Raw genomic sequence first — 288,358 nt, forward strand, 5'->3', positions numbered from 1 at the left:
TTCTTGCTAAATTAAATTCTATTAGTACTAATAGTAGATTCCCTTGGATTTAAATCCTTATATCCAGCGGTTTGCTGGTAAATGTTTACCACTATTTCTCTGGGGAGAAACCCCTGATTTGTACCATTAGTAATGTCCATGACATATACTCCTAACATGGCCAACTTCAACCTAACAATGTGATGTTAACCAATTTACTAAACCCCTGAAATTTTAACAATCAGCTGGCAAGAGCTGGTAAAAGCCAGCTCCAGCAGAGTACTATGTTATGTCTCTTATTTATTTTTATCTTACTGCACTTGCTAGGACTGCCACTCTAATCATTAATAAAAGCCATGATAGGGATGGCTGTGTGGCTCAGTCGGTTAAGTGCCTGCCTTTGGCTCAGGTCATGATCCCAGGGTGCTGGGATGAAGTCCTGGGTCCACCTCCTTGCTCAGCAGGGAGCCTGCTTCTCCTCCTGCCAGCCCCTCCCCCTGCTTGTGCTCTCTCTCTCTCTGAAAATAAATAAATAAAATCATTTAAAAAAAAAGCCATGATAGTGAATATCATAGTCTTGTTTCTGACTTAATTTTTTCGAAAGATTTTACTTATTTATTTGAGAGAGAGATAGCGACAGAGAATGGTGACAGCACAAGCGGATCCCAGGACCCCGGGATCATGACCTGAGCCAAAGGCAGATGCTTAGGTGACTGGGCCACCCAGGCACCCCTTGTTCCTGACTTTAAAGAATGCTTCTAAATATTCAATACTGAGGTGCCTGGGTAGCTCTCAGTTAATTGTCTGACTCATGATCTCAGCTCAGATCTTGATCTCAGGGTCGTGAGTTCAAGCCCCACATTGGGTTTCATGCCCTACTTTTAAAAAATAAATAAATAAATAATAAATAAAGATTCAATACTAGGTAAGTTTGCTTCAGGTTTTTGATAGAGAGCCTTAATTAAGGAAGATTTCTCTGTTTCTATGTCCCTAAGAGCATTCATCATGGATGAGCGCAACATTTTTTCCAAAAGATTTTCCACATCTTTTGAAATTATCATGTGGTTTTGTTCATTTAGTCCTTTAATGTAGTGAATTATACTAATATTTTTTCTAATGTTAAAATCAACCTCTCATTAATGGGATAAACCCAACCTAGTATATTACATATTGTACTACACAATCTTAGATTCAATTTGTTAATATTTTATTTAAGATGTTTGCATCTTTGTTATTAAATGAGATTGGCTTATAATTTTTCTTCCTACTATTGTCCTTAACTAGTTTTGCTATAAAAGTTATTTCTCTCATAAAATAAGTTGAGCGGTTTTCCAACTCTCTTTATATTCTCTGAACATTGTATAAGCTAGAGATTACCTTTCCCTAAAAATGCAGTAAATCTTACCTTTTAAAATGTCTGAGCTCAGAGTTTTGTGGGGGTGGGGGGAAAAGGCCTATTTTTATTACTTATTCATTTTTTTCAAAATAACCATTGATATAGTCAAGATTTCTATTTTTTTCTTGAATTAATTTTGGTAATTTATACTTTTTAAGAAAATTGTCCATTTCATCCAAGTTTTCAAATGTATTGTCATAAAATTATTTATAATATATTCTAATGATTTTTTTCTTCAACTTTTTATTTAAATTCTAGTTAGTTAACATATAGCGTAATATTGGTTTCAGGAGTAGAATTCAGTGATTCATCACTTACATAAATACCTGGTGCTCATCACAAGTGCTGTCCTTAATACCCATCACCCATCTAGCCCACCCACCTCCCTCCATCAACCCTCAGTTTGTTCTCTGTGGTTAAGAGTCTTTTATGATTTGTTTCCACCTCTCTCTCTCTTCCTCCTCCCTTCCCATTTGTTCATCTGTTTTGTTTTTTAAATTCCACATGAGTGAAATACGGTATTTGTCTTTCTCTGACTTATTTCACTTAGCATAATACACTCTAGCTCCATTCACATCGTTGCAAATGGAAAGATTTCAAGACTTCAACTTTTTTGGTGGCCCAGTAATATTCCATTATACACACATACACACACCACATCCTCTTTATCCACTCATCAGTCGATGGATGTAATGATTTTTTTTTTGAAGATTTTATTTATTTGAGAGAGAAAGTGAGAGATAGCATGAGAGGGGTGAGGGAGCTCCCTCCTGAGCAGGGAGCCCAATGTGGGACTCGATCCTGGAACTCTGGGATCATGAACTGAGCTGAAGGCAGTCACTCAACTAACTGAACCACCCAGGAACCCAGATGTAAAGATTTTTTAAGTCTTAGCTTTTCCTGTGTATATGCTCCATCTTTTAAAATTCTAAATATTATTTATGCTCTCCACATCTCTGATATTATCAAATTTCAAAAATTATCAAATATTATCAAAGATTTTTCAACTCCATCTTTTTCACGAAACCAGATTTTGGTTTTGTTGATCCTCTCTATTGTTTCTTTATTTTCAATGTCATTACTTCACTTCTACTTTTTTCCTATTTTTCTTCTACTTTCTTTGGATTACTCAGTTGTTCTTTTTTTCTAACTCCTTGAGTAAAATGCCTTGCTTATGGTTTTCAATGTTTCTTATATTCTAATATATGTATTAAACTAGAATTTTAATTTTAGTTTTATTCCACAGGTCTAACATAGAGTGATCCTGTAGTCACTTAAATATTTCATAAGTTCTACTGTATCTTCTATGATCAACAGATGATTGAAAGTGTGCTTTTGTTTCCAAAATTATAGGGGATTTTCAATTATCTTTTTGTTACTATTTTCTAATTTTATTTTATTGTGGTCAGAGAACAAAGACTGCATGCTGTAAATCCTTTGATATTTGTTGAGACTTTATGGACTTACTTGGGATCAATTTTTTTAAATATTCCATGTGAGCCTGAAGAAAATGTATATTCCCTATTTGCTGGAGGACATTGTTTTCTTTTATTTTCTACAGTGACCATGTAATACACTTGCAATCTGAAAAAAAAAGTGGCTGAATAAAAAGAGCTAATTAGATCATGACTGCAAAACTAAAAAATCTTCAAAGGAAAGAGATAACAATATTATTATTAAGGATTTACTATATATCAGCTTACTATGTGCCAACTACTGTGATAAGATATTTATATTTACTATGTTATTTAATCCTTACAACATCCTATAAGGAAAATACAACTATTATTCCCATTTTTCAGCAGAAGAAACAGAAGCTCAAAAAAATTAGGTAACTTGCCCGGGTCATACAGCTAATTAAGAGAGACATCTGTGGGGGCACCTGGATGGCTCAGTTGGTTAAGCATCTGATTCTTGATTTCGGCTCAGGTCATGCTCTCAGGGTTGTGAGATTGAACCCAGCAGTGGGCTCCATGCTGGGTGTGGAGCCTGCTTAAGGTTCTCTCTCTCTGAAGGACAGAAGGTTTATTTGAACAAATTATAGCTGAGAACTTCCCTAATCCGGGGAAGGAAACAGGCATTCAAGGCCAGGAGACACAGAGAACCCGCCTCAGAATCAATAAAAATAGGTCAAAACCTTGACATATTGGGGCACCTGGGTGGCACAGCGGTTAAGCATCTGCCTTCGGCTCAGGGCGTGATCCCGGCGTTATGGGATCGAGCCCCACGTCAGGCTCCTCCGCTATGAGCCTGCTTCTTCCTCTCCCACTCCCTGCTTGTGTTCCCTCTCTCGCTGGCTGTCTCTATCTCTGTCAAATAAATAAAATCTTTAAAAAAAAAACAAAAAACCAAAAAAAAAACCTTGACATATAATAGTAAAGCTTGCAAATTTCAAAGAGAAAAGAGAAAATCCTGAAAGCTGCTCAGGACAAGAAGTCTTTAACCTACAAGGGTAGAAACATAAGGCTGGCAGCAGACCTTTCCACAGAGACCTGATAGGCCAGAAAGGACTGGCATGATATATTCAACATGCTAAATGGGGAAAAAATGCAGCCCATATTATCCAACAAGGCTGTCATTCAGAATAGAAAGAGAGATAAAGAGGTTCCAGGACAAACAAAAACTAAAGGAATTTGTGAACACTAAACCAACCCTGCAAGAAATATTAAAGGGGATCCTTTCAGCGGACGGACAGCCCAAAATTAACACAGACCAAAAAGGAACACAGACAATCTACAGGAACAGTGACTTCACAGGTAACACAATGGCACTAACTTCATATTTTTCAATAATTATTCTGAATGTAAATGAACTAAATGCTCCAATCAAAAGACATAGGGTGTCAGAATGGATTAAAAAAAAAACCCATCTTATATGCTGCTTACAGGAGACTCATGTAAGGCTCAAAGACACCTCCAAATTGAAAGTGAGGGGGTAGAGAACCATTTATCATGCCAACGGACATCAAAAGAAATCTGGAGTAGCCATACTTATATCAGACAAACTAGATTTTAAACCAAAGACTGTAATAAGTGATGAAGAAGGACACTATATCATAGTAAAAGGGTCTGTCCAACAAAAAGCTCTAACAATTATAAATATATATGCCCCTAACTTGGGAGCAGCCAAATATATAAACCAATTAATAACAAAATTAAAGAAATTCATTAATAATAATACAATAATAGTAGGGGACTTCAACACCCCACTCACAGCAATGGACAGATCAACTAAGCAGAAGATCAACAAGGAAACAAAGGCTTTGAATGACACACTGGACCAGACGGATTTAACAGATATATTCTGCTATATATATTTAGAACATTTCATCGTAAAGCAGTAGAATACACATTCTTCTCAAGTGCACATGGAACATTCTCCAGAATAGATCACATACTGAGTCACAAATCAAGTCTCAACCAGTATAAAAAGACTGAGATTATACCATGCAAATTTTCAGACCACAATACTTTAAAACGTGAAGTCAACTACAAGGAAAAATTTGGAAGGACCACAAATACATGGAGATTAAAGAGCATCCCACTAAAGAATGAATGGGTTAACCAGGATCCACGGAAGCAAATGAAAATGAAAACATGACAGTTCAGAACCTTTGGGATGCAACAAAGGTGGTCATAAGAGAGAAGTATATTGCAGTACAGGTTTTCCTCAAAAAATAAGATAAGTCTCAAATACACAACCTAACACTACACATAGAGCTGGACGAAGAACAGCAAATAAAGCTTAAATCCAGCAGGAGAAGAAAATAATAAAGATCAGAGCAGAAATCAATGATATAGAAATTTAAAAAAAAGTAGAACAGATCAACAAAACTAGGATCTAGTTCCTTGAAAGAATTAATAAGATTGATAATCTCTGGGATACCTGGATGGCTCAGGGGTTAAGCATCTGCCTTTGGCTCAGGTCATGATCCCAGAGTCCTGGGATCGAGCCTTGCGTCAAGCTCCCAGGGAGACTGCTTCTCCCTCTCCCTCTGCCTCCTCCCCCCTGCTCATGCTCTGTCTCTGTCTCCCTCTCTCAGATAATATCTTAAAAAAAAAAAAGATCAATAAACTCCTAGCCAGACTTATCAAAAAGAAGAGAAAAAGGACCCAAATAAATAAAATCATGAATGAAAGAGGAGAGATCACAACCAATACCAAAGAAATACAAACAATTATAAGAGATTATAAGCAATTATATGTCAACAAATTACACAATCTGGAAAAATGGATACATTCTTAGAAACACATAAGCTACCAAAAGTGAAACAGGAAGAAATAGAAAACCTGAACAGACTCATAACCAACAAAGAAATTGAATGAGTAATCAAAAATCTCCCAACAAACAAGAGTCCAAGGCTGGATGGCTTCCCAGGGGAATTCTATCAAACATTCAAAGAATTGATACCTATTCTAAAATTGTTTCAAAAAATAGAAAGGGAAGGAGAACTTCTAAACTCATTCTATGAGGCTAGCATTACCCTGATCCCAAAACCAGATAAAGACCCCACCAAAAAGGAGAATTACAGACCAATATCCCTGATGAGCATGGATGCAAAAATTCTCTCCAAGATACTAGCTAAAAAAAAACATTAAGAGGATTATTCACCATGACCAAGTGGGATTTATTCCTGGGCTGCAAGGTGATTCAACACCTGCAAATCAATGTGATATACCACATTAATTAAAGAAAGGTCAAGAACCATATGATCCTCTCAATAGGCGCAGAAAAAAGCATTTGACAAAACACAGCACCCTTTCTTGAGAAAAACTCTCCACAGTGTAGGAATAGAGGGAACATACCTCATTATCATAAAAGCCATATAGGAACATACCTCAGTATCATAAAAACCCACAGTGAATATCATCCTTGATGGGGAAAAACTGAGAGCTTTTCCCCTGTGGTCAGGAACATGACAGGGATGTCCACTCTCACCACTGTTGTTCAACATAGTACTAGAAGCCCTAGCCTCAGCAATCAGACAACAAAAAGAAATAAAAAGCATCCAAATTAAAAATGTAGAAGTCAAACTTTCACTCTTAGAAGACAACATGATACTCTATGTAGAAAACCCAAAAGATTCCAGCAAAAAATTGCTAGAACTGACACAGGAATTCAGCAAAGTTGCAGGATATAAAATCAATGCACATAAGTCAGTTGCATTTCTATACACTAACAATGAGGCAGAAGAAAGGGAAATCAAGGAATCAATCCCATTTACAATTTCACCAAAAAAAATGAGATACCTAGGAATAAACCTAAACAAACAGGTAAAGGATCTGTACTCTGAAAACTACAGAACACTTATGAAAGAAATTGAGGAAGATGCAAAAAAATGGAAAAACTTTCCATGCTCATGGACTGGAAGAACAAATATTGTTAAATGTCTATGCTACCCAAAGCAATCTACTACTAATATTGCTATTCCATGCAATCCCTATCAAAATACCATCAACATTTTTCACAGAGCTAGAACAATCCATCCTAAAATCTGTATGGAACCAGAAAAGACCCCAAATAGTCAAAGGAATGTTGAAAAAGAAAACCAAAGCTGGAGGCATCACAATTCTGGACTTCGAGTTGTGTTACAAAGTTGTAATCATCAAGACAGTATGGTACTGGCACAAAAACAGATACATAGGTCAATGGAATAGACAATAGAGAACGACAGAATAGAGAACCCAGAAATGGACCCTCAACTCTCTGGTCAACTAATCTTCAACAGTGCAGAAAAGAATATCCAATGGAAAAAAGACAGTGTCTTCAACAAATGGTGTTGGGAAAATTGGACAGCCACATGCAGAAGAATGAAACTGGGCCACTTTCTTACACCATACACAAAAATGAACTCTAAATGGATGAAAGACCTAAATGTGAGATAGGAATCAATCAAAATCCTAGAGAACACAGGTAGTAACCTCTTTGACCTTGACCACAGCAACGTCTTGCTAGACACGTTTCCAAAGGCAAGAGAAACAAAAGCAAAAATGAACCATTGGGACTTCATCAAGATAAAAAGCTTTTGCACAGCAAGGGAAATAGTTGACAAAACTAAAAGGCAACCTACAGAATGGGAGAAAATATTTGCAATGTCTTATCAGACAAAGGGCTAGTATCCAAAATCTATTTAAAAAAAAAAAAGTATCACACTCAGCACCCAAAAAACAAAAAATCTAATCAAGAAATGGGCAGAGGGGCGCCTGGGTGGCACAGCGGTTAAGCATCTGCCTTCGACTCAGGGCGTGATCCCGGCGTTGTAGGATCGAAGCCCCACATCAGGCTCTTCTGCTATGAGCCTGCTTCTTCCTCTCCCACTCCCCCTGCTTGTGTTCCCTCTCTCGCTGGCTGTCTCTATCTCTGTCGAATAAATAAATAAAATCTTTAAAAAAAAAAAAAAAAAGAAATGGGCAGAAGACATGAACATTTATTTCTCCAGAGGATACATAACAATGTCCAATAGACACATGAAAAAATGTTCAACATCACTTCGCATCAGGGAAATATCAATCAAAGCCACAATGATACCACCTCACACCAGTCAGAATGGCTAAAATTAACAAGTCAGGAAATGACAGATGTTGGCTAGGATGCGGAGAAAGGGGAACTCTCTTACACTGTTTGTGGGGATCCAAACTAGTACAGCCACTCTGGAAAACAGTATGGAGGTTCCTCAAAAAATTAAAAATAGAGCTACTCAGGGCACCTGGGTGGCTCAGTCAGTTAAGAGTGTGCTTTCGAAAAAATAAATAAATAAATAAAAAAGACTGTGCTTTCAGCAGGGTTCCTGGATGGAGCCCCATGTTGGGCTCCCTGCTCGGTGGGGAGTCTGTTTCTCCCTCTGGCTCCCCCTGGCTCATGCTCTCTCCATCTCTCTCTCTATCAAATAAATAAATAAAATCTTAAAAAAAAATAGAGGTATCCTGTGACCAGCAATTGCACTACTAGATATTAATCCAAAGGATACAAAGTGATTTGAAGGGGCACATGTACCCCAATGTTTATAGCAGCAATGCCCACAAATAGCCAAAATATGGAAAGAGCCCAGATGCCCATTGACAGACAAACGGGTAAAGAAGTTGTGGTGGATATATAAAGTGGAATATTACTCAGCCATCAAAAGGAATGAAATCTTGCCATTTGCAACAATGTGGATGGAACTAGAGGTTATTATGCTAAGGGAAATAAGCCAGACAAAGAAAGACAAATACCATATGATTTCACTCATATGTGGAATTTAAGAAACAAAACAGAGGAACATAGGGGAAGGGAGGGAAAAATAAAATTAGATGAAAACAGAGAGGGAGGCAAAGCATAAGAGACTCTAAATCTAGGAAACAAACTGAAGGTTGCTGGAGGGGAAGGAGGTGGGGGAGTGGGGTAACTGGGTGATGGGCATTAAGGAGGGCAATGATGTAATGAGCACTGATGTTATATGCAACTGATGAATCACTAAACTCTACTTCTGAAACTAACAATATAATATGTTAATTAAATTGAATTTAAATTAAAAAAAGGTTCTCTCCCCCCACCGCCACTAACACCTGCACATGCAGCCTCTCTCTCAAAAAAAAAAAAAAAGAGTGAAGTCTGTGTACTTAACTTCTATGATATACTATACCAACATGCATACACATACTCACACATTCATGCATCTGTATACATATATATGCAAGACATAAAGCAGGCACATCAACTTTATCCAACTAGAGATGGTACATAGCATCTTTAGGTAGTCATACGTAATATCGATGAGAGAAAAAAGACAAAATACCTCTAGTGGTTTTTTCATTCAGATTCACACCGTATTTTGCCAAAGCTCTAATCACATCACTTTGCCCAGCCATACAAGCAGCATACAACAAATTTCTCCCAACGATGTCTTCTTCCAAGAGTAGCTGCATGGCCTGTTCATGATGAGGGTTCTCAGGATCCTCAAAAAACTTCTGCAAACCTTCTACATCCCCTGTGAGAGCAGGTTGTAAGAGAGGATTAAGAGTGACTGTTTCCTCTGGTTCTTTCGCTTCTTCTTCATCATCATCATCTTCCTGCTGTGAGAAAAATACTGATTTTTCTGAACTCTCTGATTCTGGAGGTCCTTCTGGCTCCATTAACTCCAAAAATACCTGAGGCCAAGAAAAAGTAATAGTAATCTACTCAAAAAATAATAATAATCTAAGCAAACTCATCAGTATTTGTTTATCTGCTTATTTCTTCAGTCAACTGACAATACAGATGGGATAAAAATACTTAACTGGTTCATTAGGGAAATGCAAATCAAAACCACCATGGGATACCTAACTGGCAATATACCTATTGGCATGGTAATCATCAAAAAGACAATAAAAAGTTTGGCAGGCCTGTGGGAGAACTTTACCCTCATGCGCTGGTGAGGTGGGGATGAAAGATGGTGCAGCCATTTTGGAAAATGGTGTGGCAGTTTCTTCAAAAGCTAAACATTAGTGTAACATACAACACAACAGTTCCATTACCGGGTGTCTATTCAGGAGAAATGAAAAGATTCGTCTGCACAAAGACTTATACATGAATGCCCACAGCAGCATTGTTCATGATCGCCAAAAAACTCAAAACAATCCAAATGTTCAAGTGGTGAATGGATGAACACAACTGGGTATAGCCTTAGAATGGGATTTTATTTGACAATAAAAAGGGACGAACTGCTCAAACATGTTACAGCTTGGATGAACCTCAAAGACACCATGCAAAGTGAGGGAAGCCAGACGTAAAAGGCACATTGTATGATTTCATTGATGCAAAATGTCCCGAGGCAAATTTATAGAAACAGAAAGCAAATTAGTGGTTGTCACGAGCTGGGGGTGGGGACAGCCCCCAGAAATGAGCACAGGAGAACTTCCAGGGGGATGGAAAGTCTCTAAAACAAGTATGGTGATGATCACACAACCCTATAAATTTAATAAACATCATCGAATGGTAGACTTGGAAAAAAAGTACTTAAATGGTTGAAAATAATTATAAAATAGGACACTTCATCCATGCAATCAATTGTGCACACTGCCTGAATATACACTAAAATGCTGAATGTGTGATATAAACAGTAAATTCAACAGGAACAGAAGAAACAGATCAATGTGGCTAGATTTATTAGGAAAAGATTGAAAGAGAATGCTAAAGAGATTCACCTGCCTAAACAAGGGTCCATGTCAGGGAAAAGTGAAAAATACAGAGGGATTATTGGAGCCAGATTAAAACTTTAAAACCTAGGCACTGACATTTAGACAGAATTATTCATTCAGTGATGCTTACTGAAAGCTTACTAATGTACTAAGTGCTGTGTAGGCACTATGTAAATTACAAAGAAGAATCAAATTTATTTCCTGCCCTCAACGACTTACTATTTTAAGGGAGAAAATATGACATGCACAAAAGGTAATAAGTGCTAAGTATCATAAGACATGAAGTATGCTATGGGAGTTCAGAAGGGATGAGATTAATTCCAGGAACAATTAATTAATCAAGGAATTCTTCATGCTCACTCTGGCAGAACACATATTAAATTGGTAGTGAATCAGGAAAGAGTAGTACATTCCCCTTCATATTTATAAGAATGTTTGTAACATCACTATTCATAACAGCAAAAATCCTGGGCAGGAAAACAAAGCCCAAGAACAGGAGCATAAACTGTAGCATAGTCACACAAAATAGTATATAGTAATTAAAATGAATAAATTATAGTGATACCATGTGGTAGGCAGCTTCTAACATGGCTGCCAGTGACTCTCACCCTGTCTCCTGGTATTCATACCCTTGTGTAATTCCCTCCCCTTGAAAGCAGCCTGGACATAGTGACTTTCTTCTAATGAGAATACAGCAACAGTGATGGGATGTCATTGCCACAGTTTGGTTAGAGCAGACTGTGACTTTGTCTTGGTATTCTCTCCCTGGCTCTTCTCATGTAGTATGATGGAAAGGGCCACCTTTCAAGGAACAGAGGGCAACCTCTGGCCAACAGCCAGTAAGAAACAGAAGCCTTCAATCCATTAGCCCATGAGGAACTTAATTAACTCTGCCAACAACCACAGAAGGAGTTTGGAAGTGGATCTGCCCCAGATGAACCTTGAGATGACTGAAGCCACTGGCAATACCTTGACTGTAGCTTCGTGAGAGATGCCAAAGTGAAAGATCTAGCTAGGCTGTGCCCTGATTCCTGAGCCAGAGAAACTGGGAGATAATGAATGTGTGCTATTTTAAGCTACCACATTTGGGGGTAATTTGTCATGCAGCAATAAACAACTAAAGCACATAATATGAATGAATCTTAGCAATATAACATTAATGGGAAAAAACAGATCCATAAGATTACATATATCAAGATAAATTTTTGTAAAGTTCAAAGCAATTAAAATGGACGTTTTCTGAATGCAAATAGACGCAGTAAGACTATTTTTTAAAAAAAGAAGAAAAGCAAGATTCCACACAAGATTCAGGATCATGTTTCTGGCAGGAGGGTAGGGGGAAGACACAGGATATGGGATAAATGGAGTCATATATTTTGTAAAAATTACAGCATTAAGCTGGGCCAGAACGAATGGGCAAGATTTGGTCACTCAGAAGGCAGAAGAAAGGGCACACTAGTTAGACAGAATAACATCTCTATCTACCATAGCCCTACATTAATCTCTACCCTCACTAAATGTATATACTTGTAAGCTGTTGAAGTTAGGAATTCTTTGATTACAGATAACAGAAAAGTAATAAGACTGACTTTTACAAGTAAAAGATTATTTTTTTCACATAACAAGAAATTTAAAGGTGGAGATGGGGGCGCCTGGATGGCACAGCGGTTGGGTGTCTGCCTTCGGCTCAGGGCGTGAGCCCGGCATTGTGGGATCGAGCCCCACATCAGGCTCCTCCCCTGTGAGCCTGCTTCTTCCTCTCCCACTCCCCCTGCTTGTGTTCCCTTCTCTCGCTGGCTGTCTCTGTCTCTGTCGAGTAAATAAATAAAATCTTTAAAAAAAAAAAAAAGAGGTGGAGATGGTTCAGCAGCTCAAAAATATAGATGCAAGCTCGTTCTATCTTTCTATTCCATCATAGTGTGTAAGATTTTCATCATCACGGCTGTTGCCTCATAGTGACAAGAGGACTGTTGTAACTCCTGGCATCACATCCGCATTTTTTATAGTAATTTTTTATTATGTTTTGTTAGTCACCATACAGTACATCCTTAGTTTTTGATGTAGTGTTCCATGATTCATTATTTGCGCATAACATGCAGTGCTCCAGAAGGGGGAACACATCTGCATTTGTGGCAGGAAAATGGGGGAATCCTCCAAAGGATAGCTATGCCATCCATCCTTTTTAAAAGGAAAGCAAAACAAATTCTTTCTTAACAAACCCTAACAAAGGCCAGATTGTATCCCTATATTTAAAAGAAGCAAAAAAAAAAAAAAAAAAAAAAAAAAAAAACAANAAATCAAGTTTCTCGATTTTCCCGTCTTTATAATAGAAGCAAGCAAGGCAGATAGGGTTGGGAAGGGGAGTTGTTTGCCCATCAGCCATGACTCCGCCATAAGATGTGGCCCAAACCTTATCTTTGAAATTGTTTCATTTAATTCCTTCATTTTACAGAATAGAGAAAACTTACACTCCTTTTGAGTGCTAGCATCTAACTCTCCACCCTCCCAACACATATACACACACACACACCACACACACACACACACGCACACACACACACGCACATACATACACTTTCTTAAAGAATCCCAATCTCCATTTTAGAGATTTCTAGTGGAAGATAAAGCTAACCTTCCACTATGTAAGCCAAAGAGGCAAGACCCTCCTCGTCTCCATCTCCCCACAAGGTTGGCGGGGGCAAGAATATAAATTAGGCTCTGCCAATCAGCTGCTCAATCCTAGGATCTTGACACATTTTCTGCTGTTGTTTTTAATCATTTCATATTAGTTTAAGGTATACAGCATAATAATTTGATCCATGTACATATTATAAAATGATTACCATGGTAAGCTAACATCCATCACCCCACATAATTACAAAAGCTTTTTCTTGTGATGCAAACTTTTAAGATCTAATCTCTTAGCAACTTTCAAATACAATATAGTATTGTATTTAATTCAATGCAGTATTGTCAACTATAGTCACCACGCTGTACGTATTTATCCTATAACTGGAAGTTTTTACCTTTTGACCCTCTTTATCCATTTGACCTACCCCTAACTCTACCTCTGGCAGCCACCAACCTATTCTCCATATCTGTAAGTTAAATTTTTTTAGCTTTCACAATAAATGACCAGGATCTTGACACCTGAACAAGGGACACGGGAACATGAGGTTAGTTGAAGGTCATTCATCACAGTTTCAGCAAGGGTGTACTGATTAAACTTCCTGCTATGAGAACATGTCGTGGTTCTTGTGGTCTGACCCTCCAAAGCTCCCTTGGTTCCTGCTCGTTTTCAGGCTCCTCATGATCATGTGAGCTCCTCATATAGTGCTCAGACACAGCTGTCTTCCCTAAAATCTGATCTCCCCTTCTTTAGGAATAGAACCCCATTCTCTTTTTTTTAACCACACATTTTTTTAAAAAAACAATATTTATATTGGAATAAAACTACTTCCCAGTCTCTCTTGCAACATAACATGACCATATGTTCAAATAGTAGGCATAAGATGTAAGTAGTCATGTAGTATGCAACTTCTAGGAAAATGTAATTCCTTCTTACTGGATTGCAAGCATGATGACTAGAGCATGCACTGCTAATTTAGACCATGAGGTGGATGTCTGGTCCAAATACATATATATTGTTTAATATATTGTATTGTACATGGCATATGTAAGTTATTTTATTGTATTATATAATATATATTAGTTTATGATATCTTATTTCCATTTTATATATGTAAATATATATACATCTTCTACTAATAGGGTAACCAAACAAATAACTTATTGTCAGTAGTAATGGACACTTGGGACACTTTTGTCCTGGGTACACTGCATATATGGGGTATACCTGCATGTATGTCATTAACCAAAATACTATTTATCCTTACTACATGTAATATACTGATGTTTTTATTCCCATTATATTTTTTTAATTTTTCATTTTTTAAGTAATGTCTACACCCAACGTGGGGCTCAAACTCAGGACCTTGAAATCAAGAGTTGCATGCTCTTCCAACTGAGCCAGCCAGGTGTCCCTATTCTCATTATATTTTTTAAGGCTGGTGCCACCCACCAAACTCATTTTATGACCCACTAATGGGGTACAAGCCACTGTGAAGAAACATTAGTTTTGAATAACCTCTATGGAACTATACGAAGTAATCAACAAGAGAGAATTTAACAGATGTTAGACAGCATGTGTTTATAGTTAATAGCCTGGGTGACATATGTTTCAATGTACCCAGGGCAGTGCTAGTTACATCTGTTCCCCCTGCTGTAATTTTTAATAGCATCCTCTTTTACTCTCAAAGATGTCTATCATTGCCACACAATAAATTGTTTTATCACCCTATTAATAACATTGTGATCTTCTGGAACATATCTGCTATAAACATCTATACTCAAACCTTAGAGAACAGAGGCAGAATATGTTTAAAATACCTTTCCTCACCAGCCTAGTGAAGGCCCAGACATGAGACCTTGAAGATACTGAGAAAATCCTATTTACATCTCATGCACATTCTTGTTACTAGGCCTAGAATAATGTTTTTCTTCCTCCTCCATTCCTACTAGCCAAATCCTATTTAGGCCAAGCTATAAACTTATTTTCTTCCTAAAACTTTCCTTGACTCCTCTCTAGAATACACATGGGCCTTTTCCTCCTATGATCTTCAAAGGCCATTATATGTAGTCTGTAACATACAACTTACCAAGTATGGTATTATATTATTTTCTACTTGTTTCAACTATAGAAGACATCTACCTAATTAGATTATAAACTGGATGGGCAAGGATCAAGCCTTACATTTTTCTTGTGTCACTTTCAGATTACCACAATTCTGACATGTATGTATTCAATAACTCTTAACATCAAGGCTGCAATTACCACTGCTTTTCTTCACAGCCAAGAACAATAGGTTTTGGAGTCAGAAAGACTTGAGTTTATAATCCAATCCTGCAATTTATTAGTTGCATAATACTGGGTGATTTACCTAATCTCTTGTAGGAATAACACTAGACCTAGTTTATAGGATTGTTCTGAGAACTAGACTAAATAAGATGATGGATATGCCAAGCACATGGTGAGCACTCAGGAAGCAAAACCTATCATCATCATATATCATTATTTCTCCAGCAAAAGCACTCATGAAGTAAGAGAAGAGATGGTAATACTATTTTTTATTCTTTTTCTTTAATACACTGTTGTCCTACACAGGGTGTGAATAAATTATTTTCTCTCTACGACCACCAAACGTTTGATTACAGACACATTATTCTGCATCTAGGGATCAGTATGGCCCCAGGTAAATCACAGATTTATAAATAAACTGGATCAAATCTGGAAATATGATTCAGTCTAGAATACTCAAGCTACCCTTGATATATCCTTGAATGGGGCTTAATTTCCATATCAGCCCAGAATTAACATGATTAGGGCAGCATTTCTCAAATTCCTTGATCTCAGGGCTCTTTACACTCTTAAAAATGGAAAGTTCCCAAAATTATTATGTGGTTATATCTACCAATATTTACCATATTAGAAAAAATATATCATATTAGAAATTAAAACTTAGAAATCTTTAAAATATTTATTAGTTCATCTTAAAATAATTACATGTTAACATACAAAATATAGCTTATGAAAAATATATTTTACAAGGAAAATTTGATAGGAAGAGTAGCATTATTTTACATTTTTGCTAATCTCTAATGTCTGGCTTATTAGAAAAGAGATGGGTTCAAATACCTGCTTCTGCTTTCATTGCCATGACATGTGATGCTGTGATATCACCTGTTATTTAGCCTCTAGAAAACCACTATAGCATGTGAAAGAATGAGAATACAAAAACAAATGATGTCTTTAATATAAAGATAATAATAAATGATATCTTTAACACGAAGATAGCTTTACTGGTGAACTCCCCGAAAAATGTCGTAAGGATCCCCAGGGAATACTCAGATCATACTTTGAGAACCACTGGACTAGGACAAAGTCCTAGGACATAAGCCACACTGATCTATGGTCAAACCTTCGAGACTGTTCTTGTCCAAATCTAGACTAAAATGAGATCAGCCTTTCTGAAATAAAAGGACAAAGTGAAGTCTTCCAGGGCATTTATCCGTAGGCCTGCCTTTTAAAAGACATCTAGTCAGGAGGAAAAAAGTAAACTCTCCTGTCATATGTTTGGTGGTCTAAGGCTGATTGTGTCCTTCATCATACTGTCTTTTAAAATAGAGCAAATAACTTTTTCTTCTTATAACATCGAAGTTTTAGAATATTTTGACGTATTTTTACCGTGACTATAAGTACTAATAGGATGACCATAATAACAGATTTTCTTTCTTCCTGTTATCAATATTCTATATATTGAAATGTTTTTCTAAAGATTTATTTATTTGAGAGACAGAAAGAAAGAGAGAGCATAGGGAGAGGGAGAATCTCAAGCAGACTCCACACTGAGCACGGAGCCTGACATGGGGCTGGATCTCATGACCCTGAGATCGTAACCTGAGCAGAAATTAAGAGTTGGACGCTTAACCGACTGAACCCAGATGCCCCTATATTGAAAATGTTTAACTCTACTTCCTCACTAAAGTTTTTGTTTTAGAAAATACTTATTTTCCGGGGCGCCTGGGTGGCACAGCGGTTAAGCGTCTGCCTTCGGCTCAGGGCGTGATCCTGGCGTTGTGGGATCGAGCCCCACATCAGGCTCTTCTGCTGTGAGCCTGCTTCTTCCTCTCCCACTCCCCCTGCTTGTGTTCCCTCTCTCGCTGGCTGTCTCTATCTCTGTCGAATAAAGAAATAAAATCTTTAAAAAAAAAAAAAAAAGAAAATACTTATTTTCCATGAGAAATACGTAATTTATATTTAACATAAGCTTATTTTGTTATTGTTAAAAGAATTAATAAACATGTTTTAATTCTCAGTTTTAATTTCTAATTCTTACTATATTTTTAATGCTTACTGTATGGCTAGATATAACCCACAAAAATGAAAACTCTTTGGGATCAGTAATTTTTTAAGAGTGTAATGGAATCCTGGGACCAAAAAGTTTGAGGACCACTGTCTTAGGACATGGATGAGATCCAGAAGTGGCAGAGTCTTGCAGGAGCCCTTGCCCCCACAAGCTTTCTGTAACAGGGTGAAGAAGTTCTGTAGGGCAGGAGGTCTGTGGATCAAACCACCCCGCCCATGGTGGAAGGGAAGTCACAAAAAAGACTCAGGGCACTGACCAAACCAGGAGAAATGTATTCATAAGCTACATGACTCCAAACACGACAAAGGGACCTCAGACACTTCCTCCCAGATCTCATGAATGCACACATACCCACATACTAAGACACCATCTCAAGGAGAGAATCAGGGGATAAGTTATCTGAGAACCTAAATATTTCTGTGTAAGAGAAATTAAACATTAGACAAAGAAGCCAATTACAGATAGGTCTAAACTTTAAAACCAATTGAACATTTCAATTATTTTTTTCCCTAATAATCAATGAGTGAGTGCTTACAAAAGAAACTAGGTCATAGAAAAAAATAAATTACATTTTCTTTGCCCACAAAAGTTATAACAGAAATCAAAATTGCAACCTAAGTGCCTATAGCCAAAAGTTCATAGAGAATGTAAGCATGGAGAGGGGAGGCAGGGTTGGAACTATGAAGACAGAATGGCACAGCAGTCTGTGAGTCGGAAGGCCCAAGCTTGAGTCCTCATTCTGGTATTTAATAATTATGTGACTTTTCTGAACTCACACCCCTTATTCATGAAATGAGAACAGCACCTACTCTGCTTTACTTAATTCGTGTCGGAAAGCAAGTCTACAAACTCTTGCTTTTAACTATAAAGCGCGAACTCTTTTGAGGTCGCTAAGGCACTAATAATAGAATATCACAGAGGCCACTGCCCCCCCCCCCCAGGCCATTCCCCACAGTCTAGTGGGGAAGCCACCAGTAAATCAGCAAGGACAGTAAGATAAGGGATATAAAAGGAGATAAGCAAAGAACGCTTTGACAGTAAAGACGCTGGACAGCTAAATTAGATTCGAAGCGGGGAGGTTCGGAAAGGCTTCCCAGAAGTGGAGGAGTAGGAGTCTTAAAATAAGAAGAAAAGGGCAAACCAGAAAATGAAAAGCACCAACAAAGGGCAAGGAGGCAGACAAGCTCGAAGTTATGATGAATAGATCTTAAGGGTCTTTTAAGCTAGCTGAAGTCTTGCTTCAAAAAACGTAGTCCCTTGAGGATTTTAAGTCCCCCAGCTCAAGGAGGGGCCCCAAAGGGCAGCCCGGAGCCCCGGGGGTTAAACAAAGGAAGGCCTGAAGAAGAGCAAGCAGAGAGTGGCAGCCGCACCGCGCGTCCCTGGAGGCCCGGCGGGGCGGGCACCAGTCACTTCTGGACGCCGAAGTTCGCCTTCCGGCCCGAATCCCTGAGGGACCCTCGGGGATCTCCGAGGCTGCCCGCCGGGCGGGAGCCGCTCTATAAAGCTCGGTGCAGAGGCAAAGCCTGAGGCCGCCGCGGCTGACACCCACGCCCCTCCGGCTCCAGCCCCAGCGGCCACGCGGGGAGACGCCCCTTCCTCCCCCCGTCCCCACTCCAAGCACCCACCGTGGACCTCCTCGCGGACCCCGACTCACCGCTCCCCGGACCCCGGGCTTTCGCGGTTACCATGGCGACGGCGCACCCTTGCGCGGTAGCGCCGCCCCGAGCGCTGCGGTTCCGGCAGCGCGCGAGGGTCAAGGTTGCCAGGTGCGAGTCTCGAGAGCGGGAGAAAACCGGGAGGCATTCGTCAAAATGAGTTAAATCGCTGCGTTTGGATGGTGGCGCGCGGGTTTTTCTTTATTTTGTAAATTTTCTACCTTATGGTCTGTATTTACAGTTTAAAAAATAAAATTTGAAAATAAAGCATGCACATTGGTTGCAGGTCCGTCGAAAGTCTTATCTTTGGCCTTTGAACGAAAGAATTTTTCCAGAAATACGAGGATGCTTTCAGAAAACTATGAAAGATTGTAATTATAACGGACAGCTTGCTTAATTTTCTAGGCTGTTAGAGGTCTTTCTGTTATGGTTTATGGTCATTGTCACCAGCAAGTCCGTTTCCTGAGACATCACAAGTGCCGAGGATGTCAGGAGTGGAAGGGCCTCGGAAATTAACATCTAGTTTGGTTAAGGAATTTAAGATCCAAAACAGAAGACGCCTAGTGAAGGAGAACATTCGTTTCTTTACTATTTCTACAAGGAAATCGTTAAAGAGGAGGTAGTATTTTAGAGGAGCTCAGAACATTTGAGTTGAAGGCTGAATAGCCTCGTTTTAAAATAAATATTTGGCCTAAGACCCAAGCAAAATATCGCTATCATAGATCTGAACTTCTGGAATAAAGAATAAATTTGGGAGGCACCTAGATGGAGTAGTAGGTTAAGCCTCTGCCTTCCTCGGGTCATGATCCCAGGGTCCTGGGATGGAGCCCAGCATGGGGGTCCTTGCTCCGCCTGGAGCCGCCTTCTCCCTCTCCCTCTGCTTGCCTCTCCCCCTACTTGTGCGTTCTCTCTCTCTGTCAAATAAATAAATAAATAAAATCTTAAAAAAAAAAAAAAGGAAATGGACTCTGAGAAACAAATTGAGGGCTTCAGAGGGGAGGGGGTGGGGGAATGGGATAGACTGGTGATGGGTAGTAAGGAGGGCACGTATTGCATGGTGCCCTGGGTGTTATACGCAACTAATGAATCATCGAACTTTGCATCAGAAACCAGGGATGTACTGTATGGTGACTAATATAATGTAATAAAAAAACATTTAAAAAAAGGAAATTTGAAAAAAATTTAACTGTAATTATTAAATTTCTCTTATTCAAAGTAGTTGTAACAGTCAAAATATTAGAGTTTGACATTACAGACAAGAACAATAGTCTAGAAATTTTGTCATCTGCTAGCTTGCTCCTGCAATCAACATAGAGCACTTTAAGTACTCATTTCCTGCTGAAGTTGTTGGAGGAGCAAGACATTTCAGGTATTTCACTTTTAATATGGTATACGTATGTACTATGTTTTTCATAGTCTGGTTGGGGTTTTTTTTAACATCTGGATGGAAGATGACTTCTGATGCATGATCATGCATGAATCTGTTTTTAATTAATCTTCATTGGGTGTGAAGAATTCCCAAATACAGCTGTTTATGGAAAGTCTTAAATGGATTTCAACACTGAAAGTTAAATAGAATTCTTAAAAGATTATTTTTAGTGTTCTGAATGCTAGAAAGGATGGGAAGACTCTAAGTAGGTCTGAGAAACCTAAATGCAAAGGGGCCCTATTCTCTGCTTAACTCCATGTCAGAAACAACTGGATGATTCATTCAGGCAGACCAGGTTAGAAACAGCCTTATGAAGAAGAAATCTGGCCTGGGGTGGCCCGATGCAGCACGAAGACTTCCATGATTCTAACTCCCATCCCCTATTCCCCAAGTTTGGCATGAGAATATTGAAGAGAGCCATTAGATCTGAAAGGGCCAAATGGATGTGCAAGAGACAAATCTTAGCAACAATTCGCAGGTACTAATGATGAAGGTGCAAATACGACAATGAAGTCCTGGTGTACAAATGGCTTAAGGAGCAGATCAGTTAAGCAGTATTCAAGCCCCCTGGAAATTAGGTCAGCTCCAGAAAATTATGGTGGGGGGGAGGTTTCCAAATCGATTAAATTAATTTTTTCCACCCTAAGAGAATGGGGCCTCTGAATAAAAATTATTTAGTATTATATTTCAAGAATTCCATAGTTTATAGACTAGAAATCATGTTATTTATACAATGTTAATTTCTAATGAAATAACAGTGTAGACTAGTTGAAAGTTACTCCAAGGTAACTTAATGTGCTGTATTAATAATTATATTTCATTGATCAGTGGCCTGTTCTGTGCTAAGTACCATGCTAAGTGATTCATATAAATCTTCACTAATTCTCATAGCAGCTCTGCGAAGGTGGTATTATTACTCTTGAAACTGATACTCAGCAAAGTTGAGTCATCTACCTAAAACCACACAGCTAGGGAAGGGCTAAACCAGGATTTGAACATAGGTCAGGCTGGTTTAAATCACTACAGGATTGGCACTGGTTAGCTGTAAACTAATTAAATATTAGAGGGTGCCTGTCCAAAATGATCATTTGATTTCAAAATAGTCTATTTGAAGCCATCCTTTTGGCAAGAATCTGATACTTATGCCACTCCTGGTGTGTGACTGAAGAACCATTTTGGCATATCGCTCATCTCCACAGCTGAGGGGTAGAGGAAGTGGTACTGAACAGCCATTGTTTTTGCCTGCTCATCCTTCCTCTTCTGGTGATAGCACCTAGTTTTCTAGGACAAAACCCCCTTGCTACATCCCATGTGGTTTGGGGGCTGCTGATCCCACCAGATCAAGTCCTGGCCACACGGTGTTTTCTACACTCCAGGTTATAATGATCAGGTCAGGAAAAAAACATAAAACACAAACCAGTGTAATCAAGCTAATCCTGAATTTTTGCCAGAGCTCTTGGTAAATAGGCACTCTGTTTTTCAGCAGGGGTTGGTGACGGGAGGTCAGCCTGAGAGACATCTTGCCACCACATGGAGAGAGTGTGACAGAGCAATGGGAGAGCCAAGAACTGAACAAGAGATTGAAATCTGATGTCATCACTTGAGCGCTGGAGGTAAATATGCCTGAATCCACTTTTTATTCTCCTTTTTCAATTATTACAATAAATTACTTTTTTCAAGGGGCACCCGGGTGCCTCAGTCAGTTAAGTGTCTGCCTTCTGCTCAGGTCATGATCCCAGGGTCTGGGATCGAGTCCTGCATTAGACTCCCTGCTCAGCAGGGATTCTGGCTCTCCCTCTTCCTCTACCCCTCCCCCCCATCTCTTTCTCAAATAAATAAATCTTTTAAAAAATTACTTTTTTCTAAGTAATCCAAAAAAGGATTGGATTTCTGTTACTTATGACATCAATGCCTCATAATATGGAATGGAGGAAATATAGTATGGCTTTATTTTAGAAGTGTGCTGTCCCTTGAGGTAAATTCCCAAAGTGAAATTTGGGAAGGATAAAATTTCAGGTAGCTGTTTCACTTGTGGATGAACAACTGAGCGTGAATATTATTAGTTAGAGAATCAATGTTAACCTGAAGGCAGGTTTCTAGCAGGATGTTTAGTACTCTGTCACCCTCCCCATTTCAACATCTTTGTGTCAGTGACTTAACTATAGCCCTGTAAGGCATACTTAACAGATGATGCAGGCTCAGAATAATAAATAATATGACAGAGGGTGGCAGAATGAAAATCCAAAATCAAAGGATAAGTAGAAATTCAATAGGCAAAGAAGTGGAAAAAGACATTCCAAAAGAAATTTGTAAAAAGGTATGGAGCCACAAAATAAATAGCAAAATAATAGATTGAAACAGGCCAAGGTTATGTGGTTGAGAGAGGTGAGAGATGTAGTTAAAGGAATTGGAAAAGGTCAGACAGCAACGTGGGGAGTAGTTTGGAGGAAGACAAGACAACACACACAAACGGAAGCCAAGAGTAACTCCCGGTTTCTATCTTGGGTGACCAGATGGTTAGGGGTCTTCTAATTCAGATTTTAAAGAAAAGCAGGGTTAGAATCAGGATGATGTGTGCAGTCTTAGATAAGCGGAGGCAGAAATGTCAGTGTACCTCCAGCCAACATACATTTGAATCCAAAGCTCAATAGGGGCACCTGGGTGGCTCAGTCGGTTGAGTGTCCAACTCTTGATTTCAGCTCAGGTCATAATCTCAAGTCATGATCTCAGGGTCGTAAGATCTAATCCCTCCACCTGCCTCCATCAGGCTCTGCACTCAATGGGGAATCTGCTTGAGATGCTCTCTCTCCCTCTCCCTCTTTCCCTCTCCTGCTTGTTTATGCATGCACGCTCTCTCTCTTTCTCTCAAATACATAAATCTTAAGAAAAAAATAAAGCTCAATGACAAGACTGGGATATAAATATAAATTTGGGAGTCATTGGCATATAAATGTTATTGAAAACCTTCAAAGAATATGGAGTCGTCCAAGGTGATGCATAAAAGAACAGAGTGCTAAGGGCAAGTGATGGGAACAGCAACATTAAGGAGTAGGCAGAGGAAGATAGGGAGAGAATGAACAGGCCCAGGTGAGTGTGGCAACATAGAAGCCAAAGAAATCATTTCAAAAAAGACTTGAAAAAATGGCAATGAAATTTGGCACTTAGGGGTAACCTTTATGGGATCAATTTTAGTGAAGGGTGGTAGGCAAAATCAAGATTGCAGTGGATGGAGAACTGAATGAGGGAGATCAGGAAGTAGACCACTAGGAATAGAATATTCTAGCTTTGAAGAAGGCAGAATAAAAAGCTTTTTAAGAAAACTCTTTCCTTGCAAGAAATATCTTTATTTTTAATGTAAGATAGGTTTGGCATTTGTCAGACATAACATCAGGGTAATTGATTTAACAACTATAACTGGAAATGAAATGGTGGCAGTGGAAATCTGCTTTTCTTTTGAGAAGTTCCAATAAGATGTTGAGGGAAGAAATTGCTCAGAAATTAAAGGAATACAAAGTATTAAGGGAGATGTTGTGGCAGGAAGAGGATCACTGAAGCCTAAGTATATGTATAGTGTGACAGCAAGGAACCTGTAGAAAGAGAAGATTAAGAAAAGAGATGACCAATGAAGTAAGATCCTAAGGGAAATTGAAGGCTAAAGGGCTAAAGTATCTATGGAATTATGGCCTCAAATAGGAAGAACTTCACTTGGTCTTCTAATTTTGAAGTGAAAAAAGTAACAGTGGCTTGAATGCAGATAATTTTTCATCCTGTGGAATTTATGGTTGAAGAAAACCCAGCTTGATGACCTTGGACTAAGTATGCTTAAACTGAGGGAGGAAGGCCTGGGAGGGGTGAGCATAGCATGAAGATTTGGCAAAACAAGTAAAAACTTTGCATCAAAGAGGTGATTGAGGTTGAAGGCTATGAATTCAAAGTCACCTCAACCTGCACGGTTCAGTGTATTTCTCCAGCAATGTTCAGACACCCAGACACATCAGTTTAGTCTGAAGTTGGTATGACAGTGGCCGTGGGTTTTCGAGGCTTACATAGGATATCCTGTCTAACATGCTCACCTCTTTGAACTTTTTAATCTTTTATTCTACTGCCTTCCATGGCAATTCTGGCACCTTTCCTTCATTTAGCACGGGTCATCACTTTCCATGCTTATGAAGCCATTCTACAGCATGTTTGCACCATCTCCAAAAATCCTTGCCAGGTTGTTAAATCCTGTATCCCAGGAGGGTGCTTCAAAATTAATTAAACTCCCCTGTTCAACTTTGTATTCTGTCTCCCTAGATCCAGTGTCCTCGGAATTCAGTCCCATGTATACTCACCCAGATCCTGAGCTCCTGGGGTATAGTCCCTTTTACTCTGTCATCATGTGCATTCTCCCAGATCCTGGACTCCTTGGGGTCTACATCATCCTTCTCCTGTATTATCAGGCCTATCATATCCCCAGCCAGGTGACTTAGTGACTTAATTCTACTTACTAGCCTACTGGTAAGCCTAGACAAGGGAAGATAGGGCTGATCCTGAAAGGTTTTGTGTTGTCCTACAGCAAGGAAGGAGCACTAGCCTGAGGGAGGAGGGGGCCACTTCTTTGGCTCAAGGGGTTCAGAGATCTTGGGGAAAAAATATTTTGGGATGCATGAACCCAGATGTCTTCATCCCATATGTCAAGCTCCGCTCTTTCCCAAGTAGCACCCAGTCCTTGGCATAGCAGACTTGCTGAAATGTTCTGCTACTCTTATAATGAAGTCCTGGAACTGGTCCTCAGCTGTTCCTGCCCTCTAGTTGCAGAAGATGAGAATCTCTCTATTTGTTACCTGGGAAATCCTTTGGCTTTCATGCTTTGTTTTTAATAGGTAATTAATTACTCTGTATTTCATTAGATGGCATCAAATGAGCTTAGCAACAACCCACCCATATTTTTCTGTATATTTTTAATACCTGATACATTGCACACATAAGAATGTTTCCTGCCACTAAAATACATAGTTTGCTAATGGTGAAAGTTTTAACAATTGCACTGCAGTTGTGTTAGGGACTATTTATACCCTTTCCACCACCAGGGATGATATATCCTCTCTGCTAGCCTGACAGAAGATGATCCGACACCAAAAATCCTATCTTCGGGACTGCTTCTTGAACCACTCCTGGCATTCCTAGCACCAATTGTCATTGTCAGGCTCCTCAGAAGCATAGTCTGAATGGAGTTTGACATGCAGGAAATTAGACTGCTCTTGGGATCGAGACCCAGAAAGATCCTCTAGGGAACTTTGAAGTTGGGTTGGCCTTTCAGAGTTGTCCCAAGATGGGGCAAGGAGCTGTGTGTCTTTGTAACCCCCTATCAACCAGTCACTGCCTAAGGCTATCACAGAAAGGGAATGAGGCCTTGGACAGGCAACTCTCTTGCACCAGAGTGCTTTCCAAAAAAAGGCTGACAGCTGAAATCTGTCAACAGCACTTCCAGTGACTGTTGGATTGCATCCCTCATTTCTGAAGGGTGTCTGGCTGGCATGTTACAGGAATCACTATATGCCACCAATATGACATGCAGCTCCGTCCATCTGTTTTTCAATATTCAGACATTGCTTTTCTCTTTTCAATTAAATCTTGTTTTAAAATCACTGAAGACATTTAAATAAAATGCCTTAAATTTTATTGAAATAAAAATAGATGTTATTTAAGTAAATAATGAAGTAAAATTTTTAAAATAAAAGTAGATTTTGCTTAAACGAATTTTTAGTATTAAGAACATTTAATAAATTAAAATATAAAATGCAACACTTTCAGAGATATATGACTTCCATCCCTAAACCTTCTGTTTAAACTCCTTTTCTTCTAGCCAACCATTTTTATTAAGTCTCACTTTATTAGGGTGTCTGGGTGGCTCAGTGGGTTAAGTGTCTGCCTTCAGCTCAGATCATGATCTTGGGTCCTGGGATCATGATCTTGGGGTCCTGGGATAGAGGCCCGCATCGGGCTCCCTGCTCAGCGGGGAATCTGCTTCTCCCTGTGCTGCTCATGTGCTCTTTTTCTCTCTCTCACATAAAATAAATAAATCTTTAAAATATATATGTGTGTGTGTATCTGTAAATACACATACACCTATATACACTTACACATTATATTTCACCCCTTGCTTAATCAAAGTTAGCATGCTATACACACCATTCGCTTAATTTTGTCACTTAATATATCCTGAAGAAGAGCCATGTAAGTATACAGAGATTTTCCTCATTTCTTTTTATAGCTGCATTATCCTCACTATGTGGCTATCCCGTTGTTATTCAATCAGTCCTCTATTGAGAGGCTCTGTACTTGTTTCCATTCTTTTGCTGTTACAAAGAATCCTGTCATACACAGCTTTTTTTTTTAATTTTTGCAAGTGTCTCCTTGGGATAGTAGGATCCACTGGGTCAGAGGGTAAATGCAAATGTAGTTTGCCTGAATGTTGCTGCATCCCTCTCCACAGAAGTTTTATCATTTTGTAGGCACACCAGCTGTGAATGAGAATGCCTCCTTCCCCGATCATGTCAGCAGAGCATTTTGTAATTTTGTATTTTTGTGTACCCGATAGATCTTAATATAGCTATAGTTTGCATTTATCTTATTATAAGCAAGAGTAAACATATTTTCAAATGTTCAAGGGCCACTTCTTTTCCTGAGGACTGCCTGTTCATGTATTTTGCCTAATTATCTATTTATATGTTTTTTCTCCATTTTTAGGAGCCATGTATATATGTATTATGAATCCTTTGTAATATATATTGTAAATATTTTTCCTGTCATTTTTTTACTTCTTCTGTAAATTTTCCCATGGAAATTTTTTAATGCAAATTTATAAATCTTTTTGCCTTTAGATTTCGAGTCATAGGGAAGTCTTTCTCCATTCTTAATAAAGCAATTCATCTGTGTTTTCTTGTCCTATTTTTATGCTTTTATTATTTGCATTTGAACTTCTGATAATTTGGTTGTTGTGGGGTATGAAGACCCAATCTCTTCACTTCAACTTGTGGCAACTCTGAAGGGCCATCCCAGCCCCAGAGCTTCCCACAGGGTCTTCAGAGGCCTTTGTTGAGATTGCAGTGGAGTCCAGTTCCTTATATGGAATGGATCCAATTTTGTCTTTTTCCATAGCTGTGTCAGCATCATTTAAACCACAGTCCATGTATTCCCCACTCATGTGAAATATCACCTTTATCACGTACTAAATTCCTGTATGCTTTTGGGTCTATTTCTGGATTTCCTACTCTGCTCCCTTTGTCTGTCTGTTCATACACCAAAACCACAGTTTTAATTATGGAAGTTTTAGAACATTTAATAATATCTGTTAGGGTGAGCCTTCCCCTTTGCTGCTTCTATTTTTAGGCTATTTCTGGGTGTTCTTATTTGTCTGTTCTTCCATATAAACTTTACAATCAATTTATCTAGTTCTGTCAAATCTCTGATGTAGATTTACTTGGATTACACTAGATGTGTAAATTAACTTACGGAGCGCTACCATCTGATGAAATTGAGTCCTCTTATCCAATGACTTGGAATGTCTTTCTATCTGCTCAGGCCTACTTTTCTTTCAGGAGTGTCTTATAGTTTTCCTCATACAGGTTTCATGTAACTAATAACCCTTGACTGAGAGTTGTAAAGAATTCAGATTCCATCTTGTAGGTGAGAAAACTGAGGACCAGAATGACCAAGTGATTGCTTGAGATCACAGAGTTAGCACTGGGACTTGGCTCCCATCATAGTGGTCTCCACTATCCCACCCTCTCATCCTATGGATGCATCTAAGGAACTAGGAAAATGCTCTGCTGTTGTCTGATTTGTGCTTACTTCTCCTGCTCTGTTCCTGAACTTCCAAAGCATTTTCCCAGTTCACCAACTTTGTCTCCTGCCATTCTCTCTGGTGCACTCCTGCCAAGCTGTCCTTGCCCCTCTGGCTTTATCGTCTTTGCCTAGAACACTCCTCCCTCCCTTCTAGCTCTGCCACCTAGTAACCCCATCATCCCTCATGTCCCAGCCTAAGGGCACTCCCTCAGGGGAGTCTTTTGTGTTAGTTATCCATTGCTCCATAAAATTTACCCCCAAAAAGCAAACATTTATTATTTCACAACTTTTGTAGATCAGGAATCCAGGCATGGCTTAGCTGGATGCTTCTGCCTAAAGGTCTCTCATGAAGTTTCAGTCAAGCTGTAGGCAAAGTATGCAATCTCATCTGAAGGCTCGTTTGGGAAAGGATTTCCTTCCAAGCTCACTCACGTGTTGTTGATGGCGGGATTCAGTTATTCATGGGCTATTGGATTGAGGACTTAATTACTTGCTTGTCCTGAGAGAAGTCACCTGCCATTTTGTGAGGTGTCCTATGAAGAGGTTCTCGTGGCAAGGAACTGATAGAGGCTTCCAGCCAACAGTCAGCAAGAGAGAGATGACATTGCAACAGAAGCTACAGTCCTTTTGCAAACTAATTTTGAAAGTAACATTTCATCACCTTTACTGTCTTCTATTTGTTAGTTACTAGGTACAGTCTACCCTCAAACAAGGGAATTATACAAGGGCATGAATACCATGAGGCAGAGAACATTGGGGGTTATTATAGACTGAATTGTGTGCCCTACTTCCACCCTGTTCATATGTTGAAGCTCTAAATCTCATAGGGACTGTATTTGGAGATAAGGCCTATAAGGAGGTCATTAAAATTAAATGAGATAATAAGGGTAGGGCCCAAATCCGACAGGATTAATGTCTTTATAAGAAGAGACACCAGAGAGGAGCTCTTCCCTACCTTCTCCCTACCCCAACCCTTTATCTCTTTCTCTCTGCCCTTCAGAGACACAGAGAGAAGGCAGCTATCTACAAGCCTGGAAGAAAACTCACCAGAAACCAAATCAGCTGACACCTTGATTTTGGACTTCCCAGCCTCCAAAACTGTAAGAAATACATTTCTGTTGTTTAAGCCACTAGTTTGTAGTACTCTGTTGTGGCAGCCTGAACTAAGACAGGAGCTGTCTTCGAGAGGGCCCGCCACACCTCCCCATACCCTCTAGACCAGGTCTGGGCTCCTTACTACCCAGTTTCTTTAGCATGCGGTAGGTCTCTTTCAGACAATTATCCCAACGGTAATTAAAGAACTCATGGTTTAGTTTTAGAATGTCTCCACAAGAATGGAAATTCCATAAAACAAGGAAACCTGTGGATCTTGTTTACTGCTGAACCTTGGGTCCAAGCACAATATTTTATACACAGCAAACAATGTGTAATTTCTATTTGAAAGACTACTGCCTCATATCCAATCCAGATGAAAATCTATTTTAGGATAGAAATGTAGGCTCTGGGGTACCTGGGTGGTTCAGTCAGTTAAGCGCCTGCCTTTGGCTCAGGTCATGATCCTGGGGTCGTGGGATCCCAGAGTCCCGCTCAGGGGGGAGCCTGCTTGTCCCTCTCCCTCTGCTACTCCCCCTGCTTGTGCGTATTCTCTCTCTCAAATAAATAAATAAAATATTTTTTAAAAAGCAAATAATTAATTAATTTAAAAATTAAAAAAAAAGAAATTCAGGCTTCCCATGGGCACACTCTTACTGAGGGTGACAAAAATCCCCCAGTTGTTACAAATGCCAGGTTTTTTGTACTCGTATTTCTAAATGGAGTTCTCTAGGCCTTGGCATACATAGAAAGGGTTGATTTACACTAAACCGCTCCACTTTAAAAAGAAACAGAGTTAACAGAAGCACAAACCAAATCACAGTGGGTTGGAGAATGAATCATAGCTTTACAAAAGTAGGAGGGACTGCTCTTATCTTGGCTAAGGGTTTGAAAATTCAGTCATTGCTTAACAGCATTCCTTAACATTTTTATATCTCCCTCATTATCATTTTCTCATGTTATGAAAGAATCTAAGGATCACCTTTGAAGATGTTTTTTTACAACAAGCAATTCATAGAAAAGAAACTTAAATGCCAGCCACACATATGAAAAAATGCCTTGACTGCACTAGCCATTAGAGGAAAGTGTATCTAAACCATAGTGAATTACCATTTTATACCCATCAGATTGACAAAACAAATTTAAAGTTGGGAAACACCAAGTGTAATGATAATGTAGACCAACAAGGACCTTCATACATAGCTAGTAGGAGAAGCAGCATACCACTGTGGCTGAAAGCACAGATTCTAGTGCCATTTTGTATAGTCTCAAGTCCTGACTCTGCCTCTTTGGCTAACCCTGACTTTGAACATTCATTAACATCTTGATGCCATCTATAAAATTGAGATAATGATAATAATATAATAGCTCCTAATTCAAGAGGACTAGTGTGTTAATGAGTGAAGAAAGGCAGTTAGAACAATGTCTGGCATGTAGTTCATGTTACGTAAGTATTTGCTAGTAGTAGTAGCAATAATAGTAGTAGTAGTTGCTGTGAAACAAAACAACCACTTTAGAGAGCAATTTGGCTAGTGCTAGTAAAGTTAGATGCATAGCATACAACCCAGCAATTTTACTCATACTTCCTATCCTAGAGAAACTCTTACAGAGTTTTATACCCTTTGTACACAAAGGAGCATATGCAAGAATTTACATTGTAGCATTGTGATAGGCAAAACTGGAAATAGTCAAAATATCTATCTGCAGGATAATAGATTTTTAAAGATCTGTGGTATATTCACACCATGAAATACTATATAGAGGTGAAAATAATTAGAGTGGTGGATCTCAAGTTTTAACATGCTTTACAATTACCCAGAGGACTTGTTAAGACAGATTACTAGGCCTCACCTCCAAAGTTTCTGATTCAGGAGGTCAGTGGTAGGGCTCAAGAATTTGCATTTCCCAAGTAATGCTGATGCTACTGATCCAGGACCACAGTTTATGAATCACTAAATTGGACCTTCATTGATTAACGTGGATAAATCCTAATTAACAAAGTTGAGTGATTAAAAGCAAGTTGCAGAATGCATTCACTTTGATATCGTTTCTGTGAAGTTTAAAACCATATGTACTCACACTGCATATGCCTATATAGTCAAAATAAACACAAAGAAAATGCATAGGAATGATAAAGCAATATCTTTGGAATGATGCTTACTTTGTGATGAAAGGAGATAAGACAACAAAGGAGGGTATATAGGGTGCTTCAATTGTATTTTTGACATTTTTTTCTTAAACTAAATGGTGGCTATAGTATGTTTATTATCATATTCTCTACACATTTTTGTATTTAAAATGAGTTTCTTATAGGCAAGATACAGTTGATTCTTACTTTTTTAAATCCAATCTGATCATCTCTACCTTTTAATTGGCGTGTTCAGTCTATTTGTATTTACTGTGATTTTGATATGGTAGAGTTTTTAATCCACTATCTTGCTATTTGTTTTGTAATTATCCCATTCATTCTTCACTCTCTTTCCTCTTTTTTACCTCCTTTTAGATAAATTTAGTATATTAGATAAATTTAGTATATTATATGACTTCATTATATCTCCTGTTTTAGCTTATTAGTTATACCTTTTTGTTGTGTTGCAGTCCTTTGCGGTCGCTTTAGGGTTTATATTATACATCTTTAACTACTAGAATCCACAGTAAAATAAAATTAAAACCTTTTTATGTATATATAAGAACCTTACAGGCAGACGTCTCTCCTTTGTCCTGCCTGCTACTCCCTTGTAGTATATTCAATAAACTATCTCCTTCATTCTGCCTTGGGTGAATTTTTTCATCGCCCATGCCACTGGCCTCCTCTCAATTGGATTGTCCCACATTTGGTGGCCCCATGGGAACCTCTGCCAGCTTAGGACTTTCCCCATATTCTCCAGGGATTTCTTGAGACTTCCCCTCTGTAGACCCACTCTAGTACTCCTTAGGGAACTGACAACCTCCAGTCAAGTTTACTCCTGGGTGAGGACTGAAGCCCCAAGAGGAACCAACCAGACAGCCCTTGCCTGTGAGAGATTCCCCTCATGTCCGTTGAAGGGATCCTTCCCTCCCTCTCCTTTCTCTTTTTGACCCTTAAGTAGTCTGACCTAGTACTTCTCAGACAACTGAAGATCTCAGGCCAGGAAGGCTTTCTGGTGTGATCTGAAGGTCTGAGGTTGAACAGATCAGACTGCCCATGCCTGTGATGGTCAAGGACCCTTATCCTCTCCTCTCCCACTCTATCCTTCTGAAGCCTCCAGTCCTAACTTGGGGCATAAATGGCAGTGGAAGCTTGTCCAGGGCAATTCCTCACAGGTTACAGACTCGGATGGGCCCCTTTCCTGATGCTGGCTGGCTCTCAGCCATTTAGCTTCTTTCAGTCCCCCGCTTTTTTCCTTTGTTCCCACAGATCCAGCTGCCATCTTGATCTACAGGCAAAATTCGTTCCTACATGTCTGAGTGAATCCAACAACTCCATGTACAAATGTTGGTTCAACAAGGATTCCAACCCATACCGTTGGATGATCCCCTCCCCCTAAATCCCATGGACCTGGCCACCAAGGAATTTCACTCAAATCATCTATCAGCACATCACTATAATACCATGCTCTGGTCTGTAACTGCACAGAACCCCTGATGGACTAACAAATTTAGGTAGGGACAGCCTCTTCCCACCCCCATCCCTGTCCTGAGTGAAGCAACTGCTGAAGATGAGACTTCTGTTCAAATGCCAAAGATTTGTCATTGTCCACCTGTCAGGGGGAATATAGAAGTTGCTTTTAGGAAAAAGGCTTAAGCAGTGGAAACCCCAGTAAGGTAAAAGGGCCCACAGTGACCACTGGGCTGAATGTAAACAGGCTCATTAGGTGACCCACCTCAAAATATCCATAAGCCCTAAATGACCAATAGGATACTTACAACCAGGCACAGGTACCAAAAAAGGAAAATTCCATACATTCCCATACCTCCTCACTCCCCCCTCCCTTAACTATTACCCCCCTCCACTGCCTTGGCAGACAGTCTCTCTTTTGTTGTCATGCCCACTCCTCCTTCACAGTGTATTCAATAAAATTCTATCTCAAAGAAAGAAAGAAAGAAAGAAAGAAAGAAAGAAAGAAAGAAAGAAAGACAGACTAATGGGGTCCCTGGGTGGCTCAGTCTGTCAAGCAGCTGACTCTTGATTTCAGCTCAGGTCATGATCTCAGGGTTGTGAGATTGAGCCCCACATTGGTTCCACACTCAATGAGGATTTTGCTTGAGATTCTCTCTCTCCCTCTGCCCCTCCCCACCTCTAAAATAAATAAAATATGTCTTTAAAAAAAAAGAAACTTCAAACAGTATACTTCCTTTTCCCCCCTCTTGGCCTTTATGTTACTGTTGTCATTCGTTTCACTTCTGCGTGTATTATAAACCCAGGCAAACATTGTTATCATTTTTGCTTTAAACAATCATTAATCTCAAAAGAGATTAAATATGAAAAAATATTATTTTGTATTTACTCACATATTTTCCATTTCTGTTCCTTTTTGTAGGTCCAGATTTCCACAGGGTATCATTTCCTTCCTTCCTCCCACTCTTCCTTCCTTCCATTCTTTTTTTTCTTTTGCTTCTTTTTTTTAGGGGGGGTAGCGGGAGGGGCAGAGGGAGAGAGAGAATCCTAAACTGGCTCCACGGCCAGTGAAAAGCCTGACACGGGCTCAATCTCACAACCCTGAGATCATGACCTGAGCCGAAATCAAGAGTTGGACATTTAACTGGCAGGGCCACCCAGGCACCCCATCGTTTTCTTTCTGTATATAAGGTTTCCTTTAACAATTCTTGTAGCATAAATCTGTTAGTGGTTAATTTCTTCAGCTTTTGTATGTCTCAGAAAAATCTTTATTTTGCCTTTAATTTTTGGAATATATTCTTGGTAGGTATAGAATTCTAAGTTGACAGGTTTTTTTTCCTTCAATACTTTAAAGATTGTGTTAGTCTTCTGGCTTACATTGTTTCCTATGAAAAAATCTGTTGTCATTCTTATTTTTGTTCCTTTGCATATAATATGTCACTTTTCTCTATCTACTTTTAAGATTTCCTCTTTATCATTGGTTTTAAGCAATTTTATTAAGATATGCATTGGTGTTGTTTTCTTCATATATCTTGTATTCAGATATTATTGAGCTTCCTAGATCTGTGGAGTTACAGTTTTCGTTAAATTTTAAAACTTCTCAACCAATATCTCTTCACATATTTTTAATGCTATCCCATACCTGCCTCTTTTTCAGAAACTCCAATTACACATATATTAGGCTACTTTAAGTTGTTCCACAATTCATGATGCTTTGTTCATTTTCTTTAGTCTCTCTCTGTGTTTCATTTTGGATAGTTTCTATTGCTGTAGCTTCAAGTTCACTAATCTTTGTTCCTGTAATATCAGATTTTTTTTTAGTCTCATCCAGTGACTCTTTCATCTCATACATTTTTGTTTTCATCTCTAGAATTTTGAGTCTTTCTTTATATCCTCTGTGTCTCTCCTTAACATGTTCAACTTTTCCTCTACTTCCTTGAACATATGGAATATAGTTTTAATAATTCTTTTAATATCCCTGACTCTTAATTTTATCAACTGTGTCCTTTCTGTGTCTGCTTCATTGATTAACATTTCTCCTCAGTATGAGCCATATTTTCCTCCTTCTTTGAATGCTGTGTAGTTTTTAATCGGATACGAAACACTGTGACTTTTACTTTACTCAGTGTTGTATAGGTTTTTTTCTAAACTCTGTTCTGGAATGCAGTTAAATTACTTGGAAACAATTTGATCCTTCAAACGCTTATGCTTAAGTCTTGTTACATTATATCAGAGCAGCCTTTAATCTGAATCTAAATGTGTCCCACTGCTAACACTACACTCTTCAAAGTATTTTAACCAATGCCTTGTGAATTATGAGAATTTTTCACTCTAATTTGTGAAAATAATCCCACCCCATGTACACTTCACAGATTGTTTCTTCTAATCCTTTCAGGTAGTATTTTCCCTGGCCTTACATACTTTCCTCACATGCATATGCTGATCAGTACTCGGATTAAGAATGAAGAGGGTACAACCTTAAATTTACACAATGTATATGTCAGTTATATCTCAATACAGCTGGGAAAAGATTCAGGAGGAATCCTCTGAAGCTCTCTGGAACTTTCAGTGTAGCTCTTTCCTCTTTGGTACTCTGGGCTGCAAACTTTAACTGCTTTGGTCTGCCCAGACTCCTATCTTTGTCTCACCAACTGAAGGAGTTTTTCGGGCTCCACCTGGTTCTCCTTCCTTACTCTGTGGCAAAATATTCAAGCAATAAGTTGGGTCAATACTAGGATTCACCTTGTTTGTGCCAACTCTCCCAGGGTTCACTATTCTGTGCTGCCTTAAAACTGTTGTTTCATATATTTTGTCCAATTTTTAGTTGTTCTTAGTTGGAAGGGAAATGTAGTTCCTGTTACTCCATCTTTCTTTTTTAATACAGATTTTTATATCTTAGTTATTTCATAGTAATTCTTCAAGATGACTTCTTTTGTGACCTGAGTCACAGAGGTTGCCACTGGATTTTTAATTTAAAAAATCCAGGTAATTGCTTTTATCTATGATGTGCTAGGGATCTCCTAAGTACTTTACATGTATTACCACATTAATTCTTCGAGACAGGAAATAACACAGAATCATTAATTTTCTTCTTGGACCGGGGCAAGGCTTGACCTTGATATTCCATTGTATATGTATGCTCTATTTTCTTTATCTACTCATCCATCAGTGAACACTTAAGTTGTTTCTATATCTTAGCTATTATAAATAATGTTGCAATGAACATGGGGGTACATATACCTTTTCAAGTTAATGTTTTTGTTTATTTTAGATAAGTACCCAGATAAAATTGCTGGATCATATGGTAGCCCCATTTTTAATTTTTTGAATTACCTCCGTTTGGTTTTCCATAATGACCACACCAACTTACACTCCCACAAGCAATGCACAGGGTTTTCTTTTCTCCACATCCTCATCACGCTTGTTATTTCTTGTCTTTTTGATAATAGCCATTCTAAAAGGTGTGAGGATATCTCATTGTGGTTTTGATTTGTATTTTCCTGATGATTAGTGGATGTTGAACATCTTTTCTTGTACCTGTTGGCTATCTGTATGTCTTGTTTGGAAAAATGTCTATTCAGATCTTCTGCCCGTTTTTAAATTAGATAGTTATTTTGTTTTTGTTTTTGTTTTGCTATTGAGTTGTATGAATTCTTTATATATTTTATATATTAACCCTTAATTAATATATGTGTTACAAATATTTTATCCTATTCAGTAGGCTTCCTTTTCATTTTGTTGATTTTCTTTGCTTTGCAGAAGTTTTTCCTACACTTCATTGTGCTACATTTTTAAATTTTTAAGATAAGGGCAAGTGACATCAAATTGATTTTGTTTCAAATCCAGACTTCAACACTTACTGGTTTAAAGCTAACTAGCTGCAGGATTGTAAGCCAGTCATTTAACACGTATGTCTCTCAATATCCTCATCTGTAGAGTGGGGATAATATCTCTCTCCTGGTACTTTTGTTTTTAAGATTAGAGTATGTCAGTAAAGCCATGTGGCTATTTTTCTAGAATTTGTGGTGATTATTATCTAATACTTCCCACAGCACCATGAATTTTGTGGTGTTTTTATCCCATTTTACAGAGGAGGTTATATAAGCACAATCTAGGTCAGTTGCTTGTACAAGATATCCAAGTTAATGAATGGTAAGTCATGGATTTAAATTAAATTTACCTAAAACCAGCCACACACCCATCCTGACCTCCTAAAAATCCCTAGGATTTCCTATCTCCAACTCAAAACTCACCTTTTTCTGGTTTCTTTTTGTTTTTTGTTTTGTTTTAGTCTCATTTCCTTGCACCTGAAGTCTACCTTAAATTCTCAGATGAGGAAGTGAGAAATGAGGGTATCTTGGGTATCTCCATTTTTTTCTTTTTATAAGTCACTCAAATACTCTGAGCCTAATAATTGGATGTGGAAGGCAGCTATTGTTGGATGATAACCATTAATTAATTGTACAACTGAATTCTACCAAGGAAAATTATCTTTATTAAAATCCCTAGTTTAATAAAATCCCTACTTTAATAAAATAGAATCAGTCCTCATTTCCCATCAACCATAGCAAGAATATTTCTGGAAATATTGATCTGTATTCTTTACCACATGCAGTTGTCCCTTATACTTTATAAAAAACATCCACTTTTCTATTTTTTTTCTAATTTTCAAAGTTTTTGATTGAGCTAAAATATCTCCATTTATATAGAACTTTCCCATAAAATTTAAAATGAAGTCTGAACTTCTTACAGTACCCTACAAGACAATATATGATCTTACTCTTATCTATTTCTCTTATTTCATATCTCATACCATTTCTAGCCACACTGGCCTTTTTTTAATGTTCCTTGAACAAGACAAACTTATTTGTGCCCCAGGCCCTTCCCTGGTTGTTTATTCTGAACAACCTGAAACACTCCTCTCATTGCCTTTCACCTGGATTGCTTCTCCCTTATCCTCTGGCCTCCAGAGAGCACTTTCCTGATCGTGCTATTAAAAGTAGCCTCTTCCTAAGGATATTATGTTAAATGAAAGAAGTCAGACTGAGAAAGACAAATATCATATGATTTAAAATATTTTAAAAAACAAAACAAATGAATAAACAAACAATAAGCAGAATCAGACCTATAAATACAGAGAATAAACTGATGGTTGCCAGAGGGAAGGAGAATGGGGCAATGGGCAAAATGATTGAAGGGAATGGGAGATACAAGCAACAGTTATGGAATGAATAAGTCATGGGAATAAAAGGTACAGGATAGGGAATATAATCAACAATATTGTAATATTGATGTAATAGGACAAATGGTACCTACATACGTGGTAGGCAAAGCATAATGTACAGAGATGTTGAATTACTATGTTGTACACCTGAAACTAATGTAACATTTTGTTTCAACTATACTCACATAAAAAATTTTTAATAAAAATAAAAAAATAAACTAGCCTCTCCTTTCCCCAACTAAGTCACTCTCCATAACATCACCCTGTTTATCTTCTTTCTAGACAGCATTTGCCACTGACTGAAACTATTTTGCTTATTTGTTTACTTGTTTATTGTTTATATCCATTTATATGAATTAGTATGCTCTGGCTGCAGGTAATAGAAACCCCCAACTCACTTTAAAATATGAATCTTATTATCTCATATAACTAGATGTCCAACAATAGGGAAGTCTCTGGGCAAGGGAGGATGAGTAGTTTAAAACAACATTCAAGGGGCACCTGGCTGGCTCAGTCGGTTAAGCATCCAACTCATGAGACAGAGCCCCACGTCAGGCTCTGCACTCAGTGGGGAGTCTGCTTGAGATTCTCTCTCTTTCTCACCCTCTGCCCCTCCCCCTGCTTGCGCTCTCTCTCAAATCATTTTTAAAATTTATTTGTCAGAGAGAGAGAGAGAGCGCAAGCAGGGGGAGGGACAGAGGGAGAAGCAGACTCCATGCTAAGCAAGGAGCATGATGCAGGACTCAATCCTGGCACCCTGTGATCATGACCTGAGCCGAAGGAAAACACTTAACCGACTAAGCCACCCAGTGTCCCTAAATAAATCATTTTTTAAATGACATTCAAGCACCCAAATTCTTTCAGTCTATGAAGCCTAGAGTAGTACTTGGCATGCAATAAGTGCTCATTTAATAAATAAGTCCATTTAGGTAAGTAGCATAGGAAGAGGAAACAAAACTAACATTTGTTGAGTGCCTATTAAACGCCAGGCACACAACATGATCTTCATTATCATTTACTTCTCAAAACAACTTTTTTAAAAAAGGTATTATTATTATTTTACACACACAAAAAAACGAATGCTTAGGAGATCAAGAACTTTGACCAAGATCATAAAGCCAGTCAGTCAGAGGACTAGGATTTGAAATTATGGGTGTCTGGATCTAAAGGCCATACACTTCCCACTGCAACCTAATTAACAAAAGGTATTTTTTCCTTTTCAGAAACAGCTGGACAGGGGCGCCTGGGTAGTGCAGTCCTTAAGCGTCTGCCTTCCGCTCAGGGCCTGATCCTGGCGTTAGGGGATCGAGCCCTACATTGGGCTCCTCAGCTGGGAGCCTGCTTCTTCCTCTCCCTCTCCCCTGCTGTGTTCCCTCTCTCGCTGGCTGTCTCTCTGTCACATAAATAAATAAAATCTTTTAAAAGAAAAGAAAAGAAACAGCTGGACAAACATGTCAATCCCATGTGAAGAACATCTAAAGAAAATCTGATTAAATTCATGCTTAAGCCTGGAAGTTATCAGGAAACCAGCAACAGTCTTCCACTGATATTACTGAAATCGTATCCCTACCATATCACTTGTTTTTTTGTTGTTTTTTTTTTCAAAATATATAGCGATAATCAGATGGCTGTGTACTCTGGTAAAATGGGGCAAAGGACAAATTGAAAAGGAATTTTTTCCCTAAATAACTAAAATGAGTATTAAGATCACAGAAGTGTTTGGAATGTCTGGATAAAGTGTTTGGACAAAACGCTTTTTGTTTTTCTCCTGCTAATCTGTTTGTCTTTGGTAAAGTGTTTGGATAAAACCCTGGTTGGTATCTTGAAATCTGGAAGGTCGGGTCTATTTCTGATTTGGCTGTGTATCGTCAGCAGCTTGCACATAGCCGGGGTTTAATTGGATCTACACCGCCTATGCACGCACCAGTCATGCAATCCACAGCAAGGGACCACATCGTGCCTATATTGTGAGGTAGGAGACCCACCAGCTACAAATATAACAAAATTCCTAGCATTTTTTGACTACCATCTTTCTGTTGCCTTCTGCTGGGGAAAACAAAGAAGAAAGGAGGAGGCTTCAGTATTCAGATACTGCCAGATCAGCTGTGAACTCGCAAAGTGGTCACCCTAGGAATAGGAGGAAATGGGTACGAAGACAGGCGGTCTTTGAGGTTATCAGAATCCCCAGCAAAAGGCGCGGCTACTTCCTAAGCCACACCGGAACCTTTGGGGGGGGCTCTATGGGTTCCAGAGGGAACGGCTTAGGAACAGGACTACTTCCGCTGCTGAAAAGAAGAGAGGGGTGGGGAGGAAATAGCTCAAGGATCTGCATCCTGCTTGCGCTCGCGGCGGCTGAGGAGCAGGCGGAGAGGGGGCGGCGGGTGGAGGAGTCTGAGGGGGCGGCGGCAGAGGAGAAGAAAGTGACTGAGCCGGTAAGTTAGCCGCTTTAGAGCAGGGGACGGTGGACAGCGCCAGAGGTTTGCTTTGCGAATCTTGTCCTAAGTTGCTGAGCTGCCCGGTGGGGTAGGGGGCCGTGCTCGACCGCCGCCTGTCAGTCCGTGCGGAGAAGGGGCTCTTTGGCCGCTGGGGCTGGGCCTCGCGGGGCACTAGACTGCGCGGAGCTGGCTGACAGCCCTACCCCGGAGCCCGGGGAGCGCTGGGGTTCTCATCCTGGACAGCTTCCCCAGACAAGGGCTGCAGTTCGGTGGGAAAGAAATGGGTACTGTGCGTCCCATTTAACTCTCGGGACCTAACGAGGTCTTGCCAAGTGGGTGGTGGACATTGTTTCGGGCACCGAGGGAAGGGCTTGTAGGGAGAATGTTAGTCTGGAACCAGAGCTTCTCTGCCCTGTTCGTGCTGCCGGGCAGTCGGAAGCGGAGTTGTTTTTAAAGGCAAATGCCGCCCCCTGCTCCTGTCACTTCTGAACAAGTTAAAGCTTCAGATCCGTTGTTAAACCTGCCCGATCTATCACGTCAGTATTGCTGTGGATATCTGGTAAATGTTCTGTAAGTCTATTTGATGGTGAGATCAGAGTTAAATGTCTTAAAGCACTTCTCGAAGAGAGGACTAACCTAGCAATCAGGACTGTATAGCGCACTTTCCCTCTCCTTCCCTTACAATCGTTTTAGCATTCCGTATCCATATCCAGAGTAAGGATAGTCATCTTAAAGACATTAAATAACGGTTATGTTATGAATTAAGACTTGTGGTATAATATAAAATTCTTCGTCATTGAACGAAATGATTACATAGAGATTGTTACTGGAAAGATCAGAAATAGTTTTTTATTAAGTTACTGCTTTTCTGTTGTCTTAGGTTCGGCTTTAGAGTGTGGTGAAGGGTACTTTTCATGGTGCATGGAAGGAAAGCCAATGCGCAGGTAGGCTTTTAAGAAGAAAACCTTCGGTTTCACTGATTGAAATTCAGCACATAATAATTCAGGACTTCATTTAATTTTTTTTTAAGGTTTTCAAACTTCACCAAATTCTGCTTGGAACTAATGATTCTTGTTCTAAAGTAAATAATAACTATTATCAGGAATTAATCACTTTTGAAATAAGGGTCCAGTATAGTACTTAAATTTCTAAAGGGCATTCTGAATTTTATGTAGTTACTAACATTTAAATTTCGCTTTTTGCATGGTAATTTTTGTGATAAATAATTGTTAAGTATAATATGATAGTATATGGGTTCATTACTCTTCAATTACCTATAGAATGTAAAAGGTTCTGTTGCCATAGAAGAAGAAGAAGAATTTGTAACACACTGTAGTGTATATCTAATTATGGTTTTGGTTATTTCATTGATGATCAATAATATATTTGTTCTGTGAAGTAAAATAGCTGCATTGCAGGAAAGATTGTCGAAGGACTAAAAAAAGTATTGGACATAATAACTTAGCCCATAGAAAAATAGGAGAGAGTGTAAGAAAATATAGACAATTATAAGCCCTCCCAATTCTAGAATTTAGTAGTGTTTTTTCTTAATCTTTTCTAACAAATAGATCTAGAGTCATCAAAACAAAATCAGCCTAGTTCTATTTCTTTGTTCTTTAAACTCATTTTACATTTATTGAACTGTATGTAATCATTTGTTATTTAACATCAAAGAGAAACAGCTCTGGCAGACCCTTTTAAGAGAAAAAACATTTCATGATGGGGATGTGACTTATGACTTAGAACCAAGAGCAAGAACCGGAATATCTATCTTTTTCCAAATCTGTTACTGATTTTTTGATTGACCTTGAGCTATTCACCTTCTCCGTGCCCCGATTTACTTTTCTAATGTATCTGACCAGGATATTGGGAACTAATGGATGCTTGCAAGTACTTTGAGATCTCCAGATGAAAATATGTTATGGATGTAAGAAACGTCATTATCTTTTTTGTATCTAACTCCATGTAGGAGTAATATTTGACTGCAAAGTATATGAAGAAATTAACAACAAATATATTAAATGCCTTACCACTTCATCCTTTATCATGGTTGCATAAACCACTGATTGCTTCTCTTCTTCAGCTGCCATAAATGTCATATCTTATGTAATTGCTAAAATAAGAGCTTATTATTTTTTAAAAAGGGAAGGCACAGCGTGGGAATGTTTTTGGTTTATCAGTAATTTCTGTATAAAATATTCACTTAATCATTCATATCTACTCTTTTTTTTTCTTGTTTTATTATATAATACTGCCAGTTATTCAAAATCAAGTTGGGGGGGTGCCTGGGTGGCTCAGTCAGTTAAGCATCTGCCTTGGGCTGGGGTAATGATCTCAGGGTCCTGGGATCAAGCCCCACACTGGGAAAGGCAGGACTAACCTGCTCAGCAGGGAGCCTGCTTTTCCCTCTCCCCCCACCCCTCCCCTAGCTCATGCTCACACTCTCTCTCTTTAATAAATAAAATCTTTTTTTAAAAAAATCAAGTTGGGGAATTCTGGTGGCATTAACTGTTAAACTATAGCTCTTTCTTCATCACCATCACATGGCCAGAGCCCAGACTACCATTGCCCTCTGATTTAATTTTACTTTTCTTATATTAAGTCACCTTTCCTTGTTGGGCTGTTATTTTTGCTGCTGCAGCCCAGAAGGCAGTCTCTGTGAAGTAATGTTGGTTTTACACTTAGCTGCTATTGGACAAGTTTTGAATGGGAAGTAACTATATATTAAGATCTTTTGAATACATGTTCATTCTCCCTACTAGGATGTAAGCTCTTTGAGTCTCATATGGTCTTCCATATGTTTGTACCCTGGCACCTAATGATTACTGTATAGTAGTTTAAATGACTACACAGTATCTGCAGTCTTCTCCCCTGAGTGCAACCTGCCAAAAAATATGAACAAGAGGAAGATTGAAAACTATCGTTAAAGGTATTCTGATGCTTAATTATAAAGTTTTATGAAATTAGTTGACATCTATTAGTAAAGCTTCATTGCATTCATTTATTTAACCAGTCATTATGTGTACAGATACAAAATTTAAAAGATACAGTAAGATTTTCAGTGAAAAATAAGTCTCCGAATGCTGACCCCAGCTCCCAGATCTCCTCTTTATAGGCCACCACTATAAACAGTTTCTTACCCATTTTTCATAGATACTATAATGCATATACAGTTATATATAGAATATCTCTCTTTGTGGAAACACTAATGTCAGTATATATGCACATTCTTTTGTATCTTTCTTTTTTCACATCCCACATTATTTTGTAGATGGTGATAAATACATATAGACCCCTGTATTCTTTTTAATAGTTACATAGTATTTCATTGTCTGTAGGTGCAATGGTTAACTAGTCCTTTTCAGAGACATTTGAGTTATTTTGCTGTTACAACCAGTTCTGCAGTGTCTGTCCTTATCGTGGTTTTTGCCCAATTGTGTATATATAGAATAAATTCTTAGATGTAGAACTGCCAAAAAAGTATATGTGTTTTTAAATTTTGGTAGATATTGACAGATTTCCTTCCTGAGAGATTATTCCAATCTATATTCTCACCAAAAAAATGTACCTGTTTCCCAAGATATTATTTTTTAACTGTTTATTTTCATTTAGAGATATTAAAATGTTTTGCAATGTAATTATTTCCTCTTTCCTTAAATAGAAACAGGAAACTGAGCCTGATTTTATTAGGAATTAGTTTATTCATTTACCAAACATTTATGCAGTACTTGTTATATGCCTGTATACTGCATATGTACAGATGAAGAGATGGAAAGACATGTAAATAGACATCATAATGCAATATGAACAGAATTTTAATAGAGATGTAAACATAGAGAAAGGAACTTCTGCTCTGTAGAGATGAGAGTGTCACAGCGATGGCGTTATTTGAGCTGGATCTTCTAGAAAGCATAAGGTTTTGCTTTAAAGTCAAGAATGTACTTTAAAAGATAAGAATTTAAAGAAGGAAGTTAATTAAAGACACCCTAAACAGAAGGAACAGCCGTGTGCCCCCCCCAGAAGACACCAAGATCTGCAAGTATGTGACATGAATGGAGTGGCAGGTATATCTGAAGTGTAGAGTATGTGGAGGCAAAAACGTGGAAACAGGGAAGAAAAATCATAGAAAGTCAGGCTGCAACCATGGGAAAGAGTTTGGCTTTATCCTGTAGGTATTTAATTTTTATTTAATTAATTTTATTTTATTTATTTTATTTATATTGTTTATTTTAATATTTAATCAATTTTATTAATTTTGTTATGTCATATAGTTTTGATAATTAATTTTAATATCTAATAATTTATTAAATTTATTTTATATAATGAATATGATTTATTAAATTATTTACTTTATTTATAAATAATTTAGTTAGTATTATTATACAGATCAGATTTGTTCTTGGGGCTGATATTTGGGAAGATAGGGCATGGACTAGAAAGAGGGAAGAAATGATGGCAAAGTTGTGATAGTTTAGATGAAGCCTGACAAGAACTGGAAGTGGATCTATGGCAGTGGGGATTGAGGGAAGAGGATGGACTTGAGAGTTGTTTAATAGTAACATCAGAAGGATTTGGTGAATATAGAGTAAGGAAAACGTAATGCTATAAATGACTCTAAAGATTTCAACTTGGGAAACCAGGTGCTGCCATGATGAAATAAAAAATATGGGAAGAGGAACAAACAGGTTTCACTAAGCCAAGAATAGTTTCTCTTTCATGCACTTCAAGATTATTATGGCTACGAAAGAGCCAAATAGAGATACCTGCATGTAATTGGAATATGGGTTTGGGGCAGGAGAGAGCAGTTTGGGCTGGAAATTTAAAAAAAGAAGAAATTTTGCATCAGCAGTACACAAAAGGTTCTTGAAGTTGTAGGCTTGAATGAAAGTAGAACAGAAAAGGAGGATGCCAAGGACAGAACCTCGGAGAATACCAGTGGTGTTTAAGGTGAGGCCTAAGAAAAAAAGCCAGTAAAGATTCTAAAATACATAAGAAGCTTAACGTTGTTTGGGTCTTGTTTTATTTCATTGTATCTAGAGTTTTTATTGATAATTTTCACTCATGGTGAAGATTAGTTGAGCTCCTTGAGTTCAACCTCAAATAACAACAAAATCCCATTCAGATCTCATATCTTCTTTTTTTTAAGATTTTTGTTTATTTATTTGAGAGAGAGGGAGAGAGCACAGAGGGGGAGTAAGAGGGAGAAGCAGACTCTCTGCTGAGTAAGGAGCCCAACATAGGGCTCGATCCCAGGTCCCTGAGATCATGACCTGAGCCGAAGGCAGATGCTTAACCAACTGAGCCACCCAGGCACCCCCAGATCTCATATCTTTAGAATTTCCTATTTAGTCTAAAATGTATGTTTAAAAATAGTGGCATAAGATGTACCTGCTGATTTGACTCTCCCTTGGTGTGGCATGCACTGTAGGTTGGCTTGAAGAACACCTCTTCCTCCTTTCCTTTACTATATAGAAACAAGAAAAGGAAATATTATGCTTAGTATTGTCATCTTTGCATTTTGGGATGGCTGTATGACACAGTGCTGCCAATAAAATGTCAGCAGAAGCTGCTAAGAGGTATTCTAGAAAAGCTTTTGCTTTACTGACATAAGGGGAGACTAGCTTGCTTGCATGTTCTTCCTCCTTAATCTTGCCTTGGGGGATTGGGGGACCCAGGCACCCAATACTGACAATCATTTTATCCAATAAGCAGTGATGAGGTATTTTAGGGTTAAAGCAGTTACGACCTATTTTCAGATTAAGGGGTTAACAGCCTGGCTGTCTGGTATGGAACCTGGTATAGGAGAATGTAGTGCTAGTGGGTGCCCTTCTAGTAAGCAGAGCTGGCACTTTGAGATGTTATTTCTGTGTTAAGGATTCATATATTCATATCTGTAGCTCTCTCTATTCAAGTGTGTTTAGGACTTTGAATGATGGTCAGTTCAGCTGAATCCTTTTTTTTTTTTTTAAGAGAAGGCTGTTAATTTCCAAATTAAAACAAAATTTTTGAAGTATAAAAGGAGAGATGTTCATTTAGGTAGGGAGCACAATTCCAGGCTAAGAAAGGATTCTGCAGGTTTTTGGACTAGAAGATAGAACTTGATTATGAATGCTTTAGAAGTAGAGACTGTGTTTTCCAAACTTTTTATTGTCTTTAATTTCAAATTACATTAGCCACTTGTAGAAGATGGCTTTTTCCTCAGTTAAGAATATTGCCTTTGGAATGGAAGATCTAAGGAATATGTGACAGGATAGCCCTGAAATTTGAAGGTGACTTACACATTTTGGGTGGGTGGAAATGTTATTTACTTAGGGGGTTACCAAAATTTGTAACATTCCTTTGGTAAACATAAAGTATATTTAAGATATCTGATTCGTTCTTTGGTTTACCTGCACAGGATTTGGTTTTTCTACTATTACTTTCGGAGATATCAATATTCATGGAAATTACCCATCCTTTTACCTAGCCCATATTTCCTAAATTCTTGTAACTTTGACCTTCATTTACTTTGGCAGTTCATTCCTACTCTCACTGAGAACAACTCTGTCTCTGAAATCATAAATTCTCATAACTTTTTTCCTAAACATAACCTCTGGAATGCCCATTCCATCAGTTCTTTGATGTAGTCACAAACAACGTGCCTTTGGCCCTTCTGTTTTCACATAGTTCACTTCTGCAACCACTTCAACCATTTTCTAGCCATCACTCAACTCCCTAGATTGTCCGTGGCATTTCCCAACTCTTTGATTAGTGCAAGCGTTTATATTCCCCGATTTGGATTGTTGATTACTGCTGGATGAAACCAGCCATGGGATATTTGTGCTATTCTAATCAGAGTCTGTAATGTTATTTGAGCCAACATTGTTCTCCAGCAGTAATTCTGAAGGTCCCTGGGTAATGCTTACTCATTCCCAACATCAGCTGTGTCACATCTTCACCCATTCTCTCATGATCCTGTCACTGCTCCTCTCACTGGCAGCAAGTTCACAGAAAAAATAGGGGCCATTAGGTATGAACTTTTCCAAGCTCCGGATGCCTTCTTACCACAAAATAAATGTATCCCTTTCCGCCTTATTTTCCTGCCCCATTCCCTTCCTCTGATCTCTTATGTAAGCCCTTCTGCGTTTCGTCTAAGAGTCATGCCGCTGTATTTTGGTTCCATACACTTCCACTCTTCAAGGATCTCATTCCATTATTTATTCTTTCCCTTTTATATATATGTATTTTTAAGATTTTATTTATTTATTTGAAGAAAGACAGCCAGCGAGAGAGGGAACACAGCAGGGGGAATGGGAGAGGAAGAAGCAGGCTCCCAGTGGGGGAGCCCAATGCGGGGCTCGATCCCAGGACTCTGGGATCATGCCCTGAGCCGAAGGCAGACGCTTAACAACTGAGCCACCCAGGCGCCCTGCTTTCCCTTTTATATTTTTAAGTTTCTCCCTCCTTCTTGTTCTTCACATCAGTATATATCATTTTCCAGTCGTCCTTAACTTCAAACTGACATAGTACTGGATGTCTTTTCTTTTCAGAGGCAAGCTTTATTCTAGAAATATTCCATACTCACTGTCACTTTCTTTACCTTCATTGACCACTGCCATTGAATACCTTGGGTTTTATTGAAACCTTAGGGATAATGAAGTTTTTTGGCCATTCATCATTTTCTTACTGGCTCTCCCTCCTTAGATCACAACCTGCCACCATTTTTATCAGTCCCCCTTTCCTTTCCCTTCTCTCTTTTTTCTAAATTACTGTTACTTTATTATACTGAGCAGTTTAGTCTCTTTGTTACAGTCCTGGTATCTCTAGAAGAGGTTAAAAAAACAAAATCTTATGTCTTTAGGTAGTTTGTATAAATGTGGGGCACAGCTTCAAATACGACAAAGAGTGGTGGGGACTGTGATGAACTAAGAGTACAAGCCCTCCTAATGATACCCAAATTCAATTTCAGTTTCTTTTTTTTTTTTTTTTAAGATTTTAATTATTTATTTGACAGAGAGAGACAGCCAGCGAGAGAGGGAACACAGCAGGGGGAGTGGGAGAGGAAGAAGCAGGCTCCCAGCAGAGGAGCCCGATGTGGGGCTCGATCCCAGAACACTGGAATCACGCCCTGAGCGTGAAGGCAGATGCTTAGCGACTGTGCTACCCAGGCGCCCCTCAATTTCAGTTTCAATCTCAGAACAAACAAGCCAAAATCGGCAGGCAAAGTCATTCTGATGGACTTTATCATTCCAGGGGGCCCTCACCTTGCCTTTATAATTTAAAGGTCTAAATATTTGTTTTCTCAAAAGCACCATCTGTCTCTGTAAATGCTGTTCTTTTTCCCAGAATGTAAAAGAACAGTAATTGAAAATTTTTAATAGCAGTTTTTTTTCTTCTCACCATATGTAGAGATTGAAATGTAGTAATTATAGTTTCTTACACTGATTCTATAATATCTGATGCCTGCCTTACAGAATTTTTTAGATTTATTGACATTTTGGTAAATGTTAATCCTTCTTGTTTAACTTGATTTTGTATGTTTGATAATGATGCTTTTACTTTTTTTCCCCCTTTATACCTGCATTTTGAATTATTGCTTTCTCCACTCTGTTATTTCCCTTCACCTTAGGTCAATATATTCTTTTTGTAAAAACTGACTTTCACTGAAAAAGAGATTTTATTTTATTAGTCAGATTCTATTAGCCAATTATTAGTCAAACTTTAATGTGTGTTAAAATGACCTACTTGTTAAATGCAGATTCTAGAGTCATACCACCAGAGATTCTGATTCTCTAGTACCTCAGGAGCCTGCATTTTTTATCAAACACCCCTGTATATTTGGTGTCAGAGAAACACAATATTTGAAAAGTTAATGTAACAGCCTAATAGGAATTGGGCAATCAGTGAATAACAGTATCTTCTTCTCATATTTTCACTTCATTTGAAAGAAAAGCCACAAATTCAAGCCATAATTTTAAATCTATCAATACCATGTTTAGAAAATCTGAAAATAATGGAGGAAGACCCTCTAGATACAGGAGTATTTGGCCAGTCAAAGCAAGGGGAAACTTGCATATTCAAATTTAGGATATGTGGCTGATTTTACTGTTTCTCATTTTAACTACCATGTTTTTGGTACCAGAATGTTTTGGACTGGAAGTCCTGACTCAAACTGGTTTAATCAACATGGAAACCTTTTATTTACATAACAAGAAGGCCAGAGGTAGAGTGGGTTCCAAGGTTGGTTGATGCAGTGGCTTAATAATAGCATCTTGGACTCAAGTTCTGTCTCTTCAGTGTAGCTTGTGCAGTATCAGCTTTATCCTAACCTAAAATTGATCTTCCATCCCACTACCACCTACCAATGTAGAATGCTACATTCTTCCTTGTTAATGCCTTGCAGAAGAAACTCCCTAATCATGAAATATGTCTGTTCCTATAGTTTGATGACCAGCTGAGGTAAGAGCATGCCATCAGCTGATTGATTTGAGAAAATTAAGGATTCATCCTTAAAAGCTGGGAACATGGTCATCTTCCTCTGAAGCACATGGCTAGTAGAGGAACAAACTCAAGGTTATGTTTAAGTTTGAGAAAATTGACAGTAAAATATATTAATAGAATTCATCTTGAAGTTATGCTTTTCATCAGTGTTAAAAGAATAAAAAATCTGCTAAAGTTATTAGCAGATCTTATACCCTTTGGTTTTAGAAAGACTGATTCTTTCCCAGAATTGACAGAGTCATTTTGTGGAAAAGGCAAAAGGTCTGTGTGGGCTCCCTAGTTTGTTAACTCTGAATGGAGTCCAGAGTAATCCTTTCACTTGGCTCCTTCAACCTTAAAATACATGTAGATTAATCTTGCAAACTAAGTTAATAAAAATGTTATTTGGGTTCAGTTTCCTTTTGTCTGTATTTGTAATATCATTAGTTCAGTATTGGAATAGAGAGCCACAGATTGAAAAAACAAATAATTTGAGATCTTCTAGTTTTTCTAGATGAATTTTTACTTAAACAATAAAGCTTACTGCCTCAAGGTTTAATTAAAACCTTTTGTAGTGTGCTGTCCTGGGGAGCAATTGACACCTCAATTTACCATCCTACCCCCCCCAGGGTCTTTAGAATATTTATGCCATCAGACTCCAAACAAAGAAGTTGTGAATATAGATGTGACAAGGTGTGAACACAGTCTATTTCTAGGACCCTTATTATAACTTCCCTTCAGAAGGTGCCCAGAAAAATGTACCAAAAAAACCCACTTTTCTGCAGTTAGAATCCTGTGGATGTAATAGAATAATGGAGGATATGCACTTAAGTTTTTAAAAGTACACATTTACAAAAACAAATAGCAGAACCATTGGAGAAATAATTTAGTGTATAGAATTAAATATGGCTTCTAGAATTAAATACTGCTTCTCAAGACATTTAAAATGAGGTACTCCTTAAAATCTCAGCCTGCCAGTAATCCCTCTTCTCATTTCTTCTTCTTCTTTTTTTTTTTTTTTAATATTTTATTTATTTATTTGACAGAGATAGAGACCGCCAGTGAGAGAGGGAACACAAGCAGGGGGAGTGGGAGAGGAAGAAGCAGGCCCATAGCAGAGGAGCCTGATGTGGGGCTCGATCCCATAACGCCGAGATCACGCCCTGAGCCGAAGGCAGACGCTTAACCGCTGTGCCACCCAGGCGCCCCTCTTCTCATTTCTTCTCATTCTCCTAAAAGGGCAACGTGGTCTAGCCATGTGGCGCCCCTCTTCTCATTTCTTCTCATTCTCCTAAAAGGGCAACGTGGTCTAGCCATGTGGCAGTGTGCTTGCTTTTTTCTCCCATCTAAGAATAACAACCACATAAATCAGATTGCCAGAGTCATTTCTATTTCAAATACTCAATCCAGTTGCCCAAGACAGTTTGGGATAATAAAGCACTGACTCTGAAGTCAGAGGACCTACATTCAGACAAATCCCAACACTGTCGCTCCTTATATGGTAAGTGTAATTATCCCTACATTACAAATAATGAACTTGAGGGTCAGAGAAGTTAAGTAATTTGCCTGAGATTGTACCTAATAAATGATGAAGGTAAGGTTCGAACCTGGCTACAAGTTTCCCTGGCTACAAATCTGGTTTCAAAAGAATTAGACAAGACTTCGGGGGTTATAGTTTATTTTGTCAGGAAGAAAAGCTGAATTCATTTAATAACAATTTAATGAACACTAAATCCAGGTATTGGGGTATAGCAGTGAGAAAAAAAAAAAAAAAAGACCTTGTTCTCATGGATCTTATATTCTAGTTGGGGGAGAAAGCCAATATATTTTGTCAGTAGGTAATGTATTTATAAAGAAAAATTAAATAAAGGGTATAGAGTGGTAGGAATTAAGAGATGCTATTTCATATAACATCATATTGGGGAGGAGGAATTTCCTCTGTCCTTCAAGATCCTTCTAGCTCGACTTAGAATCAAGTTAACAGTGAGACAGGTTAACAGGAGGAAGTCAAATTTAATAGCCTACTTAGGGGAAATCCTCACAGACATGGAAATTCCAAAGATAGGCAACGAGATACTTATATGAGCTAAGGAGAGGGGTAGGGTCTGAGGGTACAAAGAGGAGAAAGACCATTAGCAGAAGGGAAAGGTGTTTGGAAAACAAAGTTGCCCTATTTATGTAGATAAGTTTCTTAGGTAAGGAGAAATCTCTTTTACCAGCTCTCTTCCTGGTAAAGCAGACAGTTGAGGAGGAGGTAAAGAGCTTTTTCTGAGTCTGCTGGGTTTGGATTACTTTTAACTCAAAATAATGTTCATGCCAAGGTAGCCCATCTTGGGGTGGCCTGCCTTTGGCCCCTACAGTGGTCTGGTAAGTTGACATTGGAGCAGAGATCTGAAAGAAATGAGGGAGTGAACTCCATAGTTATTTGGTGGAAGAACCTTTCAGAAGGAAGGAATAAGGCTCTGAAGCAAGAGAAGTCTTGGCATGTCCCAGAAAATAGCAAGGAAGTCTGTGTGACTAGAGAACAATGGGCAAGAGGAAAGCAGTAGGAGATAAATTCAGAGAGTTAGCCAGAGGAAGAGTCATGTAGATGTTGGTAAGCCTTATATGCTTTGTTTTTTACTATGAGTGTTTAAAGCATTTGGAGCAGAGGAGTGGCATAATCTGACTTTTTTTCAAAGATTTTATTTATTTATTTGAGAGAGAGCGTGCACACAAGGGTAGGGGAAGGGCAGGGGGGAGGAGTAGGGAAGGGGAGGGGAAAAGAATGTCAAGCAGACTCTGCACTGAGCATGAAGCCCAACACTGGATGGGGTCCCATGACCTGAGCCAAAACCAAGAGTCTGCCGGTTAACTAACTGAGCCACCCAGGTGCCCCATAATCTGACTTTTCTCAAGGATTACTTAGGTTGTTTAGGCCGGTTAACTAACTGAGCCACCCAGGTGCCCCATAATCTGACTTTTCTCAAGGATCACCTTGGTTGTTTAGAGAAGAGAATATAAATTGGCAAAGGTAGAAGCAAGAAGGCCATTTATGAGACTATTATAATACAAAACAGAGTGAAAAGTGAATTAGGGTGGGGCTGGTGAAGAGGTAGAGAAATAGTTGGAATCTTGATATTATTTGGAGGTAGAATGACAGGATTTGCTGGTGGATTGGATTTGAGGGTATGTGGAAAGGAAGGGGCTCCAAGAAGAATGAAATTGCTTTTTATTAATCTGAGGAAGGCTAGGTAGAGAATCGAGGAATCCATTTTAGATGTATCATTGAGATCTGTTTAGTTTGTGTGATAAGAGACATTCATATGGATCCAAACTGAGAACTTATCCATCCGGGCAGGAGATAAGGCTCTTAGTCATTCACATATGGTTGATGGGAACCATGAGATTAGATGAGCACCCCTAAGAATGTGTATAGAGAGCAGAGAGGATAGAATTTTAGAGAATGTCCACATTTAAGAATTTTTTGCAAGTTTGCAAACCAGACCTCTGATAAGAGTTTATAGATTAGCCATTGTTAAAAATCAGAATCTATACTAATACAGTCATAATGGCACATTTTTTTTTTGCTATGGTATACTTTTAAATGAAAAAGTAGATATGTAGAAATTAACTTCCGTATATTGTACATGGGCAAAATAAAAAATTGTTTATATCTGAGTTTAACAGTACTGTCTTTATGTACATAATTATGGTTACAACAAAAACATTTTCATTTCAGCATGCAATGTCAATATTAAAATAGGAATTTTTGAATTTGTCATGTCTTTAATGGTGGTTCTTTTTTAGTAGAAGCTTGATTTTACTGCTGTCAACCATGTGATTTATTCTTTCAGCATCTACTACGTACAAGGCATCTTTAAGGACTGTGGTTAAAGCTTCCTTGATTGTTTACGTGGGTGGTAAAAATTATTCTTTAACTGCTCAGTTTTTTTAAGTCTTTAAATTGTCAAGCATAAACAGTGCTGTTTCTACCAGATGTCAGGAATTATGAACATTTTGTATTCTAGAATACAGAATCACCTGTGGGCTAAGGCCAAGCATAGAAAGATTGAATTATAAGTACTTTGGAAAAACAGGTTGCTGTTGGAGAAAGAAACAACTGTCTGCTTTGCTTTCAGGCTGTGCCTTTGTAATGTAAATGTAATTTCTTTTCCCCAAAATGTCCTTTTTCTATTCTTCCCAGGGGACTCTTTCAACACAGATGTTTTGTTATACTGTAGTTCTTGTCAGTGGTACAGCTTTAGGCGTAGTAAACTGATACTGTTCCTTGCAGGCCAGATGTTAGACTATCTCAATATCGTCTTAGATGATTAAGTCTGTGAGACTCACATGCAGCTGACCTAAAACCCAGTAATCAGAATGTTGGAGCCACCTATCCCCCTTTTAAATAACATGATATCTTTGGAAGAATTATTCATCAGAAGACTGCTTAATGAATATAGAATCAGAAACAAATATAATGATCTGGACCATGGGTATAGGATATTTCACCTAAGTTCCAGAATAACCCAATTTAATATTCCTACTTCACAACAAAAATACATACCTGTGAAGTAACCTTGTAGCTTATACCAGTTAGATCTAGAATCTTTCTGGTATAAACAAATACTTTATTGATTTTTGCCTTTCTGACCACAATTCGTATCCTGGTTGCCCTCTCTCTGGTTATTCATGTATCTCCCCTTCTCAGTAGTTAGGTTCCCTGATCGCCTCTTTCTAGTCCTTTGAATTTTTCTCAGTTCAAGCAAAATGCTTTGTAAATTATATGCAATTAGTAAATATTTGTTTAAAAAATAATTACCATTTTAGAGGGGCATAGATTCTCTTTTCGCTGCATGTCGGTAGATGCAGTGTGGTGATTATGCAGATCCAGATATCTTCATTACACTTGTCAATTCAAGTTTGCGGCATTTATCTGGCAAATTAACCCCTGAATTTCTGAAATACAAACATAATATGTAAACTTTGCTTCTCTTATGTATTATCTGGAATAAATTTTTAAAAGGTAATAAGCCTTTGACTGTATTTTATTAGAAATGTTTAAAGATAATTAAGAAAATTTCTTAGACTATCCCAGTATTTTTTAGCTGGAAAAGACTTAGGTTCAATTTTGTTATGCTGTTTTCCTCAAGCTTAACATTCATTTTGTAGGCCTCTTACCAAGTTAGTTGATTCTTCTGATAGTTCACTGGTGAAGTTCTTTATGATGACTGGGCCAAAATAATCTGCATTTATTGCAACTTCCTGGGCTTTTATTTTATTTTATTTTATTTTTTAAAGATTTTATTTATTTATTTGACAGAGATAGAGACAGCCAGAGAGAGAGGGAACACAAGCAAGGGGAGTGGGAGAGGAAGAAGCAGGCTCATAGCAGAGGAGCCTGATGTGGGACTCGATCCTGTAACGCCGGGATCACGCCCTGAGCCGAAGGCAGACGCTCAACCGCTGTGCCACCCAGGCGCCCCTTTCCTGGGCTTTTAAAAAGAGTTGTACAGAAATTTGGGTATCCATAAGGGAAAAAAACTGAAAATCTTATTTTGAATTGTTAAGTAATTCTACAACTCCCTTCTCTCCTCAACACAGCAGTCACATCATTCCCAGTTATTAAATATTCTCAGTGCCCCAGGAGATAGTTGTGGTTTATCCAGGAGCATCAGGAGACCTGCTTTTCTACAGAAAGGAAAGCTTCATGATTTTAGCACATCACCTAACCAAATCAGTTTCTTCATCTGTTAAAGGGAAGTATTATGCTAAATGACCTGATCATCCATTCTGCTTCAAATCTCAGTCTGCGTTCTTCAAGCTAGGTAACAGATTATGGCAAGCAAGGAAGGGTGGTTTTCATATTTAAAGACTTCTGGAGAGCATTAACATGTAAAATTTACTAACACATAAGATACCCTGATCCTGTGATGCAATGTGTATCAAATTTGAGAAATTTACAGAGCTGACACCTTTTTTTTTTTTTCAGGTCCCTTTTTAAAGGAAAATAGTTATTACAGCCTCTCAGGAGTGTGTCCTGTAGTACCATTGGGGTAACACGTACTTAAATGTATAAGAAATGCCCAACTTACAGACTTCCAGAGTCTTTGTATAAAAGTAGCTTCCGAAGCTCAGCCGTCACCCCACCCAAAAGCCACCAAAAACAACAACAGCAGCAAATCCTAGATCAATCCCAAAACGACACATATTCTTTTCCTCCTCCTTGTACCTCTTGGCCTTTTTGTCTTGGGACTTCAGAACTCAGGTCAGAATTCTGTGTCAGTGGCTTTTAAACTTATTTGATATCATACAGCCTGCAAAGGGACCTGATTATACAAATGTATAGGAATTTAAATGTTTATAGAACACATAGTTGAAACATATTGAACTAAAAGGATGTATGCCAATATTTTTTCTTTTCTTATATTTCACTTTTTTAGTGCTGCTTGTGACACACTGAATTGATTTTACAACTAAGCCTAGCCCCCGTTTATAGCACTCTTGCTAAAGAAAAATACAAACCTTCAGTCAGCATAAAATTAAAATTTTAGAAAAGTATTTATTTGTAAAGTGAGGAGTGTCTATTTATGGACCTATACATTTCTTTTTTAATCATAGTAAACTTTCATTGATTCTGACTGATTTGGTAGGAACAATTGGACGTATGTAGTACTTTGGTGGGGGTGGGGGCAGAGGGAGAAGGGGAGAGAGAATCTTAAGCAGGCTCCATGCCCAGCACAGAGTCCAGTGCGGAGCTTTGATCTCACAACCTTGAGACCATGACCTGAGCCGAAATCAGGAGTCGGATGCTTAACTGACTGAGCCACCCACATGCCCGCAATGTGTATAGTATTTTTAAACAAATGAGGCTTCTTGTCAGATTTAATATCTGTAGCCCCAAATTAGTCTAACAAAATCTTTGTCTAGGCTCTTAACAGTCCTACTAAATAAAAAAATATTTCACCTGCCGTCTTCTTTACCATTTTTTACTTCATAAACTATGAGGAAAAGATTTCTAAGTAAAGATAAACTTCAATCCAGACTTGGTGGATTATCATTAAATTCATGTAAATATTAATTGAAGCATATCAACTCAGATTTGATTTCTTTTAATTTGATTTCTAATATGGATAATTATAACCACTTTATCTGAAAGGAATATAGATAGTTCTATTACTAGGATAGCTACAATTTAAAATTGTTAACATGTAGCAAGCCCTGAGCTGAACGCTGTTAGGTACATTATCTCCTTTAATCTTTGCCATATGGGGTAGGTACTTACCCATTTTAGAAGCTGCGGATTAGGAAGGATAAGTAACTTGTCCAGTAATTGTCAGCTACTGGCATTTCAACCCAGGTCCATCTGTTCCACAGCGTTCTTTGAAACTTTATGCTAGCTAATGACAGAGTAGCCATAGTACCCAAGTATCAGAGCTGTTAGACTTGGGGAGAAAAAGAAAAGAAATCTTAATTTAAGGTATGGTAAAGTATTTTGAGACATCTATGGTTGGACTAAAACTTATGCAGAGAAGAGAATTTTAACTCATTTCTCCCTGCGAGTGGCTTCTAAAATATTTGGTTTGATTCTTTCCCTTTTTTACAAACTAATGTGACTACATAGTTATTTACTATATTTCCTTGCTTATAAGACCCATAACTCATTTAATAACTTTTTAGAAGTGTAAATATTGCATTAAAGGTATATAAAGCTTTTATTAGCTGATGGTCTAACATGTATTTATCCATATAATCAATACCTAAGTTTTCTTCAATATCACAAAGTTTGATTCTAAGCTTTCCTCTCATTCACAGACCAAAGAATGTCCTGAATTATGTCTAGCCATCAGCAATTATCTGTAGCATCCCAGCAACACACTAGTTTTTGTAACCCGGACTTGTGGTTTGTTTGTTTGTTTTTAGTTTAGTTTGTTTTTTACTTAACACCATTGTGATAGCCTGTATAAACTATGAAAACTATGCATCTTAGAATAAAGGAAATATAGTACTATATATAAAATTAATTTGGGGGGCCCTGGCCTCATTTTTCTAATCGTTTCATGCAGCATGAGCTATAATATTTTATAGCTTTTGTGCTGAACCGGAGAGAAGGCTAAAATATTATCTATGATGATGAGAGATAAACATTTCTGTGTTTTAGAAAAATAAGAATTATCAATATTTTGGTTAAACCAGATTAAGGAATTAAAGTCCATAGGTCTGTTTTGTGCAGAGAGAATAATTTACAAGTGCTTTTCATAACTTTTTATTAATATATTACAGGTAGTTATAAAAGATGTGGTCCAAGACAGTCTAGTCTGAGTACTTTTGAGATGAAAAAAGAATTGTCCTTTAGTGGGAGTACATAATGAAAGTGCTCTGATTTGGGATTAATGTTTGTTCTTCAGAAGACTTTAAGGAAGTTTATGAGTTCTAGCATTCTTAGAAAGGAAGCTCTTTGGGAGCTTAGTTCTGCCTTTGATTACCTGCAGGTTTCCCTATCTCTTGACTGTGAACACTTTATGACAAGAGTGAGTTTCTAATAATATTACCATCATCTTTCTTCCCTCCTTCCCCCATTCCTGTAGGTGTACCAACATTCGACCAGGAGAGACTGGAATGGATGTAACAAGCCGCTGCACCCTTGGAGACCCCAATAAACTGCCAGAAGGGGTTCCCCAACCTGCCCGCATGCCCTATATCTCAGACAAGCACCCTCGACAAACCTTGGAAGTGATTAACCTTCTGAGAAAGCACCGGGAGCTCTGCGATGTGGTGCTAGTTGTGGGCGCTAAGAAGATATATGCCCATCGAGTCATTTTGTCAGCCTGTAGTCCCTACTTCCGAGCTATGTTTACAGGAGAATTGGCAGAGAGCCGTCAGACAGAAGTAGTGATTCGAGACATAGATGAGAGGGCTATGGAACTACTGATTGACTTTGCATATACCTCCCAGATAACTGTGGAAGAGGGCAATGTTCAGACCCTTCTGCCAGCTGCTTGCCTTCTTCAGCTGGCAGAAATACAGGAAGCCTGCTGTGAATTCCTAAAGAGACAATTAGATCCTTCTAATTGCCTGGGCATTCGGGCTTTTGCTGACACACATTCATGTCGTGAGTTGCTAAGAATAGCAGACAAGTTTACTCAACATAACTTTCAAGAGGTGAGTTGTACTTGGTTTGAATGCATTCATAATGCATTGGTCAGGAGAGCAATATGAGTTCATGTTCTGCTAACTAACATGTACCTGTTTGGATATTTACTGCTGATTCTAACTCATAATACCAAAGAAATAAGTTTTTACAAATTCTAAGCCTGGTTTTTATTTTGGAGACCAATTTTATGTTCTGACAACAAAAGTTAAAGTTTAGGGATTTGATTCTCCCTAGCCATATTAATAAACTAGTTTATAAGTCAGAATACAATTTATTAATTCATTAGGAGACCAGTGTCTGATAGGATACCTGGTATCAGTCATTTGCATGCAACATTACCTTCCTGATTATATGGATTGTTCAGCAAAATAAATAATAAATCAGCAGTTACTTGGAGAACTAACAATCAGAAAAAATGAAGTTACATGTATATGAAAAGAATGTTTCATTAAATGTTATTTTTCATTTATTCATTTATTTAATAAATATGTGAAAAGCTGTTTCAGCTACTGTGCTTGGGAAAAAAGGCTACATATAGTGAACAAGATGCCTTGAGTGTCTGTTCTCATGGAGGTTACAGTCTAGCAGGGAGGATAGCCATTGAATGCATAATTCCACAAATAATTAATTACAGTTAATAGGTGCTAGAAAGAAGCCTGGATGATTTCACATATTACAGAGAGATTTAACCTTGGTTCTGGAACAGCCGATTGCGAAATTCTGAGACATGAAAAAGCATAACTAGGTTAGGAAACTGAAAGAAACCCAGTGAGACCCAGAGAGCAAAAGGGAGGGTGTTATAATGATTTTCCAGAAAGAACAGAGCCCCATTACACTGGAGTTAATAGGCCATGTTAAGAATTTGAAATTCAATCTTAAAAGCAATAGAAAACCATTAAAGGGCTTTAAGAAAAGACATGGTCCCTTTTGTACTTTAATAGCACTCTTCTCCCCACCACGATAGCTTCCAATGGATCAAAGATTTAAAAATACAAAATGAAACCATGAAAATATTAGAAGATGACATGGAGCAATTCCTTTTTAATCTTGAATTGAGAAACGCTCTTCTAATTGACTAACACAGAAGGCAGAAGAAAATATTGATAGATTTGACTACATAAAAATAAAAAACAAAACAGTAACAAGATAAAAGTCCAAAACAAAGTGAGGGAGAGGGGGGGTGCCTGGATGGCTCAGTTAATAGAGCATGAAGCTCTTGACCCTCAGGGTTGTGAGTTTGAGCCCCACCTTAGGTGTATAGATTACTTAAAAATAAAATCTTTTAATGCAACTATCCCAGACAATAATCTCTTTAATACAGCAAGAGATCTAATTGGTCAATAACCTAGACCAATGATGTAACCAAAGTTGGCAATAAAATTCAGATTGCCCTTAACATATGAAAATCTGCTGCAGGTTGTTCACAAACACAAATTAAAACTATACCAAAGTACTATTTTTCATTTCTTATATTACAAAATTATAATCTATCAGATTACGAATATCTAGAAGTTTGATTCCACACCCTGTTGACAAGGCCATGGAGACAAGGTAATGGAGCTACGTTGCTAGTGTGAATATAAATCGATACAACCTCCTTGAAAGGAAATTTGCACACTTTTTTTCACACTCCTTGACTCAGCATTCCCATTTCTGGGAATTTGTGCTACAAATGTATTGGAGAGAGGAGCAGTTTGAGGAGATGAGATCATGGGTTTTGTTTTAGATATATTCAATTTGAAACATCTGTAATATGTCTAAATAGAGATACTGAGCCAGGCCACTGTTTTTGAGCCTTTTATCTTAGAGATTAAAATTTAGGAGTTATCAACTGAGATTAAAATTTAGGAGTTATCAACTCATAATAAAATTTAGGAGTTATCAACTGAGATTAAAATTTAGGAGTTATCAACTCATAATAATGAAACTATGATGGCTTAATCTTTTTAAGACAGGATTTAACCCAGAAACTATAAAAGATTGGTAAATTTGATTGCATAAAAATTTAAACCTTTTTTTATAATAAAAAAGCACCATCAACAAGGTCAAAAAATCAATGCCAATGAGATCACCGAGAAGGGAGAGAGAAGAAAAGAGCCTTAAAATTTTTCCAACATTGAAGGATGGTTAGTGAAAGAGCAACTGGCAGAGAAAACGGAATAACTAGAGAAGAGGAAAACCAGGAGTGTGAGATCATGAAATGCAATGGAAGGGATTTTTTTTTTTAAGGATGAGGAAATTAGATATAGATATAGATATAAATATAGATATAGATATACACACACTAGTGTAGCCAGGACATTTCCAAAAACTAAGATTAAGGCCATTGGCCTTAAGAATTATTAAAACATTACCAACATTTTGGTACTAGAGAAGGTATAGATCGGTGGAGCTGAAAAGAGTCCAAAAGTTGACATTTAAAGTCAGTAGAGGAAAGTGGAATTATTTAATAAATATCATTAGGAAAATGGTGATTTGGGGGAAAAAATAAAGATGGAATTCCCAATGGATGAATAATTTAAATCTAAAAAAAGAAATTCTAAAAGTTCTAGAAGATACCATTAGTTGGCTGGTAGTAAAAATGACCTTTCCAACCAGGATACAACTGAGAAGCCATAAAGAAAGATTGATAAATTTGATTGTCTAAAAATTAAGAATTTTTGTTCTTTATAACAACAATAACAACAATAGCACCATAAACTAAATCAAAAAAATCAATGCCAAACTCATACATGGAGCATACATGACAGAAAAAAACAGTAATTCCCTTAAAAATCATACAAATACAGTGAAAAAAACATGAAAAACACAATAGAAAAATGGGTAACGGGTATGAATAAGTAATGCGTAAAAAGATATTCAAATATAAATAAACATATGAAAGTTTAGTCACCCTTACACATAATTAAAGAAACATACATCAGAACAAGATACCTGTGGTGCCTGGGTGGCTCAGTCGGTGAAGCATCTCCCTTTGGCTCAGGTCATGATCCCAGGGTCCTGGGATCCAGCCCTGTGTTGGGCTCCTTGCTCAGCCGGAAGCCTGCTTCTCCCTCTCCCTCTGCCTGCTGTTTCCCCTGCTTGTGCTCTCTTTCTGTCAAATAAATAAATAAAGTCTTTAAAAAAAAAAAAAAGAGCAAGATACTATTGTTAACCTATCAGGTTAAAAAACAACTTTTAATTTTATCTGAAAAAAATTCAAATTTACAAGAAATTATAAGAAAAAAAACCTTCCATATATCCCTTACCAAGATTACCGTTTGTTAACATTTTGCCACATTTGCTTTACCGTTCTCTCTTTATTATATGAAATATTTTTCTCTGAACAATTTGAGAGTATTCCATACATCATATTCCTGTACTCTTGAACATTTCAGTATGTATTTCCTAAGACCAAGGACATTTTTTTTACATAGAATTCTTTTATGACAGTTCATTTATCAAATTCAGGAAATTTAACATTGATTAAAAACATTATTTAATCCATAGTCCCCATTCCAGTTTCACCAACGGTCCCAGTATTGTTCTTTATAACAATTTTTTTCCAGTCCAGATTCTAGAGCAGATGATTGCATTGCATTTAGTTGTCATGTTTTTTGAGTTCTAGATAATCTGTAGTAGTTCTCTCCACATTTAAGAGCATAGGCCACTTGTCTGATGTTTCCTCATGGGTAGATTCAAGTCACACATTTTGACAGGAGTACTTTGTAAGTGATGTTTTGTCCTTCTCAGTGCATCGCAGAAGTATATGGTATCTATTTGTCCCATTACTGATTATGTTAACTTTGATCACTTGGTTAAGTGGAGTCCCCAGAGTTTCCTATTAAGTTATTATTTTGTAATTAGTAAGAACTTTTACAGAGAGGTGCTTTGAATCCATGTAAATATCCTATTCCTTATCAAGCTTTTACTCACTTTCACTCACATCCATTGATAATTTCTGCCTGAATAGTTATTACTATGATGGTTGTAAAATGGTGATTAAAAAAAAAATTCCCTCTCTTCTATCAACATTCTTCTATAAGGAAGAATTTTCCTTGTTCTGAGTGGTTGATTAGCATTATGAACTCATAGACTTTTATTCTAGTTGATGGATTATAGTGCTTAGTTACCATTTATTATTTTGGTGCTTTATAGTCTGATTTATCCTTCCTGTGCTTACTTTGGCAAATTAAGGAGACATATGCATGGTTTTTTATTTCCATTTCTGTCCTACACAAAAGGTAACATTGTGTATATTCTCTGTTGCACTTTACCTTCTACTTAATTTATTCCGAAATTCATTCCATATCAGTTCACAGAGATCTTCCTTGTTCTCTCTCCACAGCTGCATTCTTCTCCTTCTGTATACCACAGTTTGTTCATCAGTTTCCTATATGTGAGCATTTAAATAGTGTTCAATGTTTTCCCATTACAAATAATGCTGCAATTAATAGCCTGTGTTTGGATATTTCAGTGTTGTTGGAGGTTTATTTTCAGGATAAATTCCTAGAAATGGGGCTGCAGGGCTAAAGGTTAACTGCATATGTAATTTTGTTAAATATTACCAAATTCCCCTCTGTGGGGATGGAACCATTCTGACCATAATATATGAGTGTGTTGATCTCTTCATAGCCTCACTAACAGATTATATTGTCAACCTTTTGAATTTTTGCTAGTCTAATAGATGAGAAGTGGAATCTTGGTGTGGTTTTAATTTACATTTCTCTTTACATAAATGAAGTTGAATATCTTTCATATGTTTAGGGGACCTTTTTTATATAATTTTTATTATTGTTTATTATTATCTTCTGCCCATTTTTCTATTCAGTTTTTTAAATATTTTTTCTCCTCAATGTTTTAAAGTTGAGACTCTCTATATTAACAGTGATAGCCTTCTATCTGTGATGCATGTTACTCATTTTCCCAGTTTGCATTTGCCTTTCAACTCTGCTTATGGTATTTTTGGTTATGCAAAAGGGTTTTTTTTACATTGTCAAATGTATAAATCTTTTACTTTATCGCATCTGGGTTTTGTGGCCGAGTTTGAAGTCTTCCCCTTTCCTCAGGTTACAAAGGAATTCACCCGTATTTTTTCTAGTATATATATGGTCTCTCTGAGTTTATCTTGTGTAGGGTGTGAAATACTACTATCTTTATGTAAATATCTGTCTAGTCCCAATACCCTTTATTTAAAAGTCTCTTTTTGCCCCCAATGATTTGCGATTACAGCTTTATTATATACTGAATTTCTGTGTGTGCTGGCTTCTAGATCTTCTAGTGTAGGCCATACAGCACTACCGCACTGTTTTCTCCAATGTTTTAATAATTGAGGCTTTGTAGTAAATTTTAATACATAGTAGGGTTATTAATACCCCTCCTATATAACTCTCTTTTTCAGTGTTTTCCTAACTTTTTGCATGTTTATTTTTCCAAATGAACTTAAAATCACGTTATCTAGCTCTAAGAAAAAACCTTGGTGTATTTATTGGGATCATATTAATTTGTAAATTAAGAACAGTTGCTTTTATGATGTTGAGTTCTGTTAAAAAATGAGAAATGTCTTTCTTTTTCTTCAGTTCTATTTTTTTATCTCTCAGGAATGTTTTATAGTTTTCTTCATTTAAGTTTTGTACATTTCTTCTGAAGCTTAGTGTATTTTTTTTGTTGCTTTTGTAGTTTTTTCCCCCTTCATTACAGCTTCTAACCAATTGCCATTAATGTATATGAAAGCTACCTTACTGAACTTTTTTATTCTTAGAGTTATTTTTGCCATTGATTCTTTAGAGTTTTTTGAACATCCTATCATGTCATCTGCATATCAGTAGTTTTATTTCTTCTCCAGTTGTTAATCCCTTTAATTGTGTTTTTTCTCTAGTTGCTTGGGTTAATATTTCTAGTAAAATGTTAAATAGTAATGGAAATATTGGACATACTTTGTTTCTAGCATTAGTAGGAATGACTTTGGTGTTTTCCCATTAACTGATATGCTGTTTTTAGTATTGAAGTATGACTATTTTATCATATTAAGGAAGTATCCATGTAAAACAATTCCTGTTTTCTTGGATGCTTAGGAATTTTGTCAAGGATTTTCTCAGTATTTATGGAAGTACTCATATGAATTTTCTCCTTAAACCCATTATTATTATGAATTACATAAATGAGGTCCTAAAATTAAAGCATCTTTGCATTCTACGTACACACATTTTGGTCATGGTGTACCGTTAATGTGATGTTGGAATCTATTCACTAATATTTTACATAGTGTTTTTATATTGCTATTCAGAAGTGATGGTAGTCTTTAATTTTCTTGTGCTGTCTTTATCAGGTTAGATATACATGTTATACTTCATGAACATGACTTAGAAGTTTTCCTGCATGTTCTGTGCTTTGAAACAATTTATACAACATTGAGACTATGTCCTTTCTGAAAGTTTGGTAGAATTTCTCTGTGAAACTGTCTAGGCTTGGTGCTTTTTTGTGAAGTAGTTTATTGATAATTTTCTCTATTCTACGAAATTTCCCTAGGATCAGTTTTGGTAGACTATATTTCCCTAGAAAATTACCAATTTTATCTACGTTTTCAAGTTTATTTGTATAGAGGTGTAAAGTAATTTCTTTTAACTTCTAAATTTCTGCATCAATGGTTATTTGCCCCTTGATTTTTTTTTTTTTTTTGAGCGTGTGCATATGAGGCGGGGGGCAAAGGAGGGGTGCATGGGCCAGGCAGAGGAAGAAGGAGAGAAAGAATCTTAAGCAGGCTGTATGACCAGTGCGGAGCCCAACTCGGGTCTTGATCTCACCACCCTGAGATCATGACCTGAGCCAAAACCAGATGCTCAACCAACTGAGCCACCAAGGCATCCCTTACCCCTTAATATTTTGCATTTTGTATATGTGTGCTTTCAGTGTTTCTTTCCTTGAAAAAGGTAGCTAGTGGTATGTCTATTTTGTTTATGTTTTTCCAAAGAATCAGTATTTAGACTTATTAATTAGATCTACAGTTTTTTGCTGTTTCATTACATTCTGGTTTTACATTCATTACTTTCTTCTTTGTGTTCTCTTTTGACTTGCTGTGTTATTTTTCTGCCTGTTTGATTTGAGAATTTGATTTGTTTTCATTCTTTTACATTAACTACTATAAGTGTTTAAAGCCATAGTTTTCCTTTGATCATTGTTTTAAATGTATTTAATAGAGTCTTTATTGCTAAATTGTTGTTTTACAGTAATTCTGTTTGTATTTCACTTTACCAAGAACTATTAATAGCAAAATTTTAAATTTTTAGGTGGAAGGAGTTTTTGTATTTTTTTAATTTTGTTTTTAATTTCTAGTTTTAGTGCACTGCAGTCAGTGTTTGTAATATTTCTACTTCATGAAATTTACTGATTTTTTTAGTCATGTAATATATGATCAATTTTTCTGACTATTCCATATGTGCATGGAAAGGAGGTATATTTTCTTGTCCCTATTCTCATAGTATAGTATTTGATATATATGCATAAAGTCTATCTTATTGATTATATTACTTAGCTCTTTTATATTATTTTGTCCACAAAGCTGTGTGTTAAAGTCTCTTGTTTTTAGTGTGTTTCTATTTCTCCTTGCATCATCTGTGGTTTGTAGGTGGTCACTATGTTGCTTAATGCATATATAATCACAATTCTGTATCTTAATTACAGATTGTGACTTTTAGCTTTATAAAGTATCCTCCTTTGTCAGATTTAATTCATTTGTCGTCTTAATTCTACTTTGATACCTGGCTTTCAATTCTTGTTTTCTTTTGTTTCCACCTGCCTGATTCATCTTTGTGCATTTGCCCTTCACTTGTAGCCTTTCTGCATCATGATGTTTTAGGTATTTTTCTTGAATTTGCATAGAATTAAGTTTTACTTTGTGAGCCAGTTTGAAAATCTTTTCTTTAAATAGGCAGTTAAAGCCCCTTTGTATCTGTTGCCATGACTGATATGTTTGCACTCGACTCCATCATACTATATTTTTATAAAAGGTATTTAATATAATTATATTTACTGCATTTCTTTTTCTATATGATAACTTCCTTGCTCTATATTTTTATTTTATTTATTTTGGTATATAGGAACATTTGTGATTTTATTCTAGTGATTACTACTGTAAACTAGAAAAAGTAAGTAGAAGGAAGAGAAGAATAAAGGCTAGAGCAAAAATCCAATGGTTCTTTGAAAAAAAACTGATGAACCTCTAGTTACACTTGATCAGAAAGAAAGGAGGGAAGACACAAATTACCAGTATCAGAAATAAGAGGACATCACTACAATCCCTCAGATTAAAAAGCATAAGGGAAATAAATAAATAGCATAAGGGAGTATTAACAACTTTTTGCAAGTAAATTCAATAACTGATAGGAAGTGGACATATTCTTTGAAAAACACAGATTACAGAAACTGACTCCGGAAGAAACAGAAAACCAGAACAACCCTATATTTATGAAAGAAATTGAAATAGTAATTTAAAACCTTCCCATAAAGAAAATGCCCATCCCAGATGGTGAATTCTGTCAAACATTTAAGGAATACATAATACTAATTTTATATAAAGTCTTTCAGAAAAAGGAGGAGGAGGCTGCCAAATAAAGACAAATTCACCCTGATATCAAAACCATAAACACTAAAAGAAAACTACAGATGGGGAGCCTGGGTGGCACGGCGGTTAAGCGCCTGCCTTCGGCTCAGGGCGTGATCCTGGTGTTATGGGATTGAGCCCCATATCAGGCTCCTCCGCTATGAGCCTGCTTCTTCCTCTCCCACTCCCCCTGCTTGTGTTCCCTCTCTCGCTGGCTGTCTCTATCTCTGTCTCTGTTGCATAAATAAATAAAATCTTAAAAAAAAAAAAGAAAGAAAGAAAACTACAGATAGATCTCTCTTATTAACTTAGATAGGAAAAATTTTAACAAAATATTAGTAAATTGATTACATTTAAATATAAAAAATGGAATACACCATAACTAAATGGAGCCCACTAAAGTTAAGAGTTAATTTCTCATTTAAAATAATCTAACTTCTTCATACACTTTTTTTAAAAACAGATTTGACTTTTAATTTCATCCCACTGTTTTCAAATGTCAAAATCCACTCTCTAAAACTAAAGATTTCCCAGCACTAAGAATTTCCAAAATCATTTTGCCAGAGTCATTGAACCCCATATTAAGGATTCCCCACTTTTGGGATGATGGTAATATTTTATATCTTTTTTTTAAAGATTTATTTTATTTTATTTATTTATTCGACAGAGATAGAGACAGCCAGCGAGAGAGGGAACACAAGCAGGGGGAGTGGGAGAGGAAGAAGCAGGCTCATAGTGGAAGAGCCTGATGTGGGGCTCGATCCTATAACGCCGGGATCACGCCCTGAGCCGAAGGCAGACGTTTAACCACTGTGCCACCCAGGCGCCCTGGTAATATTTTATATCTTGATTGTGATCATGGTTACATGAGTACACTGATCAAAACTGATTGATGTGTACATTTAAAATAAATAAATAAGGTTGATTTTTAAAAATTTCCTGCTTTAACCATAGCTTGTGTTTTAGATCTAAGGTAGTAGCAATAGCTGAAGAATATCCTTAACAGTAGAGAAAGTTTTAGAATCCCTTCCAGTTCTAATCCTGCCTCTCAAGTAGCCTGATATATACCATAATGGAATCTCCTTGTTCACGGATTAAGAGGCACTGGTTTGTTCACTCGTTCTGTGCAGGTACAAAAAAATGTCACTATTTGGGGCTTAACACATGTGACTCATTTAAGTTATTCTCTAACTTAAATCTATATTTAATTTCCTTCTATTTCATTAGACCTAGCTTAATTCATACAGTGTTATTTTTGTCCATAAACATGAATTTAAAAATTCTTTCAACATTAAGTTCACCATTCACTTCTGTTAGAATAACTCTAGATGACTTTGCTTATTGACTCTTGTTCTTTTGAGCTTTATTCATTCTTCAAATTGCATCTACATTCATCTGAAGAAACTAAAAGTAAGCTCATTACCATAATAGTGTGGGACTTAAAATTCAGATCTCCTGTAAACTTTTACTTAAAACAGATACTTTAAAGAACTATTTTCTTGGAGCACCTTGGTGGCTCAGTTGGTTAAGTAGTGGCCTTCAGCTCTGGTCATGATTTTAGGGTCCTTGCTTAGCGGGAAGTCTGCTTCTCCCTCTGCCCCTCCCTGCTGCTCATCCGTGCACACTCTCTGTCTCTTTCTCTGTCTCTCTCTCAAATAAATAAATAAAATCTTTAAAAAAAAAAAAAAGGAATTATTCTTAACCTGGTTGTTTGGTCAAGGATAGATTTCAGTGCAAGATTTGCTCTATTGGTGAGCATTAATATCTTTTTCTTCTTGGTGGAAAAAGGAGAAGTGACAATTTAACTAGACTTTGTTTATCAAAAGTATTATTTTTACTCTTTGCTTTTGGTGCCAAACAAATATTTGCTCACATGGATTTTCATCTTTTCTTGCCATTTAATATTTCCAGTAAGTGACTAGTGAATATAATAGTGGTTTATTCATAAACTTTAAATTTGGTGATCATTGGTTTATAATCACTAAGTTGGGAAAAAGAATTTGTACTTTAACAAGATCCAAAAGAATGTTAAGGCACTTCACAGAGTTATATGATACCACCTGTGTGTTTAAGTTAAGAGATCAGAGTGAAAAAACTAAGAGGAAAGTAAGATACAAAGTTGGCTACAGTCTTGCACGCTGTGAAGGCCAGCACACCTGATTTGAATTTTGCTCTTGGTTTATAGCCCCAATATGGGGTTGCCATATAAAATACAGAGTGCCCAGCTAAATATAAATTTAAGTTGAACAGCAAGTAATTTTTTAGTGTAAGTATGCCCTTTGTTTGATTTACTAAATCTGACAAGCCTGCCACAGAAAGTACCATGCAATCATGCTAATTGCTAAGCTATCTAGGTAAGCAACCTCAGCTAAAATTTGGAGGTAACCTATTTAATTTCCTGACCTCCAGAAGGTTTCTCACTCAGGTGATTTGAAAATTTGTGCCATAGGGGCACCTGGGTGACTCAGTCGTTAAGCGTCTGGGAGCCTGCTTCTTCCTCTCCCACTCCCCCTGCTTGTGTTCCCTCTTTCGCTGGCTGTCTCTATGTCTGTCAAATAAATAAATAAAATCTTTAAAAAAAAAATTTGTGCCATAAAAATTGTAGAGCTCATTAGTATTTTCTACTGTTCAGTACAGCTGACTTTATGGCCCTCATGGTTTGGGTATTTACATTTTTTTCTAATATACTTGAGGAAAAAACATTCTTAATCAAATATTCAAATTGCTATGACTTATCTCGAATCCTGCTAAATATTCTGACTTTTTGATCATAAAAAAGCCCTCTCAAGAGAGTACATCATCTGCGTTAGAGGTCACACAGTAGGAATTAGAGCTCTTCCTGCACTAATAGATAATAGACATCACATGTAGCACAGTCTTCTGAACAAGAGAACAAACCATTTGGAGTGTAGCAGTCCTGCTTTCCTCTTCCACATTGCACCTTGCCCCTTTTAACTCTACATACCGATGACAAGATTTACAAGATCTTGGGATTTGTGGCTGGACTAGGTAGTACCCTTGTTGCCATTTCATCTCCATGGTTTGTTCTGAGTGGTTTGATTCTCAGAGGTTTTCATGGGTCTAACACTCTCCTCAGTACATTCATTCTTGCCTGTAGAATTGCTGATACCCTCATTCTTTTTTTAAATTGGCCCCATAGTGTTTCTGCCCAAAAGTTGCTCTTTCAGCAACTGCTCTTCCTCTGAAAGCTTCCTCTGATTTTTTGTATGCCTGATGTTTCTGGAGTTATAATTCGGTATAGTTAGTTTAGTTTATTTTGAATGTAAACTTATATTTTGATACTTCATTTTAGAAAAACAGCTTTCCTTTTTCTTAAATCGCTTGAATCACAAATTATTCTTTTTCCTAAATTTTAATTATGTCTTTGGTACTGTCCTTTGTTCCCCCACCCCTTTTTTTTAATAAACTTTATTTTTTTTTAAAGATTTTATATATTTTAGAGAGAGAAAATGCACGGAGGGGAGGGGCAGAGGGAGAGAGAGAGAGAGAGAAACTTAGGCAGACTCTGCGCTGAGCAAGAACCCAGCACAGGTCTCTGTCTCACAACCCTGAGATCATGACCTGAGCCAAAACCAAGAGTCAAAAGCTCAACCAACTGTACCATGCAGGTACCCCTAAACTTTATTTTTTAAAGCAGTTTTAAGTTCAGAGCAAAATGGAGCAGAAAGTTTGGAGTTCCCACGTACCCCATTTACACACACACTGTTATCCCTGTTATCAATGTCCTACACCAGAGAGGTACGTTTGCTACTATTGAAGAACCTGCATTGACATGTTATCATCACCCAAAGTCCATAATTTAAGGTAGAGTTCACTGTTGGTGTTATACATTCTATGGGTTTTGACAAATGTGTACATCATTGTAGTAATATAAAGGATAGTTTCATTGTCCTTAAAGTCCTCCATGCTCTGCCTGTCTTTGTTCCCTTTTAAAAATTTTTCTTCTCTGGTACTATTTTGAACTTCAGCTCCATTATGAAATAGAGCTTTCCCCATAACCCTGAAGAACAGTATTGAAACAGTACATTAAATTTGGTCACAGGGTTTTTTCTTTATTCTTACCTAACTTTGAATAGGTGATGGAAAGTGAAGAGTTCATGTTGCTTCCAGCCAATCAGCTCATTGATATAATATCTAGTGATGAACTAAATGTTCGCAGTGAAGAACAGGTGTTCAATGCAGTGATGGCCTGGGTCAAATACAGTATTCAAGAAAGACGTCCTCAGTTACCCCAGGTATGGTGGAAATGTTTCTCCAAGTAAATATCTTTTTTGTACTGGATGAAGTAGTATATATTTGACTTGAAAAAAGAAACAGTTGTCACTGTCCCTTATATTAGACTGTAAGAGAGATTATCTGTCTCCCAATAAATCAAGGAGATAGTGTTTAGAAGCATTGTGTTTATCATTATGAACTTTTACTCCTTGTCTTCCTCTTTATTTTGCATCAACTCTAGGTTAGGGTTATAGCACAAGTCAGAATCTAAATGGTACTAAATGAACAAAAGAAAGCAAGGATGGCAGTTATCTTGCTTCCCTTCCCAGTGTGGCTTGGAAATCCTATCACATTTTGAAGAGTACAGGGATGAGCCATAAGTGGTCACTAAATGAAATGTTTAATGTTCTTGTTATTATGACTATAATTTTCAGCAATTTAATAGGATATTATTCTAGATTGTTACAGTCCAGTTATATAAGCTACTTATAGAAGAGCTTATAACATATTGCTGAAAGCTCAAAGTAGAATTCTAAAGTGATATTAGTATGTTTTCAATTTTCTGATTATTCAGATTACTGAAATGGTGGAATAAATTTGGGCTTAGTATTTATGCCTTCCTTTCCTCTTTATTATTTATTAATTAAATCAAATTAATTCAATGAGATCCCAAAGCAATTGGAAACTCAATATGGGAGCATAGGTTATGTATTCTCTTAAATATCTTGCAAGTGGGAGCTTGTGCCTTTAACAATATTTATTACCTCTTAGGTGCTGCAACATGTTCGTCTGCCTTTGCTTAGTCCCAAGTTCCTGGTGGGCACCGTAGGCTCTGATCCCCTCATCAAAAGTGATGAAGAATGCAGGTATGAGTGGCCCAGGGTGGGAAAAATCAACAACTAAACATTCCTATTTTCTCCTAATTTCCTTATTTGTCTTGTTTCCTAAAAATTTGTATTTCTAGTGCTGACACCAGGGCAATATTGAACGGATTTTTCTTCTGGGTTAGGGTCAAGAGGAGGAGATGGAAGAAAAGAGGACTGAGCTTCCAGTATTACATTCCATTAGTTTTTATGTGTGGTGCTAATTGGTGTAGAAATGGCAATAAAGAGATAGATTTCTTGGGGCACCTGGGTGGCTCAGTTGGTTAAGCATCTGCCTTCAGTTCAGGTCATGATCCCAGGGTCCTAGGATCGAGCCCCACGTCGGGCTCCCTGCTCAGTGGAGAGCCTGCTTCTCCCTCTTTCCCCTGCTCGTGCTCTATCCCTTGCTATCTCTCTCTTGAATAAATAAAATATTTAAAAAAGAAAGAGGTAGATTTCTAAGATTTTAATGCAAGCTTGAATTTGAAGAGGCAATTCTCTGCTAATATATGTTTTTCTTGAGCTAAATAATGTTGACTCTGTCAAAAAGTGTCAGGAGCACTTTTTCATTCTATCATATATGCCTGCCTAGGGAATAGGACCAGCCTTGCTTTCTGAGGACGTGAACAGAGTCAAAGGACTACTCCTTAAGCAGCTGTGGAAAGGTTTCCACTAGAATTTGGTGGAGCAGTTTCATAGTGTTTTTTGATTGAGACTCTAAACACTTTTGTAATACAAACAAGATACCTATTTTATTGGGCTATCTCTATAATATAGACACAATTTAAAAATTACTTTTCCCAGTTTGATAGATTTTTAAGACTTAGATTCCAATCAAACCATATGGTGTTTTTAACCATTCCCCCCCCCAAATATTCTATATATAAAAATGAAAGAGCAAGTCAATGCTCAGAACTCCTTAAACTATACTGACCTTTGGGTCTCCCTTCGTGACTAAAGAAACTTGTTCTAGTATTAAAGAATCCCTAGAACAGAGTTAGAACATGTAGATTCATTTCCATTTCTTCTATAATCTGAAGCCTGTCCCTTACAAGAGATGTCAGGGGAGGTTTTAGATATCTGTCTCTTAAATTTAAAAAACAGACAAATGGCAATTAATTTCCTCAAATATTCACAATAGCAGAAGGAAAACCATGTGAATTATGGATTCTGAAATCTGAAGAAACAATGCAAAGGTGCCCCTCCCCCATAAAACATAAATCGGGTTGTATTATTCTGATGCACAAAGTAAAGGTACTTCCAAAGTCATTTTAAAAGAAGCCCCTTCCTGATATCCTGACCTGATATTACCATTTACTAGCTATGGGACCTTAGGCAAGTTACTTTAACCTTTTTCTGCTATAGTTTCTTCATCTGTAAAGTAGGGATAATAATAGTTCCTATTGCATAGGGCTGTGGTGGGGATTGGCAAGTTAATATATTAAGCCCTTAAAACAGGGACGGACACATAGCTGTAAGTGTTCTTGTTGTTACTATTAATTTTGGGTTGGCTTGCTAAGTGTTAGCTCTGTAGTCCTCTTTCTAGGAACCTCGGAACACTTAATTAAAAACTGGCTATTAGGAGATCACAGTCTCTGTTTTTAAGGCTGAGGAAGCTTGAAAAAGCTCTTGGTCATCAGCTTAGGATTTGGGGGGTTGGAGGGTTGTTGGTTTTGGGGGGGGGGTTAGGATAAATACACTCAGAAGGGTCTTATCAAAGCCATATATTGGAAGTGCATTATTGGGTCATGCTTGGGACTCGTCCTGCAGGAATAAATTACTCTTTGTAACATAAAAAGCTAGAGAAATGAAAATGTATTTTAGGGAACACTTCCAAAGTTGAGAAAGAACAGTTACAGATTGAATTTGCACTGACCAGGCACTGAATAACTCAGAGGACTCAAGTGAGAGAAGTACATACATGAATAGTTTGTATGAGGGTATTGTATTCAACAAGTATAATTACTAGAATCTTCTCAGAAAGTACCTTAACAGACAGGAAAAAAAAATTTGTTCATCCTCAGTAGACTTGTTGAGAGTAAACCATTTCATAACAGCACCAGATAGCAACTTAATATTAAATGACAGTATAGTGTTTCTTTTTAGCAATCCAATTTTTGCAATAGTTTTATTGTTTAATTAATCTAACAAATATCTAGTGCCAGGGCTGATGTACTGCTTTGCCAGTATCCTGCAGAATCTAGTAAAATTCATTAGAAAGCAGTAACTATGCAGACTGGTAATTGAGTTGTTTTAGTTCTCCATAAGTTATTGTTGGCCCCAAGCATATTAAGTTTTAGGCTAAATTTTATATTGAGATAGGAAGTCATGATAGAAATACCAATCAATTTACAACTCATAGTGTGACTGGCATCATTTCTCTCATGTTTATAACTTTTTAAATATTGGCTGGCATTCATGATTTGGTTTGATTTATGCTTGTTCCCCTTTGCCTCCTTACATATTCCAAAACCATATTGGGATTTGACTAACAATGTTATTTAGAAACATTTGGAATAAAGGCAAAATTTTCTTCACAGAGACTTGGTAGATGAAGCTAAAAACTATCTCCTTTTGCCTCAAGAACGACCACTAATGCAGGGACCAAGGACAAGACCACGGAAACCTATTCGATGTGGTGAAGTACTCTTTGCAGGTTTGGGTCTTAATATACTATGACTAAACTGAACATTTTCCCACATGTTGAACTGTCATTTGAGCTGTCCTTTGGACAACTGTGATATCCACTGTCATAAGAAACACAAAATAAGTTACCGTGTAGCTTGATTGTTAACTCATGATCCGACACTGGTATTCTCCGAGAGTGCTCTATTTTTATATAAGTCTAAAACTGTCATGCAATGGATGTTTTGTTAACATGAGTCGTATGCATTCATTTATATACCAGTGTGCAAGGCACCTTATAATTACCTAGAACTTTCAAAAAACATTACATTAAACAGTTACATGCTTTCCTAGCTCTACTGAGCTAGACTGAGCCCAAGACAACCTGCTATATCATTTTGCTCCTACCCTCTACTCCTAAATCTCTGAGAATTTTCAGCATCAGATGTTTCCCTTCCATCCATGTAAATTTAGCTGCTTTGCTCGCCTGAACAACTTTCTCACTGTTTAGTCAAACTACTTCTTACTAGTTCTTAGTCCATTTGGGCTACTCTAACAGAAAACCAGAGACTGGGTGGTTATAAACATAAATTTATTTCTCACAGTTCTGAAGGCTGGGAAGTCCAAGATAAGTCACCAGCAGATTCTGTGTCTCATGAGGGCCCACCTGCTTCTTCAAGGGGGTTTGTCTTCTCATTTTTTTGCTGTGTCCTTACTCGGTGGTAGGGGCAAGGTCTCCTTTATAAGAGCACTAATTCGGGGTGCCTGGGTGGCACAGCGGTTAAGCGTCTGCCTTCGGCTCAGGGCATGATCCCGGTGTTGTGGGATCGAGCCCCACATCAGGCTCCTCTGCTGGGAGCCTACTTCTTCCTCTCCCACTCCCCCTGCTTGTGTTCCCTCTCTCGCTGGCTGTCTCTATCTCTGTCAAATAAATAAATAAAATCTTTAAAAAAAAAAAAAAGCACTAATTCCATTCATGAAAGCTCTGCCCTCATGACCTAAGCACCTTGAAAAGGCCCCACCTCCTAACACCATCACACTGGGGACTAGATTTCAACATACAAATTTGGTGGGGCATACAAACATTCAGTCTGTAGCAAGTTCTTTGGATTTTTTTTCTAATTCTGATTTGCGGAGCTAACCAGGACTTATTGTAGTATTTGTATTTAAGCTACCAACTTTCACTAATTCCATGGCTTCTTAGATGTAGGCATGCTTGGATTCTTTTGTCCCATTTTAATACATGAATTGTTCTGCTCTTTTCATCAGGGAATTTCTTGCAGTCTCTGAGGCATAGTATACTTTTCCATCAGCCTAACCACTACTATCCTTTTTCTTTCTAATTTAATTTTCTCTTGGCATGTGGAAATATATTTTCCCCTATATTTTTAGAAGAAGGGGCACCTTGGTGGCTCAGCTGGTTGAGCGTCCCACCCTTGATTTCAGCTCAGGTCATGCTCTCAGGGTCTTGAGATTGAGCCCCGTGTCAGGCCCACACTCAACACGTAGTCTGCTTGAGATTCTCTCTCCCCTCTTTTCCTCTCTGTCTGCCCCTCCCTCTGCTCACTCACTCTCTCTTTCAAAAAAATAAATCAATAATCTTTTTTAAAAAGAATAAAAATTTGATAATTTCTGTTTTATCTCTTTTTAAATTTTTTCATCTAAATTTCTTCATGTACATATTGTAGTATTTCTTTTTTTTATTTATTTGAGAGGGAAAGAAAGAGCACATGTGAGAGCATGGGAAGGGACAGAAGGAGAGGGATAGAGAATCCCAAGAAGACTCCCCACTGAACCCGGAGCCTGACCTGGGGCTTATTCCCATGACCCATGAGATCATGAACTCAGCTGAAATCACAAGATGGGCACCTAAACCAACTGAGCCACCCAGGTGCCACCCCCCCCTTTTTTTTTAAGATTTATTTATTTATTTATATATTTGAGAGAGAGAGTAGTATTTCTTTAAGAAGAAAATTGATGCCAAGTTTTCTTTTTCACCTTAATCTTCATCAGGCTTTTTCTTTTCTCTTTTGAAGGAATTTCTTCATTCTTTTCTTAAATTTCAAACTTACTTAATTCACTATGCACTGAATTCTCCCATACTCCCAGTGTCCAAATGTCTCTGTTGTTATTAATAGATTTATCATTTGTATTATCACTCTTATTTATTCCTATGACTTTCATTCCTATGTATGCATGCACAGGTACATGTTCCCCTGTTTCTGTGGGCTTACACAGATGCTTGTATGCTCACACCTACATCTGCATCCTTGCCCCACATATCAGTCTTAGAGTTTCTCTTTCCTGATTTTGATATATTATTTTATTTTTAAAAAAATTTTAAGTAGGCTCCATGCCCAGCATAGGATTTGAACTCACAAGCCTGAGATCAAGAGTTGCATACTCTACCCAACTGAGCCAGTCAGGCCCCCCCCTTTTCAATTTTGAAAGTCAATTGTCTGTTTTTAAAATTAGAAGCCTGCAAGATCTAATTATTTGGTACCTGTGGGTTTGTGATGTATTGGTTTTAGGAATGTAGTAGTAGGGCCATCTTTGTGGAGTTATAACCATTATTATGAAGATATATTAACTGTTTTATTTGGCCAACTATTAGTTTTAATGCCTGGCATAGGGATGACAGTACGGTATTGGGTGCCTAGCTTGCTCAGTCAGTAAAGCATGTGACTCTTGATCTTGGGGTCATGAGGTCAAGCCCCACACTGGGTATAGAGAAAAAAAAGAACATCTTTTGAGGCACCTGGCAGGCTCAATTGGTGGAGTATGTGACTCGTGGTCTCAGGGTTGTGGTTTTAAGCCCCATGTTGAGTGTAGAGATTACTTAAAAATAAAATCTTTAAAAAAAAAAAAAAAAGATCATGGTATTAATGAAACCATACTTTGTCTTCTTTAGAAGCCAACTAAATTGGATCAATTTTATGATCTCAAATTCCTGCTAGTAATCACATAATTTCACATTGCTGATTGAGTATCTGATTCCTTGACAATATTGTTAACTACTTGAAGGCAAGGACCATTTCTAATTTATCTTTGTAGTTTCCAGATTGTGTAGCAACCTTATCAGAATAGGCACTCAATAAAGATTAATTACTTGCTGTTGATCCTGAGGAATACTAGTGAAAAATGAGCATCAACCCACCATGATTGATGGAAAAAAGAAAGTTGGAAAGCACATCCCGGTAGCATTAATGGATTACTACTGTCACTTTGCATATGAAAGATAACCTACTTTTAAATAACACCTTTGGGGCACCTGATTGGCTTAGTTGGTTAAGCATCTGACTTCAGCTCAGGTCATGATCTCAGGGTCCTGGGATTGGGAGCCACATCAGGCTCCACACTCAGCCGGAAGCCTGCTGTCCCTCTCCCTCTTCCTCTGCTCCTCCCCCCACTAGTGCCCTCTCTCTCTCTCTCAAATGAATGGATAAAATCTTTTAAAATAAGTAAATAACACCTTTATCTTTCTGGTAATATATATGCAGTATAGAAATTTTGATTAACAAGGCACCTGGGTGGCTCAGGCAGTTGGGCACCTGACTCTTGATTTCAGCTTAGGTCGTGATCTCACCGTCATGAGATTGAACCTGGTGTGGAGCTTCACTGGGGGTGCAGAGCCTGCTTGGGATTCTCTCTCCCCCTCTCTTTCCTCCTTTCCCTCTGCCCCTCCCCCACACATCCCCATGCACATGCACACTCATGCGCTCTCTCTCTCAAATAAAGAAGTTTGATTAACAGAAAAATATAAAGAAGAAAAGTTAAATTATCTGCCATCATTTTTTTATACTATGAAGTTTTCCATTTTCATTGTAGAGAAAAGCCATTAGGTCTTTTCCTTTACAACTGGTATTGGTTTTCCCAGCTTTCTCTTTTTATGTTTTCCAGATCTGAATATCATTCTTGAGTGATACTGTTCACTGTGACATCATTTTAAATCTTGACCTATCTATCTCTACTTTAGTAAAGCTTAATCTTCAATTTTTTTTTTTTTGGTTTTTATTGTGATTTTGTTTTTCATTATCTTTAGAATGCCAAATTACCGATTCTCACTTAACTTTGGAAAATTGAGCCTTTCTTTCTTTATCACTCTGTGGAAATAAACTCTGGAAACCTAAGATAAAATCTATAATCTTAGTAATTTTTTCCTCAGGAGTGTTTTACTTCTGTTGTTATCTTCTGGCCTGTCCTCTTGTTTTCCATTAGACTTCTTGATGTTTATCATTTTGTGTTTCTGTTTTGTTTAGGTTTTTTAAAATTTTCACAGTTCTATGATCCTTATTCCAGATACTTTCTAAAAGTTGCCTTCTTTAAGGTAATACTTTTTGACCAAATCTGTCTTTGAAGTAATTCTTTCTAGAATCAACCTCTCATCCATATAAAACAACATGTTTTTGTTTTTCAGCAATATTTTTCCTTAGGTACGTTGCTTCACTCACATTGAGAGTTCTCATGGAAAGGACATGCATACACTTTATTTTGCTAAGTAGAACTTACTTAGCTTATAATAACTTAACTAGTTCTATCCCAGCTATATCATCACTTGTTGCGTTAGAAATCATAATGCAGGTATGGGGTGCCTGGGTGGCACAGCGGTTAAGCGTCTGCCTTCGGCTCAGGGCGTGATCCCGGCGTTATGGGATCGAGCCCCACATCAGGCTCCTCTGCTGGGAGCCTGCTTCTTCCTCTCTCACTCCCCCTGCTTGTGTTCCCTCTCTCGCTGACTGTCTCTATCTCTGTCAAATAAATAAAAAAATTTTAAAAATCTTAAAAAAAAAAAAAAAGAAATCATAATGCAGGTAGAGTTGCCATGAGACAGTGGAATTATGCTTTCCCTTTCTTGTTTCCCCAGGACACAGGAAATATTTAAATTTTCTTTCCTAAAGGCCTATTTTTTTGTTAGTATCAAAGAACACAATTTATAGGGTGATAATGATTTGGAGCCATATAATCCAAAAAAAGTTGGTTTTAATGGCTCCTGTTGTAAAATTGCACCCAAGGTTTGGCAGTTAGGCTATTTGATTTGTATTAAATGTTTATAACCCTCACATTTGCAGCCACATTTTATTTTGGATTTTAAGATGTTTTTCTCTGATTTTGAAACTTCTGGCATGTATCCTAGAAAAGAATTATACACAAACTTACTCTGATTTAGTATTTTTTTATTTTAATTAGTTAACATGAACTGCAATATTGGTTTCTAGAGTAGAATTCAGTGATTGTGTCACTTACATACAACACCCAGTGCTCATCACAAGTGCCCTCTTTAATACCCTTCATCCATTAGCCCATCCCCACCCTACTGTGATTTTGTATTATTTGAATATTCTGATTTAAATGAAACCATAAAAAATAAAATGTATACAGCACATTGAGATTTGAAATAAAGAAGCGAGTTTTCACATCCATCTAGAATAAGATTAGAAACATTATTCCTATTTTAGTCTGGTTTAGGAAGTTACTGAGATCCCCTAGAAACCATTATTTTTCAAATGTTTTGAGATTAAACTATCCTTACTTAACTTTTTAAGCTCCAGAATGTAGCTCTTATTTTGGATTGGAATAGAGATGATTTGGAAGAATAACAAATTAAATGTATCTGCTATAAACACACTTTTTTTCAGATAGTACTCTAAGAAGCTCTGTGGAACTCAGTTTGAACCTATCATTCTGGTTATGAAAAATGTAGTTTTTTCAAAAAGTTTTCTCACCTTAAATGTCATGTTGGATAGTGTAGAATTCAGTACAGAATGAAGATTATACAGTATTTTGTAATATATAGCATAAGAATTTTTGTATTATTTTTAGTCACAAGAAGACCTATTAAGAGAACATGAATCGATGAGTCAAAATCACTTCCCTACTAGAATAAAAACAAACCTAGGCTTCTGATTTATAGTTTTTTTAAAGTATAATTAACATATAATATCTTGTTAGTTTCAGGTATACATCATAGCAATTTGATATTTTTATACATTACGGAATGATCCTTGTTACCATGTGTCACCACACAAAGTTATTACAATATTATTGACTGTCTTTCCTATGGTACACATTTATATCCCCATGACTAATTTATTTTATATTGGAAGTTTATACCTCTTAATCCCCTTTACCTATTTTGGCCACCCCATAAGCCTTCCCCACTCTGGTAACCAGCAGTTTATTTCATATATCTGTGACTTTGTTTCTGTTTTGTTTTGTTTTTTAGATGGCACATAAGTGAAATTGTATTCTATTTGTCTTTCTGTGTCTGACTTATTTCACTTAGTTAGATCCCTCTAGACCCAACTATGTTGTTGCAAATGGCAAGATTTCCTTCTTTTTTATGGCTGAGTAATATTCAGTTGTGTATATGTGGTACATATCCATTCATTTATCAGTAGACACTTAGGTTACTTTCATATCTTGGCCATTGTAAATAATGCTACATTGAACATAGGGGTTTATATATCTCTTTGAATTGGTGTTTTCATTTGCTTTGGATAAATATCCAGAAGTGGGATTGTTAGATTGTATGGTAGTTCTATTTTTAATTTTTTAAGGAACCTCCATACTGTTTTCCAGAGTGTCTGCAACAGTTTGCATTTCCACTAGTAGATTCTGTTTTCTGCACATCACCAACGCTTGGTATTTTTTGTGGGGTTTTAGTTCTTTAGGTTTTCAATAACAAATTACATTTACGTGGTATTAAATTCTTTAGAAAGCAGTTTCATTTATATATTATTTTACTTTTAATTTTTTATTCCTTATTTTACAAATAAGGTAGTTTACAAGATATTCCCAAGATCATATTGCTTAGTAGAGGTAACAGTCAAACCCGTTTTCTATCTAAATTCAGTGCTCTATCCATTAAATGCCACATTACTCCTCAATCTGATTTAAATTAGTGTCCTTGCCCTCCACTGTAAAATGGACCTAGTACTAACTTATTTAGAAAATTAAAGATTATAACAACCCCAGTGGAATAAGTTAATTCATAACTTATGTTTTGACCTGCTTCTAGAGATATTTGGTAAGTCCAAGCATTAGGTCATAATTTAAAGTTTTGCAGTGAGTGATACATTCTGTGCATTAGGATAGGTATTCTCCTGACCACTTCTATTACTTCCCCAGTCGGTGGCTGGTGCAGTGGAGATGCCATTTCTAGTGTTGAACGATATGATCCCCAGACCAATGAATGGCGAATGGTAGCTTCAATGAGCAAAAGGCGATGTGGAGTTGGGGTCAGCGTTCTTGATGACTTGCTATATGCAGTAGGAGGCCATGATGGATCCTCTTATCTCAATAGTGTTGAAAGGTAAGTAAGGTCAATTTGAATTTTTTTTTCCATTTGAGATGTTAACTAGGAAACAAATGTGATTTGCTGCTTTAGTGTTGCATCTGTGGCACTAGTCGGCAGCCTTGACCCCTTAGTGTGACATATAAGTCCTTCGTAATGTAACCTCCACCTGACCTGTTTTTGCAGTCTGTCTCTCCTGGTCACACTACTGTTCCCTAATGCTATGCCAGATCCACCAAATTGCCTGTAGTTCCTTGGACACACTTAACTCTTTTATTCCTCTTTGCCTACCCATATGTATGCTGTTCTCCCCTGGAATATCTCTTTAAGACTTAAATGTTATTTCCTATATAAAGCCTTCTCTGACACCACACAATTAGTTCCTCTGCCTTTTCGTAAGTATTTTGAACATACTTGTACATATCTGATTGGCTATCATTGTTAAAATGTCTTTTCCCATATCTATCACAGTGTCTGGCACATTGGAATCCTATGATAATTGTTCTGGTTTCTTGCTTTCATATACCCTTTTTCATTTAACCGTGTTGATTTACAGAGATTCTGGGTACTTCTTAAACATGTCTATGACATCCCGCAGCATAGAAAGATCTAGAGGTATAGATTGTATAGCTGAAAAATAAAATAGGAGGATCAGCTCCATAGAAGTTTAAAAAAAAAAAGCACACTTAAAAATAAATTGAGTTAGAGGAGCCTGTGGGTGGCTCAGTTGGTAGAGCATGCAACTCTTGATCTCAGGGTTGTGAGTTCAAGCCCCACATTGGGCATAGAGCCTACTTTAAAAAAATTGAAAATATAAAAAAATAATAATAAATTGAAAAAAGAAATAAGAATGGGAAATGATTAAATATTTACAACTTAATAACAAGCCCAAATATATCAAAATGTGTGGACTGCAACTAAGGTAGTATTCAGAGGCAAATTTATAGTGCATTTTAACTTAATATGCATTCATTTGAAAACAAGAAAGATGAGAAAATAAATCATGCTTTTAAATCATGAAGTTATAAAAAGAGCAACAAAACCCGAGAAAATAGAAAGAAATTAAAGAGAAAAGAAAAAGAAAAAGCTAATGAAATTGAAAACAAATAAAATTGATATAATTACACAAAGAGCAATTTGATAGTTTTTTTTATAGTATTTTTTTAAAATTGAAAATGACTCTACTCTGTGCCCCATGATTCTACTTGTCATCCTCTATTTGCACAGGGAGAAATATACAAGTGTGATCACTGTTTTTAATAGCAAAATGTCAGGCACATGTAAAGATACATCAATAGGAATATGTAATGGCACACACAATAATGAAATCCTGGAAAGATCTAGAGCATTATCTATTAGCATGGATGAATTTCAGAAGTATGTTGAGTGAAAAAGCTATGCTTACCATGTGGTATTTATGTAAAGAAGACATACTTGTTTATAAATATAGCTATTTAAAAGTATTTTACTAAAAAGTCTTGAAGGACATACACCAAGTCACAATGGGAAGAGACCAGAAATTGGTGGAACTCAAAGGAAAATTTAGATTTCTCTATAGCATTCTGAAAAAAGTTTTAAAGAAAATATATTCATATGTAACTTGTATAAGTAAAAATTAAGTTTAAAAAATAAAACCTAAGTTAGCTTTTCATATGCTTTAGTTATTAATCAGCCCATATTTAGAGGAAAGAGTATAGAGTATGTAAATATAGCCAGAATTTCTTTGTATAATACAAACTCTGCTCTTATTGTGTTCTCTGTAGGTATGACCCTAAAACAAACCAATGGAGCAGTGATGTGGCTCCTACAAGCACCTGCAGGACAAGTGTTGGTGTGGCAGTGCTCGGAGGCTTTCTCTATGCTGTGGGTGGCCAGGATGGCGTGTCCTGCCTCAACATTGTTGAGAGGTAATTTTTTTTTAAGTCATTTTCAATTTTTTAAAAGAATATAAAGGGTATTTACTATGCAAACATAGTGATCTGAAGGGGCACCTGTACGCCAATGTTTATAGCAGCAATGTCCACAATAGCCAAAATATGGAAAGAGCTCAGATGTCCCATCGGCAGATGAATGGATAAAGAAAATGTGGTATATATGTATAATGGACTATTACTCAGCCATCAAAAAAAATGAAATCTTACCATTTGAATGGAACTAGAGGGTATAATGCTAAGCGAAATAAGTCAATCAGAGAAAGACAATTATCATATGATTTTGAATGATTTCACTCATATGTGGAATTAATGAAACAAAACAGAGGATCATAGGGGAAGGGAGGGAAAAATAAAACAAGAGGAAATCAGAGAGGGAGACAAACCATAAGAGACTCTTAACTATAGGAAACAAACTGAGGGTTGCTGGAGGGGAGGTGGGTAGGGGGATGAGGTAACTGGGTGATGGGCATTAAAGAGGACACTTGATGTAATGAGCGCTAGGTGTTATATGCAACTGATGAGTCACTAAATTCTACCTCTGAAACTAATAAATAAACAAAATAAAAGAATATAAAGGTCTCTTTAAAGGAAACAGTTAAGTGAATATCCCATGGGCTTTAGGGGAAAAGTTTTCAGATGATCTTAAGGGTCTAAGAGGATGAAAGATATAACCTGATTTTTCAAACTATTTGTTATACTGATGGAGCCTAACTGAAGAGTTTTAATTATATTCTAAATTATATTCCATATATGATATTAAGCATACCACTTCTGAAATCTGTTCTGATTTTTTCTCCAGTCCTTGGAGTGTACTTAATGTATGACTGCCCAGACTTCCTCCAAAAAAGATGATCAAAGTAATAATACTTTGTCTAGCACATCTTATAAATACCCCAAAATATTTTGTATATGGATTCTCATTAATTCTTGAAGCATACTTAGGGAAATCTGGGTTGGCTGTGGAAGTTTAATTTATACTTTTACAAGTCAGTTAATTTTAGTGAAATAGATTCTATTCTTAATTTCTTGCTCCATCAGTTTTTTGTCATTCTGTCCTAGAGATTAGATTTTGGAGTCTCATGTGTTAACAATTACTAGCAAGAACATTCTGCATTTCATCCTCACTTCTTAAAAAGAAATGCTTCATGACTCTTAAGAATTTTTCAGATAGCATTTACTAGTTGGGTTACCACATTTAAATTGAAGAGTTTAAACGTCTTAAATAGAGGTAAAGTTGCAGGTAACTCTTGAAAGCTATTTCTTTTTATTTTTCTGTTAAGAGACTATTTTCTCCACTTTCAAAACTCTATGCAAGAGGATGCTGGGAAGATAGCAACAACAGCATAATTCTTTAATCTCTCCAAATCCCCACATAAAAACAGAGCAATAGATAGCAAAGCTAAAAACCTATGGACAAGTTGTGGAACTTGGTTGGATGACAGTGTGACTGTACCTAACACTACTGAACTATACACTTACAAATGGTTACAGTGGTAAATTTAAAGTAAATTGGTGGTAAATTTTACCACAACTTAAAAAAAAAAACAAAAACTATGGACATTTAAAATATAACTAAGGGAGAGGGTATTCCCATAAACACCAAAACATCAGTGGGCAAAGGCAAAGTACTTGTGGCAAAAGCCACAAGACCTGCATTGTATCATTGTCTGTGCAGGAGAAAATACAGAGAAGCAATCGGAAGTATGGCAGATCTAAGAACAGAAGAACCCCAAAATAGACAATATATATTTACTAGAAAGAGTGAAGGGAAAATTTATGACCAACAGCTGAAACTAAGAAGGGTTTTGCTCAATCCCAATATAGAAGTGCAAGGGACCTGTGTAATAAGATCTGAAGGACTTAGAAGAGGATCACTCAACCTCAGCACTATTGTCATTTTGGGCGAGATAATTCTTTGTTGTGGGGGCTGCCCTGTGCATTGTCAGATGTTTAGCAGCATCCTTGGCCTCTATCCACTAATTGCCAGTAGCACACACCTGGTTGTGACACTAAATGTCTCTAGACGTTGCCAAATATCCCAGGGTGGAGAGAGAAGTGGTGCAAAGCCACTGTAGTTGCAAACCAGCTGGGCTAGAGCCATCTAGTCCCTAATAACCCTCAAAACTGACCGGCAGTATGACCTTGCAGAACAGGGCCCACACTTCTGGGTGCAGGATCAAAATTGAGCAAGAGAAGGCCAAGATAAAAAGGAGGACCAGTGAATAAAGCCAATAAATCTCAGCAGGCAAACCACTATACTTTTTTTTAACACTATATGAAAAAACTAGAAAGAGTTCCATGAAGTTAGAAAATTACCATGAACCACTCCTCAGGAAAACTCATTTCATGTAAAAATGAACAACAGCAAAGTATTGAGGTTAGATCCAATACAAAGTTAATAGGTGAAGAGAAAATAAGCAGCAGAATAACACCTCTATAAATAATAAAAGCACAGCAGAAAGACATACTCACAGAATAGATCAAGACTGTAATCAGCTATTTCACAATGTAATAAAAGACATTAGGAAAATGATATAAGACACGAAAACACTTCGTAAGTCAGAATTTGAAAAACCCAGATACGAGATGACAAAACTCAGAAAAATATTAGAAATAAGAGGAAAAATCACTTCAGAATAATTAAGCTAGAACAAGTAAACAAAACAGATAATGCCAGAAGACAAATAGAAGGTGATAGAGGAAATGTTTTAAAGTCAAAAATATAAAAAAATAAAAAGGATACGTGAGATAGCAACAAATATTGAAGATAGGTAAAAATCCAATATACAGATAATAGGAGTCTATGAAAAAGCAAACCAAAGCAAAGGAATGGAACAAATGCTAATAACTATAATTCAAAATTATTTTCCTGTTCTAGTAAAAAAAAATTGAAATTGTTTATTGGAAGAATACCCTATATCCTCTGAATACTGGCCTAGAACAATCAACACCAGGATATATTCTAATAAAATTACTGGACCTTGAAGAAAAAGGAAACAAATTCTTTAGTCAATCAACAAAAAAAATACATGTTATTTATACAGGAAATAAATTTATATTACTATCATACTTTTTGAAAGCAACATTTTGTGCTAGAGGAAAACAGAATAACATTTAAGACACTCAAAGAAAATGCTAAGGATTTTATAAATAGAGAAAATGACTTTGAAGTATGAAGGGCACAAACTGTTAACATGTAAGAAATCAAAATATTGTTCCCATGAGTCCTTACTGAGTAATCTACAGAACAAGCTTCAGACAAAATTACTAAAGAGACATTGATGGAGGGTGAACATGAAACATACAGTGACTCGGAGAACTCTGAGTAAATAGGGGTTAAAAGAGGGAGTAGCATGCACTGGCTATATGCTCAGTTGGTGCAAATGTGGTACAAATATCTTCAAAAGTGGGAGGAGAATGGGAAGAGATATGCAAGAAGAATTTTAATTGTTCTCAGGGATAGTGAAGTGATAGTATTGCTAATCTAAGACTGCTACGTGTATAATGTGGAATAAAAGAAATGGGTGCAGGTTATTCTAATTCTGTCCTCTACTGTGTTCTTGAAAAGTAGGGTTCTTGATATGGAAGAATATAAACGTAAAATAGAAAAAGTTAAGTAAAAGACCTTGTAGTGCTGAATTTCAATTTTAATTAAGTTCCTTATTAAAAATAAAATTATATTCTAGCTCTGTCAACTAAAGAGGCCTAGAAATAATGACCAACTAGTGGCAGTGAACAGCTCTCTTCCTAGATTGTGTCTTGGAGTTCCATTTCCCTAAAAGAAATGAGATCTTCTTGGAGAAATGTCTGATTCCAGATTTAGGACAGGAAATGTACAGATAAGCCTGGGCTAGTTTGACATACCAGATAGCAAACAACCTATCAAAGACTAGGAGATGTCAAAAAGACCCAAGAGAAAACTTGAAGATGTTCCCACTTGACAAAAGGTGGGACAGTTTTAACTTGAGAGAAAATAATTGTGACTGATTAAAGTCCAATAAATATAGTTAAATCTATGAGTTCCTGTTGCCATTAAAAAAAAAAACCTATTTAGTTGCCTTCAGAAGATCACAGAGAATGAATTTATCATCTTGAGTACTAGTAAATAAAGTGAAAGCAGCACACATATACCCAACCTTTCTTGTATGAACTGTATCACATGTGAATTGGGTACAAAACAGTCAATAAGAGGATTGGGTTTTTTTTTTTAAGATTTATTTATTTATTTTAGAGAGAGAGCATGAGGGGAGGGGTGCAGAGGGAGAGAGAGAATCCTGAATCAGACTCCCCACTGAGCACAGAGCCCAGTGCAAGGCTCAATCCCAGGATGCTGAGATCATGATCTGAGCCAAAATCAAGAGCCAGCCACTCAACCAACTGAGCCACCCAGGCACCCCGAGGATTGTTTCTTTATAAAAATATCCCAACAGAAGAAAATAAATGATTGGATATAACCATTTTGTAACAGTAAATAAATGGACCTAGGCATTAATAATTAGCAGCTGCTAACATATCACCTTCTGTAATTTTGCCAAAGGGACCAAACGTGGCCTAATCAAACTTCTGGATCCAGCTGCCAATTTGTGGAATGTACAGAGGACAGACCAGTGTGTTGAACTACACTATGAGTGTCTAGTCAATCGAATCCATGTTGTGGGGGAAATTGCAGGTCAAATGCCCCACGTTCTAAAAGATAAATTGTGGGGGGATGGGGGAAAGGGGTGGTGGAGGAAAAAAAACCTGTAGATAAAAAGAGACTTTAAAAAAATTATAGTGGGGGCGCCTGGGTGGCACAGCGGTTAAGCGTCTGCCTTTGGCTCAGGGCGTGATCCCGGCGTTATGGGATCAAGCCCCACATCAGGCTCTTCCACTATGAGCCTGCTTCTTCCTCTCCCACTCCCCCTGCTTGTGTTCCCTCTCTCACTGGCTGTCTCTATCTCTGTCGAATAAATAAATAAAAAATCTTTAAAAAATAAAAATAAAAAATAAAAAAAAATAAAAAAATTATAGTGAACAAAAGTAAGGGATGCACCCTTGGGTGGGAAAAACTACTAAAAAAACCCAAGGAGGCGATTACTATAAAAATTAGGGTAATGGTTACCCTGTGGGGAAGAAAGAATTGAGTTTAGAAAGGAACACATGGGAAGGCTTCCAGTGTGGCAAGCAAAGTTATTTTTCTTGGCCTGGGTGATGGGCTTTCCTTATAAAAACTCGTTAAACTACACATTTGTTTTGTGTGGCTTTCTGAATCAATGTTTTATTTTACAGTTTAAAAAAATTACACAAAGACTTCTGCTTCCAAGTAAAATGCAGTAAGTAGTGCCAGCCATCACTCCCACTGCAACAACTAGGAAAAACTGAGAGTACAAATATATTTTTTAAAACATCAGAAACATGTGGAAGTAACAAGGACTAGATAAACTAAAATTCCATTGAAGAAAGACCCCATTTATGTGAGCTGAGATCATCAGGTGTTTTCTTCCCTGGGGATATTTGTCAAGTCTGAAGGCTTGAATATTGGACTTGACTTAGGCAAAGGGATTCTCCTGGAGGAGAGGTAAACCAGTAGAACTTTTAACAGTCATGCAGGTTGGCATCAACAGATTGGAATCTAGAACAATTCCAAACATGCTGCTGTGTTTCTCCATGAGATGTTTGCTGAGTGCTGGGGTAGCTCAAGAGACTAGGGAACTAGGGTGAGTGAAATCTCAGGCAACCTGACAGTGCTTAGAAGATAAAGTCCTGCTGTAGGGAGGGGCCTGCAACAAATACAGGGTAGCTCTCATCCTTGAGACATTTGAAAATTGAGGTGGACTGATTCTAACAAAAACTCAATTCCTGATTGGACTGAGGTGATCAACATTTCACCCTCCCTGCCTAATACAGGAAAGAGTGAATCCACCACTGGCGGCCAGGAGGGGTGGCTGCAGGGGTGGTGCAGAAATGAGGAGATAATATCAACTTCAATTTCTAGGATACCATTCCTTTATAATAATGTCCAGCTAAAATAAAAAATTGTGAAACGTCTGAAGAAACAAAAACGTGGCCAGTAGCTGAGAGAAAAAAATAGACAATAGAAGCATACTTATAAATGATCCACATTTAGGGGTGCCTGGGTGGCTTAGTCGGTAAAGTGTTGGACTCAATTTCAGCCCAGGTCACGATCTCAGAGTGGTGAGATCGAGCCCTGCGTAGGGCTCCATGCTCAGAAAGAAGTCAGCTTGAGATTTTCCCCCTTTCCCTCTCCTTCCCCCCTCCCCGCGACTTGCATATGCTCACTCCCTCTCCCTCAAATAAATAAATCATTTAAAAAATAAAGTAAATAATAAATGATCCACATTTAGAGTTAACAGAAAAAAACTTTAAGTATAATGAATACATTAAATAAAATAGAGGAAAAGATTAAAAATGAATAAAAGGTTGGAGAATTTTAATATAGAATTGGAATCTAAAACTAAGATGTACATTCTACAACTGAAAAATATAATATCTAAAATTAAGAAGTCATTGAAATGAGATTAACTAGACACAGTAAAAGTAGACCAGACACAACCGAAGACTGAGTTAATGAACTCAAAGAGATTAATAGAAACTATCCAAACAGAGGGAGAACAGAGAAAACAGAATGGAAAGAACAGACTGTAAGAGACTCATGGGACACAAACAGTCCAACATACATATGATTGGAATCCCAGAAGGAAAGTAGAGTGAGATAAGAGCAGAAGCAGTATTTGCAGATAGAATTTTTGGCTGAGAATTTTCCAAAAGGGATGAAAGATAAATTTTATTCAAAGTGCATTTACTGGGGCACCTGGGTGGCTCAGTCAGTTAAGCATCTGCCTTCGTCTTAGGTCATGATCCCCAGGTCCTGGGATCAAGCCTCACATCAGGCTCCCTGCTCAGCGGAGGGCCTGCTTCTCCCTCTCCCTCTGCCCCTCCCCTTCCCCCTGCTTGTGTGCACTCTTTCTCTCTCTCAAATAAAGAAATAAAATCTTAAAAAAAAAAAAAAGTGCATGAACCTCAGGAAACCACCACTGACTAACCACAACCTTTCTCCAGGGCCTCCATTCTCCAGTATTCATATTTATGCTGCTTTCATCTGTATTAGTTACCACATTCTCAGAATCTGTTTGGAGGTTTTTCCTTAAGAACATGCTCCATCTACCTCACTTGCTTCTTAAGGGCAAGGTATCATTTATTTCATATTTTCTGCAATATTGACAGAGTTTGCTAACAGCATTTAATAGACTAACAGAATTTCCCACCCAGGCAATAAAATGCCAGCACTATTCCAAGTGATTTTTGTCCTATTTCTACTAGTAATTTATCAATCAGGACTTAGTAAAGAAAACAGAAACCATACCAGTTATTTTAGTAGAGAGAATTTAATATTCAAAAATTGGCTAGCAGATATTGAAGGGCTGAAAAAAATGAAAAGAGGACACTGAAGTCACTGTAGGAACCCAGATCTGGGAACACAGAGATCAGATTTATGGGAGCCTAGAAGCCTTGAGGAGAGATCCCACAGAGCTTGAACCACCAGCACCTGACGGGCGGTGCTCTGAACAGCTGTGACATACCTCCACGAAGGGTCCTCTTCCTGGCTCATTTTAGAGGATTGTAGTTTCCAAAAGTGATAACAGTACCTGTCATTTCACACGCTCGGTATCGTTTATCTTTGACACTCTTCTTATTGAAATGTGGGATTTACATTTTCTCCTCTTGATTCAGGGCTGCCTTGCAAGAACAGCCAAAGTGGCCCTATGTATGTGACTTTTGAGGCTAGGTCATAAAAGATACATCTTTTTCTTGGATCTCTTGGGGCACCTTTGAAGCCTTGAGCTGTCCGAGGTTGCCATGCTGAGAGGTCTGCACGGAGAGACCCTGAGGCTACTTGGAGAGATGCCCAGCCAGCAGCCCGTTGGTTTAGCGCTCTGTTCTTCCAGCCCCAGCCACAATTTGATAGCAGCCACCTGAGACACTGAGCCAGAACTTCTATGTGAGGCCCTTCCCAAATTCCTGACCCATGGAAACAGGAAAGTTAGTAAAATTATCTTAAGTCACTGAGTTTTGGGGTGATTTATACAGCTGCGGATAATTGGAGCCCTGGTACTCTTACCTCAGGAGCTCAGGGGAGGTGCCTCACAGAGCCGTGACTAAGACCTCCAAGAAGCACAACAAGGCTAGTTTTGGATGTGCCAGAAAAAGTCTAGAAACTGATCTGGTTTAGAGTGAAAGGGCCATTGCTGAGACAACACTAACAGGATTGGCAAGCAAACAGAAAGGAGTCTGTCCCTTCTCCCCTAGACTTCCAGCGGCTAATCCTTCCTCTTGGCAGAATCTGACATAGAGCCAGCTTGGCAAAGGAGAAATTTTGTTTTCAGAGTTCCAGCCCCAGCATCACAAGTCAGAGTATAGAAAACAGCTTAATAACTGACACGGGCACAAATTCTAACACTTTTTTCCTAGTAACTAAGTAAAATATGTCAGATTCTCACTGTACATTTTGACCGTAGCAAGTGTACGTATCTAACATATCTTTAGCATGATTTCACACCTGATGAAAAAGGCCTCACTTCATAAAAACAGGCATGCAGTCTTTGGTTTCTCTTTCACTGCAGGTATGATCCAAAGGAAAACAAATGGACTCGGGTAGCTTCTATGAGCACCAGAAGACTAGGCGTGGCCGTGGCTGTGTTAGGAGGGTTCTTATATGCTGTGGGTGGCTCTGATGGGACATCTCCACTCAACACAGGTTAGTCCCTTCCAAGGTCAGTCTGGTTCCCCCAAAGCAGCACATTCCTCAAGAGAGTCCCCCTACAGAAAAGTATAAAAATTATACTTTCAATTTTATATTATTATCCTATAATTTTAAATCATAAATATAAATTGTAAAATTAAAATAATTTATATAATATTTATGTAAATAATATATTTATAATAATCTAAATAATTGGAAATTATTTTCCCCTTAGGAGAGTACAACTCCCAGTTCCTCCTCAGCTCCCTCTACAGCTATATTCTTCTAGCGTCTTCCCAAAATACTTCTCCCTCCTCTTTATAAGATTCTAGGAATTTATAATGAATAAATTTTCCTAATATGATTATTTCTCTGCCTCACCCCCAACCATCTCTCCTTAAAAAAACCAAAACCAAAAAAAAAAAAAACCAAAACCTATATTGTAATCTAAGAATAAATAAAAAGTTACAGCTATAAGCTGGTTTATGTGTTAGTCCTTTCTGTTGGGAGATAATGATGTTTTTGCCTAAGGATATTGTTAGTGTGGCATCTGCATCAGATTCATAGTCACATATCTTGTCTTCTGCTTAGAATGCAGTAGGAATACAGGCAAAGGGAATACAAGAGTACAGAAGTTGTCTGATTGTAACAATCAGTTACTAGTACGGAATGGTGCCTACAGATCCTATAGTCTAATCCCCTCATTTAAAGGTAAGGTGAGGGCACCTGGGTGGCTCAGTCAGTTAAGCATCTGTCTTTGGCTCAAGTTATGATCCCAGGGTCCTGGGATCGAGCCCCACATCAGGCTCCCTGCTCAGCAAGGAGCCTTCTTCTCCCTCTCCCTCTGCCGCTCCCCCTACTTGTGCTCTGTCAAATAAATAAATAAAATCTTTATTTAAAAAAAATAAAGATAAGGTAAGGCCACAAGTCATATAGTCAGAACTAGAACTAAGGTACCTTAACTCCAGCACGTGCCCTTTCCACCATACTGTAGTCCCTGATGAGATTATAGTGGTTTTGCCCAAATGTATACAAGTCCTTCTCAGAAGCAAAAATCAGATTGTGTAATGAAAATATCTGTTATCACAAAGTTTTAATGGATATGAGGAAAAACTAGAGGTAAGAAGAAGTGGTTGAATAGTCACTTACTGTTTTTTTTTCCCCCTGCAGTGGAGCGCTACAATCCTCAGGAAAACAGATGGCACACCATAGCTCCCATGGGGACCCGGAGGAAACACCTAGGCTGTGCAGTGTATCAGGACATGATCTATGCCGTAGGAGGTAGAGATGACACCACAGAGCTCAGCAGTGCGGAGAGATACAACCCCAGAACTAACCAGTGGTCTCCAGTGGTGGCTATGACGTCCCGTCGTAGCGGAGTAAGTGCCCAGCTACTGAAAACTTTGGAAAAAAGTACCAAGACAGGGCTGTGCAGGAGAGCTGTGATCTGTAAAATACGGGCACAGTAAGGAGGTGCACTGTTTAGGCAAAACAACCCCTGCTACTTTTGTACTGGAAAAAAATTAATTTCTTGTAATTGCTGTTATCTCAAGTAGTTAAATATCTTATAGTCAGTCATATCCTTAATAATAGAATTATTTTTTGTGATTTATCTCTCATCAGTTGTTTCCCTGAAAGACATTACCCTCTCATCCACTCCCTTATCTAACTTCACCCATATTCATCCCTCTCAATTAGAGCTAAACATTCCTAATGAATGTTCCTAGGTAATATTCTAAGTAGTCGGCACACCAGTACAAATGTTTAGGCAGAAACACATCTGGCCCAACCACCAGTCTCCACAAACTGGTTTGAGTAGTCTAGACCTGGTCAGGCTGACTTATGTCATGTTCTAGACCATGGATGATGTGTGACTACAAGAGACTTCCAGGGTGGAGTTTAGCATGCATCCATGCTAGGACATTTGGTTCAGAGTGAAATGTAACCCATAAGCCACTGATGGTGTCAGGAGTGTATCGATGTAGGACAACAAGTGGGAGAATGCAGCAGTAGCTAAGACTCCATAATCTAAGGATAAAAGGGAGTGAATTCTGGTTTGCACAAATGTCACTGGGAGGCATCAGCAAGTCAAAACATTCCCATATCTATGACTCTTTATTACTGGTGAGTAACAGCTTCTAGATCACATTCCAGTTTTCACTGCTACATTCTGATTATTTAGCAAATATTTATTAGGTGCTTACTCTGTGCTAGGAAAGCAAGAGTAAGTACAACTCCACAAGGAGCTCCCAAGTTAGTGAAGGAAATGGAAATGTTTACAGCTAGCCATTAAAAAAAAAAAGATCTCGTCGCGGCATGTGCATTATAAGCGAACATGGGAAAGTATGTCTAATGTGTTTGGGGGCAGTGAAGAGACTTACCAGAGAAAGTCGCACATAAGCTAGGCCATGAAAGTAAAATAAGATTTTCTAGAAAAGGGAAAGAAAACACCAGCCGGGGAACAACATGTGCAAAGTATGGAGGCGTGAAAAACATGGTCTTTTCTGGGACTAGCAGTTAAATCACTCTTCTTGCAGTGTCAGGTACATAAGGAGGTGAGGCTAAAACATGGGCTAGTATGGATTTCTGGAGGGCCCGAATGACACAGTAAGGACTTTCAACTTACCCTTAGGCGGTAGGGAGGCTTTAGAAGGTTTTTAGAGGAAAGTGACAGCATGATTAGATCTGTATTTTAAACAGAATTTTAGTGGCAGTTTAGATAGTGGTTTAGAATAGGCAAATACCAAAAGAAGGGAGAGCAGTTTGGAAGTTCTTGCCCACTCCCAGTGACGCTTTTCCAAAAATTTAAGAAATTTATGTTTTTGACTCTGTATAAATATTCTAACTGAATATATAATTTTGTTGTTCCCACAACAAAAAAAATAGCAGATTTTTGTCATTACTGTTTTCTCTGTGTTCAAGTAAACCAGAATGTAAGGTCATAAAGAAGTATCTTTTATTAAAAAGGTTTATCTAGAAACTAGTCCAGATTTTCCCAGTGATTCTCTGGCTTCTTCAGCAGCTACTGTGTTTTGGTCCTGTAGGTTGGCCTGGCAGTAGTGAATGGACAGCTCATGGCTGTAGGAGGCTTCGATGGCACAACGTACTTGAAGACCATTGAAGTTTTTGATCCTGATGCCAATACATGGAGGTAACCTTTAAGCTACATTGCAGATCACCTCATTGCTAACTTGAAAATCATGGCATAAGGTCACCCGTGACCATCAAAATGGGGATGGTCAGTACACTGAGAAGTGCTCTTGCAGCACTCCTAAGAGAGCTCCAAGTTACCCACATTTGATGGCTTATTGTGACTTCATTGCTCTAAAGTGGCTGACATTTTACAACATCTCCTTTTTGGTAACCGTTCAGTTTTATAATAGAGATGGAAAACACAGAAAAAAAAAATCTCCTCTCTAGCCCCATCTTGTGCAGCTGAGGTAAGTAAGGCACTGAGCAATAAAATGAAGCAAGTTAGTGATAGAATTAGAACTTAGATCTCTTGCTTCTAATCTGTCACAGTTTGGGGGGGTTTTGAGGGACAGCTTTATATGCAGGAAAAAATAAATTGCAGTTACTTTAAAAATTTTTTTTTAAATTTTATCTATTTGAGAGAGAGAACACAAGTGGGGTAGGGGGCAGAGGGAGAAGCAGACTCCCTGCTGAGCAGGGAGCCCAGTGCAGGACTCGATCCTGGGAGTCCAGGGTCATGACCTGAGCCGAAGGCAGACACTTAACTGACTGAGCCACCCAGGCACCTGTTACTTTTTTTTAAAATAACAGTTTATTTCATTTTAAAACTGATTGTTTTCCTTAAGCTTTTAAAATCTATTTAAATATATTATTATTCTACTTTAAAGTCTAAGGGCGCCCAGGTGGCTCAGTTGGTTAAGTGTCCTATTCTTGGTCTCAGCTCAGGTCTTGATCTCAGGGTCGTAAGTTCAAGCCCAATAAACAAAAAAAACTAACAAAAAAACTATTAAATTTTAACATCACTTTTAGGAAGGAATCTACCTCTTATTTAAGAGGTTTAACTATGTTAAACTATATTTATAGGTTTAATTTTACTTTGCTTTTAAATCCTTGTCTTAACAATCTCAACAAATATTTCCTAAGTATTTAAGTGGTTCTTATAAATTCACATAAATCATGTGACTTGTGCTTTTATTTTAAATATTCAAAAACTGGGGTACCTGGGTGGCTCCGTCAGCTCTGTCAATCACAATACTAAAGTCAGACATTGTACACTTCTGGCTTCTGCTCCATCACATTTTCACAGCCTTGTTAATTAAGATGTATTGAGTGTTCCAGACATCAGGGCTACAACAGTGAACAAAACATTCCCTGCTCTCCTGGAGCTGACGTTCTCGTGAGGAGAACAGTACCTTGTCAGTACCTTGTCGGGGTAGAAGCACTGTGGTGAAGAGCCAAAGGGCGGTGGGGTGCCCCGGGAGGAGTTTCTTTTTAAAATGTGGCCTAGGAAGGCCTCACTGCAAAGGTAACATTTTAGCAAAACCTAATAGAGGTAAGGGAAAGATAGATAATGGGAGGTTTTCCTGAAGAGGAGCTTCCCACTTGTGGCATATGTTCTTGCATCTTCAACTTTCTATGTTCAGTGGGAATTTGGGAAGATCGCCAGATTTACTTCTGCTACTTAATCACTATGATGCTACGTAAGGACCTGTTTCTCAGTAACTGTCACTAAATAGAGAATTAGTAATATGTGACCGAATAATATTTATGAAATTCTTAAGGATCATCTGTTGAGAATTACAATCTAAATTTTTGTAGTTACATATCCCAAACTTAAAACCAGTTTTACCTTATAGCTGACAGAGGATCTAATATGCTTTTCCATGTAAATCTTTAACTTTGAAGATGCTCTTGTTCACAGGTCAAAAACGAGAGGCTGACTTTATTTACTCGTATCCAGATTTGGTCCATAAAGGAGGAGTCCTGTAAGAATACATATAAGACAAAAGGATAAAACTAAGTTATCCATATTTAGGCAGAGGGAAATGTGAGTAGGAAAATAAGATAGCCGTGGTCAAGACTAGACAAAAATGTACACTATGATTCTGTGTAATTGTTAGAAGTCAGTTTAGGTGTAGTTTTGAAGTCGTGATGCAAAATGTGGATACAATGCTCTCTCATTCTTGAAACAGTATCCTAGAAATGAGACCTTTTCACCCAATGTCTGAAATAGTTCTGCTACTTGCCAGTGCTCAATTCCAGGTCCTAATCTTTGGAAGAGAGATGTGTGACTCTAAAAATAATAGTTATGATAGAAAACATGTGTTTCATTAACATCTGAATTATAGAAGAAACAGTGCTTTTTCCACTTTGAAATCTGATTTTGTTTCTTTCTTTGCAGGTTATATGGTGGGATGAATTACCGTCGGCTAGGGGGTGGTGTAGGAGTTATTAAAATGACGCATTGTGAATCGCACATATGGTGAACGTCTAGAAGACAGTCGTGTACACGCTCCGCTGTATTCTGGAGAGCTTTGACTTTGGAGCTTTGTATAGCTCGAGAAAACATTAGAACAAATTTTATTCTTTGCCGGTGCCTCAACATATGGAAATACAAATACAATGAAAGTACTTCAACTGCAAGATGCCACCTTTGCACAAAAATTTTCAATTCTGTGCAGAATATTTATTTTTGGTTTTAATTTATCATGGGTTTTTTGTTGTTGGGTTTTTTGTCGTTGTTTCGTTTTGTTTTGCTTTGGATTTAGCCTTCCTCCCACTAAAAAAGGGAAAAAAAAGGAAAAGAAAAAAGATAAAAATTCCAAGCAGTAAAATTTTTTTTTTAAGATATTAAGTTTGAGAATACTAATAAAGGGGGAAGGGCTCTACATGAGGTAGTTGTTATTTCTAGGCACTCCATCCACATGACTCCACTACTCGGAAGGACTACCAACGACAAAGATAGGCATGCAGGGTGTATTGTTTAGCCGTCATGCTTGCAGTAAGCACCAGAAAGCTTGAAAATCTAAAAAACAAAACAAAAAGGAAACACTCATCTTAAATAGTACAATTCAAAAGGAATATTAAGTAGATAAAACCGGGACTCAGACACTAAAGTTTTCATCAGTGCAAGTTTGCATCTTGTTTCCTTCCATATGAACTTGTTTTCCACGATATTTAAAGTTTTTCATAATATTTTCATAGAATTTCTGCTAGCTCTAGAGCTCTGCTCAGTGCCTCTATAAAAACAGTATACAGTTCCTATATGCTGTCTTGAGAATCCTCCAATAGAATCATGTGCTACTCTGCAACAAAGTTTTTGCTCAAAAATATTACTGACTGAAACAACTTTCCTTCTTGTTCCCTTATTGCTACTAAGGACCAGCAGGGAGAAACGTCCTCTCCCCAGCAGTGAATACTGTTATGCAATTTACACTTGACGCTCAGGCCTGCTGAAGCTGAGGCTTACCAGTAATCACAGCCTCCAAGGGAATGAATTCTTCAGTTCATGTAATAGTACATGCTAATGAGTGTAAAATTGAGGCATTTTATTAATAAAATCTTGGTTCTTTTATACAAACTATCATTATCTTCATTCTGTAAAGCCACTGTTCCTACTCTCAAATTGCACTTTCTGGTGAAAAGTTAAAATTTTTAAGGAAAAAAATGATACAAATTTCAGTGGTCACCATTTCGTCATTGTGTTCATAGACCAATTTTTTTCAATGTATTTTGCAGGAAAATCTTTGAATAAGACTTTAACCTCAACCAAAAGGAATAACCTTCTCCTTCTCCCTCCCCCCTACTACAAAAATGTTTGGCAACTTTTATGTTTACATTTAAAGATCATTTGCACCTTTACAAGGAAAAAAAATAAGTATTTGGTAAACAATTGTTTACATGTATCATTTATGCTTTTTTCTAGCATGTATAACTTTTTTAAATAAAGGTAGTACTTACCATAAAAGAATTTTTGGTTAATGTTTTTTAGTGCTTGTGTCTTTGCTGTTTAGTTTCTATGTCATTTATATTTCCTTTATGTAAAGTTGTAACTACTTTCAACCTGAAGGAATAAAGGGATTGCCAGTTAGAATTATGAACTCTTATTATATATTCTATATAATATTATATTACCTAACCTCTAAACTTATTTTCTGGTGTAGTACTTAGAACCATACAATTTTGGGCTTGAAGGACTCTTAACAATCATCTGGTCCAAACCCATCTATTTCTCTAAGCCTGAAAACCAAAGATGTCCTTCCTAAGAGTAAATACAGTCAATGATAGGACCAACATTAAAAATCCGTTCCCCGAATTCCCACTCCATTTATCTTTCTGTGCCACACTGCCACTCCACCCCCCCATTTGAAACATGGCCTAGAATTAAATATACTAACAGACTTTAAATCTGGTATGTAACATTTAAAAAATATAAACTTTGAGATCCTTATGGTACTGTGTCATTAAGTCGGTCTTTAAGACAAAACTCACTTATTTCCCAAGATTCTACCATTGCATATATTTTAAGAAAAGGAGAAAAATAAGAACAGGAACAAAATTCTAAGGATTAGACTCTCAGTAAGTAGGAAAGTTCCTGGTAGGAGCAATTCATATGGCAGTGATTCAAGAGCAGAGACCCAGAACTACAGTACCACCCAAAGTGTTCATTGGAGCCTAAAGGGTTATTTTTTCCTTCCACTGAAAGTGGTCCAGGTTTATTACTGAGAAAATGTGCTTATTACATAAATGTCATTGCTGTAAAAGAATATTTGCATAGTGATTTCCACAACTGTGAAGTGAGCTCAGAGTTGGGTTGGGTTGGCGGTCCTCTTCATTTTATAAATAAGTAAATTGAAGCTTAGAAAGCTAGAAGGACATGGTAGAAACTGAACCTCATATCTACATCCCAATTCCAAATCCATTCATTGTTCTCTATATTACTCTCCAGCTTAGGGGACAGCAGTTTACCCTAATTCCTCCCCTCTTATGGATCCAAAAAGAGTTGTTGATTTTTCCATCTCTTCAACTTTTTACTTGTTAGGACACAGTGGCTATCCTCGTACGAGGAACCAGAAACTGGAAGTGAAATGTATAGGTTTAAGTAGAAAAATATATAAATCATGAATTATCTCAATAGTTGCAGAGAAGTAATTTGACAGGATCCAACATCCAAAAATCATCAAATTAGGAAGAGAATTGCTTTAACCTGACAAAGGGCATGTATGAGGAACCTACAGCTAACATCATATTTAATAGTGAAATACACACTTTCCCACTAAGATCAGGAACAATTTAAAACTACATTCTTACCACTTCTATCTGCCACTGTGGTTGAAATTCTAGCCAAGGCAATTTGGCAAGAAAAAGAAAAGGCATCCAGACTGAAATTAAGTAAAACTCTTTATTCACAAATGACATTAGTCTTGCATACAGAAAATCCTAAGGAATTCAATGAAAAAACTAGAATAAACAAGTTCAGCAAGATCACAGGATACGAGAGCAATATATATACTCACAACAAACAATCCAAAAATGAAATTAACAATTCCAAATGTATAAAAGTGCAAGCATATTTTTAAAAGGTGTATCTTCAAAAACAGAAAACATATAAAATTATTTTACTGTCATTATCTAGTATGGATGGACTTTTAGCTCTACTTTGAAACTCCGTGGCTACTTACCTATCCAAAATAAAGTAACTTTCACTTACTTTGAAAAAAATTTTTTTTCTATTCTCAATAGCATGAAATAAATACTTAGGAATAAATTTAACCAAAAAAAGGCAATACTTGTTTGCTGAAAACTTATCTAAAACACAAAACACTGTTGAAGGAAATTTTGAAATAAATGGAAAGATACCCCATGCTCATAGATTAGATAGATATTAGACTTAATATCATTATGATGGCAGTACTCCCCGAATTGATCATAGATTGAACACAACCACTATCAAAATCCCAGCTAACTTTTTTTCACAGAAATTGACTAGCTGATCCTAAAATTTTTTGGAAATGCTAAAGACCCAGAATAACCAAAGCAGTCTTAAAAATAAAGTTAAAGCTGAAGACTCACACTCCCCGATTTCAAAATACACTACAAAGCTACAGTAATAAAGACAGTGTGGAACTGGCATAAGGACTGACATCAGTGAAACAGAATTGAGAGTCCAGAAATAAACATCTATGGCCAAATGATTTTTAAGAAAGGTGACAGAGGTGACATGGAAAAACAAAAGTCTTTTTAATAAATGGTACTAGAACAAATGAATGATAACAATGAATGAATACGCAAAATGATGAATTTGGATGCTTACCTCACCCCATACGTAAAATCTCAAAATGGATTACAGACCTAAATTTAAAGCTAAAATTATAAGATCCTTAGAAAAACATAGGAGTAACCCTTTGTAACCTCAGATTAAGCAATGATTTCTTAGACACAACACCAAAGGCATAAGAAATAAAATAATTGATAAGCTGAACTTCATCAAAATTATTTTGAAAATAAATGAGTTCACCCTGGTATTTCTAATTCAAATTTAACATTACAGAGTTTCTACTCAGCTTACTTTATTTTATAATTGTATATCTTTTATGCTCAAAATCTTGGTTCAGAACATTGTTATATGTTTTATACTCCGTTGTTATATGTTGTACTCAGTTATCCTGAGTACAACTTAAATTCCTTTGCTGCTCTTCTTTTCCTAAGATATAGTTGACAACATAGTCAAAATACTAAGATTTACAGATACTAAAATTAATTCTCTGTATGATTATGGCATGAACTTAATATAGTTAGGTTTATTTTCAATTTTTAAGGATTGCTTTTTCTTTTTGATCCAATTTTGTTTCATAATTATATAAAACACTTACATGGTTCCAAACTATAAACAGGGAACGTTCGAATAAGTTTTAACTTTCATTCCTGTCCCCTTTACCCAGTTCCTTCCTTCCCCCAATTAGTAACACTTTTATTAGTTTTTAGTTTATCCTTCCATTGTTTTTTAGAAACATAAAGGAAATATACACACAAACTCATATTTCACTCATTCCTTCCATAAAAGATAGCATACTATATATACACTGTTCACATTATGCTCTTTCAACAACACATCTTGGAGGTCAAGATCACTCCAGGGCAGTATTAGATACCTTCCTCAAACCTTTTTATAGCCACATAGTGGTAATTCACTGTGCAGCTACACCATAATTTATTCAAACAATCCCCCTTTGATAGGCATGTGGATTTTTTTTCAGTCTTGCTATTGCAAATACTATTGCAATAGACAGCCTTGTACAGGCTTCATTTATATTTTGCCAGTGAGCTTTAGGGAGAGAATGCTAGAAGTGGAATTGCTGGTTAAAGGGTAAATCCCACATTATTTTGCTAGATATTGTTAATTTCTCCATAGAGGTTGTACCATTTCTAACAATCTTTTTTTTAAGATTTTATTTATTTATCTGAAAGATACAGAGCTCCAAGCAGGGGGAGGAGCAAAGAGAGAGGGAGAAGCAGGCTCCCCGCTAAGCAGAGAGCCCAATGTGGGACTAGATTCCAGGACCCTGGGATTATGACCTGAGCCGAAGGCAGAAGCTTAACTGACTGAGCCACTGAGGCACCCGTTCTAACAATCTTTTAACTGTTTTCCCTTTCACTCTTGTCCACCTATAACTCATTCTCCCTTATATCGTATAAAACATAGATTAGGTAATATTACTCTCCCGCTTAAAACTTCAGTGGTTTCCCATTGCATTTAAATAAAATCCAATCTCTTGGGGCGCCTGGGTGGCACAGAGGTTAAGCATCTGCCTTCGGCTCAGGGCGTGATCCCGGTGTTATGGGATCGAGCCCCACATCAGGCTCTTCCTCTATGAGCCTGCTTCTTCCTCTCCCACTCCCCCTGCTTGTGTTCCTTCTCTCTCTGGCTGTCTCTATTTCTGTTGAATAAAGAAATTAAAAAATCTTTTAAAAAAAAATAAACTAAATAAATAAATAAATAAAATCCAATCTCTTAACAGTATCTACAAAAACTTAGGTGATGTAGATCCTGCCTCCTTCTATCAGGATTAAGTTTGGCTATGAGCAAGAGACCCAAAACAGCAACAGCTTACACCAGATAAAAGTTTACTTCTCTGGGGGGCCTGGGTGGCTGTCGGTTAAGCACGGACCCTTGATTTCAGCTCAGGTCATGATCTCAGGGTTGTGCGATCGAGCCCCGTGTCAGGCTCTGTGCTGGAGGTGGAGACTGCTTAAGACTCTCTCTCCCCCTCTGCCCCTAAAACCCTTCGTCTCTTAAAAAAAAAAAAAAAAAAAAGTTTACTTCTCTGACACGTAAGTCTAGAGGAAGACTGCCCAAGGGTGGCAATGGGGTTCAGCTTTAAGTCCTTGAGGCACAAACTCCTTTAGACCATGCTCTACCATCCTTATGACCTGACCTGCAGCCCCGTGACCACAAAGAATGGCTAGTATTCTAGTCATTATATGTGTTCCAAGAAGAAAAGATGGAAGAAGAATAAGAAAAAGGCAAAGGGTACATACCTACTGTTTTTTAAGGAAGACTCCTGGAAGCCCTACATGATCCTTCTGTTCATAGGCCATGGGCCAGAACTTAGTCATAGGACTATACCTAACTCTGAGGTCAGAAAAGGTCATCTTTATTCTGGACAGCCACATGCCCAGTCATGGGAGGTATAACCGATGGAATGAGCTCTGCTGCACAGTCTCTTCCCTTTCATCTACTACTACTCCACCCTTCCTATGCTCCAGCCACACAGATTTCCTTTAGTCCTCAAACAAACCCAGTTCTTACCTCTCTCACGGCCTGTGCTCTTGCCATTTTACCTGTCTAGTATACCCTTGCACTTACCTTCACATAGCCGGTTCCCTCTCACCTCAGGACTCAGCTCAAATGTCACTTCCTCAGAGAGACCTTCTTTGACGACTATGTAAAAAATCACCACTTTCTATAATCTACTGCCTTATTTTCTTTATAACATTTCTCTCAACTGAAATTATCTTTTACCTTCCTCCACTAGAATATAATTTCCACATGACAGGGATCTTTTTGGTCTTCATTGCTATATCCCTGTTGTCCAATACAATTCCAAGTACACTGTAGGAGCTTAATATTAGTTAAATGAATGACTGCCTGACTCCAAAGCCCATGCTTTTTCCATTACCTCTGCTATTCATGCTATATGTGAAATAATACCCCATTCCAGAAGTTAACCTTTGTTTTTAGAATGACAGCCTATTAAAGTTATTTCCTTTCAAATTGTTAAAAACATCATTTATAAAGTAAAACAAAATCTTCCTACGCTCAATAAATTAAAAGAAGAGATTTAGAGATTTAGATATAGCATCCTGGGCAGGTCTCCTAAATTGCTCAATCTCATAGTCTGCATCTATAAAATGGAAGAGTTGGTTAAAACGCATTCACTTAATCTGCAGATATTTACCAAGCATGGTGCTAAAGCAAAATCAGGGACATGAAGGTAAACAAGACAATTTCTGCCTCAAAAGAGGCTCCCAGTTGCCTTTGATTCCACATGATTGTTGGCTTGTAACATTTGTGCTAGAGTAAAACCGTACGATCTCTCATTCCTGAGACATTAATTCAAGATCTGTCACCAAGACACTGATAAACACACTGCTTCATTTTAAAAGTGAATATTTAATTCAACATTGAAATAAGAATTGAACAGTATTAAAAACAGAAGCATATAAGTGGCTTAAAATAGTGTATATTAATCTCTAGTTTCCTTTGGAGGCGATTTTAATTGCCAACTCTTTACAGTGAAATGATCCAAATCAGAAATAATATTAGAGATACCTCGTTTGAATCCTAAAAATTTGATATAATAAACATTACATATTTTTTAGAAAGATGGTCCAAGAAAATAACAACTCAGCATTTTCTAGAGACGGGCATCCCAGATCATCAAGACTATTATCGAGCACCTGGCTGTGATTCCACTACCACCTTCTTTGTTCTTCTAGATGCTTCTTGAATTCCATCTAGGCAATTCCAAAGGACTGAGAGGAAAACAGATGCAGAGATAGATGCATATTTCTCCTGCAGGCCCTCTCAGCATAGCAATTAGACAAATAATCAGTGAGAAAAAAGTATATAATTCATCATTTATAGTCCCTACAAGACTTCAATCAATTTGAAAAATTGCCAGTTCTGTCAAATATGCCAAGACTCCAATAAGGTATTTATGACACAGAATCTGAAAAAACACAAAAAAACAGACATTTAAAATTAGAATTATGATAACAAGGCAGTTTGATATTTGATAAATATTTCAGGCTTATTTTAAATTCCATACCTGCAAGCTAAGATGAACCCAAACCACTGCTGCTCTAAGTCAAATAAATTTTATTCTACTTAATGAAGACTACTAACTTCAATAAAAATACAACTATTAGTCAATGGTGCTTAGAAATAACTGAAGTTCTTATATTTCCTGACTTCCATGGATGGGCTGACTACCTGCATAAGAAGGAGAGGAAGGGTATCCCTGAACCCCTTGGATTTATATGCAAATTGAGTATCTACATTTTCTAGAAAGAGGTTCCATAGCTTCCTTCTTCTCAAAGGGATACATGATTCCAAAAGTATCTTGTAGAAACTAAGCAGATGGCAGAAACCCAGTTAATACGCTAATTTCAAACTTTTGAGAGGCAGTACACTGTTGCAGTTAAAAGGCATAAGCTTTTGAGTCAGATGACTGGGTTCAAATTCAAACTCCACTTATTATGCGATCTCAGGGAACCTGCTTACCGCCTGTGCTAGTTTCCTCTTTACAACCTATGTCAATAGGTTGTTGTGAAAACTAAATGAGACAGTCTACATAAAATGCTTAATAATGCCTAGCACCATTAGTACTTAATAAATGTTCACTATCAAAAAAAATTTAAAAATGTTAGCTATCATCATGGCATGATGTGAAGCTAGGAGCAAGTTACCATCTCACATCATTAAGAGAAGCTCTTAGCGGGGAGCCTCCGTGGCTCAGTAGAGTAAGCGTCTGACTTGATTTTGGCTGAGGTCATGATCTCAGGGTGGTGGGACTGAGCCCAGTGTCAAGCACTGATGGGGCTTCACGCTCAGCATGGAGTCTGCTTATCCCTCTCCCTCTGCTCTCCCCTCCCACTCACTCGCTCTATCTCTAAAATAAATAAATAAAATCTTAAGGAGAAAAAAAGATTCTTAGATGTAGTACAGACCAGATAAAATCAATGTGTTAAAGAACTACCTTTATATTCATAAGAACACATTATACAAAACAGTTTTTAAATGCAGTTTACTAATAGAGTGTGGGCATATGAAAACAAAATCTTAAATACACAAGGACTTCATGAATACTGAATTCTGGACACTAAAATGGAATTTTTTTCCTTTATAATATCAAAGTAACAAGATATAGTATAATCTTTCAAATGTTTTACTGCAAACCAAAGAAATAAATTTAACATCATGACCTAGTACAAGCAAATGTATACCTTTACCACATGTGAAACAGTCATTTTTATATTTTCTATCATATTTCTTTCTTTTGTTTTTTAAAGCTGGTCTCTTCCGTCAAAATTATTTTCCAACTTACTATTGCATTATGACTTCCAGTTTGAATACTAATATAGTACTTATGAAGTATGAGCTTTATGGAACCTAAGAGATAAGCATTCAAATATTGACTCCTCCTCAAAGCTATCTTGCAGGTATCGCTTTCACCTATCTTGGCCTGTTTCCTTGTTTTAAAAATGTGGATAAAAACACCTGCTACAGGGTTGCTCTAAAGATTAAAATTAAGGTGTATTAAACTCCTAGCACAGTGACAAGACCAATATTCACTGTTTACTGTGGCTATATTTTAATACATTTTAAATATATTAATATATTTTTATTATATTTAGTGCCTACTCTCAGTTTATTTCTGATACTTCCTCTAGTAAGTACTTCATAGAGAGTAAAACAATGTCAATTATTTCTTTCCCAGTAGGGAGAGAAAAGCCTAAAATATAAAGATGACATCTTAGTTATGTATTGCTATAATTTTCTGATCTAACAGACGAAATCCTCTGCTGCTCCAATAATTACTTCAAAGTTTGACAAAATAATTTTTAAAGTTTCCAAGTTACTACAGAATAATTCCTATTATTACCAAAGCATTTTATTATTAATAATAAATATTATTATTATTATATATTATTACCTAATATTACCACATAGCATATAGTATTCTCCCATTATAAAGCTGTATCTAGAGGCTGAAGACTTTCTAGTAAATCATTTATAAAGCATAAAATAAAATATCACTACTGTCTTGAATTAGCATTCAAATGTGTTTCTTCAATGTAGAAAATATGATTAACATACATTTTGAAATAAGGAAAAAAGGAAATAAGGAAAAAATTACTTAACTAGATTTGTTCAAACTAACCTTTATTTTTCCATCAGTATGTGCTGAAGCTACAGCTGTGGAAACACGGACCAATCTTGTGGCTGATAAATGAATTTTGAAATGCCTATGGAAATGTGAGTAAAGGCAGTCCATAAATAAGTCAACTTCCTCCTGAGTAACTTCTCCAGGTGTTTTGTGGACACTGTCCCACAAAGCTTTTGCATCCTCTGGATGTATGGCATAAGAAATGTCCAGACTTTGAGGGCTGCAGGGTACAGACCAAAGAAATTCGGTAGCAGCCATATACTGGTCCATTTTGCATGCAGTCCACATAGCAGCCATCCAGGAAAGATTAAATGCATTGATTGCTAAGGGACTGAAATAACAATCAAAAGTTTTCTGAAACCAGGTTCCTACTATGGCTGTATTCGTCTCTGCTCCATTTGCAAGGAATAAGGGTACACAGGTGAAATCTTCTGATACAGTCTCCAGAAGACTGTCTCCAAATATACAGCAGAACCAACCAGTCCACAACACTTTATGTTCTCTGTTCTCAGATGGCAGTTGAGATTTTGACAGAATCTATAAAGAAAAAAAAAGGTTCATTAAATTCAGAAGTACATTTCCTCCTAAATTACATCTTCTCAAAATTAGCACATTTAAAAATAAGACAATATGTTGTACTATTTGCCAAAAAAACACAAAGGGAATAATCTCCCTAATCATTATTAGGGTTTATTAAGTTAATTGACCTTCCTCCTAATATTCTTATTAGGACATGGTATGGCAAGATCTTGGTGCACCCAAAATGCAAAATAAGGAATGCCAATAGGGTGTAACCAAGTACACTATCCGGAAAAAAACCCCTCAAAATCTCAAATTCAGAAGGAACTGTAAAAAGTCACCAAATCCAACATGCTTGAACTCTTCCGTTAAGGAAGAATTCGGGATTTCCTAAAGCAGCTCTATCAACTTAAAAATGTTCTCTCATATGTTAGGCCCAAAGTTTCCACCCTCAGGTCCTGTTTTCTTCCTTACGTGCATGTAGAACAAATCAAATCTAATTTCTCTTCTACAGGAAAAGCCCTTCAAATATTTGATGATCCCTATCGTGTGTAATGTAAAGTTCAACATCTCCAGTTTCTTCAACCACTCCTCCTATGACATACATATTATCCTGGTCACTCTGAAATTCTTCAGCATGGGAGTCATTCATAAGTGAATATAATTACTTCAAAAAGATCTGATTAAAGGACGGTGACCATCTTTAACCTAGATTATACTATTAGTATAATCTTAGATTGCAGTTTTCTAATTTTTAGTTGACAGTTTACATAAATTATCCCTATTCATTTTTGCTGTTAATAGGTAAATCTCAGGGCACCTGGGTGGCTCAGTCAGTTAAGCAGTCAACTCTTGATTTCAGCTCAGGTCATGATCTCAGAGTCCTGAGAATGAACCCCACATCAGGCTCTGTGCTCAGCGGGGAGTCTGCTTGAGATTCTCTCCCTCTCCCTCTGCCCCTCCCCCTCCCCTGTGTGCTCTCTAAAGTAAATAAATGGTAAATCTTTAAAAAAAAAAAAAAGGAAACCTCCCCTAATCTATAGAGGTGGTATATTTATTTCTATTAAAATTTTAATGTTTTTCAATTTGACCCATTGCACCAATCCATTCAGATTTTTAAGAATCTTGATTATGTTTTCCAGCAGACTAACCTTTCAAACTTCAAATCTATAAACTACATGACAAACATACCTTCCAGATATTCATAGTTGATTTATTTTTTTTTAAAGATTTTATTTATTTATTTGACAGAAATAGAGACAGCTAGCGAGAGAGGGAACACAAGCAGGGGGAGTGGGAGAGGAAGAAGCAGGCTCATAGCGGAAGAGCCTGATGTGGGGCTCGATCCCAGAACGCCGGGATCACGCCCTGAGCCGAAGGCAGATGCTTAACCACTGTGCCACCCAGGCGCCCCCAGATATTCATAGTTTTAAAATTTGACCAGGATAAAGTGAAGGTCACAGCCCAGTATCATATCCCTTTAGAGATAATTATTTTAACAGTTACTTTTAGCATATTTCTCCTTGTTCAAGAGATTATAAGAGTCTCAAAAGCCTTAAAGCCCATATAGGTCTATCACACTTTCATAACCTAAAAGTTCTGTAACACTGAGAAGAAATGAGATTTAACAATGACACTACTAGGACACTCTACTAAGAGTTCAAGAGGTCATTTCTATTTCTCACAAGAAGATTTGCCTGTTGACATGCAAATCACATCCCTTCTCTGGGCATCAACTGTTTCATTTGACAAAGACTGCTAACTGTCTACCCAGTAACTATTTTCCTTCCACAATAAAACTGCGCTTTTAATGATGTGGCAAAGTACCCACTAAAAAAGAAAAATTTCCTAGTCTGCCTTCCACCTGGCATCTAAAGAGAAGTTGTTGGGTCTTAGCAGTTTCATTAAAGATTTGCTCAGTGGCAGGCACCCTATTTGCCCTCCTACTTCCTGCCTGGAACTTGCAGAGAATATTTAGAGCTTCAGGAGCCATCTTAGACTACAGTGCAACCTTAAGGATAGAAGCCATGCACCAAGGATGATGGAGAGATAGAAGGAGCCTAGATTATTAATTCATAAAGCATTGAACACCTTACCTCCGAACACTTTTTGGAAGACAAATAAGCCTCTACCTATTAAACCTCAAGACAGATGTTTAATTCACGGTTATTTAGGCTTTCTGTTTTATTAAGCTAAACCTAATCCTAGGACTCTTGAAGATCCTTGCCAGTATCATGATCTATACCAAATTTTAGCAAATTTTTTCTGTGAAAGCCAGACAGTAAATATTTTAGGCTTTGCAAGCCATATGGTCTCTGCAGCAAATACTAAAACATGCTGTTGTAGGACAAAAGCAGCCATAGACAATATGTAAACAAATGGAAGGAGCACTGTTCCAATAAAACCTTATTTACAAAAACAGGAACAAAAACAAGCAGCAGGTCAGATCTGGCCTGCAGGCCATAGTTTGCTGACCCCTGATCTATACAAATAAACAAAATTAGGCCTTTTTCACTATTCCAGAATTTAATTTATAATGACTAAGAGGAGTTCACTCAGAAGAAACAGGAGTATCGGGCATGAATAATAAATCCAGTTTCTTAATAAATCCAAAGATAGAGGGATAAAGCGCTGCCGGGTGATGGCCGCTGAGGCCAAGAAGGTGCCGGCGGACAAGCGCAGAGGAAGGGGAGCTGCCCCTGGCTGCCGCCACCACGCTGGCCGCCCGGGAGTGCGAACAGAGGCTGAAGCGGAATGAAGATCGAAAGTTAAATCACCAGGAAGCTGTGGAGGAAGATAAAAGACTTAAATTACCAAAAACTGGGAGGCTAAAAAAGCTCGTTTGGAATGGGAGCTGCAGGAAGAAGAAAAGAAAAAAGAATGTGCAGCAAGAGGGGTGGACTATGAGTAAGTGAAGCTACTGGAGACAGGGCAGAAGAGGCAGAAAGATGGGAGAGGAAGAAGAGGAGGAAAAACCCTGACCTGGGATTCTCAGATTGTGCTGCTGCCCCCTTACGCCAGTATTATTGGCTGACCAAGCGGACCAAACCTGACATGGAAACTTATGAGAGACTGAGAGAAAAACACGGAGAGGCGTTCTACCCAACGTCCGACAGTCTTCTTCATGGAACACATGTGCCCTCCACAGAGTAGACTAATAGGATGGTCATAGACTTGGAAAAGCAAACTGAAAAACGAGACCCGTATAGCCGTCCTTATAATGATGATGCAGACATTGACTACATTAATTAAAGAAAAGCCAAATTCAACATGAAGGCAGAAAGATTCTATGGGAAATATACAGCTAAACAGAACTTAGAAAGAGGAACAGCAGTCTAATCTCCTTTAGGAACTCGGGACGCCTGGGTGGCTCAGTCGATTAAGCGTCTGCCTTTGGCTCAGGTCATGATCCCAGGGGCTTGGGATGGGGTCCCACATTGGGTTCCCTGCTCATGGGGGAGCCTGCTTCCCCCTCTGCCTGCCTCTCCCTGTTTGTGCTCCCTCTCTCACTCTTGCTCGCTCTCTCTGTAAAATAAATATATAAATCCTAAAAAAAAAAATCTCCTTTAGGAACTGTTTTGAATGCCAAATTATAACAGTAAACCAGGACTATTACATTTCCTTTTATAATTTTAAGTGTTCTATGACTATGTATTTTCATGCTTATATATTTATTATTCACTCATTTCAGAAAAAAAGTCATGTATTTCTGTGTTCAAAATAAATAAATAAATCCAAAGACAGTCATATTACTTTTATTTATTTTTGTTTTTTAAAGATTTTATTTATTTATTGGACAGAGAGAGAGACAAAGAGAGACACAGCGAGAGACGGAACACCAGCAGGGGGAGTGGGAGAGGGAGAAGCAGGCTTCCCGCTGAGCAGGGAACCCAACACTGGCTGGATCCCAGGACCCTAGGATCATGACCTGACCCAAAGGCAGACGCTTAACGACTGAGCCACCCAGGTGCCCCCGACAAATTACTGTTAAATACTACACACAAGAAGGAATGTTACATTTCTAAGAGTAACGTGGCATGAATATATCACAATATATGATGATAGATTATATATGTATATATATATATATACATATACTTTTTTTTGCTAAAATTCCTCTTCTAGGAATTATTCCATAGAATTGTACAGATATACTTATAAAAACATGGTATTCTTAATGACATGAGTAATTATCTACGACATTATTACTAATTAAAAAAAAAAAAGACCATATGCAAAAGCACAGGCAATACAATCCCAATTTTAGTAGATCCAGATAGCCAACAGATGTATCTATGTTCGTGAGAGATATTTATAGTTTAAATAGTCTTTGTCTAGTTTTAGCATTAGGTAATGCTGGCCTCACAGAATGAGTTAGGAAGTATTCCCTCTGGTTTTACATTCTGAAGAGACTGTAGAAAACTGATTTCTTTCTTAAATGTTCAGCAGAATTCACCAATGAACCCATCTGGGCCTGATGCTTTCTGTTTTGGAAAGTATTGACTCATTTTCTTTATAAATAGAGGCTTACTCAGATTGTCTACTGCCAGATAGCTGTATACCAAAGTGTTAAACTGTGGTTTTCAATTTTCTTTGTATTTTTATGTATTTTCTAAGCTTTCTAAAATAAACATGACTATAATGTAATTGGAAAAAGAACCTTTTTAATTCGGCCATATCTAATTACTATAATTTGGTCAAACAACACATAAAATAGGTTATAAATTACAAGCTTACAATTTTTTTTTAAATGGTAAGAAAATACCACAATTTCTAAACCAAGACAGTGCAGATTCTTTTCCCCTGGGAAGCAAGGATTGCTTATATAACATACCTGGACGAGAAATGCTTCAGGGTCTCTTTGTGTTCCTTTCATTCCTAGGAGAGTGGAGAAAGTCACTTTGATGTTGAAGTCTTCTCCCACTTCCACAGCAAGCCCTTTTTGCTTTTCAGCAGCAATAAATGCACTCAGAAGTCTAGAATATTCTTTGAGATTAGTATAGGAGAATTTATATAGGGGAGTTAAACTATATAAAGTCCATTGTTTATGCAGAAGGAATGCAACTTTTTGAGGATCATTATCTTCCTACAGAAAAAAAAAAATCAAGACAAAAGCAGTTTAAATTCTCATTTACTGATATCTTCTAATTCTTAATCACAGTATTTTAAATATTTAATACAAATCTATTACTGGGTACCTGATCTTTACACTCCAGCCAAAATAGTTTGCAGGCTGAACAAGCCTTTTCATTTGCTGTACCTTTCTGTACCTTTGCTACACCAAAAATACTCTTCCCACATGTGTTCACATGGCATGTTTCTTTCCTTCACTCAGGTCTGTCCAAGTGTCACTCAAGAGGCTACCCTATCTAATTCTGTCTCACTCCAATTTTGTCACTTTATATCTCCTTAACATGCTTTTTTTCACAGCATTTATTACTATATGACATTATATGTTTGTCTGGTTTTTATTGCCTGTCTTCCTTACTAGAGTATGAGTATGATGAGAACAGGGGTTTTTGTCTATTTTATTAGGTGCTATATCTCTAGCACCTAGAATAGCTGTTCGATAAATATTTACTTGATGAACATTTATGTTTGACTTATAGAAATTTAAAATTATAGATTTTGAAAATAGTAACTATTCCTGGAACACTTAATTTGTTTTAATTATGCAATTTTCTTGAATGTTTGGCAGTAAATCCACTCTATGACACAATGTCAAATTCAGTAGATTAAATAAAAAGATACTTGGGAGCATTTTTGCCATGTTCTATTAGAACCATGGGTACCATCAAAAACAAAAACCCTTCCTTCATATTGGCCCTATGGCATTATTGAGGGTCTTCACAAACACCCCCATACAGGTTCCTACTTTTATCCTGAATCGAATTTTTCTATAAATTCATACTTTCTGACATAGTCTTATAGCTCCCAACTGTCTTTTGGAACTTTCATTACAGCTGTCTACTTGATAAAAATATTTCTTCTGACTAGAGTTCATGGAAACTTTTATAAAACTTGTATAAAAAGTTTTTTCTTGTTATGATCAAATGGTATGGGAAAATTATTTGTTTCACAGAGATAAGGAAATGAATTGGACATTCCAACCTTTAATTTATATACAATTTCTATTTATAGTTAGGAACCATCACTTTCATTAACAGCACTAGTAATTTAAGAAGCTTTTCAGAAAGAAGCAAAAATTTTCCCATATCTCAAGAGATATGAGGCACACAGCATGGACAAGAAAACAAGACTATAGGGAGGATGTGGGTGACTGATCAGCCAGACTCGCTATGTTTCTCAAAACCACACATCAAACCCACACTGACTAGGGTTTTATTTCATGTTCCAGTGAAATCACAAATTACCAGTGATATAAACCTACAGAGTTGTTTATGAATAATCAAAACAGAGAATGTTGCCAGCAGACAAATTGGAGACAATATAAACACCAAAATAACTTAGTAATGATTCAGAAAAATTTGAAAAACAAAAATTCGTTAAGTCAAATAAATAAATAAATAAATGAAAGAGAAATGAGAAGAGTTTACAATAGAATGCCAAAGGCTGGTTGATAAATATGGAGCAAATGGAGTTGGAAAATCATTATAGTGTGACCATCATAATAAAGATAGAATCAGGCAAATATTATCGATGGATGTTAAGGGTAAAGGGAAATTTTGGTGAGGAACAGAATATTTACATTTTCCTAAACTGTCTCCCAAACTGCTTATTAGATGCAGAGAGGAATAAAACAGTAACCACTGGGCAACGTCTTGAAAGTATGATCAAAACTGACATCACCTCTGTGCTACCAGATGTTATTCCCCAAAAAAGGACACAACAGCCTCTGTGCTATATTCCAGCCAATACATAGCTTCAATCTAACCATGAGGAAACATCAGACAAATACAAAACGAAGAATATTCTATCCGAAAAGGAAAGGGGAGAAAACTACATTCTTCAAAACGTCAATGTCATAAAAGAAAAGAAATACTATGGAAATGCTCCAGATTAAAGGAAGTTAAAAGACATAACAGGGGTGGTATTGATAGTATAAATAATTGATTGTTTTTGCTATTTCTCATTTATTACCTGAGAGATTAAGTAGATACTAAAAATATTAAAAAGTAACACAAATCAAAATGTTTTGCTCACAGATTTCCATAACATGAAGGAACACAAAAGGCATACCTGTAATTGTGAACACTGAGGAATTTTCCTTCGAGGTGGAGTTGGGATAAATGAAGTCTGCTTCCTGACTGATTCTAATCGTTTCTGCAAAGGGGTGGCACCTATAAAGTAATCTTTAAGCCTTGAGGATGCACTGTGCCTAGGAGTCGATTCTGGTGTGTCATAAGAATCCATGGTCTACATAAAAAGAAAGAAAACCAGAATTCTGAACACCAAAAAGTTAATTCATGCTCACAGTTTCACTGATTCTTCTTCTCCTTGCTATAAAGGAATTCTTTCTTTCCCTTCCTCTCCCTGCCCCACCCCACCCCCCAGTTTTGACTTTTTAACCAAGTCCTGTATTTCTCATTGGTTACAGGCTATTTTTATGAGTATCTTACCCATACCTCAAACACAGAATGTTCAAAACTAAATTCAACTCCTTTCCATCCTCCTCCAAAAGTTAGCTGGTCCATTTTCATTTTCCTCTCAATTTTCTGTTAAATTCATTTAAAGTGGGAGAAAAGTATTCTCCCACTTTCATTCTTAAACATGTAGTCATTAAGCACATATTTTCAAGTTTTTCCTTCAACAGTCTCTGTCATCCATTCCTAAAGCTACTTCTAGGTTCTTACTACCGTATCTATGGGTAATCCATTCTTCAACTATGACACTTTATTTTTAGTCGCCTGTGCAAAAAAATTCAGTAATGAGAAAAATTCTACTTTTCTACTGCCCACATTTTTCATAATTCAGCTTGTCCTTATCCTACTTCTCCTAGGCATAAACATATTCTCGTCTTCATGTTTTTGCCTATCAATCATGTTCCTTATCTGAAATGCCCTTTTTCCATTTCACCTCCTTTAGGACCATGCTTGAATTTGATCACTTTTCAAGTAGTAGAGTTTTGTTAATCTTTTTTCCCCAGAATACCTATGTTATACACTTCTGTCTGTATGAATAGCTCATTCCTGGGCAATGTGTATGGGGGAATAGCTGTGTGTATAGAATGAGATCTCAGAGGCAAATATTTTTTAAAAACCCTCTAGATGAATCTAATAAAATCTCTCAATAAAATGTCTGGAGATTAACAATATACCAGCCCATATAGCTCTCGTTGATCATCTAGTCTGTACCACTCCTTTTGGCCCAGATTTATACACTTCCCTGTACTATTTTTTGGTGTGCATTTTTTCCTCTTCCCAACAAGACTAAAATACTTTGACTGAAATCCTGCTTTCTAGATCTCTTGAATTATTACCCTAATACAATGCTGAGTGTTCTTTAATTGTTAGCAAGTATTGTGGGGTTGTTTTTGTTTTTTGTAGTTTCAAGTTTTTCTTTAAATTCCAGTTAGTTAACATACAATGTAATCTTAGTTCCAGGAGTAGAATTTAGTGATTCATCACTTAAATACAACACTCAGTGCTCATTACAACAAGTGCCCTTCTTAATACCCATCACCCATTTAACCCACCCCCCTCCGCCCACCTCCCCTAACAAGCATCGGTTTAAATGGACAGAAGAATTTCATAGAACTCTGAAATTATAACTTTTGTTGAAAGGAATTATGATTTAAAAGTTATAATAATTACTTCCAAGTATTGGCACAGTTACCCTTTGATAAAAGTTTTTCACAAATGAAAACTTGTAGGGGCACCTGGGTGACTCAGTTGGTTAAGCATCTGCCTTTAGCTCAGGTCATTATCCCAGGGTGCTGGGGATAAAGCCCCACATGCGGCCCCCTGCTCAGCGGGAAGTCTGTTTCTCCCTCTCCCTCTGCTCCTCCCTCCTGCTTGTGTGTGCGCACGCTCTCCCGCTCTCTCTCAAATAAATAAAAACTTTTTAAAAAATGAAAACTTGTATTTATTACTATATTTAAATTTCATTATGTCAAACTAGGACACCCTCTGTATCTTGCACAAAACTTCGTTAATTAAATATGTAGTTCTCAATGCTCAGATAATGCCCAAGCAAGATCATACACCACACAACTTAAATAGCAGCTACTTTAAAGCATTCTACCTTTAAATGCATACTAAATTACCTCTTTAAAGGGGAGTTTTAAGGTGCCTGGGTGGCTCGGTCAGTTAGGAGTCTGACTCTTGATTTCAGCTCAGGTCATGATCTCGGGGTCATGAGATCAAGCTCCGTTTTGGACTCCACGCTGGCCATGGAGCCTACTTGAGATTCTCTCTCTCCCTCTCCCTCTGCCCCTACACCCACCCCTTCGCTGGCACTCTGTCTTAAAAGAAAAAAGGAAGGGGGGATTTTAATCAGTCTCATCTACACAGAATGTTTCTTTCAAAGTTTTATTTGGATTAATTGCTAACATTTATTGAGTATTCATCAGGTGCCAGGTACTTGCCCAAGCCCCTAACAAATATTGTCTCATTTAATCCTCAAACCCCATGAGGTGGTTTATTATATTCTCAGTTGACAGACAAAAAGACAAAGAAGTTAAGTAATTTGCCAGAGTCATACAAGTAAAGAAAGCAAGAACCAGGATTTGAACTTAGATAGTATAATGCCAGAGTGGGTGCTCTTATCTCTTTCTTTCACATTGCCTTTCAATAGAGATCAATTTCAAAGCAAAAGAAGCCCTGCTGAATTTGACTCCTTAAAAGAGAAATGTTACGAATTCCAAAAAAAGATTTAAAAATCTGTCTAGGTGAGAAGAAGACTGTTAACACTGAGACAGTTGGTTTTGAGAAAAACCTAGGGGACTACGTATTTTATATTATGGTAATGTGAAATATCCCAACCCATGCATGAAAGATTAGAAAATGGCATCCATTTTACTCTCTCCGCACTCAATAACGTGCAATTTTGCCCTGCCCAATAATTAAGAAGTTAAAAATATATCTTGACTAGGGGGCTCAGTTGGTTAAGCGTCTGCCTTCAGCTCAGGTCATGATCTCAGGGTCCTAGGATGGAGCCCTACACCAGGGTCCCTGCTCAGCAGGGAGCCTGCTTCTCCCTCTCCCTCTGCCTGTACTTTGCTTGTACTCTGTCACATAGATAAATTAAAAATCTTTAAATATATATATATCTTGACTCATTATTTTAGTGTCCCAGTCTTAACCCCTTTCCCCAGTCCATAACTAGTGATCCATAGACGCCACTTCTATCTTGTCATTACCTTGCTGGAGATTCCATAACGATTCCCACACATCTTTCAGATGAAGTCAGGACTTCTCTGAGTTTCACGGCACTACATAATCTGACCTTATTATTTGATACTATCCAGGTTCGTTTACTACCTCAGGAGTTCTCAGCCCAAGACCTTTGGATAAACGGCCTTTCCAAAATCCAACTACCCTCTAAGGTTGTATGCAAAATGTTGTATGCATGTGGATTTGGTGGGGGAGGAAGAAAGGTCCAGTAGACAATTTTTGGAAAGGTTAAGAATCACTGCCCTAGACTGATCATCACCCTACTACTCCCCTTCGTGCCTGTCATGTTTGCCTCTGCTCCCTGACTTATTTATTCAGCCTTCAGCCAACTAAGAATGCTTCTCTCCTCGCATTTGCCTGACCAAATGCGATCCATCCTGGAGGTTTCACGTCCTCTGAAGCTGCCCGGTATCCACAGAGTATCAGCTCCTCTTGCACTGTAGTTCATAACACACAGTTACAACTTCGTTTTTTCTCTTGTGGTAAATCCGTGAAGGAAGGGACTCTGACTTAATTCACTTTTTACATTGCCGCCAATACCTAAATCCCACTGCCAAAGCTTGGCCGAGTGCCAAGCAGCCACCGAAACACACAAGTGTTGTAGCGATAACGAGCACACAGCAGAGCAAAACATAAAGTTTACTGACAGTCCTAGACAAAGACAAAGCGTCTTACCAATAAAATGCCGTGATGACGCTGTCACCCATTCCGGCTTCACGAACCAAATCTGGTTCCAAAACTGAGTAGAGATTAAAATCTCCTAAAGTTAAAACAAAAACAAAAACAAAAAAACCCGCCAAAACGGCAGCTAAGAGAGAGTTCGGAGGAATCCTTGGCCCCTCCAAGTTCCCTCTCACTCCACAATAACTGGGTTCACCAGGGACACAAACAGCCCGGGAAGGAGACTTCTGCTTCTTCAGACGTCCGACGACTTCACCCTGGGAGGGGCATTTCCGCGGACCCAGCCACCAGCTCTGCGACCCTCGCTCCTGCGAAGTCGGCTTCTGCCACAGGAGGGGAAGGGCAAGGGATAGTGGGTCCCACTCGCCCCTCTCCACTTGAGCCCTGCAGAGGCTCTGAAATCCCGCCTTTGAGAAGCGGCAACCAGCTTCAGCCACCGCCTCAGTTTAAAATAGTTTCCCGCCTTGCTCTGCGGCCGGACACCGGAAGCCTCCCTGGTGCCGATTACACGTTAGTGAAGCAACTATGGTCGCCATTTTAACTGAGGTCTGGTGACTTAACCCTAATCGTCAACTTGGCTAATCGCGCGGTGTTAGTTTTCCGCCTTTTTCTACCTGCGCGAAGCGTTCCTGCAAATTTCCGCCCATAATAAGCATGGCAGCGGCACCTCCGCTCTGATTGGTTGAATGCCTTCGCCTTAACTTGGGCGCTCTCAGAGCCGAATGAGGAGTGCTTGGATCTCGGCGAAGGTCTGGTTTTGGGTTCTGGACCTGCGAAGGTTTCGGGTTTGCCGGCCTTTCTCTTCCTGAAGACCGGAGGCCGGCCGCGAGGTCGGGGAGATTTAAAACCTGAGGCCGAGTTCCTCCTGTTTTCCAAGTTCGGCCTACGGGAACCTTCGGGGAAGCGTGGAAGGAAGGGAAGGGTGTGCGCTTGGTGATCAGCCCCTTCCGCCTCTGCATGGTCGCGGAGTCCCGCCTTGCCCTCCTGTGTGGAAGGTTTCTCTCGGCTCTTCTGACCGCAGTTCGGTTGGTTAGAAGTGGAAACTGATGCACTGGAGGAGGGGAAGGACCTTTTCCCTACCTTCTCTCCAAGGGCCCAAAGAACTTGCAGATTTATCTAGTTTCTAGACGCGTGTACTTGAATGTTCAGCGGAGAAGGGCTTAAATATTGGAGAAGAGAGCGATAACAGCTAACATTTTAAGGGATTTGTGTCTACTTTCAAAACTGACTTTTGCCCATCGTCCAACACTGGCAGCTTGGGATTCGTGAGCGTCTTTCGCCATCCTGCGGTTCCAACATGCTCTCCTGTTGGTTAAGTCGGCTATGCAGGGGTTTTTCCACACCCACCGGAAGGATCACCCACCCGAGCCGGGATTCTCTTTCCAGAACGCTGGTGCTCAGTTCACAGGGGAGAATTCCAGGTGAAGGCACTGAAGGGCTCTGTCCTCTAAACGGTACTTCCTCCTGGCCTCTGCAATCAGAGTGCTCTTATTCCATTGTCCTGTCGTCTGAACTGGATAGCCTTAATGTGTAGAGGCAGAACATTCACTCTCCATTTCTTATCATGTAGATTTTTTTCTCTGGAGTTTAAAAAAGTAACCACATGAATTCTCCTTTTAGCTGATACTACTAATAAGCCTAAAAAATTCTTCCACATTTGAGAATATTTGGATAGTGTTTTCTAGCGTGCAAGTGACTGGTTTCACTCTAGATTCATACCATCAAACTTCAGTAATTCCAAGATCTCATTTCATTAGGGAAAGGAATGTGCACTATTAAGAATAGGGTAATTTTAGGCCTCTGCAAATGCTACATGATCAAAATTTAGATTTCCTAACACAGGGCAAAAATTTACACTAAAACTGTTATTCACTTGGCCTTTGGCACATTTGCAGGTAAATTTAATAGTGACTGAATCAAATTACATACTTCAACTTTATCAGTTTCATTCACTGACATGAAATACCTAAGATGATATAAATTGAGGGTCTTTATTTTTAAGCAATTTGCAAATAATATGTTTTTAATCTTGCTTTTCTTTAAAGAATTCAGTAGCTTTGTTGCTCGGACCAACACGTGCGGAGAGTTGCGTTCTTCTCACTTAGGCCAAGAAGTCACTTTGTGTGGATGGATTCAGTACCGAAGGTAAACTGGCTTACGAATGCCTAGTGGTTAGGGGTGACTGGGTTTCTGAGTCAATTAAGCTTTCAGCTCTTGATTTCGACTCAAGTCATGATCTCAAGGTCATGAGATCAAACCCCGAGTCGGGATCTGCCTGCTTAAGATTCTCTTTCTGCCCCTTCAGCACCCCCAGACACAAAAAAGAATGCCTGGAGGTTGTTTTCCCCCAATCAGTTCCAAACTTTTATTAATTTTCAATCGGTCAGAACAGCAAAAGCTTTGTGACTCCTGCAGGATTCTCAGAATTCATTGTGTTTTCAGATTTGTTTTGAAAGATCCAAATAGAGTCACTGGAGTGGCATCTGTTGAAGGGTATGATAACAGTGTGTTCCACCAGTGGACTGAAATGTCCCTTAGCCCACTCAAGTTGAAGAGTTTCTAGGACCAGTAATTGGGAGTGGGCCAGCTGGTAAGCTCCAATAGCATGAAAAAGCTCATTTTATTCTAAATTTAGGTAGAGAAAAAGCCTAAAAACGTGAACAGTGATTCCTTATGATTAAAGCCCATTTTGTTGTTCATCTCTATATTCCAGCACATACCTGAATAGTACATTAATTAATAAGAGTTCCAAAATGCATAGATCTTGTGGCCTTCCTGAAGAATATGTACCAAATGGGCGGATATTTGACCCATAAATTTGGTGACTTCTGAGCTCAAAATCTGAGGTTTCTGTATCCCTTCCTGGTACTAAGGATAGTATGAGAAATGAGGGTTGAATGCTAAAATGTTGGGATTTGGGGGACCTTTTTGATGGTTTATATAAGTGTTGGACCGCCTCTAGAAAATTGTAGTTATATCTTTTAAGAAAACAGTTTATAGGGATACCTGGGTGGCTCAGTCGGGTAAGTGTCTGCCTTCAGCTTAGGTCATGGTCCCTGGGATCCTGGGATCGAGCTCCGCATCCGAGCTCCGTCTCCGAAGGCAGACGCCCAACAACTGCGCCACCCAGGCGCCCCACAAGTAAATAAAATCTTTAAAAAAAAAAAAGAGTTTATATTGCTATATTTCAAAAATGACCAATTGGATATTTCTAATATCCTAAAATATCTTTGGAAGTTTCCAAATAAAATTTTCTTATAAAGACTTAAGCCAATGAAAATTAAAAATTTGCCTTTTACTAACAAGCCACCTGGATAACATTAGGAAGATGTATATATAACCAGTAAAAATTGAAATTGAAAATGAAAAGCCTGGGGACGCGTGCGTGGCTCAGTTGGTTAAGCAGCCACCTTAGGCTCAGGTCTTGATCTCAGGGTCCTAAGATCATGTCCCACATCAAGCTCCCTGCTCAAGGACAAGTCTGTTTCTTCCTCTCCCTCTGCTGCTCCCCCTGCTTGTGCTCTCTCACTCGTGCACTCTCTCTCTCTCAAATAAATAAATAAAATCTTTTTTAAAAAATGAAATGAGGGGCACCTGGGTGGCACAGCGGTTAAGCGTCTGCCTTCGGTTCAGGGCGTGATCCCGGCATTACGGGATCGAGCCCCACATCAGGCTCCTCCACTATGAGCCTGCTTCTTCCTCTCCCACTCCCCCTGCTTGTGTTCCCTCTCTCGCTGGCTGTCTCTCTGTCAAATAAATAAATAAAATCTTTAAAGAAAAAAAAATGAGGGGCACCTGGGTAGTGCAGTCGTTAAGCATCTGCCTTCAGCTCAGGGAGTGATCCCAGTGTTCTGGGATGGAGCCCCACATCGGGCTCCTCCGCTCGGAGCCTGCCTCTTCCTCTCCCACTCTCCGTGCTTGTATTCCCTCTCTTGCTGGCTGTCTCTCTCTATCAAATAAATAAATAAAATCTTTTAAAAATAATAAAATAAAAATAAAAATAAATAAAAATTTTTAAAAAAATGAAATGAAAATGAAAAGCCTGGGGTGCCTGGTTGGCTCAGTGGGCAGAGTGTGCAACTCTGGATCTCAGGGTTGTGAGTTCAAGCCCTGCTTGTGGCGTGGATTTTACTTAAAAATTAAAAAAAAAAAAACAGGAGCACCTGGGTGGCTCATTCGGTTGAACTGAGCTTTCGGCTCCAGTCATGATCCCGGGGTCCTGGGATTGAGCCCCGTGTTGGGATCCCTGCTCAGCGGGGAGCCTGCTTCTCCTCCCTCTGCTGCACCCTCTCTCTCTCAAATAGATAAAATCTTTTTAAAAAATTTTTTAAAATAGATGATTAAGAAAACAAATGCAAAGTCTTTTTTCCATTGATAAGCTACGTAGATAATTGCATGAATGTAGCACATAATGAAAACACATAATTGTAATTGCATGGATTTTTGTTTAATTTGTTTTGCCTGCTTAAATTTTGGGCTCAGAGATTTTGTCCTAACGTGTTCATTTTCTTCATTGATTAGGCAAAACATCTTCCTGGTCCTGAGAGATTTCCATGGGCTCGTTCAAGTTGTCATTCCCCAGGAAGAGGTAATAGAAGGTTTCCTACTGTTATCTGAAAGCCTCTTTCATGCTATGGTAGAGTAAGCTAAGTATGTTAGATAAGTGTGTGCATGTGTGTGTGTGTGTGTATACGTATGATGAAATGTTCCTGGAATAATATATATGTATCTGGTAACATTGGTTACCTCTGGGAAAGGCGACTTTTTACTGTATATCTATTTATACCCTTTGAATTTTGAGCCATGTGAAGGGTACCGCCTGCTCAAAAAAAATTACCATTAAAATTAGATAAAATAGTTGTCATCATGCTTATTGGGCAATATTGGTTTGTCTTGTGGTAATGGTTACAAATGCTTGTATACCTAAGAAACACGATTTACTCAGTTCTTAGTCTTTGAAGTAAGTAAAGAACAATGAATTATCTTTCAGGGATCAGGATCCAGAGACGAGCATAGCTAACCCCGGAGATTTCCTTTCAGTTGGACTCCATTATTGGTATTGGATGAAACTGCCCCTAAGACTAATTGTGGAGACAGTTGCCTTAAAAGTATGTAGGAATTGTTTCCATCGATCATTCTTCTCCTTATTTTCCTTTAAGGAAAAAATTCTAAAACCCTTAACTAATAGTTTTACCTGCTTTATTATGTGGAGTCAAAATGGGGATGCAATTTAACAAATTCTTTAAGAAAGTCATTAAGGGCAGCCCCAGTATTTATGGCAATTAAGCTATGAGTGTGAATATTTTTCTAAACCATAGACTACAATTACTACATATTCCTTTAAATTCATGTGTTCATTGGAACTGTTTTTCTCTCTCATTCTGTAGTCGGCTGCTGCTGTGAGGAAGATTCTGTGTGAAGCCCCCGTGGAATCTGTGGTGCAGGTGTCTGGGACAGTAATTTCCCGACCTCCAGGACAAGAGAATCCGGTTAGTAGTTCAGAAGCGGTCTATGTAAATTTTGCCTGTATACCTGTGTACTGCCTACATATTCAGGTGACACCAAGTGACTATTAGACATCAGGCGCTGAAAGTTCTGCAGGTTCCACGAGTGAACATACAGATTCCAAAATCGTCACTACAAATAAATACCTATGTGCACAGGCATGTTAAGACATCTGTTAATGAGCACGTTGGCCACAGATACGCATAAGAATGTCAATCTCGCACAGATACTGATGCTTTAGACCGTACGCTCTAAGCACCCATACTTACATATGTCAGTACGTGCATGTATTTTACAAATGATCGCTATGTACATGTCCCGATGAGTGATTTTTTTTTTTAAATACGTCTTTTCTCTCTCTGTCTCTTTAAGAAAATGCCAACAGGTGAGATCGAAATCAAAGTTAAAACAGCTGAACTTCTGAATTCCTGCAAGAAGCTGCCCTTTGAAGTTAAGGACTTTGTGAAGGTGCCATCCTCTGTTGTTAATAAAATAGAGTGTCTAGGAAATGTTGGTAACCAGTAAAGTGTTTTCAGAGTTTTTTAACTTCTACAAAATTAAGCATTTTATTGTAGACCTGTCGCGAAGTGTTCTGTTCTGTGGTGTTCTGAGTTAAGCCGTTGCAGTTCCTAAACACCTAGCCTGCTTTTTCAGACAGTTCGAAACATGATTCTGCCTATAAGACTTGAGGTGGTGTTTTCAAGATTTTTTGTTGCTGTTTGACATTTTGAAAGGAAATTTGTGTCGAGCTTGGAAATGGTCAAATGGTGTAGGAGATCCTGCATCGGTTAACTTTAAGCCTCTAACCGTGATAAAATGTTCGCTTGACTTCCCAAGCATATAAATCTGATTACTGTAATTTAGGATGTACTTTGCCAAAATTTGAAGGGTTGTTGAAGCTAAATAGCTCTGGGTGAGTACACCCAGATAACCTGCATCTTTGATACAGTTATCTACAGTTGTAAATGTATATACATCTACTTTGTAAACTGATCTGTAAAATGGTTTTTAAATTAACTGTATGGCCACTTAGTGTCATATTTAAATTCTCAATACTTAATCTTTTAATTAGAAAGAGCAATATAATTACAGGGTTCACCTTTTTGTGGGGGGAGAAAAAAGGAAATATACAGTTTTCCCCCAGCTAAGCTTTCAGAAAGATATGACAGTTCTACTTCTGGTTAAAAAGTTGTCAGCACAGAGAGATGCAGAGACTTACAGCTTTGAAAATAAGCAAAACCTTCTTACCGGTTCCTACTAGTGCAGTGGTGGAGATTCCCTCTGCTGTTACCTTGCATTTCTTACAATTTTAATCCCACTCTAGTGATAATGTCATAGCTGTTCTTACTCTGGTGTATATTTTTTTTCAAGATTTTATTTATTCGAGTGAGAGAACAAGTAGGGGGAGTGGCAGAGAGAGAGGAGAAGCTCAGCAGGGAGCTTGACGCAGGGCTGGATCCCAGGACCCCAGGGTCATGAGCTGAGCCAAAAGCAGTTGCTTAACCGACTGAGCCACCCAGGCACCCCTACCCTGGTGTATAATTGTAAAAGATCTTTGAAGTCTTTAAGTATACTTTTCAAGACTCAACTATGGGCTTAAAAGAATGGACAAATGTTTAGTGAGGGTAGGCAAATTTCAGTGAAGGGTGATGTTAATGATGAAGAGGAAAAAAACGTAAAATCTATGCTAGTAACAAACTTAGAGGTTGTAGGAATTACGGATGCTGTTGTGTTCCCAAATGGTGGAAACTAAAGGTAGAACTGAAGTTTCTGAAAAGACAAGCTCTGTATTAAAGTTAATATCTTTTTAATATTCAAAAAATATTTAAACATTAAAATCTTTCAATTTGTTTAGAAAACAGAGGCTCTTCGTTTGCAGTATCGCTACTTAGACTTGCGTAGTTTCCAAATGCAGTATAATCTGCGACTGAGGTCCCAGATGGTCATGAAAATGCGGGAGTATCTCTGTAATCTACACGGTAAGGGACATGCCTGAATGTTCTTTAGAGCTTTTTAGCATCTCTTCTGTTTTATTCAGCGTTTTATTGTATCCTCTCTTTAGCATCATTGGGTCAGAGGTTGCCAGAGGTCTGGAATTCACTCAATGTGTAAAGCAGTTTTTGAAGAAAGGTTAATTTCCAGGTGTTTTGTCCTAGAGCCTAATTTGGTAACTTAGAACATAATTTAGTTCTACTAGGTCACAAATAACAGTTTTTTAAAGATGTTGAGTCGAAGGTAGAACAGCCCTTTCGTTGTTATCTGTAAGTTTTCTTAATTCCTTATCATGCTTATACTAATTTATTGGGAGCTCAGAAATGTCCTATGAATTAAACTAGACTCTTCAATTAGTCCTGGGGCTTTTTCTACTATGTTTGAGTTATTTTTGCTATACTAGCAGAACATTTAGAAAACCAAAACAGTTCAGTAAACGAGAATCCATCAAATAGTTGGAATTATTTCATGAGAAAGGTGTCACTTTATGAGCCAAATAGGGTTTTATGAGAATCTTCAGCTTCCGTCTTGGATGTGTGGAAATCAGTATTCAGTAGGCTTGGTAACTTCTTTCAGTCAAAATTTCCTAATTAAAATATAGCCTCAGATTTGTTGAACTGTACCCTGGACAACATATTTGACAAATTTGTATCTATTAAATTCTGATGCTTCTCTGTTTTTAGGATTTGTGGATATAGAAACACCAACATTGTTTAAAAGGACTCCTGGGGTATGTATATCCCTTAAATCAGCCTACAGATAATGTTGTATTAGTTATGAAATTGGACCACTTTGTTTTTATATTCACGTGGCTATATTTTTTGTGTATATTTTACTGTTTCACAATGGTCACATTAACTAGGTTTTGTTAAGAGTCGAGAAAATTATATGGGTCAGAATTTTGAGTCAGAACATTTTTATTCTACATGAGTTTTCTTTCCCTTGAGGTTTATAAATGCAAATCAATAATGAATTGTTTACTTAAATATAAACCCCTTGTGGGGCACCTGGCTGGCTCAGTCAGGAGAGCATGTGACTCTTGATCTCAGGCTTGTGAGTTCGAGCCCCACGTGGAATATAGAGGTTACTTAAATAAATAAAAAAACTTAAAATAAACTCCTTGTTCATTAAGAATTGACATTTCTGGGGCGCCTGGGTGGCACAGCAGTTAAGCGTCTGCCTTCGGCTAGGGCGTGATCCCAGTGTTGTGGGATCGAGCCCCGCATTGGGCTCCTCCACTATGAGCCTGCTTCTTCCTCTCCCACTCCCCCTGCTTGTGTTCCCTCTCTCGCTGGCTGTCTCTATCTCTGTCAAATAAATAAATAAAATCTTTATAAAAAAAAAAAGAATTGACATTTCTAAACATTGTTATTTAATCTATACAGTCCATGGACTTATAAAACCATAGTTTAAAAAAGGAGTTAGCAATTATTGGATAGGAATTGCACAAAATTTTATCAGCTCGTAACAGAATTGGGAATTCATTTCAACAACCATGCATTTACTACCTCCCACGTACACACATTGTTAAAAGCCTACTATGTGCAAGGCTTTTGGGGGACTAAAAGATGAGCAAGAGATGATCGCTGTCATTTGCTCTTTAGTTAACTTTGTTGATGTGCCAAAGTATCAACTTCCACCAGATCTTAGGTTCAGGTTTTTTTAACAGTAATATTTCTGCTCTCCTTCTCTCTTTAAAGGGTGCAAAAGAGTTTGTAATACCATCCAGGGAACCTGGAAAGTTTTATTGCCTCCCTCAGAGTCCTCAACAGTTTAAACAGCTTCTGATGGTTGGTGGTTTAGACAGGTGAGCCTTCTGTATGCTACTAGTAAGTTGTCAGAAAAAGAAAGGGGAGGAAGGTGGGGAGAAAAAGGGGAAACACAGAATTATCTGATTTCTTAAAAGAAGTTAGAAAATGCATGAGCATTTGGAAAATACTTGTAAAGTACCCTAAACATTTGTAGTCATTATTTAGTAAAGATGTATTGGGTGGCCGCCATGTGCAAAGCTCTATGCTAGTAGATGTGTAGGGAATTAAAAACAAAAAAGGAAAGGTTTTAGGGGCACCTGGGTGGCTCAGTCGGCTAAGTGTCCAACTCTTGATCTCACTTCAGGTCTTGATCTCAGGGTCGTGAGTTCAAGCCCTGAGTTGGGCTCCATGGTGGACGTGGAGCCTACCAGAAAGAAAGGAAGGAAGAAAGAAAGGAAAGGAAGAAAGGGAGGGGAGGGGAGGACAAAAAGGAAAGGTTTTGCTCTCCAATAATTAATGAATGTAGTAAGAATAGGGTAATAAATAAACCAGCTGCCAACTGTGATAGAACCCAAAAATAAGTTTGTTGAGGGTTACAAACTAGATATTGTTTGGGGAAATATCATTTAAAAAACTTTGTGAGCAAGGCCTTCTGGGACAGTGCTGCATCTCAGCATTTGAAGATGAGAATGGGAGTGGCATAGCACAAGAAAGCTCAAGTGTATTTATGGAGCAATAAGTACTTCGATTTGGCCAGAGCAAAAGAGTATATATTAAGAAGCATAAACCACCTTGCATGCCAGTCTAATATATGAATATTGAAAGGTGCCATTGTATATTTTTAAATCAATGTATAGAATAGTTTCTTATGGGTCTACTGTATATCTGGTTAGATTAGAGCATCGTAAAGAATTTTAAAATTTCTTATGTCCTTTAGGTACCATTATTAATTTATTTAATTTATAGACTGCACTGCCATGAACTTTTGGGGAAAAGTATGTGTATCTTCCTAGAATCACGACTCAATTCATGCTACTTTTCAATTGTAGATATTTTCAGGTTGCCCGATGTTATCGAGATGAAGGTTCAAGACCAGACCGACAGCCTGAGTTTACTCAGGTACTAAGTTATATTCACTTTTGTCTCTCACTCAGCCTTGCTCCAGCCAAGTAATTCAAGACTGGGCAGTAATTTTATATATTGGCAGACTTTGTTTTATTGTATTTCACTTTATTGGGCTTCACAGACATCGCATTGTTTACTAATTGAAGATTTGTGACAACCCTGTGTAGAACAGGTCTGTCAGCACCATTTTTCCAACAGCATTTGTTCACTTTGTGTCTCTGTGTCACGTTTTGGTAATTCTTGCAATATTTGAAACTTTTTCATTATATTTGTTTTGGTGATCTGTGTTCAGTGATTGTGACTCACTGAAAACGCAGATGATGGTTAGCATTTTCTAGCAATAAAGTATTTTTTAATTAAGGTACATACTTTTTTTTGACATAATGTTATTGCACGCTTAGTAGAGTACAGTATAGTATAAACGTACCCTTTATAGGCACTGCGAAACCAAGAAATTAATTTGACTCACTTTATTGTGATTATGCTTTATTGCAGCAGTCTGGAACCGAACCCACAAGAGCTCTAGTGTATGCCAGTGCTTTACTTCTCATTACATTTTATCCATCAGATATTTAATTAAACTAACCTGCAGTTGAGACACTATTTAATTTTTGATCCATTTCATGTGTCCTTATAACGCGTATGGTCATCAACTAAGAAATGCCAAAGATTCCTGCAGTGTTGTAATGGCCGTTGCTAGGATAAAGTTCTTTAAAACAAATCTCTGGTACATTATGAACCAAGAATTCTGTACGTTGGTACTTAATCTGCTTAATCTTTAGACTCATCAAAGGTATCATGATTTGGTTTTTATATGATAGCATATTAATCAGTGTGGTGAAGTGCAGAAATCATAAGCTTTGGAGTTGGACAGACCTGGGATCAAGTGTAGCCTCACTACTTATTAACTGCATGTACACCAGCAGGTTACAAAGCCTCTCTGAGCCTTAAGCCGTGAGGAGAGTGATGGGAACTAAACAAGTTGATATATGTAAAGCATTAGAACAATGCCTGACATAAAACAGAAATACAATAATATTTATCCTCCCAACTCCCACCCATGTTTTAAGTATGTGCGGAAGGCTATGGTAGCTTGAAACCAGAGGAATGTATAAATACGTACATATTAATACTGTGGCCGTTCAAGTTAGTTTCCATATGTTATTTTGGTTTCAGATTGACATAGAGATGTCTTTTGTAGACCAGACCGGAATCCAGAGACTAATTGAGGGCCTGCTCCAGTATTCCTGGCCCAATGACAAAGATCCTCTGGTGGTTCCTTTTCCTTCTCTGACTTTTGCCGAGGCATTGGCCAGCTACGGAACTGATAAACCTGACACTCGCTTTGGCATGAAGGTACTTTTCTTCACTTTTCTAGGACTCTGTCCCACCATAGTCCTGCAGTCTTCTAAACCACTTTGAAATTTACAACCAGTTACACACATTGTTATATCATATTTTTTGTTGTTACCTTAGCTTGTTACCAAGCTATAGCAAGAGAGAATAAAAGCGTGTTAGTACTACAGTACTTTTATCCTGTATATGTGCTCCAAAACCGTTTCCAAGAGTAAGGTTCTTGCCATAAAGTTTTTATTACTGACAGCTTATTAATTATATGGACATGAATGGTCACTTGAAAGAAAAAAAAAAGCCCTATTCTTTCCTCTTCAATTTTTCTTAAGCTAAAATGGCACTTGGAAGGCAAATGATTAAGTTATTCTTTTTCCCTAGCCTAGAAAAAGCTCAAACATATGGAAATGTGTATTCAAAATATTAAGATTTACACATATTTTAATGAGGGGTAAGAGTAGAATTTGATTAGAGCAGTTTCCATTAGCAAGCCTCTCATTATTTGCTCTTAGAGAGCAACGGCCCTTCATGTCTACAATGCTGGTGGCATTTCTCTATGTCAGTTCTCAGTGCAAATTGCTCAGAAATCGAAGTTCCACTAAGTCTATGAATAGGCAGTGCTCGATTCCTGGGATGAAAAAAATATACAAAATGTCTTAACTGCTTACTTACAGCTGCCAACTTAACCACTCTTTATTTCTTCTTTTGTAATATGGAATAGTGGTGCGTAGGTCAGACTTCTTAGGTTAAGTTCCAGCTCTGTGTCGTCTTGGCCGATTAATTTTCTTCTCGGTGCTTGATTCCTTCCTGTACTACATGGGGATAATGAGAGTGCGTATCTCATACTCTTGTTGTAGTGATTAAATGAATTAATAACAATGAATAATACATTAGTACATTAACTCCTGCCATAGTGCCCAATGCATGGTAAAAACTATGATTGCACTCTATAATTTTTAACTTAATAAGACCTACTTGCTTCTTTAGAATCATGTTTGTAAAATTTTTTGAGATAAAAATTACTTCACATTTAGTTACCTTTTTTTATTACCCATTCTATAGATTATAGATATTAGTGATGTGTTCAGAAACACAGAGGTTGGATTTCTTCAAGATGCACTTAGTAAACCCCAAGGAACCATCAAAGCCATATGTATCTCTGAAGGAACAGTAAGTGACTCACAGTTCTTTTTCTCTAGAGTGTATATTTGGGAAGTAAATGTTCAACATTGGCACATTCAAACTTCAAGAAGAACAATTCTTTTTTTAAGAATATATATTTTCAGGGGTGCCTGGGTGGCTCAGTCAGTTAAGTGTCCGACTCTTGATTTCAGCTCAGGTCATGATCTCAGCGTCCTGAGATTGAGCCCCACGTTGGGCTCTGCACTGGGCGTGGAGCCTGCTTGAGAGTCTCTCTCTGTCTCTCCCTCTACCCTCCCTCCCTTCCCAAAGAAAGAAAGGGAATCCATATTTTTATATAAAGTCTAACAGTATCCCTGAAAGTATAAGTAGAGAATAAAACCTTGTGAGTGTGAGTTTACACTCAGGATCTCGAGTTTTTGTCTTTCTTTTAAACAATGCTGTAAAGTACTCCTCATTTGGGATCATTCCCACCAGTGATGAGCATGATATAGTGTTCATATGTCCTCCAGCCTCAGTTTATCCAAAGGCTCCCAGCCCGTCAGCTCCAGCATCACCGTTTCATGTTGGTTCTGGGTCTTTGGAGGGCCCTGGTCTCAGTTGCATTCAATTGCATTAATAACAGCAGGAGGGCAAGGAGGTAGAGCTGTGAGAAAAGCAAAAGGGGGGGGGGTGAGGGTAGGAGAAAAAATGGCTGGGCTAGGCCAACCCTGACTCTGAGGTGAGGAGACATGTCTGTTTTCTGTAGTTAGCACACCTGCTTTGAGCAGAATTTGAGAAGAGGGGTTCCAGAAGTACTTTGAATGAAATTACTATTTTGAAAGACGACTCATTTGTGTACTTGAGCATATTAGTGTATTCAAAATGGGAGTAAGAATTCAGTCTCATTATTTCTTATTCACTTTGTGTGTTTAGTGGAAAGTAATCTGTGTCCATACTGTAGTCCAGACATATGCGTTCAGGTAAGCTCAGTGTCACCTATACTGCTTGGTATTATTGTTTGACTCAATTTGAGTGTGTCCAGTCTTCCCCAAGCAGATAATAAGAAGTGCAGGATTGTGAACCACGTCTCCACCTTTTTGTATCTCCATACCTCGTCTACTGCCCCAAGAATATTAGTTACAGTGATAGTCCTAGCATCTCACTTACAAAGGCAGTGAGATAATTTAGAAAGAGTAAGATACAAAGAATTTTAAGCAACCTGAAATAAGCAAATTCTAAGTTCTCTTTCTGATCCGAAAGTTACTTTTCTTACACGATTCAGTTGTAAATGTTTGAACATGTACCCCACATGGTCCATATGCAGGCTCTTCTGTGGAATATGTGCACAGCCTTTTCCAGGGAGACCTGGGTACCGGGGGCAGCGGGGGAAGGGTGGTAATAAGCCCTGTAACAAACTCTGAAATGTTGTCATTTGGAAGCAGAAATTAAAGTTGATATTGAATCCTATTGTGATGGAAGGACACAAAATGTATTTGTATCCCATGTGATATCATAGACATGTTTATGAGGCTGTCCTATTGGTGAGTTTACTTTTCTTTTCAGAAGTACTTAAAAAGGAAGGACCTTGAATCCATCAGAAAATTTGCAGCTGACCATTTTAATCAGGTAAGGAGTTAATAACAATCGTTTTTTTCCCTTTTAAGGATTCCATATTTTTAGTAAGTGTTCGAGCTCTTTATACAATCACTAGTTTTGAGGTCTTGTTATTTCAAACCATTCTTCTACTTTTCTTCTTTTCAAAATTCATCTAATCCCAGGGCATAACTCTAAGACTTCGACTTGGACAGTTGAATTCACCATTAATCAGAATGTGAAAGTTCAACCATAGTTTCTAAAATAAATGTGGAGGGGCGCCTGGGTGGCTCAGTTGTTGAGCGTCAGCCTTCGGCTCAGGGCGTGATCCCAGCGTTCTGGGATCGAGCCCCACATCAGGCTCCTCCACTGGGAGCCTGCTTCTTCCTCTCCCACTCCCCCTGCTTGTGTTCCCTCTCTCGCTGGCTGTCTCTCTCTCCATCAAATAAATAAATAAAATCTTTTAAAAAAAATAAAATAAATAAAAATAAAATAAAATAATGTGGAGGGGCACCTGGGTTGCTCAGTCAGTTAAGTGGTTAAGTATCCACCTTCGGCTGAGATCATGGTCTCATGGTCAGGCTCCCTGCTCAGCGGGGAGTCTGCTTCTCCCTCTGCTCCTCCCCCTACTTGTGCTGTCTCTCACTCTCTTGCTCTCTCGCTCTCTCTCCAATAAATAAGTAAAAATCTTTTAAAAATAAATAAAATGTGGAATTTTAATCCAGTTAGGATTAGATTAGAGACCCAAGTGTCCAAGGTTTGAAAGAAAGCCTGTATTCATTGTTCTTCCCATACCCTTTTTAAAATTCTGAATCCACCTTTGACAGACACATTTTGTGTTGTTGGCTTGGTGAATGGAGGAACTGAACTACAGAGGAGCAGGAGTGGGGAATGGGCCTTCTTACCTTGTCACTGGACCTGGAAATTGCCTCAGCCTTCTCGGAATCAGTAACCTTAAAAATAATCGTGCCCTTTGAGTCATTAATTTTTCGTGACATACTTTGTAGAAAACATTCTAAATGTGAGGAGAGTATGCTCATTACAGTGTCCTTTACAATAGGAGTAAGATGAAATTATATGGAATGATTAAATAAGGTATAATCAAAGGAATTAATATTAAAGTTCCTTTTTAAAACTTTGTCTCCAAAGAGTTTGTAGTATGGGGTACACGTTCATGTTGTAATGATTCATAAGAAAAGGAACGTACAGAATTCTAGAAACACTGATCATTACCATGTAAAAACACAGTATTTGTGTACTGAAAATGGACCACCCTCCTCTACCACCACCACAAGCCACACCTCAGACCTCAGGCTTAAAAGGATTTTTCACAAGAAAGAAAGATTAGGATAATGGTTTCCAAAATGGGCCAAGGCAAAATGAGAGAGAAGTCAGAGCAATATAAAAAGCTTTTATAGGGGCGCCTGGGTGGCGCAGGCGTTAAGCGTCTGCCTTCGGCTCAGGGCGTGATCCCAGCATTCTGGGATGGAGCCCCACATCAGGCTCTTCTGCTAGGAGCCTGCTTCTTCCTCTCCCACTCCCCCTGCTTGTGTTCCCTCTCTCACTGGCTGTCTCTCTCTGTCAAATAAATAAATAAAATCTTTAAAAAAAAAAAAAAAGCTTTTATAAAGTTAAATGAATTTAAAGAATTATCCTTTACTTCTTGTTCTTTGTTGTAAAAATGTATGTTTGATGAAATGATGGTAGTAGCGGATGATGTTTTAGGTTTTATGCCTTTGATAAATTCAAAACTGGCAACTCTAGATCTCCCAATTTTGTTTCTTTGCTTTTATCTTGCTAGTGTTTGAAGTCTGCATCTAGGAACGACAGGACCAGGAAATAAGCCTGAAGTTTAAGTTCAGTAGCCTTTAGTTGATGGAACCCTTACTACATGTCCTTCTTTTCCTTTTCTCTTTTCTTCTTTTCTTTTTTTACCCTTTCTCATTAACTGGATTTTTTTATAGAAGAAATGGACACTACTTCTGTTTTTTCAATTTATTAATATATTTTAACTTGGCTTACTTTTTTTAAGTATGTGTATGAATTTTTAGCAATATGCTACATGCACAGGATTAAAAATACAAATAGTAAAGGATTAATGATGAGATGCAGCAAGCGCTCTAGCTCACATCACTCCAGTCCCACACCCGCCAGAATGTCCCCATTTTGAGAAATACATCCACGTACTGGTGTTTTTGTTTGTTTGTGTTTGTTTTTACTTACCCATTTTAAACTTTATCTCTGAACTTCCTGCAGGAGAGACAAAGCTCCCACACACAGGCCTTACCCAGTTACTCTGTACGTCCTGCACAGCTGTCTTTCTGGACCTTTTCTTCATTCCTCTTCTGAGTTGAAGCTGCTCTTCCTGGATTCCAGATCTTCCTCTTTCTTATTTGTGCTGCAGTATATCCTCAAGTAACTGCCTAAGAAAGTGCACAAGAGGGGTGCCTGGGAGGCTCAGTCGTTAAGCGTCTGCCTTCGGCTCAGGGCGTGATCCTGGCATTCTGGGATCGAGCCCCGCATCAGGCTCTTCCGCTGGGAGCCTGCTTCTTCCTCTCCCACTCCCCCTGCTTGTGTTCCCTCTCTCGCTGCCTGTCTCTTTCTCTGTCAAATAAATAAATCAAATCTTTAAAAAAAAAGAAAGTGCACAAGAGATACACTTGCCTCATCTAAAAATGTCTTTATGTTCAAAACCTCACACTTGATTGCTAATTTGGCTTAGTATAAAATTCGGAATTGGCAGTCATATCCCTTTAGAACAGTGCGGTCTGCAGTGACTAGGGGGCTCAGTTGGTTGAGCCTCTAACTCTTGGTTTCAGCTCAGGTCATGATCTCATGGGTCCTGGGATTGAGACCCGAATCAGACTCTGCACTTCGTGGGGAGTTGGCTTGAATATTCTCTCCCCCTGCTCTCCCCACTTACCCTCTCTTGCAAGCTCTCTTTCTGTCTTTCTAAAATAAATTTTTAAAAAGGAAAAAAGCGCTGTGGTGGTGGAAGTGTTTTGCATCTGCATAGTCCAGTATAGGAGCCACTAGCCAGTGTAGCCATCGGATGCTTGAAATGCGGCTAGTATACCTGAGGAACTGAATTTTTAATTTTATTTCATTTCAGTTAATTTAAATAGGTATGTGTGAGTGGTGGCTACTGTATTAGCACAGCCTTGGCTTGTGGAAGGCATTGCTTTTTTCTGTCATACCTGCTGTTACTGATGAGAAGTCTGATGCTGATAAGAATTTATTCCTTTACAGCAAACCTAATTGTTTTCCAGACATTCAGCCTCCTGATTCTTGATCCAAAATTTCAGTTTGTGTACATTTGGTTCATTTTGCATTCAGGGCCCTTTCAATATGATGGCTCATGTCTTTCATCTGCAGAAAGTTCTATCACCAATTGCTTTGACCTCATCATTCTCTCTAGTCTCTTTTTTTGGACTTTCTTTTAGTCATATTTGGACCTCCTTTTGTAACTTGTGTATGTCTCTCTCTTTTTTTTTCCCCATGTCCTTTCCCACCGTTTTCTTTGTCCTTTTTATTCTTTCTGAGAGATTTCTTCAACTCTTTTGTTGAATTCTTTTTAGCAATCATGTTTATGTCCCAGTAGCTGTTTCTTGTTTTTTTCCATCATATTTTATTCTGGTTTTATTGATAAAATATATTTTTGAGTGCTTTGAGGATTCAGTCCTCCTTTGGTCCCTAAACTACCTCTTTCCTCTAGGGTCCTTTTTTTTTTTTAAAATACTGCATAATTTCTTTGAGTATGGTGACTGTTGATTGTATATATTTAGAATGAGGCATTTTTTAAGTTTTTATTTAAATTCCAGTTAGTTAACATACAGTGTAATATTATTTTCAGTGAGTCAGCACTTCCTTACAATACCCGGTGCTCTTCACAAGTGCACTCCTTAATCCCCATCACCTGCTTCACCCGTCTTCTGCCCGCATCCCAGAATGAGGCATTTAAAAAAGCAAACAAAGAAAGGAGAATCAAATACGGGGCAGTCAAAATAGTCAAAATAAAACAAATACTCCTCACACTCAAAAAAAAATAAATAAATAAAAAGCTGATTGGGGGTGGAGCATGTGACTCTTAGTCTCTCTTAATCTTGGGGTCCTGAGTTCAAGCCCCACATTGGGTGTAGAGTTTACGTAAAGAAAAAAAATTTTTTTAAGCTGGTTGGGAACACGGGGTCCTTGGAGGAGCTTTGTGAACGAGTAGGTTCAGTTTAGGGGGAGCAGCAGAGCCATTGGCCATTACCCTAAGAAACCAAGGCTTCTGCAGGGTAAAATCAGTTCCTTTTGTGCTGAGACTGCTCCGTTTTTCTCCAGGCCAGAGCTTCCTACATCTTTCTGCTATAATCGTTCCTATTCCATTCACTTGCTGCCTGCCACAAATTTGCAGAAACCTCTTTGCCGGTGTCTCCCCACCTTTTATTCCCTTTAGTTTCTGATTATGGTGAGATTACTTTTGTAATTCCTCTAGTATCATTTTGAAGGGGTCGAGGGAGGGAATGAAGATTATCTCGTGTTCTGTTGGGAACAAGAAATCTTTCTATGACGAGAAAAATAAATCACCCCCACTTTTTAAAAAAATGTGAATGAGTCTTTTTCCTTATCACAGGAAGTCTTACCTGTATTCCCGAAAGCCAGTAGAAATTGGAATTCTCCAGTTGCTCAGTCCATACTGGAGGAGCAAGGATCGGAACTAATCAGACTCATGGAAATCCGAGAGGATGATGTGGTCCTGCTGACTGCTGGGGAGCACAAGAAAGCAGTAAGAGAAACTACTGTGAACGTCTGTGCTGTTGATGCTGCATGATGCCTCTCTTTTCCTGCGTATATATTACATATTTAAAATTGACTGTTAATTCCATAAAATGGGGCTGCTCTACATGAGTTTTTTCTATTAATAAATACCTTTCAGCACTTACAAATACTGCACTGTGTCAAAACTAGAGTTTTCTTCATCAGCTCCCAACCTCCATCAGTATTGCTCACGCGGTCATAATTGTGACGATTGGCATGGTTCACACAGATTAGATCTGGCTCCAATTAGGAAAGCCACTCAGGTAGACTATTGGTATTCCTTGTAGGGCCATGAAAAAATATTTTCATTTTCAAGGTTTTGCAGATTAGGAAAATTTGGTAATCCCAAACTTTTGTAGATAATGCATTCCTAAAACTGTGGAGGGAGAGATCAGACTGCTGGAAGGCTACTGGGCTGGCAGACATTTCTGGCCCTACATGGTCAAGGCAGGACCCTTCCTCTCAGGAGCAGCAGCTGGGAGGGGAAGAGTGCCGCCATGCCCTGGCTAACTCCCCACTCTTCAGGAGATCTGTGGAGTGGTTTTAGCCATAGAGATCATTGTAAAATGTACAGAAGTATGGAATATGTGTCAAACATGAATATTGAAAATGTTGGAAAGGTCAAATTCATTCTTGCACTAAAGTGTTATATGATTTCTTTGTAGCAGTGGTGTCTGATTAGTACTTTATCAAATCTATTCTTCTAATCTGTATTTGTGCTGTACATATCATTGTTTCTTCCAAAGGAAAAGCCTCAGAGGTCTGTTTCAGTGCTAAATGTAACCCACTCTCCAGCGCTTGGCTGGCTCATTTGAAAGGGCATGCGACTCTTGAGCCTGGGGTCATGAGTTCGAGCCCTATGTCGGGTATAGAGATTACTTTGAATAAGTAAATAAATAAAATTTTATAAGATTTCTTTTGAATAAGTACATAAGTGTAACCCACTGTCTTTCCCTTCCCCTGCAATAGTGCAGTAAAGAAAGCTATTTAATTACAAATTTGTTTGGATACCATAGTCATGTTTTTAATGAATTCACTTGTCAACATTATTTTTTAATACCAGCCATGAACAGTCCTGATAAACTTGCTGGGGAATGCACCAGTTAATTACAAATTTTACTGTCAATGAGTTTCTTACAAAAGAACTTGGGATTTTGCATTATATAAATATACTGCTGCAAACTCGTTTGGTCATTCTGCTTTCCCCCTGGTCTGAGGTGAAACTGCTGGCATTCTTCTCTCAGGAAGGTACCGTTGGAATTCCTACTGGGACTCCTTGAAAGAACTAGAAACCAGATTTACGAGGAATAGCGTTAGCATTCTGAATATGTCACAGTGCAAGTACCCTGGGTGCATATTTAATATAAGCTACAGTGGGCCGTAAAGTGACACCCTGTGCGTGTCTTCCAGGCATGGTTTCCTTTCTCAGGGAAGCCCTGTATTTCACAGTTAGCACTTAGTGAACACTTCTGTTTGTTCAGCAGTGTTCTGTGTACTTGGTGTACATTAACTCATTTAATCCTCATGCCAACCTTATCAGAGAGAAGGACTGATACAGTTACCATTCTAAGATCAGAAAACTGAGGCATGGGGGCACCTGGGTGGCTCAGTCAGTTAAGCGTCTGCCTTCGGCTCAGGTCATGTTCTCGGGGTCCTGGAATCAAGCCCCATGTTGGACACCCTGCTCAGCGGGGAGTCTGCTTCTCCCTCTCCCTTTGCCCCTCTTCCCCCTCTCCCAGCTTGTGCTCTCTGCTCTCTCTCATGTTCTCTGTCTCTCTCAAATAAATAAATATTTTTTAAAAAAAGAAAGAAGAAAACACAGAGGTTAGAAATTTGCTCACACGCAGCTAGGCAGTGGTGGAGCCAGGTTTCTAACTATGATGAAGTCTAGTTTCAAAAGCCACACTCTTAAATGGACCTCTTCCCCATACTGCCCCTCTAATAATAGACATTTACTGGCCAACAGCTGTGTGCCAGGCATTCCTCAGAACCTCACCACACCCCACACAATAATCTGTGATTATTATTCAGGAAAATAATCACAGAGTAGCCGCCATGGATATTGCACCTCTCATGCCGTGTCTCACTTGATCTCCACAACAGCCTTTGGAGTAGATGGATTTATCTCCATTGTCCTCTGGAAAAAGGTGCGGACAAGTGAGTCAGTAGCCAAACTGAGATACCCCCAGGTTAGTCATGCTCGAGTGCCCGTGCCCTCAGTCACTGTGTTATCAAATCCTCACCCAATCTGCCGAGTGGGACGGGCCTTCTCAACCGTGTTTCAATCCGATCATCCTCAGCTCTTTGTCTCCTGAGAGGCTCAGGGTGTCTCATCTATTAATTGTCTAATCCCTTCTGAGAGGATGGCCTGGCTGTAGAGTCCAGCTTGTATCATTTGCTGCCTACTCTGTCACAGCGGCTAAGTCAATGTTTCTATCTTCTGTTTGCAGTGCTCTGTGCTGGGAAAATTACGACTGGAATGTGCTGACCTTCTAGAAGCGAGAGGATTGGTGCTGCGTGACCCAGCTCTGTTCTCTTTCCTTTGGGTTGTGGATTTCCCACTCTTCCTTCCCAAGGAGGAAAATCCCGGAGAGCTGGAGTCAGCCCACCACCCATTCACTGCTCCCCACCCCAGTGACATCCAGCTTCTATACACCGAACCTGAGAAGGTACCATATCTGTATTTCCAGATAAAAAGGAAATGTGGAAACAAAGGCAAAGACGTTCAGATTTCACAGTCTGACCCAGTCCTGGTAACCTCAGAAGAGATGGTCGGGTTTGAGCCCGTAGTGAATACACTGTCTCTCAGTAGCTGCACTGTCTTCAACCCGTAGAACAGAAAACTAGAAATTTTCTCTTAACGTAAAGGCTCTGTGAATCTTCTAGGTCCGCAGCCTACACTATGACTTGGTTTTAAATGGCAGTGAGATAGGAGGTGGTTCCATCCGAATTCATGATGCAGAGCTCCAGCGTTACATTCTGGCAACGTTGCTGAAGGTAACATCATCTTCTAACCTGTTTTGTTTTGTTTTTTAACCAGAATATTTGTTGTTTTAGCCAGCATTGATGGTATAGTGATGAGCATCGCTGCCTTCCAGAATGTTTGTGGGGTTTTTTTTAATTGGTATAAATGAAAGATTCACTAGATACAGAATAGTATTGGCTTGTCTCTCTACCTGTAGTGTAAGACTTAGAAAAGTAAATGATCATAATAGCTGTTTATTAGTACTGACCATCTGTGCCAGGCACTAAGGGCCATATATGCCCAGACATTTAATCCTCACAGTTACTTTTTGAGATAAATACCCCTGTTCTGTCCATTTTAAAGATGAATGACTGAGACAGATTAATTAATCTGCCCAGAGTCACACAGTACAGAAGTAAACTGAGCCACTATTCGAATCCAGGCAGGGTGGCTCTTGAGCCTAAGCCCCTAACCTCCGAACCACGACACGGCACAAAAAATGGTGCGGTCAGAAATGCATGGAAATGTTGATAATGTAGTGAAAGAGCCAGGCTTGAAAGAATTTTGTATCATTTAATATGGGCAGGGAGGTATTTTAATGATAGAGAGTGGGAAAATCAGGATTTTAAAAAGAAGAGTCCCCACAGATGCAGGCCTAAGGACCTGGCAGTTTCTTGATGATTCCGTTGAAGGCCAGGGTAGATTTCAAGAAAGAAAATGTCCAAGAGAGTCTGATCCTGAGAGATCATTTAGTGGGATTAACTAACAGGTGTGAGGTAGGATGGAAGAACTTAATTTGAGAGCAGAATTGGAGAACTCAAAACCCAGATTTTAGCTTTGAGGACATTGCGACCTCCCCGCATGTTTCTCCTCCCAACTCAATGCATCCAGTCATCAGTTTCCCAGCAGAGTTCCTTCCTGTCTTTCGTTGTTAAGCTTCTCAAATGAGTAAGTGAGAATCCAGTGCTTCTGCTGCTGCCACCGGTGGTTCTCAGCCCCGCTCCACATTGGAACAGAATCAAGGGGAAAAGTATTAAAAACAAAAAACCACCCCACTACTCCACACCAGATCAATTAAATAAAAGGCTCTAAGTGTGAGGCTTTAACATTCCTTCCTTAAAAGCTCCCCACTTGTTTCAGATCTGTAGCCTGTGAGAGAACCATTGTCAGATACACTTCCAACATTTCTACGCACAGTGCCCCACATAAGTTAACTTGCAAGGCCAGCAAATCCAGTGTCCTGTTCTTGGCCCCCGAGCTGTCCTACCTACCAACAGTTGACACTGTTCCTTTTTTTTTTTTTTTTTTTTTTAAGATTCTATTTATTTGAGAGAGCGCACAAGTGGGGGAGAGGGAGAAGCAGGCTCGCCACCCAGCAAGGAGCCCGATGTGGGACTCGATCCCAGAACACTGGGATCATGACCCGAGCCAAAGGCAGATGCTTAACTGACTGAGCCACCCAAGTGTCCCATGACACTGTTCCTTTCTTAATAATGTTCTCTTCCCTTGGCCCTGTGATAGGACAGTTCCCTGCTTTCATCCTACCCTTCTGAGCCCGCCCCCTCTGTGTCCTTGATTGGCATTACTCTGTTCACATTATCAGTATAATATTGGCTGCATTTCCTGAGTACCAGGCATTTCTCTGCATGTTTTAATATCTGTGACTTGTCCTATTCTCTTGCTAAACTGTAAGCCTCTTAAGGTATTTTTTTAACTCAACTGTTTTTTCCCTTTAGCACCTAAGCTTACTGTGGACCCTCAGTGTGTATTCAAATTGAATTCTGTTTTGAATTTCAGGAAGATGTGAAATTGCTCTCCCATCTGCTCCAGGCTTTAGATTTTGGGGCGCCCCCTCATGGAGGAATTGCCTTAGGTAAACAGCTATTCTTTGACAAGCTAAATTTCATTCCATAACCGTATGTCTCAAATTTGGGCTCAGTTTCCAGGCAGGGGCAGAGGAAGAGAGGAGGGGGTAAAAAGGACAGGGTGTGAGCCCAAGAATTCTATAAGAATTTAAGTATTTTCATTTCATTGATATATGTTTAAAATGTACTTTACCAGTTAAGGGTAAAACAGCTGATAATTTGCACTTGGAAGATTCTTAATAGAATAAAACTTCAGTGTTAAGTCAGTATTGCTGAAATCCCTGGAGGCTCACAGACATATTCATAGGCATCTGGAAGGCACTGTTCCATAGTATTCAGTTTGTGTGAGAGTAGGAATATGCCAGTGCCCTTCCGCCATGGTTGCTCACCTTGCTTGTCTTATCAAGCAAGGAGGAGTGTGAGAAATTCTCGGAAGCTCACCTAGATTGTAAGCCCTCGACAGCAAGGACTTCCATCTGTGTACTTAGAGTGCCCTGCACAGCATCTGATTTTTGTCAACCTTTAGAAAACCCTTGCTAAGGACTCATTAATTGCTGTGACTTAATTTGAACATGTGAATATTAATCCTCAGCATTTTTCTAGAATAAGACTGAAAAGAACCTTCCAACAAACAGAAGTTCCCTAAAAAAGGCAGGGAACTCTGCTTGGCTGCAACTAGTTAAAGATTCTTATTTAAAAGTTCTCTACAACCTTTGGAAAAACTCAGTCACTCCCAACCTTAGATTACATTCTCATCTGTTACCTTTGTGTTTTACTTCCAGGGTTAGACAGACTGATATGCCTTGTCACTGGAGCACCAAGCATCAGAGATGTCATAGCCTTCCCTAAATCTTTCAGGGGGCACGACCTCATGAGCAATGCCCCAGATTCGCTCCCTCCTGAGGAACTGAAGCCCTATCACATCCAGGTCTCCTGGCCAGCAGACTCAGAAGCAGAAAAGAGCTCGTTGAATCAGCCGTACTGTCCAGAAAGTTGAGCTTCTGAGTTTTGTCTGCTTTGCTTCCCCAAGGCTGAAATCAGATGCGGAGTTCTGCCACAGGTCTGATAAGCACGTCTGTAGGTGGAAGGAATCCACACAACATTCTTCACCACAACAAAGAAACAGAAGGTATCCAATTTTGACTTGATAACATGCATTACTAGGATTTTTTGTTTGGGACATTTTTGCAGTTTCTGTTACCCGGAGAGGTGTGAAAATGGCCCTTTGTCTGAGTAATATAATAGCTTAGTGTTTTCTCATCGTGTTTTTCATAGCTGGATAGTTAAGACAGAGGTAATTCGACCATGTGGGGAAATGCTTGCCCCTTTAGACTAGTCAGTTGATGGGGCAGTCAGTTCAACCAGCCTCATCAAGAGAGTCCTGTAAATTAAGCTAGATAGTGACATCTCAACTATCAGCGTAATATAGTGAGAAGCATCATGATATAATGCAAAAAAAATAAAAAGTCACCAAAAGGAAAGTCACAAAATCTTAGTTTTTCACCTCGAGCAAGTTACATAAGCCTCCTTTCCTGCTTCTTTGAAATGGGAACACTGCTTGTCCTGGCTACCTCACAGGGCTCCTCTTCCAGAACCAGAAGAAATGATGTGTGTGGAAGGAATTATGAGTGAAAATGCTTTGAAAACCTATAAAGCATTACACAAGTGTAAGATAATGGTATTATTTATCTGTAAACAGATACAGGTATACCTATGTATCTTATAGTCTAAATAAAACTGATATCTATAGTATAAGAAAAACAGTAATTTTATTTACCAGTATTCTCTGTATGATTGTATTTTTTAAAATAATTATTGGGGTGCCTGGCTGGCTCAGTGGGTAGAGCATGCAACTCTTGATCTTGGGGTTGTAAGTTTGAGCCCCACATTGGGTATAGAGATTACTTAAAAATAAAATGTTTAAAGAAATAATAAAATTATTATATTAACCTCTGAATAACACTTCTCCTCAGTTGTAAGTAATTGAAAATATTGATCTCGGGCCAACCTCAAATATATATAGAAAAGTGAATACTCAAACTATTGTAGTTCTCTTATACATTCTGTGGCATAAAACAAAGCTTATAATTAGTTAATAATTATGAAATGGGAACAAGGCCTTGATTAATGAAAGTGTTCTTTTCTACTTTATCTTCACTTTTGCCTTGACATTCTTTTGATGTGTAATTTATAAGTACCAAGTATCAGTCTTCAATCCCTGCCTGTTTTTCTTAGTGCTCTAAGCAGCGCAATCCTATATTTGTTTTTTGTTTGAAAATAAAATCAGCTTCCCTTCCAGTTCTCATCTATGAAACTCAGTAGACCAAGGGTGAATGTTCTTCACTGCTGCAGAAAAATGTTTCGCCGTTAGGGGGAGCTTTCCTCTAAAGTATGTCCTCGAACTCAGTCTCCCCATCTGTGGGTGTACCCTGGAGCAAGAAAATTCTTGCTGGCAGGACTCTCCTGGTGAGAAGGGGTATCCCTTTCTCAGTGGAGAGAATTTCTAGAGATTCCCTTTAATAGGTGGGGAAATGCAGTTTATGTCCATTTATCCCCCATGGGATAAATGTAATTCACTATTGACTGTGTAAAGCCTAATTCCAACCAAAATGTTGTCTTTTATCCTGGAAATGAGAGTTCCAGAAAACACCTAAAATCCAGAGAATATTTTCTAGGCTACAAATACCAAAGGCCCCCGGTCCTCAGAAGTCAGTCAGTCCTGTATTGTTATCTCAAAGACCTAGTCATTTTGGATATCCCTCGGCTTTTCTTCAGTCTTGCCTCTCAGGGAAAAAAATGAAATGCTTATTCTGAAATCCAGGGAAATGTCACTATTTTAGATCCTTATCATTGAAGTTGGGTGAAATTTTAAATTAAGTCTTTTCTCAAAAATTAAGGAACTACTCAATGATAAAGGTGAAAACAACACAGCCAGGATTTTGAAATGCACAATCTGATTGTAAACAGGATGCTGAGTTTATTTCAAATCCCATCTCCCCACTTTCCTAGGGAATTTACATTTATCCTGTGTTGCAAGTTTTAAAAACAAGGTAAGCACAGCTACGACATCAATAGTTATTATTAGCTTCAAGAGAGCTCTGTCTTATGAACAGTTCTCCTTGTTGGGAAGAGATTTGTCAGACCATGAGTCTGATGGGATTGCTTTATGCTCTTGGGCTTTGCTTGAATAAAACAATGCATCTATACAGCTGTTCCAGTATTGCCTTCTCTGAAGAACCAGAGCTCTGTAACACTGATCACATTCCTTGCTAGAGGTTTTTTTTAAGCATAACCCATCCTAAAAATACTAAGGATACTTTTTTTTTATTTTGAGGAAAGGGAGTTACTTTGTACCATGAGAAATAACCAGGTACACAGTAAGAATGTCAGATGAGACAGCTGTGTAACAGTTGCCCATATAAGTCCTACAACAGTGCACATCTGAGTCTGTCTTCTCTATGTAAGACAGTGTACTTGGTAGAAAGAGCTTGTGTGAGTTGGATAAACCTGAATTTAATTCCCGCTTTACCATTCTCTAGTTATGCAACCTTGCCCAGCCATTGAACCTCTCTAAGCTCCTGTTTCTTAACCTAGAATAGCAGTTCTCAAATTTTGGTCTCAGGACCACTTAACTCTTTGGAAATTATTGAGGACCCCAAAGAGTATCTATAAAGCTCTTCTACAGTAGGAATTAAGACTTCTTAAATATGTATCAACTCATTTTAAAATAATGAACCCCTGACATGTTGACACAAATAGCATGTTTTTATTTTTTTTATTTTTAATTTTTTTTTAAAGATTTTATTTATTTATTCAACAGAGATAGAGACAGCCAGCGAGAGAGGGAACACAAGCAGGGGGAGTGGGAGAGGAAGAAGCAGGCTCCCAGCGGAAGAGCCTGATGTGGGGCTCGATCCCAGCACGCCTGGATGACGCCCTGAGCCGAAGGCAGACGCCTAACCGCTGTGCCACCCAGGCGCCCCAGCATGTTTTTATTTTAAAAGTAATTTTTTTTTCAAAACAAAAATTAATGATGTTGTTTTACATTTCTGCAAATCTTTTTGATACTGCTTAACAGAAGACACTGGATTCTCATTATCAGCTTCTGCATTCAGTCTTTTGTCATATGTTGTTTTGTTTGAAATACATAAAGAAAACCTGGCTCAAGTAAGTGTGAAGTTGGAAAAAAGAAGAGTATTTTAATAGTCTTCCTGATAATTATGGGTATTCTTCTTTGATACTGTACAAAAGCTTGACAAGTTCCTTAAAGATTAGTTGCAGTGTGGAATCTGAAATCATATTGATAAACTTTCCATTGGTTGCTGCATGCTTTTGTAACACCACACACTGATCATTTGGAAAATATTGGCACACTGAGTTATACAAATCTTCCAAATGTTGAGACATTTCGGCCGACAATATCTAAAAAAAATCACATTAATATCACCACTAATTTGTCACAGTCTTTAAGTATGAAGAAGCTGCAAGGCCTTCTTGCAGTGACAGATACAAGCTTTCCAAATTCTGTTTTTCATTAGAAAGCTTGATTTTCACCATTGCCAACAAAGACCATCAGTTTTTTTCCAAACTTACTCATATTTTGTTTTGGGTTTTTGGGTTTTTTTAAGATTTATTTATTTAAGATAGAGAGCATGAGCGAGAGGGGTAGAAGGAGACTCCCAAGCAGACTCCATGCTGAGTGCAGAGCCTAACATGGGGCTCGATCTCATGACCCCGAGATCATGACCTGAGCTGAAACCAGAAGTCAGACACTTAACCAACTATACCATCCAGCTGCCCCCAACTTGCTTGTTTTTTTTTTTTAGAAAAAAGATATTTGGAAAGTGTTCAAACCTCTGTTAAGTGTCAGTTTGTGGCTCATATTTTTTTAGAAAATATCTGCCAAATACCCAAATATGAATAATCTCAATGTGTCAGCCTTGTTTTCAAGTAAAAATGATGTCGTATGGAAAAAGCACATAGTTCTGCTGGCAGGGGCGCCTGACTGGCAGTCAGTGGAACATGTGGCTCCTGATCTCAGGGTTGTAAGTTCGAGCCCCACATTGGGTTTAGAGATTACTCAAAAAATATGGGGCGCCTGGATGGCTCAGTCGTTAAGCGTCTGCCTTCGGCTCAGGGCGTGATCCCAGCGTTCTGGGATCGAGCCCCACATCGGGCTCCTCTGCTGTGAGCCTGCTTCTTCCTCTCCCACTCCCCCTGCTTGTGTTCCCTCTCTCGCTGGCTGTCTCTATCTCTGTCAAATAAATAAATAAAATCTTTAAAAATAAATAAAAGATTCAGAGATCTTTAAAAAAACACTGCACATGATTTTCCTAGAAAAAAATCATACTTTGTTATGTGGCAGAAGTGCTTCACATGTACTTGCTCTTTTGTCAAACAAAATATTTAATATTTAAACAAAATATTTATTGAGGTCAAGATTCAGTAACTGAAATTCCAAAATGATGAACAATATATAAAATTTGTAATCTTTACACTTCTCAAAAGTTTTCTGATTCAGAAAATGGCATATAAAAAAGGGAACAAGAATATATATGTTTATATATATATATATATATATATATATATAAAGAATACATGTAAACTTTATATATAAAAGTATATAAAAATTCAGAAAACTAGATTTTTTTGGCCAGTTTTTAGAATACTTACTATTTCGGGCAGTGGGCGTTAAGTAAATGAATCTGTTTTGGCACACAGCTACTGTTCATATAATATCGTTGACTATTTAAACAGTGTTAGCTTAGGACTTCACTTTAGCAATATGATAGAGTAACTATCCTAGAAAATCTTACTTGTACAGAACACCTAAAATTCCTAAATATTTTGAATATTTGTATTTTTTTTAAGATTTTATTTATTTAAAGAGAGAGGGGGGAGAGAGTATGAGTGGGGGGAGGAGCAGAGGGAGAGGGAGAGAATCTCAAGCAGACTCTGCGCTGAGTGTGGTGGAGCCTGATGTGGGGCTCAATCCCACAGATCACGACCCTGAGATCATGACCTGAGCCGAAATCAAGAGTTGCATGCTTAACCCACTGAGCCACTCAGGAGCCCCTCTTTGAATCTTTTTAAATGCATAAATGAACCAAGGAAGAAAGTAAGGGAGTTCCTTAGAGACCAGAAATGTCCCTGACACTGATGTAATTAGGTGCTGAAGCTGTTGATGTCCTGAGGTACTGCTGATCTGGTGTGACCTAGGGCTTTGGTTTTGATGGATCATAAGGGGAAACGGGCAAACAAAGCCTATTGCCTCCTGCGTAAGTTGACAAGTTAGATAAGAGATCCCCATGTAAAACAAGTTCCTGAAAGGAGAACCCCTCGGTAGAGGGTGATGATAAAGAAACTTGTCTGTGTTTGCTTTGGCTCCGGGGATCTGCTCTGAGCATTAACAGCCACAAACTGACACTTAACAGAGGTTTGAACACTTTCCAAGCTGAGTGTTCCTAGGCTGATAAAAGCAAATGCAAAAGAAAACAAATTAAATCCAGTTTTCAAGGAATTGCTGAAGATAAAGTTCCAAGGAACATAATCTCACAATTTTTTTTTTATCACAAAACACCCAAGGAAACAAGCTACTAATGAGACATTATCAGCAGACACACAAACGGAATCAGATTTGCAAATATTTAATGTATTGGAACTATCAGAGCCTGACAACAAAACATATGATATTTATAGAAATAAAAGAGGGAATTAAATGTGTGAGTGGAGTATAAAAAATGATAAAAATAGCTGGGCAAATTTGGAGGGGAATTAAGGGCATTATATATAGGGCTGTCTGGGTGGCTCAGTTAAGTATCTGCCTTTGGCTCAGGTCATGATCTCAGTGTCCCAGGATTGAGCCCAGTGTTGGGCTCCCTGCTCAGCGGAGAGTCGGCTTCTCCCTCTGCCTGCTTCTCCCCCTGCTTGTACTCGCTGACAAATTTTTTTTAAAAATGCCTAGTAGAGTCCCTGACATATGTCCCTGATTGTTAAGTGCCACATAAGGGTAGCTTTAATATCACGTAACATTCTTTCTCCCAGACATTCCAGAGTCCTCTTGTAAACACATAATAGTCCTCAGTTTTATGGTCAGATCAAGAAAGTGAATCTGGAGAAACTTGTTGGTCTCAAAGGCCTGTTCGCTGTACCTTCAAAATATATCCACCATCTGATACTTTTTCATACCTCCAGGCTACCACCCGGGTTCGGGTGACCATCTTCCATAGCAAAAGCTTCCTAACAATCTGGCTTGCATGCTTACCCCTCAGCAGTCTGTCTGTAAGGGTCAGATCACTCCTCTGCTCAAAACCCTCCAGTGGTTTCCCATGTTAGAGAAAAGCCAGAGTCCTTACAGGGGCCTCCGAAGTTCTCTGTAACCTGCCACTTGCTACCTGCAGACCATCTCCTCCTGAGTTCCCTCTGTTCCATCCACACTGGTGTTCAATGTTCCCCAGGCATGAGCCCATGTCCAGGCCTTTGCCCTAGCTGTCACCTAGCACTTTTTCTCCAAATAATTTTATTGTTCACTCCCTAATTCCCTCAAACCTCTGTACTTCCTTTTTGGTGAAGATTTCCCTGACAACCCATATTCAAGTGAGCTCCTGCCACCCACCAGCATGCTCTGCCCTCCTTTCCCTGCTTCGTTTTTCCTCTGTAGCACTAATCACATTATCTGACATACTGTATTTTGTTTATTTGCCCCAATAGAATGTAAGCTCCATGAGGGCAGGTATTCTGTTTTTGTTATCGTTCTTTGCAGTACCTATTCCCAGCACTGTTTGGCATGTAATAGATAATCAGTAAACATCTTTTGAGTGAATTAAATGAATGATTGACTAATTACAGGCCAAGCTCTGGGCTAGGAGCTGGGGGCTGGGGGGCATGACGATTAATAAATTGTAGCCCCGGTCTTGAAGGAGTTTTTTTTGCCTCGTAGAGACAAGACGCACAAGCAGATCATATTGATACAGTGTAGTAAGTGTTAAGATGAAGCCATGCGCAGAAGAGGCCCTGAGACCAACATCACCAATAGGGAAGGCCTCCTAAAAAAGATACACTACTCTCTCAAATGCTGGCCACTTGCTGCTAATGTTATGTTAATTCTTAGCAAGCTTTGACCTTTTTATTTTTTCACATTTTAATTTTTTTGTATCTGAAAAAAAAATTGGGGGGGCGCCTAGGTGGCTCTGTCGGTTAGGCATCTACCTTTGGCTTGGGTCATGATCCTGGGGTCCTGGGATAGAGCCCCCCCCCAATTGGGCTCCCTGCTCAGCAGGGAACCTGCTTCTCCCAAGTAAAAAAAAATTTTAATGCAGTATAGTTGACACACAATATTAGTTTCAGGCGTACAACATGGTAATCCAACTTCGTGGTGTTGTATGTTCCCCCCAAGTAGCTACCGTCTGTCACCATATGACACTATTAAGTATCGCTGATTATATTCCTCTGCTATACCTTTCATCTCTGTGACTCATTCATTCCATAACTGGAAGCCTGTATCTCCCACTCCTCTTCATTCATCTGCTCCCCCCCTCCCCCACCAGCGACCATCAGTTTGTTCTCTGTATTTATGGGTCTATTTCTGCTAGCACTGACTTTAGGGGACCTGGGTGGCTCAGTTGGTTAAGCAGCTGACTCTTGATCTCAGCACAGGTCCTGATCTGAGTCCCGAGTTCAGGCCCTGCCTTGGGCTTCTTGCTGGGATGGCTTGGGATGAGCAGTAACTGTGCAGCACAATACACCAACACTTTCCCTAACTTTACGCCAGGAGTTAAGAGGGAAGAAAGAAGCATAAATTAAAATTATGTTTATTCTTTACAAGCTCATGAGGATCCCTTTAAAATACATAAATGTACAGCTTCTTAAAAAATGAAAAAGCCCATTTATCTATCTTAAAAGCTGTGGCATTTGAAGGGTAATTAAGCACTAGCTTTGAATTCTGGAACCCAGCTTTTCAGCTTGAGAACATCATACATGGAGATCCTTTGTGTGCTTGGCAGGACAGTTAAACAGATCACATACTAAACTAAAAAACTGCCATTTGTTCGCTCTCTGGTAGGATGGGGTCAACTAATGGTTTATTTCCTTCATGTCCAATGAAAATAATTATGTCCACTCTCACTAATGGGTGGTAACTTTCCAGGGGGCCAAATCAAATATAGGAAGTATAAATGGAATCAGTTATTCAAACTGGAGTTACCCCCTACAGGTCCATCCCTCACCTCCCTCAGCATGTAAGCAGTAGGTGACAAGTTAGATTACGGGTTCCAAGGACTGGAGGGCACCTCCTAAGTTTAGGAGTCCAAGCTCCCACCCAGTGCCAGAGGCTAAAGTCACATTAGGGTTTTCATTTTTTAAAATCAGCCCAGCCCCCACCTTTGGATAACCCTTTGTGTCCCATAAAACCTCCAAGTCCTTCCCAATCCCGTCAAGCCAGCTTTACCGATTCTAGGTACGCATTGGAACTTTTCACGCCAGGAGACAAGATCTTTAATATTCCTGCCTGTAGTGTTTCACCTAGTGGTTCTGGCCCTCCCAGAGAATTACCCTCCTGGGTATTAATTCTGCCCATTACAATCATATCTTATAGTATATTCTGAAACTGTGTGGCCTCTTGCAACTTATCTGAGGTTGTTTATCTGTAAAAGGGAGAACATTCCTCACTTCCGTAATTATAAGATTAAGTAACACCTGTAGCATATAGTAGGCATTCAAAAACCACTATTTTTCCCTTGCCTCACTCAGGTTTAATAAACAAGACAGGATTGGTGTTTCTAGTATACTAGAGCTATTCCTTCTGATTTGCCATTAGTCCTCACTTTGTGAAGTTTTCAACCAGCCATGATTCACCTTAATAGCAGTCATCCAAGCCAGACCATCACGATAGATTGCTGCTTAATTTCATTGTTGGGATCTTTGGGCACCCAGTCACAATTTCTCAGAGACCGAGCTAATCCCGTATTTAATTCATACTTTACTTTCCTGTGGAAGGAACCATAGAAGTGTGGGTGTCAATGTGGCTAGAGCCAAGAGCTCAAAACCAACTTTCTCATACTCTAAAAGCCTCAAAACTCACCCGTCAGCCCAGTGTTTATTTGGAGTCCAACGCTGTATCCAGATTTGCAGTATCCTCAGTATTAAAACTATCCTAAGTAGGTTAAGTCCTAAAACCTGAATGTGGTGTTGTGCCACCCCCTTCAAGTACTAAATGTGAGTGGAGATTTGGTTGGCAGATTTTGAATTTGTAAGGTTTTTATGTTACCAGAAGCCAGAGCAGTTTCCTTAGGAATTTAGGGAGTAACTGACTGAGAACCCACTAGTTTACAATTACTCATTAATGACCAAAACCCCAATTTGCATTTTCAAAATAAGCATTCCTACTAAATACCTATTTTCTAAAGGATATTGTTATAACCATAGTACTACTGACTTCATTCTTACAATCCCGTTTTTAGGCTTTCTTTCAATATGTATGGCGGGGGAGAAAACCAAATCACTTTCTTATACCATCAACACTTCCAAGAGAACCACTACCATGGTGCTTAATAGCAAATATTTTTGACACAGGGATTCAGCCCTAGAAAATGTCTGCAAAATATACAGCTCACCCCAGATCATGTCACTATTCTAAATCAATAAAAATACAGTATTCTAAACAAAAGGGCTGTAGTATATTCCTCTGCAAATTGTTTTTTTCAAGCCCAAGACATCCTGTAAAACACATAAAAAGGTCAACTTTTTTCTTAAAGAAACTAATGTCACAGGGTCTTAAAATACAAAGATGTCCTATTTCCCTTCCTTCATCCCATTAAATTGAAATAAGCACTCTTGGATCAGATGGTTTATAAAAATTTATTTATTTATTTATTTATTTTTAAAGATTTTTATTTATTTATTTGACAGAGATAGAGACAGCCAGCGAGAGAGGGAACACAAGCAGGGGGAGTGGGAGAGGAAGAAGCAGGCTCATAGCAGAAGAGCCTGACATGGGGCTCGATCCCATAACGCCGGGATCACGCCCTGAGCCGAAGGCAGACGCTTAACCGCTGTGCCACCCAGGCGCCCCTATAAAAATTTATTGAAACTGAAAATTTTATGTTCTATCTCATGAGCTTCCATTCAGATGCCTGTAAGGACAAAGAAGCTATTTTTAGTCACATTGATGTGTTTCAATTTTAATGTTATTTCGAGTATACAGAATATCAGATCTTTTATAATCATCAAATGATCAGTGAGAGAGTTCAAGTTGGAGATCATCATGTATTCTGGAGTAAGAGGACAGTACTGATGTTTTCAAGCCTCACCTTTCAACTGGAGTGCTGCTCTCATAAATGCCCTAAAAGCAAAAACTTCAAGTTAATCATGGTAAAAAAAATAAAAACCCACCCTGTGTGATGCTTATTAATAAAGTAACCTCAGAATCAAAATGGAACGGTTTTAGAAGTGATATCATTCTGTTTCATTTGGCAGAATCACTACATCACTGGTTACATTCTAACTTAGCATACACATCAGAGACCAACTTACCTCTGTATCTTCAGGTTGCAAGTCTGCCTGTTTGGAAACGGGGGGGGAAAGGCCCTTCATGTTTAATTTGTACTACTTAATTTTCCCCATTTTTAACTTTCTGAAAAACAACATTTAGGGCAGCAAAGCTATTCCACACACTATGACAGTTGTGTAGGTGTGTCACACACTATCCAAGTCCATACATCATATAACACCATGAGTGAACCCTAATGTAAACTCTGGACTTGGATGAGAATTGTCTATTCTAGCAAGTCTCAACTCTGATGTTGAATGTTGATACTGATGTGTGTGAAGACAGGGTATACAGAAATTCTATGTTCAATTTTGCTGGGAATACTGAAAATGGAATTAAGTTTGTTAATTAAAAAACAAATACAACTGAATAATTCACTCTGTAATCTATGCAGATTTACATGCCATAAAAATTTGCTGGCAAAAATCTATCAGCCCGTTTTCTCAAGTTGTGCATCCTCAGAACTAGGTGTAAGAGCCACTATGGTATCCAAACCCTGAACATTTCGTGGTAGAATGGCTAATTTCACTTTTCAAGGGTATGGATAGGATTGCTGCAGCCAGATACGTCAGATAGGAGCGAAAGACAATTTTGCTCTTCACTGCTAGTCTGCTGAACTATGGTTTCATCATCGTATCGGCTTTAAACCACTTCACATAAAAACCAAACTTGAGATTTTTGTACCTTGGCTTAAAACTCCTTGTTCCAGGCCTTGTAAGCCACCCCAACTCTTCACACCTGCAGAAATTTAGTCAAATTTAGTAATAAAATAATATTAAGTAGATTTCTTAAGTTTTCCCAATACTGTTTCAGTTTTTAAAAATCTTCACTTTTTTTCAGAGAGATTCCCATCTGTTTTTTATTTCAAAAATCATCACTAACAGCATCTTGCTTAGTAACCAAGTAAGATTACTGTAATACATACCTTTATATGAAGTTCTTCAAACTCAGCACCTAATAAAAAGATACTGTTTTAGACACACTTCACAATAGCCTAATCCTCCTTGCAACACCAGAAAGCACTTAACAAAGTATACTGCAGAAACATAGACTTGACTTCAAAAAAACTGTTTTTATGTCTTACCCCAAGCAAGCCATCCATGACAGTGGCCTGTAAGCTAGAAAAGAAATAAGACATTTCATTAAAATGTTAATCATCATTGAATTGCTCTCAGAGTTTTTGTCACAGGGTTCCTTCAGTGTTAAATTTGTCTACATGCTCTTTTCAGGTCAGACATTTGATCAACATCATTTCAAAAACCCTGTTCAGAGCATGCTCAACATGCACTCACTAATCAGCCATAGAAAACTAGTAACTTGGTAGTTAAGCATTCTACTTCAGCATTCAGTTAAGTTTTGGACCTACTAAAACGTTAATACTTACCCCAGAAATGGTTGGCACAGACATTTCAAAGACTCAAGTCCACCTAAGAAATAAAGATAGTTAGCAAGACGCAAAAGATGAATTTTCTCCCCCACAAATCTAAAAAATTGCCTGAAATCAGGTAGAGCTAATTAAGACCTTCATGTTCAGTCAGTATTTGCTTATCATCATACAGGCTGGGTTTTTTTTCCCCAAATGACAGGGTCCTAAATAATGGTAACAGGACAAGGATCTGGCCATTTATTTAATGCGTTCAGCAATGCATTCAAGCATTTACTGGTAGGAGTGCTTTCTGTGGCATAAGGCAACTCTAAAAAGCCATTAATGGCATTAATTGTCATGTTTGCCCAGTTACCAATGTTTAGTTCAATTTAATTTTACTCACCCCTTCAACTTCCAGCTAATTCTGCTTAGTGCCTACAAAAAAGGAAGAGAAATTAATTAGGTGACATTTTGCTTATGCTATTAATACCAAACCAGTTTTACTATCAACTCAGATACATCAGACAAATGGTCTCTCTCTTCACTACCCAATCTGCTGAACTATGCAACCATCATAGTATCTGTTTCTCAAGTTCCCCAAGCATTTAATAGAAAATACCGGAGTACAGAAGTTCACATTTGTAAAAAGAAAATTAATGAGTATACATGGACTACATTAAAGGTTTCTCACCTGTTTGCCCATGGCTGGCGTGTGAAATTTTAACTTTGGGACCTAGGAAGAAACAGCTTCATGTAAACTTAGTGGCAATCTCTAAATTCTTTAAATCACCATTTTGTGTGCCTCAGTTAGTGTTAACGGTGGTAATAATTCTCGTCATTCTCATAGTCAAGAGTAGCAAATAAAATGTCATCATTGCAGCACTTTCAACCTAACTTCCCCTTTGTGAGAGAATTTCAGTAACTTACCTCGGCAGCCACTTCCACCCCTTTGGCACAGAACTAGAAAACAGACAAGGAAAATCCAATGAAACACACCGCACAGCCAAGTCAATTATCAACATTCTAACTACTTAGGCCTCAGAGTAGAATTTTTCAGAAATCCCTTCTGTCCACTACTCTTAAACCATCACAGGCTTAACAAGAAGACCACCACCACGCAGATCTGATTCCTACCACTGCATTTACCCGTTTCTTACCTGTCCGTCAGAAGCCACCAAAAGCCACATTGCATTCGTGCCCAGCACCATTCCTAGGAAAGATTAATATTTTTAAGATACCATTTTGTTTTAAAGTAAGTCTAAGCATGCCGTTTTTCTATCATCTATACCAGGGTCGTTTACACCACCCATAGTTTCGTGACTATAAAGGGTGCACCTCATAGTCGTAGGTTAAAAAAAACGTATCGCACAAAGGCTGGGAACCACTGACGTAAATAACGGCGCAGCCAGTCCGACAACCACGTGGACTAACCCCCAACCGCCGGCCTTCCTGAGCAGAGGCCGAAGGAGGCCCGCTCGGGTGACTCGGCATCGCCGCCATCAGAGCCGTTGGCATTCATCAACAATCTCAGATGTCCCTACCAACGCAAGCTTCATCACAGGCAGGGAACGCCAGCCCCGGGGTTTTTCGCAGTTCATCCCCCACAAGCCGAGTTGTAGAGTTTAGGCCGCGCCCAACGCGTAATCGTCTACCATCTTTACCTTGTGAACCTTGCAAAGGCTCACCACCTGCCTGGACATACCTGTATAAGGTGACTTTTAACTGCCAAGAGCTGGAGGCCTCAAGCCAAGAAGGCATGAAAAAAAAGAAAAAAAACCACTTACCTACGGGATACCGACTCCCAGCCTCGAAAGACCGAGATGGCGGCCAGGCGCTGGTATATAAGGATGCTTTTTTATGACGTCATGACGCACCCTCCCGCCAGCGCCGGCTTCGGCTCCTCCCCCTCTCCCCTTCTCCCTCACCTCCCTCTTCTCCCCCCTCTCCTCCCCCTCCTCCTCCTCTAGCCACACCTCCTTCCTCTTCGCCCCGCCCCACCTCGCCATTGTGGGCGGTGACACGACCTCCCGCGTGACTCCGGGCTCCCGCCCTCCGGCCGACTGAGAAGGAAGAGAGGGGAGGGGGCGCGAGGGACGGAAAAGCGCTGGGGGAGGGCACCCCCGGAGGTAGGTGCTGCTCCTTGACTGGGCTCGGGCCCCGCACTCCGGTCCCGCTGCTCTGCACCGGGGCCGCCTTGTCCGGGCTCCGCCGCAGCGTACTCCTGGGGCGCTCAGCCACTCCCCTTCACCCCACCCTCAAGGCACCGGGTGGGGGTTCACTTCCGGGACGGTGTTCCGGCCCATTCCGGCCCATTTCCACCCCCGGAGGTAGGTGCTGCTCCTTGACTGGGCTCGGGCCCCGCACTCCGGTCCCGCTGCTCTGCACCGGGGCCGCCTTGTCCGGGCTCCGCCGCAGCGTACTCCTGGGGCGCTCAGCCACTCCCCTTCACCCCACCCTCAAGGCACCGGAGACCTTCCACCCCCTTGGCCCCGGGCCGGGCTGAGCTGCCGGACCCGCCCCCTCGCCGGGCCCCTCCCTCAGGACCCCGGGATGGGCGGCCCCCTCCCCCACCGCAGCCCGGACACACCCAGATACACACACCCACCTCTGGGCAGCTCCCCGCCCGCCTACGCTTACCGCCTGGACGGGGTCCCGGGGCGCCGCCCCCTTCCCGGGGCTCTGCCCTCACCTGATTGCTTGCTCCCCAGCCTCACGCCTTGCACCCCTCTCCTCCCCAGCTCCTCGGTGACATTTCCCCCTTCTGCCAGTTCCCCGCTACCCACGCTTACTAACGTAGACTAAAGCCCCTCAAATACCGGAGTGGCCAACCCCATGGCGTTCCTGATTCTCCCTCTTACAGCTCCCACCCTTCCAGTGCGGACGGTAAAGACCTTACTCCTGGGGCTTCCTCCTCACTGGGGAATTGCCGGAAAGAGCAAACAAAAAAGGCGCTGGTGTAGGCTCCAAAATAAACACATCTGAATTCATGATGGCATCGACAGAGGCTCTTACTGGATTAAAAGTTTCAAAACAAACAAAAACGCTTTGGAAAAAGGTCAGATTGGCTAAAGCTGGTTCTTGAAAGCAGTGTATATACTTCCCTATTTACTGATAAGTGTGGCGTAAATGCGGGGCAATACTGTGAGCTTGTCATCCTAAATTCCTGAAATTTGAGATCTTAGGTAGCTATGTAATGTCTTATAAAGTTAACAGATGAATGGAACATTGGGCTCAAGGCAGTGTCTTCCTGTTGAGATTTATAGAAACTACTCTTAACCATTGAAGGCTATTGGATGCAGTTACCAGCATAGTGTTTCAGCTATTTTTTTAAAATCTTTTAATGTGAAAATATTGGCCATACTTGGTAAATGCTCTATTTTTTTTTTTAACCAGTTTTGGGGAATGAAATTTCAGAATCAGTATCATCACCACCCTGAAATTCCCAGTTTTGAATTTAGATAGAAGTAGGTTTACCTACTCTTTCCTAATTCTGAGAGTGAACTTCAAGTTCTTTGCAACTTCACTGAGTTCTCACGCAGCTGTGGCATGTTTCCTAACCTCGAGTTTGCTTCAGAGTCCTAAATGCAAAGCCTTTTAGTGGGGTCTCTGACTCTTGAGCTTAGAAATAATGCCTTGCATTCACATGGGCTATTAGCCACCTTTTAAATAATAAACATAACTCACACAGCATGTACTATTAAGAGGAATACCTGATCAACCCATTCATGTTAATTACATTTATTCAAAGAGCTTATTAGTTTCTTCTCCAAAGAAAAGTTGTCACAGGATTTTATATTCAGTGTGCAAATACTTTGACTAAAGAACAACCACCACAACAAAAAAACTGTCAAAACTGCTTTTGCCCCTTGTGTTGAACTTCTGTTTTCACGGTGCACAGCTAATTAGGGACGTATGGACATAGCTCGAGTTTACAGAAGTCTAGCAATCTCATTTTGGTTTTAAGGATACTTTGCTGTGAAACCTGAACTGAAAAACCTGTTGGTACTTCTTTTCCATATCTAAATGTAAGGAAAATTACCTCTTTTTACTTGGAGGAGTGAAATTCTAGGTATTGATGAATGTGGTTTCCTCTTTCAGCAGGGTTGAATGCCTGCCCACACGCTGAGGCATGACCATGGAGAAAGGTGGGAACATACAACTGGAGATCCCTGATTTCAGCAACTCTGTCCTGAGCCATCTAAACCAGCTGCGCATGCAGGGCCGCCTCTGTGATATTGTGGTCAATGTGCAAGGACAAGCTTTTCGGGCTCACAAAGTGGTACTGGCTGCCAGCTCACCCTATTTCCGAGATCACATGTCCTTGAATGAGATGAGTACTGTCTCCATTTCAGTCATCAAGAACCCTACTGTTTTTGAGCAGCTCCTCTCTTTCTGTTATACGGGGCGGATATGCCTGCAACTGGCAGATATCATCAGCTACCTGACAGCCGCCAGTTTTCTGCAGATGCAGCATATTATCGACAAATGTACACAGATCCTGGAGGGTATTCATTTCAAAATTAATGTGGCAGAGGTTGAAGCCGAATTAAGTCAAACGAGGACAAAGCATCCAGAAAGACCTCCAGAATCTCACAGGGTTACACCAAATCTAAACCGTTCCCTTAGCCCACGACATAATACCGCAAAGGGAAACAGGCGAGGTCAGGTTAGCGCTGTGCTGGATATCAGAGAGCTCAGTCCTCCTGAGGACTCCACCAGCCCTCAGATAATTGAACAGAGTTCTGATGTAGAGAGCCGGGAGCCCATTCTTCGAATCAACCGAGCAGGACAGTGGTACGTGGAGACAGGAGTAGCAGACCGAGGGGCCCGCAGTGATGATGAAGTCAGGGTCCTTGGAGCAGTGCACATCAAAACTGAGAATCTGGAGGAGTGGCTCGGGCCGGAGAATCAGCCTTCTGGAGAAGATGGCAGTAGTGCAGAGGAAGTCACAGCCATGGTGATCGACACGACAGGCCACGGTTCCGTGGGACAGGAAAATTACACTTTAGGATCTTCAGGAGCCAAGGTGGCTCGGCCAACAAGCAGTGAAATTGACAGGTAAGGCTTGTTTTCCTTGTTTGTCTAGTGGCTGTTGAGCAGACATCACTGAAGCAGGCCCTCTGTGTGGTACAGAGTGCGTCTTCCTTACTTGATGTTCTTAGCCGAGATAAGTTGGTGTTGGGGAAACTGGAGGTGTGCCAACAGACTTGCATTCTTGTTTTTTTAAAGCAGGAAGCTCCTAGTCGTGAAGTATTCACAGTGTTGTGAGAACTATGGTAAAGTTAGACACTTCCATGAATCAGAATAGCAGCTGCAGCCATGCTAGGATCAGTAATTGCCAGGGCCTCCTCGGATTTCCAGGCAGGGAGCTGATCATCAGCTGGGAACCTGGCATCTTTGCCCTTCCTTGGTATGTTACCACACAGGTAGGTAGCCTCGGGGACTTTTACTTTCTTTTGTAGCGCTGTTTACTTTTCTGTGCCCCCACCCACCAAATTAGAGGAAGGATGGTACCAGCCATGATTGTTCTTTTTAGTGTAATCACAGTAATTCCAAAGAAAAGCTTTTTGGATGTTTGGATTTTTTTTTCATTTGCCATTTGATAGCATCTTAACTGTTTTCGTTCATCGATGACTGCTGGCACCACAAGCCTGAGAGTCTCTTTTTCCCCTGGTGCTACTAATGTCCTATGCCTCACTTTTCTTTGTCTAATATACTGCAGTTGTCAGAACTTTTTTTTTTGTTTTTGGTGGAAGTAGCAATTTTAATCTAAGAAAATTGAAAGAAAGTCTTAGTTGAAATGAAGAAATATTACTAACTTAGATTGGGAACATTTAGTTTTTTCCACTCTTAAAAATAAATTAAAATTGACTGCATGAAAACTAAAGAAGCTAATACTTTGGTTCACACCTGGTCTTGAAAGCGACATATATGTCACAGAGAATTTATCCTGTATCCGCTGTAGGTGGTCTCTTTTTCTGTCCTTAACAGTTAAAGTCTCCTCATGCACAATAGTTATTGGACTCCGTGTTAGCACTGTTGTGCAGTGTTAGAACTGTATCAGAAGTAATGGCTTTGGATGCAAAGATTTCTAATCCCCATGATCTGTATCAGCAGTCTGAAATATATAACAAGTTACCATGGGGACTGGGGGAACAACCAAAAACCCAATAGTTACATAGAGGAAACAAAATCATAGACACAGTTTTAATTTATGCTTGTATGGTCTCCCAGTACTTAAGGATAGAAGCTTCTATTTAGCCTTAGTTTTACCGGGCCACGTGGTCTATCTGCTATGTCATTTTGTGTTTGTTACATTTACTAAGGCAGACCTTTCTTACTTCGGATCAGATCCTATATTGACTCCATGAAAGTATTTCTTTTAATCTGTATTAAAGTATTTCTAGTAATCTGATGTTCAGTTTGTTCCCCCTTCCTCGGCCATGGGATGAAAAGGGTAGACATCACTATTTTTTAAGTTCCTTGATGCTACTTTTCTATTAGACCCCTTTTTGCTCCTCTTCCAACAGATTTAGCCCCTCCGGCAGTGTTGTTCCCTTGACGGAGAGACACAGAGCCAGAAGTGAGTCTCCTGGGAGAGTGGATGAGCCTAAGCAGCCCAGCTCCCAGGTATGTAGTGGATTTAGGATTGCGGCAATGGTCGAAGACAGTGCCGCTGTGTGTGAACAGAATATAATGAATAAGAAAGAAAAGATGTAGGAAAGGTAACAGTGGCCCTGTTAAATAAATACTCTATTTGATTACTTTTTTCTTTATTCTGGCTTGGGAGCATGCAGGAAATGCACTTTTGTTGTCAGCAGAGTTTGGGAAGTAGTAGAAGATGTGATTGTGGAACTCTTTCCTGATCGTAGGAACCGGTCTATATTCCTGAGAGTAATATAAATAACCCCTGAAAACTGCATGCAGGTGATTTAGGACCTGGGATGGAGAGAGTCTGATTTTGTACTTGGGTAGGGGTAACATTACACAATTACTGATTTATATAGTATCGTATATTTGTAAATAAATTGCTTATGCACTTTTTTTATGTGATTGATTTTTTTGTATACTGGTATCTTTTCATTTCTTTTTCTTCCGGAGTCTTTTGTTAGACCAGAATGTTCTACGAAGGATAGGAATGATGTTTTCCATCTTTTTTGCAGCTCTCTGTGGCAAGTAGTGTAAGTAGTTGATATTTTTGTTTGTTCTCATAAGTCTGTATCATTGAAGATTGGTTTTTAAAAAGATTGTGCACTCACCAAGTAGAACACAATATAATTGTAAATTTTTTTTGCCCTTTAAAAGAAAACGCTGGTGGATTAAAATTGGATAGCTTCTGCATTGTATGATAGTACCTTAGTTTTTATGTACACCATTGGATGTTTGTTGTGTCCGTAGTATAGTAACAGTGGTAAGACATTGTTAGAAACTCTATTTACTTGCACATTATCATGCCAGGGTACCTGAAAAGGAAGGTAACTATTAGAAGATAGTTTTTCAGGGGCGCCTGGGTGGCACAGAGGTTAAGCGTCTGCCTTCGGCTCAGGGCGTGATCCCAGCGTTCTGGGATCGAGCCTCACATCAGGCTCCTCTGCTGTGAGCCTGCTTCTTCCTCTTCCCACTCCCCCTGCTTGTGTTCCCTCTCTCACTGGCTGTCTCTATCTCTGTCGAATAAATAAATAAAATATTAAAAAAAAAAAAAGAAAATAGTTTTTCGGTTTTAGTAAGGTGTTAGAGAAAATGTTAGGAGCTTGGAGGAAAAGCAACTTTACTCATATAATTAGGGCCCAAATTTTCTCTTCGCCTCTCAGATAGGATGCAATGACCCTGTGAAGGTGACTGTTAGGCAAATACATACTGCAGTGGGAAGGACCTTACAACTGCCTGTGTGGGTAAGACAGACTAAGAGATACACAAAACAGGGATAGGAAAGACGGTAGCGACTTGAGGAGCAGTGCTGTGGGAGTAGGGGTGCTAACAAGCAGCTCCGAGAATCACTGTCTCCGTAGCAAAGTGTTTTTCAGGAGAGATTAAATGCATTTTTTCAAGAAGTGGTTACAAAGAGATAACTTGTGTCTTATGTAGGGGGGATAGGGATAAAATGGGAATTCTGCAAGGTGTTTACTTGACCAAAGCAGAATGGCAGATAAGTAATATTATCTGAAGGTAATGGTAAGAGCTGAGTTATTAAATACCTTAATATGTGTGAAAGTTTATTATGGTGAGTCTCCACCATGGTTATTTTTCCCTACCACGGAGAACCAAAAGAAGACATGGACTTACATTACAGTAAGAACAAATGTTGATAGACTTGAAGAGCTTCCTGATTATAGGGCTGATTAGACTATGGTCACTTCTTTATTCAAAAAAATTCTGCAGATGGCTTTTTCTTTTTTTTGCCACATGAAGGTGAAAATACTTGGCCTAATTTTCCAACTAATTATAATCTTTCTAACCCAGCTTTTCCCACTGCTCATCAGCATTTATTGTCTCAAACAAACAGACTTTGTCTGTGTGTCAGAACCACATCAAACTTATTCCTGTCTCTGTACCTTGAGTCTGGGATGCCCTCTTCTTCCCAGGTGTCTGGGTTCACTTAGGACCCCGCTCGTTCCATGTGCCCTATACTAGTCCAGTCGTCTTCAATCTCTCCTTAAACCACCGTAGCATTTACAGATGGTATGATATAATTTTTCCTAATTCTTTTTCTATTTGCATGACTTTTAGGCCCCCTTCTACTTTGAAATTTCCCTGAGGACAGAGTTCTCATTTTCTGATCTTCATATCTGACTGCCTTTTCAGGTACCCAATAAATAGGAGTTGTTTTACCACTAATTTTGAGTAACTAAGGTTCCTTATTAGTAGGTGCTCAGTAAAGAGGCACCTACCAAATGGGGGATTATTTGGTTGTCTGAATTTCCAGTTTTGGAGATCTTCAAATAAAAGATGAGCCAAAATGATGAGTTTTTAAAGTCACTTCAGTTGAGTCTGATTAGTAATTAGAAGATTAGGATGGTGAACATATTTGTTTTCTGGGTTTGTTGTTTTTTAAGATTTTATTTTTTTAAGCAATCTCTACATCCAACATGGGGCTCAAACCCACAACCCCGAGATCAAGAGTCAGGTGTTCTACCAACTGAGCCAGCCAGGCACCCCAATGGTGAACATATTTGAAAGCCATGTCAAGAGTCTAGACTGGTATTTTAGAAAATATGGAGATCATTTATATGAAATTTATTCATTATATGGAATAATTCACTTAAAAGGATAACTTAAAAGACTTAAAAATTAGGGGGCGCCTGGGTGGCACAGTCGTTGGGCGTCTGCCTTCGGCTCAGGGCATGATCCCGGTGCTCTGGGATCGAGCCCCACATCGGGCTCCTCCGCTAGGAGCCTGCTTCTTCCTCTCCCACTCCCCCTGCTTGTGTTCCCTCTCTCACTGGCTGTCTCTGTCTCTGTCAAATAAATAAATAAAATCTTAAAAAAAAAAAAAGACTTAAAAATTAAATACACTTTAAAAGATAATTTAAAGAGATGGCATAGATAACTAAAATGCATTTACTTTCTGTTTGTGGACAATACTGGTATGACATTATTTTCCTTGAAGGTAGGCGGGTTTTTTTTTTTTTTTTGAGAATCAATACCTCCGAGATTATGAATAATATTGTGAGTTTGTAATGTTTAATAATAGTTAACATTTACTTAGCTGCATTAAGCACTTTAGTATGTTAACTCATTCAGTGCTAATTGCAGCCTATTAGGTAGATGCTATTATTATATTCATTTTACAGATGAGGAAACTGACGTGGAGAGTAGTTAAATAACTTGCCCACAATCACACAATAAGTAGGATGCAGATCTGAACCCACGTTTCAGCACCCTTAATTGCTGTACAGGGCAATAATGTGCATTCAGAATGTTTCAGGGTACCTTTATTGTGTTTGATTCTCCTGAGAATTCTCTTGAGAGAATTTGTTGAGCTGGCAGAGCATGCACTAAAGTTTTAATTTTGTGGACGAGAAAACTAAGCCTCTTCAGAGTAGTTATTCTGTGCTTTGTCCAGGAACTTTTAGTGGGCTAATCTGTCGTTCTTTATGGGAGTTCAGTTTTGATTATCCAGGGAAATGGAGCAGAAAGAAATGTTACGTAAAACAAATCAGAAATCATAAAACCTCAGTCTTACTATTCAACACTTGACTTCACATACTGCTTCCCAAGCCTGCTGAGAACTGCTTCTGTTCTGTTGGAGATGCCAGAAAGCACTATCAGCTTACATATGTGAAAGGAGACAAAGCTCATTTTTAGAAATTCAAGCAAAGGGCACAAAATTAATTACAAGTTAGAGGAGTCTTTCTGCAGTTAATCCAGAGTCAACTTTTGCATTTTCTCCTCTTTGCATTGGTATTTTAGCTTTTGCCAGGCATCTATAATTGCAGCATACATCTTTGTAATGCTTATATACACATATAAGCTTTTTATTCAAAACATTTTTATGTATGTTATTTATATATATACACATATAATATTCAGATCAGACTGAAAATATCAGTAATTTCTGAATGGTGATATTTTAATAAAGAATTCTGCATGAAAAGCATTTATAAATCCAGAATGTTTAGGGGTGCCTGGCTGGCTCAGTTGGAAGAGCATGGGACTCTTGATCTTGGGGTCATGGGCTCAAGTCCCATGTTGGCTGTAGAGATTACTAAAAAATAATAATAATAATAAACTCTCAAAAAATTATTATAAAAAATAAATCAGAGATTTTTAAATTATTCATTAAAAGAAATATATTGTTCCCACTCCCAGCTTTCAGGTAGGAGGAACCCTTGTTTATTTCATATATTACAAACTTTAAGTTATTACAAACTTTAAGTATTTACATTGTTAATGTTCATATTAGGTAAAACAAAATTAAGGTCTTTAATTGATATTGATGAATTACTGGGTTTTTTAGGTGTGGTATTGGTAGTTTGATTATATTAAGAAAAATAATCTTTGTCTCTTAGAGATACATAGTAGAGAACTTATGGATGAAATTATTGTGGAATTTTTTTTCAAGAATAATATGGGGGGGGGGCGCCTGGGTGGCTCAGTCGTTAAGCACCTGCCTTTGGCTCAGGACGTGATCCCAGAGTTCTGGGATCGAGCCCCACATCGGGCTCCTCCACTGGGAGCCTGCTTCTTCCTCTCCCATTCCCCCTGCTTGTGTTCCCTCTCTCGCCGACTGTCTCTATCTCTGTCAAATAAATAAATAAAATCTTCAAAAAAAAAAAAAAAAGAATAATATGAAAGGGGCACCTGGGTGGCCCAGTCAGTTAAGCATCCAGCTCTTGATTTCGACTCAGGCCATGATCTCAGGGTTGTGAGATGGAGCCCGTGCTCAGCACAGGAGAATGTTTAAGAGTCCCTCCCTTGGGACACCTGGGTGGCTCAGTCAGTTAAGCATCCAGGTCAGGATCCCAGGGTTCTGGGGTTGAGTCCTACATTGCGCTCCCTGCGCTTCTCCCTCTGCCTGCTGCTCTCTTGCTTGTGCTCTCTGTCTGTCTCTCTCTCTGACAAATAAAATAAATAAAATCCTGGGGCGCCTGGGTGGCGCAGCGGTGAAGCGTCTGCCTTCGGCTCAGGGCGTGATCCCGGCGTTCTGGGATCGAGCCCCACATCAGGCTTCTCCGCTATGAGCCTGCTTCTTCCTCTCCCACTCCCCCTGCTTGTGTTCCCTCTCTCGCTGGCTGTCTCTATCTCTGTCAAATAAATAAAATCTTTAAAATAAATAAATAAATAAATAAAATCCTAAAAAAAGGTCTCTCCCTCTGCCCCTCCCCCCTGCTCTCTCTCTCTTCTCTCTCTAAAAAAAAATAATGATAGTAATATGAAAAAGAAATCAGCGAGGTTAAAGAAGAAACAAAATTTTCCATTGATTGATAACTTTTGGGTGATGGGGATTCCACATGCGATTCTGTCTCAAGTTGTTAATGAAAAGTTAAAAAAAATGTATCATTTGACCTTCATAAAGAAAAATAAATCAGAGAGAAGAGGAAAGCATTTATTTTTCAGTAACCTAAAGGGTTAGTGATGTAATTAACAGCAGCTTTGTGATGCTCCTTTTATAATAATTGCTTTTTTTAATGTCTTAGATATATTTGTTACCACAGCATAAGAAGTTTAACGTTGGCGGGGAGATACTATTAAAGGAGAGATTGGAGAAATAATATATACCTCACAGAGTATTCTATTTTATTTTATTTTATTTTAAGATTTTATTTATTTGTCAGAGAGAGAGAACACAAGCAGGGGGAGCGGCAGACAAAGGGAGAAGCAGGCTCCCCGCTGAGCAAGGAGCCCAAAGCAGGACTTGATCCCAGGACCTGGGATCATGACCTGAGCCGAAGGCAGATGCTTAACCAACTGAGCCACCCAGGCACCCCAGATTATTCTATTTCAATAATCTGTTTAAATCAATTCAAAACACTACGAATAATAGGTGTGTAAAGCAAGACGATAATATGTCCATGTACTGTATTTCAAGGGTAACCTTTAGTATAAGCAGTTTGAAAAGTGAATTAACAACTTCATTAGGAATATGTATTGACCTTGTTTCTCGGTCTGGTTTTTGTTCAGAAATTTTATCTTTTGGGGCGCCTGGGTGGCACAGCGGTTAAGCGTCTGCCTTCGGCTCAGGGCGTGATCCCGGCGTTATGGGTTCGAGCCCCACATCAGGCTCCTCTGCTATGAGCCTGCTTCTTCCTCTCCCACTCCCCCTGCTTGTGTTCCCTCTCTCGCTAGCTGTCTCTATCTCTGTCAAATAAATAAAATCTTTAAAAAAAAAAAAAAAGAAATTTTATCTTTTGTTCAGAGGACAAAATCAGAAACCAAGTCTTAACGCTTCTTTCTCTGTGGTTACCTGTCATTGTATTTGGTGGCAGTAAGTATTTATTGAGTATCAGTTTGTGAAAAGGGTACAGGAAGGAATAACCAGGGGCTCCTGGGTGGCTCAGTCGTTAAGCGTCTGCCTTTGGCTCAGGGCGTAATCCCGGCATTCTGGGATTGAGCCCCACATCAGGCTCCTCTGCTGGGAGCCTGCTTCTTTCTCTCCCACTCCCCCTGCTTGTGTTCCCTCTCTCGCTGGCTGTCTCTCTCTCTGTCAAATAAATCAAATCTTTAAAAAAAAAAAAAAAAAAGGAATAACCAAGTTAGTAAATCCATATCTCAGTCTGGTTTCCTTTCCCACCTCTTCTGCCAATTTGCTCTGAGGTCAGTTACAATTTGAGTAGTCTTTAGAATGAAGATCATGTATGTTGGTATGGCACTAAAATATTTTTGGGTAAAGAAATACTGTTACTGACAAATTGTGTATCTTTTATAAAGGTAGTTACTGTAGGATTAGATTTTGGCATTAATGATAATGCCACAAATCGAATTTATGATGTGTTTGCCATACATAATGTATTCTGTACCATCAGATATTATTATCATTGGCCATGTCACATGTGGCTATTTAAGTTTAAATTTTAATTAATTGAAAGCAATTAAAATTAAAAATTCAGTTCCTTAGTTGCACTAGCCATATTACAAATGCTTAAGAGCCACATATGGGTAGGAGCTATTACATGAGATGGTACAGGTTATAGAACATTCCCACCATCACAGAAGGTATATTGGACCAGCCCTGCCTAAGGACCTGCACAAATGTTCAGAGTCCAAGAGGATGGTATGAGCGGCCTCAGGTTCTCCTGTCACTGTAAAATACAGCATTCAGTGCGAGTTCAATGAGCATGCTGTTTGTTAGCCCAAGTAACTCTACTATCTTGCTCTTTTAAAGAAATGGAATAGAGTTTCCTCGGATTATTATTTTTTTTTTATTTTTTTTCTCCTCAGATTATTTTAATTATTATGTTAACATCTTTACTTTTTTGTAGTAATTAATTTCCTATTCAGATCTTTCCTAAAAATAAGCATGTGGCTTAGTATGAGAGGTAAAAAGAGATTTGATCTCCTTTAATACGTACACTTAAGCATAGGTGTTCTTTCTTGCTTTCCTCACCTGGCACAGGTAGAAGAGTCCGCAATGATGGGAGTAAGTGGCTACGTGGAGTATCTCCGAGAGCAAGAAGTATCTGAGCGGTGGTTCCGGTACAACCCCCGTCTCACCTGCATCTACTGCGCCAAGTCTTTCAACCAGAAGGGTAGCCTGGACCGCCACATGCGCCTGCACATGGGGATCACGCCATTCGTCTGCCGCATGTGTGGCAAGAAGTACACCCGGAAAGATCAGCTGGAGTATCACATCCGCAAGCACACAGGCAACAAACCCTTCCACTGTCACGTTTGTGGCAAAAGTTTCCCCTTCCAGGCCATCTTGAATCAGCACTTTCGCAAAAACCACCCTGGCTGTATACCCCTGGAGGGGCCCCACAGCATCTCCCCTGAAACAACTGTCACATCTCGAGGACAAGCTGAGGAAGAGTCACCTTCCCAGGAAGAGACAGTTGCTCCTGGGGAAACTGCCCAGGGCTCTGTGTCCACCACTGGGCCAGATTGAAACATCGAGGGGGAGGGGGCAGACCCTCTTCCCCTTTGGGCCGTCAGCAGCCAGCATCAGGGCCGTGGGCTGGTACTTAGATTTACAAAATGCCGCATCACTAGATCGGAAGATGCCCCCAAGATGTTGCCAAACTAGAGGGTCAGCAACATGCACAGAAGCACGAGAGGCTCTTCCCCTCCTCCTTCCCACCTCATACTTTGGAAAATAATCAAGCAAATCAACTTTCTAATTCAGGGATCAACAGCCTTGGTTTGTTAACTTTATAAGAAAAAAATTTTTTAACAAAACAATGATAAATGGTCATTTATCTACCAGTCATGTTTGAACACTGTACTTTGGTCCATATCATCCTGATGGCTGTAATTGCCCGGATCTAAAAAAACAGCAGGAGCCTTGGTCATCTGAACCAGCCAGCCACAAGAGAGAAGGAAGTCATGATGGTGACAGGGAGGAGACATTTCTCTCCTCTTCCTTCCCTGCCAGAACATGCAGTTTCACGTTTGAAGAAAAAAAGAAAGTATCCTGGTGGTTCTTACTGTTTTGAAAGGTTAGACCTTATCTTTGCTCTGATTAGGCATCTGATACTTTGCCTGATTGTTTCACGTAAGCTGCCATCTTGGAGCGCTGTTCTAGTGGGCAGCATCCCCTGAAGCACTTCAGGCAACTAGAAGTGAGCTGAGCAGCAGTGTTCGCAGTAGGTTCTGCTACCTTAGGGGGCTTGAGTATCCTATTGAGGAAGACGGGAGCAGGGACGGAAGTGGGATTTTTGTGCAAATGTCAGATGGCACAGAGTACTGCAACTTCCTGGTCGGTATTGTACACCACAGCGCTTAAATATCTTTGGGTGTTAGGAAATGGCTCTAGTCCAGATGAATTAATGTGTTAGGCTGAGTACCAAAGTTTCATCCAGTCTCTCTGGCTCCTCCTTTCACATAACAGCAATATTATACATCAAAAATGTCACTTTCCAGTGAAATGAGCCTGGACTGTATTTTTAAATCTACAGGTCTCCATATTTGATAACTTTTATATGAAGTTTTAAACACATTTTTTCTGCAATATTGTGGTTGAAGAAATTCAACACTATGGTTCTTATTGCAACCACAATTCCATTTCCTTTTACATATGTAATAGTGTATATTTTCAAGCCAATAGAAGAACCTCACTAAATCCATGACTCGTGTCTGCAAACCTAGTAATTCATGAACCCACCATCAGCAAATTGCTGGTGACTCCAAGAGCTTTGCTTTTTAATAATACACTACAGGGCATTCACCAGAAAGCATCATGCACAATCATGTTGCAATAAATTGATCAAGGGATCAGTTTTGATCAGGTTTGGTTACTTAATCATTCCTAAGATTTTTTAAAACTTCAAGGGACCTTCTTGGTAATTCTGGGGATTTCTGAGATTCTTAATCCAGCACTGAGAGAAAAAATTTACCAAACGTGTAGAGTTTTAGATGCCCTGTCTCGCATTCGAGAATGAAGGAGGATTAGTAAGGGGTGCGGGCAAGGTGATGCTTACAGTGCAAACAGAAAAGAGAAAAATCCATACCTTCTCCTGATTGATCATTAATGTTTTAAGAGTATTTAAATATGCAGTGGTTTGCAGTTATTTTGGTGCAGAGGCATAGATGATTGTAAAAGAGATCTGGGGCGGGGCTGGTCATGTCTGCACTGGTGAGCCATTTGTGAGAATGTTAGTAGCATGCTCCCCTTTGAGAATGCTTTGTGGTATGTGGAAAGGTGGGTAGAAAAGAATGGCATTTCTTTGATGATAGGAAGTTAGAGTGCAGAGAGTAACTCTCAAGCAATCTGCAAATTGTACATACACATAAAGCTGCTCCATGTCACTGGAGAGTGGTTATTTTCTCTTCCGGAAAAACGTAGAAATGCGTCTTTTAATAAGAATGTAATGATGCTACCGTTTGGTAAGAGCCTACCCTTACATGATCTGTCCAAGCATCTTTTGTCTGTTGTCTTTCAGAGACATAGACTAGGGCATTCTCTCTTTAGTTGGGGAACAGCATGATAGGGCCATCTTAGGGACCAGCTATGCTCTGTGGCATAGAAGTGGACTTGAAATTAGACTAAAATCTTTAGGGAAACCTTTGAGCTGGTCATCACCGCTGTGCATGGACAGATTTGGCCATTACCGAATAGGCAGAAAGACGAGAAGTACAGAATATGCTGCTGTCGATGGAGCTTTTAAGCCTACCAAAAAAATGTTAAGTCCATCCCACTTTTGAGAAGTAGTATGCTGGAAAGTTCTTTATGCTTTGTTAGTTTCTTAGATTTCCTGTGAGAAAATAGAGCTTTTTTAAACTATTACCAAATTGTAAAGGTGACGTGCAGTAATCTTCGTCAAGAGAAGCTTCGCAGCATTTGTCGTTACCCCAGCGGGGATTAGCAACAAACCTTTGACACGAAGTAGGGACTGTTCAGTAGATGTGGAAATGCTGGGAGTGTGTGGTGGGTTCCCTTCCCTTTTCATTCACTTGTCATAGATTCTTGCTGTATTGATACTGTGAATAGAGTGCTACCTGGTCTTCTGGGACCCCAGCAGCACAATCACGTTTGCTGGTTCTCGCCTCTTAATTGGCCTAGCCCAGAGCCGTGAAATTCGTGAACATTCAAGCCAGGCTAGCTTTTAAACAAATTAAAGTTTCTGAAAGCAATTTCCATGTTAGCCAGAAAAGATATTATTATTCTAAATAACTATCCAAGATTCTTATCCAGGTTCACTGTGATATTGTCCTAGTTCTTAGCTAACATCACTGTAGGGTCATAGGAGTTAGTAGTGTTCTATCGACATTAATGAATAGCTGTATTGGTGTGTGCACAGAGGATACCTCTCGTAAGGATGTACTAAATGGACTTTAGCTAATGCCGAAAACTCATTACCAAATCTTAACTTGCACATGTCACCTTGTGAAGGGAACTGCATTAGCAGTGAGAGCTAAATCATCATTAAGTACTTTAATGCCATGAAATAGCAAACACTGGGACCGTTTTCATTTGTTGAATGGCACTTAACAGCAAAGGAGCTACCGAATATTCTCAGCAAAAGAGAGAGATGGCAGTATATTAATCTGTTTTCATTCTAAGAGGTACCTTTTATTCTCTCTGAACTCTGATGCCAGTATATAAATATAGCATTGGCATGAACAGGAACACTGTACTTAGGCAGAAAGGCTCTTTCTAATGACTTGTTCTCTCTTTACTCAGAACCATATTTACCTCTGAACCAAGTTGAGTTTTATTTTATGTAATTTGCCAACTACCCCCAAGCCATCATTGTACCAGACGGTTAAATCTAATCCTGAATAAGTTAAAATAAGTTTGTTCCTAAAGGATAAGGATTGGAAAAGAAGGGAGATAGCAGTTGAGGAAAGTTTTCTTGTTATTTTGGTTTTTGGTATTTTTAAATGTTTCCAGTTCCTTCTATATCAGTGAAACAGTTTCCAAAGATGTTGTGAGGATAGGAATAAACCATTCTCCTCCCACCTTCATAGTTGAAATCTGGCCTTGGTTGGAAGGGGTCGGAAGGAAGAGTGAAATAGTGAACTTCATCCTTAGCTGAGTAGTCTGTGGTCAGGAAATAACTTTAAAAAAATTTTAGCTGTTACTTGACACTAAATTTCTTTTAACTAGTAAAAATTATATTTTGTTTGGAAGATCTAATTTAAAGAAATAAAAACAACAGGTAATGGAAAGGAAATTAAATCAAAGACAGCAGTCTTCTTAATCCTGGTGAAAGGCATTTAATCAGGAAGGGGCTGGAATCCTGGAAGTTTTTCTCTCTTAAGATCCAGCAGACAGGTGGTTTGTTGTTTGTTTGTTTGTTTGTTTTCTCTTCCTCCACCGCTCTTCTTCTTATCTACTTACTGGTTTAAGGCATAACAGAGAGGTCTTTATTGAACTCATCTTTGAAAACGGGGCTCTTCACCTTTGCCGTTTGGGCAAGGGTGCACAATATGGAAGTATTTTAGTTGCTGAGATTTAGAAAAAGGACACCAAGCTATTAAGTCAGGTAAACCCCTGGGTTTGAGAGGTTGCCCCTTAGCAAAGAATATTCCTAGACTTCATGAATTAGATCAGGGTTCAGCGGACTGCAGCCCCCAGGGCCCAATCCTGAGGCCATCTGTTTGCCTAAAGAAAGTGATGGTAGAATGGGGCCACACCTGTTCTTCAGGTATTGTTTCTACTGTGATGGCGAGGTCGAGTGCTTGGGACTCAGACCACATGACCAGCAAAGCCCAAAAATGTACTGTTTGTCACTTGACAGAAAAGTTTGCTAACTCCAGAATTAGGTTTGAAAGAATGACCCCCAAATTTGTCACTTCTGCCATTTTGTCTTTTTAATAGTTTGGTTGAGGTTTTAAATTCATGTTGCCATGTATGCATCAGTTTTTTTAAAGAGCTTGCCATCTTTTTCTAGATCTTTTTCTCGTAACCCTCTTTGTGTTCCTTCTTAATGATTCCCATTGCTTTAAAAGCATTTAGAATAGCCTTATGATCTGTCCTTGCCTTAAAGGTGCAGGTAGATTAAAGTTTAGGATGGTAGTTACAGATGTAACAAAGTAATTTAAAAAATAATTCCCATGCATAATAACGTAGGATTAAATGAGTACCATGTTTACATAAAATACTGTAAAAAAGAAATTGTTTTTATAAGTTTTGTCATTCCTCTGAGATCACTTGAACTGATTTGCATAATGATGGCAAGAATGAATTTTTTCCCATTAGTATTAAAAATTAACTTCTGTTATGAATAAGTGGTTTGATTCTTACCCAAAATACTGTCTTTCTAGATTAGAAACCTCTACCGTTTCCCTGTACTACAAATCTTCATTTTCATTTCCTCAAACTCACTCTGTTCCATGTGGAGTAGTAGAAAGCCAAATCTTCTTCCCTTCATTTCTTTTTCCAGTGAATGTTTTAAAACATAATGAAATCTCAGAGGATTTCAAATTCCTCTTAGACCCATCTTACAATTTCTGTTACTGTCATTTTTCTAAATATATACTGGGCCATTATTTATTTGCTCTCTCTTCCTTCTTACTGCTCAAATAGATTTTTTATGCCAGATGTGCAAAAAATGGAAAATGTTAGGATGATTATAAACAGAATTCTTTGCAAGAGGAGAGTATAATTGTTCCACATATGGAAACCATGCATAGACTTCTGAGTTGAAGTTATCAGGACAGAATGTTCTAGGCCATGCTGACACAATGCAGTGAATTAGATTCGTACTTTGTTGTCAGCTCAACCAACACATACCAAGTTCAGATGAGTGACCTAACTTCCAGTACGGCACCTCTCTACTAGGCATTTTATTCTTAAAGTTCCCTTTTTCTACGTTGATATCAGTAAGTTTTATATATGTCCTATGAGTAATAGATAATCCAGACCTGTAAAGTTCCAGAATATTCGCCTCGGTTTGAACTGCCTTGTCTTAGAAGCACTTAGAGTAATCCAGGGCTCTTGAGATTTTGGAGTGTTGCTTTTCTGATTAATTTGGGATTCTGATTAATCTGGGATATAGAACTTGTGAAAGCAATTGAATTTAAAGAGCCCGAAAAACCATCTGCCTCCAGGTCCGCGTGAGGTCTAGGAAGTAGTTGTCATTTCTACGTGAATGCATTGAAAACAGTGTTGTTCGCCCAGCGTTGTGATTTCTTTGATAATCACCAGTCTTATGTTTTGCCTTCTTTGCTTTCTAGAGTCTGTTTCTCTGTTTTCAGTCTTCTCATTTTTAGGTAGTGCTTTTCCCAGGACCGGTCTTTTCACTTTGCAGTAGGTAGGTTTTCTTGCTCGGGACAAGCCAGAGTTGGATATTATGAGTCCTTTTAAACACCTGACTTAGTTACATTCCAAAGATGTAATTACTGACAGCAGCAGTGGTATCAAAACCTGGAAGATATGTTTTCTCGTATAGGCAGACTACCTTCTCCCTCAACTGCGAGGAACAGCAGTGACTTAAAAGGCAATTATTACTGGGAATGTACAGTGTTTTCACAGAGTCCATACGTGAATAAATTTCTTCTCTCACATCTTCCCTCTATCTCTATAACAAAGACTTCCCATCTTGATACAGTTAAGAAGGGCTGGCTCACTCACCTAAACGACAGAGCTAAGTTACAAAGGCAGAGCAGTTCATGAAAAATAAAACTCTTCTAATGCTTCTTTCATGTCTACTTAGTAAGTCCTGTTGAGGAGGCTAGAATTCACCATCCAGTTAAGGGAGAAATATGGGCAGCATCTTACATGGACAACAGCACAATTTAATATACTGTGAATCTTAGAATCTGAATTAATCGGTAAGGCCAAAAGTCAGAGTTTCTTGTGGGAAAATGTTTCCTATTCTGTGAAATCACTTATCTTAAGTGATAAGTAGCATACAGGAAAATCTGTTCCATAAAGTAAATATTAAGTATTTTTTGGTACCAGGTCGTGTGCTTGGAATTTATATAACAAAATTGATTGTAGACATAGTGTAGATGTGGCTTCCTATACTTGAGAGTCCTGAGTCCACTTGGTTGGAGTCTGGATGTATGCTTTTTAAAAGCCTGCACTTTTCACCACAGAGATCAAAGAGAAGGGGACAGAACTGACTGTACGAAGTGCTTTAGTGGCATAATCACAGTTAGTCCTCAGAATAATCCTGTGAGGTAATAAGGGTAGAACTAAAGATAGTTGAATTCTTTTGACTGCTTACTGTGTGCCAGGCACAGAGCCATGTGTTTCGCATTGGGTAACTCGCCTAATCCTTACGACAGTCCCATTAGGGTAGACAGTTATGCTCTTCACTTTAGAGAGGGAGAAACTGAGGCACAGAGAGGTTGACCCAGGCAGTCTGACACGAGAGTTGACACTCTACTAGACTGTGTTGCCTTTAAGAGGTGTAATTATGCCACATTTTATAGATGAAGAAACTGAGGAGCCCAGAGTTACCCAATGAATAAATTGCAGACCCAGCCTTTTCCAATCTGCTTCCAAAGCCCAGACTCTCTCCACTACATCATATTGACTCTGTTTACTTAAAGAGTTGGGGTGAACTAGAATAAACAATAGCCAGTAACAGTACTGCTTTCATTGAATTTTTAACTCAACAAAGCATGATTGGAAGATTTCTTCAAAAGATAATGTCTCTGAGGAGATGTTGAATGGTGAATATTTTCTGGAGGTATTGCCCATTGTTTCAGGAGTCGCCCATTTGATAGGTCTAATTGTGAATCAGTTCAAGTTACCACCAAGGCAAAAACCAAAAGATAGCGTTCCCATATATCCAGTTTTGTAACAAACTGCCCTAAACCATAGTGACCTAAAACAACAATTTTCTATATCTTGTGAGGTTGTGAATCAGAAATTCAGGAAAGGCTCATCTAGGCAATTCTCTTGTCCCTGTAGTGATGACTGAGGCCACCTGGTAGTATTCAGCAGGTGGTGGGACTGGTCTGTGGTGTCCGTGCTGATCTCACATGCCTGACACCTTGAGGGAGGGCTAGAAGATGGGGCTCAGCAGGCCTCCTCTCGCCCTCTGGAGTCTCAGGGACTTTCCATGTGGTCTCTCCATCGGGGCAGTCAGACTTACTGAATGGCAGCTCAGGCCTCTAAGAGGCTGGGAGAAGGTGCCAGGCCTTCTAAGGCCAGGCTTAGAGCTATCATAGAGTCACCACTGGACACCGCTGGTCAGAGGAGGCACTGGTCAGCCCAGATTCAAGGGGAGAGGAAATACCTTACCACTTGATGGCATGTGTGTCAGGGATTTGGGACCACTTTCATCTGTTGTAGGTAGCATTAGGTGATTGATTTCTCCGGTGTTCACTCATTTGGGTTAGTTGTTTGTGCCATAGGAACCACTTACGATGTCTACCATGGGTCAGTCATGGAGCTAGAAGGAGAATGAGACAAATACCCGCAACAGGTTTCATTAGCTACCCACCCCCTGAGTTTCATTTATCTTAGAGCAAAATTTCCATTTCACTTTTCTTTTGTTCCAAGTTGTGAGCATTTGCTGTTTTGGTGGTTTTTTTGTTTTTTTTCTGTGAAGCTACAGTAACTGTACCTACTGAGCCGGAAGTACTCCAGAGGGAGGAAAAGCTTGCTGTTACAGAAGCTTATTTGTTAGAGATGTCAGCTGTATTTAAGTTTACAAATAGGCAAAAACTCCTGTGGTATGGAAAATTCATACGGCTACTAAATCTCTTTCAACGGGAGTTTCTGATGAGTGGCTGCGTGGATCGTGTTCTTGAGGTAAATGAAAGCTTTGCCTGCGCTGCCCTAGTCCCACCTTTCCTGCCAGCACACCCCCCCCCCAGGCACTGCTCTGTGCTAGAACATCCCGTTTTTATCACCTTTCTTATGGGAAAATTCATTGCTCAATTTAATATGTTGTTAATCCTTTAAAATTAGCAGATGCTGTCAACCTGTCATCTAAGCTAACAGATCATCGAACTGTTAGGATTTTTGTCAGATTTAGGGTGCTTTATTTAAACTCCTGCTGGCTTATACTAGTTAGACTCTTGCTGTGACAGAAGAAATATGGGCAGAGAATAAGTTCTGCTCTAGAAATGATCATCCCCAAGGCAATATGCTTTGTAAGAGAAGAAAGATTTGGGATTATCTCTCCCTTCCATGGGCAGTGGGTACCTGGAGAATTAGCTGTGAGGCTTCTTGCTGGTCATCCGCAGGTATCAGAGAGTGAAGAGGTCTGTGTTCCTTAGGTCAGGCCTCAGGAATTGCAGACACAGGAAAGGGTACTCGGGGCTGAAGGCTTAATCTAGGGCTCTACAAAATGCTGGGAAGGGGAAAAGACTTGGGCATTTGTAGTTGGACAGCCAGGAATGAAATGTTTGAGGCATTTAGGCATCAAGATTAGATTTTATCATATAAGGATTGGGGCAGATTTCAATGAATAAGAACAAACGCGCCTTAACATTTTCTTTTTGATCCACATTTCCGCTCTGATGTACCTCAAAGTCTGCTTTTTGTGACAGAAGCTTTGAAACTATATTCCCAGGGAAAGAAAAATCTTACGGTGATCTATGGCGAAGTCTCTCGTTCTGTATGGGATAGTTCTTCGGGCCCTCCTCTAGATCCTCTGTGGCACTTATGTTTGAAATCCTCTGCTGGTGGTACGAGGAGGAAGTACTGTGGTCTTAATGTGCAGAAGAGAACAGAGTCAGAAGGAAGGGAACCTGTAGACTGAGAACGTACCGAGTCTTTCCAGCGTCTCAGGCCGGTCACAGCGCCCAGCAGGAATAGAGATTGCTTAGGGCTCAGATTTCTGCTCGTAGCTCCGTCTTAAAGCAGATGTTCGTGGCATATTTGAAGATGATCTACTGAGTTTCCTATAAAGTAATAGAGGCCTCGCGGTAGTGGTTCTCTGAGAACCACAGCAGAAGCAGAGTTAAAACACCGGGAACAAAGCTTAAAATGTGTGTCCTCTGGAAGCCGAGACGCTCAAGCAGGGGTCACTGAGAGCGTGGCTGAATTCTACGTCTAGAACAGCTATCAGTCAGATAGCAGAGATATTTAGGATTTATATGGTATTTCTAATATTTTTACAAAAAATGATTTTAAATCATGTAACTTGAAGTTTTAAAAAAAAAAATGAGCCTGTTTTCTTTTTGGAAAACTGGCCCAATAAAAATAACACTAGTATAACTCAATTGTATATGCATGTGCATTGAACACAGAGTGGTATACTAAACATAGTTCATGCAAATAACTTTTGTGGGAAGTTTGGCTATTTTCATAATATCTTTTTTCATAAAGGTATGTTTATAAATATATTTACTCATCTGCTATGACCTTGGTAGCATTAGAAGTATTTGTTAGCTGTATCCTTGATTCTAAAAAATCAAATTCTTGACATAGTAGGCTATGAGAGCTTTTTGTTGCTTTGTATTTTGGCTAAGAAAATTATTTCTTGCACTTTCTATTTATAAAGATGTTATAACACATTGCACCCACTTAGTGTAGCTGTTGTTTAGAGACAAAAAGATGTAGGTGTTAAAGTGAAATGTGTGTTTAAAAAATCCTGGCATAAGGGGGGACCTCAAAATAACAAAGTTGGCTTGCATCTACCTGAGAAGAGCTGGGGTTTCATATCAAATTGAGAGTGAAAGGAGCTGTTGGGGTAGGCGTGCTGTTGCTGCAAGTTGCAATTTTATTGCGAGTTGCCAGCTCTGTGTGTGTGTGTGTGTGTGTGTGTGTGTGTGTGTGTGTGTGAGTGTGTGAGTGAAAGGTGTCTGATGAAGGCAGATAAGTCCATGTAGAATAGTCTACCTCCCACTGAAGACTGAGCATCTTCCAAGATCGCCCTGTAGCCCTCCGGGCAGGAAGCGGCGTCCCTCGGCCACTGTCCACCTCGTCCTCTTGTACTCGCTTCAGCTCCTCTACCTCTGAGCACTTGGCTGAAGAAAGAGTGTGTTTTCGTAGCAAGTGAAGGAAAGCAGACACACAGTCTAGAGGTCGAAGTGTCACAGTTCTCCTGGTCACGTACAGATGTTGCTCCTTAGCTCCGGTGTCCAAATCAAACGGTGTCAGAATGCTTCGGTTTACTGCTCTTATCTGCTGGCTTCTATTTGGCAAGAGTAGCCAGTGCATGTGGAATCTTTCTGGTTTTTTTTTTAAAAGATGCACCAAACCCCTTTTAATGATGTGAAAATTTTGTTTGACTCCTGAGCTGTTTTTTTGTTAATTGCCATTTGTAGTCCATGACTGGGGGGCCAGATGCTTAACCATATTTTCCCGATGCTGAGCCTTCTGCCAGTATCTTGACACAGAGGGATGCGTGACATGGGATTTTGGATGACTTGTTTTGCTTTTAGTCAGTCCAAAGAGATATTCCTGTTTTTAATGCCTGTGCTGTTACAGTAGTCAACATGGCTTTGCTTGAGTGTTGTGAGTGTCAGAAAATTGAGTTTCAGTAATAAACTGCCACGAGGCACACCACCTAATCTTTAAATCTGGTTGTGACACTCAGCTGACTTACTGTTTGGGGCGCTGGTACACTGAGCCATGTCAGGCTACCTACATTTTGAACACATGTTCTAGGTTAGGAAGGACTCTTGGCCCTTTCACAGATCTCCTGTGGCCCTTTCCACCTTTTCATTCTCAGGCACTGGCTGGTTTTAACATCTAATATTCTCGGGTTAGGAGTGAGAATGAGAGCATGATCTGTTTTCACGTGTTTAGAGGTTGACCTCTGTGTTTAGGTACTAGCTGGTTAAGTATTTGCTTCCCTGGTGACTGGGAAGGGCAAGCGATGATTCATGTGAAATTCCAGATAATGAGACAGGCATTACTCTTAGGTGAGCCCTGATCTATTCACCTCTGCCTGAATACAGCATGAGTCCTGGAGGGAGATGAGGCGGGAGATCATGTGAGTCTACTCACAACAGCTCCTGTTTCTCTTCCTTTCTTTTCTCTCTCTCTCTCTCTCTCTCTCTCTCTCTCTCTCTCTGTGTGTGTGTGTGTGTTTCTTAAAGCACAGGGACAGGACCCCTGGGCAGAAAGAGCTGCCCAGTTATTGTTATTCTAACTGTAGAATAATTGTCAGCCTATAAGCCATTCTAATATCCTAGACTCAGGAATTAACTCCTGCTTAGGAAACTTCTTCCCTCTGGCTTATCTTTTTGTGCCAAGTCTGTTATAGGCCTGTCCCCCGCTGTTTTGCTATAACGCATACTTAAGTGCAGACTTACCTAAATCCGAAATTTACTGTTGGCAGTGTGACCTGTTACAGCCAAAGTGATTTACTTAAAAACAAAGCAAAAAAGTGAGAAATGCCTAGGTCGTGTCTTTGGGGCACATATTAAATGTATGAATCTGAGAGGAAGCATGGAGTCTTACCTTTCTTCCCTCTGGCTTGAGTGAACACTGCCCTGAATGCTTTTTATTACAGGGCCAGTTGACCTAAGCCAGTAGTTTTCTATCTTGGCTGCATATTAGAATCACCTGGGGCATGTCAAAAATGACTGTTGCCTAGGGCCCCCGCCAGACACGCATGTTGAATTGGTCTGCTGTGCAGCTTGGGCTTTAAAGGCTCCCCAGATGATTCTCGTGGGCAGCCAAGGTTGAGAGTCACTGGCCAGGTAATCTTGAGTGGTCTTCAGCAGGATAACCTCAATCTGATTCTTTTTGTGTCCTAAGATACCTTCATTGATACCCCAGCATGGCTCTGAGTTTAAAGTGGGCCAAGGCCCAGGTGGTAAAATGGATTATCCATTTGTCATCAAAGCAATTCTGGGGAGAGATGTCGCCATCCATCCAGTTTCGTCTCTATACCAAATACAAGGTGTGAGTAAGTAAGCAAAACAGATTTTCAAAGTCTGGTCTCAAGAATCCTCGTTTCTTTGCATATGTGATTTGAGTGGAGATTTCTCAATTCTGCTAGCTAAAATAGAGCACTTGAACTTATTAAAAGGGCCAAGCCCAACCCACCTAGGATGATTTCTATTTATAAAATAAACAGGAAGCATTATTAAAGTTAATGGAAAAAGAGAAGGATCCTTCCTGGGGGTGATGGTGATACATTTCATTATTTGTCTCTTAGACTGTCTTCTAAGTGGGATTTCGATGTAAAGTAACTTTCACTTTTCCTTGGGTTTTTTTGTTTGTTTGTTTTTGGGGTTTTTTGTTTGTTTTTGTGAATGAAATGCACTAGCTAAGGCTTAAATATTTCTGAATTTTACATGAAATGTGAAATGAGTCATTTTAGTATCTTTATTACAGGATGTCAGAGACCTAACCTAGTAATTCCTAAATGAGGTTCCATATCTTTCTTTCTTCCTACCCCAGGCAGTAAAAATGCCTGTCCATGGCAACTTCACACATGGTCATGGGAAGGGGAGAACTGTATGGTACCTTAAAAGTGAGACACCCCCCCCACCCCATTCAAACTGACTAGCTACCAAGTGATTTCTCATCCATGATAGAAATTTTTGTTTAAGAGCAAGTTCAGATATAGCAGGCTCTTTTCTGAGAGAATTCTGGGCACCATAGAAATGTTCATTCATATATTCCCTACAATAACTGATACTTTACATTTCAAATATGTGGTGTGTTCAAGAAGAAAAATCGGTTAGAAGGAAAGATTGGCCAGTGCAGAGAACTGAAGTAGCATCAGGCTATGAAATTTCATTAAAATAACACGGAGGCCTGGCTGTTTACATCGCATGTAAATGCTGCAATGTCTTTTCGAGACAATGCCTCCAATGCCTTAGAAAATTTATGAAGGCTTCTTGATATGGGGTGGAATAGAAAAACAGTAGCCTTTGGGACTTGCACGCATCCAGAGAGTAGGGTGTTAGGGTTTCAGACTGAGGAGGATTGTGGAGTACTGTGAACCATTGTTGAACTTTATGCAAATCACACTGCACTGGATTTTATGATTCCTGGGAGGAGTGGGGGAGTAGACGAGGAGGACAGGGAAGTAATGGTACAGAATATTAAACTTGTTCTATATTTTAAGCAAGGAATGAAACAAATCCCCTATCAGGAATTCTCTGTCAGGACTGTGAAGCTCAGTCAAGTTCTCTGCCCTACTGGCTTGGCTTCCTGATTACTCTTCATCCTCTAAGGAGTCCTTTCTGAACGTTTGATTACAGTTTCGCCACCCTCCCCGTCCCCCTACTCAGCAAAAGAAAAACATTCCCAAACTACAGAAATGTGTTCTCAGTCCATCACCTTTTTATCTGCTCTGGTCTGTGTTCACAGTTTTAGCCCGTTGCATTATTTTGTGATCTAAGGGCAGAACTTGAAGAGATCTGCCCATTCAGGAAGGAACCGAAGGCCTCTCCTTTACGAAATCTTAAAACCAGAACTCTCCATCTTCGGCATGTCAGCATAAGTGAGTAAAGGGAGAAGTACATTTGGAAGAGCACTTAGATTTTCTGGCATCCTCCACTCACGCTGCCCCTGAGAGGAGAAGAGAAGGCTGAGGGTTCAAAGATAGAAAAGTCAAGGTATCTGAAATGTGGTTTCCTTCAGATGGACGTGGTCTGAAAGAAATCTGTCCACCTGTTCTCTATGGTGCTTATATGGTGGGTGACAGCTGTCCCCCATCTACCTGTCCCTGGCACTGTGCCTTCCCACTGGTCACTGTGAAAAGCAGATCACACTGGACTCAGAGGCCAGAACCCAGGACCATTTCCCCCTTCTCATCTTGAGCCCATCACTTCTTCATACAGCTAATAATGTAGCATTTACTTCTCTTTGGAAAACTCTTGGGTTTGTCCCCCAAGAAACAGTAAAGGATTTCAAGGAAAATAGTCAGAAAATAAGATTCTGGTGGTAGCTATCAAATGAAGAGATTATAGGACAATTTCTCTTCCCCTCAGCTGATGCCCTGTCTTCCTGCGTTTTTTAAAGGCTACCATGATATTTGTAAGCGACAAACTTAGGTAACATTTTTTCACAACTTGCTAATCAAAGATTCATATTAAAACAGACAATCAATTTCTAAAATGTTGTTATCCCTGAAAGGGAATGACGTAGAATTTTAAACTGTAAGAACCTATCAGTCTGTTTTTTCCCTTTGAAAAAACAAACATTTGAGGTTTGTGTCTTTCATCTGAAGCTATTACACCATTAATAGAGATGCCTCAGAAAAGTCAGTGAGCCGGGCGAGCGGTCCTCCATCCCTGAGGGTGCTGGCCTGGGTCCGTGCATCTTATTTCCTTAGAGAATATCTGTTTTTATTATGACCTTAATTATAAATACCTATATATAGGAATAGGATTTTCTCTCACCCCACCCTCTTTTAATCATTGTCACTTAAATGTAAACCACACCTCCCCTCACCCCCCTTTTACTGAACAAATGCACTTTAATTCCTAAGGAGAGTGGCTGTTTCTGGCCCTGAAGCCAGATTACTTCAGGAGGAGAGTTGAGGAGGGAGAACTCCTGCCAGACCCTGTGAAATGAACCAAATTCCTTAATGTCAACACACAAATCCCACCCATTTTTAAGCTGTCCCCAACACCCTGCCAAAGGGAAAACAGAAACAACCAAAATGAAGTTTAAAATGCCTACCCTGATCGTAGAAGTTTCCCTGGGGAAAATACCCAATATTAAGTTATTTTCTCAGCTACCAAACTGTCAGAAACTTCTATGTTGTTCTGTGGGAGGCTGAGATTTCTTTAAGCAAAAAGTCAAGTAAAAACTTAAAGGCTATAAGCTATGATTCTGATTTGTGTCATTTCTAAATATTAGATTTGTTCTCTCCCTTAATTTGACAGGTGTTCTCAGTCTCTCCTCCTGTAGATTCTGTCCTTCCCCTGATGACAAGCCAATAGTACTTGGTGGGGTTGCATGTCTCCTAGAGCCCCAGAAACCCTGTCGTGTCGGGGGCGGGGGGAGGGCAGGAGGGCGGGCGAGACTGGGGTTGGGGGAGGGACATTCAGAAAAAGAGTGAAGATATGGGTTTATATAAACATATTTAAAGCAGTTTAGCAAAAGCTTTCTCGTTGAACAGCTTTAAGAACAATGTGAATGAAATCTTAGCAACTTGGTTAGTAATTTGAAAAGTCTATTAATGTATACTTGAAATTCTGTTTGTATAAAAATACATTTTCCTCTTTATTTTAACACTGTGTAAAAGAACATTATGCATGTGAGTGGTTTGAGAATTAAATTGTTTAATACTCAGATTTGACTATCTGGTTTTTCTGTATATAGAAATTAATTCTTTTACAATTTTTGGTTTTTTTTTTTTTTTTAGTATGATGGGAATACTGACATTTCGGGCTCCCCCTGCCCTTTCGGGATGGTTACCAACCTACCATCTTTCAGGATGCAGCTGTAACGTATTTCCTTCCATCACTTTATTTTCCTTTTAAGATTTTATTTCTTTATTTTAAGAGAGAGAGCATGTGCGCAAGCGAGCGTGGGGATGGGGGAAGCGGAGGGAGAGGGAGAAGTGGACTCTGCCAGGTGCAGAGCCCTACGTGGGCCTCGGGGCTCGATCTCATGACCCTGACCTGAGCCGAAACCAAGAGTTGGAAGCTTACCCGACTGAGCCACCCAGGCTCCCCACTCCTTCACTTTCTTGACCCAGGTGTGCTCACTGGTAGAGAACAACCGATCGAGCACTCGCTTGACCAAATGCCCACTAGCATCTCCATCCATATCTCCGGTCCTTGTCTTCATTTCATGGGGCAAAGTCCATTCGTAATTGGGAGTAGTTGTGTTTATTTTTACTTGTATCACAAAGCAAAATAGGAAGAGGTGCAAAAAATAAAGAACACTTCAGTTATCACAAGGGTTGGCTACTCTGCCCGTGAAGATAATAGTGTTCAGAGCAACTTCCCTTATAAGAACGAGGAAGGGCCTGTTGGCCTTGAAGGTCACCTTGTTGGGGTTCAGCGAACGGCCAGCAATCCCAATGGCAGTACTTGCCGCTGCCTCACTGCCTTCCTCATTGACCTGCAGACCAGACAGGAAACAAAAGCCTGCATTAGCTCCTCTGCAGTTCACTGGACGCGGTAAATACCCACAGACGCAGCAGTTCCTCAAAATGCTATTTGTTTTCCAGGGGAAAGTACACTTGGGTCAGGTTGCGTTCCCACCAGAACCTGACTTTTATGCCTTCTTTCATCCAATGAATATTGATGTAAGCACTTGTGTTCCTCCAAGCCTTGTGCTGGGTGAGAGCAAGGATTCCATTCCGAGAACTCCTGAGCCAGGAACATAGATGTACTCGAGGCGGTCTCGTGTCTGGCTGGCACCGTGGTATGGGGCATTGCAAGAAGGTTATTTTGTACCAGATGCTAAAAGAGATTTTGACTCAAGATCAGAACTCTAGAGCTGAGGTAGTTTCACTCTTGGAGCATCAAGATCCCCGACAGAACTACCCCAAGCAGCCGCTCAGGACGCTGCACCTATGAAAAGACCAGGGTCCTCTGGCTGAATGAGGTATTTTTTGGAGTAATAGTCTGACACAAGTTACACTTGCTGATAAGCAGAATTGCCAGAGAGACACCTTCAGAAAATTTCCCTTGGGGACCCAGAATATCACCAAAACTCTGTCCCTGCTTCTTAATGAAAGCATTTCAGATCCCTGAGCTTTGGGGAGCTGGTTGAAGACAGTTCTCTCCCTGTCACTCTTCTTCCCTGCTTCCTCACCATCCGATGCCCCATCTCCCCATGCTTTTCATGGTCATTCAGGACTGGATTTGTGAGCAGAATGGAGCTTTTGCAAGACAGGATCATCTTATTCAAATCAGATACTGGCTTCTAATGGCTTCCCAGGAGATCTACATCAGTTGGAAACCAGTATATTGGGTTCCCAAGGTTCTCAAGGAAAACAACTTTGATCCAAGAGCTATGGAGAAACCTTGCGCCATTGTTCAATGGGCTAAGAGGGATAAAGTGAATCCAAACCTCTGCTTCTTCCTAACGGTAACTCAAAGACCTCAGGGGTGTCTGAGGTGACTTCTTCTATTTAGGGTCCTTAGAGGAGGATTTTTCAATCATGGTTAAGATACTGAGGACATGGCCTCCCTCGCAGTCTTCCTAAGTGTACTTCCCTTCATAATCCATATGGCATGTGTACTTCCAAAACTATTAATCCAGTACTTTTGTAAAATCCCTAGGTCTGGTCTCAGTACCTTTAAGATACAGCCCTCTGCTCTTGCTGTTGTCCTACAGGTCACTGACATCTGTGGTCCTATAGATTATATCCCCACATTGAGGATTTGGGCACCCAGCTCATAGCCTTTCTGGCCACCCTAACTCCCGCTATCATTTGATGCAGACAAAATATCCTGGTAGGAGACCCAGTCAACACCCTAACCTCCCCTTCCTTTCATCTTGTGAACCCCAATGAGCATTACCCTCACCCTACCTAGTCTCATGGCCATGCCTTGAACTAGCCATCTCTCAGACTTGTTCTACCTTTGAAATGATAATAATGACACTATCCTCTCAGACTATTACTTTTTTTTTTTTTAAGCTATTGCGTTTCCTCACTCTTATGACAATTATTCTGCCTTCCTTCTGTCCTTTGATCCTTCCACTTTCCTCCTAACTACATTTTCTCACTGAGCTTGGACTCTGCCACTATATTTACTAGCACCATGCTCTGAAACTTTTTTCCTTTGACCATAACCTTCTTTCTTTGTGGTTTCCTCAATCCTCAATCCTCAATCCTCAATCCTCTCTGACAGTGGCTATCTCCTTTTCCTCATAGCCCGGTTCCCCCAGAGAACAGTGCTTTCCAAACCTGGTCGTGGATTAAAATCTGAGGAGCTTTGTAAATATGCTGATTCTCAGGCCCCATCCTGGATTCTCGAAGAGTCAAGCTTCCCACTTAACTAGTGCTACTGGTCCACAGTTCAGTATTTGTTTGAGAACCAGAATTTCTACAGGCTTTAATATAGCTATTACTCTAGTAAAAGGTTCCACGGACACCTGAGTTGGGGAAACACTAGGTTAAGCAACATATTTAAGTTTCTATTTTAATTCCAGGGAGTTAACAGTGTTATATTAGGTTCAGGTGTACAATACAGCGATTGAACAATTGCATACATTACCCAGTGCTCCTCACAGCAAAGTGCACTCCGTAATCCCCACCACCTATTTCACCCATCGCCCCCACCCACCTCCCCTCCAGTGGGTTAAACAATATTGAACCGGTTTTTTCACTGTGGAACTTAGACGCCAAAATGCCAGCGTGCATTGTTTATTTCCCAAGAGGAGGATACACATTTATTTCACCACCAAACTGTTTTTGCAGCGTAGAGTTCTGCTTCTTTGGAACACACTTTAGGACCTGATCCACTCTCATCAGCTCCCCTTCTACACCCTCCATTTGCTCTTCACCCATTAAAATCGGGCCTGTGCCCCTACTGTTCTAAATTCCTTAGGGAATGGTAACCTGTGGTCAATTTTCAATCTTGTTACTTTGTTTCCTTAAAACTCCTCCCTGGGTTTCTGTGAGCACCTGCTCTGCTGGTTCTCCTCCTCTGAATTCCTTCTCCGTGGCCTTTGTTGTCTTCTTTTCCTGTGTCACCCTCCCCTAAATGTTTGACCTGCTTCAGGAGAAGTAGCGGGAGGGAGGGTGGAACAATGGGACCATGAGGGCTTCAGGGGAGGGCTCTCTTGCAGAGCCTCGTGGAGGAGGGGGCTACAGATCTGGGGTTTGAGGGACACTGGAAACATGCCTTTTTCCACAGTCGTGTCCTGCTGTTCACGCACCTGCTGTAAGACCATAGACGCAGTGGAGCAAGAACCTGGATCTCCAGGAGCTCAGTTATAAATCACATGAGATTATAAATCACATGAGATATTGATATACTGAAAAATGAAGCGACAGCATAAGAAGAGAGCAAAGAAAGGTGTACCCACCTCAAGAAAGGCCTTATGGAATGCATCTGAGACATAGAGGTCGCTCCGGCCTTCTGCGATTATACCTAGAAGGAAGACCAGAAAAGGTTCTGTGGAATGGGAGAAAGTCGGCTTCGACCCACAGAAAGGAATTCAGTTTGAATTAAGAGGTCCTTTGGGGCTATTTTTGCAAAATAAAAATCCTGAACCCTCACCTAATGATCCTCCCTAAATAAATAATATTAAAAAGAATAAAGTTCTTTAGGCTTTTTCAGCCTGGATCCTATGAATTTAATCTCACACGTCAGCTCTTGGAGGGGGGGCAGGCGACTCTGTTCTTAAAGAAAAACTCCCACTCCACCTAGTAGGAATGTCTTTCTTTTCAGTCTGACAACATTTTCAAGAGAGAAGTCGGTTAGACCTAGTTTAATTTTTTTTCACCTTTATTTTTTTTTTTAAGATTTTATTTATTTATTTGACAGAGATAGAGACAGCCAGCGAGAGAGGGAACACAAGCAGGGGGAGTGGGAGAGGAAGAAGCAGGCTCATAGCAGAGGAGCCTGATGTGGGGCTCGATCCCACAACGCCGGGATCACGCCCTGAGCCGAAGGCAGACGCCTAATCGCTGTGCCACCCAGGCGCCCCAACCTTTATTTATTTAAGTAGTCTCTACACCCGATGTGGGGCTCGAACTCATGACTCCAAGATCAAGAGTCACATGCTCTTCCCCCGAGCCAGCCCGGGGCCCCTGGTTAGACCTCGTTTATAGGCAGCCTATTAATGGTAAATTCAATTTCTTAACGTTGTAAACTTCTCTTGTAAAAAGATATTTTAATGCATATTTTTGAAGGATGGTAGATTGTAGGACCCAAGACCACTATTGCTGAAGTCTCACAGCTATGGAAGGTTGGCCGCATCTGCTGTCCAAGTGACTTTAGGGGAACTCATGAGCCCTTTGGAATATCGGGCTGTTCAACATCAGCGATGCCTATTTTGTGGGACCAAGATGTCCCCAGCTCTGAATCACATCTTTGCTTTGAGTTCTGATGTCTTTTCATGTTCTCTCCCTTGTCCCATCCCACACTTCAGTTACAGTCTCATTCCAGGGCCAGCTGCGCTCCTGGAGATCCAGGCGCCAACTCCCCGGGATACAGAAGAGGAGCCAGACCCCGGGAAGGAAGGGTTAGCAGTAGCGCCCTCGCTCTACTCCTGACCCGTTGCTCTTTTCTCCTCTTTCCCCAATTCTTTCTCCTTTGCTCAGACCACCTGGCGGGGGGGGGGGCAGAGGGAAGAGACACGCCCTTCCGAGGCTCACCTGGGAGCCGGGACTTGTCGGGGTTGAACAGGTCGACGAGGCCCATGTCCTGCAGCTGCTCCTTGACGCTGAAGCTGTCCTCGATGCGGAAGCGCGGCACGTGCACCACCAGCAGCGTCTCCGTCGTGTCATCCAGCCACTCCTGCAGCATCTCCGGGGTGAGCTCCTGCTCCACCTTGGCCAGGCGCTTCTCAGGCTTGGGCAGGATGAGCACCATGGTGATGTCATCGCCCTTGAAGGGCAGCTCGAGCACCTGGGTGCCTTCTGCCACTCGCCGGTAGCGGAACTTGCCCTCCTGGTACATCATGGAGGCCGAACACGACTCCCCGTTGGCCTTGTAGAACAGCTCCTTCCTTGTGTTCTCGGGGCTGAACTTGGACTTCCACAGGCCCTGGGACGAGACAGCAGGGGGGAGAATCACCACGAGGCCTAACCCCTCCGTAGGCGAACACTGACGTGGGAAATAGTCACATGATTTTATCACGCTCACGTGTAGGCAGAACGAGCAGGACAGATCACAGGGCTCTACGTGAACAGGTTTACAATGACTATGGCAGGGTGATGGGATTATGAGTGTTTTTTTCTGTGAACTTTTCTGTATTTCCCAGATTTTCGGCAGTGGCTGTTTATTGGCTTTATAACTAGAAAAATAAAAACTAAAACCGAGAACAACCTACTGGCCTCTTCACAAGCGTCTTTTTGAATTTAAATTGAATTGCCTTTTGCTTTCCGCCTGCCACCCACCTCTTTCTCAAGGGCCCTCCTCCAAAATGCTGGCCTCCGCCCGCAAGAAATAAAGGCCAGACACTGATAATAACCCAGGGGGTTGTTTCGGAGCCCTGCCCGGCAGAGGGTGAATCCTGGCTAACTTCTGCTCACAGACGGAGGGACCCTGGGATACAAGCCATCCCTTCAAAATTTTTTTTCTTTTTTTTTTTATTTTTTAAAGATTTTATTTATTTATTTGACAGAGATAGAGACAGGCAACGAGAGAGGGAACACAAGCAGGGGAAGTGGGAGAGGAAGAAGCAGGCTCCCAGCAGAGTAGCCTGATGTGGGGCTCGATCCCAGAACGCTGGGATCACGCCCTGAGCCGAAAAGGCAGACGCTTAACCACTGTGCCACCCAGGCGCCCCCCTTCAAAATTTCTGAGTTGTAATTACCATTCCTTGTCCTATTCTGGCTGGTTGATTTGGGGACAAGTCATTTAACTCTTTGAGTGGTGGGTCACTTACTCAGGCCCCTCAGGAAGCCTACGAGGGAGGTGTATCATTATTCCCACTTTATACATGCAGCATTTGAGGCATAGAAAGTTCTCCGGGACTCACCTGAGATCACAGAGCAGGAATGGAAAAGGCAGGATTTAAACTAAGTAATCTTTCTGAGAGGCCCAAGTTCTCGTTGGTGATATGAGAATAAAGAGGGCTAATAAACAGCAATGTGTTCTGAAAACTGTAAAGGGCAATACACATTGGGTAACTACAACCTTCTCCACTCTGGGGGAGAGGGAGACCCCAGGAGCCAGAGTGGTTGGCACAGCGGTGACTGGCTGAACTCCTGGGCTCTGTGCAGGAGTAAGGGGTAAAGAGCACGACCCAGGATGGACAAATGTGCCCCAGTTCCCCCCATCTTAAACCTTGGCCCTCCTGAGTATCAATGGTCTGTTTATTCCCAGTACCCTCCCCCTCATTCTCCTTCCTACATGTCTTAAGTTGAAACAGCCTTTAGAACTCTCAACTCTGAGAAAGACAAAGCCATCCGCACAAATTATAGGAACTCTGCAAAATTTGGAGTCAGCCTGGCACCTGGAGGTTCAGAAGCTTCAGGCAAGGGGAACTTTGAGTCACTGTTGAAGCTGCTTCAGATGATGGAGAAAATCTCATCACCGAGGACTGTCAACGGAGTCTGTCTTGCTGTTCCAGATTTCAAAACAGAGTAAACTGGATAGCAAAAATTGTCACACATGTATGAGAGTTCATCCCAGACCATACTTTGCAGCTGTGCATGCTAAGTTTGTGAGTGTGTACGCTCTTCCTTGGGCCCAGAGACATGACCAGGCCCTCCTGGACTTCAGGCCAGCAGCCATGGCCCTAGACGTGGTCCTAGATTCTCAGTAAACTTGTATTTCTGCCCAGGCCATGCATGGACCGTTTCGCAGAGAGGACCTATCTAATGCCTAATGGTGTGAAAGCAGGTGAGGTGAAGGACAAGAGGAAGTCCTCTGGGCGATTTTGAATACCTTGAAGTAAATGGTGTTGACCAGCACCAGGACCGTGAGCGGGTTGATGGCATCCTGGGGCACGACATCAGTGATACGCCCTTCGGTCTTATTGGATACCCATTTGTTGATGATCATTCTGGACTGCTCTGCATTTTCCTGAGGAGAATAGGAAACAAATCTACCCACCTGTGCTTTCAGTGAGCTTCTCCACTTCCCCACGCAGCATTTCATTTTATTCACCAGCCCCTTGCCCTCTCCCACCATTTCCCACTCTAACCCAGACTGGGGAGAACTTACATAGCTAGTATAATGCCATGAATCTTCCAGATGGTTAGTGAATTAGTAGTTAGATTAATAAATTAGATGTTAGTAAAATTAACAGAAGAGAGAGAAATAAAGAGAAACAGAAATAAAGGAACAGAAAAGAAGAAAACAGTCTGGGAAAAAGAAAACAAAATGTTATTTTTCCGGACATGTCCAGAAGCTAGTGAGTTATGCAGGGGTGAGGGGCACGAAGGATGCCCATGTGGTCCAAAAAAAAAAGAGGGAGAGAGAAATGCTGATTGAATAAAGCCAACAGACTTCTTTGTTGCAAGGCTTCATCAGAAAACTTCATAGGCTTGGGTGCCTCACGAATCTCCAAGAGGAGAACACGGCATGCACCATACACCAGTTTTATTTGACCACGATAACTTTTAAAAATTAAATAAGGTGTCTTGTAGGACTGGCATCTCCAGAGTTTTTCGGTCTTGGTGAATAACAAGAAGAATTTCTTTATACAACTTTCTCAGAACAGTGGCTACAATCTAAGCCATAGATACCACTGATGTCTCGGATTTCAAGCAAGCAGATTTATTCCAGGGGTTCTGACTTCCAGTCCCTCCCCACCCCCAACCTGCCTTCAACCAGCAGAGCCGCGTTCGTTTGGATCCTGGATCCTGCTTCTCTACCTTCTCAGCCTCTGAGGGAAGACGAAGAACTCTGAGCCCTAGGACGACATCTGCGACTCACCTTGAAGTCCAGGGGCTGAAGCTTGGCTCCGTACACCGCCTCGCTGATGTCCTGGTATGTCTCATTGAAGGTAAGGGATTTGTCTCCAAAAAGGCGGTTGGCCGATATTAACTCCGAGGATTTGTTGACTTTTCGATAGAGTCGGCAGTTCAGTTTGGCAAAGAAAAAGTGCACCTGGTCAGATGTCTTCTCGGAGATGGTATCGAATTTAAAAACCTGTGGAAGCCAAAGACAATGGTGGAGAAGCCTGGCTAACGTGGTGGGGAGCACAGTGCTGGTCAGTCTCTGACCAACAGCCACCCCGTCGAGGGGCTCCTCCAAGAGCAGGCCCCGACACAGCACGAGTGCTCCGCTCACGTCTGGTACATGGACACACGGATGCAAGGAGAGGAAAGGGTAAGCAGGAGACGGGCGGAAAGCACAAAGAGCTGGGGGACCGCCTAACGTCTCTCCTGGGCTCTAGCCCAACGCACAGGTGGTTTTGCTGGTGTCCAGGAACGAGGCTAGGTGGAAGGGCTTCAGACTCTACCTCCATCAGCTGCTTGAGGGTGTTGTCGCAGGCACCCAGCTTGGTCATCGCGAAAGCTGTGGAGATACTCAGGGGCGAGAGGAAAATGTTGTCGTTGTCATTCTTGGAGTCCGCCAGGTGCTGGTAGAAGGCGGTGGCAAAACGGGAATTGGCTCTGGACAGTTCCCAGACTCGCCGGTTGGTGGCCTCGGGGACCTTCTGCTCTGCGCCCTCCTCCTCGACGGCCTTCTTCTCTGCGGACCGGTAGATGCACATGGGATTCACGGGAATGTCCCGGGGCTTGGCCGTGCAGATGTCCTCCACGGGGCTCCAGTGACAGGTCACACAGCCCCAGAGGCCAATGAGCAGCAAGGACAGAAGATATACCCTCCTAGAGCGGGGCAGAAAGCTGCGTTAAGCTTGCTGGGACAGCCCGTCCCAGACCTGCCCCAGTCAAGCACAGGCTTCCAGCCCAGCCGGCGTGGCCGGGAGGCGGGCCCCAAGCCTCGCGGAGTGGAAGGGCCCAGGGCAGGTCCAGTCGTGGACTCCTGGCACCTGGATAGTTCCACTGGCCTGGACATAGGTTGAAATTAAAATCGACTGTCGAAGCCACTGATGGTTATAAAGCATCGCGGGCCCAAGGCTGGAAGACATAAAGCATGCGCAGCTTCCGGAGGGCGAGCTGGACACGCGCACAGGAAAAACAGGCGGGGGCTGGAGCGCCGGCGCCGACGCAGGGCAGTAGGAGGCGCCGTTTACAGAAGCTGCTGAGGAAAGGCCTGCTGGATGTGAGAGGGCTGCAGACTGGATTGATGCCGCAGACATTTCAGACCCCGGGGGGTAAGAAGGGCTGAACAGGGCGAAGCCTCACCTAAGTGCCACAGCCTCCCCGGGCCTCTCCGACTCCAGCCCTACCCTCCCGCGGAGCTCCACACGGACTGCGTGCGGGACAAGTCCACCCGGACGGCTGAAGATTCCTTAGTGACCGCATTGTCCTTGTAAGTCTCCCCACCCGCCTGCTTCTCCCCCTCCATCCTCCCGCTCAGCAAATGGGAGCCTCCCGCCGGCGGACATCCAAGCCAGGACCCGGGGAGTCGCCCTGGATCCCTCCCGTTGTCCCTCATTAGTCAGAGCCTGGATTCAGAGAACTGTGTGTGCTGCTCCCTCGCGGCCTCAGTGCAGGCCTTCATCATTTCTGTGCCCGGGAATTTGAATGCTTCCAACACGGGTTCACCAAAAACAAATGAAATTAATCTCACTTTTTAAAAAAACGAGATCATGCTACTGGCAAATGAGGAGAATGGCAACACAAAGGCCCACCGAGAGAAAAACTCTTGTAGTATTTTTGTACAACGACAGGGTGGGCCGGGAGCGTGCTCTGGCTGGCTCGGGAGTCCGTGTGGATACTGAGGCTTCTCAGTTGCCCCCTGGCAGAAAAAGACATGCACACAGTGCGGAATGGACTCGCTGAGGTGGTCTGCGGGCTAGTGTCGGGCTGGCCGGAAGCTGGGGGCAGCTGAGGGGTACTCGGCTCCTTGTGTGAAGTGAGGCCAGTTCTGCAGCCCTTTAAGAACAGAGGCACAGGGTGGGAGAGAAGGAAAGACACTCAGGGAGATATAGAAGGCGCAGTGAAGAAGCAGAGAGAGAGAGAACCTTCCTTGCCATTCGTCTCCCCATCTTACTTGCCTTTAGTTTCCCTTTCTGTCCCTCAGCTACATTTGGAAATCCAAGTGGAGGCTGAGGGGAATCTGGGAGTGTTGTTCATGGGGGGAAGAAAAACCAAGATGGTGGTACACGGCCTCACTGTAGCCTCCCAAAACAACCCTTGTCAAGAAGGGAATATGTGTGGTGTCGAGGGAGGAGGGGACCTCACTGTGAGGCAAGGGAACAGGGCTGCTGTCCTTTAGTCAAAGGTCACTGAGATCTTGGAGCAGGGGCAATTGAGTGGAAGGAGAAGCAAAAAGGGAGTTAGGAGAGCCTCACAGGTTGAATTTTCCCTCTTTTCAGCTGTATGGAAGGCCTGGGAATTTGCGTTGGAGTGTCTCTTGGGCTGCTGTGGGGGCTGGTGCTGGCACAGCACCTCTACTCGGGGAAGACATCCCCTTTGTTTCTTGGGCTAAGAACCCAAGGTGTGGCTTACCCCAAGAGAGGGTGGGAGGGAGGGCGCTTGGAATGATGTCCTCCAAACACATCTTTTATTGTAACTACCAGGGAGAGGGCCTGGTTTTCTCTAAGTTGTCGAGGCCATCCTCAGGAGAACTTCGAAGGTCAAAAAACCCAATGAGGGCATGCAAAAGAGAAAACTTGCCTCTCTTACCTTTTTCCAGCAGCTACAGTTCCTATCCCATTGGAAAACATGGTTGCTAATCTTCCACAGGGCCAGCCGGGTGGAGATAGTGTGTTCTGAGGCAATCGCTCTGAAAACTGGTTCTTTCCTCTAAATCTGACTGAGGTTCCAGAAGCTAAGGTGGGGGAGGGAGCTGGTGACGAGGGGAAAACTGAGGTCAAAGGCTGATGACCAGCTTCCAGGGTTAAGCAAAGCGTAGAGCCCAGTGTTGTTTAATTAGTAGAGAAGTTTTAAAGTTCAGTCAGGTCGAGGGAAGGCAAGGCCCACCTCTCTCAGCCATATTCCCTAACTCTCTTCTTTATAGAAGAGGAAAAGGAGGACCTGTTCTCAAATTCAAACTTGGTCAGAAAATGCCTGACTGAGAACTTTCTCTTCAAGATTCTTTTTTCTTGGTTAACCAAACAAGGAGGTAGAAAATAGGTGAATGTAACTAGCCAGGTTGAATGTCCAGAAATTTCTAGCTTTCTCTCTGCTCAGCTCAATATGCTCTCTTTCACAGCTCTCTTTTGGGGGAGAGAGAGAGAGTCCTTAATATCTAGTCAGAGGAGAGTATTCTGAAACAAGGTACTACCTTCATTAAGGCTTCTAAGGCCCAACGTGTCCACGACCCATACCAGGACACACAGGGGAGGAACTGATCCCACTAGGGGATCAGGAGACAAATATGGGGCAAGTAAAAAAATACGTGCTACTTCTGAAATATTTTTTATTTTTTTATTATTTATTTATTATTATTTTTAAAGATTTTATTTATTCGACAGAGAGAGACAGAGCGAGAGGGAACACAAGCAGGGTAAGTGGGAGAGGAAGAAGCAGGCTTCCCAATGCGGGGCTCGATCCTGGGACCCTGGGATCATGACCTGAGCCAAAGGCAGATGCTTAACGGCTGAACCACCCAGGCGCCTCAAATATATTTTTTTTAAGACTTTCTACATCCAACTCGACTCACAATCCTGAGATCAAGACTCACGTTCTACTGACTGAGCCAGCCAGGCGCCCTTGAGATACTTCTTTAAAAGCAAAGAAACCAAATCCTGTTTCTTTGTGTATATTGTTTTTACTTTTAGTTATTGGGGAGATTAAAAGAATTCAAACTAATGGAGATAAAGGGTAGGTTTATTTATATTTTCCTCTTCCTAAATAGCCAAAAACAATATCATAAGGATTGCTGCAACAGCACTCACAGGAAAAAGTATGCCTCCTTCCATGTGATTGAAGATTCTTTTTTTTTTTTTAAAGATTTTATTTATTTATTTGACAGAGAGAGAGACAGCCAGCGAGAGAGGGAACACAAGCAGAGGGAGTGGGAGAGGAAGAAGCAGGCTCATAGCAGAGGAGCCTGATGTGGGGCTCGATCCCATAACGCCGGGATCACGCCCTGAGCCGAAGGCAGACGCTTAACCGCTGTGCCACCCAGGCGCCCCTGAAGATTCTTTGAAAGTGGTACACTCATGGGTATAATTCATAAGTATATTTATGTAATCCATATTATTTTCTGTACTATTTGGGAGTAAGTTGCAGATATAGTGTCCGTTTATCCCTAAATAGTGTGAAGTTCCTAAAAACAAGCACATGACCTTACGTGACCATGGGGTACAATGATCAAAGTCAGAAAAACTGACCATGATATACGACTATATTCAAAATCTATAAACTGTTTGCCAATTGTCCCACCAAAGTTCTTTACATCAGTGTTTCTCAAACTTTTTGTCCTCAGGATCCCTTTGTAATCTTGTTAAATAACATCTAAGTATTATTAAAAACTGTACATTAAAAGTTTAACCTCATGCATCCATGCAGGAGTTCCCGGGGACTTCCTGGCGCTCCTGGACCACACTTTGGGAAACGTTGATTTAGTGCCCCCTCCTGCATTTTTTCCTTTTCTAGGATCACACGTTGCATTTAGTTGTCATGTCTCTCTCTCTCTCTCTCTTTTTTTTGGTTTACAGTCCAGAGGTCTTTTGTATTTTCTACACCTGTCATGCCATGAGTTCATAGGGAATGGGTTCCATCAGCTCAGGCTCCTTTCAGCTGGTCCCCACGTGAGCTCCTCTGGCACTTCAGTTGAACCAAAGTCTCTTTCTCTCCGGCTTCTTTTTCTGATGATTTTCCTTCACATGCTTCACGAAGCTATCTCAGCTCTTAGAATGCTTAATATGCTCAACATGCCCATTCATTCTCTTGGCAACAATCTTGCCCTTAACTTGTCTACAATAATGCCAACAGCATCCTGGGTAATGTTGCTGACTTTTCCAGTTTTACCATGTTTTAATATTCATGGGGCATTCTTTCTAGCACAGTGCCCATCCCCTTGATGTCTACAATTTCGTCTTTCTTGTGCATTTGCGTGTATGTGGCCAAAGAAACAACCCCACGTTTCCTGAAAGGCCTACAGAACTGACTCTCCTCTTTCCCTTTGGGTTGGTCCTTTTACAACCCTTCTGGCCGAAAGGGTGTCATGTCTCTAGTGTCTCCTGGTTTGAAAAAGTTGCTCTCTTTTGTCATTTTTTAAGAGTATAAGGCAGCTATTTATTTATTTTTTTTTTTACTTTTTTTTTTTTCCAGGTAGGCTCCATGCCCAGTGTGGGTCTTGAACTCTAGACCCTGACTGAGATCAAGAGTCGCATGCTCCGTTGACTAAGCCAGCCAGGCATCCCCAAGCCAGTTATTTTTGAAGAATGTGTCTTAATTTGAGTATGTCTGAGGTTTCCTCACAATTAGACTGAATTTATACTTTTTTGGGGGGCAGACATATTACAGAAGTAATATTGTGTCCTTCTCAGTGCATCATATCAGGAGACACGTGATGTCAATTTGTTCCATTACTGGTGTGATGTTAATAACTTTGATCACTTGGTTAGGATGGTGTCTGCCAAGTTTTGTTCTCTGCTGTAAAATGTGCAATTTTGTCTTTTTTATTAAATAAGTATCTTGTGGGCAGATACCTTGAGAGTATATAAATACATTGTTTTTCATCAAACTTTCACCTGCTAATTTTACCATCCCTCAATGATTCCTTTGCAAGACTTTTTAAGCACTGTACTTTCCCAGTTTTTTTTTCTTTTTTTTTTTTTTTAAGATTTTTATTTATTCGACAGAGATAGAGACAGCCAGCGAGAGAGGGAACACAAGCAGGGGGAGTGGGAGAGGAAGAAGCAGGCTCATAGCGGAGGAGCCTGATGTGGGGCTCGATCCCATAACGCTGGGATCTTGCCCTGAGCCGAAGGCAGACGCTTAACCGCTGTGCCACCCAGGCGCCCCTCCCAGTTATTTCTCATCTGAGTCCCTCAAAAGGATTATCACTAAATATTATTGGAAGTAAAAGAGATTAAGCTAGCACACTGTCTTGAGGGAATGTGGGGAAATAGGCCCTTTTACCCATCGCTTGGGAAGGCAGAATGCTGTGACCGTTTGAAAGGAAATTTGACAATACCAAAAATTACAAATGAATTTAGCCTTTGAGCTGGAAATCCCACTTTAAGAACTGTATCCTACAGATATATCTGCATGGGTGTCGATGAGATTACTAATTGTAACTTGATTTGTAGTAATAGAAGATTACAAACAACTTCCATCTATAAGGGACTAGTTAAATAAATAAACCAAAGTATATTCCCACCGGAAGACTGTGCCACTGTCAAAAAGAATGAGGATACTTTCTCTGGACTGGTACGGAAAATTTCCAGGATAACTAAGTAGGGAAAAAAGTAAGCTGCAGATCAGTGTTCGGTATGCTACCTTTCGTATCACAAAGTGGAGATGATGGGGTGAGGCGTGGACGGACAGGGGAGGATGCAAGGCTTGTGACTATGTACCTTCTTATTTAGTGTTCTACTTTTTTTTGGAGAGAGAGAGAGAGAGCATGCACACAAGCAGGGGGTGGGGGTGGGGAGGAGCACAGGGAGAGGAGAGAATCTTCATCAGGCTCCACACCCAGCACGGAGCCCACATGGGGCTCCATCTCATGACCTTGAGATCATGACCTGAGCTGAAATCAAGGGTCAGACGCTTAACTGCTTGAGCCATCCAGGCCCCCCTAGTGTTCTACTTTTTAACATGCCCAAGTATCACTTATTCACACAGGTCTTGACTCTGTGAGCAATAAGGGTGTCAGTGTTGCGTTCCACCGAGGCTTGGGGAGAGAGAAGTACCAGGGCGTGATGAAGGCGGCACCAAAGAGGGTCTGAAGCAGGCTGAGCCCCTGGCTGGTAACAAAGGAGAAAAGGAGAGGGAGACAAGCCCAGTTCCATGTCTGCAGGTGGAACAGAGGTGTTCAGGTGTCCCTGCTTGGCCAGATAATTTCTAATGGCTGTAGAATATTCCATGGTCTATAATTTAACCATGACTTCACCTTAGCTTAGATCAAATTCTTTACATCTTTGAATACAATCAATATAATAGGTGTCACTTTAGAACACTTAGTATATACCAGGATCTGTGCTGACGGCTTCACAGGCATTAACTTCTACAATTCTGTCAGCTGTTATCAGTTAGATATTATTATGCCCAGTTTACAGATGAGAAAACTGCTATTCACAAGGCTTAAGAACATGCCCCAATTACAAAGCTAGTGAAGCTGAGATTCAGACCCTTTGTGCCTGTCTCACGGGTTCTGTGCTCCTATAAGACAGCTGTGAAGAAAATGTCTCCCCGAATTAAAACTCACAGGGTCCCATTTTTTTTCTTGGGTTAGGGTTTATACGTCATCATGTGGTTCTCCTCCTCTGTGTATTCTCTACCAAGTTTGTCCACGACTCCCTCCAGATCCAGGGCCCCAGGCCCAGAAAGGACCCAAGGACTGCCACCTTCTTTGGTCACATATATTTTATTAGAGAGCTGTTGTCTCCGATGCACATTCCAAACGAGATTTTCAGTGGGTCTTTGGGAGTCTTTAACACCAGCCTAGTCTCTGGGTCTTATACGGCCCCCCCTTGCCTTTGCGCTGCCTAGATTTTCACAACCCCAAATCCCTTTCCTCAGCCTGGTTTGATGAGGAAAGGGAAAAAGAGCTTATATGCTGGGCAAGCTAATCTGGGTCTTCCCCCGCCCCCAACCTCAATGTTCTGTAGTGCTTTAACAATGGTCTATTTTGAAATACATAAAAGTATATTTAAATGGAATTTTTCATCTTCTAACCATTTCTGGCATTGGGGGCAGACTCTGTTTTTCTCTGAGGGGAGATAAGGTTGGAAGGAGCCAGAGGCTCTCTGTGCTCTGCTATGTTAGGAGCAGGTTTGAGGAGACACAGTATATAGCATTCAGTCACCCACTCTTTATTTATTTATTAGTTATGTATTGGGTTAAAGATTTATTTGAGAGAGAGGGAGAACGCACGCACGCGAGTGGGGGGAGGGGCAGTGGGAGAGGGAGAGCAGCAGACTCCCCGAGGGCGTGCAGTCGGATGTGGGGCTCCATCGAACTCGACATCATGAGCTGAGCTGAAACCAAGTCAGACACCTAACCGACTGAGTCACCTGGCGCCCCACGCTCTCTTTTTAAAAAATACTACTTTGAAGTTGAGTAATAAAGTTTAAAAACACCTCTTCCCCTGTCTGCCTCTCGTCTCAGTAGCAGCTCTTGAGCAGGTAATTCGGCTGATCCTTGCTGTTCGTTCCCTTATGTCCTGGGCTGTTCTATTCTTTGGCACCAAGACTATGACCTTGGCGAGTACAAACAGTAGAGCTGAGCTCCAGCTGCTGGTTACTGAGTAACTCAAAGCTTACCTCTTTGTGGAAATCTGGCGAAATACCTAGCACAAAAACCAGAGCCATCTCCAGCTCTCCTGGGCTTCCAGTGGATGAGGTGGTTATGCTATTTTAATTAAGGTGAAATAAAGTTTATCAAAATAACCCTGCATTATTATTGGGCAGCTTTTAGGTACACGTCTCAAAGCCTCTCACTGGAATTCGTTCAAATTCTCACACAGGTTAGAAAGTCCAGCTTTCGTTTCAGGGACACCAAACCAAAGCCACAAATATTTATTGAACATGCCCAGTGCACATGCCACTGGGTCTTCCACGTACCAGGTACTCAATAAATATTTGTGTTTGAAGAAACCCAGCTTCAGAGTAGTTTTGCTAACTTACTAACAGAAAAATACTTTAAATTTCTCTTAAATGGCAAGTTGAGATTATTAAAAAAGCTCTCTTATCCAGAGGAACTGACACCTTGCATGAACCAAAGTCCGGGGCGAGGGTATTCTCAGGAGGCTGAGCAGGACAGTGTTGCATGGAGTCAAAGCTTACTATCCTACTTTAGTCCGGGAAGCTGTAGGTGGTGAAAGGGAAAGGAGAAGACAGAGGGCAGAGGGAGGCATGGGGGAAAGTCAGCCGGAGAGAGGGGTTGGCTTGGACAGACCCAGAAGCAACAGGAAACAGCTAGTGAAGCCAAGGCCGAGGGGGTGTGTTTGGTGAGTATGGGTCAATCATGTGACTGGGGTCTCTCACCCACCACTGCTGAGGGGGGGCTGCTGTAGCAAATCGGCCCAAATCCATTTGAGGGTGGAGGTGGAAATGAGCATCTAGGAATGAATGTGGCTTCGTAGCTTTTATCCCTTCAGGACATATGGTTGGTGTTGGGCCCTTTCCAGGTGGCCAGTGCTGAAAACCAACAGATGTTGCTGCGGAATAGGTTGTTCCAACTTTGAACAGAGACGAGCTTCAGGAATCCCACCGTGTGTGCTTACCGAAGTTCAGCTCAGCAGGGAACAGTGCTGAAGGCAAAACCCTCAAGCTGCTCAGTGGGAGAAATGGGCCGGCCCACTCTGGAAAGGCAGCCCGTCATGCCCGTCATGCCCGTCACGCCCGCGGTCCAGGATTCCTAGGTCAGGTCAGCTCCCCGAGCTTGTCAGGATAACAAAAGGCCGAATTAGTTAGACGAGGAGGAGGACAAGCTTAGGGACTGAGGAAAATCAGAGGGCCCTGTAATTTAGATCATAATAGCATGAACTCTTTAGACTTGAGAGGATAAGACAATGATAAGCTGAGGTGACAGTAAGTTTTCCTTGAAACTGAGTATTTTCAAGAGGTAATTTTTCCCTTTAACCTGATGATGTAGGAATAGACCTAGTGTTTGGTGAAGGGAACCATGGGGAGCAGCTGACTTTGGTGGCACCTGCTTGGGTGTTTAGTAATGCCAATCATGCTTGTGCCATTTGTTGTCAAGCTGTGGCTCCATTACACACAATCTTGGACGTTCTTCCCTCCTCTTCATTCGCACTATCCTGGTGCTGGCCAGCCTTCATTACTTCTCGGAAGTCTACTGCAACAGATTCATAACTGGGTTTTCCACCTCAGGCCCAATTCCACTTCCAGTCACGATAACCACATCTTGCTCTGGCTTAGAATCTTTACTGATTTTTACTGCTAAAAGATAAAATTCAAAGGACTCAGAACTGTACACAAAGCTTTTCAAGGCCTAACCTCCACTTAACTTTTCTAGCTATCCCCAGCTCCTCGAAGTTCATTACAAGGCCACATTCTTTCATGATTGTGTATGCGCTCCCAGGCTTGGAGTGTCTGCAGTCCACCTTGTTCATCTTATAAACCCTTTCGTACCTTTAAGAGTCAACTCTTCAGACGTAAAAACCTCCCTGAATCAGCTTGCTTCCCCAGCTCCATGCATTCTCCTTGAAGTAGTCTGCAGGTAATGCTAATTGTCTTACATCTCATTCACCTCACGGAAGTCTGCTGATGGCAGAAACTGGATCTTTCTGCTTCTCAAATTGTTTTTTACTACTCACAAGTGCAGTCTTCGGACAAACAGGACTGGCATCAGCTGGGAGCGTGTTAGATAACAGCAGGCTCCACTCCAGACCTGCTGAAATGGCGACTGCACCGTAACAAGAGCATCAGGTGAGACGTACTGACACAGCAGCTCTCCAGTAAATGCGAATAAGGAGGCACAAATCAGATCCCTTCGTTGCCTGACTTGCAGCCTTTCCTTAGATTCCCTTTACTTTCGGAATAAAATCCAAATACTTTAGCGTTGTGTGCAGGCCCCTGTGGTCCAGCTCTACCTCATCTCACGCCACGGTCTCATTCCCTCTACTCTTGCCTCAATCACTGTTTCTGTAACACAGATTCTTCTTTCCAAAGACAAACTCACATATTCTGTTTTCTCTGACTAGCAGTCTCTGGTCTCCAACATTACCTGCCATTCTGTCCATTCTTCAAGTCTTACTTCAATGCAACTTCCTCAGGAAAGCCTTTGCTGCTCAGCCAATCAAGGTTAAGTCTTCTTTGTGTATTCTCACAGCTCCTGGCTCTTCTCTTTTGAAGACAATTGTGGCGGAATAGTTTTTTTGGTAATTCTAGTGTTTTGTTGACAATTGGTACCTGTTATTTTTTATTTTTAAAAAAGATTTTATTTATTTGAGCCAAGTGGAGAGGGAGAAGCAGGCTCCCCGCTGAGCAGGGAGCCCAATGTGGGTCTCGATCCCAGAACCCCAGGACCACGACCTGAGCCAAGGGCAGATGCCTAACCGACTGAACCCAGGTGCCCCTGTTACCTATTTTAAAACTGTATTCATGTCAATTTCCATAACTGGAGTCTAAGCTCCTTGAGGATAGACAGTATTCTATCTTCTACAGTGTGGTACATATGACTAAATACTCAATAAATCACTTCAGTAAATACCAAAGGGGGTGTTCACTTTTGATTTGCAAGGTGTTGCAAATAAGGGTGGCAGCCATTAACTAAATGGGCCACCATGTTGGAAAGTAGAGGGGATTAATTGATCATTGCAGATTAGCTGGTTACTGGGAATGAAATGCTAATATACACAAGAAACAAATTCACATTAATGTATGTGAGTCTCAGTGTAAAGGGTCAGAAAACACCCTACTGCTTGTGGGCAGGGTAGGCCTAGAATAGTGGCAAAGATGGCACAGCTGGTTTTGGAATTCCCACTCTAGATTTTTTAACATTCCAAGGATGGTTGCAGTAGTTACCACTCTTCATACCTTCTGACTTTTTTTTACTATGGTTCCTTCCCTTGAGGTCAGGTATGGTACCAAACAAAGGACACCTAATTGCTAATTGTTGGTAGGAGACGTAAATAACCTTCGTTGTTTATGTGTACTACTTTTCTTTAAAAATCAAGGAAAGGCCAGCCATTGTCAGTTATATACCTTTTAAAGATGTGGACATTTACTTATATAAACATGTTGCTATTATCACACCCAACAAAAAGGTCATTCCTAGGTCTTACCTAGTACCCAATTTCCTCAATTATTTCAAAAATGTCTTTGCACATTTGATTCGTTGGAGTCAGGATCCAAATAAACTCCACATGCTGCATATTTTTTCTCTTAACTTTCTTTTGAATCTACAGCAGTCCCTTCCCCTCCCCATTTTTCTTCTTCATACCATTGAATTGCTGACAAAGGCGTATAAATCAGTTCTCTAAGAGAAAATCAACCTACACTTAATCCTCTAATTGCAAGGAATGACTAATGGGTGGGGATTTCAGGACAATTAGAAGTCAGTAAGAATGGAAAGACAAAAATTTTGCATCAGGAAGGTACCCACAGGAAGTCCATGTCGCTTAAACATAAATAAGGTCCTGATTTAAGAGAAGCTGTAAGAACCAGCACTCTGGATGTTAGCCATGGAGTCTCACTGAACACTGACCCTGGGATCTCAGAACCACTACCTAGTTTACTGTGCAATCACTGTACAACTCAGGAAGGAATTTAGACCGTAGTGTATTTAAGGTTGGAGTAATTCCTATGATATTTCTACAAAACTGGCTACTACAAGTGTGTGTTTACTTATACATAGTATCTAATTCTCTATTTTTCACATAAAAAAAAGAAAGGTATAATAATCCCAAGGTTAGAATAAAATGGCACAGACTCGTTTATAAAAAAGACTACACATTTCTCATTAATTTATCATTTAATATAAATGCTGACAGAAAGCAGATAAAGACCTTGTAGACACTTTCATGTATTTACAAACCAAAAGGTGAATCACCTCCTTCTACTTATTAAAATACCCCTTTTATCTGCAACTCATGGGAGCTTTAAACACTAGTTAGGAGCAACATGAGGCTGAGTCAGTTTCCAAGGTAATAAAGAAAGGAAATAGCATTTTAACAAAATGTGGCATCTTTGATATAAACAACATGCACACAAATAGTACAAAATTGAAAAAGATGGCCTTAATCCTCTTGAAAACCTGACAAATATAACACGTACTTATTCATACCCAGAATTCTGCTGCCCTAAACATCTTCCTATTACTCTTTATTTCCACCTCACTTGTTTTGAAGGCTGCTTAAAAATTGGAAATATAAACACATTAAAAAGAGAAGAATATGGTCCATTTCAAACAGGGTTCTTTTTCCTATTCCAAAATACCTTTCAAGAGATAGTCTTCAAATCAGATTTCACAGTTTGCCAAAATCTAAAGAATCATTCACAGCTTGTGAAATTCCAACCCATTTGTCTTTTTTTTTTTAAGTTGAAAACACTTGGAAAAAGTAAAATTTCACAAACTACCAATTTAAAAATCAGCTGTCACTTTAAGACTCAATATTTTTATTTCTGAACAGGTGGGTGGAGACAGGCAAGAAAAAACAGGGAGCTGAGGCAAGGAAAAAAACAGGAATGCAAGAGAACTTTTTAAAAATGGTATTTTGTCTAGCACTGATTTATAAGGATAGGAGATATAAATTCTCACTATCCAAAACTAAATGATTTCATGAAGTCATTTTTAACCTGACTCAAATCTCATGGGCTCCTTTATTAACCTAAATTATTTTTGTCTTGTTAAATATACCTCTGCAGGGCACAATCACATACAATCAATACGATTGGTAAATTACACAAGCTCTATCCCAAGCAAATATGCATCAATGTTAAAAAGTTTTAAAAAAAAAACAAAAAACCAAAAACCAAAATAAACCAAAATAAAATCCACCCAAAAAGGTGATAATGACTGCAGAATGTCTCGGGGGAGACTGGTATGAGCCTAAAGACCAAATTGACCATAGTCAGGGGAAAAGGGTAGCAAGGGTAACAAGGGAAGAGACAACACACAAAGAGGAATCCCACAACTGGAAAATGTTTCAGTGGGTAAAAGATTTTGTTCATCATCTTAATTCGCTTTTTCCACTGCTCTTTTTCCAAAAAGTCATAGTATCGTCATAAAGTAAGACAAGAAGGCCTCTGGATCAGTGAATAAAATGGAAAAAAACAAACAAAAAACAAAAAAAACCTCCCCCCAAGTTCCTTTCATTTCCAGAAGGTAAGAAGAGAAAGGAGGAAGGGGGTCGGGGTGGGGAGGGGTGATGGCAATGAAAATGTGGGCAACAATACACCTGGAAAAAGCAGCTCTCAGGACAGTGCCTTCGTTGAACAGAGGATGTAAAAATGACACACAAAAGCTTAAAATACCTTTAAATCAGAGGAATATTTTATAGGATTATTTAGATATTACTGTAAGAATGGCAGCCAATCAGTGATTACACTATAAATGGTGATTTTAAAAAAAAACAGGCAATTCCCCCCCCTCCCCACATACCCCCAAATGAAAACCCAACAACAACTCAGCAACCAGTTATCCAATAGTTTCTTTCCATCCTTTTCTTGACCCCTTTATGCACTGGCTGGGGTGGGGGTAAGGGCTGCCTGACAGTTTCCAGTTATAAGATGACTCTGAGTGTACAACCTAAAATGGATGCCAAAGACTTGTGAGCTCTGTCTATTTAAGAGTGAAAAACAACAAAACAAAACAAAACAAAAAGCAGAAAGAGAGAGACCTCAGTACAAGAAAATAAGTCACCTTATCTAGTATATAATATACTAACTCCACAGGATTTAACTTCCTAAATACACATTTTTGGACACAATATTATCTTGAGGTTTAACTTCTGTCTCTTGAGTTACTGTGCCTTATAGTCTTGTGAAAATAAATGTTATTACTCTAGGGATGTTTTGTTCAGGAATAAAATTTAAAGTAAATTCAGTGTTTGGCTGAAAATTCAGAGGCTCTGAAAACAAGGATTCCAGTGGTGAGGTGAAGTCCCTTTATCACAATAGGATTTCAAAGGGCTCTACCCACTTTGTTCAGTGCAGTATTGAAAACCCACCTATTGGGAACACATTTATTATTAAAAGGTGTTACTTCTTCCTGGTGGTGGCAGTGTCCTATTATTTATTAACATCATAGCTAATATTACTTATCAATTAGGATTGGCTATATATGAAAACTTATCTTTAACAGTCAAAGCAATAAAACCTGAAAAACCAAATCTTAAGTTGGTATTTACTAAAATTAATAGTACCTTTTGACAAATACAGCTTTCCTTTGCAAATGGCTCAGAAAAGTTGAATTAAGAATTTAATAAAATATTAACTGCAATCCACCTACAACTCCCAATAAGTCCTTTCAGCAGGAAAATTTCATAAAGCTGAACTGAAGCAACAAATAAATATACAAGTCATAGCTGTCCAAGGTAGAAAGGGCATGAATGAGGACCAGCAAAATGGGTAAAATGATGACAGCAGTAGACTACTTGCTTGTTCAATCCCTAATGTTGAAAGTGAAATCTGCTTTAGTTTAGTTGCTCTAATTTTTTATCTAAAAGGACAGGCTGATTTTTCAGGGAAGAGATCATCTTGCAACACTATTATCAGGTATCACCAACTAAAAAATAAACACGATCAGGCTCTTTTAGGGGACAAATCTAAGCAAACGCTGCAGTTAAATTCCAGGCAGATTATTAATTTCTCCTAAAAAGTAACTGGGTCTTTCTTTTTAATAAAATATGTATCATTACAGAATAGGTACATTCTGTACCTACAGAATAGGTAGATTTTATATTACGAAACCTTTACTCAATTCTTTGAAATGAGCAAAAACAAAGTGGAAAAAAGATGGTAAGACCTCCACCCATTACCATTTGTATTTAAAAGCAATCAAACACTTTAGTGAAAAGAATCTGTTTTTCTCCAAATCTAAATACAATCTCACATGCAGTGACTATAGTTTATTTCTCACCAGTCACATGCTCATGAATTCTTTTACCAGTCTCATAGCTTGACCATAGTGATACAGATTGTCCTTCAGACACGAGGAAAAAACCAAAACACACAAGATGCTATCATGACAAGATAATCTCAAAAAACGGGGGGACTGCTTACATACAGTATTGTAAAAGATAACATTCACTGGTTTAGAGAAACTGGTGAATTTTCATTACTTTTACATTTTATAAGGCCAGCTACCTTTAACAGTTAACTTTAGGTAAATCTGCTTACACAATACAATCAACTCACAAATACTAAAAGGTTTCACAATCAAAATGGCTATCTCCCCCAAAACCAAAACAGAGTAAAGCACAAGTCTTTGGCTCTCCTTTAAAGAAAACAGCAGGTTACCATTCTTAACCAGGCCTTTGTTTGCCTACCAGTAGGGCAAATACCACATTTGTGCATCACTGAGTAATAACACCATTAGAAAAGGCAACTTCACAGAAGTTATTGGCTAAGCGAATTCATTTGAATGCTCTGTTTTGAGGCAGCAAACTGTCACTGTTACAGATTGGGGAGGGCAGTGGGTAAGTCAAGGGGAATTTGCAAGAGAGAAAAGGGCCAGGGGAAAAAAAAAAAAAACAACTTTGAGCTCCAACCCTGAAGACCTACGGAAAGTCTGATGGAGTTACATATTCATGGTAGCAAATGAGAATCAGATGAATTTTATGTCTTTTAGGCAAAAGAATAAATATACAGTAAAGTCTAGGAGAAGGGAAGGGAAATAAGATGAGAGAAGAGAATCAGCCACATTAATGCCCAAATAATTTTTTATACATTCTGAGTATTTGCATTTGTAGCTGGCATTAGAAATAGTGTCTTATCATGTGAGTATTATTACTAGAAACCTATGCTATAACTAACTGTTCTTTTGACTATAAAAGTAATAAGGAATGGATCTTTGGTCACTTTAGCTTCTGTAAATTACCCAAAACAGGGCAGCTATTGGACTTATCTTGTGGCAATATCTATAAGGCAAAAGAACTACATATAATAAGTTAGGAAACTGTGTGTAGATACTCTCAGTTCTTCTACTCTTTTCCAGAGATACCTTGGAAAAAAAATAAGTCAAAACACTTTTATATTCCTAGCTATAATGAGATTCTGGTTTTGTTATCTAAAAACAAGAGTGAACACAATGCTTATTATACTCCTAACTTAACCCTCTAAGAATTGCTCATGTTCATCTGTGACAACAGTCTTGCTTCTGAATTCAGTGAAAAGCAAATACTCATCTCCAGAAGAAATTAATATTTTATTTACTAAGTAGAAAGCATAAAAACTGTATTTCCTATCTGACTGATTTAATCTCTTAACTGTCTCTAAAGGCATACATTTTAAAAGCAAAAAACAGAAAAACAAAAAAAAAATGCCTTTCACAGGTTTTCACACACACACACACACACACACACACACACACACACACACACACAAAAGCAAAAAAGCAGTTGAAGAGTCAAGCAGTTAAAAAAAAAAAAAAAAAAAAAGTCAAGCCGTTTTGCCCCAAAGGCCACTTACCTATAGGCCCATCATTTCACAAAGTGTAACACAGAGGAAAGGAAAAAAAAAAAAAAATCCAAACTTTGGAAGTTTTATTTAATTCCTAAAACTGCTTGTGAGTACTAGGAAAGTTCATAGAATTTCCATGAGGTAAGGTAGAATGCCAATTTAAAATAGGTAAGTTATAGGCACAATGGGATAGGATATCATTCTTCTGCCTTTCTATCCAACCAGATGTCCTCTAGAGTGTGTGGGGCCTCACTGAGGTACAGCCAGAATAAGGCTACAATTTAAGAGATCTGCCCCCCACCCCCGTCCCCAATGAAATTACCTTAAAAAGTGAAAGACACTATTTTAAGTCAATTCAAAACAGTGGCTTTTCTGGTTTTATTCAGAATAGGAGTACTATATAAGTTAACATCTACTTCTGCCTAGCTTATAAAATCAAAATGGTGAAAGCAAGGAGTTTATTTGGAGGATGTAAAAACAATAACAGAAGATGACTTATCAGATGTTTCAATGGATATCCAAAATAGAATTTTACTTTTTATTCTGAACTTCAACAAAATCAATACCCATAAATTCCCTTCCAATACCAGAATCATTCTGAGTTCCAAATTGAACCAACTGCTTCTAAAATTTAGGAATTTTCTAAGATGTCCAAAGGAGAAATAAGATCTGCCCAAATCTGCCTACAGAGGTTGGAGGCCAAGAATGTTGCCTTTTATAGTTGTACAAAGAAATTAAAAATCTTGGGACTCTGTCAGATGTACAAAGTTTCTCTCCTTCTCCCAAAAAACAATAAGCACTTACATGTAAGAGGGTTTTAAGCAAAAAAAGAACACAAAAAAAGCAAAAAAAGCAAGTGTGTATTTTTAAAAAAAGAAAATCTGATACCAACTGAAAAAATGCCTCATCTTCATTCAGTGCTTCTACCTCCCAATCAGTCATTTTATCGCAACAGCTGCGCTCATGCGAAAAAATCCTTAAAACATACCCAATATATATACAGATATAGCTATGTATATCTGTATATATATATAATATATATAAATTTTTATTTAAATAAAAAAGAAAGCTCGAATCCCAAGCCAATATGTGTATATCAAATCCTTGACCAGCCAGGTCTGTAGGGCATAATCAAATTCAATGTGAAATAGTATATAAACACGGTGCCTTGACTGGGCAAATTAAATAATCGCTACTCAAAAGAGTGTTCTGTTTGGACTCTCCTACTGGTAGGCAATGGCAGGACTGTATTTCCCTCCCCCCTCATTTGTTTCCGTTAACAGTATGATGGACACAGAGCTTACACTGAGGTTGTTATGACCTCAGCAGGAGTTAAGGGTTAAGAAAATAAGAAACAAGAAAAATACAAACTCTTGCTTTTACCCAACCAAAGCAATGCAGTAACTTATTACATAACCAGTGCTTTCTGTTTTAGTAGTATAATCCAGAAAGGGAAATTTTTTTAAAAATCAGGCAAACAGAGGGATAGGGAGGGTGACAATATCAAATAATCCCCACTAAACATGTTTTATAAGGTCTTAGTTCAGTATAGACACATGGCATCAGAAGATGTGCAGCAGAACTAAATTAAAAAGATTCTTCCTTATTCTTTTCAACATTTTCATGAAGAATCTCTTTACTCTTGTAAAGTCGAGTCTATGAAAACTGACAAACGTTTAGGTACTTTCTACCTACTGGTGCCACTGATTCTGAACTAGTTGATTCAAGAACTATCCTTAAGATCTGGGCAGTCTGTATTTGCCAAATCTACTAAAAGCCAGAGGCTTCCATTTTATTTTATACTTTTGGGTTTTGACAGTAAAACAAAACAAAAACATCCACTGAAATAACGTGACTGTTCATTTTCAGTTCAAGTCAAGTGCTGCAGTTTTAAAACATGGTTGATTTTCCTGTTTTGTTTTTTTAACATTTTATGATTTTAGCAAAAGTTTAATTTGAAAAAGCACAGCTCCAAATCTCCAACCATCAGTTCAGTACAGGTAATATACCAACCGTATATTTTCAGTACTAATAAATTACAGTTCATTCTTAAAATAATCTCCATGTAAATCTAATCAAACAGCCTACAATATTGGCCTGGCTTTCTGATTACATTAAGAGAATGAAATGGATCCATATATGGAAATGAGGACTTCAAAAAATTAATTGGTAATTATTTCTCCGAAAAAGCTGAAATAAAAACAAAAACAAGAAACAAAACCCTTCTGAACAACAAAAGTTTTAGTGCCAAATGAAAAACATACACATGAAGCCAGTAACCAGAAAGGGGAAAAAAAATTATGGCTTTCAAGTAATAGCTCTTGGAAAAGTTGGTTTGCTGCACATTTTCTAATAACTAGTCTACTACTGTCTCTTTGTTTTTCAAGCACCATCAATTCTCAGTCTGGTGCTTTACGTGCGTTTTAATTTATGGGGTTGTGAAAGTTGGAAAGGATTGGGGGTAAGGAATTATACACTGGGTATGTAATAATACCAAAATACAAGAAAAACCTACTTCATTAAGATCATACAATTAATCAAACAGAGTGTATATATAATATCTTCTTTTTTTTTTTAAAGCCCTGGATCCAAGGCGTCCAAAGTTATTAAAATAAAGTTCATTCACAGAACAAAAACAAATTTAATCTGAATTGCTTGCAGATACTGCTAATTTTCTTTTTCTTTTTCTTTTTTTTTAAATTAAAAAATGCATTAATGTGAACTATGTGCAGGGTTTGTTTTTAGTAGTGGTGTTTGTGCACATTGCCTCCGGTACTTTTCCTGGATTTCTCTGACCACTCTCAGAGAAAAAGTTTAGAAGTTATTGTTCTCCTACCCCTATGCCCCACAAATTGATGAGGAGCAAAAGATAAAAGCTGGACTCTTCATAATTTAGGGAGCAGAAGTGGGTGTGACTCCCGCTCTCTGGGAGTCATTGTTGTCACCTCCTCCCTCAGGGTCCTCTGACAGGTTCAGAGAGCTGGTCTTGTTTGACAGAAGGCTGATATTCTCTTGTGTCAAAGCTGAGCCATTTGGTACATCACTGTTGGAATTTTAAATAAGGAGAGAGATAAAAATGATTAGCAGAATAAAATCGATAGGGCCTTTCTTTTACGAGTAGGGAAAAATATACAAGTAGCTTTTTGACTTTAATTTACAGCTTGATGTCCATGCTTTAGCACAGGGGTTGGCAAACTAAGGCTAACCAGTGCCTATTTTTATAAGTTTAGTTTTACTAAAACACAGCTTGCCCATTTGTTTTATGTATTGTCTATGGCTGCTTTCACACTACAAGGGCAGAAGTGAGGGTTTCCACAGAGACTATAAGACCCATAATTTTAAATAGTTACTATCTGGACTTTAAGAAAAAGTACTGACCCCTGCTTTAGAAGGCTTACTAGCACAAGAAATTATTTTGAACCCAGGACAACACATGGATTTTAAATAGCTAAAACCTAAGCCTGAAAGCAACAGGGCATTAGAAATTATTGTTACACAATCATCAGGAGGGTAACTCAGGATTACAAATGACTTCAAAATACCCTAAGGAAATAATTACTGCTGTGCAAATAAAGAATTACTACACATCTGTTTATTGCAGGGTTGTTCAATGACAGCTGACATGTATCCTTTCACACCTCTAGATGATATGGGATAGACCAAATTAAAAACCAAGGGGATGGAGTGGAAGGTGGATTTGAAAGAGGCTAAACATCCACATACTTTAAAAGGACTGGAAAGGTCTACACCAAAATGTTAACACTGGTTTTAAATAAATTAAAAAAACAGCGGAAAGAAGAAATGGAACAAGAAAAATTCATTTGTTAGGTATTAACAGACAATTCCATCTTGAATCTGTTCTCAAATAAGTTTTATAACTAAATTTACATGAAAATATTCTTTTCTCAATGTATGTAAAATGATATTTTTAAAAACAAATCATATTTATGAGGGCACTTCTGTCAGGATTGGATAATATAAGACTAGGACAACGTCCCTTCCTTTACCTGAATGTCAATGTAAGGTCCTCAGCGGAAACCTTATTTTGTGGTTCTGGTTGTCCATTTTCAGCTTGCTTACTTGTATTCAATTTGCTTTTCATGTCCAGAGAACATTGGTTCTCCTTTGAAAGAGAAGGAAGTAAATTCAATTATCTTCTATTTAATAGTGCTAATGAAAGAGAGGCCAAATACAGATGACAAATTGATAATTCATAAATCATATATAGTTTTATAAAATGACCAAAGAAATGGGCAGCCATGGTTAAAGGGTACACTTGCTCACTATCCAAGCTAGAAAACAAGGGGGAGAATGCCCCAAGTTAGAAAAACTGATGACTTAGAAAGGTAAGCCAAAATATAATAACTACCTGTAATATACTGACTGAAAGAAAAATGAAATACCCAATTTATTTGCTTAGAAAGAACATGAAAACTATCCACCAGAAGAGTCAATTACCATGCAACCTGGTGGAATGGCTCAATCCCCCAAAATCCAAAATTTACTAAAATCAGTATTCATACACTATGAAGCAAACCCTAAGCACATCCATGGATACAATTCCTCATGAAGGAATGTGTAGATTGCATTTCACTCATAACAAAAAACAGGTCAGGTCTTCCATAACTAAAGGCCTATAAAAACCAGAATGCTATTTGTGAACACATATTTGCAAAATCATAAACACCATCCCCTCAGCTTCCCTAATCAGTATAGTTAATAATAATTTAATGATGTCCAATTAACTGCCTTGTTTTCCCTGAAAGTTTTTCATAATGTAGAAGCCTAAGACAAAGAACACACTCAAACCAAAAGGGAATGAGAGGAGGGATGAATAGAATAGGGAAGTAACCCATCTTCATGAGACTTATTCTAAGTATTAGCCATTGGAGTGCCTTGAGGTGATGATTCTAGAGCTCTGGAGCCCTGAGTTATGGGACATCACTACACAGAAGCTTTCCTTTCACCTCTCCCGGCTCCCATTTTTTCCCACCAGAACACTCACCAAACTCAGTTCCCGGGTTCTCTTCCCGATTTCCCTTTCCACCTGGTGCAGTTCCAAGCTCAACTGCTCACTTGAAATCATTCCAGGCCATTTTGGAGGTGGTGGCGGGGGCTGTGACTGGCCTGCCAGGGTGTTCACCTCCCTCTGTAACACCAGCCTGTTACTAACAGCCTAGTGCATAAAGCCAAGCACACATACAACTCAACACATTTCACACTGTGCACAGAATGACCAGGCCCAATTTCAGATCACTGCCTCGAGTAGTTTATCATGAAGGTATTTGCAATAAAAATGACACTATAAGGCACTATCCCTTTGAGTGCCATTTGAATTAAAAAAGAAAAACTAGGGGATTTAAACTTAGTAAACAGTAATTTAATCTTAGGGATAAGTTGCTCTTACTTTATCTGAAAGAGAAGTCAAGTATAAATGCACATCTTTCCCCTTCTTTTTTAAACTGAATTTTCTGAAGTAAATCCAGCAATTTATTTCAATGAAACCTCAGTAATGGCAAGGACTTTTAACCATACTGAGTTAAATATGTGACAAACTTTCAAATGACGCTGATTATTCTTTTGGAACAGAAAATGGCTCTACAAATTTCAACTAAGACAAAAAGCCATGAATTAATAGGATAAGGAAGAATACTTGGGAGTTAATGGTCTGAATCTTTAAATAAAGTTAATCAACTAAAGAAGGACATAATCAAACACAGCTTTTTTTTTTTTACAATAGAAGTCAGCAAGAAGTTCTAGACCAATGTAAATAAAATGGTACAAGAAGACAAAATATGAATATTACAGTTAAAAAAAATTCTTAAGCCTTATTGCTTACATAAGAGCACAAGTCAGACATGTGTTCCAAAAACACAATCTCCTATTGCTCTTCATAATATACGAATCTAAGGTAGAATTAGCTAAAAATTTATTTCCAAAGGGATGCCTTCCTTATCAAAGATCTTTGTAGAAAGATAACGATTTTTTTTTAAGATTTTATTTATTTATTTGACAGAGAGAGACGGCGAGAGAGGGAACACAAGCAAGGGGGGGTGTGAGAGGGAGAAGCAGGCCTCCTGCCGAGCAGGGAACCCGATGCGGGGCTCAATCCCAGGACCCTGGGATCATAACCTGAGCTGAAGGCAGATGCTTAACGGCTGAGTCACCCAGGTGCCCCAACAACTAATGTTCTAATAGTTAATCTTTTTCTCCAGGAGGGAGCAATGTATTTAATCAGCAGAATGTCTTCAGTTTTCTTAATTCAAAGAATATGCTCCCATGTAAAGGGTAATGTAAACAAAACCTAGTCGTCTTCATGTGGCACTTCAAAGGATTTTAAAAAATCTTTGTTTTCAGATATTTTTTCTCTTTAATGTGAGGCAGCATGGTGGAAAGAACACTGAATTTGGAATAGCAAGACTTGGGTTTATATTTCAACCTCTATAAAACTCCTATCCTTCAACTGGAAGAGGTGGACTATACCATTTGCCTAATCTACCTGACAGGGTCATTGTAAGGGTCAATCAGGACCTGTGATGGTAACTTAGAAACCGAAAGAACTATATTAATGAAAGGTACAATCGCTACACAGAGGCTATGTTGTTTTTTTTTTTTTTTTAAGATTTTTATTTATTTATTTGACAGAGATAGAGACAGCCAGCGAGAGAGGAACACAAGCAGGGGGAGTGGGAAAGGAAGCAGCAGGCTCACAGCAGAGGAGCCTTATGTGGGGCTCGATCCCATAACGCCGGGATCACGCCCTGAGCCGAAGGCAGACGCTTAACCACTATACCACCCAGGGGCCCCCAAAGGCTATGCTTTTTTAAATTCAAGTTCTAAGGTTCTTTTAAAGATTTATAAATAAATGCTGAGGATTAAACGAAATAAGAGAATTTTTTTTTAATTAAGAAAGGCAGTATGAAAAATGAAAAACAAATGTTATGCTAAAGCATTTGTTGACAAAAACTGTATACCTTAAATGTGCCATCGGAATATAAGTTTCTGCTGGGAAATTCTAGATAGCCTGTTTTCTATTCTCATGGAATAGACATTCTAAATTTCCTACTGTCCCACACTAAACTCTTAAGTATTTATATTCTTTGAAGAATGAACACCTATACAACTAACTCCTCAAGAAACAGACCTTTAAGTTTTTATGTTCATAATACCTTAAAAGTTCTCCCTTTTAAAACCTCTCTGAGAACCCTTCAAAAACTGGAATGAAAAAGTATCTGTGGGTTGGTACCTCTAGTCCACGTAGCTGAGTCTGTTGGCTGATTTGATGGTTTAGTTGTTGCAATTCTAGTCGTAGCTGTTCCCTCTCAGCAGATGGAAGGGGTTTTCCATGACTGGCCACTTCTGACATGGACATTCTCTCCCTTTGGTGGGAAAGAAAAGATGGAATAAATTTTAAGTTTTATTAAAAAAAAAAATACTATTGACCTCGTGTAACATCTTGTGCCAACTACACTTCAATTGAAAAAAAAAAAAAAATCGAAAGGAAACAAACCAAAAAAAACCCCTAGGTTTGATCTACTACTGTTCTGACATAAAAACCTGTGTTACTTCACTATGAAAAAAAAATAAAAATTATTGACAAGAAAAATAAAATAAGAAAAGCTGAATAATTTTAAAGGTTTATAAAAGTTACAAGAATGACTCATACCTCTCACTGAAGTGTCCCTGAGAAGGTATGTTTTGATGAGGTGAATATGGAGAACCTCCCCAGCCACCATGGGTTCCATATGGACTGTAATCTGTAAGAGAATAATTTACTGTGGGATGATGCAATTCAGAGATTTCATTCTTCTTTTAAGGTAGCCATAATCTAGGGCACCTGGGTGGCTCAGTCATTAAGCGTCTGCCTTCGACTCTGGTCATGATCCCAGGGTTCTGGGATCAAGACCCACATCGGGCTCCCTGCTCAGCGGGGAACCTGCTTCTCCCTCTCCTCCCCTGCTCTATCTCTGTCACTCTTTCTCAAATAAATAAATAAAACTTTAAAAAAACTAAGGTAGCCATAATCTAAAAGGCACAAGCATATTTTATACACAGCTATCTGGAAAGATGTCCACTAATATAAGAGGGTACTGACTGTTGTTTCCCCCACTGAAAGATATCAGCCTTTATAACTGTTTCTTTCTCTTCCTTCCTTGGTAGAGCCTGAACTCACAACCCTGAGATCAAGAGTCAGACACTCAACCAACTGAGCCACCCATGCACCCATTTCAATTTTTTAAAATGAGAATATATTATTTTAATAAAAGCAACGAAGCTATTAACACAAAACCAACATAGGCAACCTTCACATAGAGCCAATTTAGTTTTTACCCTTAGAACTCCCTGGGGTATAATTACCTTTCTACAGGGGTAATTCCATGGAAGAGTTTAAAAGATTACTGCTTTGGAAGATTATGGAAACCACTCATAGTAAATGGGGAGTAGGGATGGGGGCTGAAAGTCATGAATATGAACCCACTAGATCAGCTTACCTTCGAGTCTTACCTGAAATATTAATAGGTTTTGTGGGAGCTCCCTGAGGTGCCAGAGCCTGCATGGGACCAGCACCCTGATATATTGTTTTGGAGGTTCGAGAGATGGCACCAAACCGAGATACGGTTGGTCGGTCTCCGAATGGGATAAGGTCATCATCACTGGTTTCTGCTGCTCGTCTCTGAAGATCCAGTCGCTGATCTCTCATTCCTTTACTCTCCACATTCTGGTAAAAAGTAAAATTAGAAATCCACCCCACACTTAGATCTCTAACATTACTTCCTCCAGCTCTGTGATAGAGTTTTTTAAAAAAAGAGTACAACGTTCTTATTGGCAGGACTAAAATAATTTGCTTGTCATCATAAACACTGCTTTTTAAACTTTTTTTTAAAAGATTTTATTTATTCATTTGACAGAGAGAGAGACAGCCAGCGAGAGAGGGAACACAAGCAAGGGGAGTGGGAGAGAAAGAAGCAGGCTCCCAGTGGAGGAGCCCGATGTGGGGCTCGATCCCAGAACACCCCGGGATCACGCCCTGAGCCAAAGGCAGACGCTTAACGACTGAGCCACCCAGGCGCCTCTGCTTTTTAAACTTCTGATCACTCCCCACAATAATATATTTTGCATCATGATCCAGTACATACATATACGTTCTAATATACAGATATAATTTCATGACAAATATTTACCTCTTACCATATGTGCTCTTATTATTCTAAATTATTCCTTTAAAAAAAAAAGATCCATCATAACCCACTCAATTTCAAAACTCAATAGTTAGAAAACCACTGCCTAAAGATATTAAGTGCCAACAGATGTTTCAAAGGGATTCCAATTAGAAAGCAATAAGTACCAAGATAAATGGAAATGGAAATCTAATTGGTAGACCCTTGCTACTCAAAATATAGTTTGAGGACCAAACAGCAGCAGCAGCAGCATGTGGGAACTCATTAGAAATTTCAGGTCCCACCCTAGTCTTACTGAATTAGGACCAGCACTTTAACAGGTTCTAATTAGACTCCAACATAAATTTATATGCGTATTAATGTCTGAAAAACAATAATGGTCTTTCACCCATTTGGGAGATTTTCAATTACATCTAGGTTAGACTGACAAATATTTTTACTCTTTAGTGATTTAAGGAAATGAGCCTTATTTTGCCAATTTTTGTTACTTTAATATCATAACCCTCCTCCCCTTTAAAAAAAGATTTTACTTATTTGAAAGAGAGAAAGAGAGCATGAGCAGGGAAGGGGGCAAGGGAGAGGGAGGAGCAAACTCCTTGCTGAGTAGGGAGCCAGGAAAATAAACAAATAATTTGTTTATATATTTACTGTATAATACCAGTTATCATACAATGGTATTTGATAAAAGCAGTTAAAATGAAAGAACTTGACCTATAAACTTGGATACATCTCAAAAACAAAGTTGAATGAAAATGCAAGTTGAAGTATATAATATATATTAAGGCCTATAAACATAGAAAACAAAATTGTTTAGGGAATAGTATAAAAGTATCCATGAAATGATAAACTTTCAATTCAGGATAAAGGTTACCTCCAGGGAAGAAGGGAGAAAGAAAAATGAAATTAGGGAGGTATATACAGGAAGATTTAACGATTTTTATAAAGTTTTATTTCTTTAAAAAATAAAGAAGCAATTAAGATACATAAATATATATAATAATAAACATATAATACATAAATTAAGCTTGAGTATTAGACATAAAAATAAAATAGAGTAAGTGTAATACATTTCAATATACCAGTTCACTTAAAGCCTAATAGCTACAATTCTGACTCAAATACTACTACTACTGTTCATTAGATTCAACTTCATTGTTTAAACTTCAGAGTTGTAAGAGTTCTAATTTACTTGAACAAGAAATCCAAGATCTTGATTAATTACGCAAAGTAATTTAGTTTTGGTTCTAAACAGTTGTTGGGTTAACTGCTGGCTGCTCAGAAATATAACAAATGCTCTTCTTTGTCTATCTAGATATGTATTAGAAGATTTATGTTTATACCTGAAAGAAACAAACAGAAAACCCATATAGTTTAAACGTAATTCAATTCACATCATAGTATATGGCCTGAAATTCTTAAGGAAAGCTCAAGTATTTGTGTCTACACTATTAATGGGGTCTGCTTATTTGGCTTATCTTCATTTGTATTAATTATGACTTAGTTACATCACACATACCATCATTTCCGCACTCCCCACTGCCACCACATCTTTGGGTTTTGCATCTTTGGTTCCAATGTAGGAGCCGATGGTGTCACATGACCAAGGAGAATATTGGCTATAATCATTTCCTTTGTATTTCCCAGCTACCTTCAAGTCTTCATCCAAAAACTACAGATGGGGGGGAAAAAAATATATATATATATACATACACATACACGCGCGCACACACACACACACACAGAAAATGGGTCTTATAAGTAACAACACGAGAAAGCAGGAAATTCTTAGAACACCATGCTGAAGCAACATAATGATGGTTATCTGATCTGTTTCAACAGAAGATTTTTGTAGACTATGAAAAATATAAAACAAATGAAGAAAGATGTTTAGCTTTTACCCTCTGTTAACAAACAAGTATCTCAGTATCTTTCAAGGAATCAAGCCAGGATTTCTGAGGTTTGCTCATCCTCTTCTTCATCAGATGGAAGTCAACACAAGCTATTATGTGCCAGGCCCTACTTTGCTGGACACTCCTCATTGTTTCTTTCAGTAATATTCCAGGTAAACAAGAGCATTAAAAACTACTTAAAATGTAACTATATCATGCATCATGATACAGTAACTTTTTTACTGAAATCTCTTTAATAGCATTAATTCGTATTTTAAATAAATTCTGGTCCTTAGGTTGATTCTGTGAAGTGAAAAGGGTTAAGATACTGAATCTTCTCAAGATGAGTTCTGAAATTATATAATAACAGAATAGCTATTGTAGATCTAAAGTATTTTCATTAAAATCACAATATTCACATTTGTGTAAAGTTTTACGGTTTTCAAAGTGCTTTTATGTACACTACCTCATATGTTCCTTGGTCCATGTGAGAACACAGCTGATCTAAGGCTATACCATTATAGGGCAGTACCAGAAGTAGAACTTTAAAATTATTGCTTTCACTTTATCACAATATATATACATTGATATACTGATATACTGATAATGTAGGCGCTATTGATATACCTAAGTGGCTCTATGCCTCCAACTAAAAAAAAAAACAAACCTCTTTTCTGAGTCATCATTACTGGTTTTCTATAATGACAAAGGGTTTTGCTGTCCATAAATATTATTTGTTTTCAACCATAACTCCCATTTCTATTGTTTATAAACCATTTTTATCCTATCTCATTAAAAAATTTTTATTTTTCCTTTATTTCTCCTTCACATGTAAAATTACGTTTATGCTCTCCTTTATTATCTCCTTTATTTCTCCCTCACATGTAAACTTCATATAGAACAGCTAGCTTTTTAAAGATATGACCTACTAACAAGAGTGCTTACCCTGCCCCACCCTAATATATTATGTGGCTGTTAAAAAGAATGAGATAAATTCACATACTGACAAAGAAAGACATCCAGGATAATCGGTTAAGTAAAAACAATAAACAAAAAAAAGTAAATATAAACAAAACCTCAGGATATATTACTAAATGATCCTATTAAAAAGTATTGGTTAGTTCATGCACACAGAAGTTGAAATATATTTAGAAAGTTGAAATTTAAAATAAACTTACAACGATACAAAAAATGAGATTTTGGAGAAATTTCTCTATTTTATGTATTTTTATAATGTATGAATTTATTTTTATTTGAGAGCGAGCGAGAAAGAGAGAGAACAAGCGGGGTGGGGAAGAACAGAGGGAGAGGAAGAAGCAGGCTCCATCCTAGAACTCCAGGATCATGAACTAAGCCAAAGGCAGATGCTTAACCAACTGAGCCACCCAGGTGCTCCATAATGTATGAATTTAATACAATTATATGTAGGTTGTTTATAATCAGAACTCAAGTTTGAATATACAGCTTTGTATGTTAGTAACTAAAATAATTCTAGATAAAGTTCCTTAATAGCAAGGTGTTACTATAATATTTATTAGAAGTAAAAAAAAATAGCAAATACAAACAATTATTATTTACTGAATGCCTGACATGGGCTGGATGCCTTATGTCTCATTAAGTCTTTAACACACCACTACGAAGTGGGCTTGAAGTGGGCTTTATTATGCTGGATTTACAAATGGAGAAACCTGAGCTTCAGAGTTTAGGGAGGCTGAGTAACTTAGGAAACATCACACAGAGTGACACAGTTGAACTTCAAAAATAAGTATGTTTGATTCCAAAATTAGCTTACTTTTTGCAGTGTCACATCAGTTAAAAAAAAAATTAGTATGGTATCACAAGGTTCTAGGAGGACTCTAACATATAATGTTTGGAAAAATGTAATATTTATACTTAAAAGTAAAATTACATTAATAGAAGATGTTGACTTTACTAATAAACCTACACTGTGGAAAATTCATATAAAGTTGATATAGAAAAGCTAGATAACTGTGAACAACTTTTATTTAGTAGACCACTTTCAAAGACCCAAAATATTACTGTTTTTTATATGCAATATGATGCACTTCACTTTTCACTGTTCATTATTTGTAATTTGTCAGACAGCAATGTTGTTTAGAATCATAACTCTATCTATAAAGGATGTAAGACATTTTCCCTACATAATATCAATTGCAACCTTGCTGAGAAAACTGAATGGATTCTTAAAAAAACTTATACACACTATGGTTGAGGCAGTACATACAATCAACACACCAAAATAAATAAATAAGATGAGCAAAGCAAAAGCTGGCTTTTTGAAAAAACAAAATTCATAAATTCCTAGCAAGACTGACCAAGAAAAAAGTTATTACCAATATCATAAGTGGAACACTGAACACCACTATACACCACGTACACACAAGACAATATTCATTCATGGTAACAATCAGCACTGTCCCGTAGAAACACAAAGATAGTCCCCAAGATTATGGTTTAAACCCTGCAGTACATTAACTAATTTATTCTAGCAACTTCGTATTAGTGAGTGGTTTTTCCTCTGCCTTTCACACTGCCATATTAGCCTGTCTCTCTTCTTTGAATCAACTTTATACCATCCTACTATTTTTTTCATTACTGAGTTAAATAAATCCTTGACAAGTCTCACTTACGAAAAGTCTAAACTAATAATAGAAGGGAATTATTAAGTTGATGATCTACCACAAAACCTACAGCAAACATCATAATGGTAAATTATTAAAAGCTCCACTTGCTCAAAGACTAGAAATAAGTCAAGAATACCTGCTGTCATCCCTTTTATTCAATATTAAACTGGAGGATCGTAGCTAGCACAACAAGGTAAGAAAAAGGAAAAGACACAGAATTGAAAAAGAGAAAGTCAAATGTTCATTATTCACAGAGGATCTGATTGTGTGTATAGGTAATTCAAAAGAATCCACTAACAAATACTAGAACCAATAAGGAAATTCAGTAACACTGCTGAACACAAGGGTCAATACATAAAAATCTACTTAATTTCTCTGTATTAATAACAAAATGAAATTTTAAAAAGGATTCCATTAGTTTAAAAAAAATCAGTTATTTAGAAATGTTTAAAGATACGCAAGACACTAAAAACTGAGAGAAATTAAGTAAGATTCAAGTAAATGAAGGGAATACAATGTTCTTGGAGACTCAACATCGTAAAAACGTCACTTCTCCCTAAATGGATCTAAAACGATGCCCAATAGAAATATTATGAGACCTACATATATAATTTTTAAAATTTCTAGCAGCCACATGAAAAAAAGAAACAGGTAAAATTAACTTTAATAATACATTCTATTTAATCTAATACATCCAAAGTATTGTCTTTTTTTTTTTTTTTCGAAGTAGGCTCCATGCCCACCGTGGATCCCAACTAGGGACTTGAACTCATGATCCTCAGATCAAGACCTGAGCTGAGAAATCAAGAATCGATGCTTAACCAACTGAGTGACGCAGGGCACCCCTAAAGTATTATCATTTTAATATGAAATTAAGAAATATATTAATGAAAAAAAGGAAAAATATATTAATGAAATATTTTACTGCTGGGGTGTACTAAATCTTCAAAGCCAGCATATATTTTATGCTTACAGTATAAATGAATTTGGACTAGCCACATTATTTTAAGCACTCATTAGCAATATGCGGCTAGTGATTACCATACTGGACAGCACAGGTCCAGAAATTCAATACAACCTCAATAAAAATTGCAGCAGATATTTTTGTGAACATCAACATGCTAATTTAAAAATGTTTGGAAATGGCAAGGACTAAGAACAGGAAAGGTTAACACTGAAAAACAAAACTGGAAAACATACATCAACCACATACTAAGATATACTATAAAACTACACTAAGACAATGCGGTGTTGGTGCAAAGACAGAGAAACAGATCAATGAAACAGAACAGAGTCCAGAAACATTTACTGTCACCTGATTATGACAAAGGTGACCTGATTATGATTGCAGTGACTTCAGGGCACTAGGGAGAGATGGTCTTTTCATTAAATGGTGCTAGGTCAATGAGATATCCTTTGGGGGAAAAGAATGTATCTTTACTCCTAACACAGTAACAAGAATCAATTCTAGATGGATTGTAGATCTAAATGTAAAATAAAATAAACCTAAGAAGAAAACATAGGAAAATATCTTCATAAAATTAGAAATAGCCAAGATTACATAAGACACACAACAAACAACTGAAGGAAAAACTGATAAATGGAACTAAAAATGATGTGCTTACTTACTTCCTCTTGATGAAAGGTAGGAGGCAATGTTGGGGAAGGTGCAAAAGGAGGTGGAGAGATAACCTTCCTTTCCTCTAGCTGGGCCATTATTTCCTTTCGTCTGCGATGTAGCTCATCCAGACTAGGATGGGGCTGAGCAGGAGGAGGAAGCCGGCTATAAGGAGGGTCCTGGAAATGCAAAGATCAGTAAAAACTGAAAAAGAATTTCAAAACACATTAACTCATTTAGTACATATTTTAAATATGTAGCTGCCTGTGTACTCACTTCAGTATTTGAACATACTAAGACTTAAAAAAACAAAGCAAAGTAAAACAAAACCCCCCAAAACGCTGAGGTTTTCCCAAAGAGCTAAATTTAAATTTCTTTTCCTTGGCCAGAGACCATAATTTCCAAATACAGTTGACCCCTGAAAAATACAAGCTTAACTGTACAGGGCACTTACGCATGGATTTTTTTCAACAAAAACAGTTCTGGAAATACATTTTCTCTAACGATTTTAATAACCTTTTCTCTAGCTTACCATATTGTAAGAATACAGTATATAATACATATAACATACAAAATATGTGTTAACTGACTATGTTGGCCTTCTGGTCAACAGTAGGCTATTAGTAGGTAAGTTTTTGGGGAGTCAAAAGTTACACGTGGGTTTTCAATTGTATGGGGGGCACTGTGCCCCTTAATGCCTGCATTGCTCAAGGGTCAAATGTAGATCTAGAAATGTTAGTAAAACTATCTAAAGTTCAGAAACTAAGAAGGGTTAGTGGGAGTGGGGTGGGATTTTTTTCCCTTTAATAGTTAAAAAACCCCAAAACAAAAAATCAACCCTAACCAAATCGTGAAAAGATGAAAAAAAGGAGGGGGGAAGCTTTCTCATAAAAAAGAATTGATCAAAGGGTTACTACCATGGCAAAAAGGTAAATCACTGCAACCAATAATAAAATTAAACGGTATAATAAGAAAAAAACCCAGCATACTCTCATGTACGAAGGTCTGATTTGAGTTGGATGAGGAGCCACGGGATAGTAACCCTCCATCTGCTGGTATCTTTCTCTGGATTCTGGTACATAGGATGGTACTGCTGCAGGTGGAATCTCAATGGGTATAGGGCTTTCTCGAAAAATCTCCTCTCTTGCATAAGACTGAGCAGGGTATACTCGGCGGCCATCATAGTGTGGTGGGTACATAGGTGGGTACTGTTGTGGCTGTGTGCCATACTGAGAGTTTACTACACGATCTTGGAGATATGGTGGATAATGATCCAAGTAGGGAGGACCAGGTTCAGGAGCAGATGGTGGAGGTCTGACAAAACGAGATACACACTGTGGTGGTGTAGTATAGTACATACCTGTACAATACAAAAAAGGAACCAAAAGCAACAATAAGCCAATCTATTTTTCTATATTTTCCTTTTAATATACTTCAACACTGAAGAATTAATAATCCACTCATTTCTTTACATGTTTTCCCCTCTGTTTATGTAGTCAGGTTAGCTTTATGAAAAATACGCAAAAATTAACCTTAATCCTTAAAAGTCATTGATAAAACTAATCTATTGATAATCTATGACAGTAGATTGGCTCTCTCAGTTGTCTGACCATCTTTCTGGTGTGCCTTAATGCAATGCAAACATGGAAAGCAGAAGACTACATTTCCCTGAAATTCAGTTTCTACAGATCCCTTGCGCAAATTCTGAATGGGAAATGGAGTTAACAGGAAAGGAATGCGGCACACACGGATCTGCTGCTGCAGAGCTAGGAGCTGCTGCACAGCTCTGGAGGTTCTGGAGACACCAGTTGCAGAAGTAGCTTTCCAATTTTCAGACTTTGGCCTCAAGTGATGTGATNCCGGGGCAAAAAAAGGCCCCCCCTTTTTTTTTTTTCTGCTTCCTTTTTTTTTTTTTTTTTTTTAAGATTTTATTTGAGAGAGAGAGAGGGAACCAGTGAGTGCACAAGCTGGGGGAGAGGCAGAGAGAGAGAGAGAGAGAAGCAGGCTCCCGCCTGAGCAGGGAGCCCAGTGTGGGACTCAATTCTAAGACCCTGGGAATCATGACCTGAGCCGAAGGCAGATGCTTAACTGACTGAGCCACCCAGGTGCCCCCCACCCTCACTAATAACAGCAGCTACTTCTGGGACTCGCTCCTGGAGGCCTAGCTTAAGCCTGCCTTTGCAGTACTTCCACTGATTCTGTAGGCACCTAAACTCCCTGCATTAAACCTCTTTCTGCTTAATACAGCAAGACGATTTCTGACCTCTGCCACTGGACCTTGACTGATAGTGTATTCAAGGTCACCTTAACAAAAGTAGCTCCATTTTTCCTGTGGTGGATGGCCCAAAGGAAGATACAAAAAACCATCATATTTTTACATGTATTAATAATGCTATACCAATTTAAAAGCTCTTCCTTTGATAGTAGAGAAGACATTTCCGATTCAAAATTAAGACAACTTTGGGAAAAGGAAATGGAGAACACCTTTAATCTACTCTAGTTTAAAAAAATAATAGCACCAGAGGGTCTCTGACAGAGATCCAACACTTGAAAAAATCAGTGTTCCTATTTTTCACAGGAATTGTATATGTGAAGCCTCAGTCATCCCCACTTCTTCACTTTCCATACCTAGTATCGCCATTAAAGCTGGCTAATTTTTTCAAATTTGACTATTTTCTCAAATCCCTTCTTCTTCTTTCCCACCACACTATTCCAACAATAGTCCCCTCACTCCTCCTCAACACTAGACTGTAATCTTTGCAATCCATTCATAAATCTATTTTTTTATTCCCATATTTCTATTTAGGACATTCTTTCATAACGTCTTTTTGATTCCTCAAGTTCTCAGTGATCTCCCTGGAGTCTTGCAGTTAATCTCTACCACATTAATACTAACCACAACTGAATGCTTACTTTTTAACAGACATATATGTTTTTAACACATAGACATGCTTACTTTTTAACAGACATATATGTTTTTAACACATAGACAACGTATGTAAACTCACACTATTTCTTTACTAATATTGATTCTACACTATTGACTCTCTACAGTATGTATGCTGCATTTTTTTCATATATATTACAGGGCCCCCCAAAAATATAAGGTGATAAATGAAAGCAAGAAAAGCATACTGGGTGTGTTTAATTTATACCCACTGTAATATTAAATTCTTTTTCATGCTCAAAGAAAATTTTGGTCAGAAAAATATATACTGCCTTAGTTAAGCAAATTTCTACTGTCTACTTGGGTGACTTGTTATTTCCATAAATATATGCACATATTTAATACACAACTAGCTTCCAGTGATGGGCAGTTTGCTTTATATACCTCTGTTAATTTACTTATGTTATACTATTTAGTTGATCATAAAATCTCTTTTTCCGAAGTATTATATAAATGCATTTATTTTCCTTGAGGCTGCTGCAAATATGATCACTCTTTCTTGGAACTGTTCTCATAACTCCTAAGAAAAGACAGAAACATAAATAAAAGATCATTACCCTGCTGATAAGGTGCTGGTTCAAATGGTGGAGCAGCTCCTCGAGGATCCTGATAGTAAACATCTGTCTGTTGTGCTGGATATAACTGAGAGCCTCGTGGTACCATCTGCAGTGGTTTGGTGACTGGCATAGGAGGCAAGTCTGTCGGCCCCCTTGGAGGTACAGGATGTGGATTCACAGGTAAGGCAGAAATACTCTTAGGGACAGATTCTAGCCTAAAGGAATAAGATTCTACAAGTCAAGTTTAAGGTCTCAAAAATACTTCTAATATACACAAACTGCTAAATGTTTTCTGTTTTTTTTTTTGAAAAAAGCCTTAATTTGGGAAACCTTTTTCCCCCAATAGTCCTTTCTTCTACAAATTTCATAAGCTTTGATCTTATTTCACTTATGCTGCTTCTTAAAAATCACTAGCACAGGAAATAAAAAACAAAATAAAGCCAAAAATGAAGTATTTGTTTCTTTTTCTTTCTTTCTTTCTTTTTTTTTTTTTTAAACATTGATTATTCTTTCTTCCTCTACTTTGTCTGTAAAGGAGAAACTTTAAATAAAAGTTAGGAAAAATGACGTACAAGTCAGGAGGAGATCCAGGGGCACTACTGCTCAGATGATCTATCTTTCCCGGTTTCAGACTAGAATCGTAGGTGGCGTCTGTCCCTCGTGGAATCAGCTGTGTTACTGTATTCCCTGCTGACACAATTCCATTTGGCAGAGCAGGGGTTTTTCTGCTAGGCAGATCCACTGCACCTTCATCTGGAAGGACAGCTGCTGAAGGCAGGCCCACCTCATTAAGTTGACCCAAAGAGGCACTCAGGGGTCTTCTGGGAACTAGGCGTTTGTTCATTTTACGAAACCTATATAGAAAGCAAAGTCACACAACAAAACCCAAGATTATAAAAGGAAAACCAAGAACTAAAATGTATTTGAGAAACAGATACAAAGGAAAAGATACTAAGAACATTACTTTCTAGAAATTCTCTTGAAACACTGGCTATAGCTACCAACTTGAAAACTTGTGTGTGTAGACACCATAAAATCTCAGGCAACAAACTAAGTATAAAATTCCTTATAATGAGGGGCGCCTGGGTGGCTCAGTGGTTAAGCGTCTGCCTTCAGCCCAGGGCGTGATCCCAGAGTCCTGGGATCGAGCCCCACATCAGGCTCCTCCGCTGGCAGCCTGCTTCTTCCTCTCCCACTCCCCCTGCTTGTGTTCCTTCTCTCACTGGCTGTCTCTGTCAAATAAATAAAATCTTAAAAAAAAAAAAATTCCTTATAATGAGTATTTGCAACATTGTAAATCATGCTAATTAATATTTGCATTTTAACTTACTTTTATTGTAATTTCTATTTCTGAAACATTGGAGGGGTAGAAAAATCTTTAGAAGATTGTTTCTGAAATATCTTACATTAGCTTTCCCTCAAATGCCTTGGCATACAGTCAGCCTATATTATAAATTAACAATAAAACAAAAAGCCAGTGTGCAGATAAAATTTACCATTTATTCCGTTAAAATTTTTAAATTAAGAGTAGTAATTTGTATCAGATATGATTCAGAGATGCTGATGCTATGTGTGCCTACACAAAACTGGAATTATTTTAAAAGTGGATTAATATAAACAATATAGAGTAATGCCTAAATTTAAACAGACACTGAGGTCTAAAAGGCACGTAGATTCTAAATTTAACCAAAAGAAAAATATTAAGCCATCCGACTCTAGGACCCTTGTTCCTCAACAGTGAAAGCCAATCTATTTACACCTGCTAGGGCACTTTAAAAAATAATCTCAAAGACAGACCCCCATAAGAAAAATGCTGTTTTTCCGAAGGTTTCCCATATTTGACAAATTTCAGAGGGGCAGAGAGGAGACACTACTCCTCAGGTATAAACACTGTTAACAGTGTGGTACGTAATCATACAGATTCTTCCCTCCATACCCTGCCTTAATATTAATATGCATGTAAAACTATTATTAACAGAAATAGGGTTGTATATGACTGCTAAATAACTTTCCTTCTACTTTGTAACTTGGATATTCCTTTATGTCAGTACATTTTAGGTTCTTTCTAGTTTTTTGCTATTAAAACAATGTAGTAACAGATGCTTATGTACATGTACTTGCACCTCTGTGTGACTGAAGTGACTAACCAGAAGCAGAACTGTAAGTCTAATGTATGAACACTGGAAACTGTTATAATGCTCTAAAACTATTATAACTCCTAATGATAATAAGAGAAATGTCTTTTTCCATTATCTCATCAAACACTGGGTAGTATCACAGTCTCTCTTAATTTGCTAAAGTATCATTTTTTAAAAAGATTTTATTTGGGGAGGGAGTGCACAACACACATGCACACGCATGCACGGGGGTGGGGTGAAGAGATAAACAGACTCCGGCAGAGCGGGGAGCCTGACACCCCGCCCCCCTCCACCTCAGGACCCTAAAATCACGAGCAGAAACCAAGCATCCTATGCTTCATAGACTGAGCCACACAGGTGCCCCCCAAAAATATCATTTTGTTTTAATTTGTATTTAACAATCAATGAAGCTGACATTGTTTTACATGTTTTTTTTAGTATTCTTCTGTGAATTGCCTATATGTTCATGATCCATATATTTACTGGTTCTTCTCCTTACAGATTTGTAGTAACTCATTTTATATTAGGAATGTCAGTCCTCTGGATGTCATTTTCCCACCAATCTTTTTTTTTTTTTTTTAAATTGTGCTGTTTGGGCCATATCTTAAGATTTTTTATGTAATCATCATATTTATCAATCTCCTTTAGGGATGCTGGGGTGTCTTTCAAAAATTCTTTCCTATTATAAGATTAAGTAACAACAGGAAAGATCTCTTAGTTTCCTTCTTAAAGATTTAAACCTCTAATACATTTATAATTCGTTCTGATATAAAGGTAAGAATTGAGTTCTAATTATTTTTCAAATGGATAGCAGTTGTTTCAACGTCACCTTCGTTACTGATGTGAAATGCCACCTTCAGCACAAATACTCAGTTCCTACTGTGTCCGGCATTCTTTCTAGATTTTCCGTTGTACTTCATTGATATGTTGTTGTTTTTTTTTTTTTTAAGATTTTATTTATTTATTTGACACAGAGAGAGAGGCAGCGAGAGAAGGGAACATAAGCGGGGGAGTGGGAGAAGCATGTTTCCCGCTGAGCAGGGAGCCCGATGCAGGGCTCCATCCCAGAATGCTGGGATCATGACCTGAGCTGAAGGCAGGTGCTGGCACCCTGAATTATCTGTTCTTATGCTAATACCACAGTCCGTGTGTGCACTGCAGCTCGTAATATACCTTAATAGTTGTTAGTCTAGTTCGTGGAAAACTTACCTTTTTGGAAATTTTCTGGCCATTTATATTTACTTTCCCAGTGAATGATTTTGTTAGGTCTTAACAATCATCATGTTGAGATTCTAATTAAGATTTCACTGAATTTACTGTTAAAGAAAAGATAAAACCTATATAATGGTGAGTCCTTTCCAAGAACACAGTGCAGCTTCTTCATTTATTCAATTCTTATCTTACGTGCGAGGGTAGCTTACAAATTCAATCCTGAATAATTCTTATTAGTTTATTATTTGGTATTTATCTTTTTTGTTGTTGGTGGTAATGCCAAAGAGATCTCTAATTTCCTTTACTTTTTAACTGGTTATATTTCCCTTTTTAGTTTATATGAGAGTAATTCATTGCTGTAAAGTAATATTTTTGATTTGCTAAAATTTTCATTTCTTTTGTTTCAGTACTTCTTGAGTTTTTACATGTATGGTTTTATGACAATTTTATTCTTTGGTTATGTACAGTGGCTACCACTCCCAGAACGTTCAATAATAGTCTCACCACTACTAAATTCTGCCTGTCAACTTCAATGAGACTGAATCTAATATTTTACTAATCGAGCATCATGCAATCATACTAGCTTTTGACATACAATTATGTTGAGAAAGTGTCTATGATAGTTTTTTTTTTTTTAATTTTATTTATGTATTTGACAGAATGAGAGAGCACAAGCAGGGTGAATAGTAGAGGGAGAGGGAAAAGCAGGCTCCCCCCACTGAGCTGGGAGCCTGATGCGGGGCCGATCCCAGGACCCTGGGATCATGACCTGAGCCGAGGGCAGACGCTTAACCATCTGAGCTACCCAGGCGCCCCTATGACAGCTTTCTTCTATTAAAGAATTTTGGTCTATTATGGACATTTGATTTTACTCAAATGCCTTGTGGCATCTTCGCATATAATCACATGGTATTTCTTCTCTAACCGTGAAGTAATTATTTTCTGTTACCTTTGCACCTCATGGTGTCTACACTTATACTGAATTTTAATATTTGGGATTTTTAAAATATTAATATGTGAGATGGATTTGTATTTTCTTTAATTGTGCTATCTTTGACAAGTTTAGTGGCAATGTTACACTGACTTTATAAAAAAAATTAAGTAGTTTTTTTTCTACTATGTGCTGGAAAATATAGCATCATTGGAATTATCTGATCCTCAAAATTTAAAAGAATTTAAAACAATCTGTGAAGTTACGCCTGGCAATAAAATAATTTCGTGAATAGAGCAAAGGGCAAATTTTTCAATTGGAAATACATTATTCAATTAGTTAAAATTGATGAAAATTTTTAGAGTTTTAATTTTTTTTGGTAGTGCAAATGATTCACTTCTATATTTAGTTTCCTATTTGTGGGCACGATATAATGAAAGCTGAAGAAACTGCTTCAGTTTTTTTTTTTTTAAATCTGTATTACTTTCTAAACATTTCCCATTCATTAAAGAGAAGGCAACTACTCCTTTTCTGTTTCCTAACAGTGGCAAAGTATTCTACTTAGTAACTACCTTATTTCATAACAAGTTATTAGAAGACTGAGTTTAGTAACTTTCACACTTACTTCTCCAATTCCTCCTGTGAGTGTGCAAACGTACAGCTGGCCCCACGAGGGCATCCTCCTCTCTGCTTCATATCTCGACACATGTATGTTTTATATTTGCTATGCTGTGGAGGCTGAGACCAAAGTTGAAACATTAGACACTGATTCAAACTAACTCACACAATTATCTAGACTGCTCAGAGCACAAGTGTTAGAAACCCATTCTGTCTGAAGTCTCAGAGTCCAAAAATAAATTATTTATAAAGAATGGCATCCTGATTTTTTGATACGTTGGCATTAACACTCAAACATGTAGCATCATATAAATCTTAGATTAAATCTGATGACGGCTTTATTATTTTCTTTCCAGGTTTATAATGGACAAATAAGCCACTGGAGTTTAGGGCTTTCCAATGTTTAATACATGTTCTAATATTTGTTTTGGACAATGTTTAGTATAACTGTATTTACAACTAGGTTTTCCTATGACACAGCATGAATCTATAATAGGCTCTATAAAGAAAAATACGCTGTAACCAATTCTTGATATGCAGAAAACATATCGAGGACTTAAAATACCACTAAACTAAATGAAATCTGATGCATTTTATCACCTATCAACAGAACTTAGAAGACTAATCTTATTATTGTTACATTCTTCATGATGTCTAATAGAACGTGGAGTTAAAAATAAGTTTTTAATCTTTTTTCTTATGATAAAATAAAGTTTGGTCTATGCTTAGTTTATTTAGGAAAACTGTATCCATATTATTCTACTCAGCAGGATACTTTTTTCAATAAAGATTTTATTTTTAAGTACTCTCTATACCCAACATGGGAGCTCAAAGTCACAACTCTGAGATCCAGAGATGCATGCTCTACCAAGTCAGCCAGGTGTCCCCCTACTCAGCAGGATACTTTTAATGTTTCTTGCCTCTCAAAGAAAAAAAAAATTGAATAATCTATTAATATTTACCTGAATCAGATAAATGAGTAAGGTTTTAATTTCACAAGCTTAACTATTGCAAAATAAAAGATCTAGTGAATCTAACATAAATCCTGAGGGCAAAATAAAATTATCGGGAATAAAATGAAAAATTGTAGCCATAACATAAACTATTACATTTTACTGCCATATACTTCATTTAAAAGTATCTGAAGAAAATTTGACCCACTTGCACAACAGACATTATCTGAATGAAAAATGTTAAACTACTACTACAGAAAAAGCATTTACAAATATGTCAACAGTACTGGACAGATACAGCATTGAAAAGTGATATACATTATCAAACTAAAATGTAACAGTAACCAAAGAGAATCATTTTATTTAACATAGAACCTTTAGCACAGAATCAAATGCTGCTATATAGCCAATGTGAAAATTGACTCCAGTACAACAACAGATCAACAGGATTATTTAATTCCACTGTTGCCAGATAAAATTACTACACTAATCCATTAAACTGGCTGTAAACCACGTTAAACTAATTTATAGTTTCTACAGTCAGAATCTCAAAATATTCACGCCATCTTGTTGGTTTTGTTTGTAGCGGTCGTAACGTCCCCGGCGGCTTACTTCTGCACTCCCAACTTCCCCCTTACCTGCTGTTGATCTGCTCCCTTTTTGCTATGGTTCTGGATATAGTCTACTAGCCCATGTACCACGGTCCGCACAGCAACCAGCCCGTTTTCTAGCTGCTCCCAAGTAGGAGGAGGAGCGTCTACACAAATTAAAAAGATATTATTTAATATTTTGCCCAATACTAAACTAATAAAAGAGTTAGTTCAGCCCTTCAGTGAAATAAAAAGTTAGGCTTCATACAGCTTTTTAAGTAATAACGTATTCACCTGAACATCATTTTAAGGAATGGATTATAAACTAAAATAACTACAGAGACAGGGAAGGTAACATAAAGAAATTAAGCAGGCCAGACAATAAATGGCAACCACGATTAGACACTCAGTGTTGGGAATGACAACACAGAGACTGTGCTGAACTGGAGAGTATTTAAGGTTATGGTCACTATTCAACTTTGGCTGACTGCTGTTATGTGACGATGCAAGGCTGGAACTCCAGATACATTGCTGTTTCCCAGAAAAAACTAAAATTTGAGATTTTCATGAAAAATTATCCAGTTTTAAGTTTTACCTAAACAATTTAGAATATTGTGCAGACCAACACTGTGTGGACCAAACAAAACTTCACTGTGAACTAGCCAATTTGTAATGTCCATTTTGAAATTCTGCATAAATCAAGTATTGGTAAACAATGTGTTTAAAAGGTTTTAATAGGGGCGCCTGGGTGGCTCAGTTGTTAAATGTCTACCTTTGGCCCAGGGTGTGATCCCAGGATCCTGGGATCAAGCCCTGTATCAAGCTCCCTGCTCCGCTGGGAGCCTGCTTCTTCCTCTCCCACTCCCCCTGCTTGTGTTCCCTCTCTTGCTGGCTGTCTCTCTCTCTGTCAAATAAATAAATAAAATCTTAAAAAAAAAAAAAAGTTTTAATAGAAGAGTCACTATATAAAGCAACTCTGCTATATATCCTCTTCATTTAATATTTGTCTAGTGCCAATGCTGAGATTTTATAAAGGAAAAGTTCACCAAAAATATGAAATGTTCTCTAAGAGAAAATATAAAAAGAAGTGAGAACACAAATATAGAGATGACTTCCTGTTGGAGACACTCTGAAAGACTTCTAGGCGATGGCTGTGAATGAGGCTTTGAAGGACACATGGAGTTTCACTTGGGAAAAAATGAAGATACAGAGAAGGTGACGAGAACAGTCATACAAAAAAGTAATGTCTGGAACACCTACTGAGTCCCAGGTATTGCTCTAGTTGCTAGGGAAGCAACAACGATCAAAACAAAAAACCACTATATCCAAGGAGAGGAGACAGACAATAAATAAGATAATCGAAATATAAGCAATTTAGATAATGAGGACTTAAATAAATGGAGCAAAGAAAGGGTATGTATAAAATTTTAGACTGGGTGGCCTGAGAATGTCTCCTTGAGGAGGTTACATCTGATTAAAGACCTGAAAAAAGGGGATGAGTGTGCCTTGTGGATATATTAGGACAAAAATGCTCTAGGAAAAGAATAAGTGGAAAGGCCCTGATGTGAAAGTATGCCTGCCACGTTCCACAGAGGTGAAACTGGAAAGAAATGAATTAGGTGGAAAAGAATGGGAGATAAGCTTAGAAAGAGGTAAAGAATCCCAGATAATGTGAGGCTTGGTAGGTCATGGGAAAGATTTTTTATTTTACTGAACAATGGAAAGCACTGGAGATTTTTTTTTTTTAAAGATATTTACTTATTTATTTGACAGAGCGAGCGAGCGCATGCGTGCATATAAGCAGCAGGAGCAGCGGGCAGAGGGAGAGGGAGAAGCAGACTCCCCATCGAGCAGGGAGCTGGACGTGGGGCCCAACCCCAGAACCTGGGGATTACGACCTGACCCAAAGGCAGATGCTCAACCGACTGAGCCACCCAGGCGCACCTGGAGATTTTTTAAGATTTTATTTATTCATTTGTAGAGAGCAGGCAAGTCAGAGTGCACATGTGTATGTGAGCAGGGAGAGGGGGAGAATCTGAAGCCGACTCTGTGCTGAGTGTGGAACCAACACAGAGCTCAACCAGTCCTGAAGAATTTTTGAACAGACGGGTAACAGGATCACTCTAGCTCCTATGCTAAAACCAGACTAACAATAGGAGGCTATTCTGTAATCCCTGAAGACAGATGAGGATGGTAGCAGTGAAGGTGACAAGCAGAGGGATTCTATAGATGGATTTTAAAGGGAAGGGCCTACAGGGTATGCTGTTGGATCAAATGTACAAAATGTGAAAGGAAGAGCTGAAGAGGTCGCCAAGGTGCTTGGACTGAGGAAATGAAATGGAAGGTTGGAGTTGCCACTAAAAGGAATGGGAGGTGGAGTGAGGGTGGTGCTTGGAACTCACTGTTGGACAGATTAAGTTTGAAATTCTTCTTGTTTTTTTTTAAGATTCTTTTAATTTATTCATTTGAGAGGCAGAGAGAGAGAGAGAGAAACAGACAGACAGAAAGAGGACAAGCAGGGTAGAGGCAGAGGGAGGAGAAGCAGACTCCCCGCTGAGCTAGGAGCCCAGCGTGGGGCTTGAGTCCAGGACCTGGAGATCATGACCTGAGCCGAAGCCAGACACTTATTAACCATCTGAGCCACCCAGGTGCCCCTAAGTTTGGAATTCTTACTACATATTCAAGTAGGCCTGCTGGATGTTGAGCAGGCAGGCGGATATACAAAAGAATTCAGGAAGGTTTGGGCTAGATATACTTACTACATGTTTCACAGACTCTAAATCAATTGCAACACACACCATTATTTCATGTGCCACCAAAATAAAAGAAGATTGTTAATTAAATTACATGTCATTACTTACATAGATGCATCCCAATTTCAGAAATGTTAAGATTGAAAGAAATGTGGGCTTCAGAACTGATGAAATATAGTAAATTTGGGAGTGATATAAATAATATTTAAAGGTATGAGACTAGATGATATTATCTAGGGAATGCGTATTAGAAAAGGGATACATTTATTAAACTATTGGAGCAATCAAAAAGTGAGAAGCTATGGAGATGAGAAATTAGCAGAGGTTCAGAGGAGGTCCCAATAATATGAGAAGGAAGCTAGAAAATGTGGTGGCCTGGAAGCTAAATGAAGAAAGTGTTAAGAGGATCAGAAAGTGAACAACATTAAATGCTGCTAACAGGTCAAATAAAATGAGAGCCAAGAACTGATGTCTGGAATTAACTACATGGAAGTAACCTGTGACCCTGACAAAACAGTTTTGGTTGAACAGTAGAGATAAATGTCTGACTGGAGCGAGTTCAAGAGCATGGTTTGTTTTTTTNGAGCATTGTTTGTTTTTTTTTTGTTTGTTTGTTTGTTTGTTTTAAAAGGAGAAAAACAGTAATAGGTGGATGGCAAATGTTGTCCAAGTGGGTTATACTGACAGGAGTAATAGGATGTTTGTATGTTGACAGAAATACTCCAGTAGAGAAGGAAACCTGATGATATAAGAAACAGAGGATACTTGACAAGATGATATTAGGAACATGAGAAGGGAGACAGGCCTTAGCTCAGAGGTACAGTTTATCCACTGTTACACAAGGACAGCAGAATATATTGGCACAGATACAGATAAAGGTTGGTGACTGATAGGGTGGTGAACTCGTGGAAGTGCTCTTTTGATTGCTCAGAATGAGCAAAGCACAACAGTGAAAAAAGAAAAACGACTATGTTCTAGGAATATATCCGACCTGGTTTGATTACGTAATTTTGATAGTAAATTCTTTCTTAAGATTGTATTTATTTGAGGGGTGCCTGGGTGGCTCAGTAGTTAAGCGTCTGCCTTCGGCTCAGGGCATGATCCCAGAGTCCTGGGATCGAGACCCACATTAGGCTCCTCCACTGGGAGCCTGCTTCTTCCTCTCCCACTCCCCCTGCTTGTGTTCCCTCTCTCGCTGGCTGTCTCTCTGTCAAATAAATACAATCTTTAAAAAAAAAAAAAAAAAGATTGTATTTATTTGAGAGAGAGAGAAAGGCAGAAAGAGAGCACAAGCAGGGGGAGCAGCAGAGGGAGAAGGAGAAGCAGGCTCCCCGCTGAGCAGGAAGCCCGAAGTGGGCTTGATCCCAGGACCCTAATATCACAACCTGAGCTGAAGGCAGATGCTTAACTGACTTGAGCCACCCAGGCATCCCATTTATAGTAAATTCTATAAAGGTAGATTGATTTAAAAAAATTAAAATTAGAGGGCCCCAAATGCCACTGTCAAGAGTTCCAAACCTTATTAAGTAATGTGGTGTCACTGAAGGTTATGAGCACAGAAATAAGATCAGAGATGTGATTTATCTGCAGCAGTAAGTGGACTGGACTGAAAAAATTAAGAGTAGAGGAAAATGGAAGGCATCCAGTCTCAGGAAAAAGAATAAGGCCCTCACCAATGCAGTATTAACCAGCATGGGATAGAGGGATATTGTGAAAGAACAGACAGATCCTGTTGTCTGAAATGGTGTGTAGAGCAAGTAAAAGGAAAAGATATGAGCTAAGACAAAAGACTCAGGTTTTAAGGGTAGATACCTCAGACAATGGGGTCATTTAACAGAGAGCACAGGAGGAAGAGCTGCTATGGAGTGAAGAAGGATTTGCTTTGAAGAACAGAGAGGAGATAATGAAGAATCTCAGAAAGCATTTGGGAAAGAAGTCTGGAGTGATGAAGAGGTAACAATGATAGAGATATTTGGGAGTATATTTTCTGCAGAGAGTAATACCCAGTGCTGGGAATGAATGACCATAATCAACAGAATGCAAAGAAAACAAAATTCCAAGAACACAACTGGCCTACTCCTTAGTGGGCAGAGAGGGAAGAGTGATCAAAATAAGACAGAAGCAGCACTTAGACAAGACAGAAGGAAACTATGAGAGTACAGAAAGATAAGGTATGAGGAGAGTTTCTATAATGAGGAATTAGTCGACAACATTATCAAATGCTAAAGAGAAATCAAGTAATCTGAGGACTGAGAAGCTGCCTTTGGGATTCGAAACAAGGAAATTACTTGTGAATTTTTTTTTTTTAAGATTTTATTTATTTATTCTACAGAGATAGAGACAGCCAGCGAGAGAGGGAACACAAGCAGGGGGAATGGGAGAGGAGCAGGCTCATAGCGGAGGAGCCTGATGTGGGGCTCGATCCCATAACGCTGGGATCACGCCCTGAGCCGAAGGCAGACGCTTAACCGCTGTGCCACCCAGGCGCCCCTACTTGTGAATGTTAAGAGAATTTTGGCTCTGGAGCAGGAATAAAACACAGGGACAGCAACAGGACACAAGCTAAAATACCTTAGATGTGAAAAATGAAGGTTGGGTGATTTTCAGGTCAAAGGGAAGGAGCAAAAAAGGGTTGGCAACGTGTAAAGATATGTAAGAGAGGATACTTGATGAATGAGTCATTATCATCACAGAGGGGGAGAAAATGGGACCAAGAAAATACAACTAAGGACATAGGCTATAGAAAAAATTAAAGAACTTGTGTTTTGTCAAAACAGATGAGAACAGTAAATACAGCACAATTCGGTGATGTGAGGAAGAGAACACAAAGGATCCCAGATGAATCTATTTCCCTGGTTAAGTGAGCAGTACAGTAAAAAGGTTTTATTTTATTTTTTAAAGATTTTATTTATTTATTTGACAGAGAGACAGCCAGCGAGAGAGGGAACACAGGCAGGGGGAGTGGGAGAGAAAGAAGCAGGCTCCCAGCGGAGGAGCCCGATGTGGGGCTCGATCCCAGAACACCAGGATCACACCCTGAGCCGAAGGCAGATGCCTAACGACTGTGCCACCCAGGCGCCCTGAGTAAAAAGGTTTTAAATAAATATTGGTTGAAGCAATAAAGAGATAGATGGGCAAGGCTGAGGCCAGTAACTTAAATACTGTGTAAAAAGTCTGGAGTAACTACTCTGGGAAATTCTCAAGGAATGTAACAAAAGATAATTAAAAGAATCACTGAGTAGCACTGAGGCACACATAAGACAGTCCATTAATTTCCCTTGGGTTTATTTACCTGGACTAGGGTCAATGTTTGCCAATAGCTCCAAATGGGGTCTTAGTCGGTTCAAATTTGCTGGATCTCCAGTTCGCTGGAGAGCAATTGTTAGTTCCTGAACACTTTGTGCAAAAGAGGCTGGGGTCTGCAACTTAAAAAAGATAAATATTAACTTTCAAAAACCACCTAATCCTTTTAAAGTGAAGATTATTTACAATATTTCAATTGTTTTTGAAATTTATTACATTTAATTTTATCCTCCCACACATTCCAGGCTTTGGCCAGACTGGATTATTGGTGCCTGAGCAAATCCTGTACTTCCCTGCATTCATAGCTTGGCAGATCGTAAACTCTCTTCCTTCTGATAGCACATTCCTCAAATGTGAGACCTTTCTCAATTCCTCAGTTTGGAAGTATATTCTTTCCATCTTATGTTCTTAGAGCACTACATTAGTTTGGCTCTTGGAGTGCTTCCAAATAACTGAAATTTGGAGTCTAGAGATAATGCTATATAATACCAAGAACAATGAAACTGAGCTCAGTCAAAGTGAGTTTGAGTTCTGTTAGAGACCCAAAATCATGACACCAGGTATAAGCTTTACAGACTCAATCTGAAGTTCATCCACTATACGAACTGAATAATTTCAATAAAGTCCATTCCAGCTCAGAAAGAATCTTAAAATGGTTTGGGATTCTCGGAAGCTATCGGGTTGTATATTTTCCTAAAGCTTAATTAAAGACATGCTTTCTTACATTAACTCCCCTAAGAGACCCTACACAGAGGACCTTTAATAGGGGGGAAATGATTAGGTTATGGTAACTAAAGGTTCTTACTTGGAAACATTTAGCTCTCTATGCAGTTTATTAATATAGATGAGAATTTTTCTCCCCTAAAACGTCACTCTTTAAAAGGCAATTCTTTTTAAAAAAAAAAGCATACATTTTAAAAAACATGAAAAATAACCCTTAGAATGCTAACATGCCTTTATTCAATTTTTTCATCCTTGCATGCTTTTTATACACTTATAATCATTTTCAAACTTATGGTCTGGGCTATCATTAATATTATAACAAAAGCATTTTTCTATTGCTAACCATTTTTATTATGAAATATTTCAAAGTGTTTAATATAATGACAACACCCACTGATCTTAATAAAAATATTTCACTGACTTTTTTTTTTAAAGAAACTGAATGTTATTTATCAGTTGAAGAGAGTATCTGTCTTGAAATAATTAATTTTAAAGGCCATATAACCATGTTCTCAGCAGAGAGATAGATAAACTTCTTTAACCGGTTATCTGCTTATTTTTTACTTTATAAATAATGTGGCTATTAACACTTTTGAACTCATAACCTTTTTGAAAGTTTGGATTATTTCCTTAAAATAAGTTCCTGGGAATAGTAAATCCGATCAAAGGGCATGACTATTTTATTCCTATTCACTGACAAATTGTTCCTGAAAAGATTTATAATGTATTTTACAAACCATAAGCAATGTATGGCAATATGTCTCTTTTGCTAATTTAATAGGCAATATTTGTTAATATCAGTTTTAAATGTGTATTTAATTATTATTGGAGCTGAATTCTATCAATTACATATAGTTCTTCTTTGTGAACTGATAATTCATGTTTGTCCATTAATTTAGCATGATTATTTGCTTTTTCATATCACTTTTAATATATTCTCTGTAAGGTCCAACACAGTAGCCATTAGCAATATGTGGCTATTTAGGTTAAAATTAACTAAATAAAATAAAAATGTAGCTCTTCAGTTGCACAGTCACATTCTGGGTGCTAAACAGCGTGGGTGGCTAGTGATCACCATATTAGACAGTGCATATATAGAACATTTTCATTACCACAGAAAGTTATACTGCTCCAGATAATAAAATGCCACATACAATGCAAAGTTTACCAGTCTGTTTTAAGAAGGTCTCTGGATATTAAACTCATGATGTGAGGATACTGTTAACAGGATAAATTATATAGTCTAGTCTACACAAAAAGGTCAACCTCCTTGCAGAATCTTTATAAAAGCAAGCCAAGTTTCTCTTCAGAGGTAGAAAGTTACTCCTTTAACAGACCATTACTAAGGTTTCAATACATTATAATCATTCAGTTGCATAATTTCAGACTTAGGAGTTGCAGGTAAAGTTTGGGCAAAGGTATCTAGAAAAGATTTATAGGACAAAACAAGTAATATACATTATACTGTAAATTCTGTAACGAGCAGTTATAAAACACATTTCCCAATAGTCCTTTGACATCAATACAATACTCATTCAAATAATCCTATCTTGGGAATATCTGGAAAGATTTGGTGGTTAAGAACATGGATTCTAGGGGCGCCTGGGTGGCAAAGCGGTTAGGCGTCTGCCTTCGGCTCAGGGCGCGATCCCGGCGTTGTGGGATCGAGCCCCACATCAGGCTCCTCTGCTATGAGCCTGCTTCTTCCTCTCCCACTCCCCCCTGCTTGTGTTCCCTCTCTCGCTGGCTGTCTCTATCTCTGTTGAATAAATAAATAAAATCTTTAAAAAAAAAAAAAAAAGGAAGAACATGGATTCTAGAGTCAGTATACCCAACTTCAAATCCAGCCCTGTCACTGATTACCTATGTGATCGTGGAGGAATGTACTTAATCTATCTCCCTGGGACAATACAGGGTTATTGAACAGATTAAATGTATTATTTAAAATGACCAGGCACCAGTAAACTCTCAGTAAGTGCTAAATAGTATTATATTTGATCTACCCTTACATCTTGATCTTATTTCTTTGAATTAAATGTGAGTGGACTCTAAAGTATAATCATCTCTCTGGTTATAAGTATTTAAGGTAAAATAGTAAAAGTCAATGCTATTATAGCATATATATTTACATGGTGCTTTAAGACTTTTTTTTATACTTTCATCTATTTCATGTTGAATTACAACAAAGACAATTACAGGATTACTCTAGTTTTAATAGAATTAAATACAGCACTTAGAGCCAGCAACAAACAATGGAGCCTGACCATGTGTACTCTAGTGAACTTTTTATCCTAACAAAGAAGAGATAGAGTAGAAATAAGTTTATCGAAAATTTGATCAAACCTAGAACGATTGGTAACTTATTATATGAAATTACTATGGCTGAGAATCATAAGAAACTTCAATGTATACATTCTCCAGACCACTGAACGGCTGTTACAGGAAGACAATAAAGGCATTTAGAAAATAGGTTTAACTAACACAATGATTAAAACTCAGGGAACAAAACAAGGGAGAGAGGCAACAATAATAGAGATGGAAGATTCTCAAAAGAATGCTAGAATGTGCTGGATAAACTACTGTAACACTAATCAAATCTTTCACGAATGATTTCAATTATAATTTTAAAAAACCCTTATATAAACAAACTGGTATTACTACCTGACAAGCTATGATACTCAGCTACAGATAATGTAATTTATACGAGCCTGACATACAGTACTGACTTAAACATACATTTGTTAAGTAAATTACTAAATTATGAATTACCAAAACTCCAAGATCAGTCCAAGAACTAAGGAACAAAAAAGGGTCTACCTTGTCAATAATTGACTGCATATGAGACTTGTGAGACTGGTCTCCATAAAGCAAAGAGGACCATTGGTCTGGTGCAATTCGTAAGCCTGCTTCCATAGCAATCTGCACTATCTGGGAGTCATGTTCTCGCCGCAGAGCTTCGTAGGTTCTAAATTCTTCTTTTAGCTGCATCAAAGAAGAATCCTCATCACGTTTGGTGACCTAGTAAGACACACATAATCTCATAAGTCAGGTAAGGAACAAAATTGAGTTTATATTTTATATAAGCACATATAGAGAACAGAGAATTTTTAATGTAACACATTTCTTTAAACAATAACGAGATTAAAATGGAACACACTGTTTTGCCTATAAAACATTTCTCCCTTTAAAGATGTCAAAATCTTGTGACTAGGTCTCACGCAAAGAATGAATATATGCTGGAGCAAAATCCCAAGATTGGATAGATCTTAACACATATAGAGAGTTTAAACTGTGTATGTATATATGCATTTTTAAAAAAAGATTTCATTTATTTATTCATTTGACAGAGAGAGACAGCCAGCAAGAGAGTGAACACAAGCAGAGGGAGTGGGAGAGGAAGAAGCTGGCTCCCAGCAGAGGAGCCCGATGCGGGGCTCGATCCCAGGACTCTGGGATCACACCCTGAGCCGAAGACAGACGCTTAACAACTGAGCCACCCAGGCGCCCCTGTATATATGCATTTTTGAAAAGAAGAAAATACTCAAGGGACCTGTCTGGCTCAGCCAGTGCAGCATGTGACTCTTGGTCTCAAGACATGAGTTCAAGCCCCACATTGGATATGGAGCCTACTTCTTTATACATACACACACACACACACACACACACACACACACACACAGAGCAGTGACTTTTAAAAAGCGAAGAAAATATGTAATTTATTCTGGGGGAAAAATCTATATTTCTTCTTCATAACTGTGAATTATTAAACTTGGGCTTGCCTGGCATTGAGTTGGCTGATACACCTAACTGAAAGAGCTTCATTCAGAGGCTGGTATGATTCTAAAGATGATTAATCTGAGCTTAGCTTAACTTTCCATGGAGTTTTGCAGGCTGGGCCACCATCACAAAGTGTAAAATAATAAGGATCTTTCAGTATTTCAGTATATCTTTCAGTAATTAAAATGATTAACCCTTACTGAGCCCTAAGTATGTGCTAGTCAGTGTGTTAACTTATTAACCATCATATTGACATATTAACTTATTTAATTCTCTAAACTTGTTGAGGTAGGTACTACTGTTATTTTTGCTATATTGCTACATTTTGAATCAAGCTGGATTTAGGCCAAAGGCTCAAGAAATCAGAGTCAAATAATTTTTTTAAAAGATTTTATTTATTTGAAATACAGCGTATGAGTGCATAAGCAGGGGGGAGGGGCAGAAGGAGAGGGAAAAAAAAGAAGGCTCTCCACTAAGCAGAGAGCCCAACGCAGGGATCGATCCCAGGACCCTGGGATCACGACTTGAGCCAAAGGCAGACACTTAACCAACTGAGCCACCCAGGTACCCCCAAAGTAAAATAATTAATTCTAGTCCAGGATCCCTTGTATCCGAACATATTTCAGAATATATTTTACCTTGTTAATAACCTTTTGTTCCCATAATGACTCAAATTCCTGTAGTAGAAAATTCCCATTTTTTTCTTTCACCAAAGAAAACTACAGCACAGGTTAGTTAAGACTTCTAAGTCATCTTGATTATATTTTTAAATGTATTTCATTCTTTTTTTTTTTTAAGATTTTATTTATTTATTTGAGAGAGAGAACATGAGGGGGGAAAGGTCAGAGGGAGAAGCAGACTCCCTACTGAGCAGGGAGCCCAATGCGGGACTGAGCCGAAGGCAGCTGAGCCTAAGGCAGTAGCTTAGCCAACTGAGCCACCAGGCGCCCCAAATGTACTTCATTCTTATTTTAAGAAGGTCTAACTTAAATTTTGTTAGATAAGTCCATAAAAGACCAAATAGATTTAAAAAATCAAGAACCAGAGTCACAAAAACAAAATATATTTTGCCACTATTTAAAGGCCAGTCAAAATACCAAATGCATATGTGGATGTATAGAAACATCCTCTCTGGGGCGCCTGGGTGGCACAGCCGTTAAGCATCTGCCTTCGGCTCAGGGTGTGATCCCGGCGTTATGGGATGGAGCCCCACATCAGGCTCCTCCGATATGAGCCTGCTTCTTCCTCTCCCACTCCCCCTGCTTGTGTTCTCTCTCTCGCTGGCTGTCTCTATCTCTGTCGAATAAATAAATTAAATCTTTAAAAAAAAAAAAAAAAGAAACAACCTCTCAATATAGGCTAAACCTTATTAAAACGTAGAATTTTTTTTTTTTAAAGATTTTATTTATTTATGTGACAGAGACAGCCAGCGCTGTCCAGGCGCCCCCGTAGAATGTTTTCTATATGATATACTAGGGTTCCCTGCCTTGGTTCTCAAAACTGTCTTTTAACTAAAAACAGTCGAAGATTTCTAAGAGATGCAATGTCTAAAGTAAGTCCTGGAACTATACTGTACTAAGAAGGATTAGAATTATCCTGGTCTGAAAAGATTTTTCTTTAAAGATTTTATTTACCATGACCTGAGCCAAAGGCAGACGCTTAAGGACTGAGCCACCCAAGCGCCCCTGAAAAGGTTTTTCAAGTGGAAATAAATTAAAGAGATGCTAAAAGGATGCAGCTAGAATACAGCTATATGGACACATACAGCTACAAGGAAGAATGGAAAATGCCTACCAACGTGAGCTTCACAAAGAAAATTAAATAGGTATTGGGATACTTAACAGAAACTCTGCCATTGTGAAAAAAATTTAGGATATGGACCTACTGTGATGAGAGAAGACAAGTCTTTTCATGATGGAGATTGTTGTACATATTACCAGCAAGAGAAGCAAGCATGTAGACAATGAAATAAAGGTAAATAATCATCACCCAAATGAAAAATAATTGGATTTTTACAAATTTCCAGTCTCTTTTTAATTACTATTAATGCTTTTAATTAGGATTAAAAGAGGTTCACTGTGGGTATTCTGGGGTTTTTGGACCCCTTATTATTCTTCATGGGGGAAGGATGGATTTCCTTTTCTTTCCTTTTATTTTTTAAGCTTGCAATATTGTGTCTGTCTGGTGCTGTTATTAGAGAACAAAGAACTTTGGAAGCAGACAGACATTCTGAAGTATATTCCGGATTACACTGTACAATCATGTTATTATAATCATTACAACAAATGTGAGTTATTTGGGGACAATCTGAACTAGCGGGGAGTTATTCTGGCTAGAGTTTCTGACCGTTACAGAGGCACCTAAGGCCAAGGACAGGATTGGGTACAGACCTGGAGTGCACACCTCATTTTCAGCATATATATAATCTGACTCTAGAAAGAAACATAATAATGTGGGCATTTAGTTAGAGCTTTAAAATTTTTTTTAAATTAAATTGGTATGCTTTTGGGGCGCCTGGTTAAGCATCTGCCTTCAGCTCACGTCCTGTGATCGAGCCCCAGGTTGGCCTTTCTGCTCAGCGGGGAGCCTGCTTCTCCCTCTCTCTCTGCCTGCCACCCCCCTTGCGCACTCTCTCTGTCAAATGAATAAATAAAATCTTAAAAAATATATAAATAAATTGGTATGCTTTCCTGTTGATTCTGTAAACCATTCTATCTTTCTCAGGAAATGAAAAAATAAACTATAGTAGACTGTAGGATTTTTTAGTTTTGAGTGTCAGATGAGGGGACATGGTGACCCAGGAATGGATATCCTTGCATTCTGTATGAATTAAAAAAATTTTTAGAGGCATGCCTCCCTGGTCCATGAAGTACTAGTTATGTGTGTGTGTCAGAAGCAAGAAGCCTTGACATTAAGAAGTCAGGAAAACAGGATGAACGATAAATGATACATAGCACAGATATCTGAAGTAGTGCTGATTCAATTCGGGATACAAAACAGTTATGTCCAGCATTACTATATATACTGAAAATGAAATCCAGTTTCATTTGGCAAATGGAATCCAGAACTGTATATGTGGAATTATTGCAGGAGCAAAGAGCAAAAATGAAACTTCTTGCTCCAATTACTCTCTGTTCAGACCAATTCTGCATATAGTCTTGGTGGAAAAATTACACAGCTCATCAGCCTCTTCAAATATAAAAATCTATAAACCTCAGTTTGATCTATGTTGTTCAATATCTAATACACAAAATTTAATATAACAAGATTTAACTTTAATAGGACACCACCTACATTCTTTATTTTTTTTTTTTACATTTTTGAAAATAATTATTGAAATTTTCTGAGGGGCAACTTTATTAAACTCAAAGTTTTACCACTTAAGTTTGGGAAAAAGACAATGTTTCCTTTCAAGCTGAAATCTAAAATTAGTTCATACCTTGAAGCAGGAAGCTCTATAAAGGAGCTGGACAACATGCCCAATGCTAGTTTTAGAGGCCTGAGGAAACCGCGGCTCCAACCTTTGCACCACAAAGAGAACCAATACTTTCCTTGACAAAGCAGAACCATCTTCCAAGGCCAGGAGAACCAGCTTTAGGGCTTCCTCCTGCATTGCTAGGAAAAGTTAGGCAAAACCGAAATTTATCATTTACAAAGATATGGTAAATTTATTTATTAGAAGGGCAATATTTAATAATTTCTGCAGGTACCACTTGATGGCCAACACAACACAGTAAAACATATTCACAGTTATACTTTTCAACCATTTTGGGGCAATTTTATATTCCGCTCTGCATATTTTATTTAAGAAAACAGATTAAAAAATTAATACATTCAAGAAAAACTTCTATCAAATTGAAAACTTTTGACATCGAGAAAAGTTTTACATGCTCTAAAGTGATATGGAAATACCCAAGCCATGATTGTCAAGTGGGATATTTCTTGGTAACGACAAAATACTACAAAGAACTAGGCTTTATACATCACACTTATAGTTCTTAACACAATACTTTCAGAATTACTAGTATAGTAAATATCAAACTTTGATCACATACCTGGTCCAAGGAACTGGCAACCCCTAGCCCTGACTGCTGCCCAAAGATTAGAGGAGAGTTGCTGAGGATTCTGGTGCTGAAGAATGAGTTCCGTAACTGTTCGTTCACCTAAAGATCGAGCTGCTCTCATAGCACGAATCCTGCCTTCTTCTTCCACTAGCTGGCAGTGGACCAGAGTCACCAGCTTCCTCTGCATTGGGCGACTGAGAACACTCTGAGTAGTGCTATTCAGACCCACTCCTTTAAAAGAAAGTAAAAAGTTATTTCTAGGTTTACAATGCAATTTTAAGAGTACAGAAAAACTTCCTCTGAAGGCCTGACTGATTTATGCATACATGAACAGTTCCCAGTTCTGCTAGAATGTTTAAATAATAGATAAAATTATATAAAGCCTAGGGGCGCCTGGGTGGCACAGCGGTTAAGCGTCTGCCTTCGGTTCAGGGCGTGATCCCGGCGTTGTGGGATCAAGCCCCACATCAGGCTCCTCTGCTGGGAGCCTGCTTCTTCCGCCCCCACTCCCCCTGCTTGTGTTCCCTCTCTCGCTGGCTGTCTCTATCTCTGTCAAATAAATAAATAAAATCTTTAAAAAAAATTATATAAAGACTAGTTTGCATTTTAAAAGTATACAAAAGCTGTTATCTCATTTACATATAACACTCATTACGACATTAAATATATCATTATTCATCATAACCATGGAGGAAAAGGAAGAAAAAGCCAGAAAATAATAATTAGTTTAAGACTCAAATCTTGAGGTCATAACAGTTCTGGCATACTATTTCATAATGGTTAATTTTACCTTCCTAATGAAATAATAAGCTATAATGGCAAGGCAGTAAGATCAACTTCCAATTTTACTTCACTCCCTATGGCACACCATATAAAACTGAATAGAATGCAGACAATCCAGAGTTGTCACATGATGGACAGCCCTTCTGAAACCATTAGTATATTCACACTTACTTTTGCAACTCATTCAAATGTTTCCAACATCACATAAACTCTAAATTCACCTATTTGATGTGGCTTGTAATGATATTAGTGTTTGTGGGTTTGATTTATAATAAATAAGTGAATTTCATTAGCATTCACTTATAGCCCACAATTTTTTAAAAAAAATTATTTATTTATGAGGCGCCTGGGTGGCTCAGTTGGTTAAGGGTCTGCCTTTGGCTCAGATCATGATCCTGGAGTCCTGGGATTGAGTGCCACGTCAGGCTCCTTGCTCAGTGGGGAGCCTACTTCTCCCTCTCCTCCCCACTTGTGCTCTTTCTCTCGCTATCTCTGTCGCGCTAATAAATAAATAAAATCTTCTAAAAAATAAATAAAAACAAAATAAAATAAAATATAGATTTATTTTAGAGAGGAGGGGGAGGGACAGAGGGAGAGAGAAACTCAAGTAAACTCTGAGCTGAGCATGAAGCCTGACATGGGGCTCAATCTCATGACCCTGATATCATGACCTGAACTGAAATCAAGAGTTGGACGCTTAACTGACTGCACCACCCAGATGCCCCTATGGCCCACAATTTTTATGATAATAAAAACATCTTTAATAAGCATGTTTAGCATGGATAGTTGCATCCAATTTACCTCGAGCACTGCTGAGTGGTTTCAGGTACAATGCTAATTCTTCGACACATTTCTTGGCTTCCTCATAATGCTTTGTATCTTCAACTCCACTACACAAGGTAATGGGCTGCTGCTCAGGGACCTTGAGGTCAAAAGAAAAAGTATGTATGAGTACTCATTATTAAATGTTTTATCGAGTATATTTTATGCACTGCTACTCTAACTATGGTAACATCAAAACTCCCACTAAATTCACTGAATTCTTCCAAAGGCCTTTTTTATACTAATACATAAAATTTAATGCATTATTTTGGTTTTAAAATAGCTTTACTAAAATATAATTTGTATACCATATAAGTGACACATTTAAGATATACTATTCAACGGTTTTTAGTACATTCATAGTTGTACAACCATAACCACAATTTTAGAACATTTTCATCATCCCTCCAAAGAAGACCATACTCTTTTAAGTCTCCCCTCCCATGTTTCCTCCCAACTCCCCACCAACCACAGGAAAACACTTATCTATTCTCTGTCTCTATGGAGTGAGTTGCCTGTTTTGGACATTTCACATTAACAGAATCACAGAATCATACGATAATTTCCAAAGTGGCTATACTTCTTTTATCCTCATCAGCAATAAATGAGTTCTATTGCTCCACATCCTCACTAGCATTTGGTATTGTCGGTGTTTTGGATTTTAGCTATTCTAACTGGTGTGCAGCAGAATCTGTTGTTTTAATTTGCAATTCGTTAATGACCAAATGAGGTTGAGCAATTTTTCATTTACTCATTTGCCGTCTGTGTATCTTCTTTGGTGAGGTGTCTATTCAGAGCTTTTCCCATTTAAATATTATGTCCTTTTAATTATTGAGTTCTAAAAGTCTTTTACATATCCTAGACCAACTTTCTTTCAGATACGAGTTACAATTATTTTCTCCCATTCTGTGAGATGTTCTTTCACTCCCTGATGGTGTCCTTTGAAGCACAAAGTTTTAAATCTTGATTTAGTTCAACTGATCTTTTTAGTCCTTGTCCTTTTCATGTCATATCTAAAAAAAACAAAAACAAAAACCACTGCCTATTCCAAGGTCATGAAGATTTATACCTGTATTTTCTTTTAAGAGTTCTGTAGTTTTAGCTTTTACACTTAGCCTTTGGTTCGAGTTAGTTTTTGTATATGGTGTGAGGTAGGGGTCTAAACTCATTCTTTTGCGTTTGCATATCCAGTTTTCCCAGCATCATTTGTTGGAAAAACTGTCCTTTCCTCACTGAATGGTCTTGACAACACTGTCAAAAATCATTTCATATATGTGGGTTTATATTTCTGGGCTCTGTTTTATCCCGTTGATCTAAATGTCTGTCTTTATACCAGTAGCACACTGTTTTCATCACTATAGCTTTGCAGTTTCAAAATCTGGAGTGTGATTCTTCCAACTCTGTCCTTTTTCAAGATTGTTTTGGCTATTTGTGGTCCCTTCTGATTCCATATGAATTTTAGGATGGGTTTTTTTGTTGTTGTTTCTACAAAAAGAAAAACCACCATTGGGACTTTGATAGAGTTTGCATTGAATTTGTAGATTGCTTTGGGTAGTACTATGATCTTAAGAATATTAAGTCTGCCAATCCATGAACACACAATGTCTTTCTATTTATTTATGTCTTCTTTAAATTTCTTTCAGCGATGTTTTGTAGTTTTCAGTGCACAAGTCTTTTGCCTCCTCCGCTAAATTTATTCCTAAGTATTTTATTATTGTGATGCTACTGTAAGTGGATTTGTTTTCTTAACTTGCTTTTGGATTGTTCATTGCTAGTGTATAAAAATGCAACTGCTGCGTTGACTTTGTATCCTGCAACTTTGCTTAATTCACTTATGAACTCTAACAGCTTTTTAATGGAAATTTTAGAGTTAAAATAGTGGCTACTATGTATTAAAATGCCCTATCCTTGTTCCTCAAAATGTTAAAAACAGAACTACCCTATAATCCGGCAATTGCACTACTAGGTATTTACCCAAAGGATACAAAAATACAGATTTGAAGGGACATATGCACCCCAATGTTTTACAGCAGTATTATCAACAACAGCCAAACTATGGAGAGAACCCAAATGTCCGTGGACTGATGAATGGATAAAGAGATGCGGCGTATGTGTACACACGTACACACACACACACACACACACACACAGAGAAATATTCAGCCATCAAAAAGAATGAGATCTTGCCATTTGCAATGACATGGATGGAGCCAGAATATATTATACTAAGTGAAATAAGTCAGTCAGAGAAACACATATACCATATGATCTCACTCATATATGAAATTTAAGAAAGAATACATGGGAAGGGGGAAAAGAACAAAAAGAAAGAAGAAACAAGCCATAAGAGACACTTAACTATAAAGAACAAACTGAGGGCTGATGGAGGGATGTGGGTGGGGGGTGGGCTAGATGGGTGATGGATACCAAGCAGGGCACTTGTTATGAGCAGTGGGTGCTGTAAACAACTGATGAATCGCTGAATTCTAATCCAGAAACCAATACTGTACTGCATGTTAACTACTTAAAATTTAAATTAAAAAAATAATAAAATAAAATGCCCTATCCTCAAATATAAACATTAGTTGTTTCAATTAAGATATAACAAGGTCTTACTCATTTTGCAGAAAGAGTTAGTTCATCTTTAGACAATTTTACGAAAAAAAGCAAGCCTTGGTTATTTGCTATTAAGACAGTATATTTCTAAAATTATTATCCCTAATAAGTCTACTTTTACATCATAGTGGGATTTTCAAAATAAAGAGAAATGATTATGAAACAAAAATTAAGTACAAGAAGCAAAAGATCTACTGCACTTTTCCTTTAGACAAATATTTTGTAGTGCTGTTGGTGACCTCACAAGAGAGGTTTATAAATTAGTTTTCCCTTTGAATAAGCTATTCTAGAACTGCTTTCTTCATCTCCAACATATGTAACATCAACCTTTCCTACATTTTAGCAACTTATATCAAGACTGATCTAGAGAACATTAATGTGGACAGATCCAAAGTTCTAGTATATTATTCAGAAAATGATTTATGGCCCCCAGTCACTGAGCCACCATCAAGGACTCAGCAGCCTCCCCCTTGAATCCACTCACTTTCCGACGCTTGGCCCCCGCCCCACCCGCCAGCCTTCTCCAGCCGCCACTTTCCACAGGTCTGCTTTCCAGAACCTCCACTCTTTCGAACCCTTTGCTGATGCAAGTGAAGGTGATGATCCGCTTCCTGCTGGCACTGAGGATTATATCCATGTAAGAGTTCAACAGAGAAATGGCAGGAAGACCCTTACTACTGCCCAAGGGATCGCTGATGATTATAATAAAAAGAAATTAGTGAAGGTGTTTAAGAAGAAATTTGCCTGCAGTGTACTGTAACTGAGCATCTAGAATATGGAGAAGTAATTCAGCTACAGGGTGACCAGCGCAAGACCATATGCCAGTTCCTTGTAGAGACTGGACTGGCTAAGGACTACCAGCTGAAGGTTCATGGGTGTTAAGTGCTTTTGGCTCGCTGAAGCTTAAGTGGGGATTTCCTTGCAATGAGTAGAATTTCCCTTCTGTCCCTTGTCACAAGTTTAAAAACCTCACAGCTTATATAATGTAACTATTGGGGTCTGCTTTTAATTTGGACTAGTGTAACTCTTTCATGCAATTAACTGAAAAGAACCATTAAAAAAAAAAAAGAAAATGGGGGCGCCTGGGTGGCGCAGTCGTTAAGCGTCTGCCTTCGGCTCAGGGCGTGATCCCAGTGTTCTGGGATCGAGCCCCACATCAGGCTCCTCTGCTGAGAGCCTGCTTCTTCCTCTCCCACTCCCCCTGCTTGTGTTCCCTTTCTCGCTGGCTATCTCTCTGTCAAATAAATAAATAAAATCTTAAAAAAAAAAAATAAAAGAAAATGATTTATGGTAGAGAATATGGCATTTCAGACTCACACCATGCAAATTTAGTAAAGAATTACTTAAGTAAATTCGATCTAGCTTTCAAAAACCCGCCTCCCTTGGCTTTGTGAAATCTTCTGAAGATACTGCTAATCTCTAAATTTGAGAATACAGACATTAAATTTTAGATCATTACCATCAGAATTGCTAGACTAACTTTTACATTTAGATACCTAGGGATATTTGCTCCTACTCTAGAAAAATGGTTCCCAAAGGTTATGCTCTATAGTTCTTGTCACCGTTTTCATCTTTCATTTCAATTAGTGTCTACTAAGGAAAACTGTCTGAAGTAGCTTCACTTTTCCTATTAAGTAAAATGCAATGGTTTTATGAGTAATATTTTCCTCAATATTAAAAGGTCTTTGTTACTTATCCTGTTAGGTTTCTCTAGTGATCTGAACTGCTAAGATTGTTGAGAAAGGCTGACCACCAGATTAAATGACTTCCTGTGCTATGACCAAGAACACTGCACTACCGCAATATTTCCCAACACACTGAAATAAAGGATTTGCACAGTACTGAATAGAATTTTATCTATTTAGATAGAAGGCAATGTTGCCCAATTTTAATTCAACAAGTTTCCCTTAGGAGGAAAACACATACACTCAAGAAATTAAAAAGAGTAGTAGTCACCCATCTTACCTGAGCACCCACTAGCTGCAGCAATGCTGAGTTCACGGGGAGGAGCTCAATGTCTGTATTGATAGTGGTCTGGTCAAATGGGCAAGCCTTGCGGTGGAGTTTATTCAGGCACATCTTGCAGACAGTATGGCCACAACCCAAACTGATGGGCTTTCGAATTGTTTCATCGAAAGTCTGAGTGCAAATCGGGCAGGAGAGGAAATCCGTCCATTGTGGAGCTTGTACAGGCATTGTTACTGGAGTTACAATTCACTAACACACACACACAAAATAATCTAAAGCAAAGATTCCACTGGAATCAAAATCTTTGAAAAAAGTTTGTTTTTTTTTTTAAATATCTTCTGTAGATACAGTCAGCACATAGTGTGAAATATAACCTGGGGGAAAAGAAAAGAGAGAGAGAGAAATTAGTGTATCTTCCTTTTCAATTAAATTGTGCATTCACACTCTCCACCTACATCCAACCTTTTATACCACATTTATATCACTATAGTATATTGTTTTGCACCTTTATAGAATTAGAGCCATAACAAAACATATAGTCTCATCCCCTCACTATAGAGATGGGGAGTGGATCCCAGAAAGAAAATTACTTGCCCAAGGTAACAACTGAAGTCAATAATAAAGTTAGATCTAGTATCTAAGTCTCTGAAGTTTATTGAAGTCTATGATTATAATGGAGAATTAGCCTTTTTAAGGCAGTTAGTAATATTATTTCTTGATTTGAACACCAGTTATATCAATCTATTCAGCTGTGAAAATTATCAAGTTCTACGCTGATGATATGTACACTTCTATGCATGTTTTTAAAGAGTTTTTAAAAATTGGCCTAAAGTAAAAACTACCTTAAAATACTTTATCATCAAATTGGGTATGGGTGGGACACCTGGGTGGCTAGGTTGGTTGGGCATCTGCCTTCGGCTGAGGTCATGATCTTAGGGTCCTGGGGATCAAGCCCTGAGTTGGGCTCTCTGCTTGGTGAGGAGCCTGCTTCTCCCTCTCCTCCCTGCTCTTGCTCTCTCTAGCTATCTCTGTCTCTCTCTCAAATAAAGAAAATCTTTAAAAAAATGGGTATGGGTACTGAGATAACAAAGAGTCTGTGGGCTTTTTTAAAGTTTGTTTTTAAGGGTCTTAGATATTAAGAATTTTATTTACAGATAGTTAGCTATCTTTAAGACCCTGGTATGGCCTATTATTTATTGCTATTGTGTGCTGTATATTAGAACAAATGCATAAATTATTTACTTCAAAAGATTTTTTAAATTCTCAAATTTATTAATGACAGAACAATTATAATTCAAATTATAATCAAATTTCATTGCTTACCCTCTGTTTCTGGCAGAGAATAATATCCAAATCGCAAACTCATCAGCTGTGTGTAACCGAAATTCTTTTTATATATAAAATTCAACCTAAAACTTCTAGCACATGTCTTAAACAATACCTACTATACTTACTCTAACTGTAGTTTCTAAAAATGAGAATTGATGCACAGAACAATAAAGTAACAATATTACAAGGTTCTTCAAGATTTGATTATGCTGAAGAGACTACCTACAAAGATGAAAAAAATTATTTAAGCTGTAATTAACTAGGAAAGTAAATCATCTAATTACCTTATTCTTTGAGCATTACATTTAATTCTTGTTTTATTGAAATAACTCAACCTTAAATGCAAGCCCATTATTGATGAGAGCAGTTTCCATCAGGTATGCTAACAATGTATCCACTCATTCAACAAATATTTACTAAGCACTACTATGTGCCAGACTGAATTGTTGGAGAAACAGTGAAACAGCACAGTCCTAATATCTGCCTTCTGAGTAATCTTAGTTCTGTTTGGGTTTTTGCAAAGTGTGCTATAAGATAAATGGATTTTACCAAGTTAATGTCATGTTCAGGATATAAAATTAAAGTTATCTGCATATGTGTTAAAATAGCCCCTGCAAGAACAAGAATGAGTAAATAAATTGCTCACATTTTGATTTCTATACTGTTTTAAAGAAAAAAACTTCCAATAAAATAGATTTAATTAAATAGATTATGAGTAGCTACAAGTAAGCTTATATTAAATTATTACTTCTTAATAAATTGAAACTCTCATCTGGAATGGTAAAAAAGAGAATACAGTATCTAATTACTCTATTCAACTGCAGACTCAAATGCTACATTTGTGTACGGGGTTAAAGAATGCTCCAAAATAAAGGGGAAAGGGGTAAATTTTTAGAAGACATAATACTCAGAAAAGGAAGTAGGAATTAGTCATTAACTGCTTGCTGAACCTGGTTAAATCAATAAAGTACCACCCACATGACTGTGCTATAGATTAACACAGCAATATATATTAATGCCTGCAAAGAATCTGATCTTGTGTTAATCTCTGCAAAGTAGAGTATAATGATCCCTTCCTTTTTATTAGTATGGCCTTGTAGACAACTTAAAATTTGTTAATCATAAAATAAAAAACACAGCACTTTATTCTCTCAAACATTATAAATTATACAAACCCCAAAGGGCACAAAATGTAAATATTTTATTGTACATCATTATAATTTTTACTATTTACACAGCTGTGTGCCACATACTATGCTAAATGCCTTACACAGAGCACTTATAAAAGGTAGATAATTACTGTTATCCCATTCTACAGATTTGGGAAATGGAGGTTTAGAGAGGCTGCATAAGATAAAAAGAAATAGAGCTAAGATATTAAGCCCAGATATTCTGGCACAAAACCCAAACTCTTAACCACATCACCATTCGCAAATTAAATATAAAGAGGGAAGAACTACTTGTGACTTCATTCAAAAACCAATGTCACAAAGCCATCCTAACAGCTATCGACCTCACAGCAATTCTGCTAAACTTATTGCCAAATCTTATGGTCAGGTCATTGTTCTAATCTCATCTGTCTTCTCAATAAGATATGAAACAGATGACTACTAACTCCCTGCTTCTTGAAAGTGTCTATGAAACACATTCCCTTCATCCTTTCTAACTTGCTATGTTTTTGATCTCTTAAACTCCTAAATGGTAGAATCATCAGATCTCTATTTTGAGTTTCCTTTTCTCATCGTTCTTCAGCTAAAATCCTGAAACAGCTTTCTATCAAACTTAGAATAAAATCTGGATTTCTTATTCTGGTTTACAAAACCCTAAATGATATGACCTATAATTCTACTTCAACTTCATTTTCTTTTTTTTTTTTTCCAACTTCATTTTCTAACACTTATCCCCACCACCACAGTACTGCCCAGCTACTCAAGTGAAGCTTGTTCCCACCTTAGTATGTTAGTACGAGGTATTCTCTCTAACCTTTGAGTTGGAAGCCACTCTTTATCACCTAGATGCCACCAAAAATGTAAGTCCTCACTAACCACTTAAAACTCTAAATCACTCTCTGGTCCATCACTATATTTAAATTCTCTATAAAACATTTCCATCATCTATAAGTAGCATTTTCTTTCTTATATTTTTCTCTGTTTACTTAATATCTAACTTCTATATAGATACACAAGAGCTGAGACCTAATCTGTCTTGTTCACTGTGAAAGCTATAGCTCCTCACTACAATTTAGGAACACTAAAAATTTTATGTATAATTTCAGAGAGTTTACAGACCTGTGGAAATCTATTCAGAAATCTCTAAAGTACTTAACTCTAAATTAAGAATTTCTAATCTATATTATTCCTCAATGAGTCTTAAAATTACAAGTAAATATTTGAGATTTATCACATGTCAGACACTGCAATGTGGAAAACAGGTAGAAAATATGGTCAACATCAGTTTTACAGACTTGAAAACTCATGGCTCTCCTACATGATCTCAGATCTGTACTGCCATAACAAATTTTCCAAATTATTCTGTTGTAACAAGAATTGTTTAGGGACACCTGGGTGGCTGAGTTGGTTAAGTGTCTGTCTTCAGCTCAGGTCATGATCGAGTTCTGGGATCGAGCCCCACATTGGGCTCCTTGCTCAGTAGGGAGCCTGTTTCTCCTTCTGCCTGTTGCTCCCCTGCTTGTGCTCTCGCTCGCTCTCCCTCTAGCAAATAAATAAATAAAAATCTTAAAAAAGAATTGTTTAAAATTGAATCATAAAATTTTATTGGTAAAAGACACCTTAAAGATCATCTGGTTCTAGCCTAATTTTTCAAAATGAGACACCTAACATTTACTCTAGCAAATATTAAGCTTTTTCAAATACCTCTTTTCATTTAATCTTTAAAACCCAAAGAGCAGGATGCCTGGGTGGCTCAGTTAAGCGTCTGCGTTCAGCTCATGCCATGATCCAGGGCTCCTGGGATAACGGAGTCCTGCATGGGGCTCTCTGCTCAGTGGGGAGTCTGCTTTTCCTCCTCCTTCTGCCCCGCCCCCCTGATTGTGTGCATGCTCTCTCTCTCCCCCTCTCTCTCAAATAAATAAAATCTTAAAAAAAAAAAAAAAAAAGAAATCATGCCTAGGAACCTTTCTCCATTTCCAGTAACAATTAAACAGTCCATTACTTGCAAAAAAAATTGTTTTATTGGTCTTTACTACGTACCCAGTACTGGGAGATAAAAAACAGTGAACAAGCAAGTCATTCCAAGTCTGCATGGACCTTACATTGTTTCCTTCATTAGCTATGTAAACAATAATGACACAAACTAAGTATGTGATTCCAAGGCATAGAAAATGATATTAAGGTAAAGGTAAAAGACTTATATGTATATAAGTACATATAACAGATAATCTAAACAAATTGGGGTGAGGTTGTATGGGGCATTGTTTTCCTGAGAAAGTGATATTTATGGTAATACCTTAAAGACGAAGAGTAAATAAAAGTTAGCATGCACAGATCCTAGGTAAGGAAAAGCATAACCACAGGCTCTGAGACTAGAGACAATATAGTACAATTAGGAAGCTAGAAAGAAACAACAGGGAAATGAAAAGCAAAGAAGAGAGCAAGAGTAATAGGTAAGAGATGAAAGAATCAGCAAGGGCCAAATAACACAGGATCTTTTATTTTCTATTACTGTACTTGGTCATAATATGAAAAGTAACATGAGGGCACTGAAAGAGGCAGGAAGGATCCCACTTCATTGTTTTTCATACTCCTCAAACTGCATACCATTCTCACGAATCACTGTTCACTGAGATCTCCTTCAAGGCCCAAATTGGAAGGAGAACCTAACACTATGTGATTTCTCTCTTTCACTATTGGGCCCTGAAGCACCTAAATGCTGTTACACCAGCATCATCCCTACTTCAAGAAAACCTGGTATGTAAAAATTCTAATACTGGGAAGAAATAAGTTACAGTGACTATTCGTATTACAGAAAGATAATCTACTTTACCAAGGTATTCATAACAGGATTCTTTTAAAAGGCTAGAAATCTTTGTAATTGAGAAAAATTGAAAATATTCTGCCCAAAATAGGGGAACAGCTAAACAGGGGTACACCTGTACTATAGAAACAGATGGAATAATCAAAAAGAAATTCATGCATCAGAAATAGAAAGGGATCCAAGACATATTGAAGCAAAAACAAAACTTGCCGACCTATGTATGGTATCATTTGTGTTTGAGGAAAAAAATCCTATATATTAGTCTTGGTATTAATGGGTGTAAATGGATGTAAGAAAAAGGTCTGGAAAGGTAACCTAACAAACTTAACAGCAGTTACACAATGGGGCAACTTATAAAATGTATATAATCACAAATTATGTAAGTGCAAATAAATTTGAAAGAATGAAAACAAGAAAAACTAGAGTACATTTGGAACACAGTTCAGGCTATTTCTAAGATAAATTATTATAAGACTAAAACATTATTCCTTATTAAACTGACCATTTTACAAATTTGGATACCCATATCATCAAAGCTTACGAATTCTTTTCAAAATTTAGTAAGGGGGTGCGCCTGGGTGGCACAGCGGTTAAGCGTCTGCCTTCGGCTCAGGGCGTGATCCCGGTGTTATGGGATCGAGCCCCACATCAGGCTCTTCTGCTATGAGCCTGCTTCTTCCTCTCCCATTCCCCCTGCTCGTGTTCCCTCTCTCGCTGGCTGTCTCTATCTCTGTCGAATAAATAAATAAAATCTTTAAAAAAAAAATTTAGTAAAAGTTCTTTTATAACGTCTCTATAATTTACCTGGTTCAAAGAACTAGCACAGTTTATTACTTTTATATATCATTTCATCTCACTTAACCTAGTAAAATGAGGTATATAGTTGCTCATCTCTTACATTTCCTAGTAAAATAGTTCTTAGAGACAACTATAACAAACTTGATAGAATAAACATACAGAATCAGCACCAGGTTCTTCACTAAAAATAAAAGCCTTCTTTTGATCAGAAAGATAGGTATGAAGAGATGGAGGGAAAATAGTATTTTAAAAGCTTGACTTTGCTTGGGAAATTTGATGATTATGAATAATAACTCACTCTTTGGTGATTCTATTTCAGGAACTACAAAATCATGAAGATTTTCTTTTTTTAAAGAGCATCAAAATGTCATTGGTAGTTATTAGATCTAAAACAATTTGCACTTCCTCATTCTTTAAATATCTTTCTCCAGGGGCCCCTGGGTGGCTCAGTCGGTTAAGTGCCTGCCTTTGGCTCTGGTCATGATCCCGGGGTCCCTGGATTGAGCTGGCATCAGACTCCCTGCTTCTCCCTCTCCCTCTGTCTACCACTCTCCCTGCTTGTACTCTCTGTCAAATAAATAAAATCTTTAAAAAAATTAAAAAATAAACATCTTTCTCCGAAGTCATCTTTTTAAACATTCTCCAACCTTTCTCAGAGACAGATGTTTACATCATCTTCAACCACAAAACGTATCTAAACCACACAGGACACAGGCTTAGTGAATGTAATAAACATTCTTTCAGGCAAGAGTAAACATATGAAATAAAATTACTAAAACACCAAATACCAACATCCAAATCCTCTAAGCTTCTTCACAGCAAAGTTCTGTCAGGAAAAAAAAAAAAATCCTAAATAATTCTACTAATCAAAGCACATGTGCTCAAGGCCTCCAGATAAATCATTATGTGTTAAGGGGTGTGCCCAAATCTAGCTCAATAGGAGTAATTCTACTGGAAACTTTCTAATCAGAAAAGCATGAATGATGGTCCTCTTTACTTCTAACAAAACCCAATGAGGGGCTGCTGCTCAATGATGAGAGCAATAGTTAACTTTCCTATCAGTTAAAATAAGGCCAACGCCCCTACATAAATGGCAAATAATAATTTTACTGATCCTAAGTGAAAATACAGAACACACATGATAGTTAAAGAGCAATCAGTCCACCTTGATGAAGGCCCAAATTTTACAGTATCATTTAACTTCCCCAATAATATGCACATTTTTATACCAGGAATAGTGCTCATAGCTACTACAGACAAAATTATGACAGGATGCATGAAAGAGCTTGGTTTTCTGAAAACAAACCATGGGTCAGGCATTACGTTAGGTGTTTTCAGATGCTCTTCTTTTTAAATGTGTACCATAAATCTAAACCACAAAATAAACCACTACCAGCCACCAATATTTGTTAAGTACCAAGTAGGTGCCAGCACTTTCAGTGCTCTATATACAGTATCTAATTAAATAAACGTTCACAGCAATGCTGTAATGCAGCTATTATCTTCATTTTAATGATAAAGAAACCAAAGTACAGAGAAGTACCCAAAGACACCAAACTAGTAAGTGGCAGGACTATGATTCAAACTTGGCCAGCCTAACTCCCAAGCTGGTACTTTTAAATACTATAATTTGTGCCATCTTACAGATGAGAATTAGTAGTCATTAAGGCAGGGGAACTTTTAAGGGTGATGGAAATTTCTAAAACTGAACTGTGGTGATGACTGCACAATTCTGCAAATTTACTAAAATTCATCAAATTATACACTTAAAATAAGTGAATTTTATAACGTGTAAATTATACTTCAATAAAGCTATTAAAATCATCATTGAAGGCTTTTAAATAAGTCTTAGTTTTCAAAATTTTAAATGTAATATTTTAAAAATGCAAAGCCACCTTCAGATCTGTTCTACAAATGCAGCAGTAGCCCTGTTAAAAGCTAAATTATATTGCTTTGAAGATGTCATTGAAATATATTAAAAACTGACATTCAAAAAATTGTTAAAAGTGTATTACCATCTCCTCTACACAGGTTCATTTTATCTGCTTCTGATTTAGAGGGAGAAACAGAGAAATAAAATTCATCAAGTATCTAGTCTGGGCCAGTCACTCCTCTGAGGCATTTTTATGCCCATTTTATAGGTAACACTTAAGCTTCAACAGCATTAAATAACTTGCCTAAAGCTAATAAATTGTGAGCTGAGACCACAACTCAGCTCTTAAGTGAATCTGAAGTATAAGTTGCATTAAGAAAGACATATTAAACAAAACTTTATTGTCCGTAAGAAGAAAATCTTGGATCTCCTCTCTGCCCTATGAGATGAGTTTAACTCTTTATAATTGGTCTTAATTTAATTTGCCATTTCTCTGGAACATTTCCATAGCAACTAATATGCAGGGCAACTTCAGACAACCTTTTTAACCAACTTGAAAAACGAAGCTAAAAGCAAGAAATCAAAACAGAAAGATAAATCAATGAAGACTTATCATAACACTTCTCAGTGTTCTAATTCTCAGCAGAGTATCAATTAATTTACAGATGAAATACTAATCTGAGATTTTTGAGGAGGCTCAAGGTTTTTCCAGCAATAATATCCTGTGAAGAAAGACACTATTTTGATTGTAAAAAAACTCTCTTCCCAAAATATACGAATTTGTAACCCTATACTGTACACAACATTCTAGATATAACTAATGTAATATACTAATGTTAGTACAAATGGACAAATACTTGGGACAGGTATAAAGAGAATGGCTTCTGATTTAGAGGGAGTAAAGCCTGAAAGGCAGAACATGACAAACAACGGTTGAGAAAGCAGCAAAGGGTTGTACTTAGCTGGCTTACTTTCCCAGTGTTCAGAACAACAACAAAAAAAAATTTCTATCTGCAACTTAATGCCAAATTTAGGAGAAGAAACAGTAAGGGAATATAAAACCATTCATGGGGAAGCTGTGTGACCTGAAGTTGAAACAGTGCTCTATAAAGTGAATGACAACTTCTACCTCTATGTACACAGTTTAAAGCTCCAGGTTTCTGTTCTACATAAAGTCATGCATTGTGTGTAAATGTGCTGCACTGAAGAGGACATCACCAGTTATTAAAAGGTGGCAGAAAAGCATCATCTTGAAAGTCCCTGTGAAGTAGTAAGCAGGGAAAACTTACCCATTATAGCAAAACAGCCGAAGGTTATTTTATTTTTTCAGCTTTTACATTAATATTCTGCTGAATGTTACATATACTATACTGTCAAGTAAGTATGTCATCACCATTTAGTGGTATTCCAAACACTGACAACACAAGACCTAATAACCAAAATCGGGCATATTTTGGAATACACTAGGCATTTTAGTTGATCTGTTATCTTGTTAACTGCTTTCAAATTAAATGCACATTTCTGATACTGGTTGTTTTCTTTGTGAATATGGATGTCTCCTTAATTTGGCCTCTTTTCTAAACCACAAAAATAACTCAGTCCCAACACAAAAGGATCCACGAATAATTTTTGGTGACTAGGCCAAATATTTTAACCAGACTTTAAATAGTTTTTCAGATCACGTTTAGAAATCTCTCCTCCTACTACAATAATGGCTCCTTTGGAGAACAGGAAGTTTGTTCCTCCAGTCTGCACAAGTTATTTTGAGGCACAATGACAAATCTGATTGGCAAGTACTCAGTAATCTTGGATGTAGGGGTAAACGCTCACAAGGAAAAGAAAATCTAGCTTGTACCTCATAACTCATATTTCAGACTGTTAATTACAATGAAATTGAGACATTTTGAGAAGCAGCACTAATAATCCGTTTCTTCAACGTATCCCTCTTTACTAGTTCTTTCCCACCCACATGCTTAAATCCTTGTTCGGAAGAACTTAAAAAAACCCACATTTCTATCTCCAACCTGTCTCTAACCTTTAATTAAAAAAAAAAAAAGGGGGCGCCTGGGTGGCACAGTGGTTAAGCGTCTGCCTTCGGCTCAGGGCGTGATCCTGGCGTTCTGGGATCAAGCCCCACGTCAGGCTCCTCTGCTGTGAGCCTGCTTCTTCCTCTCCCACTCCCCCTGCTTGTGTTCCCTCTCTCGCTGGCTGTCTCTATCTCTGTCAAATAAACAAATAAAAATCTTAAAAAAAAAAAAAAAAAAGTTGGGGGCAGTTGCCTGGCTAAGTGGGTGGAGCCTGCAACTCTTGATCTCAGGGTTATGAGTTCAAGCCCCACACTGGGCACAGAGTTTATTTAAAAAAAAAAAAAAAGTCATTCAATCCCCATCCTTATTTTCTTCCTAGGCTCTATTCTTTACTCCCTCACCTTTCGGTATTAAAACTACCACTCTATTCCAATCACTATGTTGAAACAACTCTTAACAAACACATCAATAACCTTCTTCTGAAATTGAACAGTTATATCTCACTCATTATCTTCTTTTTATATAGCATTTAATAATTTTGACCAGTTATTCCTGCAATTTCTGCCCCCTTTTGGTTTCTATAATGGCATACTGTCCAGGTGTTCCACTAATGGCAGGCCACTCCTTGTGTGTCTCTGTTGAGGGCTTCTCCTTCTCTGCCCATCTCTGGAATATATGTGGTTTTACAGAATTCCTTCCTCAATTTTCTCCTCTACCAACTTTCCGTGAGAGATTTTTTTTTTTTAAGATTTTTTTTTTATTTATTTATTCGACAGAGATAGAGACAGCCAGCAAGAGAGGGAACACAAGCAGGGGGAGTGAGAGAGGAAGAAGCAGGCTCATAGCAGAGGAGCCTGATGTGGGGCTCGATCCCATAACACCGGGATCACGCCCTGAGCCGAAGGCAGACGCCCAACCGCTGTGCCACCCAGGCGCCCCTCCGTGAGAGATTTTATCTATTTTTCAGCTTTCAAATACCAACTACATGCTGATGATTTTCAAATCTATGTCTCAGTTCCAACTTCTCTTCTGAATGCCAGCCAGGGCCATATAACCAGTTCGCTACTACCCATCCATGTCCAACTAGTGTCTCAAATCATCTCAACTTTACCAAAAACCTTTTGTTCCTATGTCAATGATCAAGTCACTTACCCAATGACAGAAGCATGGGGAATCATCACTGCTCTTCCCTTTTTCCTCAAACCCTCCCCCCTCAATTAATCAGTCATCATGTCCTATCATTTTATTTTTTCAATGTTTAAAACCTTCCCATTCATTCCCAAAACCTAAATTTAGATTACCAACATCTCTTACCTAGATTACTAGATTTCTTAACTATGGTATCGCTGTTAACAGTATCCCCAATAGAGCAAAGCTAGGCTATAACTAGACTCTAAGTTCCTTAAAATCAGAGAACATCTTGAGGGTTTTTTTTCCCCCTCTCTTGCTATTTTCTCTATGGTTTTAATAGAGAAAAAGCCAGCCAATATACATTAGCAAACCTATCAAGCTGGAGTATTTGTCTTCCCCAACATTAAGTCTCCTGAGCTAATGAAAAGCTAGCTGCTAGGGAAGAAACCTAGGGCCTTACCATCCAGAGTAGCATGCACAGATCACCAAGAATTTGTAAGACTTGAATAACAACACTATGAACCAACTAGACCTTAGAGACATCCAGTGAATACCTAACAACAGCAGAATTCTTTCCAAGTACCTATGGAACATTCCCTAAGACACACCACATGCTAGACCATAAAACAAGTATCAGTACATTTAAGAGGACTGCAATCACAAAAGCTATATTCTCTGAACACAATGGAATGAAATTACAAACCACTAACAGAAAGAAATTTGGGGAACTCACAAACAGGGAAATTAAATAACATACTCCTTTTTAAAAAGATTTTATTTACTTATTTGGGAAAGCGTGAGTGAGAGAGTGAGAGAGAGCATGAGCAGGGGGAGGGACAGCGGGAGCGGGAGAAGCAGACTCCCCACTGAGCAGGGAGCCACCTTGGGGCTTGACCCCAGGACCCTAGGATCATGATCTGAGCTGAAGGCAGACACTTAACAGACTGAACCACCCAGGTGCCCCTAAATAACATACTCCTAAATAACCAGTAAGTCAAAGAAGAAATCAAAAGGGAAATTAGAAAATATTTTGAGATGAATGAAAATGAAGACACACCATACAAAAACTTGTAAGACACAACTAAAACAAGGTTTGGAGAGAAGTTAACTTCTTTAAGTGCCTATATTAAAAAAGAAGAAAAAATAAAATAAAATAAAAAAGAAGAGGAAGGGGTGCCTGGGTGGCTCAGTCTGTTAAGTGTCTGCCTTCAGCTAAGGTCATGATCCTGGGGTCCTCGGATCAAGCCCCTAGTTCTGGCTCCCCACACAGCGGGGAGTCTGCTTCTCTCTCCCACTCCCTCTGCTCCCCCCGCCCCTGCTCGTGCTCTCTCTCTCAGATAAATAAAATCTTTTTAATAAATAAGTAAATAAATAAAAAGAAGAGGGAGGTGAGTGGGGGGGATGGGTGAAATATGTGAAAGGGATTAAGAGTACACTTACCATGATGAGCACTAAGTAACATACAGAACTGTTGAATCACTGTGTTGTATGCCTGAAACTAATATAACACTCTATGTTAGTTATACTGGAATTATTCTGAAAAAAATGGATAAAGCAAAAAATTAAATAAATACATAATAAAAATTAGAAAATTAAAAGGAAGAAAAATCTCAAATCAATAATCTTACTTTCCACCGTAAGGCACTGGGGAGGGAGAAAAGATATCTAACATCAGCAACATAATGACAAATTCTCTGTGGCCAAAATGTAAATTCTGAATTTACATTGGTAGCAAGTGATGCCAATTTTAGACAATTACTCCCCTAAACATTACAAAATAGAAACTTATAAACAGACATCAAAAGCTTAAAATTAAAAATATAAAAATAAATAAATTTTTAAAAAGCTTAAAAATTCAGTATTCTTATACCCCGGACTATTTAATATTAATTAGATTAAGAGGCATACATGCAATCTTAAAAAAATCTTAGTAGTTCCTTTTCCCAATGAACACCCATACACATTTCCATTTTGGAAGAAGGAGATAAGATACCTCAAGGGTTATAAACTCAAATATAAAATCCAGGTTTTTCTTTATTTTAGGCAAACAACTTCTAACATAAGCAAATCAGTCTTAATACATCAAAGCTGGCAAACAGAAAAACCTTCAACTTTACCTTTCAAAGGGCTTCTGGAATACCACTTATTAGCAAGCTATGCTGCTATTCCTATCTTTGAAGTAGATTTCCGTAGGTTCAAGATAAGCAAATGAAGACTTAAAAGGGATGCTAAGTTTTACAATAATAATAGGTTTATTATGGGTTAAAATATTCTAAAAACTTAAAAAGGTCATTATTTTTTAATCATCATAATAACCTTGCAAAATATTATTAGGCGCTTGAGAAAATCAGGGTTAAACCATATTCTCAGGATTCAAAGCCAATAAGGGCTAGTAGAGTTAGATTCCAACCCTGGTATATCTAGCTTTACTATTGTTAAGACTATCTCCTTAGGTTTTTAAATCATTTGTTTTGTTAGTCTGCAAAGATGGCCACAATTCCTCCCTTTGTAATTTGACTCTGCTGCTCTATTAGGAGAGGGGGTCTATTTTCCCCCCTCTTGAATCTGGGTAACCTTGACTTACTTTGAATAGTAGGATGCAGCACAAGTGATGTTGGAGGAGTTTCAGAGCTTAGCCCTCAAGTGACCTTGCAGCTTCTACTCTCACTCTTGGAACATGGTGCCACTATGTGAGGAAGCTTGAACCAGGCCCCAAGGGTGAGACCAAAAGAACAAAGAAAAACTGTCCAAGCTCAGACCCGAGAGCCATCGGCGCCAATCTGAGCTGCCAGATGAGTGAAGCTACATGAGTGGCCTCAGGGGAGACTAGCAACAGGACCACAGAGCTAAATCCTGCCCCAAATGTGACTCGAAAGTATAACCAAATATAGTTATTGTTTTGAGCCACTAAACTTTGGGGTGGTTTGTTACTCCATGATAAATATCTAATAACTGTTTATATAATTAAGACATAACAACCAACATAACATTTATAAATTTCATCATAGCCTTTTGAGAATATAGTAATACCGAATGTATTATTGACACTGGAATTTCAAAGGTTCTCTCAACTGAATTACAACCCTTTAAAAGAATGAATCTATCTATCCTCTTTTTTTAAGGCCCTAAAAATTACTAATATGTTGAAGTACCTTCATACACACAATATGCCTAAATTTAGTTTCTTAATCCTATGGCATAAATTAACAGTAACCAAGGGGAAAAGCATTTAAGTATACCAATGGAACATTTTAAAAGCACAGCATGGACAACAAATCCTTACACAAAACATGTGCCACTTTGGCTCAATTTAAATCCATCCAAAACTTTTTACTATACTCCAACTTAACAGAGTTGTCACCCATGCTAACAATCCTTCATGCTGATGTGCCAGAGAAGCATTAACTCTTAATATTGATAGCTTCATATGCTCTCAAGCTAGATGTTGTTAGTCTTTACTGGTTATAACCTAAAGACAACTTTCCTTAACAACATCACCTTAGTGATGATCTTCAGCAGGTTATACTTATTTTTACCTACCCAAACTATCTTTATATACTCTCCAAATCTATTCCCTCCCCATCCCCAAACTGTGGGATTTGAGTGCCAAGCACTTATAGATTATCTCCTTTAATCCTCCAACAACCTTCTGAGATAGCTATCACCTCTACTTTACTGATGAAGGAAGGAAAGAAAACTGAAAGTTATTCAGCTAACTTAGTGGTCTAGTCATAATTTGAACCCACGTTCGTCCAACTCCAAAGCCTGTACTTTTCCCACTATAATACGTCTTCCAACTTTTGGCACCAGTAATCTGTATTGCATTTATTAATAATTATTTTATTAGTTAGCCAAAAATAAAAATCTAAATTAAATGGTGCCTGTTTTAGGTTTAACCTGAGCATGGTTAGTTTTAAATAAAGTAGATTTAGTACAGGAACCCTGGAACTATCTAAGCCTAGTTCATTCAAAAAAAAAAATTAGGTTATAGCAACTACTATATTTCTTTTGAGGAGAATCACAAGGAACATTTTATTGCAACATTTTACAGAAATAAAGGACTAAAACAGAATATGAATCTTAATTTCATATATATTTTAAGATAATTAAAACATATTGAAGTATGGCAAACATACAGAAAGGCATACAGATCAAGAATGTTCAAGTCAACAAATTATTACAAAGTAAGCATACCTGTACAGTCGACCTGTACAGCTGACCCTTGAACAACACCAGTTTGAACTGCATTGAGTCCACTTACATGACGATTTTTTTTAAAGAGTAACAGCAGAAGCCACAAGGTATTTACTTACAACTTGCCTACCCCAGTCTCCACAGAACAAATCAAAGGCAACTAACACAGAGGTTATGCCTATTGTCCTGAGAACCCAGGGAGACTTGTAGAGGTAGTCAGCAGCCCCTGGGTGCCCTGGCAATGGGGCAGGGCTTCAGGTCACCCCCAGGGTGAAAGGGTTGTGTAGGTGGGGTGGTTGGGTCAAGCACCAGGAGGCTGGCAGGCAGGAGGCTGAGCTGAAGGAGGAACACATCCAGTGCCCTCAACCTCCAATCCTCCAGCCACTCCCCCAACCCAACAGCACCCGGGCTCCAGTGTCCCTGGGAGACCCACTACACTCACATGTGGCCACAACTGCCAATGCTACATGAGTGGCCTCAGGGGAGACTACACAGCAAGGCAGATGGGACAGCTCTACTGCACCTCCAGGCCTCTGCCACAGCCAGCAAGTCACCCAAGAGCTGCCCCTGCTGAGCCAAGGCCACCAAGCTGCAGAAAATTAACATCCCAGGACCAGGCCTGCCCCTGGTACTGCCCCTGTCCTGGCCTGCCTACAGGTGGGACTTTTTCAGTAATACAGGTATTGTACTATAAATGTATAGTATGATTTTCTCAATAACATTTTCTTTTCTCTAGATTTATTTTAAGACTACAGTATATAATGCGTACAACATACAAAATATGTTAATCAACTTTATGTTATTGGTAAGACTTCTGGTCAACAGTAGGCTATTAGTAGTTAAGTTCTGAAGAGTCAAAAGTTATAAGCAGATTTTTGACTACCTGGGGGTTGGCATCCTTAACCCCCATATTGTTTGAGGGGCAACTGTATACTCAAGATATACAACATTACTGGCACCCCAGAAAGTCCTCTCACCATCCCTCCCAATCATTATTCCTTTATTCTTCCTCAAAGGTCACTACTATCCTAACTTCTAATACCATAGATTAGTTTTGCCTGTTTAAAAACTCTATACAGTGTATTCATCAGTATATATTCTTTTGTATTTTGGCTTCTTTCATTTAACATTATATTTGTTAGATTTTTTTTTCTACATTCGTATTTTTAAATTGTTAGAAAACACTCCAGGTTAAACTGGTCACAGAAAACTACCCTTCATAAAGTCATTTTTGAAGCAGTGATGACATTTAGATTTTGACTATCAGCAGATTTCTGGTATTGAACTGAAAGGGACAAAACCAGGTGTCAGTAACAAAACTTGAGAACAAAGAGTCCCCTCTTTACTCCAGAAAACAAAGCAGCATATCTGCCATACTAATAACCCCCACTTCTTTCCTTTTACTTGCTTCTATTCTTTTCCAGGGAGCTTGTGCCTTGGACTTTCTTGGTGGCTACCACAGGGCCACCTGCATTGCTTGAAAAACAATGCAACAAAATAAGAGATATGGATTCATTTTCCAACTTAGAATTATTTCTAGACTGTCATAAAAAAATTCATTTTGAGAAGTTTAAAAAAAATGGACAAACTGCTACATGACTCCAAACACGTAAGCTTATAGATACAATGCATTTTATTTATATATATAAAGCAATTCGGAACAGGTAAATTGTGAAAGAAGGTATTTTGCTGATTCCCAAGTTAGTAGCTACTTTTAGAGAATCTACCGATTTGTTGCTACTATATCAGAATTAAACACAAAACACTTCCTTCAAAATACATAATAATGACCTCCTGGGGACTAAATTCATGCTCAGGTTTGTGTAGTATGTTTATGTGTGATCCAGACAGCAAAGGATAAAAGGTTTCAGAAAGTCTAACTGCTGTGGGTTGCACAATAAACAGACTGCTACTAACATTACACTTTTTGGTAAAAACAGGAAGCTCTGCTTTCTTAACTTAGAGAATTATGATCAGTTTGCCCACTATTCCCCCAATCCTGAACCTTTTCCTCATTTCCCTTTAAGCATTAACCTATGAATTCTCTTATGAAAGGCCTTACTTGATCCAAACCTTATTTAAAACTGATCTCTCAACCCCAACCCCCCTACCACCATACACAAACTGTTGCTTCCCATCTTATTCTTGATTAATTTTTTCTCATAATACTTCTCACCATTCAATATGCTCTTTTAATTGTTTTGTTATAGTGTATACCCACCACTACTAAAATGTAAGCTCCACAAGGACAGGGGTTTTTGTTTGTTTCTAACTTTGAGTACATTCTATGTGCCAGGCACTACTCTAAGTGTTCTACATGCATTATCTCACTTAGACTATTAGATATCATAATGAACCTCTTACATATCATTATAAAGCTTAATTTTAGAGTTGAGGAACTGAAGAACGGATGTTAGGTGATATGCTCAAGGTCACATGGTAACTAAACATATCCCTATTTTTAAACTGGTAATTCCTTCTGTAGTCTTTGCTGCTTTGATGACATTAGTATCCAATTTGACACTCAATGTACAAATCTGGTAATCATCCTAGATTCCATCGTTTTCCACTCTTATTAAAAAAATTTTAGTATCTATTGCATCTATCTATTCCTTTCCATCTCTACTTCCCTAAGGACCCATATTCATTCACTCAAAAGACACTGTAAACCTATGTGCCAGACAGTGTCCTAGGATCTGAAGTTACAGCACTGAAAGAACCCCTACTCTCATAGAACATATAGTCTTCTCACCTGAATCACACAATAACCTTTTAACTGATCTCTGCCTCCAGCTTTGTTCTTGCCTTCCTCTATCCTCCTCACAGTTGCTGGTCATTCACCTGTTTTTCTTCCACCACAATCAATTAAAAAACAACAACAGGCAATAGACTTGAACAAACATTTCACAAAAGAGGATATCCAAATGGCCAACAGGCATACCATATGCCAACTGAAGTTACAGAATAACATTACAGAGGGCGCCTGGGTGGCTCAGTCGGTTAACGTCTGCCTTTGGCTCATGTCATGATCCTGCGGTCCTGGGATGGAGCGCCCCATCCGGCTCCCTTAGTGCGGAACCCGCTTCTCCCTCTCCCTCTGCCCCGCCCCACACTTGTGTGCGCATGCGCTCTCACTCTCACATGAAATCTTAAAAAAAAAAAAAAAGAACAGCATTACACATGAGGGGAATTTAAATTAAAATGACAATGATACCACTCCATATATACCAGAAGGGCTAAATTTTTTAAAAAGATTTATTTTTTTTTTAGAGAGAGCAAGTGAGCATGAATAGGAGGGGCAGAGGGAGAGAGAATCTCAACCAACTCCATGCTGAGCGCAGAGCCCACACGACTCTGAGATCATGACCTGAGCTAAAACCAACTGAGACACCCAGGTGCCCTGGGCTAAAAATTTTAAAACAACAATACAAAAGAGGATATGAGCAGGTGAAATTCTCATACAATGCTGATGGCAGTGTAAGTTGGCACATTTTACTTTGGAAAACTGGCAGTACCTGGTTAGGCCAAACAAAATTCTACCAATGACCCCACAAACTCCATTCCTGGGTATATATACGAGAGAAATGACTAATCATGTCCATCAAAAGCCAAGAATGTTCATAGCAGCTTTATTCACAAAAAGCTCAAAACTAACTGGAAACAACCCAAATATCCAGCTACAGCAGAATGGATAAACTGTGATAAATTCACACATATTGGAATACAATATAGCAATAATAAAAGAAAGATTGATCTGTTACATATAATATGGATGAATTTCACAGATATCATAATGAACAAAGCCAGATACAAATAGTACCTACTGAAGGATTTAATTTATAGAGGAAGGGAAAGGACTACATCATGGATGACTTCATTTAAAAAGAAACAGTCTATGGTGCTAGAGGTCAGAGAATACCTGTTGGAAAAGGTGGGAGGCAGTGGGGAAGGTATTGTCTGGGAAAAAGAAGAAAGAATTCTGAGGTGCTATAAACGCCAGATTATCTTGATCTAGGTAGTGATCTGGTATATCACAAGCATATTATGTAAAAAATCATCAAGACAGACCCCTAAGACATTTTAACTTTTTTTTTTTAAGATTTTATTTATTTAGTTGTGCGTGTGTGAGAGAGAAGGAGCGCACAGAGGGAGAAGCAGACTCCCTGAGATCATGACCTGAGCCGAAGTCAGATGCTAACCGACTGAGCCACATAGGCACCCCCAAGACGTTTTTACTCTTTACTGCATGTATCTTGTATCTCAATTTAAAAAACAAGTAACATCAACAACAATTTCTTCAATGGTGCCTGAAGAGGATCAATTCCAAGTACCTGAACACTCCATAAAGATCTTTAGGATGTGGCCCCCACCGACCTCTCCAATCTTACTTTTCATCACCATCTGCCTCATATTTTATTCTCTACCAACAGAAGTATTAGGGTTTCCTTGCACACAATATATTCTTTTTCACTCTAGGTCTTGTTTGGTTCAAGAATTCCCTAAATCTACAATGTTAAACCTCTACTTATCCCCTAAGTCCCACTTAGTTCAAGAAGCTCTTTCAAGAAATCTTTTTTAGCCCAGCCTGTATTAGGTACTCCTCTGATGTTTCCAATATATTCTATGAGAAAGTCCACATTGTTGTACGCTGCATGGAATATAATATTTGCTCAATAATTGTTGAATGACTGAAAAAAATCACTACTCTGCCTGACTATAACAAGTTTCATATTCCTAAAGATAATGTTGGGACAATTCACATAAAAGATAAAGCTGAATGGCAATGGGACTTAGGACAGCAGATGTATCACCACACAGAGTTAAATTTTTTAATACTGGTACTTAATGTTTAGAAGGAAGTATGCCTCCAAAATTAAGCATATCCTTAAAATTATCTATTAGCTAGGAAAACTAAAAGTGAAGTGGCAGACCAAAAAGGTAAGAATAAAGTGAATCTGAGGGACACCTGGGTGGCTCAGCTGGTTGAGCACCTGCCTTCAGCACACTCAGGTCATGATCCCAAGGTTCTGGGATAGAGGCCCACATCAGGCTCCTTGCTCAGCGGGGAACCTGCTTCTCCCTCTGCTTGCCATTCCCTCTGCTTGTGCATGTGCGCACACGCTCTCTCTCTGACAAGTAAATAAATAAAATCTTCAAAAAAAAAAAGCCAATCTGAAAAAACTATATATCATATGATTCCAATTATACAATATTATATTCCAGAGCACCTGGGTGGCTGAGTTGGTTAAGTGTCCGATTCTTTTTTTTTTTTTAAAGACTTTATTTATTTATTCAACAGAGATAGAGACAGCCAGCGAGAGAGGGAACACAAGCAGGGGAAGTGGGAGAGGAAGAAGCAGGCTCATAGCAGAAGAGCCTGATGTGGGGCTCGATCCCATAATGCCGGGATCACGCCCTGAGCCGAAGGCAGACGCTTAACCGCTGTGCCACCCAGGCGCCCCAAGTGTCCGATTCTTGATCTCAGCTCAGGTCTTAATCTTGGGGTTGTGAATTCAAGCCTTAAACTGGTCTCTACGCTGGGCATGGAGCCTACTTAAAAGAAATTTTTTTAAAATTATATTCCAAATAAACACATGAAAAGATACTTCACATCATAAATCATCAGGAAAATGCAAATTAAAACGTCATACCACTACACACTCAGTGGAATGGCCAAAATCTGGAACACAGACAACACCAAGTGGTGACAAAGATGTGGAACAACAGGATCTCTCATTCAGTGTTGGTAGGAATGCAAAATGGGACATCCACTTTGGAAAACAGTCTGGTGGTTTCTTACAAACTAAACACACTCTTACAATACAATCAAGCAGTCACTCTCCTCACTATTTACCCAGAGCAGTTGAACCCTTATGACTACAAAAAACCTGTAAATGGATATTTAGAGCAGCTTCATTCATAACTGCCAAAACTTGGAAGCAACCAAGATGTCCTTCAGTATACATAAACTGTGCTATATACGACAATGGAGTATTATTCAGTGTTAAAAAGAAATGAGCTATCAAGCTATGAAAAAACATGGACAAAACTTAAATGCATTGCTAAAAGAAAGAAGCCATCTGAAAAGGCTACCTACTGTATATACGATTCCAACTCCAGGACACTATGGAAAAGGCAAAACTAGGGAGACAATAAAAAGATCACTTGTTGCTAGGAGTTGGCATGAGGAGAGATGAATAGGCAAAAGACAGAGGATTTTTTGGATAATGAAAATAGTCTGTATGAAACTATAATTGTGAATACTTGTCATTATATATTTGTCCAAACCCACAGAATGTACCACACTGAGAATGAGCCCTCTGTAAACTATGGACTTCAAGTAGCAATGTAGATTCATCAATCCTTTTTTTGGTAATAAATGTACCACTCTGGTGGCGGATGCTGATAATGGATGAGACTGTGCATATGTGGGAGCAGGGAGTGTATGGGAAATCTCAGTACCTTCTTCTCAATTTTGCTGAAAATCTAAAACTGCTCTAAAAACAGTCTTTTAAAAACAAAAAGAATTTTAGAAAATCAACAATTGAACCTGAAATCTTTCCTAAATATGGAGAATATATTGACAGGATTTTACTCCCTACTTCCTTCCCCTCCACCCCCCTTACCACTTTGTCATTATGCACCTAAGAAGCTGTTGAGTTCTATCCTGACACTGAGTACAATGAATTAACTAACGCATGTCAATCATTAGGAAACTAGGTGCTACTACTTCAACATTCAATGATGCTTTCATAAAAATATTCTCTAGTCTGGCCTTTGGGATATTCTGAGTTGCTCTTAAATGCATTTAGAGATCTATCTACTCTAAGGACTTTTTTATTTCGCAAAACCATCTTTTTTTAATAGCAGTAGAAAGAAAATAAATTGGCCTTCTGTGCTCTTACGAACAGGTTTTCATCAACTGCAGACCTACAGACCTATCATAATAAAATCGCACTTCTGAAAAAATTGACTCAGATAATGAGTCAATCCATAAAACCTACAACTCAATTTTTCTAAATATATGGAGAACCTTACATTTATCTCTTAAGTCGCTGATAAATTTAAAGAAAAGCTAAATTCAAGCAAAGAATGTTTAATCAAAACAGTTCAAAAACGTCTTTCAATGGGGTCATTAACGTAAAATTTGACATATAAAATCCGGGTTTTAAAAAAGTAATTATAGGGAAAGCATTTCAAAAGGAAGGTTAAAATCAAAGGTTTTTTTTTTTTTTTCAAGTACAGCACTTAAATATGGAAGACTACTACTCTTTAACAGAATGTCTCCATAAAAATGGACTGTTTAGCAAGCATGACCAGTATACAGAGAAGGTCAAATCATGACCAAACACAATATGGCTACTTTCAGCAAAAGTAGAGGTACAGCTTATCTATTAAAAGAAAAAAAAAAGGCAAAAGAGACTGACAAAAGGTTCTCCATTTTTCAAGCTCTGGAAACTTCAACATGGTGAGTTAAGGAAGATACAAATTCACGTGGTGACCAATTTGGATTTTACAGATTAAAATGTAGCTTGAATACAATCTAAGTGTAAACCCAAGTGCCAAGAGAGAATGCTGGATGCCAGTAATGTTCAGTTAAATTCTATTCACCCTCACCAGCCAACTCATATCAGTCCTGGAAATTAATTTTTGTTATCTAAAATGACTCATACTCAAAAATATTTTTCCATCATAACTGAATTATAGAAAGAAATCTGCTAAATGGGATAATTTTCTTCAAATAAGATTCTAATTATTTAAAGAGTAAGAATAATATAACTATTAAATCTACAGTTTTCATCTATAAATACACTATTTAAAATTAGATAGTATATAATCAAATGGTCCCTAATGACCTCTTCGAAAGTGATTTTAACTTCAAACACGACTGTAAAGGCAACCTAATTAGTGGGGAGCCCAAGAGAGAACTAGGATAAGGAGATCTAGATTCTAATCTCAATACTGCCATTTATTAGCTCTGATATACCCTTGATAAATATGGTTGAAAGGTTCAGAGAAAAACAAGAAAAGATTTTAGGAACACTGAAAAATGGAGTAAGATGATACTCTAATAAGAAATCAAGGAAACCATTAATGGATGATATTTATTTGGTAAGGCTGTTTTTTTCAGGGAGTAAATTTATTACGTAAAGTTCAGGCCTGCCAGCAACACAAGCAACAAAGCATTGAAAATGTACGCTTGAGGACAAACTGAGATCATGTAAAGAGGTAAGTTTTCCATGAGAGTGAACATAAAACAGAGAACTGGACCTTGGGAGGATAGTTTACATCAGCACTCTTCACTAAAACTTCCTGAGATGTTGAAAATGTCGTCTTCGGTTTCCAGTATGGTAGCCAGGAGCCACATGTGGTTATTGAACCACTGAAATGTGGCTGGTGCAACTGAGGATCTAAATTTTAAATTTTATTTGATTTTAATTAATTAAAATTTAAACTTATCCATAAAATGGAATATTATTTAGTAGTAAAAAGAAACATGCTAGGGACCTGGGTGGCTCAGTCAGTTAAGTGTCTGCCTTCAGCTCAGGTCATGCATGATCCCAGTGCCCTGGGATCGAGTCCCGCATGGGCTACTTGCTGAGTGGGGAGCCTGCTTCTCCCTCTGCCTGCCGCTCCCCCTGCTTGTACGCACTCTGACAAATAATTAAATAAATAAAATCATTAAAAAAAAAGAAAAGAAATGAGCTATTAAGCCACAAAAAGACATAGAAGAATCTTAAATGTTACACTGCTAAGTGAAAGAAGACAATCTCACTCATAAAACTATACAGTACAAAATGTGAATCCTAATATAAACTATGGAACTTAGTTAATAACAATTTATCAACACTGGGTCATTATAACAAATGTACCACACTAACACAAGACGTTAACAGAAGTAACCATGAGAGGAAGGTGTATATGAAAATTCTGTATCTTCAGGACAATTTTCTATAAGCCTAAAACTGCTCTAAAAAATTAAGTCTATTAAAAATTTTAAATTTAAGTAGCCATTTGTAACTAGTGGCTGGTACTGAATAGGGCAGATCCATATCAATGAAAGGCTGATGTGGGAAGAAAATGAGAATGTATCTCATTCCTGACCACTACCTTCAAAAGTACACATACAGGAGGACCTGGCTGGTACAAGCAGTACAGCATCTGACTCTTGATCTCAGGGTTGTGAGTTCAAGCCCCACACTGGGTGTGGAGGTTACTTCAAAATAACAGCTTAAAAAAAAAAAAAAGTACACATACATTTAATCCTGAATCACACAAACTTTATATGCAGCTTCAGTAACAAAACGATTTCAAATAGTCTAGAGGAGTTGCTTTCTAAAATGATTTTTGTTAAACAGAATTTAAAGAGGAAAATAACATTTACTGAATGAGTACTAGGTATCAGGTACTATACTGAAGATGTATGTTTATCTCATTTAAACTTCAAAACAAATCTTTATTTTTTTTTAAGATTTTATTTATTTATTTATTTGAGAGAGAGAGAGAGCGAGCAAGCACGCATGCAGATGTGTATGCCAGCAGCAGGGAGGTGCAGAGGGAGAGGGAGAGGGAGAGAGAAAATCTCAAGCAGGCTCCACACCCAGCTCGGAGCCTGAGGTGGGGGGAGGACTCCGTCTCAGGACCCTGAGATCATGACCTGAGCCAAAATCAAGAGTCAGTTGCTGAACTGACTGAGCCACCCAGGCGCCCCCAAAACAAGTCTTTATTTATTTATNATTAACATCTTTAAATGAGGTGATGTTTAGAGATCTATGCTTAAAAATATGGCTTAGTGGAAGATTTGTGAATGAAATAGGATTATTGCATTCTTAGCTTTATTATAGAACAGTATTTTATCTATCCAGGTCCCAGTTCAGAATAAGAAGTATACAAAAAGTCATCTGCACTAAGGTGCTGATTTAGGAGCTCTCTTTGTACATAATTCTAATAAATTTGATTATCTGTTCTCTAATCCCACATCAGATTAAATGGTGTAAATTAGCTGTGGGAGTAGAGAGGCTTTATAGGTAAAAGAGTCAGCAAGGAGGGGTGACAGAAATAAAAAACATGTTAGCTTGGGGACCATTTAATGTAGGGACAACACCTCATTAGACTCTGAGTGTCATTATTTAATTACTGTGCTATATAACCTAGTCCTGTTTTATTTTTATTTATTTATTTTTTAAAGATTTTTTATTTATTTTTTTGACAGAGACAGAGACAGCCAGCGAGAGAGGGAACACAAGCAGGGGGAGTGGGAGAGGAAGAAGCAGGCTCATAGCAGAGGAGCCTGATGTGGGGCTCGATCCCATAACGCCAGGATCACGCCCTGAGCCGAAGGCAGACGCATATGTTTTTTAAAAACAGGACTAGGTTGGGGCGCCTGGGTGGCAGCGGTTAGGCGTCTGCCTTCGGCTCAGGGCGTGATCCTGGCCTTATGGGATCGAGCCCCACATCAGGCTCCTCTGCTATGAGCCTGCTTCTTCCTCTCCCACTCCCCCTGCTTGTGTTCCCTCTCTCGCTGGCTGTCTCTGTCTCTGTCAAAAAAATAAATAAAAAATCTTTAAAAAATAAATAAATAAAAATAAAACAGGACTAGGTTATATAGCACAGTAATTAAATAATGACACTCAGAGTCTAATGAGGTGTTGTCCCTACATTAAATGGTCCCCAAGCTAACATGTTTTTTATTTCTGTCACCCCTCCTTGCTGACTCTTTTACCTATAAAGCCTCTCTACTCCCACAGCTAATTTACACCATTTAATCTGATGTGGGATTAGAGAACAGATAATCAAATTTATTAGAATTATGTACAAAGAGAGCTCCTAAATCAGCACCTTAGTGCAGATGACTTTTTGTATACTTCTTATTCTGAACTGGGACCTGGATAGATAAAATACTGTTCTATAATAAAGCTAAGAATGCAATAATCCTATTTCATTCACAAATCTTCCACTAAGCCATATTTTTAAGCATAGATCTCTAAACATCACCTCATTTAAAGATGTTAATGATTAAATGTATTGGGGTTTTTTTTTAAAGATTTTATTTCAGAGAGGAGCACATGTGTGTACATGTGCATGCGGCACATATAGGTGGGGAGGGACGGAGTGGGAGAGAGAGGGATAAAGAATCTGAAGCAAACTCCACACTGAGCGTGGAACCACACGGGCTCAATCCCAGGACTGCGAGAGCGTTACCTGAGCCAAAACCAAGAGTCTGACGCTTAACTGACTGAGTCACCAAGGCACCCCAATGATTAAGTCTATTTATTTAGTACACTAGTTTTCCAATGTTACTATAAAAATTTAATGAGGTATATATAAAAAAACAGAAATATTTACAAAGAGTTAATACTTTTCTGAAAAAAGTCCCCCTATTAAAGAAAAAAAGCACTGAGTTGTAAGTATTCTTAAGTAATTCTTTCTCATCACTTTTTAAGTTGTTCTTATAACTAAGTTTTCCCTAAAAAGGGTAATATTAGTAAGGTGACTTTTTATATGCCCTTCTGGTCCAAGATTATGGCCAGAGGGGTATCACAGTCACCAAGAATAATCTGGAGGTTGCTAAGGGCTTGTTTTAAAGTGTTTTCAAGTCTGATGGAGAACTCTGACATTCGGAAACAACTAAGAAAATATGAATATTTAAAATCACGTTTAAAGAAAGGGGAGAGGGAGAGTAATATCAAAATTTAAAATTTTCTTCCCCACTTACATCTCCTGTAACTCATTACAAATCTTTACTAGTAACATGAAATCTGTTTTGCACTTATCACCATAAACTTTAAGATTTCAATTTAATTGGGGGGGTACCAATATGAATTTAAGATAAGGGTAAAATAGTATTTCCAAAGCCCTAAATCGAAACGTCAAATTAAGCAATTCTAAATTTACAGAAATCTGGGACACTTGGTTGGGTCAGTCAGAAGAGCATGCAACTCTTGATCCTGGGTATAGAGATTATTAAAAAGAAAAAAAAATTTTTTTAAAAAGGGTGCCTGGCTGGCTCGGTGGGTAGAGTGAGTAACCTGATCCTGGGGTTTTGAGTTCAAGCCCCATGTTGGGTGTAGAGATTACTTAAAAATAAATAAATAAAATGAATAAATTTTCAGAAATCTAACTTTATTACAAATTATTCCAGAAAGAAAAGAAGCCTAATAGTTTTCTCTCTCAATCCATGAACTAACCAAGCAAAAAAAGCTACAGATAAATTGTTTCCGTAACACCCTCCGTGCTTTTTGGAGGGAGTCAGGTAGAGAGCCAAAATCTAGGCTAAATCTTATTCAACATGTGATTAAAAGCAGAGTATTAGGCAAATTACAACTCTAAATATTCTCAAACATTAGCTGAGTAAAATAATTATAAAGTCAGATTCATAAAGATCAAAGAATTTCAACCTAACAATCATTTTCCAATACAATCTCAAATAAGTCCTGTCTGTTAACATTCCAAGTGTCTTCTACACACTAAGAAAAAAGGGGGGAAGAGAAACCAAAAAGACAAACAAGTTGTAGAGAGCAAACTAAGTATTAGTTGCTCATATTTGTATATAACATTATAATTTAGTATATAACATTATAATTTAGTTAATTCCCATAACCCAATAAGGAAATATAAATGAGTCTGATAGTTTGAGTAGAACTCCTTTGGAATGATCAAAACTAGAACTGCAAACTGCTGTGACTTTCAACTTTTCTTCCATAAAGAGTCCCTGGCAGTCTGCCTACTGTACTCAAGAAAAGCATGCAAAGAATGAGGTGGTTTTTGATTCCTAACAATCATATCCCAAAATTTTTCCTGCAATTTTAATTATACACAGTACTGCTCCTTAATTTTGACTCAGTATAATTTTAAGTTAATTCCACAGAGACAGAAAGTAGAATAGTGGATGCTAGGGACCAGGGGGAGGAGAAATGGGGAGTAACTTCCTAATGGGTACAGTTTCCTTTGGGGGTGATAAAAGAGTTTTGGAATTAGAAAGTGGTGTTTGGGGGCGCCTGGGTGGCACAGCGGTTAGGCGTCTGCCTTCGGCTCAGGGCGTGATCCCGGCGTTGTGGGATCGAGCCCCACATCAGGCTCTTCCTGTATGAGCCTGCTTCTTCCTCTCCCACTCCCCCTGCTTGTGTTCCCTCTCTTGCTGGCTGTCTCTATCTCTTTTGAATAAAGAAATTTAAAAATCTTTAAAAAAAAAAAAAAAAGAAAGTGGTGTTTGCACAACATTGTGAATATACTACTGAACTACTTACTTTAAAATTACTAGTTTTATGTTAAATGACCTGAACCTTAACTAAAAAATTGTTTATGTTAAGATATATATTAAACTCTCTCTCTCTAATGACCCCTTTAGAAGTCTTCTTCAAAAACACTACCATGTTCAAACACTATTTAGATCTTAGAGATTTTTAGATGCATTACAAGTTAAATTATTACCATATATGCACAGTAATAATCAGTGAGATGAGTACTGACGTCAGTGCTAA

General features: G+C 38.7%; 7 protein-coding genes, 1 long non-coding RNA gene, 10 other non-coding genes and 2 pseudogenes across 29 annotated transcripts in view; 5 read left to right on the forward strand and 15 right to left on the reverse strand.

Moving 5' to 3' along the window:
* Positions 1–19,308, reverse strand: part of ANKRD45 (ankyrin repeat domain 45) — a 64,058-nt gene extending 44,750 nt beyond the window's left edge. Inside the window, exons 1-2 of the mRNA XM_002916958.4 lie at positions 19,142–19,308; positions 9,150–9,501 (exon numbers count right to left, since the gene is read on the reverse strand). Coding sequence (XP_002917004.3) covers positions 9,150–9,501; positions 19,142–19,204 — 415 coding nt within the window. The 5' untranslated portion in view covers positions 19,205–19,308. The remainder of the gene's footprint in view (positions 1–9,149; positions 9,502–19,141) is intronic.
* Positions 19,309–40,685: 21,377 nt separating this feature from the next.
* On the forward strand, positions 40,686–100,587 carry KLHL20 (kelch like family member 20). Its single transcript, XM_002916949.4, has 12 exons — positions 40,686–40,776; positions 41,660–41,723; positions 58,809–59,382; positions 72,050–72,208; positions 72,960–73,054; positions 75,592–75,707; positions 82,805–82,988; positions 84,734–84,877; positions 93,526–93,659; positions 94,815–95,023; positions 96,689–96,795; positions 99,019–100,587. Exons 2-12 carry the CDS (start codon positions 41,701–41,703, stop codon positions 99,101–99,103), a joined length of 1,830 nt encoding a protein of 609 aa, XP_002916995.1. The 5' UTR covers positions 40,686–40,776; positions 41,660–41,700; the 3' UTR covers positions 99,104–100,587.
* A 3,907-nt stretch (positions 100,588–104,494) lies between these two features.
* CENPL (centromere protein L) lies at positions 104,495–121,161 on the reverse strand. The gene is made up of 6 exons (XM_019797190.2): positions 120,821–121,161; positions 120,619–120,703; positions 116,789–116,965; positions 114,423–114,674; positions 109,064–109,606; positions 104,495–106,849 (listed from the first exon to the last, which is right to left on the reverse strand). The coding sequence occupies exons 3-6, from the start codon at positions 116,960–116,962 to the stop codon at positions 106,778–106,780; spliced, it is 1,041 nt and encodes a 346-aa protein (XP_019652749.1). The 5' UTR covers positions 116,963–116,965; positions 120,619–120,703; positions 120,821–121,161; the 3' UTR covers positions 104,495–106,777.
* Positions 109,847–112,927, forward strand: LOC105236590 (annotated as a pseudogene).
* Positions 121,162–121,614: 453 nt separating the features above from the next.
* Positions 121,615–146,993, forward strand: DARS2 (aspartyl-tRNA synthetase 2, mitochondrial). Of its 4 annotated transcripts, none has more exons than XM_034666752.1 (17): positions 121,615–122,078; positions 122,670–122,769; positions 125,146–125,212; positions 126,012–126,113; positions 126,502–126,597; positions 127,985–128,108; positions 128,805–128,851; positions 129,822–129,928; positions 130,922–130,991; positions 132,174–132,353; positions 133,410–133,517; positions 135,033–135,095; positions 139,681–139,833; positions 142,316–142,534; positions 142,752–142,862; positions 144,628–144,703; positions 145,478–146,993. In XM_034666752.1, the coding sequence occupies exons 1-17, from the start codon at positions 121,922–121,924 to the stop codon at positions 145,690–145,692; spliced, it is 1,995 nt and encodes a 664-aa protein (XP_034522643.1). In that variant the 5' UTR covers positions 121,615–121,921; the 3' UTR covers positions 145,693–146,993. The 4 variants fall into 4 exon arrangements, with proteins under 4 accessions (XP_034522643.1, XP_034522644.1, XP_019652754.1 ...); XM_034666753.1 differs by having other exon boundaries at positions 135,036–135,095; XM_019797195.2 differs by having other exon boundaries at positions 121,615–122,045.
* Positions 146,994–155,763: 8,770 nt separating this feature from the next.
* Positions 155,764–160,512, reverse strand: LOC105236584. Of its 5 annotated transcripts, XR_004627254.1 has the most exons (14): positions 160,498–160,512; positions 159,605–159,710; positions 159,309–159,346; positions 158,764–158,816; positions 158,534–158,566; positions 158,298–158,339; positions 158,010–158,041; positions 157,625–157,667; positions 157,325–157,358; positions 157,166–157,194; positions 156,925–156,978; positions 156,225–156,251; positions 156,002–156,033; positions 155,764–155,824 (listed from the first exon to the last, which is right to left on the reverse strand). It is a non-coding gene; the product is annotated as an uncharacterized LOC105236584 (long non-coding RNA). The 5 variants fall into 5 exon arrangements; XR_004627253.1 differs by lacking the exons at positions 159,605–159,710; positions 160,498–160,512 and adding an exon at positions 160,423–160,437; XR_004627255.1 differs by lacking the exons at positions 159,605–159,710; positions 160,498–160,512 and adding an exon at positions 160,296–160,310.
* Positions 155,893–155,965, reverse strand: LOC117803599. The gene has a single exon (XR_004627543.1). It is a non-coding gene; the product is annotated as a small nucleolar RNA SNORD81 (small nucleolar RNA).
* On the reverse strand, positions 156,109–156,186 carry LOC117803603. Its single transcript, XR_004627547.1, has one exon. It is a non-coding gene; the product is annotated as a small nucleolar RNA SNORD47 (small nucleolar RNA).
* LOC117803606 lies at positions 156,801–156,880 on the reverse strand. The gene has a single exon (XR_004627550.1). It is a non-coding gene; the product is annotated as a small nucleolar RNA snR60/Z15/Z230/Z193/J17 (small nucleolar RNA).
* On the reverse strand, positions 157,043–157,126 carry LOC117803601. Its single transcript, XR_004627545.1, has one exon. It is a non-coding gene; the product is annotated as a small nucleolar RNA SNORD79 (small nucleolar RNA).
* LOC117803635 lies at positions 157,433–157,497 on the reverse strand. The gene has a single exon (XR_004627577.1). It is a non-coding gene; the product is annotated as a small nucleolar RNA SNORD78 (small nucleolar RNA).
* On the reverse strand, positions 157,740–157,800 carry LOC117803605. The gene has a single exon (XR_004627549.1). It is a non-coding gene; the product is annotated as a small nucleolar RNA SNORD44 (small nucleolar RNA).
* Positions 158,120–158,187, reverse strand: LOC117803634. Its single transcript, XR_004627576.1, has one exon. It is a non-coding gene; the product is annotated as a small nucleolar RNA SNORD77 (small nucleolar RNA).
* On the reverse strand, positions 158,406–158,488 carry LOC117803596. Its single transcript, XR_004627540.1, has one exon. It is a non-coding gene; the product is annotated as a small nucleolar RNA SNORD24 (small nucleolar RNA).
* Positions 158,641–158,702, reverse strand: LOC117803636. The gene has a single exon (XR_004627578.1). It is a non-coding gene; the product is annotated as a small nucleolar RNA SNORD75 (small nucleolar RNA).
* On the reverse strand, positions 159,097–159,176 carry LOC117803604. The gene has a single exon (XR_004627548.1). It is a non-coding gene; the product is annotated as a small nucleolar RNA SNORD74 (small nucleolar RNA).
* ZBTB37 (zinc finger and BTB domain containing 37) lies at positions 159,881–185,419 on the forward strand. Of its 4 annotated transcripts, none has more exons than XM_019797197.2 (4): positions 159,881–159,933; positions 161,705–162,664; positions 164,137–164,236; positions 171,660–185,419. In XM_019797197.2, exons 2-4 carry the CDS (start codon positions 161,736–161,738, stop codon positions 172,146–172,148), a joined length of 1,518 nt encoding a protein of 505 aa, XP_019652756.1. In that variant the 5' UTR covers positions 159,881–159,933; positions 161,705–161,735; the 3' UTR covers positions 172,149–185,419. The 4 variants fall into 4 exon arrangements, with proteins under 4 accessions (XP_019652756.1, XP_034522645.1, XP_002916997.2 ...); XM_034666754.1 differs by having other exon boundaries at positions 159,911–159,933; positions 161,708–162,664; XM_002916951.4 differs by lacking the exon at positions 159,881–159,933 and adding an exon at positions 160,522–160,661.
* Positions 185,420–188,340: 2,921 nt separating this feature from the next.
* Positions 188,341–199,021, reverse strand: SERPINC1 (serpin family C member 1). Its single transcript, XM_011221966.3, has 7 exons — positions 198,868–199,021; positions 196,572–196,941; positions 196,043–196,258; positions 195,050–195,187; positions 192,811–193,201; positions 191,517–191,581; positions 188,341–188,594 (listed from the first exon to the last, which is right to left on the reverse strand). The coding sequence occupies exons 1-7, from the start codon at positions 198,906–198,908 to the stop codon at positions 188,418–188,420; spliced, it is 1,398 nt and encodes a 465-aa protein (XP_011220268.2). The 5' UTR covers positions 198,909–199,021; the 3' UTR covers positions 188,341–188,417.
* A 9,757-nt stretch (positions 199,022–208,778) lies between these two features.
* RC3H1 (ring finger and CCCH-type domains 1) lies at positions 208,779–272,143 on the reverse strand. Of its 2 annotated transcripts, none has more exons than XM_011221964.3 (20): positions 272,124–272,143; positions 259,530–259,906; positions 254,928–255,048; positions 253,335–253,574; positions 252,719–252,894; positions 248,320–248,520; positions 244,769–244,901; positions 238,772–238,890; positions 237,188–237,300; positions 232,854–233,135; positions 232,282–232,496; positions 229,767–230,137; positions 228,789–228,956; positions 224,142–224,294; positions 221,952–222,165; positions 221,113–221,203; positions 220,693–220,825; positions 218,452–218,595; positions 217,454–217,569; positions 208,779–216,489 (listed from the first exon to the last, which is right to left on the reverse strand). In XM_011221964.3, the coding sequence occupies exons 2-20, from the start codon at positions 259,758–259,760 to the stop codon at positions 216,339–216,341; spliced, it is 3,372 nt and encodes a 1,123-aa protein (XP_011220266.1). In that variant the 5' UTR covers positions 259,761–259,906; positions 272,124–272,143; the 3' UTR covers positions 208,779–216,338. The 2 variants fall into 2 exon arrangements, with proteins under 2 accessions (XP_011220266.1, XP_002916999.1); XM_002916953.4 differs by having other exon boundaries at positions 218,452–218,622.
* Positions 257,980–258,446, forward strand: LOC105236585 (annotated as a pseudogene).
* Positions 272,144–288,358: the final 16,215 nt, after the last annotated feature.

Source organism: Ailuropoda melanoleuca, chromosome 8 (genome assembly GCF_002007445.2).
Source record: "Ailuropoda melanoleuca isolate Jingjing chromosome 8, ASM200744v2, whole genome shotgun sequence".
Classification (NCBI taxonomy): Eukaryota; Metazoa; Chordata; class Mammalia; order Carnivora; family Ursidae; genus Ailuropoda; species Ailuropoda melanoleuca.

What these genes read in the sequence shown, in the direction of transcription:
- CENPL (XM_019797190.2), bottom strand. Translation starts at nt 116,962, where the DNA reads ATGGATTCTTATGACACACCAGAATCGACTCCTAGGCACAGTGCATCC. An exon ending in CTGAAGCATTTCTCGTCCAG is followed by an intron (nt 109,607 to 114,422) that starts GTATGTTATATA and finishes TTTTCTTTATAG; the next exon opens with ATTCTGTCAAAATCTCAACT. An exon ending in ATACTGATGGAAAAATAAAG is followed by an intron (nt 106,850 to 109,063) that starts GTTAGTTTGAAC and finishes GTGTTTTTTCAG; the next exon opens with ATTCTGTGTCATAAATACCT.
- ZBTB37 (XM_019797197.2), top strand. Translation starts at nt 161,736, where the DNA reads ATGACCATGGAGAAAGGTGGGAACATACAACTGGAGATCCCTGATTTC. An exon ending in ACAAGCAGTGAAATTGACAG is followed by an intron (nt 162,665 to 164,136) that starts GTAAGGCTTGTT and finishes CTCTTCCAACAG; the next exon opens with ATTTAGCCCCTCCGGCAGTG. An exon ending in CTAAGCAGCCCAGCTCCCAG is followed by an intron (nt 164,237 to 171,659) that starts GTATGTAGTGGA and finishes CACCTGGCACAG; the next exon opens with GTAGAAGAGTCCGCAATGAT.
- RC3H1 (XM_002916953.4), bottom strand. Translation starts at nt 259,760, where the DNA reads ATGCCTGTACAAGCTCCACAATGGACGGATTTCCTCTCCTGCCCGATT. An exon ending in CCTGGATCTCCTCCTGACTT is followed by an intron (nt 232,497 to 232,853) that starts GTACGTCATTTT and finishes TTATTCCTTTAG; the next exon opens with GCTAGAATCTGTCCCTAAGA. An exon ending in CTCAGCTACGTGGACTAGAG is followed by an intron (nt 218,623 to 220,692) that starts GTACCAACCCAC and finishes TTTATGCACTAG; the next exon opens with GCTGTTAGTAACAGGCTGGT.
- SERPINC1 (XM_011221966.3), bottom strand. Translation starts at nt 198,908, where the DNA reads ATGTTTTCCAATGGGATAGGAACTGTAGCTGCTGGAAAAAG. An exon ending in ACTGTAGCTGCTGGAAAAAG is followed by an intron (nt 196,942 to 198,867) that starts GTAAGAGAGGCA and finishes GCCCCGCTCTAG; the next exon opens with GAGGGTATATCTTCTGTCCT. An exon ending in TTCAGCCCCTGGACTTCAAG is followed by an intron (nt 195,188 to 196,042) that starts GTGAGTCGCAGA and finishes TATTCTCCTCAG; the next exon opens with GAAAATGCAGAGCAGTCCAG.
- DARS2 (XM_034666752.1), top strand. Translation starts at nt 121,922, where the DNA reads ATGCTCTCCTGTTGGTTAAGTCGGCTATGCAGGGGTTTTTCCACACCC. An exon ending in TGTTTAAAAGGACTCCTGGG is followed by an intron (nt 128,852 to 129,821) that starts GTATGTATATCC and finishes CTCTCTTTAAAG; the next exon opens with GGTGCAAAAGAGTTTGTAAT. An exon ending in TTCTGGCAACGTTGCTGAAG is followed by an intron (nt 142,863 to 144,627) that starts GTAACATCATCT and finishes TTTGAATTTCAG; the next exon opens with GAAGATGTGAAATTGCTCTC.
- KLHL20 (XM_002916949.4), top strand. Translation starts at nt 41,701, where the DNA reads ATGGAAGGAAAGCCAATGCGCAG. An exon ending in AAAAGTGATGAAGAATGCAG is followed by an intron (nt 73,055 to 75,591) that starts GTATGAGTGGCC and finishes TTTTCTTCACAG; the next exon opens with AGACTTGGTAGATGAAGCTA. An exon ending in TGACGTCCCGTCGTAGCGGA is followed by an intron (nt 95,024 to 96,688) that starts GTAAGTGCCCAG and finishes TTGGTCCTGTAG; the next exon opens with GTTGGCCTGGCAGTAGTGAA.